Raw genomic sequence first — 281,643 nt, forward strand, 5'->3', positions numbered from 1 at the left:
TCCACCGTTCCTGTCATCTTCTTGTCGTTTTTTGTTTGATTATAGTAACTTTTGTGTGTGTGTGTGTGTGTGTGTTTGTGTGTGTGTGTGTGTGTGTGTGTTTGTGTGTGTGTGTGTGTGTGTGTGTGTGTGTGTGTGTGTGTGTGTGTGTGTGTGTGTGTGTGTGTGTGTGTGTGTGTGTGTGTGTGTGTGTGTGTGTGTGTGTGTGTGTGTATGTGTGTGTGTGTGTGTGTGTATGTGTGTGTGTGTGTGTGTGTGTGTGTGTGTGTGTGTGTGTGTGTGTGGATATTATCACTACGACCAGCATTTTGATCTATTATGATTTTATCCAGGTGTTGTTCCGCACTTCGTTGCTATTGCAGTATCACTATAGAGTGAGCGAACTGCTTATTATCCGTGCTTTAAGGGTCGGTGTGTTTTATCACTCCTTTTCCCCTCTACGCTTCTTACTACTTTTCAACCAATCTAGCTCTAGAGCCAGAAGGTGCGGAGACTAGTTACAATTTGTCCTTGGACAAGAGGCTTCATTCGCACCTCGAGCAAGTATCATTCTTATAACCAGTCCCAGCTAAAGGCTTCATGGTCGGTAAAGCAGAGTTCAGCACAGAGTGAGGGTGTGTATGTGTCTACGTACATGTTCCTTACTACTTAGGCATTACCAATCTCGTGCCTAGAACCAGGAAGCGGAACAAGCTATAATTTGCCCTTGAACAAGAGGTTTCATTCGCACTTCAAGCAAGTACCACTCTTATAACTTGCCGTGGCAAGAGGCTTTCATTGTTAGTAAAGGCAGAATGTAGTAGGAAGGATGTGGAGGGACCTGAGAATAAACCCATGCAAAAGTCACTTAACAACGAATGACCTGGTTCTACTAAGATTCAAACCCACGACCACTCGCTTGTCAAGGCAGACTCGGTAACCTTACGGCTACAGGGTCTTTTTTGCGGTTTTTCGCCGACATTGTCATTTCTCTGTTATATTTTTATTGTCTTTTCATGGCCTTTCTTCCATATTTCCATCGTATATTCGTTTTATAACATATTGCCGCCTTTTCTTCGTTTTCATTGTTAACTTTTTATCATCTTTCGTCTTGGCATCAACCAAGACAACAAAATTGTTGTCTTATTCTTCGTTGTTCTTTCGGCGTCTTTTTGACGACGAATATTTGCCATCTTTTCGTAGTCTTTCTTGCATGTTTTAGCGCCTGTTTTTAAATTGACAATTTTTAAAGGTCTCTTTCCCATTTTTTGTCGTGTTTTTTGTTACAATTTCTTGTCGTCTTTTAAATCGCCTTAAATCGTCTTTTAAGATTCCATATACTTGATTATAAAGAACCACTTTATTCGCTTGATTTTGAAGTTCTGTCGCACTACAGAAATCATATTACGGAACTGCCAAAATATGGGAAAAAGTATAAATGAAAATATTTAGCCATTTTTCCGTAATCCAACCAGGAAAATATCAGTAGTACTATAAATATCGGCCGTCTGAGTAAAAAATGCTAGTTCTTATTGACAGCAATAAAGCAAATCTACTATTTTTAATACACTTCTCATTAAAGAAAAATATTCTATTCGCTTTTTCTCAGAAAGCATAAAGTTATGCTCTTCGGGATATTATTTATAGCATGTAGCGTACTCGTACTTTTTGTCACTAAATGAAACTTTCCGCAAAGTTTACGAAAATCCGTAGATCTGAGCACTTGATCCGTAGGTCCGTAGAAAATTCCTAAATCCGTAGAACTACGGATAAATCCATAGATCTGGCATCAACCCCCCTTATCAACCTAGCGACGTAGGTTGGGCTATTTTTAGACACAAATTGAGCCTCTTCCTTTACCTACTGTAGAAACCACCGACCGAGAAGTTTGCCTGACTGCATTTCAAGGTCATGAAAAAAATCACGAGGTTTGGTCAAATTTTCACAGGAATGGGGCCTTCCCCCGAAACCCCGCGTTGAGAATCGCGGCTAACACGCTGACAGACGAACAGCGTTCACACGTAGTACCGTATTAGTCGCAAGGGCCTGCATAGTGTCGTCGTCCCACCAGTAAACACAAAGTTAGATTAAACTTCACGGTCGGTGATTTCTATAGTAGGTGGAGGAAGAGGCACAATTTATATCTAAAAATCAGGGCTTCGACCGATCCTTTTTTTCTACTGCAGTCACACCAACGCGCATTCAAGTTCACACCGTCCGTTTAGAGGTGGAATACGAACGCTATGCATAACACAACTGGCAGTTTGCTCAGTCAAACGCCGATGGCACGCAGCAGAACGAACGCATTCTAGAGCTTTTTGACATTTTCGTTTCGATCAAGTTGCCTTTACCGTTTGGAGCAGCGAATGACTGCAAAACAGTCAAATGACTGGCATTCACCACGCCAACGAAAAGCAACCGCACAATCGTATGATTCAATACTACAAAAAAACAACCACTACATGTGCATGGAAGAAGTCGGTCGGACTCCGTCCAACACAAACGATTATTTTGCTTGCGTCGGACCGACGTCCGGGTGATAAACTATTACTGTGAGCAGCCGATTTGGAGACAAAAAGAGAAACGAAAAAATACGCCACCGTATGCTTCCAGTCAGTGTGCAGTTTATATTCTCAAAGCGCAAAGCAAAACGGGAGATCGACTGTTTGCTTTTGCTGAGATGCCGCATGAATTGTAAGACGGCAGCAGCGCAAGCGGCAGATTGACTGGATTCAAAAAACAGTCAAATGATCGTTCAAAAAGCGGAGTTTGAATGCGGAAAGTTCGCATTCACGGCAGTCACATTCAACTTGCGATCCCTTTTCAAGCCCTGCTAAAAATAGCCCAACCCTTGTCACTACCATAATAAGGGGGGTTGTGCACTCTCCTTTTGTCCAGCGCCTCTGTGGTTCATAGGTACACGGGTACCAGCGAGCCACATGCCCTGGCGGGTTGGACATTAGACAAAAGGTAGGAGTCACAATGATAACTTGTTAAGCGTAGCTACCTATTAACTTACCCCCCCCCCCCCTCCCTCCTTTCCACACTTTCCCCTTCATTCCCAAAAAATCCTTATTCATTACTTTCCCTTACCGTCCCTTCATTAATTGTAGAACCATCGTTTCAAAAAATATTCATATATGTCTGACCGCATTTCAATGTCATGACTAAAATCACGAGGTTTGGTAAAAAAAATCTCGAAAACTTACTCAATTACTAGGTAATACTTCAAACAAACTGAATGTGTCATAAAAATAACTGCTGAATAGTGATATGAATTCGTTTCCGGTCACAACACCCGCAGTATTTTCAACATGCAGAACTGCACGCGTTTGGTTTATAAGGGCAAACTTAAACGGAGTAAAAGGATTAAAGAAACTGTAGAAAACAATAACAGCTCAATAGAGTAATGGCTCGCAAGCTACCGATAAGCTTTATGCCCTTCAAATTAGGAAAACATCATTTTTACGAGCTTGCTCTGACTGAACGTGGACGCAAGAAACGATAAAAATACCTATCGATGTGCTACTACCCGTCTTATCCTTTTTAATGCGAAACTTTAATAAAAACTTAAATGGATAAGTATTTTGACCAGGATCTGTGTTTTTCTTCAAACCAGTCACTAACTTAACTTTGGAGTGCACTGGGAGCCCTGTTAACGATTGGTACGGTGTTTTAGACACTCCAGTTTTTTTGCGATTTGACTTAGATTTATGACTTATGTTCTTGTGAATTTTGTGTGAGCGAGTTGTTTGCTGTTGCTGTTTCCCCGTAGTCATCTTATTATCCTGTTTAAAAAGTTAAGTTACATATTTCTGGCAAAAAAGTTTAGCTGTCAGTTAAGCTGTGATCTTTCGAATCCCCATATAAAATATCGGTCGTCATCGCCAATATCCGCGTCTGACGAAATCTAACTTGCATCGCGATTAGGGCTGTCTAACCGGTAGTACCGGTAGTACCGAAACCGGTAATACCGGCCAATTTTTGGATACCGAAATACCGGTTTTGGAAAAGCAAAAAACCGGTATTTCCGGTATTTTCTAATCTGCTTGTTTTTTCCAATTCCTTATTCGAATAAAAACTAAATTTGATAAAAGAAAATATACTCTTAGAAAAACAACTTGGTGTTAATGCCGACGAGATTCTTAGACTACTAGCAATTAAGAGAGTGAAATTTTGGGTCAAATAATTATAGCTCTTGAACCCGTTTATGGTACAGTAGAATAACTTTGCTGTAAAAATGTCTTATTGTATGAGCCAGACGTCGCGTTTCAATTTATTTTTGAACAACTTGCTATACAAAAGCCACCAAATTATTCGAAGCTCTCAAATAACAAATTTAGGTAACAAGATCAGGGCCCAGAAACGTCACTTACAATAGTAAATTGTTATTCAACAATGAAGTAATGAAGCTTCAGTTTCAACAGAAGCAGCGTCGCTTCGTTTCAAAACTGGCTTCAATCAGATTTCAAAGTTTCATTTGTATTTCTCTATCAAATAGTCAGAGAAAGGTCAGCCTAGACTTTGAATGCAATTGAATTGATTTTTAGTAACATTTCCTACAATTTAACGCATATTATGATTAATCTACACAACATCGACAAATGGTGCCTGACTGTCAATCGTCGTCATTTGACATAGTCAGTAGCTTCAGCTGAAACTTGCTTGAAACGTTCTGTTCAAGAAATGAGACAACTCGCTTCAGTATGAAGCGAAGGTAAGGGAAAGTTAGCTTCATTTATTTGTTTCGACGATGCCGGATTCTGATCAGAATACGGGAATCTTTGTACTTTTTGAGCATTCTTGCCATCAAAGGATCTGCCAGTAAAGAATTTGGAATATTTTTCAAGTCTTTTGAGTGATACAATGATTAAACAAGGAAATGAAATCTGCATCTCACTATCTTCGAATAGTGGGATTGATAACAAAGAAGAGAAGGTATTTGTGAACGATGATGAAGAGGATGACGTTATGCAGGAGTTCCGGTTTGAGGATAGAGAAAAACTTGTTGAGAGGCTGTAGGAGACCGGAGTATTAATTATGCTGGAAGCTACAATACAAGATATTTAGTAAATAATTAAAGGCGGGTTTCCCTACTATAATTTTGAAGAAATGGAAGGAAAATTCCTGATGTGCTTAGAGCCGTTCGCCAGACATCGATGATAGCGGAAGGTTTTTCAATTGTTGGAAGTGTTGGCAATAAAATTCGTTCTAGTAAGGGAACTAAATTGCATAGAGTATTATATCTGCTTAAATTCTACTTTGCCAAGCAACAATATTGAAGCTAAAGTTTCAAAAAGAAAAGATTTACTGAAAAACATCGACATTTCTCTTGATTTCTCTTGATAATCTGCCAATACCGGTTTTTTACCGGTATTACCGGTATTTTCTACGCCAATACCGAAATACCGGTTTTCACCAAAAGCGCCCAATACCGACAGCCCTAATCGCGATGCATCGGCCGATTTTAAACTAGTTAAATTTGTTAGTTCTTATTTCATCGCTCTGCCCGATATTTCGACAATGGAGTAACTCTCTATTAAAAATGGGCATTTGAATATCTGCCATTTGATGATTTTGGAATATTATTGTGATAAAGAGACACAAAAATTAGCTAAACGTTCCAGGTTGTTTTTGTTTCAAAATGGTCGGTTACTTCGTACACGCATTTTTTCTCAATGATGGTACTTTGCAGAATAACCAAGTAACGTGTTTCGAAACCTTAAACTCACGACGATATTACGGTCGCGCACGTAGTTTAGTATAGTTATAACATTTTCCGATTTGAATATATAATGCGTAGCAACTGCCAAGAAAATTCAACTCGGAACATTCAGCGTGGTTCGACTGGCATGGCCAACTGAGGATCGCATGTTTCCTCTATTCGCAAGCTGTGCGAAAAATCCCATTCAATTGACGGTATTTTGATTTGCGGCGACTATACTTAACCACACATTACTTGGGACCGGAAAGACGACTTGATTCGCTACACGATCACATTACAACTTGGTGCGGCGAGTGCCGCTTTGATAGATGGAATGGATTTTCTCAACCTCCAACAAGCCAATTTGGAGCGAAATCAGCTTGGTAGAGTTCTTGATTTGGATTTTCATTCTGCTGAGTACGTGGTATCTGTTGACACGTGTGTTGCCCCACTGCTTTCCTTTGACACACAACATTTGACACACAGTATTTTGACGCGTCAGAATCGCGCTCCATCGCAGATTCCTGTGAAATGTTTTTGCACCTTTCTTCTCCTCAGTGTTCGCAAATGCGTTCGCTTCTGATGCTGAACCTCAATTGGCTGCGATGAACGTTCCCGAAAAACTAGTCGACCTTGATACCTTTGAAATTACTCCTATGATTGTTGTCGAAGCAGCACGTAAACTGAAACGATCTTTCTCCGCTGGAACAGATGGAATTCCTACCGCTATTTTTTGCCGTTGCGCATCACAACTCTCTGAGCCACTATGTCGCATTTCGTTTTCGCAAGTATAAGTACTTTTCGCAAGAAAAATTTCCTGATATCTGGAAACAATCCTTCATGTTCCGTCCATAAGAATGGTGGATCGCCGGATTGTAAAAAAACTATAGAAGCATTACTGCTTCTGCTGTCTGTTGCCTCCAAGCCTTTCGAAATTAACGTCAGCATCGCAATTCTCAATTGTACTAAGCACTATACATCCATCTATCAGCATGGGTTCATGCCTGGCCGATCAGCTCAACGAAAAAGCACAGCTGCACGCCATATACACTGATTTGAAAGCTGCATTCGACAGGATTGACCACTGTATCCTTTTACAAAAGCTCCAGCGTCTGGGAGGCTCGCAACGACTGTTGTGTTGGCTTGGCTCTTATTTATCTGATCGAGTCTTACAAGTCTGGTGTTCCCCAAGGAAGTAATATAAGACCTTTGCTATAGCCGCTCTACTTGAAACCGGTTGCATACTTGTATACGCAGACGATCCCAAAGATTTACTAGATGCTTTTGTGAACTGGTGCAAGTTAAACTACTTGAATGTGCGGTAATCACGTTTCATCCTATTTAGAGCAAGATTGTGTTCGACTACCACATTGACGGAAATACTCTCCGGAGGGTTGATCAGGTTAACGACCTCGGCAGCTTACTCGACTCCAAACTTGCGTTCAATGCTCACCATTCCAATGTTATTTCCAAAGTATCCCGGCAGCTTGGATTCATTCCTAAAATTAGAACAGATTTCGAGGACCCTCAGTGCTTAAATTCTTTGTATTGTGCTTTAGTCCGTCCTGTACTTAAAAATTCAAATGTAATTTGGCAACCCCAGAGCTCACCTGGATTTTTAGTCCGTATGACTCTTAGGGATTTGCCTTGGCGTGATCCTGAAAATCTTCCGCCGTATCTACCACGTTGCTGTCTACTTGGTGTGGACACTTGGGAAAGGCACCGCAATGTTCAGCAGGCAACGCTAGGGTCGAAAATCCTAAACAATGACATTGATTCACCGACATTACTTGCAAAGGTAAATTTTCGTGCTTCACAAAGATCTTTACGAGCAACTGCATTGTTGCATGCCGAATTTCATCAGACCACGTTTGGATATCACGAACCAATGACTGCATGTTTCCGGATATTCACTCGGGTCGAAAAGCTTGTTGAATTTTGAGAGGTAAAAGGTAGTATTCATGAAGTGTGTAGTAGGTTCATTCTGTGAGTAGTTGGCTCGAAAGTTGTCCTTCGTTGAAGCGAGACTGGACTATCGTTCAGTGCTAATCGGCTGGAAAGACGTTGACTGACAGCTCGTCCTGCAAGTGTGTTCGTGAAGAATACGATATCGGCTATCTTATGCCTCAAGTGAATCGAGTCGAGGTCAACCAAACAACACAGGTCATGATAAGGTGATAACTGTTATCCATTCCATCCGAAATTTCTGAGAGCAAATCTAACAAATCTCTTCAGGTTTCCTTCTACTCGCTGAAGGTGAGTAACCTAGTTAATGCTGGCGCCATATTACGCCTGCGAAATCTAGTTTGCTCCCAACAAAACATTTGTAGATTGCGAATATAACATGTGGATCATTGAGGTCACGGCCAAATCTCCTAACGAGTGAGAACATTTTCAAGCTTTTTTTGATCCCGTTATCAATGTGTTCATTGAAGGGGAGTGAGAGGAGAGGAGTTGTCGAATGTTACACCCAGGCCGCGAACATATTCTGTACGCGGCACTATTATTATTGATTACTAGCTGACCCGGCAAACTTCGTACTGCCACCAATTATATTAAAAGACGTAAATTATTAATGGCGGATGTATTCAAAGTATAGGTTACGTTTTGTACTTGTTTTGAAAAGTTTGAGGGAATGGTTAATTAACTGCCGGATTTTTACAGAACGCCTGTTTTCTACAATCGTTTAGCAATTAGTTAGAAACCCAACAAACGTTTAACAAATGCTGTATATGTAATTGCTTATTAATATAGCATTGGCTATATTGTCAATTGCAAGGAAAATTGTACCATCCAAAGTGCGAAATCGCTCATAAAAGTGCTATTTTGCATTAAATCGTTTCGGTATCTTCGGCGCACTTTTTCGTTATCTTCCAAGCAATAAGTGCGCCGAAGATACCGAAACGATTTAATGCAAAATAGCACTTTTATGAGCGATATCGCACTTTGGATGGTACAATTTTTCTTGCAATTGACAATATAACGGTTGAATAATCTACTATCCAAATAAAATGTTTGTTGGGAATAGCAATCTTTACGAAATCGTAACATTTATTGCCAAATATTCGTTAAAAACTTGTGAATAATGTCGGTTTTTCAATTCGCACTACTCAACAGTTGTGCTGGGTGTCAATTTATTTTTTGGAAAATTAACTCGATGGCGTCTAATTTCGTTTTCTGCGGTTAACCGACTAACGATATGCAATATATATTCAAAACTTATTGAGAATAGAATCTTTGCGCCACCAACTATATTTTCATTTCCGCCCTCAAACGCTTTCTATTTGCCTTTCGCTCATTATTAGGTTGAAATTTTACATGTTGTTTTTTACGTAAATTATTGGTTTATTAAACATATAATTTTTTGACACTTTCGATCACATTTCCTCTATCGTAATTAGAGCTTTGTTTTGATTTCCACGGTAATTTTTATGTGTAAATTCGGTTATGTATCCGATGTCAATATTCATTAGATCTTTAATTCTGTTTGATATATCAATCGATTGGTAAGAAGTTGTCGAATGAATTGCATTGCTGAATTTCAATTACTATTTCAATCAATTAACTGCGTTACTATCTTATACCGATCCGAAAGGTTTTATTATTCCTTAAAATACAATCAATATTATATTGTTAATTTCATTTCTTGCAGGGCTCCTCAAACATACGAAAATGCAAATAAATATACGCTTTGCTTTAAACCGATTTGTGTTTTCTTTATTCCTTTGGTATTTCATGAGCCTTTTTGCACTTGTTAGAAGTCCAATTCGAAGTGAAAAACACAAAAAATTATTAACAATATTGAAATACGACTTATTCTAATGGGTTACCATCATTATAAAACTTTTTTACTGCCAATTTATTCCGGCCAATATTCCTTTCCAATACAAAATTTTATTTACATTTTTTTAGTACATAAAATATATTGGTCACTTGACAGTGTGTTATTTTAGTGTGAAAAACATTTGTAAACATGCAGTAGATACGCACCTAACGTAGAAAGTTTCCAGTTTTGGTTAATTTCAATAATTTGATAAATGAGGTGAAAGAATTAGCTCTAGGCAGTTAGGCTATTTGATAAACTGAACCCATAACACATACAACGTTTATTATTTTCTAATCTTGCAACTTGCAAGTTGCAAGTTCATAAAATAGTTTATTAGCAAGAATAAGAATATAATCATTTTGACAATCAACTACAGCGAACGGAATTAGGTGTTATCTAAACAAACAAATTGACAGCCGGCTTAACTGTTGAGTCCTAAGAACTGAAAAATTAATATTTTCCACATGTTTCCAATGAATATTCGGCAATAATCATTACGATTTTGGAAAGATTACCATTTCTAACTAATGGTTTACCACTGTTATAACGAACAGATGTTCTATGAAAATTCAGCACAATTCACCATTCAATCAAAGTTTCCTTCATCAACGTGTTTATTTGCCCAGCAACGTCGCGACGCTGCTTCATATTGAATGCGAGTCGGCTGATTTGCACCGATAATAATCATAGCAATCTAAAACAAAGTCTATACAATGGATGGCGGGAAAAGTAAAATATCGGTTTTTTACTATTTTCTAGCTTTTCGCGTGAAATTTTATTACTTTTTTTACGTATAAACCTGACGCAGACCAAAACACAACAACTGAAAAAAGAACCATGCAATTCCGTCAAGCCGTTCTTCAGTTTATCCCTTACAAACAAACAAACCGACTTGGTTTTATTATATAGATTTACCTGTTATTTCAGGCAATCATCCGTGGACTTGATGGGTCAAAAGATTTTTACAACGGCACCGTAAATTAGAACACTTGAGTGCAAAATATTATTAGGCAATTTGTTCACTAGAATCACCAACAACAACTGTCCTAAGGGGACTGCCTTGCGGCACTCCAGAGTGTGTCATAAATGAGCAAGATTTGTTGCCACTAATTTTCACAAATTGTATACTCTGCTTCAGATACGACACCATCCAGTTGTACAGTGAACCTCGAATGCCAAACTTTTCAACTACCTCCAAGATGCTATTAATACTAACGGCATCAGACGCATTGCTCATAGCGATATAATCCACTTGAAAGCCTTTTGAAATACAGTCTGGCCCGTAGCTGCGCCAGCCCCCATGAAGACCGCCTGGTAATTCCCTATGAAACCCTGTGCTATCGGTGACAGGCGGTGCAACAGGATCTGAGAGAGCACCTTGTAGGCGATGTTTACCAGTGCTATGAAGCGATAGATCCAGCAGTCGAACCGATCACTCTTTTTGTAGATAGGTCAAATCACTCCTTCCATCTATTCCTCCGGTAGCTTCTCCTTCTCTCAAATCATGGAAATAACACAGTGTAGAACTATTGCCAACGTTTCACGGCCATGCTAACATGCTAATTTTAAATCTACATTACTTTTTCGACGCGAAAATTAGCGAAAAACTTGTTGGTGACTTAATTTGTTTGAAAAAGAGCAACAAAGTAAACGAAATGGCGTTTATTGCGTCAGAACTGCATTTTAACTTTTTTATAAGCATGACAAAAATTGATTTTTAAAATAACTGTAACTTTTGAGGGTGCAATCAGATACTAACAACTGGTATTTGCTTTTGCAGGTTTTTTGTTGTACTTTTAAATGCAAGTTATTTGATCTGCCAGCATTTGTCACCTAGAGAAATATTTGAGCTCAAAGAAGTACTATTTTTCACCAAAAAAGCTCAATATCTCGGAAAATTTAGAAAATAGCGCATAATAATATTCCACTAAAACGTGGATTTTAGCAAGGCAAATAACTTTCTTGAATATTATAAACACGTGAAAATTGACCAGAATAAGTTAGGGTCAAAAAACTTTTTTTATGGGTTTGTTCAGAAATAACGCTTCATAGCTAATTTCCATGGAGAGATACAGTTATGTCTTTGACAATCTTCATAATGTGATATTCAATCTTTATAATTTGTTAAAACGATTCGTAGAAAGCAGTAAAGGATTTGGCTTTGAATTGATTTGCAAATTGATTGCCATACCTTTCTGAGCCAGACATCGAACCAATCGATACCTCAGTCACTTATTCCCATATATGCAGATCACAAAGATTTCCTTCGTCATACTACAGTGGCGGATTGTTTTCGATATGATGAAGGCGAAGGCCGTTAACGGTTTTCGACGATAAAAGCACAATTTCACGGTCGATTACATCGACTGCACAAACAGAGGCGTGCGCGTGTGTGGCGCTGGCATTTATTTTCGCTGATGCTCGTTTTAGCGCGAAATAAGCGAATCTGGGATATTCGAGTTCCCGCAGAAGGTTGGATGCATAAATGTTAATGTGCTATCGGTTGTAAACTTCATTGAATCGGAATATGTGCGAGTGTTGTATGCGATTCATTAGGTAAACGCCTTGTTCCATGCAGTCCAGTACTTAGCAAATTATAGCGGACGTCATCTCCCGTTGGTATAAATTATCAAGATGAGGAAACCAATTTCGGTAATAATAGAAAGTGCAAAGGCGGGTGTATCAAAGAAGCATCTTGTTTTGATACATTCTGATTTTTTTTTTCGCAATGTGTTATATCAATACTAGGAATACAGTAATCAGAAAGCATTAACAAAAAATTACAATCTTGTAAGTATCAGTTTTGTAGTGCCAAGCCTTCGTTTTGCTTATATCTTAGCGTTCTACTAAATGCAAAATTTTCAAGCATTTGAAATCGTAGAAAATAATCTATTAAACTGCGCCACTTCTAATCAAACACCCCAACCTATTGAAGGTGTATCTAAACGGCCTGAGACAATTGAAATAAAGCTAATCAATTTTACAACCAAACAACAACCTCAATCGTTCAACCCTTCTGAGCTGTGCCAATGTAATCACCCTTTCTATTCGCAACCAAGGCAATTGTCACATTGTAATGTTGTTTGCTTTTATGAATTGTTTCAGTACTTGTGTGGCGTATTGCTGTTGTCTAACGACACTGCATCCGAAACGTAAAGTTCGGTGTCCTGAACAATTTCCACGCCTTGGCCCGCAGCCCGAAAGTGTCGCCGAGGCAGACGGCAACTGTTTTATTCCTCTTTTTATAACCTCAAGCCAACCAAAGCGATAAACTTATCTGTACAATGTCAAAAAGAGCATAGCAAGCTTAATTTTACTAGAGGAAACTGTATCGTTTGTGCTGGACTGAAGTTGGATTCCCCAAAGTGAGATAGTGCTGAAAGTCCCTAACTATTCTCACTTTTATATTTACCCAGTTTGGGCCAATAAATACTCACAATACAGCATCAGCAAAAGCTACGGGAAAGCTATCTGAATACCGCAAATGCGAACGAAAGCGAAATGAAACAGATGGTTCTTTCTTCTCTGTCTTCCAGTGAAAGCGGAAATATTATTTAATTACAAAAAGAACAGTTTTAAGACTGCTTAACCCTCAAAATGGAATACTCTCGCCCGATGGGTTTGTCGTTGGCAATAATTTATGAGCTCATTACTGCACTTGCTTGTGCATAATGCAACGGTTAAAAAATGAAATATAACAGTAAGAAAATTTCTAGTAGTGTTTCTACAAAATTTCACCCGATTCAGCATATGCTCGTGATGCCGCTCTGCTGAACAGTCAGTAGTAAAAAAACAATTCAAACTGATAAAGTACGCTTACGGTTAGAATCCAGAACCGCGTTCGGGCGCAGTTCAGTTCTGACTTCATTCGTGAGTTTTGTAATGGACTGGATGAAAAAGAAAAACAGAATCAAGCAGTTAAGAATTTACCGAAATATCGGTTGGAGATCGAAGTTCCTTCCTGCGGAGCAAAGTGGACGGTGCTTTAGCAAATGTGAGTAAAGTTTTCTTGGACGGAAGTTGTTTTTCTTTCGACTTGACGCAAAAAGGAAGAAAGGAAGGATTTGTTAAGCAAATACTGGTGAATGCTATCTTTTACGCAGCGAAACTTTAAATGCAAACAGCCCGTGAGCAATTAAGGCTAACGAAACGGTCCGATTTTTCTGAATACTGTTCGGAAACCAACGAGAAGTTGATTTTTGGGTTTCTTAATTTGGAAAAATTTGATTTTCAACTTTTGGGTTGTATAGTTTTGAATCTGTTTAGTTTGGTACTAATTTCAACGATGAAGGATGTTTAGCTGGTAATGAATAAAAGACTGCGATTATACGTTGGCAATATTGTGTTGGGATAAGAATTTTAGAACTGATTATACTTAACGATTAATTACAAAGGTTTGCTAATTGGATAATTAGCGCATAATAAAAACCATTGGTCTCGAGTTACGACGCTGGTCTAATAAGCCAGTAGCATCGAGAATTCCAACAAGAAATTCCACCGTCGTAAAAAACGCACCTCACCGGGATTCTTGCGAAGGCGAAGCGTTTACTTCTATACGATACGCGAAGATTCCTTAAAACGATCAACGGAATCAGGAGTTGGACCGTACCAACTTCTGTTTTGTACAAGATTTGAACTTGACTACCGAAAGATCGGAGGTAGTCAGGCGTTAGAAACAAGATTTCGATGTGCTGAATAAGTAGGAAATACATTAAGCACTTAAGGATGATGGGCATCATGGATCCTGCGGATCCACTAACTTTGCTTGAAGCGAAAAAAGAGGCTAGAAAACTCCAAAACGGCCAAGCGAACGAAATCCTGAAGATAGCTCTTACTAACGAAATCGGAAGTGAATTTGCGGAGGATAATCCCTATAACTGATCGCCCAAAAGGTACAACAGTTTGGCGCAAATACCAAAACGTCAAAACAGTTTTAATACTGCACATGGATACCAGAATGAAAGAAATAAATTAATTATTAGAAGCACTTAGGGAACCTCAAAGGATGCTACTCTGTTCCATACGAAGGAATGCTGGTGAGATTGTTCTATTTTGCCCATATATGCCACATTTCATCTTAATATCATATTATTAACAGTATATTGATATCATAAATGTGGAAGGCTGGATGATGGAGTTGGCATCCCAATTTGGATCACCCATTTCATCTGCCAAAAATCCAAATCAATCAACAGCTTAAACTTGTATAACTACTTATGCATGTAATCTGGCACTTGATTCACACTGAATAAAATCATCTTTTAGACATTAATCATGCAAAACCATTTAATTTTTATTGACGTTCGTGTTTCAAGCAATTTTATTTGTTTATAATCTTACCGATCCATATCTTTTCATTTACCTGTGTTCGTACCGAGCCATAGAGTAGGGCGGGGCATAAGTGCGATTTTTGAAGTTGTCATCAATTTTCGTGAGATATAAAGAAGGACAACCTGAATCCTTAAGGTCTGAAGCAAATATGGCACTTCTCAATTCAAAACAAATAAATCATCACGTGGGTTAAAGTTGGTACAGCGAAATTGATTATTACATGGAAGGATCCTAATGCTGGAAGGCGACTCTTATAACCCCGGAATACGCACAAGTGCCTCTGCTTGTGGGTCCGCCCAATCCTTTTTGGCCCTTCTGTAACAGCATTAGTATGAAATTCATTTGATAATCAAATTTCGATCTACTGTAATTCTACCTACACACATTGGCAAGTCCTTGAAGTGATGGTGGCTTTCCCCTACTACTACTACATACGTCATAGTGCTCATCATTGCCTAAAGTTCTTCTGTTTAGTGTGTTAATAGATTTTACAAATATTGAATGAAAAAACCAACTTTTTTCCTGTTGAATTTGACTAACTTTTTTATTATTCTGACAGATACGCATTTCGTTTACGACTTGCAGGCTTCATCAATGTCTTTTTCGAAATAGAGTACACCTGTAATAAAAATTATTCCTGAATCTGAGATCATCCTGTCTAACACAGAGCCTCCCACTAGAGATGGTCGGGTATGAAAATTTGAATACCTGAACCCGACCCGTACCCGATTAAGAAAAAAATTAAAAACCCGTACCCGACCCGAACCCGCAGGTTTATTATTTTTGATACCCGAACCCGACCGCAACCCGTCGGGTACGGGACAGGCCCGGGTACCCGACAATCTTTAGTGTTAAATGTGGTCAATAGATACCCGACCCGACCCGTACCCGCTTTCAAAAACAAAAATTAAGAACCCGTACCCGACCCGAACCCGCAAATTATTTTTTTTTCAATACCCGAACCCGACCCGAGCCCGGCGGGTACGGGTACGGGTGCGGGTTTCGGGCAAATTTTCCGCTACCCGACCATCTCTACCTCCCACGTCAAAAGAAGCCAACAAGTGCCATTCGAATAACAAAATCAATGTAAATTTGGATCTAACGGAATCAAAATTCGATGATCCCAAGTCACTTAACGGCTCATTTAATGTGTTGCCTTCTTTGCCTTCACCTAAAGTGAAGCATATTCAAAGAGTAAAAGTCCTGCTGACAAATCAACAAAATAACTCCAAAAAAAGAGTAAATAAAAACCAGTGGAGTAAAATAACGTCAACTCTTATTTTCAAAATTGAACTAGTAGTAAAATTCCTTCTTTTAGCAGGTCTAAATTAAACTATACCTTCTTTTAGCATGTCCCTAAAACCCCTTAAGAACTTGTTCTTACTTAGTTAATAATATTGAAATTTTATTTACAACTCAAACAAACCTTCAAATCTGCCACAATCCGCCTTACTCCGCCATAATCCGTCTTACCCCTTTGGTGGTACTTCTTACCCCGCCGGGTTGTGAACGAGTAATTTTTAGACGTTTCGAAAATTGATGAACAATCACGGAAAAATAGACTAATTAATTCTTTATATAATTTTAATGGTAGATAAATGAATGCTTTTCTATGTGTGGAACAAGAAAGGTGAATTTTCTTACACATTTTATGCTAGCAATTTATTCGCTTAGGGGGCCGTCTTACCCCGTCTTCCCCTACCTGTAAAGTCTATCAAGTAATTTTTGTTTCACAGCGTTATTGTGTCTTTCTGCTTGCGGGGTTTGGACCCTACACTAGGTCACACGGAACAAAATACAGCTTGAGAAAAACGAAAAAGAAGAAGAAAAGACGGCTGAAAAAAAAAATTTTGTCTTCTTTTTCATTTTTCTCTGGTTGTGTTTCGTTTACAAAACTCAAAAGTTATAAAAGTCTTTGTCAAGCTCCTACCAACAAAACAAAAAAAGGTTTGTTCCAATACGTTGTGTAGTTTCTGAGAAAAAGGTATATAAAGTTTGAAAATCGTGGTTTTTCAGAAGCGGCGTTTTATTCCTCCGAGGTTGTTCCACGCCGCACTGGAATGCTTATGTGTAGGTGATCGTTTTTCGGTCACCTTGCCGTGGTGAATTTTTCAATTGAGCAAAAAAAGTATGGATTTTAGTCGTTTTTACTTAAAGTTTAAACGTGAAAACCAAATCTATTCTTGCTTTTAATATGTACGTTATTATTTTCCATCCAAAAATCTATGAAAAAAGACAAAAACGAAAGAAAACTTTTTTCGCCAATTTTTGAAGATTTCGCTGTTCGAATTCCCATTTCTATTTCGTGCTAGAAGCGTTAACTCAACTCGTACACTCATTTTTCGAGTTTCTCAGGCTATAGAGCCCACAGACAATTGATTTTTTTAAAAAAAATTTAACTCGTATCCTACACATTATTTTAAAATTTTAAAAATAATTTGCAATGGGCTTATTTAGAATGTGAAATAGTTTTGCAATGCCTTTGTATCCGCTTAATCAACGTCAATCATTATGCAAATTCAAAACTCTATTTGAAATGGATCACCCATTTCATCTGCCAAAAATCCAAATCAATCAACAGCTTAAACTTGTATAACTACTTATGCATGTAATCTGGCACTTGATTCACACTGAATAAAAGCATCTTTTCGACATTAATCATGCAAAGCCATTTAATTTTTATTGACGTTCGTGTTTCAAGCAATTTCATTTATCTATAATCTTATCGATCCATATCTTTTCATTTACCTGTGTTCGTACCGAGTAGGGCTGTCGGTATTGGGCGCTTTTGGTGAAAACCGGTATTTCGGTATTGGCGTAGAAAATACCGGTAATACCGGTAAAATACCGGTATTGGCAGATTATTCGAAATCAATAGAAATGTCGTTGTTTTTCAGTAAATCTTTTCATTTTGAAACTTTAGCTTCAATATTGTTGCTTAGCAAAATAGAATTTAAGCAGATATTATACTCTTAGTGATTTAATTCCCTTACTAGAACGAATTTAATTGACAACACTTCCAACAATTGAAAAAACTTCTGCTTCCATCGATGTCTAGCGAACGGCTCTAAGCACATCAGGCATTTTTCTCTCATTTCTTCAAATTTATAGCAGGGAACCCCGCCTTTAATTATTTACAAAATATCTTGTATTGTAGCTTCCAGTATAATTAATGCCCCGGTCTCCTACAGCCTCTCAACAATTTTTGCTCCATCCCCAAACCGGAACTCCTGCATAACGTCATCCTCTTCATCATCGTTCACAAATACCTTCTCTTCTCTATTACCAATTCCACTATTCGAAGATAGTGGGATCAATGTATCACTCGAAAAATTTGAAAAATATTCCAAATTCTTTCCTGGTAGATCCTTTGATGGCAAGAATGCTCAAAAAGCGCAAAAATCCCCGTATTCTGATCAGAGCCCGGCATCATCGAAACAAATAAAATAAGCTAACTTTTCCTTACCTTCGCTTCATACATGAAGCGACTTGTTTCATTTGTTGAACAGCACGTTTCAAGCAAGCTTCAGGTGAAGCTACTGACTGTGTCAAATGACGACGATTGACAGTCAGCCACGAATTTTCGATGTTGAGTAGATTAATCATAATATGCGTTAAATTGTAGGAAATGTTACTCAAAATCAATCCAATTGCATTCAAAGTCTAGGCTGACCTTTTTCTGAATATTTGATAGAGAAATGCAAATGAAACTTTAAAACCGGTCGTCATGATGAAATGAAAATCTTTCAATGACGCTGATTGAAGCCACTTTTGAAACGAAGCGGCACTGCTTCTGTTGAAACTGAAGCTTCATTACTTCATTGTTGAATAACAATTTACTATTGTAAGTGACATTTCTGGTCCCTGATTTTGTTTCCTAAATTCGTTATTTGAGGCCTTCGAATAACTTGGTGGCTTTTGAATATCAAGTTGTTCAAAAATAAATTGAAAAGCGACGTCGGGCTCATACAATGAAACATTTTTACAGCAAAGTTACGCTACTGTGCTTTAAGCGGTTTCAAGAGCTATAATTATATGACCCACAATTTCACTCTCTTCATTGTTAGTAGTCGAAGAATCTCGTCGGCATTAACACCAAGTTGTTTTTCTAAGAGTTTTATAATCTTTTATCAAAATTAGTTCTTATTCGAATAAGGAGTTGGAAAAAACAAGCAGATTAGAAAATACCGAAAATACCGGTTTTTTGCCATTCCAAAACCGGTATTTCGGTATCCAAAAATTGGCCGGTATTACCGGTTTCGGTACTACCGGTACTACCGGTTAGACAGCCCTAGTACCGAGCCATAGAGTAGGGCGGGGCATAAGTGCGATGTTTGAAGTTGTCATCAATTTTCGTGAGATATAAAGAAGGACAACAACATAATATATTTTATAGTGATGCAGTAACTCAATGTCTTCACTTTCAACTATAAATCATCTGCGGTAATAGTGTTTTGCAAAATGAATTCTTCTTTCTTCTGATCGAGTGCAGATTCGCACTTTTACCCCACTAGCGGGGCAAAAGTACGAATACCGCGGGGCAAAAGTGCGAAGCACGAATCCATGAAATTAGCACAACAGTAGCTAACAAAACCATATTATCTTCAATCTGCGTTATTTCGGCAAGGAATATTCTCGATTTGCACCTTTTCTATTTTGGCTGGTGTATTGCAGCCTCCGTTAGATCGAAACTTTTCCAAACGTTTGTTTTTTGATTCATCGGCGGAAAAACATTGTTTTTCATCGGCCAACATCTGTAGAACACACAGTTTTCTGCAGATCTTCCAGTTCTAGTATCTGTAATATAGTGCCTAAAGCTGTATATAAATAGTTATACATTTTTGCCTCGTCCATGAATCGCACTTTTGACCCGTCCGTGAATCGAACTTTTACCCCGCATGGCGCTTGACGGGATTAGATTAAATTACGGAAAAGCGAAATATGTTTTGTAAATTCTCTTCACCGCATTTTCAAAACAGATATGTGAGTGATGTAAAACGCTGGTACAAATTTTCAACAAGTAATATCCTCCTGTTGATATCATATTTGCCGTATAACGAAAAATTACAACAAAACCGCCCTAAAATAACATTTGCACATAACTCAACAACTATGCTTCGTAAGCAACCAAAGTTTAAGTTAGATTCAAGCTGTCAAAGTAGTAACCCATCCATGCCAATGTAGAAAATTTACTCGGAATATGCACCGATAAATCATTGAATCGCACTTTTACCCCTCCTTACTCTATACATTATTCAACAATGATCGCACTGAATTATTTAATTCGTCTATACTCGTACTGGACCATATACATTATCCAATAATGATCGTACCGAATCGTTTAGCTCATCTCTAGAACAACATCTGAAAAGGGTCTATGTGCAAACGGGAGACTCTCTTCGTGTCTCCTCCATTGGCGTAACTAGGGGGGGGGGGGCTAAGCCCCCCCTAGCAGACATTTAGCCCCCCCCCCTAGAAAAATTAGGCTAGATTTTTAAATTTAAGAAAAAACTATAGTTAGATAACTTTACATAATAAAAACTTGGGAGTAATTTTTATATGCATCACAACTTAAAGTTCCCATGCATCAATGTGCATTTAATTTGAATATGCCAAGGAAATAAAATGGTCGAAAAAATTGCCGGGGGCTATAGTCCCCCCTAGAAATGAGCACTAGTTCCGCCAATAGTCTCCTCTCTTCCGCTGATCACGGTGATGTAAATCCACTTAAATGGGTTAATTTAGCATGAAACGGTTGTTGGCGTTATTAGCTAGCTATTGGTTTAAAAAAATTGCCATTGGAATGCATTTATGTCATCATGATAAACGAAGGAGAGCAGATACGAAGAGAATCTCTCATTTGCACATAGGCCCTTTTCACATGGTGCGTGAGATCTGTCGTCGTACCGAACTATATACATCATTCAACAAGGATTATACCGAATCATTTAATTCATTTATGATCGTACCGAACTATATACATCATTCAACAATGATCGTACCGAATCATTTAATTCATCTATGGTCGTAGCGAACCATATACATCATCCATCAATGATTATACCGAATCATTTAATTCATTTATGATCGTACCGAACCATAATAATCATTCAACAATGATTATACTGAATCATTTTATTCATTTAAGATTGTATCGAACCAAATAAAGCATTCAACAATGATCAAACCGAATCATTAAATTCATCTATGGGTGTACCGAACCATATGCTCCATCAACAAAGATCGTACTGAGTCATCTATGGTCGTACCGAACCCAATAGATTATTCAACAATGATTATACCTAATCATGTAATTCCCGAATATGTATATACAGCCACCCCAGTATTATGGGCCTCCCAGTATTATGCGCCAGTCTACACTTTACGTTACTTTTATACGCAACAAACTAATATTTAGCCATCGAGTATGACTTCATTAGACATTCATTAGACAGAAGCAACATTCCGATGCATGCTTGACAGCAATACACTTGGTTCCAATGCGTAAATTTTCTTAGTTATCCGATAGTTGGCAGTTGGCTCTAATCGACTACCGATTTATTGTTATTTTTGCTGTTGTTATAAAAAGTCGGTCGTGAATTATAAGCTGAATTGCGGCGAAAATTTGTGCGTTTGAGTGCCAAGTGAATGGTAATCGAAGTAATAGGTATGCATTCATTGAATTACGGTGAAACCACCTAAAAAATTCGATTTCCACTTTAATCTACGAAGTTAAACGATCTATACCTATAAAATGGATTTCTATCTGTCTGTCCGTATGTTCCTTATAGAATCGAAAACTACTGAACCGATCGGCATGAAAATTTGCATATAGGGGTTTTTGGGGCCAGGGAAGGTTCTTATGATGGTTAGCTCCCCCCACTAAGAGGGGGCCCCATGCAAATCTATACCTATAAAATGGATTTCTGTCTGTCTGCCCGTATATACCTTATGGACTCGAAAATTACTGAACCGATCGGCGTGAAAATATACATGAAGAGGTTTTTGGGGCCGGGGAAGGTTTTTGTGATGGTAAGGGACCCCTCCCCCACTAAGAGGGTGGGCTGCCAACTGCCATACAAATGAAACACAAATATCTGCATAACTAAAGAACTAACGCGCAAATGAAATCAAGTTTGGCATGTGGGTATTTTTGGAGGCAGGATTTTTTCTGTAGTGAATTGAGACCCTTAACCTCTTTAGGAAGGGAATTATGACCCCTCCCCCTTTTAAGAGGGGGGCTTCCATTCATGTGAAATACAAATTTCCTCATAACTCCAGGACTAATCGAGCAAATGGAACCAAATTTGGCATGTGAGGGATTTTGGAGACAAGAATTTATTTTAGGATGGTTTGAAACCCCTCCCTCCTGTGGTAGTGAGGGCGGACTCCCATACAAATGAAACAGAAATTTTTGCGTAACTTAAAAACTAATCGAATTCGAGAAATTTTAGACTCTTCCATAAAACATTAGTCAATAACAAGTCCATCAGAAACTACCTATAGTAACACTAGATGATACAGGGCGCGACGGCCGCAGGCCGCGAGTGTTGTCAGCGACCTGCCATCGAAAGCGCCGGCTACTGCGGGGGGTAGGCCCGAGGATTAATGGGCAGCACAGGTTTATTTTTGGCTATACGAAGTTTGTCGGGTCAGCTAGTGGCCTATAATACTGACAGCAAAATTCACTTTTCCCAGTATTATGGGTCAAACATATAGATCAATAGGTTTCGCTGTTTTAGCCTAAAATTGTAATTTGTTTTTGAGTAAAACGAAAAAACGTGCAAGTAAAATCAATATACAGAAATCGAAGCACTATGATACTGATGTATTGCATCACTCTCTTGATCAAGCAAGACAAACCGAGAAAGTTCGGGATGTTGCAAAAAATCTCTTTGTTTTTTTCGCACCACCGTTCAGTTACCCAACATCGGAAGGACAATAACTTTATAAAATATATGTAATGGCCTTATTTCAATGTGTATAGTTGGGGCGAACCAACCAACGATTGAAAGCCCCATCAAATAGTAAAAAAATAAATAAATAATGTGCATAATAAACTTCTCTAGTTTATAACCAAAACTATGCCTAGACAACTATTTGGAACCAGGTTCATTTTAATTGGTCGTGAGACTGTCACTTTTTCAAACTCAAAACAGGAAGTTAAAATTTTGCTGAACAGCATCAAACTAGAATAACTTTTTCGGCTTGTCGATAATGCAATGGCTATCAATTTTCGTATTTCGTCATTTTATGTGATTTTCGCACACTATAGCAGATAGGTTTTTGCCTCCAGTGGAATCAGCATCCGGTTATGGCACATAAATAAACAAATTTTCCGAGTTCCAAACATTTTATTTCCTCCCCGTAGGGTTCACTACTGCTAGCGGGTTTTTCTGTCGAATCGAATGTTGCTGAACTTCCGTTACAACATTTTTACCTAAGCCTTTACAAGATGTCAGCTCCCATTTCCAGTCTATCTGCGAATCACGCCACCAAGCCGCCAAAGAAAAGAAATCAAATTGAACAAATGCTACCACCAGAAAAAGTCGTACGGATCAGCACAATTGTATGGAATTAAAGCTGAAAGGTGAAATCAACCCCATATTCTGTTTGGGATTTCCGGTGACGACTATATTTTGCGCTATCCTATAGCCCATGAAAATCCCTCTTGCCGAGACGGAGATTCCACCCTCGAATCCGCAGTGGAAAACACCCGCGAGATCTTAGGACTTTCCCAGTTGATGGGATGAAAGTTTTCTTTTTCTATCCTGTCGTCGTACCGAGAATCTTCATCCCATCGTTACCAGTAAGTCTGAAATCTGAACCACCACCACCGCCGCCACCGCGAGTGACTGTTGAAAGTCTCCCAAAAGCATACTGAAAACGTGTTTATTTACCTAACTGTAACGCGATGAAAGAAGGTGGCAAAAAAGTCCAACAAACACACGGAGAAGAAGAAGCTGGAATAGAAATGCGTTTTACTTTAAGCACATTTCCCTATTTATTCAGACAAGCGGAAAAAGAAGGTCGTCGACTGTTGGCGGCATATTTTCAACGATTTCTGCACCGATGTCGATATGCGTGAAGTAGCCGACCGCGGTTTGCTTTTCTTACTGCGGTAAAGCTATAATTTCGCGACAAAAATAATCAATGTTCTGTTTAGCAAGTACACAGAAATATGTAAGATACATTTTCAAAGGAGGCAACAGTTGTCATAAAATGTAGTGAAGGAAATGCCAGGTAATTTGAAATTCAGATTAAATCCAATTTTAAAAATGTTTAAATCCTTTTGTTAGTTAGTTAGTTAGGATGCTGAACTTCTCAAAATTTATTCGTACTTCTTCTAATAGTGTGATTAAATTCATAAACTCGGGTTACTATTCAGCAATTCTACGACAAATTTGCTCATTGATGTAACCATTATATCAAAACAGAGTTCCTCGCTAAGCAACAACAAAACTTATGCGAGTTTTCTAGAACTTGAACTTGAAATTTATCTATGGAGGTCAATTCTAATCTATTAAGACCATTTTAAACTAGCAATTCATTCAGTAAATACATTCAAGTAGATGGATCGCCTGGTATTCTTTTAAAAAATTGGCGTATAATACCAAATTTTTAATAGTATAATCCTCAGAGTCATAAACAAAACTCATGATATTTCAAAAAGAAAGATTTCATCAACAATACAAAAGACTCTTTTAAAACCTAGAAAAAAAAAAATCTTTAAATCTGGTGAATTATTTACTCTACCGAAAACGGTTTCACAAGCTTGAAAAGAATACAAATTTCTAGATGGAGAGGCCAAGCTATAGGAGGAATGTTTCACTTGGATAGCCACAAGCTAATAAACATAGAAGCCGAAAGAGGATGGTGAGGCTGGGCAACAGAGAAAGGATGAACGGTGCATCGTTTTCACCTTTCTATGACGCAATCAGTAAGCTTTTTGCTAGCCAAATGGGTCGCACGATAGCCTGTAGTGTGTACTCAAGCAGGAGGCACTCGGCTAAAAACATAAAGCTAGCAAGGTACACAACCGAACAGCGCTGACACCGAAAACGTCTGTTTTGAATCTGCGACAGGAATAAAACACACACACTATCCACCGAGCACTGTGAAAGTGTACAGGTCGTGCTATGCAAACATTAAAATTCCTGTGGTTCCGCTTGGTTCATGAAGCTGCTGTGCCAGTAAGTAACTCCGCAGACAGACAGCCAACCGCCAGGTAGGTCGGCAGAGGAAATGAATCTTGGTTTGGTTTAATCGTCCGAAGGAAAAAAAGATATGCAATTAGGATTGTTTTCCGGGTTTATTGATTAATCTCTAAATTTGTTCAAAATTGCTTTCATCATGATAATATCCTTTATTCTTTTTAGTATAATTGGTTTACAATTCGCTTGTATGCCAAACTAGGGGAGTAAATATAAAATATAAAGTGTACTTACTTACTGATAATTTATATCTTATGTATTCTATTGCATGTGTAAAGTCTTACTATTCGGTCCTCTTCGCAAAACGGCACAAAAATCATTGTTAAACTGGACTACACGATGACGCGCTGATCGATGTTCACTTCCGGTCTGTTATGTCGGTGATCGATTTGGCTACCACAACCGATGAGCTCATTATGATCGGGGACATCATCTGCCTGGTCTTCTGCGGTTACCATCTAACAATGGTTTTCTCCATCCGGCTCCTGCCTGATCACTTCACTGCGCACCTCAGAGCGTTACTCCTTCTCAATTAGTATTGCTCTGCCGCATCACAACAGACCTATCACGTACCAAACGAGAACAACCGCAATCTGGATGTCTGCTTCGTCGGCGTACAAGATGTTGCATGTTGCCCCAGTGATTTCGCTCGTTCCGTCGCTTCTGGTTAAACCACGATCAATTCGTTCTTGTCCTCAATGAGCATCATTCTAATCAAACAAAAACCATTCTATTTGTCTTATATGACTTTCTAAATGTTGAGCACTGCAGCATTGCCGAATTCTTTGCTATTATCGACTGGTTTGGTGTTCTCGATGGAAACACCTATATAAGCTGCTTGCAACGTTCCACTAATGACTTAGTATACTCTAGGTTCTCTCAACATCGATGTAATAATAATCTCTAGGGACGCCTCAATATTAAAATCCTTTACTAAACCCCTTCCAGATGGTATTTTGTCTGTGTCTATCTGTTGAAAAAGCACATCGAAGACCTGCTTATCGACTAATCTCAAGTTTTTAGTCTGGACCTTGAAATGCGGTCGTACATATATATTAATATTTTTTTGAAACAATGGTTCTACAATTGATGAAGGGACGGTAGGGGAAAGAAATGAAAGATTTTGGTGAAGGAGGGGAAAGAGCGGAAAGGAAAGGGAGGAGGAGGGATTTTGGTAGCTACGCTTAACAAGTAGTCATTTTGACTCCTACCTTTTGTCCAATGCTGGAAGGTGCATGAGCCGAACCAAGCTATAGTCTGAGATTATAACCGGATTCGAACCCACAATCCCCCTTCGGTTTGTGTTCAGCCTGTGTCAAGGGGAGTATTTTCGTCTCCATGGAAAACTTCCAATATGTTTCCTGTTCATAAAAAAGGGGATCGTAAAGATGTCAATAAAAACCGAGGAATCTCGTCATCGTTCTGTACTTGCAAATCAAATAATATTGGAGCTTGTAATCGTGACTGCGCTGGTGTCACACTGCAAACAATACCTAAGTGATGTTCAACATGAATTTAATGGCAGGTTGATCAAGCATCAAGATTTCCTGTGTCTCACTTAAATTAATTTAAATAAACAAAAATAAAACCAAATTTTGCGGATAGCTTAGCGGATCGTGCTCAAACGGACCACATATCTACTAATGTGTCCGCGACGTGCGACAGAATCAATCATGCTATTGCAATTGCTAAATTTTAAAGACTCGGTATCAGTGACAATCTGTTGCGTTGGTTCAGTCTTTATCTCTTAGATCTTAAACTGTGACAATTGAAGCTTTTCAATCAAATGTGTTTCTGGCCTCGTCCGGAATTCTACAAGGCAGCCATTAAGGACCATTAATCTTCCTTTTGTACTTGATTTATGTTAGTCACATTTAATAAGGCACTCGTTTATTCTATACTGACGATCTGAAAATTTACTTGATCCAAGTAAAGACGTTCCAAGATTTATGTAATTTGTCTTCAACGATACCTAAATGGATTGGATTGAACGATATCTGGATGGATTGGTGCAACTTGAACTGCATGCTCGTCAATCCTAAAAAAACTCCATTATTCCATTAACCTGATTCGTCAACCTGTGATACTTCACTACAAGAGCAACGGTAATAAAATCCAACGTGTCGGTCAGATTCTCGATGTTATTTTGGACAGTCAATTATCGTTTAGAAGCACATTTCCTAGGTTGTGGATAGAGAATCCAGCACTTTCGGATTCGTATTCCGCATAGCTAAGGACTTCACCAACCAGTACTGCCTCAAGGTATTCTACTGCACGGTCGCCCATTCGGCTCTCGAATACGGTTCCACAATCGTATATATAAAAATGGATTTCTGTCTGTCTGTCGGGATGTTCCTTATAGAATCGAAAACTATAATAAATTTTCCTCACTGTAAAATAGAAAACAACTCCCCCCATTGCTTAGCCTGATAGCATTTAAAAATTCGCCATCATTACAAACCATTTCGCCGAATACCATTTTGCGGAACACCAATTCTCGGTTGACCAAAACGCGGAATATAGAGTTTCGCAGAATACCATTTCGCGAAAAACCTTACGCGGGATGTACCATTTTACGGAAAATCTTTTCGTAGAAAGTACCATTTCGCAGCGGTGATCCAGGTAACATTTTCATATGTATAAAAAAGGTAAAAATCAGCATTACGTACAGATATACATGGTAATAAATCGTATTTGATGCGCAAAATTGGCATATCCGCACTATTTTGGAGACAATATACGTGATTACGAATAATTTTGAGCGTTACGACTATATAAGAATTTATATACGATAATATCCGATTAGGCGCGAGTCGCTCCGTACTACTATACGATTTTGTGCTGAAAATCGTATGTATGTCAGTTATTATCATTGTATACGATAGAAAATCAGCTTGGTCGCACTTTATCCAGCTTTAGTTACGATTTCGAGTTTGTTAGGAGATATTTACGATAATTTTCGTACATTGATATACGAGTTGGTGCTGGCTGGGGACCCAACTGAAGGAAAGTAATAGAGGTCAGTAGATCTAGGAAAATAAGTAAACCTAGATAGAGGTATCTCTACGGGGGGCTGCACCCCGCAGTGGCCGGCGCTTCCGACGGCAGGGCGCCGGTAACACTCGCGGCGTGTGGCCGTCTCGCACTGAATTATCTAATGTTACTATTGATAGTTTTTGGTGGGCTTGTTATTGATTAATGTTTTATGAAAGCGTCTAAAATTTCTCGAGTTCGATTAGTTTTTGAGTTACGCAAAAATTTCTGTTTTATTTGTATGAGAGTCCTTATCCTGCAACCACAGAGGTGAGGGGTCTCAAACCATCATTAAAAAAATCCTGCCTTTAAAACCCCCCACATGCCAAATTTGGTTCCATTTGCTTGATTACTTCTCGAGTTATGAGGAAATTTGTATTTCATTTGTATGGAGCCCCCCCCCCCCCTCTTGAAGGGGAGAGGAGTCATAATTCCCCTTCTAAAGAGGGGAGGGGTCTCAATTTGCCATAGAAAAAAATCGTGTCACCAAAAACACCCACATGCCAAATTTTGTTCCGTTTGCTTGATTAGTTCTCGAGTTATGCAGAAATTTGTGTTTCATTTGTATGGGAGCCTCCCCTCTTAGTAGGGGGAGGGGTCTCTAACCATCTTAAGAACCTTCCCTGGCCCCAAAAATCTCCACATGCAAATGTTCACGCCGATCGGCTCAGTAGTTTTCGATTCTATAAGAAACATACTGGCAAACAGACAGAAATCCATTTTTATAGGTAGGGGAGAGACGTCTACAGTGAGACACTTTTTTTCCAAAAATTTTTGGTGATAGTTACCAACGAGGTCTCCAATCCATTTGAAAGGTATATCCTTCTAGTTGTCAGAAAAAAAATTTCAGCCCTTTTGGTTAAAAGATAAAATAGTTACAAACGCAAATGTGAAGGTGTCTTTTTGGCTCACTGTTCCCCAGTAGGTGGGAAGAGTGAGACAACGAGTATTGAATACTGAGACACATATTAGAATTAAACTTAAACCATATTTTTTGGTTACAAAGAATAGTTTAGAGGTCGTACTGTTTATTTTGTGCATAAAGGATACATTATTGTTGTGCATTATAGAAAATTCCGATGTTTCTCACATCTACATTTATATTCATATAAAGGTCCAATCCTGGTTATCTGACCTTCAACTTACACTTTACAATCAACTTACAACACTTACACTTTATCACTTTACAACACTTACACTCATTTACAATCAATTTATATGGATTGATTTACAATTCAACACAAATTTTTTTTTTTTTTTTTTTTTGAAAATTACCCACATCTGTTTGTCTCACTTTTCCCAACAGGAATGTTTTTTAAGAAATAGTGAAATAGTGGTGTTAGCAAACAATTCGATGGTCTTATATGTTTTATTTTTATCTCTCATTCCTATGAGATGCCATGTAGTAAATTCAATTTGGATTAGTTTTGCGATTTGCCGTTAAAAATCTCCTGAAAATGATCGCAATAAAATTTACTTTGACCCCCCCAAAAACGACTTTTGTTGAAAAATATACTAACAAATTAACAAATTTTTCTCAAACTGTATTATGTGATATAGATACACAAACTTTACTTTACAGGAAAATATCATGGATCTTGTATGTTTTATGGCGAAGCTATTCCCGATGTCTCACTGTTCCTGTTGTCTCACTGTTGACTACTTTCCCCTATATATTCTTTCTTCTATCTATTCTGTATGAGTGATATGTATGTTCCACCATAACTCCAGAACGACTTGACCGATCTCCTTTAAACTTGGCACACATATTCCTCGATATAAGGGAATCAGCAGTTGAGGGTTAATAAAAGGGGGGGGGGGGGGGTTCGTAGCAGGGGGAGGCCATAACTCCGAAATTCCTGGACAATTCTTCATATAGCTTAGCACACATGTTCCTTGACATTACGGAATCAATGCTGGAAAGTTAACAAAAGGGGGGAATCCCTAACAAGGGGGGGGGAGATCTAAATAAGTAAAAGAGCTTGCGTTTCTCTGGCATTCAAACCAATTGTAGTTGTGCAACGGACTTTGAGAAAAGAGGGGGGTCCCACCGTGGAGGAATATATGGTAAATCAACCTTTGTTTCGTTTCCATTATAGCAATTTTTATTGAGCAAACGATGCATAATTGGCTACGTGACAGAAAGAGGCGCTTTCTGGGAAGGAACCGACATGTAGGAGGACAAGGAACGTGAGTATAGCTCCGGAACTTTTGGACTGTTCTTCATCAAACGTCATTTATCAAACACATGTTTTTGGCATAAAAGAATCAGCACCGGGGGTTGACAAAAGAGGGAGATGGTCTCTTACAAGCGGAGAGAAAGGTTCAAATGGGTAAAGGGGTGCGTTTCTCTTGCATTTGGAATGATAGCAGTTGTACAAATTGTTTTATTTCTGAAAGGAGGAATAGGCTGGCCATTAACCCTTTGTCTGTACACTGGGGTCAATTTGACCCCAGGCCACTTTGTGAAGCTATAACTTTTTTGTTTTTCAATGAATCAATCTACTTCTTTCGTGACTAGGTGTGTCTACCAGAGATCTTTTATTATAGAAGTTATTTGATCAAAAAATTTCGAAAACTTACGTTTTGCGACAATTTTATTAAAAAACTTACGTTGTCTGTACATTGGGGTCAATTTGACCCCAAAATTCAAATTGCTATATCTCAGCGAAAAATAGACGGATTTCCGATTTTTTTGATATTTCAAAAAGGTAATTCAATGGACTAAATGATGAAATTATGAATTTCGACTTAGCAGTGGGGACCTTTAACAAGGAGGGGTTTTAGTAAAGAAACGTCGGAAAAATCGGGTTTTTTCAGATTTGTGACGTTTATATCACGAAATCCTTACCACCTAGAGCGATGATTCCTTCTAAAAAATATGCGCGTACACGAGATCTTCAACGTTACATATGTCATTTTACAGGATTTGCTCGCTAGGTGGCGTTAATGCGAGAATAATCAACTTTTTTTTTGTTTTAAATTTATGAATTCTACTTGTTAAGTCGTTCTTGCTTTCGGAAAATTTGAACAGATAGACAAGATTTGCAGTAAACATGATCTTGGGACAAATAAAACCTATAGTGTGGTTCAGAATTTGACCGCTAGGTGGCATTGGTGCTTTATTTGTTTTTATTGTTTACCGCAGGTTAGAATACAGACTAGATATATATTTTTTGTCTACGGCGTAATTGTTCAAATAGTCGAGACTACTCTATTCTGAAAATTTTGGTACAAAATTCAGTCGTCAGGCGACGCTAGTGATGTATTCATTTTCTTCCGGTACTATACTCAATTTTCGCAGATCGTTTTAACATAAATCCTGGCTGAATCGGTGCATTACTTAGCCAGTATTGCGAATAATTGTTACTAGTTTTATTTTGCGAATAAATGTCGAAGGCGACGACCTCTTGTCGAAACAATATGTCCATAAACAATAAATAAATCAAAACAAAAAGCACACTAGCGCCACTTGGTGATTAAATACTGTGCTAAATTGTCTATCATAGAATGATCTGACCAATCTTCCTGAAGACAAGAAACTTGCATGTCATCTACTTGTTTAACTGCGAACAATATTTATAAAATGGCACACGTACACCACCTGGTGAGTGAATTCTGAACCGTTCACTAAGTTTTTATCTCCCACCGGACTATATTCACTTCGTATCTTGTCTATATAATCAACTTTAGCGAGAACAAAAATGATTTACACTAGTAGAACCCAAAAAATTTACGACCAAAAATATCGAATTTTCCAGATAAACGCCACCTAGCGAGCAAATCCTGGAAAATGTTACAAGTAACTTGAACATCTCGTGTTCGCGTATATTTTTGTAGAAGAAAGCATCGTTCTAGATGGTAGAACAATGGGCATCGTTCTAGATGGTGATATAAACATCACAAATCTGAAAAAATCCGATTTTTCGGACTTTTTTTTACTAAAACCCCTCCTTGTAAAAGGTACCCCCTGCCAAGTGGACATTCATAATTTTATCATTTAGTTCATTGAATTACCTTTTTGAAACATCTAAAAATTTGGAAATCCGTCTATTTTTCGTTGAGATATAGCAGTTTGAATTTTGGGGTCAAATTGAACCCCAATGTACAGACAACATTAGTATTTTTTTGTACAGACAGAAGGTTAAAAAGGGGGAGGTTCAACAACGTAAAAAAGGCTTTGTGTCTATTTATATGGACTACCGAGAAGAAGACAGATTTACAAGTTCGGAATTTACGCAGGTGTGCTCAAATAGTGTATTTTTTCGTGTAGTATCGAAATCCACGAAGATTTTTTACGCGAATTTTGAATTTACGTCGATTTTTACGCGAATTTCGGATTTTACGCGGTTGTTTTACGCGATCTTGATTAACGCGGAACGAAGCCTTCGCGTAAAAAGCGACTTGAGTGTACAAGTGACTGAGTTACAAAGCGGCCCCGAGTGAGATCAGGCAATCAGCTAGTTTTACTTAAGATGACCAACATTTTATCAGCCTGCCTGCCGTAACTCAATTGCGTCCGTTTGTTGACCGGGATTTGTGGGCATTCCCAGGAATACTCTCTTTGGACCTCCTTCGCCATTAGTATGTTAATCGGAAACACTGCGTAACACATGGTAGGTTTCGATGATTGGTCCTTCTCATAGAACTTGGGCCTTTGATTAGCCTGGGAATTATTATATTTCCAATTATTCATAATTTCTGCCTTGATTCTGGTGCTTTTGGCTCCTCATCGATCGTGGCCAGCGTTGATAGCCAAATTCTCCCACGTTGCATTGTTTAGATTTTTCAAACTCTTGTCTTTACTCTTAATCAGCTCAACGCCGCTTCTTACACTTTGCTCTTCGTCGTCTACCATGGCGAAATCCAGTTCCAGTTGCCGAGTTATGAGAGTCGATGTACATATTTGCTTGAAGCACGTTTAAATTATAAACTGATTCAGTGATTTAAATTTTTTAATAAATAGATTTTTATTTTCTTTTCAAACTATGTTATTTGCGTTTCTAACATATAATAGATTCGAAAGATTAGATTCAAAATTCAAAAATCATCATGGTTGGAGAACTTTATTTCTCATAAACTGACCCTGACAAGGCTTGTTTACCTACTTCATAAAATATCCGATGGTTTTTTCTTGCTTTTTAAAGATGTAGTCACAAAATGGCCAAAAGTTTAGGTGCAAAATTAAAAAATAGCACTGAAATTAAAACTGCAGCCAAGCTAAATTATTATTCTACATAGGTGTGTTTCAATTTTTGATTTCACATACGCACATCTGCATCATCTGCACACGAAAAAGTAAACACTAGTAATAATTATTGTACATTTTATTCAAATGAGTCGGTACAACTGGTGCAATGAAATAGTTTTTTTCTAGCTTTTACATAAATAAATGCATTTTTTTTCCTCAATCCCATTTATATATTATTTTAAAACTTCAGATAAAAACCTTTCCAACTTATAAACTTTAAATTCCATTTTTGCAGATCAGTTCGTTTCATTCACTTCACAATTCTGTGTAAAGTAGAGAAATTCAAATTGAAACTTTGATTGACAATTCAGAACATTGCACTGACTGGACAACTCATATTCGTTCTTTTTCAAAACCAATTTGAATTTGTGGTAATTTGAAACCATAAAAACAAAAATTATTTTTTCAGTATTTTTCAAGTACCTTCTGCGATACCATATCAAAAATATAACTACGAAATTAGTACTATCAATAACTGTCCAACTAATTTATTGCAAAGCTATGCTATGCTGGTTTGATTATTACGTAACATTTTAAATAGTCATAAACTACGATCCTATTGGCTGTTAGAGTCAGTAGCTACTGGCCCTGCAATTATCCTGTACTCTAACAGCTTTCTGCGAAGTCTATCGTATAAAAACAGAAGGTCAAGTTTCGATTACGGAATATAGCACCTAGGCTTTGCTTAGCTTTTTTAGTCAAATATCTAAAAGAATAATACAATATCAACGATATTTTCTTTAGCTTATTTTCAAGCCATTAGATTTTCAGATTGTTTTATTTTTTGCATTAATTCATCTAGAATCAAATATATTGATTACTACTTAAATTGATATAATCACATTTAAAGAAACGATTATTTCTCATTATATTTATAATAGAAAATCTAAATCGCATAGCAACATTGCTTAATATAATTTGATTATCTTCAATGTTCAATTAGCATACTAAGCATTTTTCTAATAGATATAATTACCATTACTGCTCTAAGTTGGCAATTCAATTAAGATACAACAAATGTTTAATATATTCAAGCCATTAAACGGTTCAAGTAGTACCGCACAGTAATAATAACGATAATTTTGTTTATCATGGGAAAGGTACTCACTTGATAGTGTACTAGTTGACTAAAATAACATCAATTTCACTGATTATATGTCATACAAATGGAGAAATTCTTATCCATTAACCATAACTCTGTCTCAACAAGGATGACTGTTGTCGCAAAAAAAATCTTCCCAAGTGACACGCGCACTTATTATGGCCATTAAAATCATGCTTTTTGCCAACTCAGTTCGACAGGTCAGCAAAGCGTAAAACCATTTTCCATCTGGAGCCGATTCCGGTGCAAGAAAACTACAGAGTACAGCTGCTGTTGCGGTTTCATTGCCGAGCGAAGCAAAATGTCAATGCAAGTCAGATCCTGAAAGAAAGAAAAAAATATTAGTTTTATATCTCGCTTCTCATACCACGATATACAACTCACAGCTGATTGCAACATGAAGTTTTTCATTTGCTCAACTCTTCTGAAAGTACAACCTGATTTTCTTCCACATCCAATCTGTTTCGACTGTTTCGCCGTCGGAAGACCTCCGTCATTGGTCGAGAACCTTTCCCTATTGTAAACAACGGCAGTATCGTGTACCACCAAGTGGTACTGATTTTCCCTCCCAACCCGTGAAACGACGAGAGATTTCAGCTGATGATCGAGAGTACGAGAGACATCATTGAATTTCCCCTGAAGGCGAAAAAAAAATTGGCGGAGAAGCAACCCCACTAACGAAGGGGAAAACATCCCCACCAACCATATCAGATAGCAATAATTCTGCTTAGGTACTTTTCCGATGGGTGGTCGGAGAAGACGAAACCCCAAGCAGCTGACGATAAAGAGCATCTGGTGGAAAGCCTTTCCTTGGTGTATTGCTGAATAACCGCACTCCCCCAGCAGCCACCCAACGTTCGTCGCTGCGGACCGATGTTATCACCAAAGAAATTATGTTTTCGGTTCAGTTTTTATTAGGATACGTCCGACATCAGTTCAGTTATTTCGTGCTGGGATGTGCGCTGGGTTCGCGCCCGTTGACGAGTAAAAACTTCGGAAGCTTTTGCTTCTTGCAGGGTTTAAAGAGGTTTGTGCTGAAGAATGATTGTTTATTCGTCGTTTTGAAGTGCTCCGTTGAAGTTGTCAGCGACCTTGGCCGAAAAGCATACTGTACGGTATTTAGTATATGGATTATACCCGAAATACGGTGGTCCAGAAAACACGCGCAATCTACGTGCAAGTGATGATAGACGAGCAGTTTTGTGTTATTGTTATTTTTCGATTCACGAACAGGATTGAGAGTTGAAGTCGCACGGATTTAGCTATGATTATCAAGCATTGGTTTCGATGCATGATTCGAGCCACGTGTTAACACAACAGCCGAAACCCATAACTGAGGATAATCATTTGCTGCCTGCTGTTCTGCTGTGGGATTTTAATTAATTAGCATTGTAAATATTTGCCAAAACATATAATTTTTCGGTTTTGTGGTTTCGTCACACTGGGTTAGTGTCATTTCCGCAACGACAGAGCAAGAGCGCCGGCAACGAAAACAACAACAGAAACAACACCAGCAGGATCGCTGACGTGACCACATGGTGACAGCTAAAACGAAACACCTCTCGGCTTTTGCTCGCTGCTTCGGAAGGAAACGGCTGGCGGTGCGTGAAACATAACAGAAAAACTCAGCTCATTATACGATGCCATCCGAAGTGAATGTGTTTATGTACGTGTCACTCTATGCCCTACTGTATGCAATATAAAGTGAAATTAAATATTTAATCTATTTTGGCGGCGACCAACCGGACTCTAAACTTCCTGCTTCCCTTTGGACACACCTTTTAGGACCGTGAACTGGCTGCAGTCGTGCATAAAGTGATCGGCGTCCCGGCTGTCAGGACTCAAACCCGTTCCGCCCATCGGAGGTGGTTTTACAATACACTACAGAGTGAAAGTCATTTGTCAGGTTTTATTTATGTGCCGGCCAGCTTTCTGGATTCTAATTAAACGTGGAGAGTGAAAAATGGTACGACCTACTTCCCCACGCCTAGCAGCGTGACCACCCGACGTGAATTCTGCTTTTTAAGGCTCGTGATTTCAACATGCTGTCTGGCGTAGATGTGCTCATCAAATAGTCGATGGTTTTATGTTTCAACACGCTGGATATTGTTTTCAACGGAAAATGCATTGAATTTACTTGTTGAACTCGATTTTCAAAAGCTGGTGCTGAATTCTGCTCCGTGGAGCTTTCCACCCCCGATCGATAGGATTAACTATTGAATCTAAAATAAATATCAAAAGGATGTTAGGTAAACAACAAACTAAAAGCACATACTGATTTAATGTATAGTTTAGTTTAACAACTTCATTGATGTTCATATCATGACAAGTTGTCGATCTTCTTGAAAATTTACACTGTTACCAACAGTTAATCGGTCTCGTCTGTGAAAAGATGAAAATGAAATGTTACGAACTTCACGTTTCCGTGCCAGAAATCTGATTAAAGTTGATTCACAGTTACATTTATTGAGAATAATAGTTGCATATCAGTCACATCGCCATAGTTTCAGAACGATAAGTTTCTTTTTGCAAAAGTTGTACCCGTTTCTAACCTGCATGTGTTCAGATTAATTCAACCTCAACCCAACTATTACTAATCATATAACAGCGGATCCATTTCTATAAATAAAATCAACTTTTTCCAACAATAGCAGCGAGTTCGGTTTAGAATTCCAGTCTACAATGTTACAATGGGGAATAAAAAATTTACGTTAATTTTTGCATAAATAATGAAGAACGTAGCCCAGTTTACTCCAACCTGCTCGCGGCAGTGATTACTAGCACAATTTCATTTAGGTATATTCGGCCCGAGCGCGCCCATCTTTGCACTAACTTGAATCGATCGAACTAGACCAGAACCTGAAAGCTTTTAGCATAGACAAACAGACATAACATTCACTGCTCCATTCTTCGCACGCAGCAACAGTCATTCCAAATTTAGTGTTGGTTGGGAATGTCTCCATAGGCGCCAAAGTGACGCTTTTTAACGAAAGGAGTGAAAGGCCGCCCAAAAATACTTGCTTGTTCGGACGATACTCCTGTTGAAAATTTATACTAAATTTATTCGGTATTATTGATCACATAGATGGTGCCAGTGTTGAGGTAAAATGTGCGTGACGAAATTTTTTATGGGATTTTCTTCAAAGAGTTTTGTATGTTTGTCTGTGGTTTTAGTTCGAACTCAACCCGAACCCGTTTATAAATATTTTTATCAGGTCATTTTTGTTATGTTTGTGAAAGTAACTTTAATATATTTTTTGACCTTATTTGTTTGTTTTTTGTTTATTAATTTATCTGTCCGGCTATTTATTTATTAATTTACTTATTTATGCCATTATAAATGTTTTACAAAGCCTTTGTCTTTCGATGTTGGGCAAGTTAAAGGTGGGCACACAAAACCAATGAGATTCTTTAAACAAGCAAAAAAGATTAATCGATATAAGCGTTTTATTTAAATTTAAATCGTGAAAACCAAATCTTTTCTGCTTTTCATATTTTTCATGTGAAAACCTACCAGAAAAGAGATAAAATCGAAAGATATTTTTAACGTCTTTTAATCATTACATTGTTAAACTTCCAGTTCTGTTTGTAGAAGCGTTAACACTCATTTTTCAGCTTCTTTCGGCTATAGAGCCCACAATTCATTTTATACACAAAGTTTTGACTGTCTAAGTTAATATCTAACAAATTTTATTGTGCCCCTCAATTTTTAAAGACAAATTCTAAGGGGGGGGGGATACAAAAACTTTAGAAATAATTGGCAATGGCCTTATTTATTGTTATTATTCATCTATTATTTTATTTCATTAGTACAAAAATGTAAAACAACTTATTAATAGCATATATAGGTATCATATCTCATCGAGATGTTCATAAGTTATCCTTTATAAAAATGCGTTAACTAAAGAATATCAAATTTAGATATGATAACTGAATGTGATAGTCTTTGGGTATGGATGAGGTGTTGGCTCCTGCTCGGGTACCGCAGAGAGAGTATCAATAAATCAAGAGGAACCAGAAATGATAGCTATTTTCATTAAACTCCTTAAAATTGAGGAGAAGAAAGAAAGCGTGGACCTCCTGGACCAAACACTTCCCAGATAGATACCAGGATACCTCGATATAAGACAGCCTCGTTATAAAACAACCACGATATAAGACAATTCGATATAAGACAATTTTTGTCTTATATCGAACAAATCGCGCCATGAAGATATTCATTATTTTAAAATCACCCTAAAAATTGTAAAAAACTGATAGTTCAAACAATAATAAGTAGTTTAAAAATGTAAACACACAACACAGAGCAAAATTGGCGACCGCTAATGCAAATTTTTTTGAAAAAAATCATGTTTCGATATAAGACAACTTTCTGAAATTATAAATTGTCTTATATCGAGGTATCCCTGTACTGATTTATTTACATTCATTGGGAGTATTTTTGCTTATAAAGGTTAAGTGATACTCCAGACCTTCGGGGATGTATACATAGCATTTAGACTAGAAGCCAGGCTGTGATAGGCTAAGGATATAGTGCCTTATTTTGCTCTCTGCAAATAGAATAAAAACTCCCGCCGAATCACAAAACGCCGAATCACGAATGGCCGAATCACGAAAGGCCGAATTTTTCCGGAATACCTAAATAACGATTCAATTAAAAACATGAATTGGCAAGCAGTTAATTAATTACTTTAATCAAACAAAGAACAAAATAAGCAACAAAACTATTTACTATAGTGTAATGATAATTGAAAGCTCTCTCTTCCTCTAAGCGCAAATGCGAAACCTATTCACCGTGTCAGTAGCAAATGTTTCCTAGATGATTCAGGGCGAGAAGGCCACAGGTCACGAGAGTGCGCCGGTGACCCGCCGTCGGAAGCGCCGGCCACTGCGGGGGAGCAGCCCCCCGCAGAAACCAATTCTTTTTAGGTGCATGCATTTTCCTACACTCAAAATAATCCGCACATAACTAATGGAAAATTTCCATATGAAAATCCTTGTGGTTATTATGTGCCACATATAAACACAATCCGGCCAGAAGTACACATGAAAATTATATGCATATGAATAGTATGTGCAAATTTTAAAGGTAAATTTTAAAAACACATAAATGGTAACTGTTTGACACATAAAGTTCATTTACTGGGCACATCGAAAAAATCTATGTGTGAAACACATACGAAACTATACGAAAAGTTTTCTCAGTGTAGGTTTACTGACTAGTAGGGATTATCCCTTAGTTAAGTCCGAACGAGCGGCAGCGAGTAAGGACAGCATGCACTTAAAGTTTGTGCAAGTTGAAGACCGTGAAAATTTTCGGCCAAATATGAAGTTCGGACATTCGTGTTTCGGGCTTTTGTGATTCGGCCATTCGTGATACAGCCATTAGATATATTATGCCATTTGTTATATCGGCCATTTGTGTTTCAGCCATTCCTGATTCGGTCATTTGTGTTTCGGTCATTCGAAGGTAATCCCCGTTTTGAGTCTGGCGTAGATTGCTTCCGCCGTCCCAAGGTTTCTAGTAATAATATCGAGATCGTTTGTAAAGGCTAGGAGTTGGCTACTTTTGGTGAAGATCGCTCCTCTCGTTTCGGTGCCCTCTCGCCAGATCACTCCTTCAATGGCGATATTGAATAACATACAGGACAGTCCATCCCCTTGCCCCAACCGGTCTATGTGATTCGAAAGAACTCGAAAGAGCCCCCGTCACGCGCACGCAACACCGTTGGCGTTCATCGTATCGTATTCTGCTCTGAAATCCACGAAAATATGATGCGTGGCCACGTTGTACCTATACTCCCGACATTTCTGGAGGATTTGTCGGACAGTAAAAATTTGATCCGCTGTAGTACGGGCCCGCATAAAGCCCGCCTTATACTGCTCTACGAATTATCTTGCTATTGGGGTTAAGCGACGCAACAAAATCTGGGAAAGCACTTTGTTGGTGACGTTGACCAGCACGATGCCTCAGTAATTACAGAAATCTAGCCGATCGCCTTTTTTGTAGATGGGACAGGCTACACTGGCACTAGGCTACGGGCAGTTTCTCCTCCTCCCAAATCCTTGAAATTATGGCCTAATACCGAATAGCCGAAACACAAATGGCCGAATCACGAATGGCCGAAATCCAACTGGCCGAATTTCAACAACAGTCACAGAAGGCCGAATCGTGAAAGGCCGAATCATGAATGGCCGAATCACGAAAGGCCGAATTTTTTCGGAATGCCTAAATAACTAGGGTATATGCTCCAGTAATGGAGGGATTATGTCGGGGGATAGTGTTTAAAGACAATTTAAACGCTCAATTGATCAGTTTCCAATTGAACTACATGATAATATGGTGCACCATAATGTCGGCTTTAAATACATACCAAACTTATACCATTCTGCTGGTTTATATATCTAAAATATTGCTTTTCCTGACATTAGTCTGTGCTCCCAAAGTAGTGGTAATGTTCCTATAATAGTGGAAAATTTGCCTATAATAGTGGAATTTTGTTTACCGCCCTTAATGACGCTTGCAGTGAGCATGGCAGCAGGTGGATAACAGCGTAGGCTTGTTAAAATGTTATGGATTGTTACGAATTTCTTAAGCAATTGCACTTTATTGGTCTGCTCAAAAGGAATTTGTAATTTTTGCACCAACATCTTTAATTTTAACTGTGTATCTTAGATAAAACTCTTAACAAATATATATTTAACAATAGAAAATTGAAATTATCTCGAAATCCGCCATAATCATGATATATTTCGCGTTTCCACCACTACTGGTACTACCACAACTACTGGAGCATCTACCCTATGAGTCATTCCATGCCAAGTGACCGAGAAAAAGTTCAAACGTGTAATCGACCTTCACGGATTTGAACCAAATTTTGCCAGATTGTTCGTTTTCGGTCAGAAAGTACAAATCCAAAATTTGGTAAGGATCGAACATTTTCTCGATTAATGGGAGCTCCTCCATTTTTAAGGAAAATACCCGATTTTGTCAAAACCTCTTATTTTCTTTTGCTTATATCTCCGGAAATATTAAGTTTAGAAAGACACTATTTCCACAATTTCAAAGGAAATCATCCAAAAAATTCGAAAAAAATATTATTTTTGAGCTTCAGTGCTGCCAAATATTTTTAAACTCAATTTGAAAACTAAATTTACATTTTTCTCTCAATGAAGACAATTTTATCTCAAAAATTTCAACTTCATCGTGTTCCGCACATCTTTTTACATAAGAATCACTCATCGCCCCGAGATATTCTTTGCCGATCCCGAGATACAGCGTTTTAAAGCAAGCAATTCTCCATTTTTAATGTAAAACAAAGAGCAAAATAACTTGTTTTGAAGCAGTAATTCTCTACGCAATGTAAAAATACTTTCCATATCGGAAAAGCATTTATACAGTATATAAAATGGTTTTTCTTAACATTGTTGCCAACTTTTCAGTTTCCCGTATGATTAGTTACATTAATTAAGGGAATATTAGTCTCTTAGCAACAATAAACGCAATAAACAAGGAAGGTAAGAGCTCATGTCTATTAGCGAGATGACAAATAGTTTATGGTTATATTTTACGCCTTTTTGAAGTAACGTTTCCTCATCTAGTGCTATAAATCAAATGAAGAACTGAAAAGCTAGCAACACTGTTAAGAAAAACTTTGGTATATATTGTTTAAATGCTTTCCCGATATGACAAAGCAGGTTTACATTGCGTAGAGAATCACTGCTTAAAAAAGTGATTTTGCTTATAGTTTTACATAAAAAATGGGGTATCGCTTGCTTTAAAACGCTGTATCTCGGGATTGGCAAAGAATACCTCAGGGCGATAAGTGATTCTTATGTAGAAAAATCTGCGAAACACGATGTAGTTAGAATTTTTGAAATCAAATTGTCTTCATTGAGAGAAAAATGAAAATTTAGTCTTCAAATTGAGTTTAAAAATATTTGGCGGCACTGGTGCTTAAAAATAATATTTTTTCGAATTCCTTGGTTAATTTCCTTCAAAAATGTGAAAATAGTGTCTTTCTAAACCCAATTCTAAACCCGGAGATATAAGCAAAAGAAAATAAAAGGTTTTGACAGAAAAGGGTATTTTCCTTAAAAATGGAGGCGCTTCCATTAATCGAGGGAATGTCCAGTCGGCACCAAATTTTAGATTTTTGCTTTCTGATCGAAAACGAACAATCTGGCGAAATTTGGTTCAAATTCGTGAAGGTCGATTACACGGGGCTCGGACACTTCGCGTGAAATGACCCCTATTTAATAAAAAACTTGAATTGGCAAGCTGTTAACAAATACCTATAAGCAAACAAAAAACACAATAAGCAACACAACTATTTACTATAGAGTATAGACGATTGAAAGTTCTATCTTCCCCTAAGCACAAATGATATACGATCATTATAAGGTGCAAGACCTATTTACATTCAGTAGTAAATGTTTCCTAGATGTTTCAGGGCGAGACGACCGCGAGTGTTCACCGGTGACCCGCCGTCGGTAGCACCGGCCACTGCGGGGGGGCAGCCCCCCTGCAGAAACCACTTCTATTTAGGTGCTTGCATTTTCCTAGGTTTACTGGGTACATGCTGTCCCCAATGTTTGTGCAAGTTGAAGGCCGTGAATATTTTCGGCCAAATACGACATTCGGCCATTCGTGTTTCGACCTTTTGTGATTCGGCCATTCGTGATTCGGCTATTAGATATATTATGCCATTTGTTACTTCGGCCATTCGTAGGTAATCCAAAATTATCCGGTGAAGTGTCGTTGCGGTTTTTGGCCATTTTGAAGAGTTCTGCCAGGAGTCGGTCCTTTCCGTCGGCGCTATTATTTTTCAACTGACTGATTTCCTACCGAATCTCTTCGAGATCGGGAGCCGACACACTGTTATCGATTGTAGGCACTCCTAGGTTACCTTAACCTAGCATAACCGTTGCATTTCCTTCTGTTATATCCCCGTTGAGTTGCTAATCGAGAAACTGTCCACTATTCGACCACCTCGCGCTCATTTGTGATTAGATCCCCTCCCTTGTACCCATAGGATTAAGGTGTGTAGCCCTTACGAGTTCGGTTCACCTTCGCGTAAAACTTGCGCGTGTCATTAGCCCGGAATAATTGTTACAGTTCCTCACGATCTCTGTACTCCTTCTGGTGCTTTTTCTGACTCAGGATCGTTGTTTACTCATTTCGCGCTTGTCGAAACTTGGCCAAATTCTCCCTAGTTGATATGCTTAGATAGTTTTTCCAAGCTCTTTTTTCCTCTCCATCGATTGTTGGTATTCCCCGTCTAACCAATCTCTTCATGCGCTCGATGTTTCCTCACCCAGCACCACGATTGCAGCCTCGTTGACGACCGAACGTATCATACTTCATCCATTTTCGAGAGTCGAAGCATCTAACTTCACAGAGGAAGGCAGTGCTTCATCCAGTACGTGTGCGCAGCGAATTTTTCGGCAACTTGCGAGTTGTCGAATCGCCGAATGTTTAACCGAGAAGGTGGGCTTTGTCGTGAAGTATAAACCGTCGATAGTTTTGAGCGCACATGTACTGCTACTAGGTAGTGGTCTGAGTCGATATCCGCACCCCGTAAGGAGCATACGTTGGTGATGTTCGAGAAAAACTGGCCCTCGATGCGAATATGGTCGACTTGGTTCAAGGTTCGTTGGTCGGATACTCTCCAAAGGGGCTTTGTGGATAGCTTTGTGGGGAAACAAAGTGCTCCTGATCACCAAGCCTCGGGAAGCTGCAAAGTTGACGCATCGCTGGACGTTATCGTTCGTGTCGGTGTGCAGGCTATGGGGCCCGGTCATTGATCATTACATTGCTACCCTGAGCGTTCATATCCCCAATGACGATCTTGATGTCCGGTGGCGAGCAGCTGTCGTGCGTTGCCTCCAGCTGCGCATAGAACGCTTTCTTCTCGTCGTCGGGTCTACCTTCATGTGGACAATGCACGTTTATGATGGTGTAGTTAAATAATGGACCTTTTATCCTCAACATGAACATCCTCTCATTAATCGCTTTCAAGCCCATTATGCAAACCTGCATTTCGCCTATCACTGCGAAGCCCGTTCCCAGCTCGTTGGTCGCTCTGGTAAAATTTGGCTTTGCCACCACGGTCGCTTCTACACCTTCTCGCCTTTCCGATAGATCTCCTGCAGTTCCACGGTGCCGAACTTTCGGTGTTCTAACTGATCGAGCAGCATCCTGTCGCCACCCACGAAATCGAACCGTTCCATGTTCTTATTTCGTCGCTTTTATCCCTACCGAATGTTCTGAGTAGAATTAACTTGATAGTTTTTAGTGTGTTGGACTTAAATAGGTAGCTGTATTAGGGCCACGCTACCGAGTTTCGTGATGGGGCTGCCATCTTCTAGTGCTGAGACAACACTGTACATTCTTCCCTGTTAGTATACGATCTTAGTTTCCACCGGAGTTGGTTACCCGATCTCCGCTAAGCTTGCTCGCATTCCGGCTAGTACCACAAGGAAGTAGGGAGTTGCTGGATAAGAGATTCCATCCATTCACTAACCTCGTATTCTTATTCATCACAAACCTACAGGACGTTTTGCTTTATTTTCGTGAATTTATCCGCGACAACAAACTTGAACCTGCTGCGAAGCTTGCCGCGATCAGGGGCCTGTAGAATTTGACTACCTGGATTTAGTTGAAATCGGCTTTCTCTTAAACTTATTTATCATTAAACCAAACGCAACCATCGTTTTTCGTCAGCATCAGGTCGTACAACTTGCGTGACTAGATTCTGGCCACTGTAAACAAACTACGAAACCAAATAATCCGAGAAGAACTATTTACAAAGAACAAAACGCTATCAAAAGTTCGCATATACAGCCACGGGATCTAAGTTTTACCACAAAACCAGATTAGCAAATAAACCATTCAATATGTTCCGCATTCATCCAGAAAAAAATCTGTTCATTTTACCATAGAGAGGCTGTCATGAATGTGGAATTAAACTGGTTATGTAAACCGATTTGATCTGTTTTAATAACAGACCACATAATCCCTAGACAAGTAGTGGCGCTAGTGTGCCCTGGTGAATTATCTTGCACAAAAGATACTCTGCAACTAGATGCGAATTGACGACAATTCTACTTGAATAGCAATGCAACTACGGTGCTGGTCATTATCTAGAGTTGTGACATCTATTTTCGAAATAACTGTTGGAAAACTTCTATCAAAACTCGGAAGTAAACGAAAGTGTGACGAAAATTTCCTAACAAATATAGCCTGTAAAAATGCAATGACGCCAGCGCCAATGCTTGTCTAGTGTTTATGAGGTCTGTTGTTTCAATTGCATCTTCTTGATATAAGAAGCAAATATCAAAGATAGAATTAAGCCTAAAATGCTCAAGATTTTCGAATAATGGACGACAAACTTTAAAAATACATAAATTAAGAATCTAAGTGTGAAGGAGGCATTATGATTGTAAAAAGTAATATTGTGCCTGGCAGCCAAACCTGGATTATTTACTGTAATGCCAATGCATATGACGGAATGAAACAGCAATATTGCCGTTGATACTCTTTCTCTTTCTTACGATAGTGATTTCAGTATGTCGCAGTTTAATCGCAGTTCTGTGCAGTCAAACTTTCAATCTGAGGAGTCCCGTATGCAGTATGCAATTCGCCTATGAAAGAAATACAGTTAGTGACCAGAACTGGAAGAAAAATTGAAAGATACTGGAAAACAGCACATGGCATATAAGGCTTTCAGGCTTATATTATTTCCATAACCTTAGAAGTACGAAAAAATGCGACTCAATCCACCTACGGAACGAATCGATGATGTTGTTTCATTCGTCACAACATCAACGACTCATTACTTTAAACAATTTCAGTCACACAATTTATGTAGGTCACAGAGTATCTATTATAATGACTATTCCTAATTAATTTTGCAGAAGCAAGTTGAAGAAACCTGCTAACATTTTTCTCTGCAAACGCCTCCATATTTGTTCTGATTTCCGCCGGATGTCGCCGACGACAAATGTCTCGAGCGACTTTCTTTCCATGCCCTATACTGAGCCCCAAAAATGTATGAATATTTAAAGCTTCCATTCCTTCACGCAGAGCAAAGATTTTCCTTCGCAATGTTGAAGACCTTATTCGAAAGCTAAGGAAATTTACTTTTCCACGGTACTCAAATACCTCTTCATTTGAACTCGACTCGAGCTCGCTCATGTCAACAAACGATGTAGCATTGCCGCAACTTTCCCCACAGTTCCATAGACGCCGTTCCGAGTCAGAATGCATCAACCGTATTTCCCTTCGAGTGATTTTAATGAAATTTTAATTGATGACAAATCGCAGAGACGATCCGTAAAACTCGCATTGGCCTAGCAGAATGTCTCCATCCGGCGAGGTTCTTGAACCTCTTAATTACAGGTTAATTTCCAACAGTCTGAAGACATCTCGACATCAACCTACCGAGAACATGGAAAATCCGTTAAATGATTTTACTCTTTCATTCCGTCAGTGCTGTAACATAAATGTATACGAATTTTTAGACTGGTTTGGATGCATACAATTGTGAATCGAATATAAGTGAAAAGTGCTTCGTTGATAGCTTAAACAAATAACAAGTGAGCAGGAAAAAGCCGATAATTCTTGCATATTGAAAATCGATATCTAGCCTAAAGTGCAAATTTTCTTGACTGTGTCAGGTAGTGAGTGTCGGTTAGCGGGAAACGTAGAACACGATCTCCGAAAAAGCGCCGGTCGTCTTCAAATCAGTAGCGAGAGTGTGATATGAGAACACTGCCCCCACCGAACAGCTGATGAGCCCCACCACGGAAAGCCACACGGTCGGGGCCCTCTTACTCATGCTTCTAGCAACGACGACGAGGGTCTCTACGAACACTGCAGTCAAAACAGGGACGGTACCAGCCGTGAACGGTGAGTAAATTTCTTCGCTTCATGCTCAACCCCAACCCCACCCTGAAAATCCTCTCGCAAATCTGTGGATGTGTGTATTAGCAAATTTGTATAACGTTGCGAACTCATAGGTAACGAAGATAAAATTTCGTACAATTTAATACGGCGGCGAACAATGCCAAATGTTATATAAAGTTCGAATCATTGCCAAAGATGTTTTAAAGCGAAAAAATAATACTAAACGTGTTATATTTTGCCATCCTATTGTTATTTTAGATGTTTTAGGTGGTTGAATTACAAATAGATTAGCTAATGTAGAAAAATGTGCCCCCTCAAGAATAAATGGATATATTTCAAACAGGCTACCCAAGATTAACATTACAACTACGAATATATGTTAATTTTCGAGTTTAAAATCAATTGCAACTGTTTATTGTCTTTAATATTGTAAAATAATAATGCTAGGAATTATTTAAAAACGGCGTCTAAAATTTAGGCTTCTCGTCTATGCGGGCAATATGCCCCAGCTGCAGTATAATACGCTCCACGTTGTGTTTCAAGTAGTTGTGCAATTGACACGCCTACTCTATTTTGTAGAAAGTTGGACTTTCTAAGATATTGTCAAAATATTGTATTTTCATATAAATTAAACCTCATGTCGGTCTCCTGGGATAGCTTTTCTTTTATGCATAGGGCATATTATACTGCAGGTAGGGCATATTGCTCCGCATAGTTAAGTAATCTGAAATTTTGACGTGGCTAATAAATTATTCCTAGAACTTTTATTCTACAATACTAACTGAGACGAATAGTGGCAATAGACTGTCACTTATATCTATTTATCTGTATTTATAGCCTACAATAGGGCATATTGCACCATCGCAAATGGGGCACACTGGCCGCATTCGACATGACGGGAAAAATATTAAATAATTAAGCAAACTAAGCGGTTCTTATCGGTTTTTGCCTGAGATAAAGTTTTAGAACTTCACTTCACGCAATCGAATCACAACAACAGTACCGCCATCCGGGATGAGATTGTGCCAAAAACCAAAAATGTTTATAAGTGAAAATTTATTATGTCTATAGAAACTGGTGACCTGAATTCAAAATGATCATGAACATAACATATTTATTCATAACTTAGAATGGAACAAAGATGATATTAGCAAACTATTTAGCCTAAACAGGGTTTCAAAGTTCCCTATCAAAAATACTCGGAAATAACGCTTGTAAAAAATGTCCCGCATAAACCAGCCCTTACAAGAAATCGCAACAACTTGCTATTTTGAAGGTATATAAACTAATTATTTAAAATGTATTGAAAGGTTATTATGCCTTGGATAAGTTTTGAATACGAAAATAATATTTTTCGAAACTTTGTACTTTTCGAGCTTCACGGGGGTGAGATTGTGCCAAACCATAATGATTGATCCAATTTGTGGATTTCACATACACAACAAAAATACGTCAGTATACACCAGTACACTCACATTCTTTACTATTGAGCACAATATTTTGACAGATTAGATTGCATCATACATTTTGGAGCAAATAACATCATTGGCCAGCTAAATAATTTAACCTATTTTTTACTTTTGCTCTGGAAATTTCAGATGCTTTGAATAAACACTCTAATATAAGACGAATATATTATACCGTGTATAAACTGACAGTTTTAAGGAGGGGGAAGGGGGGTGGGATGGGCCACATGTTCTGCGGCCGCGGGTTCTCGAACAAAGTAATAGTTACTTTTGTTAAATGATCAAATAGGTATGCCCCCTTAGGATACACGCCCTCCATATATCTCCCCCTTGTTAACCTTAGAAACGCTACTGGCTATATAAAAGCTGTCCATTGACAGTCCATTGAACTCATTTTTAGTTATTTCAGACCTCCCCGGGTTTCGTTTCGTTCGTTTGATTTTTTTCGTTCACACTTTTTGTATGATGCGTTGTTTTTGGCCGACCCCCTGCCCCTAATAGTCCACTTAGTTCATGGACGGCCCCATATGAACTACTTTATACTGCTATGTATATTGTTTATAAACATGCTAATGTTCACTGTTTAGGTATTGTAACGTGCGTGGGAGGGTAACGACGGTCTTTGCTTATGCGCCAGGCAGCAAGGCTGCCGCAAAGCCGCAATGGTTAAATGCCCGATGAGACTCTAGGATGTGTTTGCGTCCAAAACGACACTTGACTTGACCAACCAACTAACGACGGACTAACTCGGAAAATCATATGCAAATATAAGGAACGTGAAGTTATTAACACAAAGCTTAGATATGATTGATTCCCATTTTAATCTCTCATGACTCTGCCTACTCTTGCGCCTTAAGCTCGGCTTCCCGAATTCTCTTCTTACTCTAACTAACCATGCCGTTCGCTATTCGGCCTTCAACTCACCACGGTGGTGGTTCATGGGGTCGGTGGGGTGCGGATGAACCATGCTGTCCAGCTATCGATGCGCATGAATAACGGTACTGGATGATAGGTGACTTCACCTCTTGCAACGGAGGGGTGCGCCGAAGGTGTTGTGCACTTGGTCGTAATATCTATGCTGGCAGTGCTCGATTCGTAGACGAAGACACGGGTTGTAGTTCGTAGACCGCGTCACCGAAGGTTCCGACCGTGCCAACGTCGGATTTCCGCGCCTAAGGCAGTGTTCGGCGCTCAAAGAAGTGTTCAGCGGAATGGTGAAGGAACCGCTTTTGGGATCGTCGGTCAGCTTAAGCCGCACGTGGCGGACCGCGGGGTCGTGGACACTTCTGTGTGTATTTCGTGTGCCCCAACCTGGCACCTTCGTTTGAAGGGAACCTTCAAACGTTCAATTTTCATTAACAATCTTGTCACATTCGTTTTATATGTGGATTTACCTGCTAATCTGCTATCTATTTTTCCTCACGTTTTTTTTTTTACAATATTTCACGGTTTAATTTATTACCGTTCTGTAAAAATTCTTTTTGGTAAAAGTACAGCTTATACAGGTTTTTTTGAACAAAAACTTACTTCTATCTGATTTTTATTTTCACCAATTTTTAACGTGAATACTTGTACCGGTTTAAGTTTTACGGTACTAACTGACACTACTGACTCTTAGAACGACCCAAATGGAAATGTCTCACACTTAGCCTTTGGTATTAAGTATAGCCAACATCTACCGGCTCGAATATTAAGACTAACGTGTCCATCGCTGATTGGTTGAGATCCCAATGTGCGTTAGTGAGCAACATCTTTTAATGAGCTACTGCGTTCTGTCATCCTAGCGCTCTCGAGGGACCCTAACCATCAACTCCGACGATTTAAATTTTTGAATTTAAATTAACCAGATTCGAAACCAAACAATATTTATGTAACCCCGTTACACTTCTCCAAACTCATACAAAAAAAATATTTTCTTAGAACAAGTTCTAAGAAAATATTTTTTTTTCTGATTTAAACTGATTACTTTTAAAGAGCCGCCTATTATCCATTATGATTTTAATTTCTGTGTCTATTGTATACTACTATTTCGATTAATGTTTTTGGAATTGGAGATATTTTTGACCACCCTACACTACCTAATGAAAAAGACGACTTATATTCCGCCACATATTTTACCTAATACGTCAAAATTAATTCGACTAACTTCAAACATCATTATATATCAATCACATACATAGTATTACTTCCAGTTGACACTGGAACAGAAAACTTCCAATCACCCTATTACTTCTAAAACGTCGAAATCATTCGACAAACATCCTAACTCCGAAAATAAACTGGTAGCATGCGCAGGTGGCCTAAATCTGATGTTACTTAACTGACAGCATCACGAATGAACTTTATCAAAAGTTCTCGCTTGCTGCAGGTATACCCTTTGACGTTTATCTGTTTCTAATTAAAACTGAAATCTGGAGTTGAATTGGAAGTCTGGGCAATTTAATGAGGTTAATTCCATTAAATTACCGCAGTAGAAGTACGCTTATCAGCTCTTGCTAGTATTGAAAGTGCTGTAAGTGCTTTTTTGTGTATATCACCGGAATCTGTGCGTCTGTATATGGACAATAGGCAGACTTACCGACCGAAGAACATCTGATTTCTTTATATCTTAACCTATCTCTACGTGATCTCTTTACTATTGTACTAAGCATTATATTTCCTACCTAACGGCAAAATTTTAGTGCAAACCGTGTTGCTCATTGTGTTTTCATATCTCTTTCAGATTTTGTTTGTGTACATAGCTGGGTATAATAGAATGCACGACAACTACACGACGAAACTGTTGTTTTGATAACTCTTATGCTAAGCTGGTAGTGATTAGGAATGCTTCCCGTGGCTATAAACCGTACATCCAGCATAATCATACGAGCCATAGCCTGATCATCATCTGGGCTCTTCCAGACTCCCACTGCTATCCATGGTACTGACCTTTCTTCGTCCGCTGTGGACTCCAGGATGGTTCTAAACGTGGCTTTACTGGCTCTAGAGCGCAGATTTATGCTCTTGTCCCGTCTTTTAGCCGTGAAAGCTTTCCCTAGTTGTAGATTTACCGCAAGCGTATTTTGTTTAATTCATCTTTTAGTTCATGAAATGCGAACATTTCATTGTCATAGCTGTTATTTTTTTCGCGTTATGCTTTCATTAAATCTGAACGTTTGTATACCCCGATATTGTTTCCCTTTTCGTCTGCTAATTCGTAACAGTTTGATCCTATTCTCGCTATTACTTTAGCCGGTGAGTATATTTTGCCTAATTTCGCATTAAATTTTTTTAATTTGTTTGATTGGAAGTAATTTTTCTTGAGTATGATTTCGCCTACATTGAATTCCGGTAGATTACTTTTGGCTTTAAGATTATAGTACTTCTCGTAACGATTGTAAGCTTTTTTTAAATTTTCCTTGACTTTTGTAAATATGGCCTTTAGTTCCTGGTTTAACTCTTTTGGCTCATAGTGAATTTCCTGATTCGCATCTCTTATCAGTTTGTATTCGTCTCCGCTACTTATATAGTTTCGTCCGTAGTTTACGAAGTAGGGTGTAAATTCAGTGGAGTCATGACAAGCTGTCCGTATACCCATTGCGATTTTATGGATATTCGTGTCCCATTCTGTTTGATCTTCCTTCAGATGTGCTCGTATCGCTGCGTTAATCACTCTATTCACTCTTTCTGTTGGGTTGTTCGATGGATGGTAGTTAGCGTTTCGCCAGTGAGTCACTTTATATCGTTTTAGCAAAGAGGCAAATAAAGCTGATTTGAACTGAGGTCCGTTATCCGAAATCAGTATTTCTGGAACACTAAACTGCAAAAATATCATATTTTCTATGAATTTGATTAGTGAAACCGTTTTGGCTTCCCGCATTGGTTGTATAACTACAAATTTTGAGAAAAGGTCGGTAATAACCAAAAGCACCGTATTACCTTGCTTACTTCTTGGGAGCGGTCCAACGTAGTCCACGGATATAATCTGCCATGGCATGCTCGCTAGTTTCTGCCGACCCATCAAAGGAGTTTTATTTACATTTGAATGTTTAGACATTTTGCAGGTTTCGCATGCTGCACAATATCGTTTTATTTCTGTACACATTCTTGGCCAGTAATATTTCTGCTGCAATTTTTTCAACGTTTTTTCTGATCCTAAGTGAGCTACGCTATGTTCTAATTCTAAGACCGAAATCCTTTCGTGTCTTGGTAAATAGTATTTCCACTCAAATCTCGGGTCCGCGCTTCCTATTTCAGGTAGATATTTGAATATTTTACCGTTTTTCACCCTGAAATCTTTGAACTTCTCTGGTTGCTTTTCAATGTCTTTTTTCAGCTTTTCGTAGTCCACATCCACGTTCAAAAGATCTATCGCTTCAATCCGAGACAGTGCGTCCGCGATTACATTAAGTCGTCCTTTTCTATATTCTAGTTCAAAATCATACTGTTGAAGACGTACAGCCCACCGAACCAGTCTGGCTGAATTCCCTTCGACGCTTACTAAATTTAACCAACGTAGAGATTGAGCATCTGTAATCACTTTAAATACTGAACCTTCTACATACTGACGAAATCGCTCGATAGCTAGAATGACACCCAAACATTCCCGTTCTGTTGCTGAATATTTCTGTTGGGCTGCCGTTAATTTCTTGGAATAAAAAGCAATCGGCTCTCGTATCCCTTCTTGTATTTGCATTAGTACGGCTCCAACTGCATGCGCAGATGCGTCCGATTCAATTATAAATTGAATCGCGAAATTCGGATGCGCTAATATTGGCGGTGATGTAAGTATCTCTTTCATTCCATTGAAAGTGTGGTCTGCCTCTTTCGTCCAGATTATTTTAGTATTGTTCTTTTTTAGAAGATCTGTAATTGGTGATAACATCTCGCTATAATTTGGAATAAATTGCTTAAAGAATCCAATCATTCCAATAAGGCAACGGATATCCCTTGCTGTTTTAGGAATTGGATAGCTTAGTATCGGCTCTAATTTATCACTGTCGATTGATAGCCCTTCCTCAGATAAGACGTATCCCAAGTAATGCACGCGTTTCTGGCATATTTTAGATTTTTCCAGGCTGATTGTCAGCTCTCCTGCTGCTAATCTGTTCGCAATAATTTCAATTAGACGAAAATGCTCCTCTAATGTATTGGACATGATGATAATGTCGTCCATATAGACAAAGACCCATGGCTCTAAGTCGAATCCGATTACTTTGTGCATGAGTTTAGTTTGAGTCATCGGTGCTCCTTTTAATCCGAAGGGCATCACCTTGAAACGGTACAATTTTCTTCCCGATCGAAAAGATGTGTAGTCGCGGCTGTTTTCTTCTAGAGGGATCTGCCAATAAGCTTTTGACAGATAAATGACCGAAAAAAACTTAGCCTTTTGAATCCTCCCGAGTATTCCTTGTATATCTGGTAAAGGGTATGCTTCATTTTTCGTTACCTTGTTAATGCTACGGCAATCTAAGCATACTCTCCATTCCCCAGATTTTTTTTTAACTGGCAGTAAGGGATTGCACCAGTCCGAATTAGATTCCTCGATTACATCAAGTTCTAGCATCCGATCGATTTCTTTTTGAATTTCCTTCTGCATTGCAGGTGATGTTCTATACCTTGGCGGCTTCTTAGGTGTCGCTCCGTCTATCAACTCGATTTTATGTTGTAGTAAACTGGTACGACCCAATTTGCCTCTCGCTTTGAAAAGCTTTAAAACGGTAAGCAGTTTTGCACGCTGTGTGTTCGTTAACTCGTGTTCGGTTTGAATGTCCAGATCTTCCCAATCTACAGGCGGTTCGACCGATGGAATCTCTAACGATTCGTCCTCGTTTTGAGCCACATTTAAAAGTCTTTCTCCTGTAGGCTCTATAATTACATTTATCTCTTCATCGCCCTGTGAAAAATACTCCGGAGCCATATTCAAAGCAATTGTGTCTATGTTAACCGGAACTGGTTTCCAAACTGTACCGTCAGTTATGGCCGGCTCAATGCCGAATGCTTCCCAAAAATCAATCCCTAAAATCAAGTGTCTTGCTATTTGCGGTACGTACAAAGTAGGAACTATTTTCGTTACTCCGCTGAAAGTATATGGGATATGAAGTACGCCCACTCCCATGTGTTCGGTTTCATCAGCAGTCCTGATTTTCAAAGCCGTGGGTTTTATTGTAAAGTTGTGCTGCTTTATAATTCTTTCGTCACTAATTATGCTTATGGCTGCTCCTGAATCTAGTGCTTTCATCTCTGTACCCAAAATATGAATTACGATATGCGGACATTTCTTTATTTTAATTTTTACTTCAACTCGCCCGTTTATGTTACGGGACTCATTATGAACCAAATTATTCAAATTTTTACTGGGAGGATGGTTCACTGAGTGGAAAGCGTCTCCTCCTATGACCTTTCCCGACTTTCGTTTTTTTCATCCACCTGTTTGAATCGATGGTTGTTTGGACACGTATTGATGACCACGTTAATTTGTCCACAGATGTGACAAAAGATCTTCTTCTGTTTAACACAATCCCTCCAAAAATGACCGAACTGGCGACAATTCCAGCATAAAATGTTATTTTGTCCGGACTCTTCCTGCTCTTTCTCCACACGTCGTTCCTTCCTGGGTTCTTGATGTATTGGTCTTGATCGGTTTTTAGAGAACTCAACTGCATTAATTTCCTCTTCACTGTATTCCGAATCTTCCCCGTTTTCTTTCGCTTTCTCCACGTTGTAAACGTTGAAGGTCCGTCTATTCTGAGCATAATTCTGATAGCACGCTTTGTCTAAATCGAAACATAAACTTGTTAACGCTTCGAGTGTAATCTGCTCCATGTTTATAAACGCTAAATGTGGACGGTAGCTATCCTTCATATTGTCCACTACAATATTCCGTTTTTGCGTTTCGTCCATTTGCTTCGATAATTTTTGACACAGTCGCTCAATTTCCGAAACGAACGCAATAAACGTTTCATTTGGTTGTTGTTTTCTCTCCCGTATTTGCTTATCCGTCACTTTATCCGTATTCGGCAATCCGAAACGTAGCTTCAGCATATATTTGAATACTTTCCAAGACGTAAACCTGCTGCTGTAGGTATAGTACCACTCTTCTGCTATGGAGTCAGATTTCATTAGAAAACTTACTTGTCCTAACAGTTCTGCTTCTGTAGTTCTGTTGTTGTTTGCTAAAGTCTCTACTCGTTTCAGAAATTCTTCTACTGATGATCCTCTGGGTTCACCACTAAATCTTACCGGCCATTTATCGACCGATATCTTCGAGAATCGCTGTTCTCTGATTCTATCTGGAGGACGTGAGACTGGCTGTTCTCTAGTTCTTCCCGCAAAATCATCAGGCCGTGTTACACTAGGAACCGGTTCTTCCTGCCTTTGTGTTCCGTACTCTAAAAACGGATTTAGTCTTATTGAATTATTTGCTAGATTTCTAAATTCATTATTCTGGATCGCACTTTGGTTAATCGCATTGGCCTCATTATACACGGGTCCCGAAAGGACTGGCTGTCTATCCCTTGTTTCGTTTGATAACTGATGCTGTATTGCGAATTTTTCAAACAATTGGCTCACCATAGTTTCCAATTTACTCGACAAGACCTCTTCCACGACTTTTCCAATGTCTCTCGTCGATAGTATGGATTCGCCTTGTGCTGATGAGTTATCACCCAGCGTTCCTTCTAAATCATCTCGCGGTATTTGTGGAGCGACTTCGCCGGCGCCTTGTGCTTGACTCGCATCACCTACTTTTCCTGGTTGACTCATGTGGTTTGAGGTATATGGAATCTCCGTTATCTGCCCCGCGATTCTGCTCACATTGGGTGTAAATTCTCTTGCTTCAACATTCCAGGTATTATTTCTATCTTGAGGCATCATCTCTGTTGACCTTGGAATCTGTATCGGTGGAGGGAACTCATATGCTGCGATTCGAGTAATTGATTTATTTAATGGCGCTCGATAAGGAGTTTGTGTACTATACGACATTCTAACTGACCTATTACGGTCTTTTCCTGCTATATTACTTCTATGTATCACATCTGTTTCCTTTCCAAAATGATCGATCAGCATTTCAATTTCGTCTAGAATATCCTCTCTTATTTGAACCTGTAAGGGATCTAACGCTGGCGATCTTTTGGCTCGTAAATATAGATGTTTCAATCTAGTAATTAGTTGCTCATCGTAGGTAACTTCTAATCCCTGTCTTATTAGTATTAACTTCGCTTGAATTAAATTTACTTCTTCTACTATCGTTTTCTTTGAAATTAACTCTTTAGGTGATTGTTCTTCTTTGCTTTGCTCTCTGTACAATGTTTGCTGAAGTTCTTCTCTTGCCATACCTGACGAATTCAGAGAACGAATTTTAAGCTCATACTCCAATTCATCGGGGGTCAAATGTGTTGGGTTTACCCACATAAACTGCACATTCTCTGTACTGCGTGCCATTTCGTTCAAATTGAACCACTAGCCTATACCTATTCTACAACGAAATAAACTAGTATTTTAGTATGTATATTTTAAATCTAGGAAATGAAAAAAATATCAAAAGAGATTTAAACCTGCTTAAACATCTCCAATTTCATAACCATCAATATCGTACTAATTCCATATTACGCGATTATCTACAAAAAACTAATAATAAGAGACTCTCGAATTTCATAGTCTAAAATACGACGAATGAATCTAGATTAATGCAAAGACGTTCCAAAAATATTTTAAGCTTTCTTGCAAAACCCGTTTGTTGGGCGCCAAATGTAACGTGCGTGGGAGGGTAACGACGGTCTTTGCTTATGCGCCAGGCAGCAAGGCTGCCGCAAAGCCGCAATGGTTAAATGCCCGATGAGACTCTAGGATGTGTTTGCTTCCAAAACGACACTTGACTTGACCAACCAACTAACGACGGACTAACTCGGAAAATCATATGCAAATATAAGGAACGTGAAGTTATTAACACAAAGCTTAGATATGATTGATTCCCATTTTAATCTCTCATGACTCTGCCTACTCTTGCGCCTTAAGCTCGGCTTCCCGAATTCTCTTCTTACTCTAACTAACCATGCCGTTCGCTATTCGGCCTTCAACTCACCACGGTGGTGGTTCATGGGGTCGGTGGGGTGCGGATGAACCATGCTGTCCAGCTATCGATGCGCATGAATAACGGTACTGGATGATAGGTGACTTCACCTCTTGCAACGGAGGGGTGCGCCGAAGGTGTTGTGCACTTGGTCGTAATATCTATGCTGGCAGTGCTCGTTTCGTAGACGAAGACACGGGTTGTAGTTCGTAGACCGCGTCACCGAAGGTTCCGACCGTGCCAACGTCGGATTTCCGCGCCTAAGGCAGTGTTCGGCGCTCAAAGAAGTGTTCAGCGGAATGGTGAAGGAACCGCTTTTGGGATCGTCGGTCAGCTTAAGCCGCACGTGGCGGACCGCGGGGTCGTGGACACTTCTGTGTGTATTTCGTGTGCCCCAACCTGGCACCTTCGTTTGAAGGGAACCTTCAAACGTTCAATTTTCATTAACAATCTTGTCACATTCGTTTTATATGTGGATTTACCTGCTAATCTGCTATCTATTTTTCCTCACGTTTTTTTTTTTACAATATTTCACGGTTTAATTTATTACCGTTCTGTAAAAATTCTTTTTGGTAAAAGTACAGCTTATACAGGTTTTTTTGAACAAAAACTTACTTCTATCTGATTTTTATTTTCACCAATTTTTAACGTGAATACTTGTACCGGTTTAAGTTTTACGGTACTAACTGACACTACTGACTCTTAGAACGACCCAAATGGAAATGTCTCACACTTAGCCTTTGGTATTAAGTATAGCCAACATCTACCGGCTCGAATATTAAGACTAACGTGTCCATCGCTGATTGGTTGAGATCCCAATGTGCGTTAGTGAGCAACATCTTTTAATGAGCTACTGCGTTCTGTCATCCTAGCGCTCTCGAGGGACCCTAACCATCAACTCCGACGATTTAAATTTTTGAATTTAAATTAACCAGATTCGAAGCCAAACAATATTTATGTAACCCCGTTACAGTATTTACCCTAAATTTCCCCTTCTAGGGGGTGAAATTGTGCCGAAGTTCATTCACTTCCAGTAAAATTAGGTTTCATTATAACTAAACCATCTCTACGGTAGTTGTTAATTGAACAATTTAGTATATATTGACAGGTTTGAAATCAACTTAGTTCCTAAATTGTGTGTATACTGAGCTAAAGAACAAAAACATATGCTTTTTTGGCACAATCTCGCCCCGGATGACGGTATCGGCGAACAAAACAAAAATAAATCCTGTGATAATGAAATCAATTTTTTACTTAAAAATCATCAGCCTCATTATGATCATCATCATCATCATCATAATCGTAATCAATATTAAAAAAATTGCAAAAAAGATATCTTAGGACTTTAGGGGAGATTGATCAATAATAATAAAAAAAATCGTTTATAACACCTAAATATTGAAAATCATATTGAACACACAAAAAATAATTTTGTACCAAAAAAAATCATCAGTGGAAAAAATCATAAGAAAGGTATTTTCTGACTTATGGGAAGATATATCAATAATAAATAAAACATTTATAATACCTAAAAGTCAAAAAACTTGACATACCAAAAAAATGTGTTCCAAAATAATGATTCGATTATTCGGGTGATTCGATTATCCGGACTGAAAATAAAAATGAACACCCGGATAATCGAGTCCGGGCTGTATTGAGTTTCAATCATGTAGGGTTTATTTCTAATTCCCGTCGTAGTAAGTAAAGCCATTCTAATTTTGATTATTTGTTGGATGGATTTAATGAATACTCCAAAAGTTCTTGTGCTGAGTTGACTAAAACACACTTACCTTCCGATCTGTGAACTTTGAAATCACTGAAAAGCGATTATTATAGCATATTATTGAAATTACGCAACTGCCTTTATTTCTTAAATTCGTCGTACCGTTTTAAAAACCGTCCATCAAAATTTTTCATCGTCCGAACTAAAAATCACAACAATGTTTACGAAGCTAGCGCGCATGTATTTGTGTAAGACGGCATGACAAATGTTATTCCGCAAAATTTTTACAGGTCAGGCAAGTTTTCCGACAATGCCTTGCGTGTGCTATTTTCATTTATGGATGACGGAAATTAAAACGATTAGTCGACATTTTATTTTTCGTCGCACAAAAAAACGTATTGGCTGGTAGGACTACTTTAATGATTTAAATAGACCTCAGCTCACTTTGATTGATCGCGTATGATAGACAACAAACTAAAATATTAGGGAATAACAAGTTGTTGGGGCAGGTCGAGGTTCACCGTGGCTGAATATCACAACTCAATGTTCGTTTTAACAAAAACGGATTTATTTGGCACAAAAGTTTATTTTCAGATTTAACCAAAATGATCTTTCTTCGGTGAGTGCTTCACTACCAGTGATCGGTGGCGACAACTGCAATTGGGCCCACACTGGTGAGCGGCTATATCGGGAGCGAGAGAATTATAATTTTAGTGAACTGAGGGTTCGGACAATATTGTCGAATGCAAAAAATATCTAAATCAAACATCGCCGCCACCTTTGAAATCTTCAAATTTCAAATTTAAATTAATAATAACTTAAGACTATCGAGTTTACAAATCATATAATTATGCACTTGCATTCGCTGGAGACTGTACTGCAGTTTCATCTGGCAATAGACAAATCTTGGAGATGGGCCTCATGAAGATTCCATTGCGTGTTCGCAAAGTTACGACGCGAACAAGGTTGTCTTTTCCTGGATGTACTTCCACGATGCGCGCGATTGGCCAGCGAACAGGATGTTGGAATTCGTCAACTACAACAACTAGCCGGCCAGGCTGAATTTCTGTGCTCGGATGATGTCCACAGGTATCTCGTTGGAGCTCTTGAAGATATTCCGTCTTCCATTGATGCCAAAAATTCTGGAATAATTGTTGCAGGCGCTGGTAATGATTAAGACGAGTAAATGCAGTTTTCCGTAGGTCGGCATCTGGCAGAGCATGCATGCTTGTCCCAATTAGAAAATGCGCAGGTGTGATAACTGAGAAGTCTTCTGGGTCCTCGGTCATGGGAACAAGCGGCCGCGAGTTCATAGCAGCTTCTATTTCAGCCAGGACTGTTGCCAAGTCCTCGTAGGATAGACGAGAATTGCCCAGCTGTCGATATAACTGTGATTTGGCAACTTTTACGGCTGCTTCCCATAGCCCCCCAAAGTGTGGTGCTTTCGGCGGGTTTAAATGCCAAATGATTTCTTCATCGGCGCAGGCTTGATAAAGTTTCTCGATCTCTTTAGGATCAGTCAACATACGATACAGCTCGTGGAGCGAATTCTTGGCTCCAATGAAGTTTTTTCCGTTGTCGGAATGCAAATGTGCTGGTCGGCCCCGACGTGCGATGAAACGGCGAAAGGCGTTGAGAAAGGCTGGTGTCGATAGATCGCTTACCAGTTCTAAGTGAACTGCCTTTGTGGCGAAGCACACAAAAAGACAGATGTATGCCTTCGTGGGCAATGCTCGTTTATGGATTGCTTTGATATATACAGGTCCTGCGTAGTCGACGCCAGTTACGGTGAACGGTCTGCTTGGGGTGATTCTTGATGCTGGAAGTTGGCCGATCTGCTGACGCATTGGGACGGGATTTGCTCGGGTACATTTAAAGCAATTACGAATCACACTCCGTACTAATCGACGACCGTTGACTGGCCAATATTCATCTCGCATAGCAGCTAATGTAAGGTTGACGCCACCATGTACCAATTTTTCGTGAAATGATCGTGCTATAAGTTTGGCTAGGGGATGGAAACTTGGAAGCAGTGCTGGGTGTTTGGATTCAAAAGACTTTACTGCCAGTCTGAGCCGCCCTCCCACTCTCAAAATACCATTGCTGTCTAAAAATGGGCTTAAAAGTCTAACAGAAGATTGCCTTTTCACTGGTCGGTCGTGTTGAAGGTCTCGCAATTCATCTTCGAAGTTGTCCTTTTGCGCCAATCGAACTAATAAAGTTTTAGCCTGATGAAGGTGTTCAACAGAAAGCAGAGTAGTTGAGTTTGGACCGGTAAAAACCACAGGAACAGTTCGAGCTCTGCAGCGGGTGTTGTCAACAAATCTTTGACAATAAGCTACCACACGTACTAAACGGTTAAATTGGGAATAGCGTTCAAATAATGGATTGTATCTCGGCTTTACTGTGGCAACGGCTACTAGTATGGTTTTACGTTCACTTTCTGCATCTTGTGTTTCAATTTGCTTAGGAATGGGCCAGTTCCTTTCTGGAGACGAGAGCCACTCTGGTCCCTTTTTCCAGAGCTCGCTTTGCAGAAAAGCGTCAACCTGCATTCCTCTGGACAAAAGGTCAGCCGGATTATGAATCCCTACTACATGATTCCATTGGGCTCCGTGAGTGGTAGTTTGGATTTCCGACACCCTGTTGGCAACGAAAGTTTTCCAAGCATTGGGAGGCGATTTAAGCCATTGGAGGGTCACGGTGGAGTCAGACCAGAAGAAGCATTTACACATTTTGAGGTCCAAAGCTTCAATGGTTCGTGTGTAGAGGCGGGCAGCAACAACAGCTGCAGATAGCTCCAACTTAGGTAACGAAAGTCTCTTCAAAGGAGCAACACGGGTTTTTGCAGCTAATAACTGGACGTTCACCTTACCAGTGGAGTCTATAGACCGTACATAAGTGCATGCCCCATAAGCAACTTCCGAAGCATCAGCAAAAGTGTGGAGTTGAATATCCGATTTTGGTAGAAAGGCATATCGATCGATTCTAAACTCCGACAGCCGAGGTAGATCGTAGTAAAATTTTTCCCATTTTAATTTTAACGAATCTGGTACAATATCATCCCATGAACACGCTGTTAACCAAAGCTCCTGCATCAGTATTTTACCTCGTACAACTATTGGTGCTACCAGACCAAGCGGATCAAACAATTGAGATATGGCAGAGAGGATTGATCGTTTCGTCACTAGGTTTACTTCTCGGGTTGCATGGCAATCGAATCGGAATTGGTCCACAGCAGGTTCCCATAAAATACCCAACGTTTTCACCGTTTCATCCGAATCAAATTTCAGGGCAGATTGGGTTCCAAGTTGTTCTGCGTTCAGCCCTTTTAGTAATTCTAATTTGTTTGAAGTCCATTTTCTAATGGGAAATCCTCCCTTTCCCAATAGTTCTGTCAATTCGCCACGCAACCTGTATGCTTCAGGAATGGAATCAGCACCGCCAATAAAGTCGTCCACGTAAAATGATTTGCGCAGTGCATGCTCACCCAGGGGATAAGGTTTTCCTTCGTCTTCCGCAAGCTGCTGAAGGGTGCGCGTGGCTAAAAAGGAAGATGGACCTAGACCATAGGTAACTGTTAAAAGTTCGTATGTTGAAAGTGGTTCTGAATTGCTGAAACGCCATATAATCCGCTGCATAGGTGTATCGTCAGTGTGAATAAGTATCTGGCGATACATTTTCTCTATATCAGCCACTAGAGCTACAGGGTACTTTCGAAAGCGAATTACCAAAGTCAGCAAATCGTCCTGCACGACAGGTCCTACACATAGAGCATCATTCAAAGTATATCCTGATGACGTTTTGGAAGAGCCATCAAATACGACGCGAGTCTTCGTGGTGGTACTTTGTTCTTTAATGACCGGGTGGTGTGGAAGGTATAAACCATTTACGGTTGTATCGATTTCATCGATAAGGCGCATATGACCCAAAGAAAGGTATTCTTTCATGAATTCATCATAACTTTTTTTCAACATTGGATTATTTGCGAATCTGCGTTCAAGTAACGAAAAACGGCGCAAGGCGGCAGGTTTTGAGTCTCCAATCAGTCCGTCGAAACCTGGACGTTTGGGGTATCGCACAATATATCGCCCGTGCTCGGTTCGAGATACAGTAGATTGATAATGATCTTCGCACGCTCTTTCTTCGTCAGATAGCAGCGATCTGGGACAAAGTTCTTCTGTGCACCAAAATCGTTCCATACTGTGTTCGAGAGGATCCAATGAAATGGTTACCGTTTTGCAGCACGTAGTATCAGCATTTGAAGGTATGAGATGAGCTCCGCCAGCAACTATCCAGCCAAACACGCTATCGACTAGTACAGGAAGGTGTTGAGGCAATTGTATACGAGTTGCAGATGGAAAGCACTCAAAGAAGTACTGAGAACCCAAAATTATGTCGATTCCATTAGAGCAGTTAAAACTAGGATCAGCCATAAAAATATCATTTGGAATGTTCCAACCGTCCACTGGAATGGTTTTTGCAGGAAGCTTTGTAATCATTCTTTTAAGGATTAGGAAGGTGACTTCGCGGGAGAAATCTCCTTTTCGGGAGCGGATTTTAGTCGACACTGACTCGGTGGAGTGCTCAGGTTTCTCGGCGATTCCTTGTACAAGAATATTAGTGCGCTGACGCTTCAAACGCAATAATTGTGCTAATCGGTCGGATATTAAGTTGGGTTGGGACCCGCTATCCAACAAAGCGCGAGCATAGTGCTCCTTTCCATAGACATCCGTAACGCACAGAATAACAGTCAGCATGAAAACGGTAGGAGATGAATCTTGGACGACAATATTATGTTGCATATCAGTGAACTGGGTTATAGCTGGAGCACTATTTACTTTTTGATGATCATTGGAATAGGAGACATTTGGTGGCCTAGGGTTACTATAGGTAGCAACATTTAATGCTGTTGCTTGACTGTTTTGTCCAAAATTATTGGAATATCCGGGATGTAGTAGGGAATGGTGTCGCTTTCTGCACACTCGACATGTGTAATTAGAGTTGCAGTCACGCGCAAAATGATCTTTGCGGAAGCAATTTACGCATAATTTTTTCGAATTCACTAAACGAAGCTTTTCAGCAATCGGCATGTTACGGAAGTGAGAACAATTCACCAGCAAATGTCGGTTGTCACAAGCATGGCACTTTGGAGAAGTATTTTCGGTTGCAGAATGAGATGACATCCTGATGGGTACGGAATGTTTACGAAAGACGGAACCATTCATGTGCGATGCGGAAGTGGATGGATTGGCATTGTTGTTAACGGATATAGATTCAAGTACTCGAATACGTTTCTCCAAAAAATCAACAAGACAGGTGTAGCTTTGATCCTCAACGGTAGCAGCATGATTTTCCCACGCCTTGATCGTATCATTATGCAAACGTGTACACAAAAGATGTTCTAACAACGTACTCCAGGCGTCAGTTGGTTCGCCAAGCTGCTGCAGGATTTTAATATGACGTTGAAATTCATCCAAGGTAGAATGTAATGCTACGGCTGTCTCTGTCCTCATACGCGGGATATCCATTAGGTCCTGAAGATGTCGTTTTTTCAGTAGGTATTCATTTGAGTAGCGACTAATTAGCGATTCCCAAGCAAGAGGATAGTTCGCTGCACTAATTGCAATAGCTTCAATTAGCTGCGCTGCTTCTCCTCTGAGGGCAGCACGGAGATAGTGGAATTTCTGGATCATAGGCAATTCGTCATTGTCGTGGATAAGTGCTAAGAATGTATCGTGGAACGTTAGCCATTGTTTGTAGTCGCCGTCAAATTCGGGAAGTGAAATAGTAGGCAACTTCAGATTAGACAAGGTGGACGAAGCGCGAGAGGGAACGTCTGGAGGGCGGCTGAGTGCAGGAAGAGTTGGAGGAGGCAGTTTAGATCGCAGAATTGCTTTTATTCTAAAAAGCTTTGGTTCATATGTAGCACGAAATTTCAGATTGGTACTCTTACCATCAGTGGATATTTCCAAATCTTCGAGAGTGGATTGAGTTTCTTCGAGGGATGTCCACAGCACGTCCAAGCTTTCCAGGCGAAGCGGCACCTCGAGCTCATCCCGCCCAGCGTCGTATGTTTCGATGAATTTCTCAGCTCGTCCCAGCTGATCTAATAATGTTGTTCTTCGGGTGTTGAGCTGCTCCTTTCTGCGTAGGATATCACTTTCTCCACCGTTTTGATCCATAATCCAATGTCGAGAAATACCTGCCAACAATTAAGGCCAGGTAGACCTGGATGCGAGCAAATAATGTGCTTGGAATGGTACTAACCTTACCCAAGGCTTTTTAGTGCCTTGAAATTATTTTTTATAGTAGCAAACAGCAACGATCGACGCCTAGCGCGGCTCGAATGAACGCTTAAAATTTTGATGCGATGATATCGCCGATATTGGGTTTACAGTCACAATTGGTCGATGAGTGCCGCCACCGTTTCACGAATGAACACGATGGCCACTAGGGAAACAAACGATGACGATAAGGCAGACGTCTAGTGTTGGCTCCGATATTGATGACAGCGCACTGGATTGTGCTGAGGTACGATGTGATCGTCTTTTAATTGGTAGAAATCTCAGCAACGATGAAGCAATTGATGCATAGGAAAGAAAGAAAAAATCTAAAAGCACCAACAGGTGTGTTTGCGAGATTTGGACAGGTACTTTACCTATTGCCCAATAAAATTAGGCCTTGTATAAATAATTAGCTGGATCGGTTGCGGGAACAAATGAACTAATCTGGAAGATGCACGCTGGCGTGGTTTGGTCAGGAAAAATGCAATGGCGTGCTCGGAGGAGTGAACAAAGGTGTCACGAATTACAATGCAGCGTCACAAAATCACGATGGCGCCGGCTTTGGCGTCGGTACGCTATTCAGGCGGGTTGGTAAAGCTGCTAGCACACAACTTATACCGGATGATGGATTTAACTGGAACGGTGCAGACCTCGATCCTGGTCACGGCACCAGAAATGTTGGGGCAGGTCGAGGTTCACCGTGGCTGAATATCACAACTCAATGTTCGTTTTAACAAAAACGGATTTATTTGGCACAAAAGTTTATTTTCAGATTTAACCAAAATGATCTTTCTTCGGTGAGTGCTTCACTACCAGTGATCGGTGGCGACAACTGCAATTGGGCCCACACTGGTGAGCGGCTATATCGGGAGCGAGAGAATTATAATTTTAGTGAACTGAGGGTTCGGACAATATTGTCGAATGCAAAAAATATCTAAATCAAACACAAGTTTTGCATTGTGTGTCATAAAAATGCTGATCTTTTGAATAATTTGTGTTGGATAGGACGGGAATAGGCAGTTACGACGAAGCAGCAACATACCCTATACAAAATGTATATGCGTACTGACTCCAGTTACTTAACCTTACAATAAAGCTTATCAGACGCAGTAAACTTTTCTTTATAAAATGCAATTTTCAAGATAAATTTTGAAAAAGTACTAAGTGTGTTGTGCTCCATATTAGATCATAGAAAAATCCCATCCTGTAAGGTGTTTGGGTAAGGCGGAATACTGGGAAACGTCGAAAAAACCTACATTTCAATTTTTAAAATGTACATTATGCATGATAAATAATGATGATAGAATCCAACTAGAAGCTGAAGCAACCTTTTTCGTGTTTTTTGCTATAGGTATTCAGTTATTTGAATATAAATATGGGTCATTCCATCTCAAACGTACACAAGGTTTGGATTCGACCATCAACGATTTTAGCCAAAGTCGGCATAATTGTTCATTCCGACCCCACAACCAATTTCCCAAAGTATTATGCCGATTGATCAATCCCCCTAGCAGTGGCGCTACTTCCTTTTTTACAGATTTTCAAAAAAAGTCATTTTTCTGATTTAAATATCTCTGAAACAGTTTGATGTGAAAACATGCCATTTTCTATGGGGTTTTGGCTGCGCAATCGAATGATGTTATCAGTTTTTATTTAATTTGTTAACATACAAATTAAACATAATACAACTTAAACATCATACACTCTTTTGCAATTTAAAATGAAAAATGCGAATATCTCAAAACATCCCCAATTTTATTTTCAAATAAATATGCTCAAAATGTTGCGAAAATTCTACATAAGAATCACTTAACTATAAAAAAACAATATTGGTAGTTTGTCTACCTGAAGCTTCCGGACTAAATAATGTATTTTAATGAAAAAGATGCATTTTCAGCATAGAATCGGCATAATAAATTTTGATGTTCTGGATACTTTTGTATATATTTCAATAAAAGCAACAATTTCGAACAAATTTTTATAGTTTTATTATTTAAGTGTGCTAGTTATTTGAGCAATATAATGCATTGTTATGTCGACTAATGCGGTATTTCAGTTTCGTGATTATTCGAAACTTGAAAATGGCTTTATTAACACTTTATTGCACTACGGGGAAAACTAGCCCAAAAACGAATGGAATTCAGAAATCGGAAAATTTATTACTTTTTCAAAAATTTTAGTCGTTTATGTCCCCTTAACGCTTCTAGCACGAAATAGAAAGGGAAGTTCAAACAGTGGGATTTCCGAAACTCGGCCAAAAAAATTTTCTTTCGTTTTTGTCTTTTTGTTCGTAGATTTTTGCATGAAAAAAAACAACGTATTTGATAAAAGCAAGAATAGATTTGGTTTTCCCGTTTAAACTTTAAATAAAGATGCCTAAAATCCATATTTTTTTTGCACGATAAAAAAATTCTCTTTGGTTTTTTTCGCCCCCCCCCCCCCCCCCCTTCAGTGGCGCAACAGCGGAAGGACAAAAACTTTTTTAAATATTTGTAATGGCCTTACTAATAATAATTAATAATATTCTATATAAATAAATATAAATATAGAAAAATATAAATAAATTCTAATTTTAATTTTAAGTTCAACTTCAAGTCCAACTCCAAATTTAACTACTTATTCGATTTCAAGCCCAATTTCAAATCTTATTTTATTCCTTGAAATTTTAAGTCCAATCTCAACTCTGATTTCAAGTCCAGTTAAAGGGTGTCCCACATCAAATTGCATCACGTTTGTACTCCGTCAAAAATGGTTCATAACACCTTTTGTTCAAAAACGGCAAGTGCGCATATGTCTTCCATAAGCAAAGTTACAGTCTCAAGTATATAGAGGATTACCGGTTTTATCAGCATTTTGTGCATCGTCAGCTTTGTGCGACGGCGTATGCTCCTTGATCGATGCGTCTTGTGGTTGGAAAACTAGCCTCGACTTGCAACTTGAATGAGTCGTTGAATCTCAAGTATTATATGGTCGACAATGACCAAAGATCCCAAACATATGAACTCGTCAACCTCTTCTTATTCATCGCGGTCAATAGTCACTCTGCATAGGACAGGTGTCGACGCATTCATTTCTAACCCAATCCTCCTAGCCTTCGTTTTGTGTTTGGCGTAGATTGCCTCCGCCGTCTTAAGGTTTCAAGTAATGAAGTCGAGGTTGTCTGCGAAAGCTAAGAGTTGACTACTTTTGCTGAAGATCGTTCTTCTCGTTTAGATGCGCGCTCGCCTGATCACATCTTCAATAGCGATGTTGAATAATATACAGGACAGACAGGACCTCTTGCCGCAACTCTCTGGCAACTGGTGCCCCCGACAAACGCACGGAGTACATCACTCGCTCTAGGGTAGTTTTGATCAGTCGTTTCAGTTTGTCCGGAAAACCTTTATCGCGCATTGTCTGCCATAGCTGTGTACGTTCGACTGTATCGTATGCTGCCCAGAAATCTACCAAAATATAGTATAATGCGTGGGCACGTTGTACTCCCGATATTTCTAGAGGATTCGCGGAGAGTGAAAATTTGATCCGTAATAGCACAGGTCCTTGTAAAGCCTGCCTGCTACTGCCATACGATTTCTCTTGGTACTGGGGATAGACGAAGTAGACTAATCTCAAGTTTTTAGTCTTGACCTTGAAATGCGGTCATACATATATATTAATATTTTTTGAAACGATGGTTCTACAATTGATGAAGGGACGGTAGGGGAAAGAAAATGAAAATTTTTTGGTGAAGGTGGGGAATAGCGGAAAGGAAGAGGGGGGGGGGGGGGGGGGGGTATTGGTAGCTATGCTTGACAAGTAGCCAAGGTCAAAGGTAGGAGTCAAAATGACTACTTGTCAAGCATAGCTACCAATACCCCCCCCCCCCCCCTCTTCCTTTCCGCTATTCCCCACCTTCACCAAAAAATTTTCATTTTCTTTCCCATACCGTCCCTTCATCAATTGTAGAACCTTCGTTTCAAAAAATATTGATAGACGAAGTAACAAAATCTGGGAAGAGACCCTTGTAGGCGGCCTTGATCGGCAAAATGCCTAAGTAATTAGAGCAATCCAGCCGATCGCTCTGTACCATATGTGTGGTCGTTTACCATATTTATAGAGTTCTGCTGGAAGGTGATCCTATCCGGCTGGTGGTTCTATTATTCTACCGCTGACCGATTTCTCGACGGATCTTTTGGAGATCATGTGCCACCACGTTGTTACCGTTATTCTACGCGCTCCTAGATTAACTTCGGTTCCGTCCTCTTCTGTTATATCGCCATTAAGATGCCGATCGAAGAACTGCTGCCACCTATCGACGACCTTGTGCTCATTTGTGACCAAGTTTCCCTCTACGACGCTACACCTATCAGATTTCAGTGTGTATCATTTACAAGATTGGTTTACCTTCTCAAAGAACTTGCGCATCTCATTAGCGCAGAATAGTTGTTCTAGCTCTTCACGATCTCTCTTCTTCTAGTGCTTTTCCTTCTCAGGATCGTGTTCAACTCAGTCCGTGCTCGTCGATACTTGGCCAAATTCCTCCTTGTGGCAATACTTAGATAGTATTTTTTCCTCTCCATCGCTTGTTGGCGTTCCCCGTCAGACCAATCACTCTGTGTACTCGAGGATTCTTTACCTAGCACCGCGGTTGCGGGCTCATTGACGGCCAAGCGTGTCCTGCTCCACCTGTCTTCGAGGGTCGAAACACTTGGTTTTATCCAGTAGGCGTTTTTGTGATGAACGGGTGCGCCGCTTTCTGTTTACGTTTGGCCAGTGCCAGTGTTTTCAAGGAGCGGAATCCGGTCAATATTCCGGAGCTAAGGCCGTTCGAGGATTACTAGTCGACGGTGATGGGTGAATGCCGGTACGATGACTGGCTGTTCAACACACTAATTGTGTGCAATGAAAGAAATACTTGCGGATTGAAAAAGAATCTGTACATTTCTAATGAAGCATCAAAATATTGACACTACCTGAAATACGAAAAATACGTATTTAAATTTGAAAAATGAATAGAAACTCTTTTTCAGATGAAGTTTTACAAAAGTTCTGTAATTCAAAATGTACCTAAAGCGTTCAATTATTTCAATTTCAGCCATTTCTTTCACATTTTAGACGTAAGTTTTTGATAGTAATAAATGTATTGGTTTTTTCGATTTCAAGCATTATCCAAATCCCCTTTCTTTTAACCTACGTCCCAAACTGTATTCTTCACTCGGGCGTTTAGGGACAAATTTCAATGTCGATGGAGATATGTGAACTCTTCCATATCATTTAAATTGACAAAGCTGATTGAGGTGAACCAATGTGAAAATGTAGCATTTTTCTCTTATACGGGCAGACCTCTCACACTACTCCAAACACTTCCATCTCGTAACCGAAACATACCTTCGCACATATTAGCAAGTTGCCAACCGGTTAGTCTAACGCTTGTAGGTCCAGCAGCAACTGCCACCGCTTCTACCACCTCGGGCTGGGAGTTCAGGGTCGATGTATTTTTATGTAAAACACGACCGATACAAGCTATCGCTTTCCGTCCCCTCGCATTCACACACCGCATCGTCGGAGTCGCTCAGTTGACAGATGTTTCGGTTAGTTTGGGGTACGGTTCGGTCAGTCAGTAGTCGCCAGCCGTTTGTCCATCGATGGATGAACCGCAAAAAGTGAAAATGAGGGAAAAGTGTGAAGAAAAACCTCCCCCAATGTGTTTCCCGCTCTCGTAGGGTTGCCGAAAAGGCAAAAAGCCAGTGACTACACGGGGATGATTTCGAATCGTGTCACTGCCATAGATGAAAGCAGCAATGGAGTAATGCAATAGACTGACCGTCCCGGTCTCTACACCTATATGGACATGATTGCGATTGTTAGGAGAATCGGTTCAATCTACAGTTGACTTATCCTCAATAGGTACAATACTAATTCGATTAAATGTCGTATGATATTGATTTTTCTTTATCAGGTATTGTCACCGTTTATCTAAATTATCAGCATGCAACTTGATGTCCAAATGTTATCTAAATCGGTATCAGTGTTAACAGCCCTAATGCTTGTTGGCAATGTTATTGTATTTATGCTAAGGTTTAGCTGAGCTCCGATTCATAATATTTCAAACCCGCTCCGACTGAAATTGCTGCACTTGCACAATTTCATTTCAAAATCAAAACAAAAAGACGATTTTCTGTTTAAAAATCCAAAGAATCCTTTGAACCAATTGTGTAAAACCGCAACGCGACCAGCACCGTCCAGTTAGCGAGGATCGATTTGTTAAGCACAACGCCAATACCCATCGGTACATGAAAAATGGCACCGAGGCAATTACGGGAGATTCGTTTGGTGGAGCTTGTGGCAAATCGCATTTGCCCGCATAACGTCTGGCTGCAGTACGACGCGGCGTAGTTTTGGCATTTCTGTGTGGGAAAAGGCAAAATCATCTGCGAATTTCTATGAACCCACAGAAAAGAATACGAAATATCACGTACTATCCGCTCTGACTGGCACTGACTACCGTGGCCGCCATCATTAGGGTACAAGTGATGTAATGAATTTTAACAAGGATTTTACGGTATGGTCTTCAAGTGAGGATTTGCTTTGACGCCGGATGGCCGGAACTGATGTATATAACCACTGCTGCCACTGCTGCTGCTGCAGTCCTCGCTAGGGAGAAGATGAGCCATCAAAGAGAAAAATCCTACCGGACCAATGATTGAGCCAATTCTGTTCGCTTCCGGAAAGGAGGTTAGTCGAAAACAGTTAGCCGTATGCCTTATCGTGTGGTTTGGCTGTACTTACTCTCGCGTCCTCCGCACTTAACCATTCTATTGCTTTAGATGAAACGGAAGTTCTGATTTTGCGGAAACGAATGATCTCGTTCATTTTATTTATATTGAGTTGCAGGACACATTCTTTTCCTAATCATTGAATGGAACTTTCATTACATGCAGATGGACTATCAATTACCTTATACAAACACATTTACACATACTTTTACTCTTACTATTAACTACTACCTACCAACTGCTAACTAATAACTATTAACTAATAACTATTAACTACTTACTATTTGCTACTACTTACTACTTACTACCAGTGAATGGAACTGCACCTAATTCAGTAATATTGTAAGTAAAAACTAGCTGAACAAATGCTCCATGATAACTTATTTAAATTCTGCTTAGCTGAGGCGGTACTATCAAACGAGTATAATCGGACTAAGATGAGCATGACAAACCTGTTCTAAAGTATCATTAGGTATCCTCCATCCTGTAATCCTTACTCATAATTATTCAATTAAACCAAAACAAATATAATACTATCACGGCCACTTTAAAGCGGTGCTGAAAGCAAATCCAAAATTTATATGTATTTGTCTTAAAATAAACACTCAATGATATAGATATCCGACATATTATCGCCACTGCATCAAACAATATGGCAAGATACACAAATCGCACCCACGAAGCGATCATTTTGTAGATAACAAAACATTAATCAGCATTAATTACACGCCTCATAGACCAGGTCCGGCGCTTCGCTGACAGCCTCATTAAGCTGTCACTGGAAGAACGATAACATGGTGTAAAGCCGACAACTACATCGTAATGGCTCAAATTTCATAAAATTGCACTCCCATAAATATTTTCCGCACCACATCCGGCCATCCGCTCTCGACACGCTTCGGAACCGGAAAACGATGCTGGTTTACTGACCGCAAACGGAAAAACTGCCGATAACGTCATTCTCAATAGTTTTCCTATCCCCATATGCTGACTTAACTTACACCTGCCGCATCAAACTGTATTTTACCCGATCCAATATACCATAGCCTATCTAAAGCAGAATAATAGAGCCATAGAAATACGTAATCATTTTTGTATCATTTTTGATCGATACATTCGTGTATCGTTTAATTTGTAATTACACAACGGATAGTAGATAAATAATCCTGTCAAGCTATATAATTGGTACCACTGCTCTCGGTAGACTACAATCTTCACTAATTTGATAATCTACTTCATATGATACGCCGATAAATTCGCCGCCTGTACGAGAAAGCTCTCAAAGCTATAGCCAAGGCTCTTTGTTACTCTAACTACGAAGTACACAAATTAATTTCCCCTTCACAACCCGTTGCTTCAGCCTAAAGCTCAAAGCTGCTGACGAGAAACATTTAAATTAAATTCATTCGCATTCTCGCACCATAAATTTGTGAAAACGCATTAGAGATTTATGGGGAATGATAAAAGATTATCAAAGTTATGAATAACTTGTGTACTGCCGGTGGAACCGCCCGGCGTGCTAGGGTTGACAATTGTTTTCGGAACAGACGAAGCTAAATCTGCGGGAACCGTACAGCGGTAGGCCGAGATTGATCCAATTAGCCCGCTCCGTCTTTCAGGATAAAATAATAGAAGACATCCGTTCGGCGTACGCTATCCGACAATGGATGCTACTTTTGGTAATAACTTTCATCATTGTTTCCTGCACGAATAATTTGGCAACATAAAAAGAGCTTTCACTGCTTTTCCCATAATGTTTCAACCGCTCTTGATTGATCTTGCCTTGAGCGCTACAGCCGCTCTGTGGCGATAATAACTTCTACTCATCATCCCGTCAGTGTCGAGTCGAAGTGAGCTTGATGTTAATTTTCGAACTTATCTAAAATCTGAATGCAGATCAGAATAATTACTTACTTCGTATTGAAATAATACTTTTATCCGTCATTAAAATCATCATTTTTCTTTTATTAGAGTGGTTTTAACCCACTTCTTTTACCAGTTTTTACGTGTCTATTTTTACAACAATTTTGGAATTTGCATAGTATTTTGACGGAAATTTCCTAAATTCACATGGTTTTTCTAAGCGAATATTTATGCGATTTTAGAAGTTGATACAGTTTTACCTTTAATATTTTTTTGAAACGATGATTCTACAATTGATGAAGGGACGGTAAGGGAAAGTAATGAAGACGGATTTTTTTAGAATGGTTGGGGAAAAGTGGAGAAAGGAAGGGGGGGTAATAGGTAGCTACGCTTAACAAGTTGTCGTTGTGACTCCTATCTTTTGTCCAATGCTGGAAGGTGCAAGGTCGAACCAAGCTGTAATCAGAGATTATAACCGGATTTGAACCCACAACACCTGCCAGGGCGTGTGGCTCGCTGGTACCCGTGTACCTTTGAACCATAAAGGCGCTGGACACCTTACCCTTTACCTTTGTTATAACTTGTAACAAAGGTTAAGAAATTGGTCGAAAAACACAAAATCGAGCCAAGTCACATGCACCAATCGATACGGTTCGTTGAAAAGAGCAATGTCTCTCACCTTTCCACTCTTTCACCGTCACTCTTCTGCCGTCCCTTCGTCAATTGTAGAAGAACTACCGTTTCAAAAAATATTAATTGTATACGCCTAACCTCATTTCAAGGTCAAGACAAAAACAAGTGGTTGGTCTACCCAAGCAGCACATTTTTTGCTCTTAAGACTGCAGAAACTTATTTATGACTGAAATTTGTCATAAATCGGTTGCCACAACTGGTTTGTAACAACTGTGCTAGTAGGGTAGCGTAGAGTTCCAAAATATCTTGAAGCGAGAAAGTGTGATAAAATAGACCAAACGTTTAGGTAGTGATATAGAAATAGTTACCAAAAATCCGTGTATGTGTATACATTTTTCATAACTAATTTATTGATATTTGTAGACATCAATGCCTACGGTCATACCTCTTTAAATGTTAATACAAAATGGTGGTAGACTTCAACAAAGTATACCATCCAGCGTTACTGTATCGAAATTTCGATCAAGACAATCTTAGTGTTACCTACGTACCGCGTTGCAACAAGAAAACAGTCGATTTTAGCTATTCCGAATGTATAACGGCCATTATTCGTTCGAAGTTCAAGAACCGTTTTTAATTCCTGCGTGTGTAAGTATAAGTTTTAATTTAGAGTTAGGTTTTACACCATAATGTTCTTACGTTTTAGTGCTTTAATCTCTTTTACTGTCTCTGTCCGTAACTTATCCTTGTCCTTTTTCCGCCTCTGTCACTATCTATTTATTTTATCATTTGTAAGTATAACTTTGTTAGAGGAAGACTGTCCAGAAGGCACCGGGGAGGCAGAATGACCCATGCTATTAATTGTTTAGAAACGCGGAAACTATTTGGTAAAATTATGAATGCGCATTTTAATTTGGTGTAAAAGAAGCTAATTCATAATTGTGTAGAACGTAAAAGCATCAAACATAGCCAGATCCAATAAAATCAAGCGATTATCCGTGATCTCATTCCACATGTAAGAAATCACGGTTTTCTCTTAAGCTTTTACCACTAGTCGGTATGCAAATTTCATAATAAATACAGTCTATCTAATTGATATACTGTCATACTCGATGATTCATCATAAAAACGGCATTAACCAGGTATTTTTTTCACATATATTGCAAAAGACTTCAAAATACAAAACAGGGATAGAATGCATCACAGCGGAATCGAACAGTTATAAAATATTTTTAATTTGCAATACATCTTTTGTTTCGGATTTTTTATTAAAAATGTAGCAATATTATGTATTGTATAGGACTTAGAATTTGCCTTAAATTTAATTGTACATTGTTTAACTTACAATATTTCATCACACATCAGTTGGAGAAAAGTAGATGAATAAATTTTATTGCCAATTATGTTGAGATATGACCCCATTATATCCCAGCAAACAAACGTATGAACAAACGCTATAACGAACGCTTCCGCTATTTCGGCAGCCTAGTTTTAGGAGTTTATACAACACGTGATTATATGTATTATATGCTGGTTGCGTTTAACGCCTAGCTGGGCAAACTTGGTGCGTTGTGTTCACGGGTTTTGGCGTTTTGCCTCACATAATGATTTTGACTCTTGCTAAAAATCGTCAAAAATAACAAAAAATACTAGTTTTTGTTAGGAAATTTCACCAGGAGTAAGTGTAAAAAAGATCCCAAAGTCTTCTAGAAGTTGAAAAACGTGGAACAAGCACGCCGTTGCTCTGCAAAATGATGTTTTGCTTAAGCGGTGCATTCTGGATCACTTTATCCTAATATAAATTGTATCTCGCCGTTAATAGAAGATCGTAGTAAACTACGGCCGTAAGCGGACGTTTGAAAATTTTTCTCGTCCAAATTTCTATTATTCTTTTCGATAGATAATGTTTTAAAAATTCTGTTTCTGTTTCTGTTTCTGTTTGCAGCACGAGGTGGGGCAGTTAGAGCCAAGTCTGTCCAGGGCTGAGATAAGGTGGTTGTGATAATGATAAAAGAATCCTTGCGGATAACACTAGCCCCATAATGCGTTGGTGATTATGGATTAATGAGGAGGAAGAAGAGTGACAGAACTTGGCTCGTTATAATTGTGTACTTGGTCAATATAGAATAAGATGGCTTGTACTTATCTTGTTTTCTCCTTCCTTTGTTTGTTTGTTTCCTCGTGTTGTTCGTCCCTTTCTTACTTTGTGGTTATTCACGGCACGACGGCGTCCTCATCCATCGTTGTCGCCAGTGTAGTCATCTGTGGCTGATCTCTTGCCGCCCCTCACGACAACATTATTGTTGCCGTGAGAAGAAGCGATAGAGATCAGGCAGAAAAGAAAAGAAAAGAAAAGAAAAGAGGAAATTTTTAGTCAACATGTTGATTGCAATTTTCGGGTTAGTAATATCACGAGAATTCTATGCCTGTCCATCACCTATGCTACTACCGACTAACTACTCGCTAGGATGGACGCTACTCATCTCTCCAAATACCCATGTCATCACGGTAGACCCAGCGCTGTTCAACCATCTATGCTCATTAAAAGCCACAGCCGCTTCTTTATCTACCATCTTTGCAGTATTGTAGCTGTTGGCGTAAATTTTCGAATATTTTGTGCGGAATATTATTCAAGAGCAATATTATCGCTCAGGACTGTCGAAAAACTATTTGAACTTCCGAAAAATAGAGCAGATGCGATATAATGGGGACTGGCACTCGCTCGTATTATTCCCGGTGGCAATAATTGCCTATTTGTAGCGGTAGTCAACCGATTTGTCGGTATGCTCTTCAGACCATGGTCAAATTGAAGCAATTCTGTAACTAAGAAAGGATGAGGTGGATCATGTAGAACTTCACTTGGAGATATGTATATATGCCGTGTTAAGTCTTAAGTGCAAGCTGTCACTAAAGCAAGACTTAATAAGATGTTAACGAAGTTGATAATTCTGTGAAGATGGTATTGAATCGAGAAAAAAAAAATCCTCATACCATGGCCATATATTATGTACTACGACCATATTTTAGGAAGTGGGAATGATAGTATATTGAGAACAACCCTTCACTATCGCTTGAATCAGCCAGAGAATCGAATAATGGTTTTTACTTGAAGAGCTATACTCTAAAAAGATTTAGTTAGAAATGGAATTCCAGTTGAAGTCTGCCAGGATTGGGCAATGGACGGAGCAAAATATATATCGAGGCTATAAAGCTTTTCGAGAGATCCACTAAGTCCGACCGCGACGACAGCAGCAAGAATGGAGAGGAGCAGCCGCCGGTGAGTTGCCACCGTCCGACTTGATGCACTCTCCGACAGAGGCTCATCAGCATTAGGAGGGCCCTTGGGAGACAAACAACGTCATTCATGATCATTTTTGTTGTTAGTTGAATACCGTTAACGCGGTTAGTCACAAGACAGGCAAATCATTCTAATAAAGGAGGGAAATAAGAAAATAATAATTATAATTAATTACATTCAAAACAATACAATAGAGGTGACAGTAACAGCAACGATAGCAATACTAGTAATAATAGTAATAACATAGGAAACTGACACAGGAAACACAGCTACTGGCTATAACTTCCTGCCCATTAATAATTGTAGTTTGGCAGCATAGGTATAAGAAGAATTTCCGACTCATCATAGAACACTCAAACATATATTCATTCGTACCTATACACCCACGCACACTCATACATGCATACACATGTATACATGTAGGTGTGTGTATATTACCACTATGCCTAGGACGGGGCAGCCAATGAACGGTCGTCGCTCGGTATACTGGTGGAGTGATACCATTGCCCAGCTCCGTTCCAGGTGCCACAGAGCGAGAAGGCTAGCGCAGAGGGCCCGGACCGATGCAGATGCTGAAGCTCGGGGAGTTGATCTTAGAGCGGCAAGGTCGGCGCTTAAGAAAGAGGTTAGGCGTAGCAAGAAATCCTGTTTCCAGGAGCTATGTCGCGATGCGGATTCAAACCCCTGGGGTGGTGCATACCAGGTGGTAATGAAAAAGATGAAGGGTACATCTGCGCCGCCGGAAACCTGCCCCCAAAAGCTGAAAGTCATCGTGGAAGGGCTCTTTCCGCAGCACGATCCAGTTTGGTGGCCTCCGACCCCGTACGGTCAATCGAATGATGTCCTCACTCCGGTCACGAATGAGGAACTCATCGTAATTGCCAGGGGTTTGAAACCGAAGAAAGCGCCCGGTCCTGACGGGATTCCGAACGAGGCACTCAAAGCGGCGATCCAAGCGTATCCCGATATGTTTAGAGAGACGCTTCAGAGTTGCCTAGAGGTATGCGAATTTCCAGACAAATGGAAAGTCCAAAGATTGGTACTGCTGCCAAAGCCGGGGAAACCGCCTGGTGATCCCTCGTCGTACAGGCCAATTTGCCTATTGGACACGCTAGGCAAATTGCTAGAGCGGGTAATCCTAAACAGGCTGACGCCTGTAGTGGAAAGTGATGTCGGACTGGCAAACACGCAGTTTGGCTTCCGTAAGGGGAAGTCCACTGTAGATGCCATAAAGTCCGTAGTGGAGAGGGCCGAGAAGCCTATGAAACGGAAAAGGCGAGGCGACAGGTATTGTGCTATAGTCACAATCGATGTCAAAAACGCCTTTAACAGCGCTAACTGGGGTGCAATTGCGTTAGCGCTGCATAGGATGAGGGTACCGGATCATCTATGCAGGTTGCTTAAGAGTTACTTCGAGAACCGGACGCTAGTGTACGACACGGCGGATGGGGCGAAGAGGTACAAAGTGACAGCGGGTGTTCCACAGGGTTCGATTCTCGGCCCCACGCTTTGGAATGCCATGTACGATGGGGTGCTGAGGCTTGAACTACCCACTGGGGTCGATATTACTGGCTTCGCCGATGATATCGTCCTTACGGTGGTAGGCGAGTTTCTAGAAGAGGTGGAAATGCTGGCATCAGACGCCATAAGCATAATAGAGGGTTGGATGGCGGGCGTCAATCTGCGATTGGCCCACCATAAGACGGAAGCTGTGATGGTCAGCAACCGAAAGTCGGCCATAGAGGCAAAAATAATCGTGGGGGGACAGGTGATTGTCTCCAAACGAAGTGTGAAGTACCTGGGTGTCATGACAGACAACAGGCTGAACTTCACCAGTCATGTGGATTATGCTTGTGGTAAAGCGTCAACGGCGGTCACTGCTCTGTCTAAGATCATGCCGAACGGCTACGGTCCTAGCAGCAGTAAGAGACGCCTGATGGCCAGCGTTGCCATGTCGGTGCTACGATACGGTGCACCGGCGTGGGCCCCGGCTTTGGAAAGTAAGCGCAATCAGGCATGCCTGAACAAGGTGTTCAGGCTGTTAGCATTGCGCGTTGCGTGCGGCTACCGTACCATATCGTTGGATGCGATTGGGGTCATTGCAGCCATGATTCCAATATGCATACTCCTAGGTGAGGATATCGAGTGCCATAGGCAGAGGAACGTCAGGGGCGCTAGGGACAGAGTTAGGCTGGACTCTATTAGGCGTTGGCAGGCGGAATGGGATCGCACCGACCATGGTAGGTAGACCCATAGGCTGATCCAGAACATATCGTCCTGGATCGGCAGAGGTCATGGTGAGGTAAACTTTTTCCTTACCCAGTTTCTGTCGGGTCATGGATGCTTTAAAAAGTATCTACATACGCGCGGGCGGGCAGATTCACCCTTTTGCCCCGTTTGCACGGTAGCCGAGGAAACGGCGGAGCATGTGATTTTTCACTGCCCACGGTTTACGTCCACTCGGCAGGTGATGCTTGCGGTCGTTGGAGAAGACACCAACGCCGACAACATCGTGCAGAGAATGTGCGCTGAGCAGCGTGCATGGGGTGCCGTCGATAGGGCGGTAACAGCGGTGATAACGGAGTTGCAACGGCTAGAACGTTTGCAACGACAGGGCCGACATAGCTTGCTAGGGTCAGTAACGGGCTGATTGGGCGGCCCAGGCCCTAGGTGAAGGGTAGTGGCGGTATGAAATGGCAAGGGTGTTGTGTGTACCCACACACGCAACGGACAAGTCGGAGTGCTTCGGCACGTCCTCCCTCCTGAAGTAAAACCTAACGGTAGTTCCGGGAGGGGTTCAGGAACGGGCAGCAGGAGAGTTTTTAGTAGGTAGGCGCATGTTGGCACCATGTGAATCCTATTCGGCACCGTGAAGGTGCTGTCTATGAAGATTTTCTCCCTGCATAAACAATACAAAAAAAAAAGGTGTGTGTATATTTTTCAGTGCTGTGCTGTCCATAATCGCATAACAGCCATAAATTCTATGGCAATCTCATAGAAAATGTCTCGATTACGCAAATAAAGACATCACATCATTTTTGAACACTCGTTCGTTCTAACTAGCAATAAATTTTAATTTTCATGAGTAAGTCAAAATCTCATGAATGGTGGTGGGTAGGATTTGGTTTCAGTTTTCTAGAGAAATTTCTGTGCATACCAGCAATTCATCTAGGGAACTGAGTAAGCCCTCCCGGTGCTTCGGCCCAAACGGATTGAATTTAAAATCAAATCCGTTCAATTTCGCTCCATTCCGGTTTACGAGACACATGCTACACATAAAGCTAAATTATGCAATACTATACTACATACTACACATATATCTAACTTAAACTATATTACATTCTACATGCGGAATTAAGTTTAGGAGTCTGCCGAAGTGCGCGACAAACCACCTACCCATGGGAGTGAGATAATGTTTTAAAAATTAATGACTAAATACTAGTCTAACCCAAGATGGGATTGTGAACTACCTACAGTGTTGAAAATATAGTTACGAGAAGTGATTATTGTGCAGAAATTATCTAAAAAGATATACTTTTTTCTGAGAGAAAAGTGACTGACGTTAAGAAACGATGAGTCGTAAAATGAAGAACCTTTGAATTGAAAATTGGATTGAAGTCAAGAAATCAAGGTATCCTCGCTAATGAATAAATTACGTTCGGAGGACGCTGAATAAGTAGCAACTTCAACTTCCTGGTGCTTTACAACCCATTGACATCGCTTGCCATGATATATGGTGAACCAAGAAAGATTGTAAATCAATGTCCGATCGTAACGGTTGCTCACCAATTAGGGAACCTGGGGGGAAAATGAACACGCTTAGCAATTTCGCCATTTGCTTCCCCAGGAATCAACCAAATGCTGAACGCACTACATGAATTGAAAGCTGGATTCATATTCCACGTAGCAAAATATAAAGGTGTTTGAAAAAGGACGATTTGTCATGAAAAATTCCTTATTTTCGAAAGCGACACATTCGAGCCAGATTTTTTTCGTGTGGGTAAAATGAACATGCATTGAAGGCTAAATGAACATGTCATAGAAAACTAAAGTTAACATGCAACTTGGACAAATTAAACATCATTTTACCTTATCATTGTTTTACATATGCTGTAGATATTCGACAAGGCTGCTGAAATTAAAATAGGACTCCACAAAGTTAACATAATGTATCTTCGCCACGTTCATACAATGCTTGACTTTCAACTCGCTTCATCGGTCATTTTCCGTCATTTTTCGAGAGACTCGATCATTTTTATTCATTGAATTGTAATTAGGTCCTGGCTGCTGATAAATGGAAAATAAAACATCATTATACACATTGTTCATTTTGCCCCCATAGTGAAGTGTTCATTTTGCCCCCAAAACACCAATTGTTTTCTAGTGTTTATTATAAACAAACAGTTGATAAAAATATTTGGAATTTTCGACAGATCCGCAGGACAGTGATAAGTAAACAACACTAATTGATACCAATAGTCGAAATTTAATTTGTTTCGCCAAAAAAGCTTATATACTATTAGTGTAAATTACCATCGGCGTCAGATTTCAACAAATATTTTTTACTTTTTTCACATTAGAAAGCTTATGATCACCACATATTGTCTCAAGCAGCTTGAAATACTTATGGGAGAAGATACCTATTGATCTGGAACAGATTTTAATCGGCTTACTGGTAATTTGGCTACCTGTTCATTTTACCCCCGCTGTTCATTTTACCCACAGTTCCCCTAAACAAAATGGAATCTTTCATGGAGAGACGATGCCAAGAAGAACGTTGATACTTTTTCATGTGGCCGTTGGATTTTAGTAGTTGGTGTATCAATCTATTTTCAGAGAGCGAAATAAGGCCCTATATCCTTGGCCTATTACAGCCTGGCTTTTGGCTAAGTGCCATAAGTTCATCCCCGAGGGTCCGGAATATTTTTTTAACCTTTACTAGCTAAATACTCCCAACGAAAATAAAACTTCATCAATTTAGTAATTAATCAAAAGTGGTTGGTACGAGACGTCCCCGTTTCTTCTTCCCCTGTTGATTCACAAATGAATTTATGTATAAATAACTTATTTACACAAGATTCATTTCACAGAATCATCTTTGCGGCAATACTTCACAGTGAGCCTGGCCGATTTTACATTTGTGATACATCTTCGATGTTTTGCAAATGTCAATACTGACAAGAAAATAATCCGAAATACATATTTCTATGGTTAGAAATAATTAGAATTATTTCCAGGAATCCTCTATTGTGGCTGTGACGGTATTAATAAGAATAAGAATAAGAATGAATTGTATCTCACCGTTAATAATTTAGCCATACTATTGAACACCGACCGTACTAATAATTTTAAGTTACCGTTTAAGGTCTAGATGTAAGTAAATCCAATAGTTAAAAGCAATTTAGCATGTAAATAATTGATTACTGCACCTTTTTTCCCCCCGTGTTGGGGACTTACCACCGCGACCATTATTTTGATCTATTGTGGTGCATTGTACTGCACTTTTGTGTGAACACTAGTTATGAACTATAGCAAAACACGGCCAATGATAGGCAAACGATAATAAACTGGGTATCAATTTCCACTTTCACCTCAATTTTCAACCTTCTAATCTGCAAATCATCTATTTTATCTTTCTGACGTTTTCTGTCACTCACATCCTTCACGCTACGCTTGTTCAATGAGTGCTAGTAATATGGTGAAGAAATAGTGCTCGGTTGGTGATATTTTATTCCGAGGTGCGTACAGCGTCAATGGACTCCGATGACACATAGGCATATAACTACGTAGAGTTACACGGCGCTAGAGGCAAATTTGGGCGTTTTGGGTAATTCGCGCGATTATGCAGATTCATCACAACTAAACCAAACGTCGCATCCAAAAAGTGTTTTTCGCCGAAAAATGAGGTTAGGTACCTGTAATTCGTACTAAATTAGATGGAAGGCGAAGCAAGCGGGCTACTGCTAGTATCAGGGAGTGTTAGGCACCGCTAATTCAACAATTCGCCTACCGACACATTTTACTCGATAATCGTGGAAATTTCGCTAATCGCTAGTCTCCAGCTATTGCAGCCAGCGTTTAACAGTCACCCAGGTTTTGTGTTCAACAGTTGCGTTGAGGTTCTCCAAAATGCCATCAATCGGAAGTATAAATATCTCTTGACCTCGTCAGGTGTGGATCCGTTCCATGTTTCCAGCGCCAAGACTAGCTACTTTGACCAACGTCGCTTCCATGCCAGTCAAAACGTGAACGTTTTAAAATACCTTATATCGCATCCTAGCTTCTACCCTCTCACTCGACGATTATGATGGGGGTACATTGATTTTGACCATCCTATCTGCGCTACTGTAGATACAGTGCACTGTATTGACCACTGTTTCGTCATCTGTCACTGTGAAGGCATTCACCTCTAACCTGCCGCTACTGGGACGCATGCCTGCAAGCATTTTGGAAACCCATGATCCCCTCTGTACAGTTATTCTCAAGTTACTCTCGCCAACGCCCTGCAGTCGTCTCGGTCCTGTACTTAACCATGGAAAAGGGGTCTTCCAACCTGTTATCACAGGCAAGTACTCGCAACGTAGTAATTTCGATACTCCTGCAGTACAGTATTCTTCCAGTGCAGTATCGATGGATGGTTCGTCATTGAGGAAAAAAAAAGCATCGGAAGAGGGAAACAGATAATCTGTTCTCGATTTATTATCAGAATGTGAGGGGTTTGCGTACTAAAATCGTTTAACTATGGCTGCTATTGAGTAACTGTGACTACGACGTTGTCACTCTATTGGAAATATAGCTCCACGAGCACATCAATCAACAAAATCTCCTTCAACTATATGTTATATTAGGAAGCTGAAAAAGAGCGACTGCATTCCTAATCCCGTACATTGAACTCTTCGCACTGTTCTTCGAAACCGTGTATAGTCGAGTGGTACAAGTGCAGAATCTTAACTACACTCAACCCCCGCTAATATGAAAAACACCTCGTTCAGATCAGGCGAATTCATTTTTAATCTGAATATTTGGTAACTCTATTCACTTTCACATACGCGCAAGGCGCGCACCCTATGACCTTGTTGTTTTGATTTGACGAAAACAAATTTTGAAAACATGTCGAATATGCTCGAATTCTGAACATCCAGATTGTAGAAGTGGAAATTGGCTCGACAGTATCAACTAAAATAGTCTATTTTGAGTGCTGGAAAGAAATAAGTTGCATGTGAGCTATATTGCCAAAGCTGCTGAGCAAGAGAAAACGTATTAAGTTTTTTTGCTTTTTTTTTCAATTTGCCCGGTCAACTTAACCGTCAATTGTGTATGACGCTTGATCAGTTTCCAATGTGAACGCATTCATACCAACGGGGTTCAGATTAAAAATGTTCAAATTAAGGAAGGTCATTCCAGCGGGGGTACACGGTATACAAACACGCGACTTCAATCTGCCCGTTATCCAAATTACCACAAACGACGTAATTAGTGGTCTCCAAGACGTGTACACCAACAAAGGGCCGGGTGCTGTTAGCCTGGTAGAACCGATTGCACTGATTTTCAATCGTTCACTACGTGAAAGATCTTTTCCGTCTGCATGGAAATTATTATTATGATTCCAATTCATAAATCGGGCAATCACAACTGTGTCTCCAACTAACGTGGTGTTTCGCTACTTTGCTGCCTTAGTCAGGTACTAGAATAACTAGTCTAAGCGCGATATACAATGCAGTTGAAACTCTCATCTCTGTGACTCAGCACGGCTACATGAGAAACCGGTCAAAAACTACTAATCTGATGTACTATGTTTCTACTTTAGCGAGAAAAGTCGAAGCAAAACGACAAGTGGACTCAGTGTACATTGACTTTGCAAAAGCTATCGATACTGTACCGCACATTCTGGTAATCGACAAGTTGAAGCACATAGGCCTTCCAGATTGGATTACTAAACGGCTTTGTCCATAACTGACGAATCACTCGGCATTCGTTGTAGTGAACTCCGCTCGCTCTCGAAGTTTTTTATTCCTTCCGGCGTACCCCAAGGAAGTGTACTCGGACCATTGCTCTTCAATCAGTTCGTAAACGACTTGGGTGCACTGATGTCATCTCCCCTACTTTCATTCGCCAATGATTTGAAAAAGATTTGAAAATATGTGCCCAACATTGACTAGTTCAATTATAATGCAATTGGGCAAATCTAAATCTAAAAAAACAAAGATGGCAATATTTTAGTATAATACAACAGCGGCTAGATTCGCGGGTTTTCTGTTTGTATTTCCTTTTACGATCGAGATATTTTTAATAACTATATCAGTTTAGTTCACTTCACAGACATATGCTCAAATATAATTCCGTACAATGATAAAAGATCTCTGAAAAAGTTTCCGTGTTTTCTACTTCTGTGAAAAGCCAAACCTAGAATTCTGTCAACAGTAAGTTGCAAAGTTGAATTTCGCCCTTATGTTCAATCTGAAATGAAATCAACGTTGTGCAGATTGAAATCCAACTGAATATACCTTTAAATCCTCTATTGGTACTGTTATTCATCGCAACTTCTATTACTACTCCATAATACATACTCGAAGTGATAAGCACGTAACCGACAAATAGGCATAATCAAAGTAAAACTAACGGAAAACACCACATCAGTGTAGTCTTGGCACAGCAGATAAATCAATTGACTAGCAACGCATTCATCATCTTCACCAGATCCTAGTTCAAAGTGTTGACAAATGGGTAAATTAATTACCGACACCACAGCTCAATCCGCAACGTGTTGGCTGACATGCGGTAGCTTCAGAACCATGCAAACCGCAAAACATCCTCAGTACACGAGCAGCTAATTTCGTCCACTCCACTGACTGACTGGGGGCTCCAACTCGGTCTTTAGCGCCGTGCGCCGGAATCCATCCAGAAGGCAGGAAGTCATTAATCTTAATATTATTCAGTCACACAAAGCCTTCCATGGCTGGTGGTATTTATTCAATTAGTAGGGTTATTTTTGCTTATATTCCACCCCACAGCGTGAACATCTTTCAAAGAGTAGTCAGTATTACAAAAGTTCCTCCTTGTTAGCAGTTAGTTAACATATATAGCTATATAGCATGGTGATTACGAGCAAGATAAAATTTGTTACTTTGAGTATTAACCAGTGTTTTGGGGGGCTCTGTAGCCGCAAGGTTACCGAGTCTGCTTTGACAAGCGAATGGTCATGGGTTCGAATCTTAGTAGAATCAGGCCATTCGATGTCAAAGTGACTTTAGCATGGGTTTATTCTCAGGCCCCTCATCGCCCTTCCTTCATGCTGAGTTCTATATTATCCCGATATGGCCTATTGACAGTGCAAAAATGAGACCCTTATAGTAAAAATGCACTGGTTTGCTACGCCAGGGATGACTATAATTGGGGACTGTGCGCTGTCATGTGGAACGAGGTGGGTAAAGTAGAGTAAAGCATTGAAAGAAGGGTACCCAATTACACACAAGCACGCATAAAAAAAAAATTCAATAAGCATATCGCTCACTCAATAGCGACTATAGCCAAAATAAATGCAGTGCGGGTTATACAACAAACACCCGGGCGATATCACAATAGATCTAACCATACTGGTCGCAGTGATGAGTCCATACAGGAAAAAAAAAAAAAAAAAAAAACCAGTGTTTTTACAAAACTAAAAATCGAAAAAAGATATTTACTGCCAAATTATTACCAATAATTATTCAGAAAGATTGGTAGAGGTATTTAAACCAATTCAGCGTTTATAACACAACCTTTTTCTATTTCTGATACTCTATCCGGTCACAATGAACCGTTTTGCAGAAAACTTATCAAGTTAGCCAATGTTACACAGTTTATCAATCACCGCAAATGCCTGCCCTTCCGCAAGCAGCGCTTTACAAAAGGGGCGTTCTTAATTCCACCCGCCAAATCAGGTGTGACGCGGTATTACAGTCTGCGATAGCGAATCTTACTTTTGATGCTATGTTCAACTGCTGGAGATTCTGGGAGAAAACAGCAGATGGAAGGACTTTTTCTCTAGCGGCTGCTGAATAATGGGGCGGATTTCCCTTTCCCTTTGCACGGATTATCGTGGAAGTTTACCGCACTAGGTACTTACCGGCTGTATGGCTTCTACTGCAGCCATCACTAACCGCGATTATCGTTTTATGTAATTACAATTTAATTGGTTAATTAGTATGTCGACAAGAAATGCTGCTATAAAAAGAGAGGGAAATAAATCGGTTAGAATTGAATGAAAAGCGCTTTTTGTTCTGTTATTTATTGAAAATCAAATGCATTCACACTTCATTTCGCTCTAATTAGGTAGCAATTTGAGTAGAGCAATAATTGAGGCCGAAATTGCAGATAAAAAAGAAGTGTAGACGAAAAAGTAATGCAACCTTTCCGTCGCCAATTTAGGTACTTGCTCCCGAGAATACCAAAACATTTCTGAGAATTATTATGTCTAATTGCAAAATGAAGTTCCACGAGATAGCTGAGATTTTAAAGATATGTATCAAGAGACACTATATTTAGTGTTCCATTGGCACACTGTGAAGCAAATATGGTGTTAAAGTTGTCATCGGAGCAATGTTTAGATTGGTCTTGGGGAGGAAATCAGACCAGTCATTGGAAACTTCCGTGCTCTCCGGCTTATCAACGATAACGGAATTCGACTCATTGACTTCCCGCCTCCAAAATTATAGCTTTCCATGCATGCCGGTATAGCCTTTCATATTGGTACACCTGGATATCATTACAACAGACCCAATCGCAAATCGATCTCGCTTTAATTGATAGAAGGCACTTCTCCTATATCTTCGACATTAGAACTTATCAGGGCGCAAACATCGATTCTGACCACTACCATTTGATGGTTGTTAACAGCATTCGTTACAATTTGGAACGGAACAGCTCAAGCTACCTGAGGCTAAAACTAAACAAAGTACGTCTCGAGCATTACTGAGGTACCGTTATCAACAAAGCGGAGTAAGGTTCCAATGAGTCCACTTCCCAAGCAACAATGTATGTTTTATTGTACTCTTATGGCGCTCTTCATGACTAATTTTGGTCTTAAATGCCATCATAAGAGTGTAATAAAACCCAAAATGTTACCTGGGTTAGCAAAGTTGACATAACGATCGGGTCGACGAGTGCCAAACGATCCCCTGCAGCAGGGGTCACATCGAATCATGGAACGACATAACGCGTGACAACTAAAATTTTGGAAGTTATTTCTCAAACTGTCAAAAAAGATAAAGATACATGAAGAAGATCTAATTTACCGAAATTAAACATACATTTTAAGAATTAGAGTGGGAAGTGTCGTCGTGGTTGGGTCACGTTTTGGAATTCACCCATAACTTTCGTTTCAAAAGGAATTTTGGAAATCTAAATTCATTGTTGCAAAGGTCTATAAATAAGGTATATTTCCGGAAAGTTTTGAATCAGTTCAAGCTTGAAAAATATAAAAGTTATAAGTATTTACGTGAAGACAAAAAATGTTGTTATAGACGGGCCATGTTGTACAGGTTGGGCCAGAAAATCGCAGAAAATCTAAGACATACGTATTGAAATTCTATATAGAGACATGAAAAGAATGAATTCCGTCAACCTCGGCTCAATATCGGCCATGCGATCTTGTAAAATCAACATTGCTACAATCGCCTTTTCCGAAGTGTACAACCACAATGAAAAACAAAGGTAAAAACAACAAAAATCTAAGTTTTTGTCGTATTAATTTTGCTTTATTTCATCACATTTTACGTGACTGACAATCTCTAGCGATTAGTGCCCTTCTGCGCTTAAAATTATGGTGGCCCAACCATGACTACTTAAGTTGCCCGACCTTTACAAATAGCGCTTTTCTAATATTTCACCTTAAGCTTCCCAAACACCTTACTGGAGAGGATTTTTCAATAGTCTTCGTGTGCAGCACAACACACTTCATACATTTTCAAAATTTATCTCGATAATTGCATTTCATGAATCATTTCTTGAAGAAAAGTTCATTGCGCCTGGAAAACTTTTTTTGTAAGATTTAGTCACTGAATTCAGTATGGGTGTTTTGAATAGACGATTGAAACTCACAATATTGTGAAAAGTTCGCTATCACAGTAAGAAGTTTTACAATGGTTATATCATAGATATCATGAGTTACTAAAACTGTAAAATCGTGATGACCCGACCATTTGATGTCGAAACACGGGCGTTGTACGGTCATCATGCATCATTCCGTTGCAAATGTATCTCTTGATTCCAATCAACTGTTTGTATTTCGTGGCTCTCCAGTTATTTTAGTACACGAAGGAACTCAAAATCCCGAAGAAATCTTCGATTGGGCGCACTATGACAGATTTGTCGGGTCGTGGTTTTTGGGTACAAATGGCATCGAATGAGTATTCAGGAATGATTGTTTTTTTTTTTGGCGTAATGCGATGATACTCTATCCGGCCAAAACACGTATTATCCATCTGCATGATGTTTTTGTAGAAACGCAGACGGGATCAATATTTTCTTCAAACTTCTGTGTCTGGTGCACATATTAATTGATGGCCAAACCAGAGGGCTTCTTGTTTCGACGTCATTTGAAACAAAACTGGGCAAGCATGAACAAAACAAAAAATATCAACAAAAAGAGGAGAGAGAGACAGAGGAATTTTGTCGGATGAACATGAGATAGAACCAAAGGTGAAAGCTACAATGAACACCTGAATGGCACACAGGCGGAATACCAAGACGGCTGAAGGAATGACTTCATCAATTAATAATGATAATGAAGATGTGCCGACTCCAACAATCGGTGAAGTGCTCGAAGCCACTAAGCCCCTCAAAAAAAAACAAAGCAGGTGGCAAAGATGGAAGCGCAACGGAACTCATCAACACGGATCCGAATAGGTTTTCTGACAAACAGGATCTGGAAAACAGAACGGCTACCGGACGAGTAATGGGAGAGGGTAATATGCCCAATAAGGGCGACAAATTGGCAAGTGCGAGGTACTGAGCGATCTCCATTCTCAACGTCGTCTACAAAATGCTTATCTACAGATCACGAAATGGTCCGGCAATCTGAGCGAAGATCGTGTAACCAATCCCTTGGAAACTAAAGGCGTATACAGACGAAATTGAAAAGGAAAAGTGTTGTAATGCAGCCTCGACTGCGTCTGATTCAGAGCAAGCGGCTGAGTTTAAGAAAAGGATTATTTCGGCACTACACCTTAGATGGCTCCCCTATAACAAGACTAGGTGATTAATAGGGTCAACCTACCCTACCTTTCTACTGCGAAAAAATAAAAAAAATTTGACTCGGAATATTCGGCATGGATAGAGGTGACGAAATAAGGACATGGAATGGATGCATGGTACCTGAAACTGCAAAAAGCTGAGTTTCGTGGTTGGCGACAGGGTGCTGGTCGATCAGTTAAAACCCCGAAAGTACAGTATTGATGCACTGCAGGAGATCTGTTGTAAAAGCGAGAAAGTGTGCAGGATCCGTGGCGGTAAGACCCAGTTTTACTAGAGCAGTGGAGCGACCAAGAAGCTGGGAACGGATTTGGTAGTGATGAACAGAATACAGGATCGCGTGATGCACTAGAAGGTGATCAACGAGAGGATATGTAGGTTGAGGATAAAAGACTGTTGCTTCAACTACACCATCATAAACGCTAGCTTCTCGTCATCGGGTCTACCTTCGTGAGGACAGTGCACCTCACGAAGGTAGACCCGACGCCGAGAAGAATGCGTTCTTTGCGCAGCTGGAGGTCGCGGGTCATCAAGATCGTTATTGGGAATGTGAACGCCTAGATCGACAGGGAAGCGATGTATAGACCGGTGACCGGGTCACATAACTTGCACACCAACACAAACGATAACGCTCAGCGATGCATCAACTTTACTGCTTCCCGAGGCCTGGTGATCAGAATCACTTACTATTCCCGCTAAAACACCCACCAAGTCAACTGGAGGTCATCTGAACAACGATCAGTCAACATTGAACCAAATCGAGCTACAGAGAACTAAGTGTGTGTAACGGGTGGCAACTAAAATTTTGGAATTTTTTTGCGGCCCTTATACTCAACAACAAACGAGCTCAGAGTGAAGTGAGAGTATGTACGTGTTAGTTCTTTCTCTCCTCTTTTTGTTAATATTTTTTGTTTTGTTTATGCTTACCCAGTTTTGCTAAAAATGGCGTCGAAACAAGAAGCATTTCGGAAGCGCGTTGTACACTTCTACGATCTGCAACAGAAATCTTGACAAAAAGTATACGGTACAACATTTAAAAAGCAAATATGTTGCGGCTTCGACTGTTTACCGTATCCTAAGACGTCCAACAACTATTCGCAAGCAAGGTTGTGGAAGACCAGCCAAAATTATGGACGCAAAAGGACATCGTTCTCTTTCTCGTTTCTTCAACAACAAGCCCTCTGGTTTGGCCATCAATTAAGATGTCTGGAAAAATTTTTGATCCCGTTTCTACAAACACATCATGCAGATGGATAATACGTGTTTTGGCCGAATAGAGCATCATTACATTACGCCGAAAAAACACAATCGTTCCTGAACACCCATTCGATCCCACTTTTACCTAAGAACCACGACCCGATCGAAGATTTCTTCGGAATTTTGAGTTCCTTGGTGTACAAAAATAACTGGTGAGCCACGAATTGCAAACAGTTGATTGGTTGCCCAAGTGATGCATTCGCGACGTTGACATGAAGGCCGTACAACACTTCTGTTTCGACGTCAAACGAAAGCTTCACCGAACAGCCCATTACGGACTGTTTTCAAATGTGCACTAATTTTTTTTGAACAATGGATAATGTATCTTTAATTTCGGTAAATCAGATCTTCTTCATGTATCTTTGTCTTTTTTTGACAGATTGACAAAAAAATTACAAAATTTTAGTTGCCACCCGTTACTGGATGAAGCTCTACCTTCTTATGAGGAGCTAGGTGCTTGGATCCTCGTGACAGATGGAGCACGATACACTTGGCCGTCAATGTTATAATTATATTTTGTTTTTTCGCCTCAAAAAATTACAATAAAAGGACAGTAACTTTTACTGTAAATGAAAATTTTTGTTCGCGTAAACCAGATTTTTTATTGTTAAGATACTTAACAACCCGTCATTTTTATGACATGAATCTCTCAAAACCATGAAAGTTGTGGAGGACAACAAAAAGTTTGATGGTTTGGTTATCTTAACTGATGATAAATTTTGTTGTTTTTACTGTATTTTGTATCCTACTGTTACAATAATTTTTATCTTCGTATCATGGTTATTTTTTCTGGGTTCATCAGTCTGTTTTAGAACAAACTTCAGTCAATCGCTATTGAAGGTTTGATCCGGTGAGCGGGCATCGAAACAAGAGGAACGATCTTCGGCAATAGTAGCCAACTCGTAGCCTTCGCAGACGACCTAGATACCATTACTACAAACTTTGAAACAATGAAGGCAATCTACGCCAGACTAACAATGGAGGCTGGGAGTATTAGGAGGGTTACAAATCAGAAAACAATATATATGATAGGAAGAAGTTCCTGGGAAAACAACGTTCGCCTCCAATGGACAGTCAAACTACACTTGCAAAATCTAATTTACTACACACAAGACCTACATACATTGCTAGTATTGCATGTGGTTTCTTAAGGTCACGACCGTATCGTCTCACAAGAGCGAATAGCTTTAAGCAGTCTTTGATAACGTTTTCTATACGGCTTGTAAACAAAAGTGAACTATCAAATATGATTTCTAGGTCACGAATGGTTTCTTTGCGTGGCAGAATGATTGTAGCAGTATTGAAATTCAGTTAGACGTAGTTTTCGAGAAAAAGTCATAACAGAGCATTTATCTGGGTTAATATTCAAGCCGCTATTCGAACAGAATATTCCAATGTTATCCACGTCAAATTGCAGTTTAAGACAATCACTGCGGTCTTGATAAGTAACAATATTTTTACATTATCTGCGTATATTAGGATTGCAGCATTGGATAAAATATACGGAAGTCTGTTCATCACCAGTACAAAAAGCAACGGTCTTAGATGACTACCTTGTGGTACTCCCGAATTAATAACAAATGAAGCAGAGACATTTTCCTTAATTTTTACATACTGAACTCTGCGCGAAAAATTCTAGCGTAATTTGAGGTGTCGCATGATCAGGTTTTGTTCATGTTCGATACTGGCCTTTTCCCCCAACGATAACATAATCCAGAACATTTCAGATTAGTCCCAATACAACACAAAACTCGTTAAATGTTCGCCAATGGGCTTATGTTGCATATAAAATCAATACCGGCTGCAATTTACGTCCAATGTAGTAGTGTCATTGAAGATTTTTCGTGACGTTGAGTTTATAATATTTCATAATGCAGGCTGCATGCTCAAAATATATATGATATTTTAAAGATTTATTTTGACACATTGCAAGTTACATAATGGACTACGAAATTTCGATTTGGGCTCTACTGACTGGACTGGCTCATCTTATCTTAAGATTCAACCGATTTTCTTATACGATACAAAACACGAGAAGTTTCTCTATACACTTAATGTGGCGTGGAGCGCAGACGAAAATCGTGGTTTTTGAGCATCATTAAAGATAAATGACTACACTGGTTATTATCAATTCCGGTGCCCCAACCAGCAGACTAGAAAGCACTAAAAGCACGCAAAAATGAAAGATAAAAAATGCAATCCAGGCGAGAAAGTTTCCAAAGTACTGATGCCAAACAACTGATAAGAGCAACAGAGCAGAACAAAACAAAACAATAATACAAGTACGGAGACTGAAGCAAGGATGCTTTCAGGCTGATAGCAAATATGTTTTCTTGGCGAAGTTTAACGTTGCTGAGAACGTGAATCACTATTTACTAATACAAAAGAATCGAGATATAGCAGTAACGGCTGAAGTTCGCGGATTATGATAATCAATTTTATCCGAACTAATCGTGTCACGATTCCAAATAGGTACTAAGGAGAGCGACAAATAGAAGTCTAATCACATAATGTGACCATTAAAATCTACTCATACAGTATTGCACAATCACTAGTATTCGTTTTCGTTGAATTATACAAAACTAAAAAAAAGCGAATCAACATCAGTAGAAATCAGACTTCCACGGGACGTGCACGAGTGAAAAGCCGTCAAGTTAATCAAGAACAATCAATCGACAAGCAAAGAAAGGAAACTCGGCTAATTCAATTCTTCGTCCCTAATTCGATTCCTCCGCTTGCCCGTATTATTACCAAGGTAGTAAAGCTCAGCCAGTGCTCTTCTTATCCATGGAAGCAACTGTTAGTGTCTTGTCGAGAGGGCACGTACCATAGAAACCCCCGTACCAATGCAGTTTCAACTCCCAAGGCATTCCGTTCTAAACAGTTTGGCACTTCGACAGACATCTCCTGCTATTGTAGACAAAACAAGCACGCTTTTCAATTTCGCACTTCTCCGTGATAGTGGGTACCAATTTTCCTTTAGTCCCTTTCTCTTCACGCGCCATACACCAGTATTCAACGCCAAAACGGAAAGTTTTGTTTGGCAACACGGCTGGTCGTTCTTCTGTATGGATTGGATTTGTCTTGAAAGTCGCTTAAATCAATATTTACCGTAAGAAACAAAAGTCACCATAAGACAACATCTCTCAAGTATACCGTATTTCAACCATTCGTGAATGTCAATTTAATTTACCATCTGTAGTAGAGATGGTCGGGTATGAAAATTTGAATACCCGAACCCGACCCGTACCCGATCAAGAAAAAAATTGAAAACCCGTACCCGACCCAAACCCGCAAATTTATTATTTTTGATACCCGAACCCGACCGCAACCCGACGGGTACGGGACGGGCCCGGGTACCCGACCATCTTTAGTGTTAAAAAGGTCAATAGAGATACCCGACCCGACCCGTACCCGGTTTCAAAAACAAAAATTAAGAACCCGTACCCGACCCGAACCCGCAAATTATTTTTTTTTAAATACCCGAACCCGACCCGAACCCGGCGGGTACGGGTACGGGTGCGGGTTTCGGGCAAATTTTCCGCTACCCGACCATCTCTAATCTGTAGCACGCCGTTTGCTGTACCAGTCAGTTCACGTCAAATCGACCGCATTTTGGGGGAAGACAGAGCGATAGTTTGGCTCCGCTGCTGCTGATGAAACGATGCAGCGAAACTTTTTTCGGGCTGTGACTGTCATTACGGATGAGCAGCAGGTATAACGTTCGGAGCTGCTCTCCGGCGGCGCAAGGGGAGACGAAATCGTGAGCCGAATGACAAGAACGTAGCATCGATTTTTTCGAATTCTTTTGATCTGTTTCAACCGGATAGAGTATGTAGGTACTATGTCCAGGAAAAAAACTCCAAAAATAAAGTTTGGTTTAGTTTGGTAAAATTTCGTAAGAAACAGACAAGAATGTTATTTTACTCGCCTGAGTTTTTCAGTTTTTGTTATTTTAACTGAATAACAGTCAGTTGGTTAGCTGAAAAAACGTATTTATAAATATCTGCAGTCAAATTTTAATAACTTCACATGATGATGAGATGTTGTTTTGCTTACGATTTCTTTTAACTAATATTCTGCCTTGACTGAAGGCTTTCGAAGATACGTTATTCTATATTTTATCACTTATCAAGTATTTAGTCCAACAAAAATAGTTGGATTTCCATTTTCCTTATTCCATTTTTCGTTTCTGCCACACTAATATAACCAATATAAAGCTTATAAATTGAACATTAATTGAGTTCTCTTTTCTTATTGGTTTATTACAGTGGTCATCGAAGAACCAGAATTCACCGATGTAATAGAAAATGTAACAGTGCCTGCAGGGCGGAATGTCAAATTGGCATGCTCCGTCAAAAATTTAGGATCATATAAAGTAAGTACCATAATTCTATTAAGTATAACTACCGAAGTAACTTTATACCTATAAAATTATTTGCTTTCCTTCTGTGTTCTTCCAAGAAAACAAGGAAAAATGCCATTTGCTTATAACAACTCTAATCTTACACCTTGCGTGAGACCAACAAGAGTGCAAAACAGAAATCAGTTTTATTGGAATTGTTATCTTTTAATAAAAGCTGTAACACACACAATGATACGTGGCCCACAAGATAAATATGACGATCATGGATATTTTCCTAATAAAGATTCACATTTATCTACATACGCTGGTATCATCCCATCGTCTACATTGCATCCGATCCCCAAAAACCTCCTGTGTGCGTGGCTAAGTATGTAAAAGAGCAAGCTCGTTTCAGAAACGACTATGTATTCGATTCTCCTGCCATGCATCTTATTTGAAGACGCTCGCTTTCCGTCTCCTGCCAGGCATGAACAACATTCCGGAATTGCTATCAGGATTCAGATTCACCTTGATTCGTGGCATTCGTTGTTAGTCTGGTCTGGTAGTTGCAGGATTTTATTTACATTCATTCCACCTCGTCTGTGTCGGAAAAAGCACGAACGTGCAGCTCGAGGTGAATGTCCTATTTAAAAAAACGCAACGGAAAAGCATTGTTATCAAATACGTTTCAAAAATAATCGTTCTCAAACATATTGCGCTTTTTTGCACATGAAGTCACAGGAACTACAAACACCTTGAGTAGAACGTTCAATTGGTTCTTCGTCTACCATAGAGCACACCGTTCCAGCCTAATATCCTGTAAAAATAACATCGAATCGAAACCACAATCATAACACGCAAATGTTCAGTCATTTATGCCATCCTCCTAATCGAACATTTGGCCCCCTTATATAGAAATGAACATCCGCTTATAGAAATGTGGCTTGCAATCGGATCAGATCCTATCGCACGGAAGGCACGAACAAAAAATGCACATTATCCTTATTCATCATCTATCTCATGCCTCTACAAAACAGCTCCGTTCCCGCAATGACAATACTTCCGAACCGCCTTCAATTTTTACGAGGAATAAAAATCTCGGTTCAAGCTCAATTTTTGATATTCGTTATGGCTGTTCGGATTTGTTTTTATCTGCAAGGAAACCTTCAATTTCTTAAAGGGGGACCGTTTCCTGCCACCGGTACCCTGCCGGTGTGAGCGGACAGCATCGAAGAATAAGAAGGGTATTATAAAAAAAAATGAAGCCACGACGATTCCGGGGAAGTTCGTTGTCGTTCCGGAAATGAAAATTCAGACGAAGGTAAATTATACGGTTCACTGGCTGGATTGTCCGGCTACTTGCGACTACTTGGGAGGAGTGATTAAAAGCAAGATCCGTTTCCGCGATAGTAGAAGGATTTGTATGTTGTTTTTTTCTGTTTAAATTTTTAGTGCGTGCTTTTGTTTTTGTGAATAAAATTTATTAGTTTTAGAACCGAATATAAAAAAAACAAGTCAGTTTTCATCAAATCAGATGAGGAGTCATAAATCAAATGTTGAAGGGGATAGAGAAGAGTGAAATAATAGATATAATTTCATAGTTACGTGTTTCAGCTTTGCAGTCATATTGCTGATATAAACGAATGATTTTCTTCTACTTCCGACGTTTCGATTTTTATGGAATCTTTTTTAAGGATTAAAAAATTATCGTTTTTCGTTTATCGGCTTTATTCAGTTGGGCATTAACGGTCCCTTATTTTTATGAAAAACGATAATGTTCTAAACCTTAAAAAAGATTTTATGTAAATCGAAACGTCGGAAGTAGAAGAAAAACGTTCGTTTTGATCAGCAATTTGACTGCAAAGCCGAAAAGTAAAACTCTGAAAAGATACTCAGTCGAAAGCTACAATATAATTTCATAGGATAAGATAGGTGAAGGCGTGTAGAATAGGATAGGATAGGATAGGATAGGATAGGATAGGACAGGATAGGATAGGATAGGATAGGATAGGATAGTATAGGATAGGATAGGATAGGATAGGATAGGATAGGATAGGATAGGATAGGATAGGATAGGATAGGATAGGATAGGATAGGGTAGGATAGGATAGGATAGGATAGGATAGGATAGGATATGATAGGATAGAAAAGGATAGGATAGGATAGGATACGATAGGATAGGATAGGATAGGATACGATAGGATAGCATAGGATAGGATAGGATAGGATAGGATAGGATAGGATAGGATAGGATAGGATAGGATAGGATAGGATAGGATAGAATATAATAGAATAGAATAGAATAGAATACAATAGAATAGAATAGAATAGAATAGAATAGAATAGAAAAAAATAGAATAGAATAGAATAGAATAGGATCGGATAAAATAGGATAGGATAGGATAGGTCAGGTTAGGATAGGATAGAATAGGATCGGATAGGATAGCATAGGATAGGTCAGGATAGGATACGATACGATACGATACGATACGATAGGATGGAATAGGACAGGATAGGATAGGATAAAGCAGGTTAGGATATGATAGGATAGGATAAAATAAGATAAGGTAGGAGAAAAAAGGATGACGGTCCGGATAAAACAGCGCATTATTCTGTAGGCTTGGACCACAATAAAATACAATGATATAATATAAGATAGAATAGAATAGGATAAGATAATATGGAAAGGGTAGGATATGACAAGATTAGTTCAGCTGATTCCAATCAAGATAAGATAAGGTAAAACAAATTAGCATATCTAAGACAACGAAAAATCAGATAACGAAAAGAAAAGATGATAACATCAGATAACAGGCAATATGAGAACAACCGAGATCATGTAATATAAGAGAGGATAAGATAACAAAGGATAAGCCAAGAAAAGATAATATAAGTCAACATAAGATAAGAAAGGATGAGAAAGGTTAATTCTAGCAAAGTTGAGAAAATCTATACCTATAAAGAAGGATTTCTGTCTGTCTGTCTGTCTGTCTGTCTGTCTGTCTGTCTGTCTGTCCGTATGTTCCTTATAGAATCGAAAACTACGGAACCAATCGGCATGAAAATAGGCATATAGAGGTTTTTTGGGGCCAGGGAAGGTTTTAGTGATGGTTAGAAACCCCTCCCCCCACTAAGAGGGGGGGCTCCCATACAAATTAAACACAAATTTCTGCATAACTTGACAACTAATCATGCCAATAGAACAAAATTTAGCATGTGGGTGTTTTCGGTGACAAGAAATTATTCTATGGTAAATTGAGACCCCTCCCCTCTTTATAAGGGGAATTATAACTCCTCTCCTCTTTAAAAGGGTGGGCTTCCACACAAATTTCCTCATAACTCGAAAACTAATCAAGCAAATGGAACCAAATTTGGCATGTGAAGGTTTTCGAGGGCAAGAATATTTTCTATAGTAAATTAGGACCCCTCCCCACTTTAAGAGGGGGGGCTCCTGTACCAAAGAAACACAATTTTCCTCATAACTCGAGAAGTAATTAAGCAAATGGAACCAAATTTGGCATGTTTGTGTTTTTGGAGACAAAATTTTTTTCTATGATGAATTGGGACCCCTCCCCGTTTTGGGAGGGGGGGGGGATCCTATACACATGAAATACAAATTTCCTCATAACTGAAGAACTAATCAAGCAAATGGAACAAAATTTGGCACGTGGGTGTTTTTGGAGACAAAATTTTTTTCTATGATGAATTGGGACCCCTCCCCACTTTAGGAAGGGGGGATCCTATACAAATGAAATGCAAATTTCCTCATAACTCGAGAATTAATCAAGCAAATGGAACCAAATTTGGCATGTGAAAGTTTTCTAGGGCATGAATATTTTCTATGGTGAATTAGAACCCCTCCCCACTTTAAGAGGGGGGGCTCCTATACAAACGAAATACAAATTTCCTCATAACTCGAGAACTAACCAAGCAAATGGAACCAAATTTGACACGTGGGTGTTTTTGGAGACATAAATTTTTTCTATGATGAACTGGGACTCCTCCTCACTTTAGGAGGGGGGGCTCCTATACAAATGAAATACAAATTTCCTCATAACTCGAGAGCTAATCAAGCAAATGAAACCAAATTTGCATGTGCAAGTTTTCGAGGGCAAGAATATTTTCTATGGTGAATTAGGACCCCTCCCAACTTTAAGAGGGGGGGGGGCGCCTATACAAACGAAATACCAATTTCCTCATAACTCAAGAACTAATCAAGCAAATGGAACCAAATTTGGCACGTGGGTGTTTTTGGAGACAAAATTTTTTTCAATGATGAATTGGAACCCCTACCCACTTTAGGAGGGGGGGGGGCTCCTATACAAATGAAATTCAAATTTCCTCATAACTCGAGAACTAATCAAGCAAATAGAACCAAATTTGACATGTGGAGGTTTCTGGAGGCAAAAATATTTTCTATGGTTAATTAGGACCCCTTTCCTTTTTAAGAGGGGGGCTCTCATACAAACGAAATACAAATTTCCTCATAACTCTAGAACTAATCAAGCAAATGGAACCAAATTTATAATGTGGGTGTTTTTGTAGGCAAGAATATTTTCTATGGTATATTTTCTATGGATTTCCCCACTTTAAGAGGGGGGGGGGGGCTCCTATACAAATGAAAAACAAATTTCCTCATAACCCGAGAACTATTCAAGCAAATGGAACCAAATTTGACATGTAAGTGGGTTTGAACGCAAGATTTTTTTCTATGGTGAATTGAGACCCCTCTCTTCTTTAGAAAGCGAGTTATGGCCCATCTCCCCTTTAAGAGGGTGGGCTTCCATACAAATGAAATGCAAATTTCCTCTTATCTCGAGAACTAATCAATCAAATGGAACCAAATTTGGCATGTGGGAGTTTTAGATGGCAGAAATTTTTTCTATGGTGAATTACGACCCCTTCCCCTTTTAAGAGGGGAGCTTCCATACAAATGATTTTCAAATTTCCTTATAACTTGAGAACTAATCAAGCAAATGGAACCAAATTTGGCATGTGGGAGATTTTGGAGTCTTGAATTTATTTTACGATAGTTAGAGACCTCTCACCCCTGTGGTAGGGGGATATGGACTCTCATACAAATAAAACAGAAATTTTTGCGAAACTCAAAAACTAATCGAACTCGAGAAATTCGAGACTCTTCCATAAAACATTAGTCAATACAAGACCACAAAAACTATCTATAGTAACACTAGATCATTCAGGACGAGACGGTCGCGAGTGTTGCCGGTGACCCGCCGTCGGAAGCGCCGCCCACTGGGGGGCTTGCAAAACTCAAGATTGTGACAAAGATCATCCGAGATTCATGATTTATGTACAACACAGGTTGATTTGTGGCAATACGAAGTTTGTCGGGTCAGCTAGTATAAGATAAAGTAGAATAGTATCGTAGAAACAATCAGACGTAATCAGTTCATTCTCTCTCTCAAAATCCTGAAGATATCTCCGAATATTATCAGTAGATACTGATACTGAAAATCACTAGCAGCTATATCGATTAACTTAATATATTCTCGAATATATTATTATTATTGTACCAGCTGGTGAACCATGTGAGTGAAGATACGCTCCAGACAAATATGTACGTCTTGCATGGTAATATGTCTGGCCTTCGGCATCCCACCGTCACTCTACTACGTAAACTACATAAATATTGGCATAAATCCGCTCGTGTATTGCTGAAACCGAAGAGTGCCACCCTCAAGCGAAAGTATGTTCTCGCCACATGCATAATCTAGTAAATATGTACATGTGTGTATCTCTAATGCGAGCCTGGAATACAAATTGACTACCCCGCAGAACCATGAGTAAATTTGTCATCGGTCTCCTTCGCTAACGGGAGTCGACATCACCGTGCGATTGGGCGGCAGTACGGCAGGAAGGAAAGCAAATAAAATTATATCACCGACCAATCGTTCGACCTACATCGGCAAATTGACAAATTTGATTTCCTCGATCACATGTTACAGATGTAATATTTTTGGCTTATTTTTCCACAGGTAGCGTGGATGCACTTTGAGCAATCCGCCATTCTAACTGTACATAATCATGTGATAACGCGCAATCCACGGATCAGCGTGACACACGACAAGCATGACAAACATAAGACCTGGTTCCTACACATATCAAACGTCCAGGAGGAGGACAAAGGCCGGTACATGTGCCAAATCAATACCGTAACGGCCAAAACGCAGTTCGGCTACCTGCACGTTGTCGGTGAGTTCCCATTTCAAGAGCAACTATCTTAATTCTTTAAATTATAATAGCATAACAGGTAACATAGAATCATCGTCCGTCGGTTCAAGATTGATGCACGGTTACAACCTGCATTATGGACTTTTTTCAACTTTTCAATTCTCCTCGTCACGGCGAAAAATAAGGGGAAAAAATAGGTACGGTAATGAAACAGCTTTCAAGACTGATACCCATCGGGAAGCGAGCAAGAAAAAGACAAATCTACCGAAGCAGAACCGGATAATTCAATTCCGATTGCAGAAGAACGACACTTCCTTTCCTAATCACGTCGTCGCGTCGAATCAAATTGTTTCGCTTCCTTCTGCTCGTAATCGATATTCTTTCCTAGTAATTTTTGCTTCAATCCTGGAGAGAAAGTTTTACATTCTAGCGAAAAATGCTGTATAATTGCGGGTCGTAAAATAATCGTTTTAATGCCAAAATTCATTCATTATTCACTATTCTTTATCATAAAGCTTTTCAGCCTGTGGCTGGTTCGCCTCTCAATGCCAAAATTTAAACCAATGTTTGTTTGTGTTTTTATATTACTCGACTTACAAATCTATATGGCCAGATCGATAAATAATTGCAAAATAATATAGACTAGTTTGTCATAATTGACTGAATACTTCATCTTCAAATTTTTGCAAACCTTGAGATCTTTAACATTTCCTAAATTTGCAAATCAAACAACTATCAAACGGCATGGTTCTGTGAAGAAAAATAAATGGGAATCTATCCCAGCAATGGTTATAACTCTTCGCTTTCAATTTGTACTCCGTCAAATATCGTCCACAGCACCTTCCGCTCGAACACGGCAAGGATGCGTATGTCCTCCGTAAGCAGCATCACAGCTTCAAGTGCATAAAGAACTAACATTCTAATAAGGGGTTTGTACATTGTCAGCTTCGTACGGCACCGTATGCTACTTGACCGTAGTGTTTTGCGAAGGGCCAAGTAGGCCCGATCCCCTGCTTAAATGCGTCTCCAAATATCCTTGCTAGTGTTGTTGTCCATGGTCACCAGCAATTCCAAATACATGAGCTCATCTACCACTTCTAGTTCGTCGCCGTCAACGGTTATCGTCCGTGGGAGGTGCTCGTTTGGCTCCTTTGTGCCTCTTTCTTTCATGTATTTGGCCTTCGACGCATCTAAACCCTCGCGAGCGTCCCCGAAATGTTACGAAACACATCACTCGATCCAATGTAGCTCTGATCAGTCGCGTAAGTTTTTCCAGAAACCGTGTTTGTGCATCATCTGCTACGGCTGATCTCAATCGACAAGATCGTATGCTGCTTTCAAGCCAATAAAGTCATGATGTGTAAGCACGTTTTACTTCAAACGTTTCTGCTAGATCTGTGGCTCCCATGAAGCCCACCCGATAATTCCCTATGAAATCTTGTACTATCAGTGACGACCGGCGTAACCGGAGAATACCTTGTAGGCGACGTTTATCATACCACGATAGCTATAGCACTCGATCCGATCACCCTTTTTGTAGGTGGGATAAACAACTCCTTTCATCCATTCCTGCGGTAGCTTCTCCTCCTCCCAAATCTTGAAAATAACACTTCCAGTGTAACAGTGTAGAGCCATTGCCAACACTTCTCGACCATGTATATAAAGTTATGCTGGTAAGCGGTTCTTACCTACAGCTTAGTTAGTCTTGGTTGGTTGGTTTTGTTGGACAACTCGATTCCTCAATTGACTTGAACTTAAAGATCAGGTGCTAAGACATTACTATCTTCCATGGATATCCTAGGTTAATTTCCGTTCTGCCACCTTGTGCAACTTCGCCATAGAGGTGTTCATCGAAAAACGGCTACCACCTATCGAACACCTCGCACTCGTTTGAGATCAGATCCCTTCCGTGGTCCGTTCCCATGTCAGGATTCTGTTTATCCCTTACGAATTGGGTTCATCTTCTCGTAAAACTCATTTTCGCAATTCTAATTTATTTATTTACTAGCTAACCCGACAAACTTCGTATTGCCACAAAATAAACTGTGTTGTACATAAATCGTGAATATCAGATGACCTTTGTCACAATCTCGAGTTTTGCAAGTTTCTGGGGAGTTCATGGGTGTTTTAATATACAAATTTTCCTCACAGTAAAGTAGAAAACAACTCCCCCCATTGCTTAGCCTGATGAAATAGAGCGGATAGCATTTAAATATTCGCCATCATTACAAACCATTTCGCCGAATACCATTTTGCGGAACACCAATTCTCGGTTGACCATAATGCGGAATATAGAGTTTCGTAGAATACGATTTCACGAAAAACCAGGGAGAACCCAACTGAAGGAAAGAAATAGAGGTCAGTAGATCTAGGAAAATAAATAAACCTAGATAGATGTGATCTCTACGGTTGGCTGCCCCCCGCAGTGGCCGGCGCTTCCGACGGCAGGTCGCCGGCAACACTCGCGGCCTGTGGCCGTCTCGCGCTAAATTATCTAATGTTACTATTGATAGTTTTTGGTGGTTTTGTTATTGATTAGTCCTTATATCCCTACCACAGGGGAGAGGGGTCTCAAACCATCATTAAAAAAATTCCTGCCTCCAAAACCCCCCACATACCCAATTTCGTTCCATTTCCTTGATTAGTTCTCAAGTTATGCAGAAATTTGTGTTTCATTTGTATGGAAGCCCCCCCTCTTAGTGGGGGGAGCGGTTTCTTACCATCATAAGAACCTTCCCTTGGCCCAAAAACCCCAATATGCAAATTTTCACGCCGATCGGTTCAGTAGTTTTCGATTCTATAAGGAACATGCGGGCAGACAGACAGAAATTTATTTTTATAGGTATAGATTTGTAAGTGAGCCCCCCCTCTTAGTGGGGGAGGGATCTCTAACCATCATAAGAACCTTCCCCGGCACCATGAACCCCTACATGCAAATTTTCACTCCGATCGGTTCAGTAGTTTTCGATTCTATGAGGAATATAGGGACAGACAGACAGACAGACAGAAATCCATTTTTATAGGTATAGAAGACTAATACTGGTCTTCGAAGGTATCGTACAGAATACAGACAGTTCAATTCGTACAGACAACTCTGCACAATCTCTGTCCTCCTTCTAGCACTTATTACTCCTTAGAATCGTGGTTAACAGGTAAAGTTCTCTCTAGTAACAATACACTATGGTCGAAAAAGCGAAAATGCAAGACAAAAATCAATATCTGGAAAACTATTTGCTCTACAGATTTCATGTTTTCGGAAGTTTTTGTTTACAATATATAATGATCTTTCTAGATTGTGTCAGAGTGGGTCTTAAAAATTCAATTGTTTTGCTCTAACATTTTTATTCGAAACCCAATCCAGAAACTGTGTTAGGATGACTTTTAGGGCGTAAAATGATGAATTTTTGAAGCTACTAGGCAGTTGCCATCTGTTTCCAGAAAGAAGTTATAGTAGATTTTGTTCCAAAACATTACAGTTTTCCACGACATCTCACACTTCCGTTGGCACATATTTTCAAAATCAGAATGCGTGCTTTTAAAGTACATACCTGAATCTACAAAATCCACGCATCCACGCTTATCGACTGTGAAACTATATTTTTTGCTTTGCAGTCACTTGATAGCAGCTGAAACAACGCACAGTGGGGATTTTTTTTCGCAAAAAAGTCTTTCATTTCTATGTCTCAAAATGCCGCTGAGCTAAGAGCTATCTTTTCATGTCAAAAGAAAAATATATTTATAAGGATTTCAATGGTGTGATGCTTGTTTACGACACGCATTTGTTTTTAGCAGTTTTTGCTAACAGAAAGGCATTTTACCCTACTCGTCACCACATAAAGAGATGTAAAAGTCCATATCTCTGAATTCCACTAAGATAAAATTGATCTTCTCTCGCCATAAATAAGCTTTCTTCAAGAGGAATCCGATGACATGGTATTTGTTTACGGCACATGGTTGTTTCATGATGTTTTGGTCAAATAAACGGCATTTTACCCTTATTTTACCAATGGTTATCAATAAAAGTGAATATCTCTGTATTCCGCTGGGATAAATTAAATCCTTTTATACCAAAAGAAAGTTATTTTTATATGCATTCGAAAAGTTTGGAGTTTGTTTACAGCATATGTTTGTTTTTTTGTAGTTTTGGTCAAATAAAGATCTTGCTACTTTAATTTGCTGGTGTCAACTGAGAAAATTAGGGTAAAATGACTAATTTTGCTGCCAACAAGTACCCTGCCATCAGAATCTACATAAAGATAGCTTTCTTTTGGCGAAAAAAAGTTTTATCCCAGCAGATTCCAGAGTTATTGCTCAATACAAATTCTGTACTCTTAAAAGAGCAGGGTAAAGTCCCTTTTATTTGGCCAAAACTGGTCGGAACAGAAGCGTGCCGTAAATAAGGACCACGCCATTGGAATCCTCATGAAAATATCTTTCTTTTGCTGTCAAAATATTTAATGTAGCCCAGCGGCATTTGGAGATATTGAGATAAAGGACTTTTTGCAAAGAAATCTCCACTGTGCAACGCTTTGCTTCTAATAATCCGACGTTTCAGTGATTTTATTACCTTTATCAAGAAAAAGAAGCTGTGTTTTGTCATCAAATGTACGTGTGAATCTTTCATAAAATTGTCCGCGTAATTCGCAAATGGCGTCCTCCTAATATGCATTTAACTGAATGTTTTCTACCACTGACTATTGGTTGGATTTGTTTTTGTCTAAAAGATCATCAAAAAAAAAGTGTTTGGACACGCCGCCCGTACTGCGGTCGGTATCACTGTCGTCACTCGTGAGTGACCTACATGAAAGCCACGCTATGTATTCCCGCTTCCAGTATAAGAATAAGTCTTTGTTGCGCCTCACGCTATTGTTACTAAAATCTATATAAACCAGCTCAGATGCTGGTCAGCAATTATTATCAGTTGTTAGTATCGTTATTATCACTATCATTCTCATTATCATTCTTAGTATTGTTCAGTACATGCAGTAGCCCAGTTGCTACTTGTCTCTGTTGCCACCACTGTTACGTGGCTAGATTAGAACGAAATGTAGTTGACTTAGGGCCACTGCCGGCCTGCTTACCAGCAGCCGCCAGTATTCCATAATTGTTACCCCGTTTGTGATATAAGTGAATATAATTCGTATAGTAAACCAGTGTACTATTCAGTAACTGAACATAAAGAAACCCGTGATTCACTGATTCGGTGATCCAAATTCACCAGGCCTTAATTGCCCGGTACAGTTTACTACAATTGGCAGAGGCCAGGAAGGAAAATTAGAAAACACAACGTAGGGCCTTCCACAACGGACGAACATAGTTTTGGTGCCGTGACCAGGATTGGTCACCTGCTGCCGGCTTTCGTTATTTGCCACCGGTTGTTGGATTGCTACCGGTTTTTGTTGTTTGCCGCCGGCTATCGTCACGCTGTCGGCGAACCTCGTTTGCCGCCGGCTATCGTTCTTTCTATTTCGTCTTTGCTATCGCGGTGAACTGTACCCGCCCGTGATCAAGAACAACCAAGTGAACTTACTTTATTGAACATGTGATCAATTGAAATGATACATCCGAGAATGTACACTAAAGTGCGTACATACGAACCATATTCGGCAGTAGTGAATTACCAGCTTCCCGAGTTTCATACGAAACTAGCATCGCACGTTCGGTCCCTTCCAGTGCGATACACTGCCGCATTTAAGTGCACTGTTTACTCGCGGGACGTCAGCTCCCATAACTGCGAGGCAGGAACGTACAACAATGTTCAAGTTTTTTACGTGTATGCGAACAACAGTTTCGGCGTCGCCTGCCGCCATTGTACTATCAGTGCTAGTGCGTTGTGTTAATACCGTTACGGTTCCAGTTAAAATTTATCTCGTCATGGTGAAACTCCGTGAATGTGCTGAAAAACACTGGCTGACCGGTAGTTTACCGGTTGAGCGCAAGGAATCTGAGCCTTTGTTGTAAGGCTATTGTGCTGAAAGGCACATTCGACTACGCAACCATTGTATCATTGTCATCGATTGGAGCCACAATAGGGCTATTGTCTAACGTTGTTCCTGCTTTCAAACCGCTGCATGCGGTATCGGATTTGTTCATGTGAAATTGTGTTAGGGATATTCTGGAGTTTGGCAAGCAGTTGTTCGTATTATATAGTACCATCGTTCCTGCTACAAAATGCCATCAGTCCTACTAAAAAGTGAATTCGACAATGAGTTGTAGTATCGTCTTGCTGTGGCGTGCCAAACCGCAGCAATTTTCTGTGTCACCTCTGCGTGATAAGTCTCGAAGTTTCAGGGGAGTTTTCTGGTTCAGCCGATGCTGGAGCGCCTCCAGCCACGATGATTTCCATGGTTTATTGTCTCGCTGTGGTAACAAGACCGCAGTGACTGTGCTGTGCTATTTCTGCTAATTTATCGTCATGCTGTATGCCGTAGAGATCGGCCTCTACATTTCGGGAGCTTAGTCCTCCAAACCACCGGTCAGAGTGCAACGTCCACCGGTTAGTGGAATTCGCCGGAGCGGCCATCCGGGGATTCATTATCTGCAGCGTTTACCGTCGACTTGATTGTCTTTCAAGGACAGCCAGTCCTTTGGCGTGAATCGCCAGTTTCGTGTCAAGTGTCGTGGAACCCAGATTCCACATTTCAGGAGCGTAGCCCTCCAAACCGCCGGTCGGAGCGTAGCGTCCGCCGGCAAGCTGAGTAGAGTCAACGGAACGCATTCTACAAGTTCATCGCCAGCACAGTTTTCCAGTCGTTGCTTTCGTCATCGTGGATTACACAGCAGTGTAGTGCATTCATCGAGTTAGCCACATGTCTTACGTGGCAAGGCGTGTTCCAGCACAAAGGCATTCAGGGGTAGCGCGTTTCTGGTCAACCGAGGCGACCGAAACTGCTGCCCCACCAACGTTATGAGTTAAGTATTTTGTAATTCCAGGCTAAATGCAACCCATTTACGCCAACCTCGTTTTCAGTTTAACCGTCTGCAGTCAGACAGGTCATCTGCTCTCACCTATGGTCAGTTCCTTCGGTTCCTGCTTCAGCACCAGACGGCCTTCCGCTGCAACGATTCATCGCAGCTTACAACACTGAAGCAGCTAAGTCCATCGTTGCCTACCGCTACCAGGCCAGGTAGCAGGCGATTTCCAGTGCATCATCGCTCGTCTATTCGGATGCATTTGGCTTGCATCCCATGCTGATATCAACGATGCCTGCAGTCACGTACGCAGCTTAGTTCATCGCTGCTTGTTCATCACCAAGGCAGCCGAGTCCATCGGTGCCTGCCCTTCGTAAATGCAGACAGCATCGATGCTGCTCATCTGTTTGCGCAGCTTGCACATCCATTGCCGTTCAGCTGCATCAGTGCATCCAGCCAGTCCTCAGCGTTATCATCTGCATCAACTGGTTCAACGTTATTTGGTTGGTGCCGCAGATATCTTGCTTTCATCGACGCTGCCATCAGCCTGTGCAGCAAGCACACAACATAGCCAACTTCTTCCCCGCCACCCCCGGATGAATGTTGAAACCACGTGGTTTCAAGGGGGGGAGTATGTTTGGACACGCCGCCCGTACTGCGGTCGGTATCACTGTCGTCACTCGTGAGTGACCTACATGAAAGCCACGCTATGTATTCCCGCTTCCAGTATAAGAATAAGTCTTTGTTGCGCCTCACGCTATTGTTACTAAAATCTATATAAACCAGCTCAGATGCTGGTCAGCAATTATTATCAGTTGTTAGTATCGTTATTATCACTATCATTCTCATTATCATTCTTAGTATTGTTCAGTACATGCAGTAGCCCAGTTGCTACTTGTCTCTGTTGCCACCACTGTTACGTGGCTAGATTAGAACGAAATGTAGTTGACTTAGGGCCACTGCCGGCCTGCTTACCAGCAGCCGCCAGTATTCCATAATTGTTACCCCGTTTGTGATATAAGTGAATATAATTCGTATAGTAAACCAGTGTACTATTCAGTAACTGAACATAAAGAAACCCGTGATTCACTGATTCGGTGATCCAAATTCACCAGGCCTTAATTGCCCGGTACAGTTTACTACAATTGGCAGAGGCCAGGAAGGAAAATTAGAAAACACAACGTAGGGCCTTCCACAACGGACGAACAAAAAGGTTTTTAAGATATTTATGACAGACCTCCAAAAATCAATTTCATCAGTACTTCTTCAAAATCATATAGGACTCAGATAACAACAATTTACAAACTACAGACGACTACAGACGAAATAAAATCAATAGGGTAAGGGATCTAGTTTTCGACCCCGTGCTATTTTTCGTACCACTGCTGAAACATTCATCAAATAGATTCCTAAGAAAAAGGTAGAGAAAAGCTATTATTTGGGATATTGTCAAGGTTGTTATTTTGCTAGAAATATTGCAATAACCCACCAAAATTTGCGTCTGTACGTCCTAATAATTAAGTTTTTTAAATTGGGACTGGAGTTCGAGTGTTTTCTTTTCGTCTAGTGAAAACAAATACGGAATCAAAATTTCCATAAATTGTGTATATTAGGAACTGAATTCATGCAATATGTTATTATAAAAAGAAAAAGCAATATTTCTGTCAAATTTTGTTTTGTTGCAGTGCGTATTTGTTTTTTATGATGTAATAAGAGACGTTTAAAAAAGTACGAAAATTGGAACGTGAAACTGTTTGTGTTTTAGATTTCGACCGATCGAAATAGCTTGCTGTATGCTTTCAAATCCGCTTGTTTCATTGTTCGACCCATAGTTCAAAAGCCTTGAAAGTGGAAAGCAGCCAGACCCGAAAGTAATTGTATGATTTCAGGCGTTTTCCGGGATTGCATTTCAAACATTTTCCATCTATTCATGCAAACGAGAAGGGTTATCGAAATAGTCTCCAAAAAAGTTTTACGGTTTAGTTTTTAAAAAAATAATATCAATGTTATATTACAGAAATGTTGCAGTTATTTTTTGCATTAAATTCATCAATTTAAACGACCCTCGACTTTGAAAATACATTATTTTGTACTTGGGTCGAATATTAGAACACGCAAAGGTCGAAAACTAAAACAAAGGGTCGAAAATTAGCTCCATGGGATATTGAATTGAAACGAGAAAATGAGTGAAAAATATACATCGTACACTTGTTTCCTTTTAAATGTTAATTGAGTATACATCCTTTTGTACTATTCTATCATATTTTCGAAAAAAAACAGCACTATTTGGACGATATATTGCAATTTGTTTGGTTTCTTAGGTCGAATTATAGTGCCCTTACCCTATCAAAATCAAATCAAAAGAGCCATTCAGTACCTATGTTAGACAGTTTTTTTGTACTGAATGAATATCATCCTATCACCAAGGATTTTTCGGGCTGAAAATTTTGTTCAGTACCACCCACAACATGCAAAATATGAAGGTTTGAATGCTTGAAATCGTGAATTTTTTTATAACTCTTTTGATTTGATTTTGATATTGATTTTATTTTATTGTCTGTAGTCTGTAAATTGTTGTTATCTGAATCCTATATGATTTTGAAGAAGTACTGATGAAATTTATTTTTGGAGGTCTGTCATAAATATCTTAAAAACCTTTTTTTTTTTTTTTTGATGATCGAAATTCTCTCATCTAATCACTATGCTCGAAACCGCAATAGTTGAGCTTAACTCAATTAAACATTGTCCTACAGCAGATTTCTTACTAAAAATCAGTATAGTCTCTTAATCAAGTAAACTTTTATTTCAATAACAAATGTTTAAATGGAAATTTCATACAAATTCATGGTTCACTTACATACTTTGATTATCTTAGTAGAAAAGAGTTAAACAACAGCGCAACAATAAACTGAAAGCGGGAAATATAAACTTCCAACTCGAAATAAGTTTAAAAAGTCAATCAGTCACTGCATAGGCTATTCGGTGACACAAACTGACAACCACACTGACCTACTGTCCAAAAACTCATCTTACTTAGGAAACATTCGGCAAAACAATCACGAATCGATTCTCGTCACTACCAGGTAATTCATCGAACGTGCTGCAGAGTTTCGCATTGCACTGCAGTTCGAAGAAAAAACTCAATTTAAATTTAAATCGCATTACGATCATTGCCGTCATCCGGGGCATAAATACCCGAGACGAGAGCTGCCGTGTTTCGTTAGTCCACATCCATCGTATATATTGCAGTACGGTTGAACAGCTTGACAATCACCCTAGCGATCGTCGGAAAAAAAATAAAGGTACATCCATCCGCATTCAGCAACAGGCCTTTATCCATAGAAAACATATAAAGCTGAAAAGGCAAAAAACAATTTTGGTATAAACATTTATTTATTTTCATTTCCCGTCAGTAAAATATATCGAAGTTTGCCTTCTTCCATCCGTCACCGGCAGTATCGTTTTTCCGTCCGATCCTTGCTTGGAACGCCAGCCATCGAAGCGAAGAATTCATCACCTTATTTTTTCTTGATTCGATTTCTGGTGCAGCAGCAAACCTATCACGTTTGGGATATTTCATTGACTTTTTCCGTCTGCTTTTCGTTTCGTTTCAGTGCCGCCGAACATTGACGATTCGCTGAGCTCGAGCGACGTCATTGTCCGGGAGGGATCCAACGTGACGTTGAAATGTCGCGCCACCGGGAGCCCTCATCCGTTAGTCAAGTGGAAGCGGGACGATAATTCTAAAATAGCTATTAATAAGTCGTTAAGTGGTAGGTATCGGCGGCCTGCAGGTACATGCGAGAACCTTGGTAAAGCGAAATCGGCAAACGACATTTCGGTAATTGGATCACTGAAAGGACCATTGCTGTTTACAGTTACATTTTTCTATTTTAATTTAATTGCCTTTGCTGTTTTAACTGTTTTATTTTCCTCTTTTCTGAGTTAAACTGTTGTACTTCGTTCAGTTCCTATAATTGTTTCCTTACATTTGTATTATATTATAATTTTTATCTATCTTATTTATTATTTTCCCTCTGAATCTTAGTTTATAATTTTCATATGTATTATTTCTATGATTTTCACATTAAACTTATAAAACTTTTTTTACTAAAAGAATTCCGATCAAAAGTTTCTTTCTTTTGCGCTCACTTTTACATCTGTACCAAAAAACTGCACTAAATTAGTGGAAAACGCAGACCTTTGTAAGCGAAGCCATTCTTCAACTGGCTAATTGTTCTTTCCGAAATTCCCACACTCGTAAACCTATCATAGAGAAAATGTTTTCCACAACTGCTGCCGAACCGTATGTCGTCCTAGCCGTTGTTCGCTTCAGCGTCTCAAACCACACCAACACAAACTGTCTGCATTAATAAATTTTCCTTATTTTCTTCCTGTCGCCTTTGCCGGATCGGTAATTGCAGTGCTCGAGTGGGACGGCGAATCGGTGGAGATATCGAAAATCTCCCGCCTGGACATGGGCGCATACCTCTGCATTGCATCCAACGGTGTACCGCCGACGGTGTCGAAGCGAATTAAAGTCAGCGTTGACTGTAAGTATACCACAACGTACACATACCCATGCAGTATGGCACCTCCTAGGAGTCGCCAAGTGGGCGATTTTTTCTTGTTCCGCAAAAAACTTACCGCCAAAGAGGGGTGCTCTGTTCGGTCACGGTATAATTTCTCCGGCAATTTAAATTAAATTCATTTGCATCACATTCAAATTACAAGCCTGTGGAGGTGCGGCTGCTGCTGCCGTCAACACACTCTCCACTCGAAAGGATTTTATGCTAACTAGCAGCAGGAGCAGGACGGGTTTCGTTTCAGTTCAGCCACCCGGCGGCATAAAGTGAAATGGGTAACAACGGAAAGAATATGGAAATTGAGGGTTTCTAATGAACCAGTTGCTTTTACAAAATGGATTAACCGGGAAGTCGTTAAATTTGTCACCTCTTCGCAGGGGTAATTAAGGGTATCATTGTTGCCGGAAATTTAACTTCCGGCAAGCCGAATACACCGGATATCCAACCTGTTGTTAACGCATTGTCAAGTTCTGCTTTGTTTGACATAAACAGCTATAATGAACGACCCCATATGGAGCGATCCCCGGGAGGAAATGAAAGTAATAGTGGAAACGACTAAATTTATGATTTGTTTCTTGTTTGGGAAACTATCTCCCGTTGTTTTGTCATTTGTACGCAATACAGGCATTAATCGTCAGAAAGGGTTTAAGTGGTTACTAAATATCGCCCATTTTTTAAATCACATACAAAACCATGTTTACTGTTTCGCAAATTATCTTTTCTAGTAAGATAACTACAGTCATTTGTGAACTGTGTTCGATAAACGAAGCCGTCTGCTATTTGCAAATTCCACAAGTAACTGTCAGTGTACAGAATAGATTTCGGTCCAGAACTACAAATTTACTTACTGCGATAGTCTCTCTCAGCCGAAATTCAGCTTCACTACAACTGATTTATGTTTGTGTTCTTACATATTGAACACCTGTGAGGCATGACCTAACCTAATTTTTAGCTGTTTTCTTACACTCTTAAATGTAAGTTGGATTTAGGTTGGGTTTAGCTAAAACGTGGTTATAACTACTGACTATGCCCCAAAGTCTCAGTAGTTTTCCAATCTAAAAATTAATAGAAGGAATCCAACAGTAGGGTTTAATTCGTAATTGCCTGTTCCCGTTCTATCCAATACAAATTACTACAAACATCCACGTTTTTATGACACACCATGTAAAATTGTATGATCTGCAGATTTTTTCGCAGAATGACGAATGACGCCGTCCTACACAAATACATGCGCGCTCATTTCTTAAACTTTGCAGTGATTTTTAATTCGGAAGATGGAAAATTTTTACGGACAGATTTAAAGACAATTCGACGAGCTTAAAAATAAAGTCAGCGGCGTAATTTCAATAAAATGCTCATAATCAAATTCTACGCATGATTTTAAACAAATTTTCACATATAAATTTTTTTCTTAAACCTAGCCTTTCTCAAGTAGTTGCATCCTGTGGGTAAATTTTAAATTTAAATATGCTCTTTTCAAATGCCAATAACATAAAAACTGCTCAGAAGCAGCCAATCAAATTTTGTACAGATATTTAGCAATATATTGGCTACCGAAATCAATTGAAATCACATCGGTCCAGGATCACAATTTTTACTTTAGTAGAATGTTAAAGTAGAACATAAATAGTTCCACCCTATCGTTGCTGATCAATAATGATCTTGAACGAATCCTTCAATGGTCTTTACGCAACCTATTGCCTATTAATATGTCAAAAACTAAAGCAATGATGCTGTGCAAGTTGAAAATCCCTCCCAGTCCTCCACAGTTATTTTTAGAAAGTGAGCAGGTCGAGTTTGTGGACCGTGCTAATATACTTGGTGTAATATTTAAGTCGACCTTAGACTGGAGTTCTCAAATCAATGCTCAGGTCGGTAAAATCTACGGTACATTAAAGCAGCTCAACATAGTAGCTAGATATTTAGATGTAAACACGAAACTCAAAATATTCAAAAGCCTGCTCTTCCCTCACCTAATATACCTATGCCGATTTTCTTTATATCAATGCATCAGCTGGTTCTCTGAACAAATTGCGGGTTGCAGTAAACGCATGTGCTAGGTATGTTTTTAATGTTTCTAGATTTGACAGCGTATCTCACTATTCAGTTAACCTATTAGGATGTCCTTTTTCGAAATTCTATGAGTTTCGGTCATGTGTTACTATTTTCAAAATTGTACGAACCAGAAATCCGGATTATATCTATACCGGATAGAATTTGGCATGTGGAGGTTTCTGGAGGCAAAAATATTTTCTATGGTGAATTAGGACCCCTCCCAACTTTAAGAGGGGGTGCTTCTACACAAATAACATACAAATTTCCTCATAATTCGAGAACTAATCAAGCAAATGGAACCATATTTTGCATGTGGGTGTTTTTGGAGGCAACCATTTTTTCTATGATGAATTAGGACCCCTTACCTTTTTAAGAGGGGGGGCTCTCATACAAACGAAATACAAATTTCCTCATAACTCTAGAACTAATCAAGCAAATGGAACCAAATTTGGCATGTGGGAGATTTTGGAGTCTTTAATTCATTTTACGATAATTAGAGACCTCTCACCCCTGTGGTAGGGGGATATGGACTCTCATACAAATAAAACAGAAATTTTTGCGAAACTCGAAAACTAATCGAACTCGAGAAATTCAAGACTCTTCCATAAAACATTAGTCAATACAAGACCACAAAAACTATCTATAGTAACACTACATCATTCAGGACGAGACGGTCGCGAGTGTTGCCGGTGACCCGCCGTCGGAAGCGCCGCCCACTGGGGGGCTTGCAAAACTCGAGATTGTGACAAAGATCATCCGAGATTCATGATTTATGTACAACACATGTTAATTTGTGGCAATACGAAGTTTGTCGGGTCAGCTAGTATATATATATATGAAAAGTTAGAACCATTACGCAACACTCGTACTATAAACTTCCGCATTGCATTGCTCTGCGTATTACGGTCAATCTCTGCTTGTAAGAGGCATTTCCTATTGGAACTATCTACCACAAACGTTAAAATCTTGTTTATCGACAAATGTTTTTAGAAGATCTGAAACTGAAAATATAGTTTATAGTATTAAATTGAAATTAATTATTTTGCATTACCAGAGATCCACCTAATTGTAGCATCAAAAAAGGCATTATGTCTTACGTTACAATAATTGTCAAATAAATAAATAAATAAACAAACAAACAATCTCTCAAGCAATCAAAACAATCGCTCAAACAATCAAAAAAATTTATAACGCCGAGTATTAAGGTTACTCAAAAGTTGCTGAGTCTCAATAAGAGAGATCTCAGCACACTTACCGGTCTTGTGACAGGACATTGTCCGAGTAAATAGGGGCCATCCATATACCACGTGGACAGTTTAGAGGGGGGGGGAGTATGAAAATGTCCACGTGGACAAGTTTTTTATACCAAAAACAGAAATTAGAAACAAAAATATTGAATTAATTATACATAGGTATTAGTATTAATCAGTGATTGTTTTTAGGCTCAAGTAAAGTTTTATCTTCGGATGAGGCATATGATGACGTAAACACATGAACCGAGTATTACGGAAGGATTCGCCTTCAGAAAATTTAACGAACCAAATCGCTTCGTTGTGTTGAAGTAGACGGCCAAGCTGAGGTGTTCTGTTTATGTTTTGACAGGGATATTCTTGACGGAGAAGAATCGTCGAGCGAAAGTCAAGCTGAAACGGACTTTCTTGCAATCGATAGTAATTCGCTGTAGACAAGATCACTATGAACAGAAGAACTAAGGTACTAACACCTCTAATACGCTGCATAAATTTGACAAATAATCCATGGAAAACTCAAATTTCCGCAGCGACTCCAAAACCGCATGCATTGTGCCGGGGCCGTTTGACTGGAGCTTCTTTTCACGTAAGCATTTTTAATAAATACTGCAAAAATCAAGTAGAAAACAAAATTTACACCATGCAGTTCTGTTTTGTTAAATTTTACATAAGGAAAAAAAAGTCCATGTGGACAAACAGGGAGGGGGGGGGGTGGTGGTTGAGTCAATGTCCACGTTTGTCCACGGAGGGGGACGGGGGGGTTGAAAATTGGTATTTTTCTGTCCACGTGGTATCTGGATGGCCCCATATCATCTTCGGAATCTCGGTTTCGTACAAGATGACATTTGTCGCCTGTGTAATGCCGAGACCGAAACCTCGGAACACTTGCTCTGCAATTATGGAGCACTAATAGAACGCATAGTCCGAGCTAGAACACATCTTTTGGACTAAGTTATCCGGAGTAGTGTCCTGAACGCTCACTGTCTGCATGTTGCTTCTCGCGCCCACGAAACGAGGGCATATAAAGAAAACATATCCTGCAGTTTCTTCTACATCCACGCATTTGGGACACTCGGGGGACTCCGCATGCCCGAACTTGTGCAGATACTGTCTAAAACAACCATGCCCTGACAGAATCTGTGTCAGGTGGAAGTTGACTTCGCTGTGGCGCCTGTCGACCCACCCGGATACTTCCGGAATAAGTCGGTGTGTCCACCAGCCCTTTGTGGAATTAGACCATGCCCGCTGCCATGTGGTCATCGAGGCCGATCTTGTGGTACTCCGTATGCCTCTAGTTCCACGTTGATTGAAGCACTCTACGTCCTCACTGACGATGATGCCAATAGGCATCATACCCGCCAAGACGCAGATTGTGTCATATGAAACTGTGCGATACGCTCTCGCCACTCTCAAACAAATGAGACGATAGGAACTTTCCAGCTTACCTAAGTAGCTTTTGGTTCCTAATGCCGATGACCACACCGGTCCGCCATACCTAGGTATGGACTGAACCACGTTGGCTAAAAGCCTTCGCTTGCTGCCATATACCGCAAAGCTATAAGACATCATACGAGACAATGCTGAAATAGCTGTGGAAGCCTTCTTGCAGGTATAGTCAACATGGCTCCTGAACTTGAGCTTGTCGTCGACCATGACTCCCGGGAGTTTGAAAGACCGCGTTGACGAAATAGTGCAGTTCCTGACGCTGATATTTGCTTGCTGCACTGACTTGCGGTTGTTCACCACGATAACCTCCGTTTTATGATGCGCTAGCTCCAGTTTCCTGGAGCGCAGCCAATCTTCGACAATACTTAAAGAGTGGGCAGCCGTCAACTTAACCTCTCTGATAGATTCACCGTACACTTCCAAGGTGATATCCTACAATCACAACCCCTACCGGGAACTTTAGCTTTAACACCTCATCATACATGACGTTCCACAACACCGGGCCCAGTATGAAACCTTGCGGAACCCCTGCGGTGATTGGAACGCACTTCTGACCCTCCGTGTTAAGTGAACTCATTTAGTATTTATAATATACTCCTTAACCCTTACCGTGGCAACTAAGCGTAGAATTAACACAAACTTTAGCGAAACATAATGTTCACTTTCGAGAGAACCCATTAATATTCTTTTTGTTGAAAAAATAGCTGAAAAATTTGAAAAAATTGGTGGCAATGTAGTTGCCACTGCCCGTCTAGCGCAAAACGTTGCCAGTTAAGCCAAAAAACATGTTCTCGAATATTCGTACTAAGTTTTTGGATAAATCCGCATAATCTATCATAAAACGCCGTAAATAGAATATTACCATCCAAAAAGTTTTAAATTTATCGGTTTTTCTACGAATTTAAACCAAATTTACATTTGACACTCAAAAATCGAGATTTGTGTTCATTAAAGTGGCTCGCAAATTACCATTTTTACAAATTCAGCGATTGAAAAACTTTGACAATGTTGCCAAAGGTTATCAGAACCTATTGAGTACATAATATGCTAAAGTAATATTGTTAGAGAAGCTAAAACAATTTTTTTCGTTGGTGGCAATATAGTTAGACTAATCTCAAGTTTTTAGTCTTGACCTTGAAATGCGGTCATACATATATATTAATGTTTTTTGAAACGATGGTTCCACAATTGATGGAGGGACGGTAGGGGAAAGAAATGACAATTTTGGTTAAGGTGGGGAAGAGCGGAAAGGAAAGGAGGGGGGATATTGGTAGCTTCGCTTGACAAGTAGTCATTTTGACTCCTACCTTTTGTCCAATGCTGGAAGGTGCATGAGACGAACCAAGCTATAATCCGATAACCCAACCAAAACGCGTCGCTATCTTGATAAGTGGATTTTGCGGTCTCCTTTTGTCCAGTGCCTCTATGGTTCAAAGGTACAAGTACCAGCGAACCACATGCCCTGGCGGGTGTTGTGGGTTCGAATCCGGTTATAATCTCAGATTATAGCTTGGTTCGTCTCATGCACCTTCCAGCATTGGACAAAAGGTAGGAGTCAAAATGACTACTTGTCAAGCGAAGCTACCAATATCCCCCCCACCTTTCCTTTTCGCTCTTCCCCACCTTCGCCAAAATTTTCATTTCTTTCCCCTACCAATCCTTCATCAATTGCAGAACCATCGTTTCAAAAAGTAGGCAATATGGTTGCCACTGCCTTATAAAGGGTAAAACAATAGGTATAAAAAATTAAAGAGTAATATTCAATTACGTTTCCATTTGGATGTTTCTGCAGACGTTGACGGGTCGAATGAGAGTTTATTTTCTCTTTTCAGAGAGCGAAATTAGGCGCTATTGGCTGGGCGTATTGCAGCCTGGCTTTTGGTCTAAAAACCATAAGTTCATCCTCGAGGGTCAGGAGTATCACTTAACCTTTATTAGCAAAGATAGTCCCAACGACTGCATAATGTAACCTGTAAATCAATCAATATCTTCAAGGGAAGTGTTTGGTACGGGAGGTCCACGCTTTCTTCCTTCCCCTTGATTTCAATGAGTTAAATGGAATTAAGTATCATTTCTACCCGAGCAGGAGCGAAGAGCAAAATAATATCAAAATGTATTATTGGCAATCGAATAACTCGTATCAAAATTTGGTCTTGTTTTGGCTGACATAGTTAGTAAAATAACAAAAAATAATATCAAAATTTTACTCCCTTAAGGCCAAAAGAATAACTACTTGTGTTATTTGAATAACAAAGCAATATCATGACTGTATTCAGAGTTTAGAATAACATATTTTAGTATTATTAAGCTATTGAATAACAAATGCAGTAGTATATGAGACATTAAAAAATCATTTTATAAAATATTTATAAGCTAAACTCTCTTTAATCAATATATCGAATGTCATTTTAAGGCCAAAATAAGATATGATAACAAAATCAGTTATTAAACTCATCTTACAACCACTGTTTTAAATATCTAATCAATAACAAAATGTGCTATCAATGTAGCTCCATATCTTATCAATAACAAAATATACCATTATTACACAGTTTGATATTGTTTTTGTATTATTTTGCTCTTCGCTCCTGCTCGGGTAATTTCACTTGTTTCTTTGGAATTCTCTCTGCAGTACATGCTGCGCAGTCGCCTGGCCGTTGACAAGAAAAATGATCGATTCAAGCAATCGTCATTTTCCAGCATGCCTTCAAGCAAAGATGGTTCGATCACTTTGACTCAATTTTGATTCATTTGACAGTACCGTCTCAACCGAGCAAAATTTGACAAAGATATGTATGAGACTTTTATAGAACTAGTTATTATCTACAATTTTGCTGAAAGCAATTTTGCTGTATCTTATGTATTTACGGTGCTACAATGCTAGTACCTCTTTATTAACTAAATGAACGTTCATCTAGTCACTAAAGAGTTACTAGCATTGTAGCGCCGTAACTACAAAAGATACAGCAAAACGTACTTCACCAAAATTGTAGATAATAACTTGTTCAATAAAAGTCGCATACATATCTTTGTCAAATTATGCTCGGCTGAGACCGTACTCTCAGATTAAATCAGGAAAAACGTAAATAAAATGCTATACTATCTATATCAAAGTTGTTGTATGTCATCAAAAGCAACTTTTGGCATGAATGAATTTTTGATTAATCCACCTAAAAATGAGATAAAAAATTTATTTTTTCAACAATTTGATAAAACAATATGGTTTCTTCAGCAAACTTGTAGAAAATAAAATTTGAAAAATCTTTGCCCAACACACTTTGGCTCTATCTCTTCAAATAAACGATCTACAACATTTTCTGTATGAACAACATCTAAAAACTAAAAAAATCCATTTAACTATTTTGGATGGGATTTTGAAGGTCCACTATGTTCTAGAGACTTGTCTATAATTTCAAAACACATGCTTTTGTCATAATACCATAACAATATCTTAATGCTTCATGTTAGTTTTATGACTTTTTTGCCGAAAAATAGTACATTTTCGTGGAACATCTCCGAAAGTGGTCAATAGTTGTGGAAAACATAATAATCATTTGAAAGATTAACATTTTGGCTTCCGCTCTTAGGTATATTCATTAGTATCCCTTGGTTAGTTTGGGACTAAAGCGTCTCTCAAAAATTGTCATTTACAACCTTCCATCACTATTCTTTAATTCTTTAACCCAAGACTGCTCGACATAATTACATACTATTTTGAATTACTCTTTTTTGAGTGTCCGCGAGTGAGGCAGATGAAAAAAAGGCCTATCCATAGTGCTCGCACTCTTTTTCATCGTGATATTAAAGTGTTTCGCAAAAGTGTGTGCGCAAAACAGTGAATAAAAGAGTCATGTTTCTCGTTCTTGCATAAAAGTAATGAAATACAAAATTTTGCTAATTTGAAACTTTCGACGAACATAATTCATACTGCAGTAATCGTTAATACCGTGTACATCATAGACTTCAGTCAATTTATTGACTCCAAATTAAACAAACGCAAGAAGATGATTTCAACCAACTCCATCAGTGTTCAACTAACTATACACCTTAAAGCATTATAACAGCAGTGCACCGGAAGGAAAAATTTAAATTCTAATACCAATAATCTATTCCCCCCCGGCAGCCAGCGGTAAATGATGGCAGTGAAAATTCGAACAGTCACCCGATGGAAGAAAAATCGCAACTTCATTCCGACGCTATATCATCCAGTCCGCTCCACCCACCTAATCCTCTTCCAGCTCTCGTAACCGTCGTCATCGCCGTTGATCTATGAACCGTGGCACGGCATACAGGCGAACAGGAAGAAATCGCCAAAAAAATCGTTTCTCGGCGATAAAATGTAAAAAGAACGGCATTTCCCACCCGTGTCTGGTTCCGATGCGGTATTCCCATTCACTAGGCGAATTTCCTCTCGCTGAATGTGGCCTTGCGTCAGCCACCGTACGATGAACGAATGGAACGACAGCAACCGCCTTGCATGCCGCCACCGCCACTGGCTCATACATAAAAAATTAAAGCTACACTACTTGATGTTGATACGGTTCGGATTTACTTCCTTTATCTGTCTTCAAATTCACACATGCCCCCAGGGAGGATGTGAATTGGCTCGTACAACATCGATCGTGGAGTACCGCCTGCTGCTAGGAGCAAAGAAAGAAAGACGGCACGCTAGCAAGAACATCCCGACTTGGGCTTAAGACGCAAAAGTGAGGAAAAGCGTTTCTTCCGTAGGCAAGGATAGCAGGAAGGATGATTTGGAAGGTGTGAACGAAATAATAAAAATAAATATTTGAAGCAAATCAACTGCTAAAGCGAGATCCATGGGGAACAACGAGGTAGCGAATGGGCGCTTATAAAGAGAAGGGTTGCCATTTCTTGGACAACAATGATTAGTTATCACATGGTTGAATTACTATTCATAGTAAGAAATAACTTCAATAGTAAATGTAAATGAAATCGACAGTAAAGACTAATCTGCTGAGATTTAGTTATTTTACTAATCACGCCATACCACGTGGGTTGACAATATCGGTTAGAACATGCCACACTGCTGCGGTCTTTCCCTAAACAGTATCTAATCCACAAAGCGATATTAGCATTCAAGATACCTTCGATTGAGCACATGTAAGCCTTCCATGAAAGCGAGAACAATTCCACCGAAGACCGAGCCCACGATATTGGTGGGAACCGTGAAGAACACCCTCCCAAGTAGGTGGCGAACCGGAGATAACGTACAGCTTGAGTTTTATCTTTTGCTACATCAGTGGCTTAATAATCCGAATTACAGCTTTTACTCGGTTTCTTTTTTTTTTGCTGTATGTTAGGCACACTTGATTGAAGACCCACCGTATCTGTGAAGCTATGCCTTTCATTCGTATCGAAGCTACCGGGAAAGGAAAATCGAATATCACGTTTTACGGTCGGTCGAATACGAAAGCACGTGCAATCAAATAAATTAGGATTTTTATACTCCTTCCAATTCTTGCGGTTAGTTGGTCAGATATATTAAATGGTGGTTCAGTTTTGTATCGGTGCGTTATCATTAAATAGTAGCTCTTCAATCAAAATAGAATCATAAATCGAATTCTTATTTTAGTTATGATTTAAATCTAGAATCTTAAGATTTAAATTCTTAGGTTTACAACAGTAATGAATCTTTGTATAATTCCTAAATTAGCTAACTAATTAAAACATTTTAGTGAATATTACTCGAAGCTCCTATTTCTGTGATATGTTCATTCGAATAACTTTCTGAATCAGACTATAGGCATACTAATTTAAACGTAAACAAAACCATTTTGGTTATGTTTATAACAGCAGCTACAATTGCCCCTTTTCAATGTCTAGATCATGTAAACCTCCGTTCTTTATTTCTATTTAGCTGTAAACCACAATTTCAACAATGAAATAACGATTAAGTCCTGATTCTTTAGTATACGATTGACCGCAATCCCATGGGCATAATGACACACTTCCAGAAAGCATCCTTTAGCCGCAAGCCATATGACGCTAGAACATGGCACACCTTGCCGCCACTCTGTAGCAACTAAGGGAAATCAGACAGACATCGTTTTAATGATGTCGTAAAGAGGCAAACTCTACCCAAAAGCAAAATATCTTTCTGCTACGGTACTGATCACACCGCAGCAAGGATAAGCTAGGGTGGACAACCAACGCTCATCTCATGACCAACATTTTACACGTTCTTCTTAGCTAGAGCTAGAAAGGTCGCAAACGATTACTTAAGAGCTTCAATAAACAGGACTAAACAGTGCGGCCCAATACAACCCTAACTAAATAGATAGGTATAGATTTTATATCTTCTCCTGTAAGCACTACCCTGACCCTCGACAGGAACGGGTGGTTTGGCTTACAAAAGTGTTGATTGTATTTGGCCCCATAAAAATTTGTGGTTAGAAGATTTGACGACTCTTGAGGATAATGGCCGGTCCCCGACGGTAAACGGAATATTGGAGTAAATTGAATCGCCATCATAAGAATCTACCGTCCTTTTCATCCCGGATATTTGTGTTAAGTATCCCCAGGGCAGAATTGAGAAAATCTTTTCCAACAGCCAAATCACTGTGTGCTGTTCGTTTCAACATCAGAAACTGTAGAAAAAGAAATTAAATATTTATGAATATATATCTGCTCATCGTGGGATGCACATAAAGATGTTTCTGATTTCCTTTGGCATAGAAAGAGCTTCCCACAAGAAGCAACTAAGTTTCTCATACATCACAAGCGTAAAAAATCTACAATTTCGCTACTTTTTACAGTTGAGGCTTGACGACTGTGCTACTTTCTTTTGCAGCTTTTAATAACAGGGTGCAAGCAAGCTTTAAACCGTCAAGATGAGTTACTTTTGACTCATTTCTAACGTTTTTATTAACTAAAGGTTTGTTACTGTAGTGCTTTTAAACTAAGTTTAGGTCTATAATCCACAAAACCCGCAGACAATAATAATTTAAAACTACGAAAAAACTTGGAAAATCGAGCATTAGAAAAATTTCTCACGGGTTATTATTTAATTTATTTGCATACTGTCTTCAGCCTAATGTTGTCCAGACTGGATTTAGTTTACATTACAAAAACTTTTTTCATGCCAACGTAAGAACCTATAACTCAATATTTAGTGAACGGGACATAACATGAATGAGGATAATGCTCCAATAATATCGCCGCTCTTCAGTTTGACTAAGTTAAGGATGTAGATGCTCCATCTCTTCAAGATAATCAGTTGGACATCACCCCGTTGATGGGAAACATATCTCCCGAAATCGGTCGGTTTAAAAGGTAAACTATCCGTTTGTAAGAACTATTAGTGTTATGTCCCGTTCACTAAATATTTAGTTTACATTCATAATATTATTTTTAAAGCTAATTCTAGTTAAATTAAAATCAAAGAAATGCAAAACTTTTTACGATTATATGTACGATTATATATGTAGATTGTGTTTTCAATGAATATGCTCAACCTACTGACAAATAAAAAAACTATCCAAAGAAGCCTGACTGAACGGTATTATAAGAAACATATTAAAAATGCTTCTGAAGTCGACGGTAGGCGAACGCGGCGGTGGATATCAAATATAGGCAGATTAAAACTATGAAAATTAATTTATATCCGGTAATAATGCTCTAGGCGTACTTTACCACACTAATGCTGCCGCAAAAATGTTCTTCTAGTATCTGAATAAATGAATACAATATTTTAAAACAAAACAAATCGGTAAATATTCAAATATTTACTGATTTTAATTTATTTGTCACAACAACAGCGTACTCCAAAATGCTGCGGACAAGTGCACAATATAATGATTTAAGCGCTTATATATCCTGGAATATGTTGGTATTTCTGTTCACGAATCTAAGTAATGCGTAGACCTTAGCAGTGATTGTTGAGATGTGTTCGTTGAATTTGGTATTGGAATCAATAGTAACGCCCTGGCTCTGTCCGATAGTGTATCCGTTTCGCAGGGACTCACGTCGACGGTTAAAGGACATGCCGAAACATTTCATGACATTTATTTGCATACCATTTAGAGTGCACCATCGCGAAAGAGAATCAATATCGTTTAGGAGAGTACGGCAGTCAAGTCTGGTTTTCATTTCGTGGAATATCTAAGTCGTCTGCGTATATCAGCTTATGTTAGCTCAAAAGGCTGCCCAGCTCATCAACAAAAAGTACAAATATCTAAACCCCCAGATGGTTCCCTTGGGGCACGCCAGATGGTATTTCGAAACAAGACGAATTAATAATTTTGATATTGACATATGCGGAGCGGTCGGTAAGATAAGATTGGATACAATGTGTCGCCCAGTTTGGTAAGCCCAAGTACCTCAGTTTTTCTACTGCGAGTGCATGTGGAACTTTGTCGAATGCCTTGTTGAAGTCAACGTATATTGCATTAACCTGTCCTCTCCTTTCTATTATACTCTTGATCAACGAGTTGACGAATACCATCAAATCCGTGGTTGAGATTGTTTTTTCATAAAACCGTATTGGAGTTCGGAAATTATTGGGCGCACTGCATGATATACAACATCATAGATCATCTTTTCAAGAACTTTAGGGAGACAACTTAGAATTGAAATTCCGCGATAGTTTTCAATGTCGTGGATATTTCCAGCCTTGGTTGGGAAAATGTCACGATCACGTGACCAATTGAAGATTATTAACATGAGCGAAACGAGTGACGTAGCAAATTGTATAATGAACGAGGATGACAAACTATCAGCGCCAGGACCTTTTGAGGAATCTACCGACGAAAGTACTTCTTCCATACCCTCTATGCCTATGCCGGTCAGTCATTCACGAAGTTCTTCCGACGTACAAGAAGGAGACGTATTCGTGAACACATTCTTAATGAACTTAGCAAAAAGTTTAGCAGCAGCTCCCGCGGAGTCGGCGCAAGTTTCTTTTTGGGAAATGTTATGCGGAACGCCGTCGTTCCGTCTTAGCTTTTTTAAAAGGTCAAGAAAGTCGATGGAACCCACTTTACATTCGCTTCAGTGCGCAATATGTGCTCACGGAATACTGTGTTCAGCCAGGAACTCACGAAGTAAAAAATAAAAAGGGTGTTACGATCAACATTTTTATCAAAAAAGAATGCGCCTAAATTAATACAGTATTCTATTAAAAAAATCAAATCCTTTTTCTTTACAAAGTCTACTTAAGGATAAACGTTCAATAGCTCCAGGTTGAAACCAATTTGCACGTGTCGAAACGCAAAACGAATTGGTGGACAAGTAGCTCAGGACCGAGTACAGTGGAGAGGAATTCTTGACCGGGCTCCCGGGTTCTATGCTGGTAGAAGAAGACAAATCCTCCAGAAACGTCGGGAGTACGTTTCCTCCTCCTTTTCCTCCTCTAGCAGCGTGAACTTCAACGTGATTGAGCCGTCTAATACGTTAGACTCGTCTGTTCCTAGTGCAGATAGGATTATTAAAGACAGCAACGTGACCGGCCCACCGTTGTCTCCCAACTTTCACCGAGTGTACGATATAAATTTCTCCAATCAGTGCCTAAGGGCCGTGGTTCATACGTGCTTCACACCTCGCTTTCCATTTTTACTCCATCAAAAATATTAGGCAAAATATTTCGTTGAAATATCAGTAAGTGCACGTATATCTTCCATAAGCAAAATTACAGTCTCAAATACGTAGATTTACCGATATGATCAGCGTTTTGTACATTGTCAGATCTGTGCGGTGGAGTATGCTTCTTGAACAAAATAATTTGCAGAGGGAAAAGTAGACCCAGGACGCACCCGATATTTTTTTCTCTGGTGCCTCTTCCTACCATATATTTGGTTTTAGGGGCATTCATTTCTAACCAAATCCTCGTAGCCTTCGTTTTCAGTTCGGTGTAGATTGTCTACAGCTTCCCAATGTCGACTGCGAAAGTTGGGAGTTGGTTATTTTTGCTAAAGAGCGTTCCTTTTGTTTCGATGCCCGCTCGCCTTATTACACCTTCAATAACGATGTTAAATAACATACAACGGGCCACATCAAAGTTTCATGGATTTTAAGGCAGCATACGAAAAAGTAGAGCACGAACAGCTATAACAGATAGTGCACTAGAACGGATTTCAGGACAGATTGACGCGGTTGATCAAAGCTACTCTGGAGCGAGTGATGTGCTACGTGTGTATTTAGGGGGTACGCTCGAGTCCTTTGAAATCGCGCAGAAGATTACGGCAAAGGGATGGACTATCCTATACGTAATTAAACATCTCTATTGATGGTCGTAACCTCCCAGATGACCTCAACGTACGACACTGGTCCAAAAAGCGAGTCGTTGCATATTCGGATCTCAACTGGAAGAGGCTGTAAGAGTCAAATAGGATCATAGCACTATCCGATCAGATGATTCTAACAGAAATATTATAGAATTGTAGCTCCGGTTGATACAGTGGTTTACCGATTTTATCTACCCCTCCGAAAATTTTTAGTAGATATATTTGGAAAGTAGACAAATTTGGGAAAAAATAAATAATAAATTGCTCTAAAATACTAAAAAACCAAATATATTGTTAAAATCAATCATTTTCTTCAAATGTATTATTTCAGTGTAACGCATAGGACTCATTTTATTCATATCAAGCCAATGCATATCATAATAATGCTATCATGCATATCAACTCAGCAATTTTATGAAAAAAGACATATCGAAATTCAAAATTGCTCCGATTTGATTCCAATTTTGTGGACTTATTTCTTTGCAGTAAATTTTAGAACCGTATTTTTATTTATCACTTGACTTTTTTTTCTGAGTTAGTGTGGTGCCAAAAATTATCATTTTTGCCACCTTTCTTTCTTTAAAAATTCATAACTTTTGAACCACTGAAACGATTTTAATGATGTTAATACCAAATGGAAAGTATTTTAATAAGCTTTTCGGGAAAAAAATTCAACAGTAGCTCAAACCCAGCTATTACCAAATTTTACAAAATCTCATAAAGAAAAAGAAAAAAAGAAGCGTTACAAAATAAATAGATGTTACTTTGCGTATTTGATTCTAGCATTTTCATACCTATTCTGTGTATAACTACATACTACATATACCAAATAAATTACAAAGAAATATTCTCTGTTATGCATAAATTCATGAAAACTTCCAAATGTTCGTGCCACATGGTTGTAATGACAATTTAAAAATAAGGTAGATAAAAACGGGTCAAAATGGTAGACAAAATCGGGGGTACCTAAAATCGGGAGTAGATTAAACCAGGTCTATAATCGGAATACCACTGTATATCTAATAAAGTGTGTTATAAATGTGATAGCAAAACTTGCGTCACAGGAAATGTTTACACAGAATCTATCTCGTTCTGTTACTCATAACATGCTTTATTACATTTTGTTTATAAAGCAGGGCAGAATTCTGGTTTTTGTGGCAGATCATGATATAAACTAGATCAAATTATATCATTATTTGATATATTTGTGATATGCACAAAACGAATTTTGTTACAATTTGTGTTATTTTAACTACTAACAAGACCACGTTTATAAAAAACGCAAAGGATTTGGTTATAAAAAACTTGATGAGTTCTAAACTCATCCTGATATAATTTTGTTATTTTCATTTGATCGGGTTTGCTTTAATTACCAGTCGCAATCGTTATTGAAAAAGGGTACAGGTGGCACGCACGATATCTTCTCCAAAGGTTGCTTCAAAGTATCCACAATCAATTTGGCGCTTCCTAGTTTGCCTAGCATATAATCGAGAAATCGAGAATAGATTTCAATATAATCGAGAAGAAATAAAATCCGGAAAATATTCCTCACATCAAACTTGTAATAGCTTTCGCCTGGTGAGACGGTGCAGAATCTTGATGGAGGCAGAAGGGTGCATTCTTGTAGTGTTTTTTGACGATGGGAAGCAAATGATTCTTCGATGACGATGGGAAGTAAATGATTCTGATATAAAGTGTTGATTTTAACACCAGGTTTAATGAACAGCAATGGAACCTTCAAATTTTTGGAGTAACATCCCCATACTATCATTCTGGAAACGTTCTGAAACGTTTTGAACAGCCAGTTTGTCTCGAGGAATATCAAAAAGATATGCTGCATATATTCAATCATTTTGTTGGTTGTCCGAAAGCCGAATTTCACAATCACCGTGCTGTTTGAGCAGCTGCCGACATCTTTCGACTCTTGCAACCCTCTGCTTTTCAGTCAAACCGTGCACGCGTTGTTTTTTGTATAGAATCAATCGAAGATCATCTTTCAAAATATTCTTCATAGTTGACTGCGAAATTCCCAGTTCTTTGACCATCTTGCTTCCAGATTGATCTGGTTTCCGTCGAATTTACTCTTTTACTCTTTTGATGGCTACCGCATTTACTTATTGGAGTTAATTAGAGTTTACCAACTTAACTATCTGTTGCCATAATGTCGTCAGTGTTGGTATACAATGGTATCCAACCAGACATAAATTTCGGCACAGTTATAGAGGTGTGTTGTTGATGTTGAATAGTAAACAAATAAATTTTTCGTATGACTTTACACGTCCTTCACGTGCTGTAGGTGTAGATGATGATCTATCTCTGTCTTTAGAACCAGATTTTGACCATTATCTAGATCTATCGATAGATCCGTATGAATGACAATTTCGGGACCGACTTCTTCGCTCGCCACGAGCTTAAACTTTAGCGAAATGATCTAACTTGCTACTAGATTCACCATGCTTGTTTCGTTCACGTAGTTTGTATGTTCGGTAGTAAAAATGTCTTGCCACAAATTATCCATCCCAACTCAAAGCATAAGGCGACGGGTTCAACTGCTTCACCTATCCTCGATTCGAGCGATGCCAATAACCTCATATTGGTTAAACCTATCAAAACGGTTGGATCTGCATCCTGTTGATCATCTATAGGCAGACAAGCTAGATGTTCGTGTGGCTTTTACGGCCAGGTTTGGGGAACGTTTTCCAAGAACCGGTTTGCTTGTATCGATTGATGGCAAGAAAGATAAATCTTTCATTTATTCCAAGTGGCTTTAGTTTCTCAAAAATATTACACGGAAATTTTTCAAAAATAGTCTTATCACAAGTTCCCTTTTTACGTCTGAGATTACCACGACTCTTAAACGAATGAAAATTCAAAACAAACTTGCAAACTGTATTGACATTTGAATACACTCTAAACAAAACATATGCAAACACATCTGTGATTAACCCATTTTTAATTAAACACATTAAAAATATTGACAGTTATCACTACTTACCCTGTAATGAATCATTAGATAGAACGCATTTAAAACTAGGATCTCAGTCCTATTTGCGAGGTGGTTTTGGTACCAATTCAAATCTGAGCCAGAACACCATTTAAAAAATGTGAAAACAAAAAATAAAACTAGTTTCAAAGTTATCTAAAGTCTCACCCAAAGTGCATTAACACTCAATCAAAACAAGTGGGTTGCAGAAAATTGTCTCCTCATTTGTTTGACTAAGCATGGTCATTAGAGTGTCCCAAAATAGCACTATGTCAGAAAACCCGGGGGCTCACCCCTCAAATGATGCTTATGGTGTCACAACAAAACTTTTATATGACGTCAACATTAGTTGCCACGATTTAGAGGTCGCACATTTGAGTTTTATGAAAAAATGGCTTTTTTCAGGAGTAAATTCAGAAAAATATTTTTAGAAATGTTCAAGTAGGTGAAACAAGGTACTTAACTATTTTTTTTCACAATCATTGGGATCTGATACATTCATAAAAAAGTTATGGTGGCATGTCTGGAGTCATATTTGGTTACAAAAATTTACTGAATTCCGGAAAAATTTAAAATTTTCGAAATTTCATTTAAATAACCGTCAAAATAGGGTATCGTACAGTGTCTCAGAGCAACGTAGCTATACTGTATAAATGGGAAATTTTATGACGAACAACTTTGCCGAAGAAAGTAAGGGCGTATCTTTAAATCTCGCTGAGATATTGAAGGCAGAACAAAATACATTTCTGTACTTTTCAAATTTTAGCAGTTTCATGTGAAAGAGGTAAATGAAAAAACTTGAACTATTTACTCTAAACGTCACTTACCATCACCATCCATTAGGGTGTTTCCAGGTGTGCTTTCGAATGTTCCATCGTGCAAAATGCTGCAGCGAAGTTGATTAGCCTCAGGCCATTGTCGTTTGTGGTAGGATGGGGGCTTTCTCTACCAATAACGGGATGAAAGAACTCTTCACGTCCGACCTGTGCATTTGTATCCCCGATGACTGTCTTTATGTCATGTCTTGGGCACTCTACATTAGATGATTAAACTAGTTAAAAAATGGACAAAACTGCTTAAAATTGAAACGCATTTAAAACTAGGATCTCAGTCCTATTTGCGAGAAATGTGAAATAATAAAAATCAAGAGAAAGGTGGTTTTGGTACCAATTCAAATCTGAACCAGAACACAATTCAAAAAATGTGACAACAAAAAATAAAACTAGTTTCAAAGTAATCTAAAATCTAACCCAAAGTGCATTAACACTCAATCAAAACAAGCGGGTTGCCGAAAATTGTTTCCTCATTTGTTTGGCTAAGCATGGGCATACTAGTTCTGGTACTTTGTTCAACTAATAGCTTTATAAAATACAATTATGCCGTTTCCCGACCGCGCCTTAGCCAGCTATAGCTCATTGTGCCGAAGGAAGACTACTAATGATTATCGATAATCAATGAAGTACGTTTGAATGGAACTAGTGGTGGCAATATTGTATGTATGTAATAACAAAACAGCTGCCATCGTGACTATTCATGCACAACACCTACTAGCGATCTACCGTCACGTTCGTTACTCCCGCAGCATCAATAGAGCGAACGGAAAGTATTTATTGCCCTTGAATGGCTCTTCAGGGACCGTGCAGCACCATAAGTAGCACCAATCAATGATGCGCTCCGGGTAAGTTGTTGTAAGTCAATTGGATGATGCTTTGAGGAAATTACGTGGAAAATGAGCTCATCGACAATGTAAATTAAGACACGGGCACGGGTCGCTAGGAGCGTGTGTGTATTATGTTATCATTTCCGTACGTACACGGTGCTTCTGATGTTACAATCAATCAATAAGAATGATGATTAGTGTCATAGCAATAAATTGTTTAAACTCATTTCACGTAGCTCAGATAGTTATATTAGCACCCGACATTTAACGGAGTACAATACTTTAGAATGGGTGTAACATTCCGTTATTGGATTTTACCCACCTATCAGGATCAGCTTGGAACTCAGAAGAACTTTTTTTGGGAAACATGGAAATGGAACAGTGCAAAACAGTTTTCAAAGTTGAAGTTCTGTTTATTTTTATCTTACCTAAAAGTTTGAGTTTATGTTCCCGTTCCATTAATCCGTCATTATAGTTCAATCTTAAATACCCAATAAAAATCATTTAATATCACTAACTCAACAGCTATCTCTTAGTGTGAGCCTCAAAAAGTTGTTATTGATAATGAAATAAGCATTTCATTTATCATAAATATAAATAGTAACCGTTACTATTTGAGGTAATATTACTTGATGTCCGAAATATATGTGCACAGTTTCTAAGAAACAAAAAGAGATAAAATTATAATTAGGTTCCCATGAATTTCTAATGCGTTCCAGCTTAGACTGCAATAGTTCCTCTTTTTGTTTCAATCTCTGTTTTTAATTTTATGTAATTCGGATAAGAGCAAACTTGTTCAAAACACTCGTTTTGTATGCAACTGCAATTGCGCAAAACTAAAACTCTAATAACGCTCAAGTCCTCTTTTCGTCAATACATTCGGTAGCATAGAAATTTTAGCGTACTCCAAACTCTCATCATTCTTTCTGAACAGGAACACCGAAAAATTGCTACCCCACGGACGGCACTTTGCCGTGGAAAACAGCAAGCACAGTAAACCACCCTCTCAGAGTAGCACAGTGTTGATTTTATGACTGGCATTAAAATTATTATGCGATTCATTTTACGATTATGTCTACATCGTGGCAGTTTGGCGGAGCCCAGCGGAAGGACGAAGACGGAAAACATCTCGTTGTGGTTGGATTTTTTGGCTCCGACTTTCCATTTGTTTTTCTGCATCCGAACACAACCGAAATACACAACCGGCAGCCACTTTTGGTTAAGCAGAAAACTTCCCCTGCGTATTAGCTTTCCTACCGTGTGCTTGAATTTTGTCTGATGGCGACGAGCAGAGCTGTTGGTAGCTGCTAGTAGGGACTGATGGTGATTTTCTGTTACTTTCACTCGTACCCATTTTGAAAATCAGGCGAACGTGTCCTACGCGGGAGAAACTCACAAATGGGCCAAATTATTGTGTAGGCTATTATGTAAATCGGTGGTTTAAATTTTAGAGCCGTTTAAGAGGACCGTTCACCGGTAGAGGTTGAAATTTCCATTGAAGTCTCTTGAGGCTAAGGAGCAGAGACTCCGCCAGAAACAAGCTCCGCTAACTTGTAGTGATTTTTAGGGCAAGCCCTGCACACCGAGACGTACACATTTCCAGAGACACAGTGATTAGTTGAGGATTTGTAGGAATCATTATTATTGCGAGTGCCGAATTTATTCTAACAGCTTGCTATTTGCAAGTCGCTACATAAAAATGGCTTTTTTCCAAAATGTGTGGTTTATTGATTTAGTTCGGTTTAAATACGGGGTCTATTTGGTGATATTAGACGGCAAAAACGCAAAAGAGAAAACACATTAGTATAATCCTTGGTAGAAAAAATAGCAGAGCTTTTCCAACACCCAAAACTGAACAGGAACAAGCATTCCAAAAGTCAGAAGAGGTTCGGAGAAAGTGTACACCGGAAGTCGGAACATTAGTACGGGTTGTCCCAGAGCATCAGCGTGCTTGAGTTCATATTTTCTCGAACTCTGTCTGTTTTCATAACTTAATTCTTCCCACTTTGTTGGTCTGTTAACGGGTGTCTTTCTAGCGGGTAAAAGCTTATGCCACACTCAGCCTCGTTTCGTTCTGTTTGACTCGAAAGTAGCACTGCTTGTTGTGTTTTACCGCGAAGAAAGCAACGACTATACACAGGACACAAATCCAGACACGAAAGTGTGAATGTGTTATGACATTTTATGTACTTAAAAGTTTGTTGTTGTTGCATCATGTGCTAGTTGCTTTCAGTGTCCCATTGCTCTGCTGAGTTTATTTTCTGCTGTGGGCATTTTGGTTTTTAAGCACTTTTGGCTGTGCAACATGTTTATGTTGAGGCAGAATACTGCCGCAAACTGTTTTGTATTGCACGTACGAATCAAAAAACTTGGACTTACAATAACACCATTATCGAGTGCACAATACAAACTACTGCCTCCGGATGACTATTAAAAAGAAATTGGAATACAGTGTTTACTCTTACAAATCAATAAATCATTTAGCTGAGGGCATCTTTTGAGGTATGCATAGAGCGTAGGATATGTGATAATATGTATTGAGGAGTAGGAATATTCCTTTTTGTTGAACACCAATATGAAAAAACCGTAGCTATCGGCGCTTTAGTAACAAAACATTAATTGAGAACTTCTTGAGATATGCTATCACACTCAACAAGTTCCTGTTCGTTGCTTGAATTTTAATTAAACATTTCTTCGAGTTACTCGAGCTCACTAAAAACCTTATCCTCGATTAGTCTCATCCCCCCAGGCACTTTTTGCCTTTTCCGTTCTGCTGCAAACAGCAGTTTATGTTTCATATTTATGATATCCATTTCAACGCAGCAATCATATATCCACCGTGATCCCAGTTGCTGCTTTTACTGGATACTGCCACCTCCTGCCCACAGTTCACGAGGTTGCCCTTTGGACAAAACTTACGCTCAAACAAACTTAAATCGTTTTTAAAAGTTCAAAAAAAGGAATTTCGCACCCATCCTCGCACTCTCTTCAGCACGTTTGACCTCGGTTGAGCGACCGTCGACGGTTTGAAAAACCAGTTGTGCAATATAACAATACTAGGTTAAGAAAGAAGGATAAGAAGCAGAAAAGGAATATCTTTCCACGAGAGCAACGAAGAACATTTGAAATGAAATAAGTGGCATCTCGCGGGCGAGCACCGGCAAATCCCGAATTATGCAAAAGTTTTCATGTCTGGCAGGCATTCGCCGCACAACGAAATGAAATTAAGTTTCCAAACAGAAACCTTTTTATGCCTTTAGGCACGGCGCGGTTACAGCCAGCTGAATGCTGTTCTTTTTGGGATTGCATCGTTTGTCGGATTTCATCCATATTTTTCATCCAAAGGTAATTGCAGCGGATGTGTTTGGTCGCTGCTGTCTGGTTGGATTCATTTAATGCTTCTTCTAACTGGTGTTGCATGCATTTCGACTGTATAGTTTTAGAAGTACCTACTTCTTTTTAGGTGTTCACTAAGTAAATGTGCCACTGAAAAGATTACCATAAACAACCGTACTAAAACGTGTCCTCAAAAAGAAGGCAATCCACCAGTTTTCTAATTAGAGTCATCATTTCAAACTAATTTGAATTTCTTATTTTTGTAATTTTTGTTCCTTATTTCTTATTTCTCGATTCAAATTTCTTATCACTTTGCCTCTTACTCTAATGTTTTGTGTATTCCTATTACTAATTTTGTATTTCTTCTGTGCAATAAATTACTGCTTTTTTCAATTTATATAATTTGCAGTTATTATGCCTATGATTTATTTTATATAATTAAATTCTAAATTTTCAACTCGACCCTGCGCCGAATGTATTACGGTCCTTCAGTACTGTCGGTTCTGGGCTGCCGTTCTTGAATTCCATCGAACACCAGCAGATCGTACATCGTCCTCGATATCCATCGGGTGGGGAGTGTGCCCCGAATTCTAAGGCCTCTTCCTAGTTCTCTGCTGAAAATATTTTTAACATGCACATCAAATTGCATCATTGAAAAAACGCTATAGAAAATTACCTATTTGACCGATCCGTTTTAAACTTTCAGACAAAATATATAACCCATTAGTAAGCATCCCAAGCAGCACACATTTAGCACTTTTAGTTGAGCAAACTTATTTATGACTGAAATTGGTTTTAAATCAGTTGCTACAACTGTTTTATGCCAACTGTGTTAGTAGGGATTGGGTATATTTATATCACTCAACTTCAATACCATAACCGTATGCTCGCACCTTAAGCTTAACTCCACTCATAAGGTTCTGTACAACATCTGGCTGCAACTTCTTTTGTATGGAAACCTACTTTTTCTTCATGTCTTCCTCAGATTTGACCTCCTTAGAATGCTTCTTTAGTGCCTGCTTGATAATAGTTCAGTATTTTTCGATGGACCTTAGTTCCAGTGCGTAGGGGGGGTTTATGTCCTTGGGTACGAAAGCAACCCCGTTGGCTTCGTACCACTCCAGGACATCCCTTGAATAGTGGCACGAAGTTAGATCAGACCAGAAGTTCGTAGCGCCCTCGTGTTGCTTCAACAGAGGAAGCAGACGCTTCTATAGACACTCCTTGAAGTAGATCTGCCCTTTTACAGTCCCGGTAGTCACGAACGGTGCACTCCGTTTACACTTCGCTTGCCAAAGCTTGTTTTTCTTGGCAAACTTTGAAAGTTTCTGTTTCCTCTGGAACATCATATTCGTGCTGGGCGGTGAAGAACAGTAGCCCCGAAGGCTTGACGTAAGTCTCATCATCCATAATGATGATACAATGAGGCTTCATACTTTCCCACCGGATTAGGTGATTCAACTTTTTGGCCACATCCCTGACCGAAGCACTGGGATTCCGCTTGAATGCTTACACGACACGCTTGTGATCCTAATCACTAATAAAACATCCATTTTGACTGCATTTCTCCTTCCGTTCGATGCTCAGAGTTTCGTAGTAACGTTTAATCATACGACTCACCGTTGTCTACACGATTGCGAGTCGTTTTCCGATGTCCCAATGAGAGAGTTGGGGACTTTCCAGGTGGTTACGCAAAATCAATTCGCAACGTTGCTTTTCAGGTGATGCCAGTTTTTCTAATTTTTGAAAAACTGACTGCGATAAAAATACAGTGTAAACAATACACATTAAACTTCTACCCAAATGTTCAAGAGAAAAACCTTTTTTTGTTTGATTATAGTCACTTCAACAGCTTGGGCCATTCGTGAGTTCGTGACTTCTGCGGGGTAGAGATTTAAACCCGGGTCCTCGGAGTGATAGGCGTGAATACTAACCGCCGCGATTGACCCCGTACAGCGTTTTTTTTCGTGATGCAATTTGATGTGGAATACCCTTTACTCTTTCGTCGGGCATTCTGGCCACGTGCCCAGCCCACCGCACCCTGCCACACTATACTACCTTCACTATATCAGCATATTTGTATACGTGAGACAACTCGTGATTCATGTTAAAAATCCCAAGCACTCGTCAGTCAGCTTCCTTTAGCGTCAATGATGCATGCCCGTAAAGGATCACCGTGCGGATTAGTAGTCTGTAGAGCGCTATATTCATATCCCTCCCCATCCAGCTCCACCTCGGCACCAACACCATTTGGTCTCCCACGTTCTCTACTAGCATATACTTCGTTTGGTATATCCCCGTCTCACTGCTTTCCGGTTAAAGGCCTCTTCCACTGCTCTACAGTTGATTCCGATAATATAGACGTCATCCGCAAAACCATGAAGCATGTGAGATTTCGTGAGGATAGTTCCATTCCTTGTCACGTTTGCTCTTCGCATTTCACCTTCCAAAGTAAAGTTGAATAGCAGGTTAGAGGGAGCATCTCCTTGCTTCATTTCATCCAACGTCAATTAGGCGACTGAGGTCTCATCCGCTATTCTGACGCATAATTTCAAACCAACTAGCGTCGTACGAATTAGCAAAATTATATTCGTTGGAAAACCATGTTCTAGCATTATCTGTCACAACTCATTTCATTTGACTGAATTGTACGCCGCCTTGAGATTGACAAACAAATAATGAGTCTGCAAGTTGTACTCCCGGAACTTGTCTAGTAACTGATGCAGGGTAAACATCTGATCCGTCTTAGAGGAATTCCTTACGAAAACCAGCTTAGTACTCGCTGACGAAGGACTCCGCTAACAATCTCAGTCTACACAAGAGGATACGGGAAAGCAGCCAATATACAGAATTGAGCAATGTAATGCCTTGACAGTTTTTACACTCGAGTGAACGTCCTTTTTCGAAAATAGGGCAAATGAAGCCATTCAACCACTCCTTCGGCATTTGTTGTTCCTCCCAAATCCTGACAATGATCCGGTGGATAACTTTGTACAACCGCTTGCTTCCGCTTTTAGAAGTTCTACCAGTTCCTTCCGACCCTACTAGCACGGTTGTTATAAAGTTGTTGCAGTAACCGAAATATGACTAATTTCAATCGTAATCCGGTTGCTTTAACTAAATGGACCTATATTGTGCTACTTGGAGAGCAGCCTTACCGTTTTTCAGCTCACTAATTGCCTTCTTAACCTCCTCCTGTTGATTTGATGACTCCACAGCTTGGCTATCGCTCACAATTCTAACTCTGTTCCTGCTAATCTCCATGTTTAACGGGTGACAACTGAGATTCTGGAATTGATTTCTCTCTTCTTTATTTATTAGCTGCCAAAAAAAGACAAAGGTACTTGAAGAAGATCTGATTTACTGAAGTTGAAGATACATTGTCCATTGTTGAAAGAAATTAGTAAACATTTGTTAACGGTCCGTAATCGGCTGTTCGGCGAAGCTTCTGTTTGATGTCGGAACAGGAGCATTGTACGGCCGTCATGTCAACTTTGCGAATGCATTTCTTGATTGTACCAGTCAACTATTTACCATTCGTGGTTCTCCAGTTATTTTTGTACACCAAGAAGCTTAAAATCCCGAAGAAATCTTCAATTAGGCGACACTGAGGCAGACTTGTTGGGTTGTGGTTTTTGAGTACAAATTGCATCGAATGGGTATTCAGGAACGATTGTGTATTTTTGCCGTAATGCGATGATGCTTTATTATCCGACCTAAACAGGTATTATCCATCTGCATGATGTTTTTGCAGAAATAGGATCAAAACTTTCTCCAAACATTCTGATCTGGTTCTGGTACACACCTTTTTTGATAGCCAAACCAGAGGGCTTGAACCATACAGTAGAACTATTCATGGAATAGTATCGATCATTTTCGGAAATGCGCGGAAGTAACTTTCGTCGGCCAAAACAAAGCATTTTCAGGAATATTTTTCATCAACCACCGGCATTGGGATTTCAACGTCGAAATCTGTTCCTTAGTGTATTCCGGGCCTCTTGTCTTCTTTCGACACTTTATTCCGACTCTTTTCAATGCTATGCAGATGTATTGGTGGGAACACTTGAGCTTTTTGGCGGCATCCCGTTGCACTATGGGCAAAAACGAGATAAAAAACGAACGCAATTAAGATACGGCCAGCAGGCGTATAAAATATAGGTGATCTTATGTAAAATTTTCCGGAGAATCGCGTGGTGCCCACCCTTTTCCTGTTTGTCATCGGGAAGTGCCTCATTTTGTACATTTTCCCCTATTTTCAACATTTTTCACCCTTATTGAATTATTCCAAGCAAGGCCTTGAGAAAACAAACCGCAAAAATCTACTAATTTTGTGGAAAAAAGTCCGCAGAATCGAATAGGGTTTATCTCATTTATTTTAGAGTACATTAATTTTTTGGTTGAATTCCCGTTTAGTATGGTCGGTTTGATAACGGGAGCTCAACCAAAAAAATTAAAGTCCTCTAAACTAAATGAGATAAGATAATATGTTTCATTGATATTTTTCGGTGAAATAAAATTTATTATTAATAAAATAAAATAAAATAAAATAAATTTATTTCACCGAAAAATATCAATGAAACATATTATCAAAATTGTTACGGTGACGGAAAATAAAAAGTTAAATGAGATAAGCCCTATTCGCTCCTGCGGACTTTTTTACACAAAATTATTAGGGTTTTAAATTTTGTTTTCTCAAAACCTTGCTTGGAACAGTCCAATAAGGTTGAAAAATATTAAAAATATGGGAAAATCAGCAAAATGGGGTACTTTCCGATGACAAACAGGTAAGGGGTCGGCACCACGCGATTGTCCGGAAAATTTTACTTAGGATCACGTATATTTTATCAGGCTGCAGGTTGTATCTTAATTGCATCCGTTTTTTCTCTCATTTTTGCCCATGGTGCGTTGGCTCACGGAATCCTTGTTGTTGAAGGCATAAGAAAGAGAACAAAGTCGTTCCGCGTCCAAAATTTGGGCTGGTCTTCCACTACCTTGCTTGCGAGTAGTTGTTGGGGATCCCAAGTAACAATGTCAGTTTTATTGCACTCTTATTGCATTCTTCATGACCAATTTTAGTCATAAACGCCATAATAAGAGCGTAATAAATCCCAGATTGTTACTTGGAATCTTAGGATATGGTAAACAGTCGAAGCCGCAACATTTTCGTTTTTAACATGTTGTACCGTATACTTTTAGCCGAAATCTTTGTGCAATTCGGAGAAGTGTACAACGCGCTCACGAAATGCTTCTTGTATTAATGCCATTTTGAGAAAAACTTAGCAAGCATAAGCAAAACAAAAAATACTGTCATAAATAGGGGAGAGAGAGAGAGACTCATTTCTCTCTGAGCTTGTTTGTTGTTGTGCATAGGGGCCTCGAAAAAAATCCAAAATTTTAGTTGTCAATCACTCGTTACCTCTCCAGTCAATAACGTCTGCAAGGGCTCTATCCACCTGACTGCTACAGCCGTTTTATCAGTAAACAGGTTGCCAGCGCATCAGTGTTTTGTAGAAAATCGGTGTGTCGTTCCTGGCGAATCTCTCCTCTACGCCGGCGAGCACATGCTCCTCGTACTCGTGGTTTTTAGACAGTTTCAATGGCACCATGGAGGCTTCTCCACAGCCCAATTTTATCTGCTTCCCTGTCTTGCTGCCTCATGCGATTCATTCCTCAAGCTTTCTGGAGTATTCTGCTGCTACGCCGGCTACCGTCAACTGCTGGGTGTTGAAACGTAGCGCCGTCTCAATGCGAGCATTTGCCGCATTCGACAACCTTGTGCGAATCTTATACACAACGAGATAGTGGTCAAAGTCGATATTTAGTCCGCGGAAAAACCGTAAATCGATGACATCCGAAAAATGGTGACCGTTAATCAAGATATGATCGATCTGAGAGCTATTTGGATGCCTCCAGGTGTGTTTCCGAATATTCAGACGTGATAAGTAGGTGCTACAGATGGAGCCTCAGACCATTATCATTGACCGACAGATGCAGGTTATGTCTTCAAATGACAGAACGGAAGAATTCCTTCCGGCCGTTCTGCGCATTTGCATCTCCGATGATGATTTTCGCGTCATATTTTGGTGGTACCGTGGACCCCCGTTCGTTTGACCGTTTTTAATCTGAACACTTTTTAATTTGAACCCCGTTGGTTTGCAAGACGTGCAAATTAAAAATGGTTCAAATGTCATTCTCAACATGACATCATATGCTTATGCACACAATGCACATAAACACGATTTGTTTTTGCTGACCAAGCGTGTTTAATCTGTTTCACATTCCGTTTTCCCAACGAATATGATAGAAATCCGATCGGAAAATGAAATATTCGCTGCTTGCAACTGCCAACTAAATCAAACCATCAAAACAATAACAAAGAACAGGGCGGCCAGTTCATACGAGATTCAGCATATTTAGGGTGGCTAGTAGTTCAAATTAAAAAGTGACCCCGTTAGTTTGCATGAGGAATCGTTCAAACGAACGGGGGTGCACTGTATATGGTGATCTACGAACCTCCGCCGGATAACTCGTTGCTTTGGCTTTCCCAACACTACGCAATCGACAACATGTATTGCCTGTCTACCGACACCGTATTAATGTGGTGTTTAAAAAAAGTGCCTATAATATGGTCTACTGCACGGAACTCTCTCTCTCTCTCTCTCTCTCTCTCTCTCTCTCTCTCTCTCTCTCTCTCTCTCTCTCTCTCTCTCTCTCTCTCTCTCTCTCCGGAATTTGGTCACCGAATTTTCGAAATAGCTGCGATCTCCACTCCGAATCGATGTTATTTTCGAACAAGCAAGCCAGCTTGTGACGGTTCATGGAGAGTTCGGACATTCCAGGTAGGGTACGGAAGGGTATTTTCAGCAGGTTTCTAAATTCAGCCTATTTGCCTTTTCTTTCGGCAATAAAATACTTTGCCGGCATACAATCTTAGGCCATTACAAATATTTTATAAAGTTTTTGTCCTTCCGGTGTTCGGCCACTGAAGGGGGGGGCGAAAAAAAACAAAGTAAATTTTTTAATCGAGCAAAAAAACATGGGTTTTAAGAATTTTTATTTAAGGTTTAAACGTGAAAACCGAATCTATTCTTGCTTATAATATATACGTTATTATTTTTTTTTGCAAAGATATACGAAAAAAGACAAAAACGAAGGAAAATTTTTTTGGACGATTTTCGGAAATTCCATTGTTCGAATTTTCATTTCTGTTTCGTGCTAGAAGCGTTAATTCAACTCGGAGACTCATTTTTCGAGTTCTTCAGACTGTAGAGCCCACAGACAATTGATTTTATAAAAAGAAATTTGACTCATATCCACAAATTACTTTTTTTGCCCCCCGATTTTTCAAGCCAATTTCCAACGGGGGGGGGGGGGGGTGACAAAAACTTTAAATATGATTTGCAATGGCCTAATTTACTATTTTTTATTCAAAGAATCTCAAAACCACCTGTTCTTCCACTAGAACTAGGCCATAGGCCGAAAAAATAGATGCCATCGCTTAATGGGCTGAAAGTACCCTCCCGTGCCCTACCAAGTTTCCAATCGTTTCCTTGTTTTATGTCGTGTTCGATGCCGATTCTTCCTTTCCATATTTCCATTTTCGTTTTTCGTGGTAACTGAGAATTTTGGGATACTTAGAGCTAGCGGCATAATTAGCAGTCAGCTGTAAATATTTTATGATAAAAATCACTATCTGTCATTTTCAAATACCTTCAAAAAACCTTAATAATAAAAAGATTTTGTGTTCGTTTTGCTTATCAAGATATTGATTGGCAGCAAAAAGCAAATCCATGTAAGCATTCCCGATAGAGCACTCCTCTCCTGTATTTAAGCGCCGAGACTTATTCGTTTAAAATGTTTAGCATGACAAGATAGAGCCATAAAAGTAACAAGTTTATTTAAACATGCATGACTCATTCGCCACCAACGGAATACAATCTAAGCTTTCAACATAACCCAATAACCGGATTTCCACCATAGGAAAATATGAACGCAACATATTTCCTCTCTGATCCACTTGAAGCAGTGATTTAACGAATTGGTCGTCTGTTGTCATCATCCCCAACACCCGACGTCGAATGAAAACATCGCAAATTGTGTAATTTATATTCAATCACATTTTCGTCCTTTACACAACTTCTCTCTTCCTCAATGTTGTCGCTTTGTCACTTTCTTACTCAAACACTCACCGACGCCGTTTCTAAGAATCATGCTGATTTGCTCGGATGTCATTGTATATAATTTGCTTTTAATAAAACTGTTAACAAACATGAGCTGAACTGTGTGACTGTTGAATGTGCCTTTCCTGCTGTTGTGGCAAAAGCTGACGCTACGAAGGGTTTCTTCATCGGCTCCACTCTGGTGGCTGGCGTTAACAAAACGAACCGAAAAATGGCCAGAGTAATATTCAAATTCATGCCGCCGTTCTTGAGGCAGGGAGGGACGAAAACGAATCCCAACGGTGACATCTGTTGGTAGTAGCTCTAGCCCTTTGGCAGCCGATTCGTGGAATGGAAATTATGAGAAACTGGCAGTTCAGAGCGATTTCAACAAAATATTCTTTTATAAATTAGAGATCTAAAATAATGTTCTACCAAAAATATTAAAAAATAAATCGAATTTGGAATCAATTCTCCAAATAAAACAACGCGCCTCCTTTTTCTCGCATTCAATGGAGACGCATTATGTTTTACCCTAAAGCTGAAATAAAACTGTTTCCTAATAAACTGAAACAAGTCTTAGAACTCAAACTTTTTTCTTGTGACTGTTTTGTGAACCTGATTTGCTACGGAAACACTGTCAACCTGATTATACACTTGTCGGTGTTATTAACATAACAACAAAGCAATTTCACCATACTACTGACGAGATAAACACAAATATGATTTTTTCCATGCTGAATAGACGAGAACTTTTTTAGAATTTCTCTTCTAGAATGACATCGGTCATATATGCACCCTACTTACAGTTTCTAAAAAAATCATCGTTCCAAAAACTGTTGAGTATATGCTTCCAAACCATATTTGCTTAACCAACTGCCGCCAACCGCCACTGTCCGATTTACTCAGGAAGCCGTCTTGCGATGTACGAAAACCAAAACTCACAAGTGCTCATGTATGCTGCCAGCTTACATGGCTCCGTTAGTCCTTGATTGAGTCTTTTTCTTTGAAGATCGTTTTATCCGTCAACAGAAAGGGAGATAAAATACATCGTAGCTTTGAAATTTACCATCTGCGGCGTTTCAACTTGCGACACGATACGACAGGGCAGACGTGCGATTCAGCTGCTACCGCCCTAAAACGCCGAACGGTTCACCGAAGTAAGTTTGATGCCATTTATTTGCACAAGAACGTGATTTCGTCATGTTTACTTCTTCATTTGCATGATAAAATTGGCAATCAGTCTTGCGGCGAATTGTGGGAAAGCATTACCGAGATTTAGCGACCACCACGAAAGTCTGATGTCAACTCCTGAGTTGCCATCGATTTGGGGGAAAGTTTTATCACTCCAGAATTACTTTGCAAACAGATTATGCGACAAACCGGAAAATAAGAAGCTACAACTTTAAAGTGTTTTGGCAGTTCAAATTTAACAATCATCGACGAAATATTGCAGCTAGATTAAAAATTGTCTAATTTTATTTGCGAGTGTATTGCATACACTTTTTTCGATAGCAACATCAAATGCGGTTTTTGACAAAGTGGCTACTGGTAAAGAAAACTTACTTGGATAAGTTTTCTTTTTATTTAATTTCCAGGTTTCGTATTCTACTAAGACTAAGACGCTCTAAAAACTTCAGTCAAAGTGGCTACAAATAAACTTTTCAAACTAAATATTTTTACTCATCAGAAATCGTTACTAGATATTAAAAAACAAAATTATTTTAAACAACTTGAGTTTATGTTACACATGCACATGTCATGTCCGTACCTAGGATTTTCACCATACTGTTATTTTTGCATATTAAAATAATAAAGCACTACGTTGTCATTTACTACTTGCACTAGACTTTCGAAACTATTCGCAAGCCAACAGCGTATCATCTTTCAATCGAGGCAAACCAATCGACACTAAAATCTTAAACATCAATTTGCTAAAACAAACACTACCCCGAGAGACTACATTGCCAAATCTCACCTTCTGCTAAACGATTTGCCTGCTGTATCGTTACTGCAGCATTCGATGATAAAAACCGACAAGTTAAAAAGCTTTTCGCTTCGACAGGAATTAGCAGCAAATAGGCTCCTCTTAAACGACTAGGAAAACACACGTTTGCTTTCAGTGTTGAAAATGGAAATTGAATTTAAACAAATCCTAGAGCTTCATTGCACCGCCGGGCCGGTCGGGTCACAACCGAGACGACGACCATACCGTACCACCATTACGAGCGACCTTTACTGAAATCTCACGTAGCATCTAAATTTTCACCACCATCCCGATTTAAATTGGCCTTCCCGATGCTAGCCGCTCAGGCATCGCTACGTGCATCGCTACATGGAAATGGAATCGAAGCAGCAGATGAATCCAATCGCTAGGACTGCAATCGAGTATACGGCTTACAGAACTAGCTGACAGGCTAGAACTGTGGAATGACTGACCAGAACGACGAATGTAGCGAATAAAAAAGCGGTCAAAGCGTTTGAGAGATCAGTTCAACATCATTGGGCAGAAACGCCCGATTGAAACATTTGATAGTGAAGCAAATGCTTTTTGCATACTATTAGAACCTGACTAGGTATTTTAATAACAGAGCTATGTTTTCCGAGCTTTAAATCAAGACAACTATAACGTAATGTTTATATCCATTTTCCTATGGTTTAAATCATGGGTTATGCTAACCTGTAACCTTACCATCTATCATTTTTTCTATTCGAGTAACGCCAGTTTCATGTCCCCCAGAGTATTTAACCGTTATGTGTGCAACAGGGTACCCGGGTACCTTTTCAGTTTTAAAATAGTTATAACTCATACAATTTAAAACAGACGTCATTGAAATTTTGCAACATCGTAAAACTCGTTGATCTTAAGTAATTGAGGTTTTTTGGTGCATATCCATAAAGGGGTTTACCAATGAGAGGCACTTGAATTTTTTTATTACGTAAGAGGGCGACAAGGGTACCCGGGTACCCATGATTTACTATGTTTATAACTTTGGCTATCTTGAACCGATTTGGATGAAACCAGTGGCATTTGATTCGTACATTTATCTAGTTTTGATTAGACAAAGCATTTGGCCATCAAATGACATGTAGTTCCCGGGAATCGGTAATTCCGGAGCAACGTCCGGTAAAACGTGGGAAGCCGCTTGTTTTGAAAGAATATCAGCTTTCAGCAAAGCTATTAGCTTTGAACTTGACATTGTGGACCCCTTTTTCATCTTATTATATAAATTGGTGACTTTAGATCGCATTGGCCATTCCATAAAAGGGTTCCTGTAGGGTTACAGATGGCCAGTTGGGTGCCTAATCCAATATTAGGATTGGTTTAGCGGATGTTTTAGATGTTTTGAACTGATATGGCCAGTTTAGTACTGATTAATAATTTCGGAACTGGTTCCAAGTGTATAACGGATAGTTCTACGTTTTGAACTGTTCTGATAATGCTAAGCATTATCTTGAATCCTGCGGTATGATCTGTGACCCCGTAGAAACTGTTGTCGAAATAACCAATCAAAATATATCGAAATGTAAAAACTATCACCTCCCGAACTAATTCCAAGTACTTTGATACCCATATTGCTAGGTTTTTACCTCCAATCCTAGACTGGCCACCCATGACCCCACAGGAACCTACTCCGGAATGGCCAACCTGATTCATCTCATAATATGAAATAGTTCATTGTATGAATTTTTAGAGTTTTTATATCCGCATGACTGATTTTCCTGCAATACAAACAGTTCCCTACCTCACAGCAGACACTCTGTCGGAATTCCGGATTTTTGGGCCCCGTAAATCTTTTAATGGCCAAGTGGCCACATAATTGAAAACTAGATAAAATAACGAATCAAATGACACCTATTTCATCAAAATCGGTTTAAAATTGTTGATGTTATAACAATATCAATTTTGGGTACCCGGGTACCCTTGTCGCCCTGCTAAAGGTGTTTTTTTGTCGCACACATAACGGTTAATGAAACAAATGAACGAATTGAGCAATGTCTGTGCGTGTGTGTGTGTGTGTGTGTGTGTGTGTGTGTGTGTGTGTGTGTGTGTGTGTGTGTGTGTGTGTGTGTGTGTGTGTGTGTGTGTGTGTGTGTGTGTGTGTGTGTGTGTGTGTGTGTGTGTGTGTGTGTGTGTGTGTGTGTGTGTGTGTGTGTGTGTGAGTGTGTGTGTGTGTGTGTGTGTGAGTGTGTGTGTGTGTGTGTGTGTGTGTGTGTGTGTGTGTGTGTGTGTGTGTGTGTGTGTGTGTGTGTGTGTGTGTGTGTGTGTGTGTGTGTGTGTGTGTGTGTGTGTGTGTGTGTGTGTGTGTGTGCAGTCTATTTCTAACGCCTGTTTCTCGGAGATGGCTGAACCGAATCGTCTGATATTTCTTTTGTGTGAAAGGTATTATTGTCTAGTATACCACTATTGGATAGTTTTGTGGTTTGGCATTTCGTTTATAAGTTACAAGCAAAAAAAGAAAAAAATAAGTTACAAGGTTTTCTCCGGAACCACATGTTCGATTTGAGCAATCTTAGTACCAAACAAAAGCTCTTGCTAATATTACACTTCCTACAAAGTTTTATTGAAAACAAATAGGGTAAATGATTTTGAAATGGACCCAGTCGAATTCTGATCTTGAATGGACCTATTTTTAAATAAGAATGTTAGGATATAATTATCAAGTCTTTGTACTGTATTTAGCTTTAATGTTTATCTTTAATCATTTCTGAACGTAAATATATTAAAATTAAATTAAAATTATAGCCAAAACCACTTTATTGCCGCTTATTTAAAAGTAGCTGTTTTTCAGCGTTTTGGCAGTCACCATAGAGTATTTTCAAACTGTTACTACCCGGAACCCTTCTGGTTTGAAATAAAACAATACTCTTAAAATGATGCTAAAATATGTGTAATTTCAATTTAGGTATTTAAAAGTTCAGTAAAACCAGTAAAATCTTCAAATTCCTTAAAAATGTTAACCCCCTTTTTTGATCTTGAATGGACCTAGTATTGATTTTAGAATGGACCTAGTTTTGCGCTCCGAGACATCACTGGTGGTAGCTATCATTGCCTACCACTAACGAACTCGTCGTTGTATATTCATTGAAACTGCTTGTTGTCACTATAGTATCTCCGTTTATAATTAATCTATAAGCACGGGATATTGAAAGTAGGCTTGATTTATAGCCTAAATAAAAACTTAATTATATTGATAAAACTAACTATCACTCATCCTTTTTCGTAGTTGCTTCATAGTGTTTGTACATTGTAGCCTCTAGTTTTGAAACTGGAAAGTTTTCCTAATTAGTTAGCTAACATATGCCATTTTATGCTTAAAACAATATAAACTTAATTTATTCTCAGTATTATAAAAAAATTTTAACCATCATTGATTAAAAGATAAGATGGATCAAAAGATAAGAGGGATACTAACTGCCTTCTGTTAAGGGGGCATAGTACCTTTTCAATTTTTTAAAACATAAATTTTTTTATTGATTATTTCGAAAGATTAACATTTTGACCATATGTGTTTGAAGTCGTTTGCATGAATTCCAAATATTGACAAAGTTACAGCTATTTGTACCGCGCATGTCTGGAGTGATTAAACAACGAGTAAAAACTTCAACGTCGTTTTTCTCGAAACCAGGTTTTGAAAGTCGGTACCATAAATATCTCAAGAACGGCTCAAGCAATTCTTATGATTCTTTTTTTGTTTGAAAGCCAACAAAATTATCTAGTGTTTGACCCATCCTTTTCTTGATATTGCAATTTTTGATTTTTTTAGAAATGTTTAAAGTCAATTTTTTCGCTTAAAAACCATACTTTTATGTTTCAATGTCCGCCATTTTGTTATGTGTTCGAATTCTAAAAAAGGATGGTAAGGTAAAAATGGTTGGAATCAAAAATTTTTTCATGGACAAATAACGTCCTGTATTTTCCATATAAATACAGCAAAAAGTTTTGCTGTAAGTTTAAGTTTTGACAAAACTCAGATGAGAAATAGTTTAAACACGTTAATCAAGCATATACCAAAGCTTCAAAACACCTTTAGCGCGCTGACCGAAAACCCTAAGGCCAATAAAATTCAACCGGATCTTTTAATCGAGCAAAAAACATGGGTTTGAAGCATTTTTATTTAAAGTTTAAGCGTGAAAACCAAATCTGTTCTTGCTTTTAATATATACGTTATTATTTTCCATGCAAAAATCTACGAAAAGAAGACAAAAACGAGAGAATTCGGACGATTTTCGGAAACTCCGAATTCGAATTTCCATTTCTGTTTCGTGCTAGAAGTGTTAAGTATTTTTCACTCACTCACTCACATTTTACACTCACACACTCTCACTTCACTCACATTTTACACTCATTTTTCGAGTTTTTCAGGCTGTAGAGCCCACGGACAATTGATTTTATACTCATATCCTCCAAATTGTTTTAGCCCCCCGATTTTTCAAGCCAATTTCCAAAGGGGGGGGTGACAAAAACTTAAAAAATATTTTGCAAAGGCCTTATATTCCGCCGATAAGTAAGCAGGTTGACTTCACATCACCTTTTGGTCGATTGACAGATAGATTAAAAATCAGTTTAGTAAAATATTCAAAATCATGCAACCGGACTAATCCGTGGTCGTATCTTATACACAACCCCTCTGATTTTATTCTTGGGGGATGTAAAGTTTTCTTTAAGCACCTCTCCCTCTGACTTGTGACAAAATTAATACCTCCTTGTCCACCGAAATTGAGTGACTCTGAGATCTAAAATATTCATTTTTGAAACTTCCTATTTTCTATCTGGTACAGTTCTTCATCGACTATCAGTTAGTAAAATATTCAAAATCATGCAACCGGACTAATCCGTGGTCGTATCTTATACACAACCCCTCTGATTTTATTCTTGGGGGATGTAAAGTTTTCTTTAAGCACCTCTCCCTCTGACTTGTGACAAAATTAATACCTCCTTGTCCACCGAAATTGAGTGACTCTGAGATCTAAAATATTCATTTTTGAAACTTCCTATTTTCTATCTGGTACAGTTCTTCATCGACTATCATTTAAAATTAAAACCTACTATCTAAGCTTACCTTTAAACCTAGTAGAATTACCAAGTCTAATTTTTTCAAGCACCATTTACAGTATGATTTCGAATTTGACAACAAATGCGTGTCGCATATGTTGCCAAAATCGAAACCGTGGCAAAATGTAGACCATTTTTCAACTGAAAAAATTGCATATAAATGTGTCAAAAATTGAATAATTACCACTAATTAACGAATTTTTCACGATTGCAACGGTTTTATATTCAAAATGTTCGACAGGGGCTGTCGCAAACCTTTAGATGCTTTGCAGTAAGACGTAGTCCTACGTCAGTAAAAAGTCTGACCTTTCGAAATATGTAGTCACTAAATAAAAACACGAACCCCACTGTACTTGATAAACTACGTTTAATACAAGTTATATTACATATTTTTAATGAATGGTTTAAATTTTTGAAACTAATAGGCGACATAATTTTTTTATGACGTGGAAATCGTTTCAACCATATCTGAACAACAGGTAATAATAAATTCCCAATATACAAATGTCACACACAGATACATACACAACGCATATCAAGTCACTGAAACATTGTTCAATTGTTGGGCTGACATAAAAACAAGACCCTCGGTGACTGTGACCGATTTCAAATTTTTCAACCGACTTTCATACCTTTCTAACAGAGTATAAGAAAGGTAAAAGCTGTTCAACCTTGTGTCCTATTAATAAATAACAGTAGTATAGTTGTACTATTAAAAAAAAATTCTTTGTTATTATTTTGTTCATTTACATGGAAGAAACTATGACAATCCTAATTTAGGTCCATTTCAAAATCAAAAATAGGTCCAATTCAAGATCATGTTGGGTCCATTCAAGATCAAAAAAAGGCTTTGGCAAAAAACGATATATTTAATAAAAGTTTCATCAATTATACATTTTTAAAGTACTGATAATGTAGAAAAAAGGTGGTACTTTCCAACAAATAGTAACATCACCACATATTATTTATAAATGACGAGTAAATTGAGCAGGAGTGCGAGTGGTGGTGTTAAAAAGCGCTAAATAGGTCCATTCAAGATCAATTACCCTAAATAGTTTAAAAATTGTGGTTGAATAACGTGTTTTGACCAAATACAAATGATCGCCTGTTTCTCAGAGACGGCCAAACCGATTTATCCGCTATTGATCACTATTGAGTTTTTCGATTGGACTTGTAATTTGCAAGTTATGAGCAATCTTGAACTACACAATAAGATGTACAATAACTTAAAACGATTTCGACCAATACAATTTATCTAATTTCTATTATTTTAATATTAAACGAGAGGTTTTAATACTGCGAGATATTTCATAAGAATTGGTTTTACAGGACAAAAATTATTTAATAAAGATTGATCAAACTTAATCTAGAAAACTATATGGATTTGAATCAGAGAGAATGGCCAGTGATGGATGGGCACCGCTAACCGAAAATTTAGCGTCAATCGTCCGAATCGTTCGAACTAAAAATCACAACAATGTTTACGAAGCCAACGCGTATGTATTTGTGTAGGACGGCATGACAAATGTTATTCTGCAAAATTTCTGCAGGTCAGGCAAGTTTTCCTGGCTGTAGAATAACGACAATGCTTTGCGTGAGTTATTTTCATTTATGAATGACAGAAATTAAAACGATTAGTCGACATTTTCTTCTTCGTCGCACGAGAAAATGTAGGAAATTTGACTGGTAGGACTTCTTTAATGATAAAAAGCATTTAAATAGATATCAGCCCACTTTGATTGATCGCGTATGATAGACAACAAACTCAAGTATTAGGGAATAACTAGTCTTGCATTGTGTGTCATAAAAAAGCTGATATTTTTAATAATTTGTGTTGGATAGGACGGGAATAGGCAATTACGACGAATATTATATACCCTACTATATATAGCGCAAATAACTGTCGACAATTCATAATTTTTGGATATAATACATATGCAGAAAACTGATTTTAGTAATTTTTCTTGCGATTACCCAGCCAACTGGTAATGAACCCACCTATGTACCGCCAATTGGAATTGATTGTGTACGTAAATAATTTGACAGGATTATCAATTGATTTTTAGCAGTTGCTACGAAAACAGACAAGCAACTACACCCGATGCTTTGTTCGTACTGCCAGGTGCAACCCGGAGTGAAGAAGTTGGATATCGTGAGGCACTTCGTGTCCGCGGATATAGCCGATCCGGCACATACAACATCCTCTCCCTTCTAGAGAATGGTTAAGTGCAGTAGAAGCTGAAAAGGGACACCAAGAGCAAGGTGCCCTCAGCCTTCCGCGCCTTGGGGAGGTCGGAACTAAACAGTGAAAAAGTACCTCGCCAAAATGGACATTCTTAAGTGGGTGCATCAGTCCAGGCTGGCTGAAGGCTGAAGGTGCTAGTGAAAAACATCTTTACGGCGAAGGATGACGAGACCTACTTGATGTTAGATGCCAACGACTGTCAAAGCATTGAGTACAGTAACTTCGAAAACAGACACTGATGAAGCCTGCTGAAGTCGTAGGCGAAATACGTATCTGTCGTGAATAAACATAGATAGTAGAATTTCAGGTATCGTATTCTACTAAGACGATCCAAAAACTTCAGACATTACGCCCCGCCAAGAAGGTAAGCGATGGCGTCAAATATATCTCCCACAGAAAGTTCCCAAAGAATGTCCTTCTGTAACTGACGATCAGCGAGAAGCGAATGTTCAAGCTGCTGTTCTTTCTTTCGGGGCTTATGGTGAACGGGGATATATGCAGTATGAAGTGCATGCTGGAAGTTACCGCCTGAAGAACGTGGTTTTTTGGCCGCCTCGGCCTCGGTCCAATGTGCCAAAAGATCAATGGAGGAGATGTACTGGTTAAAGATAATCATTGTACTGAATACCGTCAACCCTTCCGGTGTCCCCCAGCTGCAAACAATAGAACATTTTCATTGTTTCATCGGTCATGACTAAGGTTCCGGCTAACTGCCATCAGGCCGACCGACAAGACATCAAAGCTATTGTTGTAGAAGGCTTAATAAAAGTAGCATTTAAGGAAACCTTTTGTAGTGCTTTTCATCTTCCTTGAAAAAGCTTTAAAAATAAAAAGCGAAACGTCGGAGAGTAACTAAAAATTTGTTACGATTTTAGTTTGACTACATACGCCATTTCCCAAAGAAGTTCTTTTAATCGCGGTCCGTATTTTGTTTATTTTTGAAATGCATACGTCATCACCGCAACTTGTTTGTCCTTAGAGAAAGAAACTTAGAAACTTAGTAACTATTAGCCAGAAATATTCGTGTTTCAGTTCCATATTGCATGCTCTATCAGTGTCTGTTTGTTAGGCGTGTCAGTCTCGATTCAATTAGAACTCATTTGAATTCGACTTGTCTGGAAAAGATGAGTGGACCTCTCGGTATACATGATACTCCCTCTGTCATTCACCAAACAGTAATACTATTATTTTGGTGTTTTCTAACGACGTATAGCAGTCGGCTTTACTTTTCTGTTGGGGAAGAATAAATGCTTAATGCGAGAAATGTAGATTCAGGCAAATTGAAAATTCTTGATATTAGGCCAAAAATATAGACTTAGCGAAGGTGAGAGTCGAACACACATCTCCCAATCTCTAGTTGAGCGTGTTGTTTAACCAATTACACCACTAGTGGATCCTCACACTACATGTAATCGCTGGCACGGACGGTTACCGACTGATTGTTGCTAAGCACAAACCGAATTGCTATATGTCTATCAATCTGTGCAGTTGCAACAAATACAGTCAACAAAAATATATTCGCGCTGGATAAATATGCGAATGAATGATAGAATCAGGCATGCGTCATAATAAAACCTTGATGTAAGACCACAGAGTACAGACGGCTTAGTGGTGTAATTGGTTAAACAACACGCTCAACTAAAGATTGGGAAATGTGAGTTCGACTCTCACCTTCGCTAAGTCTATATTAGAAGAACTGGAAAAAATGATATGCAAACTGTGAAAAATAATTGACTGCCCAGGTGGGACTTAATTGTATTTACTCAGCAATTTCATGAAAAAAGGAAGTATCAATATTAAAAAGTCTTCCGATTTTGCTCAAATTTTGTAAATGTATTCCTTTTCAGAAAATTTTTGATCCGTATTTTTTTATGTGGCGTTTGGAGTACTCCTTTCTGAGTTAAGGATGCTCCAAAAATCCTCGTTTGTCAGTCTTTATTTTTAATTCAAAACATACCAAATGAAAGGTATTATAATTCTTTCCATGTATTATCTGTCAGTAAAAGTGATATGAACCTATGATATGTATCAACACAGCATTAATTAACAGTTAAATTATGTTTCAAAGACAAGTCGATCATTATCTCAAATAACTTTCTTTCACTACAAGGTGGATTAAATAGCGTTTTTTAAACTAAAATTGCATCCTACATTTTTAAATTCGAAGACAAAAAATAAACCGTTTACGACCGTTTTAGCCTGCAAATAGAGCGGCTCTCTCGAGCATTGGCATAGTTAAAGGGGGGGGGGGGGGGTTCTGACGGACCATGTCCCCTCCAGAAATTTTCACCATTGGAAATTGAAAACCGGAAAAAAATTCAGTGTACCTATATGTTTTCAAAAATATTTCCCTCCTTATTTTTTCGCGCAAAAACCAAACGAATGTCAATAGCTTTGTAGTTGCGATATTACAGCTCTTCAATGAACACCAGAATGGCGAAGTCGCAGAAAGAGGCGGAAAGGAATCTAACCTAGGAATACCCAAGAAAGATAGTAATGTCCCAGCACCTGATCTGCAAGAAGTCAAACGAGAAATCGGGTTTCTGAAGACCAACAAAGCCGCTGGTAAGGATCGTCAACTGGCAGAGCTTTATAAATGTGGCCGAGAAACGCTGGCAATGGCTCTACACTGGATTACTTCCAATATTTGGGAAACGGAGGAGTTACCGGCGTAATGGATGGAAGGATTGTTTGTCCCATCTACAAAAAAGGTAATCGTCTCGAGTGCTGCAACTAACGCGGCAGAACGCTGGTAAATACCGCCTACAAGGAACTCTCCCAAATCTTGTTACACCGGCTGTCACCGATAGCACATGGTTTCGTCGCAAATTACCAGGCAGGCTTCATGGGGACTCGCGCAACTACGGACCATAATTTTACAATCCGACAGATCTTGCAGAAATATCAGGAATACAAGTGCCCACGCATCACATCTTTATTGGTTTCAAAACAGCATACGATACAGTCGATCGAGACCAGTTATGACAGATAATGCATGAACACGGTTTTCCGAAAAAACTGACGAGGCTGGTCAGAGCTACATTGGACCGAGTGATGTGTTTCATGTGCATTTCGGGGACTCTCTCGAGACGCGGCGAGGATTGGGACAAAGTTACGGCTTATCCGGCATGCTGTTCAACATCGCTCTTGAGGGAGTAACCCGACGAGCGAGTATCGAAATGAGGCACGATTTTCATCTAGGGTAGCCATCCTAGGCTTTACAGATGACTTTAATATCATAAACAGAAATTTTGCGACAACGGAGGCAATCTACCGCAGACGAAGCGCAGTCTAAGAGGACTAGGCGCGTTAAAGACCAAATATAACCAAATTGTCTGGAGGAGCGCCAGGTCAAAAAAAGTCTAATTTCTCTTTTTATTTCCCCATGTCTAACGCTTTATCCAGATATTTCTAGATGTCCTTTTTTCAAAAGCAAAGATATTCCCTATTCGCGCAATAATTTTTCTCGGAATTTTCCTCAATTTTTGTTTTTGAAATACAATAACTTTTGAATGCATGGTCAAAATGTTCTGATATTAATATCAAAATGTCAAGAAATCTCTTCTGAACACATTTTTCATATTGCCAATTCAAAATAAATTACATATGTGATTCTGGAGCTCAAAAGCGAATGCCGTCTACAGACGGCCTTACCGTTAGAGGGTTAAAATGCCTTAGTCGTTCAATTCTGATTTTTGGCCATAATGGTTTTTGAACAGCAAGCATTATTCAAGCAAAATAAATATAATTACAATCAAAGAAACTTTGCTTTTACAAACTGGCTTTGCTGGTTGTGATATTCTTGTAGTCGGAATCAGGGATGGTTCGATCACTTTAACTGAATTTTGATTCATTAGAGAGTACCGCCTCAGCCGAGCCAAATTTGACAAAGTGATGTATGAGACATTTGTAAAATTGGTTATTATAAATAATTTTGCTGAAAGAAGTTTTGCTGTATCTTTTATAGTTAAAGCGCTACAATGCTAGTAACTCTTTAGTGACTAAATGAACGTTCATTTAGTTACTAAAGAGGTACTAGCATTGTAGAACCGTAACTACAAAAGATACAGCAAAACTTTGTTCAGCAAAATTGTAGATAATAACTAGTTCCACAAATGTCCAATACTTCATTTCAACAAATTTTGCTCGGTTGAGACGGTACTGTCAAATGAATCAAAATTGAGTCAAAGTGATCGAACCATCCTTGGTCGGAATATACCAAAAAGAACACAGAGCCATTACCTTACAATTTCTTGTCGCTAAATACGTTCTCCAATAATAAAATCTTAACGAAAACACCCCGCGGTTCATTTACACAGTCGAGTGTAACCATCAGACCATTACCAGTGGCGGTTGCATCGTATTTAACAGTCAGGTCACGGCAGGCTATAAAACATATTTTAAATTCACATGACGCTTGACTCGGAAGGGTGGGTGTTATGGGTGCTACCTAACATCTACCTATGCTTTGCAATATATACACATCTGCTAGCTCATGGTGGACAAAATTGCGCACATTATTGAACATGATCGTTTTGTGTTCCAGCGCCAAACAGCACACCTTGACACATGATACATTGGCTGAACAACTACGGTTGGCGTAGAAAACATTGTCACCCGGGGTGCTTGCTTGTTTCCAGTGAAGTAGGGCATCATTTACAGATATTGGAACCTTACTCCAGTCAAGTGGCAAGAAAGATTCAACCCAACGGGTTTTGCAACAATCATGCACATATAGATTTCGAGACGACAATGTTTTAACACGAATGGTAAAAAGTGTTTTAACCTTTGCTATAATTGTTATTGAAATTGTTTTGAGCCCACAGTTTTAATGATGTTACAATAGAAAATGAGCAAATGTTGTACAATGTTCAACAACATTTTTATCGTATATTTTAAACCGCATTTCTTTCTACAAAAAGCAGAGGAGTATTTCTACGATGAAGATTAACGAGCAACATTATTCATACCAATTTAACAGCACCCAAACGTACATTTTCACATGTCTGGCCAGCGAAAGCCTTCTCCCTTTCTCCACTGCTGCAGAGAACTTTCCCAGCAAAAAGAAGTCAAGTTCAACGCTAGACTGAATGTCACAGATCCTTACAGTCGCTGTCTCCCGACAGACTGAAAAGATGACTATATCTCCCGGTCTCGGAAGTAATAAAATACGTGAACCGCATTAAAAATTCATCTTTACACAACAAATGTTACACGTCGTTCAGTATGGCTTATTTCACCATCCGGAGCTTCATGCTGTCGTTTTGTCTCTTATTAAGTTTGCTTAGTCATTGACACCGAATTGGATCGGTAGACTAGGTTTGCACCGTGCTGGTCGCACTACCTGCAGTTATATTCTTTCGTAGAACAATTCAATTGTTTGCAAAATTGATTACTAACAAACTTTGTCACGAAGCCTCCAAAGCATATTAATGAATTCGTGTTACCGAAATCAACAGCAGCCGGTTCCTACTGCAGCAGTAATCGCAACACGGTAGCAGTCTAAACAAATTGATGATACGACTTTCGACATTTCATTGATATCAAGCCGTACATGCCAAAATATGAATGTGATGAATTTAATGCACGTGACTTTATTTGTAACCCGATTTCAGTCCCGATCAATCGACAGCAAGCAAACTGATGCACATTTCCATCTGTCATCAGTACTAATAGGATTTTTGCTTCTGTCTGTACATTCGCAGTTCCACCGATGCTCTGGATACCGCATCAGCTGGTAGGAGTACCTCTCTATTTCAACGTTACTCTGGAATGCTTTACCGAGGCGCACCCGACGTCTCTCAACTACTGGACCCGGGAAGACGGCCACATGATTCACGATTCTCGGAAATACAGGTTAGAATATGATGCATCAAAAAACCTCTTTTGTGTTTTTATGGGGACGCAAGGTTGTTTTATTTCCAAGTCAGAAAATCCTTCCACTTATACCACGACAAATTTAATAAACTTATCCTCTTCGTCAATTCATATTTTTTTCATTCATCCTATTCAACAGGACGGAATCAATGGTAGGGACGCCAGTGTATAAGACACACATGCGACTGAACATCTTCAACATTCAGCAGAGCGATTACGGCACCTACAAGTGTGTAGCAAAGAATCCTCGAGGGGAGACTGATGGAACGATACGATTGTACAGTAAGTACTTAGCAGCTATTATGCTGGAAAATGCCCTATTGATAAACAGTGATCATCATCGTTTCATGCCCATACATAACCACATTGGTACATAACCACAAACCAGAAGGAAAGCGTTTAAGTAGCGCTCCAAACTAATTGACCTATCCATGCACTGCTTAGTCTTGGCATCGAATAAACCAAACAGGCCTAATTAATTTGTCTGAGCTGTTGATTGGTTGCACATTTCCCTTGCAATAGCCAGCATTCTTCAAGTTTACCATTATGACATTCCAAAATGTATGAGCCGTATTCACGAATATTACCGGCCAGTTGCCTTGGTGTTCGGGTAAGAAGGTCAGGTAGAAAATCAAGTATGGTCATAAATAATCTGTTCTGACAATAACATTCAGGTGAAATCCCATCAACAGACAAACAATTTTCTAAAGGCTTTGAAAGCGCTATTGTTTTCGTCGAATAAATAATTATACAAATGCAGAAGAGCGTATGCATAAGAAATTTGTTTGCCTTCTTACCAGAAACAATCGTCTCCAGCCGGTGCATTGTATAAAATTCCATGGCAGTTCTTCCACTCCTATCGCTGCCGCCATTGCGACCATCCGCTCCGTTTGCCAAGTAGGGAACGGTGCTTTGGCTAGAAAGGATTTTAACGAGACTATTACCCTTGGTTTCAGTTCAGGAAAATCAGGCAGCACTCTAGAATCTATGTATACCGTTCCAACGTAAGTGTTTCGTGGCACCAGTGTTCGTTTGTGCCAGCACAAAGCATAACTGAAAAAAAGTTTGATAATAATTTAGGCCATGCCATTGGTATTACACAAAATAATATTATTTAAAGTGTTTTGATTTGTTACTTAAGTCGGTGAGATAGGAAGATTATTTGAAACGTTTATAACGACAATAAAACTGTTTTTTAAAAGCAAACTATAATATTAAAACTAGATTTGGTCGGTGTTAAGTCAGACCGAACCAAGTGACAAAAATTTGATTTAGAGAAAAATGAAGGCAAAATTTGCTATTCTGTGTAGTTTGAAGCTATCAATCGTTCGAAATTGTTTCATATCTCTGACTGTTTGCAACATTTATGTAATCTGATTGGAGTAAAATGTAGCTTAGGAAATTCTCGGTCGTTTGCTGTCATTAACCTTTATTTTTTTATTTTACGACTTGGTTCCGTCTGATTTAGCACCGACCATTTATGTATGTATAATCGATATAGCCCTTTGGTTAAGGTTAAGATTAAATAATACTTAATTTTCATGTATAGCTTAACATTCAAAGCCATTAGTGGACCAGTTAGTGCTTGAGTAGTTTCTTCCACGAATTATTTTAAACTGGTAACGCTAAACATGCAACCGATGGCACTTACAGTACGAGTAATTTTCGCTAAAGCTTAAAATAATATCAATTTGTGTTGCAAATCTCTATATTTAACACATTTTTTAAAACAGATTGGAATGTCCGTTTTCCTTTTATGGACCTTGTGGTTTACAATAGGATAGCGGCCGGGTCCATTATAGGAATTCTAGTGTATTTTGCATGAAGATGGTCCTCTAATGGCGACATTTCGCATTGTTAATTATAAAATGAACCCACGCTTGTTGAAAATGTCGATTTTAAGGCCTTAATCATTAAATTCAGCTAAAATTTTATAAGCTGAACAGTGTGGTATGTTTAGTACTTTCTGTTTCATTCCATAGGGTAAGTTAACCTATAATGGACCCTTTACCTATAATGGACCTCGGGTACAGTTTCGGAGTTTATGAGCTTGTACTTCTTATTTCCGAGGATATATGACATTAAACAGAAAGTACTAAACATGCCACACAGTTCAGATTACAAAATTTTAGCCGTATTTGATGATTAATGTCTTAAAATCGACATTTTCAACAAGTGAGGGCCCATTATACGGTTAACAATGCAAAATATGTCGCTATTAGTGGACCCTCGTTATGCAAAATGCACTAGAATTCCTATAATGAACCCGGTCGCTATCCTATTGTAAACCAAAAGGTCCGTAAAAGGAAAACGGACATTCTAATTTGTTTTAAAAAATGTGGAAAATATAAAGATTTGCAACATAAATTGATATTTTTTAGCGTTAATCGAAAGTTACTCGTATTGTAAGTGCCATCTGTTGCGGGTTTGGCGTTGCCAGCTCAAAATAATTCATGGGAGAAAGCCATTCAAACACTAAATAGTCCACTAATGGTTAATTTACCCTATATCCTCGGAAATAAGAAGCACAAGCTAATAAACGCCGAAACTGTACCCGAGGTCCATTATAGGTAAAGGGTCCACTAAGGTTAACTTACCCTATGTGCCACCCCCATCGATAAACGAAGCTAAAGAAGCCATTCAGCGTCAGAAAAACAACAAAGCGGCAGAAAAGGATGGCATTGAAGTGAAACGTATTAAAATGGGTCCGGATAAGTTGACCAGCTGTTTGCATCAATTAATTGGCAAGATTTGGGGTACGAAACGACTACCTGAGAAGTGAAAGGACTACAAGAAAGGCGATAAACTGGATTTTGAGAACTACCGAGCGATCTCTATCCTGAATGCCGCCTACAAAGTGCGTTCCGAAGTCATCTCCTAACAACTGGTGCCAATAGCCAACAGATTCATGGCAAGTTGTTAGGCTGGCTTCATAGAGGATCGGTCTACAACGGACCAAATCTACCCAGCGGTAGATGCTCCAGAATTGTCGCAAATTCCGAGTCCGCACGCATCACCTGTTCATTGATTTCAAAGCCGAATATGATAGTGTAAACCGACAAGAGCTATGGAAAATTCTGGATGAAAACGGCTAGGCTTATTAGACTTATCACGGCTGCGATGAAAGGGATCCTGTGTTGTGTGAGAATCTCGGGTGGATTGTCGGACCCATTCTCGCAGGGGACTTCGTTAAGGAGATGGTCTGTGATCGAAATGCGGGCAACGATGCTGTTAAGCGCAAATTAAGGGGATTAAAAGTAAATGCGTCGAAGACCAAATACCTTGGGTCGTTGTTATTCCTTCTCTACGTAAATGATTTACCTAGACCTAATCTACACGAAAAACCCCGATTATTTGCTAACGACACTATTGTACGAGGGTCCAAACCCGGAAAACATAATTCATCGGATGGAGGTTGATCTGATTAAGCTCCAAGAATTTGTTAACAAAAATTTTCTTATCTAAGACGAAACGTATGATAGTGCACTTGCCACGCTGTACCATAACGCCACATAATGATCGATTGCACTAACCGACAACGATAGAGAAAGTTGAAAGTTTTTAACATCTCGGTTTGGTATTAGATTCAAAGCTGAACGAGTAAATCATATGAACTCGTTGCAACGGAACAGCACCTCAGTGTGCACAATAGTATGGAAGGTTTCCTAGTTTCGACCATCCAAAGCATTAATAATTATGTATCACGCATTTATACAATCTAGATATCAATACCTAACCAAGGGCGTGAAGGCGCCCGCTGGAGCGGATCATCGAGGGCCTCTTTCCGCGCCACGAGCCAAGGCCCTGGCTGAGTCGTCCCACGGCCAACGTTCCAGTATCTCAAACCATAACGTAGGATGGTCGGCCTCCCAGCCGAACATCCAAAGTAACGTGAGCGACGGCGGCTTAGAGGTCGGGGAGTAAGTAATGATTACGAACGAGGAACTCATTGAGATCGCTAAATTCCTAAAGATGAGCAATGCACCGGAGCCAACGGAATCCCGAATATGGCCATTACAAAAGTTTGTATCACCCTGATAGATGAATATAAGATCACCTTGATAATTTGAAAAGATGCGCTGTATTTTATTGAAACTTCTCCAAACACACCGTCGTTGAAAAATTACGATTTTTTACGCAATAGCAAATGAACGTGAACGTGAATCAGGCAAAACGAACCGATTGTGAATTCATCACGGTACTAAATCGATGACAATCAACTCTCCTGATGTCTTTCGAATGTACTGGTGCTATTTGACATTATTCCTCTGTCTTTGAATTACTTTTAATAGTTTTAATTAAGTATTACTATATTTTTAGGGGTGAATTGGGCAAAATGGACTATACCTGCATTTCGCACAGTATGGAATGGATGGGATTTGATTCTTCTGATGTTTTGACAACATTTTGAAGCTATTTGAGTTCGTTTCATGGGCGGCAAATAAGCTTTTATACTGTTTAATTAGCTTTTATCATGATTTTTGGAGAAAATAGAGCAAAATGGACCACTTCCCGAAGTCTGCGCAGGATGAAACCATCACCAATCGATCTCCTGCATTTTTTTTACATAGAAATAGGTATCTTGTAAGATTCCAAACCAGCGGCTTCTAATTCTTGGGATTACGAGCCTCGTTTTTGCCCATTGTGCATCGGGACATCGGAAAACAACTCGGGATCGTGCAGTCAACGATAAGTCGTGGGATTAAGCGTTACTACGAATCTCTGAGCATCGAACAAAAGGAGAAATACGATCAGAATGGATGTTCTATTAGTGATCAGGATCACAAGCGTGTCGTGAAAGCGTTGAAAGTGGAATCCCAATGCTTCGGTCAGGGATGTGGTCAAAAAGTTGGATCTGTCCAAATCTTTCTTTCAGAGAGTGAAGGACCGGGAGGGACTGAATACGTACAAAATTCAGAAGGCTCCAAATCGTGACGAACGGCAAAATACGGTGGGAAAATTACAAACCCGGAAACTGTATACCCAGATGCTACCGAAGCCTCATTGCCTCATCATGGTTTATGAGACTTACGTCAAGGCAGCTTCCTTCACCGCCCAGCACGAGTTTGATGTTCTGGAGGAAGTCAGGAAGCAGAAAATTTCAAAGTTTGCCAAGAAATACATAATTTGGCAAGCGATCTGTTTAAGTGGCAAACGGAGTGCGCCGTTCGTGACTTACTTACTTTACTTTACCTTTTCGGCGACAATCCGCTTTTCGAATCCATGGCGAATTCAGGAGCCCTCTCCACATTACTCGGTCTTGGGCTGCCACTCTCCAGTCGCCCCATGGTCCAGAGACCATTGTTTTCGCTGGTCTCTCATCCGGCATCCTTGCTACGTGGCCAGCCCATCGTAGCGTGCCATATTTTAATCGCTTCACAATATCCGCATCTTTTTATACTTGGTATATTTCATGATTCATGCGCCTGAAGCATACTTTTTCGTTTAATATGCCGCCAAGAATTTATCGCAAGATCTTACGCTCGAAAACGCCAAGAGCTCGTCGGTCGCTTTCTTTCAACATCCACGCTTCGTGGTCGTAGAGGCGAACAAGCGTGTTATAGAGCGCGAATTTTGTAAGGAATTCTAGGCTACGGGACCTCAGCTGACTATGTAATCCGTAGGAGGCCCTGTTGGCAGCCGCTACCCGCCTTTTTACTTAACGGCTCTCATCGCTGTCACATGTTAGTAATGTGCCAAGGTAAGCAAATTCGTCGATCACTTCAAAACTATCTCTATCTATCACCATCGCAGTTCCGCTACCACGATCTCTTCCAGCCACCATATACTTTGTTTTGGTAGAATTTATGATAAGCCCTATCCTCGCAGCTTCCTCCTTGAGATGCATGTACGCTTCTTCCACAGCTCTACGGTTAACACCAATGATATCGATGTGGTCCACGAACCCTAGAAGCATATGAGATTTCGTCATGATGGTACCGCTTCTCTGCACACCTCTCCTTCGAATAGCATCTTCGAATGCAATGTTGAACAACAAATTCAATAACCGTCCCCTTTGCTCCAAACCATTGAACGTCACAAACGAGTCCGATGTCTCACACTTGATTTAGAACCATCAAGGCTAGCACGTACCAGCCTAATCAGTTTTATTGGGAAACCATGTTCAAGCACAACCCACCACAGCTCATTTCGTTTAACTGAATCGTACGCCGCCTTGAAGTCTATAAATAAATGGTGAATCTACCGTTCGTGATTACCAGGAATGTAAACGAGCAGATCTACCTCAAGGAATGTCTACAGAAGTGTCTGCTTCCTCTGTTAAAGCCACACGAGGGCCTATAAGATCTACAAGCTTCAACCGTAAAAAATGCTATGCTTTTTTTGACGATGTCAGCAGATGCGACTTGCAATCATACAGATGATTGAATGAATTGAAACTAGGACTGTCAATTTTCATCACCTTAAGGTTTGAAAATCAAGAATAAATAAAGTTAATATCAAACGAAAGAGCTTTGTATTACTTACGTAAAAAATAGGTAATCTCAGCATCGATTATGATGACTAAAAACTATAAAACTTAAACATAATTAAACAAAGAACACCCTATCGAAGTTTGACTTCTTGAGCGAATAATTTTATGTCCCATTCGCAAGAGTCTTTGCTTAATATCCTCTTCATTCGAAGTAAAACTGGCCATGAATCTCTGTATACATTCCTATCATTGGTTGGTAAACGGCTAGATAATGCGGAATATAGACCCCATAGTGGTCGTTAGCCTCTTATCCAGCAACTCCGATCCCGACCTCCTCGTGGTACCAGCCGGAATACGAGCAACCTTAGCGGAGATCGGGTAACCAACCCCGGTGGAAACTAAGGTCGTATACTAACCGGGAAGGAGGTAGTGAGTCTCGGCACTATAAGATGGCAGCCCCATCACGAGACTCGGTTGTGTTGCCCCAGTACGGCTACACACCTAAACAACACAAACTAACAACATTCAAGCATATTCGGAGCGGAATATTCGGCATCGACCTAGGCGACGAAATAAGGACGACGAATGGAGACTCGGGACTTGGAACTGCAGATCGCTAAATTTCGCAGGTTGCGAGCGGGTGCTGATTGAACAGCTGGAACCCCGCAAACTCGGCATCGTAGCTCTGCAGGAAATCTGTCGCAAAGGAGAGAAGGTATGGAAGATACGTGGCGGAAAGGCCCAGTTTTACCAGAGTGGTGGCGCTACCAACGAACTGGGAACGGGCTTTGTAGTGCTGGGCGGAATGCAGGATCGCGTGATAGATTGGAAGGCGATCAACGAGAGAATGTGTGTATTGAGGATAAAGGGCCGTTTCTTCAATTATAGCATCATTAACGTGCACTGCCCGCACGAAGGTAGACCCGACGATGAGAAAGAAGCGTTCTACGCGAGGCTGGAGGCTACGTACGACAGCTGCTCGTCACGGGACATCAAGATCGTCATCGGGGATATGAACGCCCAGGTCGGTAGGGAAGAAATGTATAGACCGGTGGTAGGACCCCATAGCCTGCACACCGACACAAACGATAACGGCCAACGATGTATAAACTTCGCAGCTTCCCGAGGCCTGGTGATCCGAAGTACCTTTTTCCCGCGCAAGGATATCCACAAAGCCACCTGGAGATCACCTAACCAACGTACAATGAACCAAATTGACCACGTTCTCATAGAGGGCCGGTTCTTCTCTAACATCACGAACGTACGCTCCCGTCGGGGTGCGGATATCGATTCTGACCATTACCTAGTAGCAGTACATGTGCGCTCAAAGCTGTCCACCGTATACCGGACACGTCAAAGCCGCCCTCCTCGGCTGAACATCAGGCAGCTAGATAACCCACAAGCTGCCGAGAACTACGCGCGAGTACTGAATGAGGCACTGCCTTCTTCCGAAGAGTTAGGTGCTTCAAACCTCGAAGACGGTTGGGGCAGAATACGCTCGGCCATCGGAGAGGCCGCTACCGCGGCACTAGGTATTGAGCCTCGGAGTACACAAAATGATTGGTTTGATGGGGAATGCCAACAAGCGGTGGAGGAGAAAAAAAACGCTTGGAAAAATTATCTAAGTATTGCCACTAGAGAGAACCTGGCCAAGTACCGACGAGCTAGGAACCAGTTGACCACGATCCTGAGGAGAAAAAAGCGCCAAAAGGAGGACAGAGATCGTGAAGAATTAGAACAACTATTCCGAGCTAATGACACGCGCAAGTTTTATGAGAAGGTGAACCAAACTCGGAAGGGCTACACACCGAAACCTGACATGTGTAGGGACGAGGGAGGGAATCTAATTACAAACGAGCGCGAGGTGGTCGACAGGTGGAAGCAGTTCTTCGATGAACACCTCAATGGCGAAGTCGCTGAAGGAGGCGGAACGGAAATTGACCTAGGAGCGCCCATGGAAGATAGTGATGTCCTAGCACCTGATCTCCAAGAAGTCAAACGAGAAATCAGGTTGCTGAAGACCAATAAAGCCGCTGGGAAGGACCGCCTACCGGCAGAGCTTTATAAACATGGCGGGGAAACGCTAGCAAAGGCTCTACACTGGGTTATTTCGAGGATTTGGGAGGAGGAAAAGCTACCGGAGGAATGGATGGAAGGAGTGGTTTGTCCCATCTACAAAAAGGGTGATCGGCTAGACTGCTGCAACTATCGTGGTATTACGTTGGTAAACGCCGCCTACAAGGTACTCTCCCAGATCCTGTTACGCCGGCTGTCACCGATAGCACAAGGTTTCGTAGGGAATTATCAGGCGGGTTTCATGGGGGCTCGCGCAACTACGGACCAAATATTTACTATCCGACAGATCTTGCAGAAATGTCGGGAGTACAACGTGCCCACGCATCACATCTTTATCGATTTCAAAGCAGCATACGATACAGTCGATCGAGACAAGCTATGGCAGATAATGCACGAATACGGTTTTCCGGACAAACTGACGCGACTGATCAGAGCTACATTGGATCGAGTGATGTGTTTCGTACGCATCTCTGGGACACTCTCGAGTCCCTTTGAGACGCGACGAGGGTTGAGACAAGGTGACGGTCTATCCTGCATGCTGTTCAACATCGCTCTTGAGGGGGTGATCCGACGAGCGGGCATTGAAACGAGAGGCACGATTTTTACCAAGAGTAGCCAACTTCTAGGCTTTGCAGATGACTTCGATATCATAGCCAGGAACTTTGCGACGGCGGAGGCAATCTACGCCAGACTGAAAGCGGAGTCTAGTAGAATTGGGCTAAAAATAAATGCGTCGAAGACCAAATACATGAAAGGAAGAGGCTCAAAGGAAACAAATGCGCGCCTCCCACGGACGGTAACCGTTGACGGCGACGAACTAGAAGTGGTAGAAGAGTTCGTGTATTTGGGATCGCTGGTGACCGCGGACAACAACACTAGTAAGGAGATCCAGCGGCGCATCCAAGCGGGAAATCGGGCCTACTTTGCCCTTCGTAAAACGCTACGATCAGGAAGCATACGCCGCCGCACGAAGCTAACAATGTACAAAACCATTATTAGACCGGTAGTTCTTTATGGACTTGAAGCCGTGACGCTGCTTACGGAGGACATACGCGCCCTTGCCGTGTTTGAGCGGAAAGTGCTGCGGACGATATTTGGCGGAGTACAAACTGAAAGCGGAGAGTGGCGGAGGCGTATGAATCACGAGCTACAGGCACTGCTTGGGGAGACTCCCATCGTACATCTAGCGAAAGTTAGCAGGCTACGGTGGGCCGGACACGTCGTAAGGATGCCGGACGACAGTGCGACGAAAACGGTCCTCTTCAACAACCCCACCGGCACCAGGAACAGGGGGGCCCAACGTGCACGATGGCTCGACCAGGTCGAAAGCGATTTGCGACTTCTGAGACGACTAGGAAATTGGCGACGAGTGGCCCAAGACCGAGTTGAATGGAGACGAGTGCTTGAAACAGCACGAGCCACCCCGGCTCTATGCTGCTGAAGAAGAAGAAGAAGAAGAATTCCTATCATAGAACATCACTAATTAACAATAATAACAAAGCTCAGATTTATATGCACAATCAATGAATTGTTTGCCTGGATAAGAGTAAACAATGTTGATATTGGAATTTATGATTCAATAATTGTAATTAAAACTGTCAACAAATTACGTTGCAACAAAAGGGAGATCAGTTGCAATGATTTATGCGTTGTATGCTCGCTAGAATGGTGCTACACCACGTTCGATTCGACGAAGCACCGGAACTTCTACTACAGCAAGACAAGTTTACATTTACACAGGGTACTGCACCAATTCTTCAACCTTCTTCTTTTTCTGTTCTCCACATCCTATGGGGCGACACTATCACTAATTCTTACACTATAACTCTACCATAATCACACATTCGTTCCGTGGTGATAAATTGGTTCTTCAGGTTCAGGTAACACGAAAACAAACAAGGTACAGTAGGTAATTAGAAGCAGGCCGAAAATACCATCCATTGCCCTACGTGCAAACAACACAAAATTAATAGTCAGTGGCAATGTAATGAACTAATTCGGTAAAAGGGCATGAAATCGATAGATGAATGCCAACAGATCTTTTTGTATAAATAATTTGTTACAAATACCTTCAAAGTATAAATTACTTCAACAAAATATAATCAAAGCGTGGAACACAAATTCTCTATTCTTTTTGAAAAATAATACGATTCAAAATTCATCACGCTGGCAAAACCACACTTAAGGAAAGAACCAGTCATCGCACACAAAATCATAAATTTTAATTTACGAGGATATCATTCTCAAACAAAAAAGTCAATTTTTGCTCATTTCTTTCTCACTTACTGAAACTCAGTATTTTGCTTGCTCAAGCGACCACTTTCCCTTTACAGCATTTGTAGGTACAGGTTCACAGCAAACGATTTCAGGGCGGTGGACAATGAATCTTTCATTACAGAAGACTTCCCAAGCCATTTTGCGGGATCCTTTTGCCCTACTTTCACTCTCAGTCGTGCGGTCGCTGGGAAAGTCGAAAGTCGCGCGGTTTTTGCCGCACGCGCTGCATACAGGTAAATGAAAAACGCCCTCAGCAAGGAAAAACGACGCAGCTGTCTATTGTGACTGATTGTCGTGTCCCTGTCGTCGTCGTTGTCATCATTGCCGCCTCCGTGCCACCGTCACCACAGTGCGCGTCGTTGTCGTTCTTGCTTGCCCTTTTGCCAGTGAGGCTCGTGACTCTGCATACCGTTGTCATCATTATGATGGTTATCATTATCGTCCAGCAGGTTGGATGGCCGTCTGTTGAGAGATTATCAACGCTTGTCTGAACTGGCGATGGGCAGAAAGTGGAGAGATTTTTCTCCCCCTTCTGAGTCTGATAAATGGCACAACTTTTTTTTCTGGTGTGCCAACCGGATGGTCAACAATTTGAACAACTTGACTGATGTAGAGTCATTTAATGAAAAAAGTCGTTAATTAGGTAGTCACTTTCCTGAGGTAAGGATTTTTTTGCTTTCGCTTCTGTTAGTCAAACGAGTCGCTTATAATAACGCCATTGAAGGTAATGTGACTATAGCCGATTATGGGAATATTTTTATCATCGTAAATTATCATCTACCGTGATTATTTTTACTACCAAAGTATGTGATTTATAACCGAAAACAATGATAAAATATTTAAATTCGTGATTTTAGTTATTACATTTTTTTTTAATTCATCCGCTTCAAAAATTTATAGCTGATGAATCGATTGAAAATTAATAGAGGTAATTGTAACATGATGTGGACAAAATTGATTCAAAATTTAGCCGAACCAGATGCGATCAATTTTTTCCTGATCAAAACCCAAGGCAGTTAAAATAGCAATATATTACTAATTAATAGTAATCGAATTCTAATATCTGTTACTAGACAAGTTCCTGGAATACAACTTGCAGACTCACCATTTGTTCGTGGACTTTAAGGCGGCGTACGATTCAGTCAAACGAAATAATCTGTAACAGATAATGTTGTAGTTGTAAAATTATTTCCAAAAATTAGTTACCGATATCGGTAGTTTACAAATACATTTTAGCGTTATGCTTCTTTCCATCTAATAACAATTGGAAAGAACTTCGAAGGTCGGACCTTTGCCTCCATTCGCTTATGAATCAAATTGAATCTATTTTTCAGTCGCCAATGTCGCAAACTTATTTATGACTACTGGAATGTCATTCCCTTGGCCAAAGAAATTCTGTTCTGTTTTGTTTGAGAATAATCTCTGTATGTGCTTTCATTCAGTATATAATTAAATTTCCATAAACAAATTGTCTACATAACCATACTCTTTATACTGATTCTTTAAAACCTTTTAATTTCATCACGTTTCCTCGAATTTCAACTTGTAGCTAATACTAATCCAGCATACGCACGCATGTAGCTCAACATACGTGTTTAATGTAAATATGGCTGTGTTATGAAATCAGAGAAAATTCAAGCAGCCAACGATAAACTTCGTTGAAAATTACACTACTGAGCTGGAGAAACAAGACGCCGATATGAATAAAAATGAGTTTCAATTAGATTAATTCTATGCAGAACCCACTTCAAGTTTCGGTTTATACACACGTTATCTCTAGCTTTTCGTGGCTCGAGTATAAACATTTTTAAGCACACAACATTTGATGCCAGTGTGCCATATTGCAAAATGTAGAATATGTTCGAATTATTCATTGCATGTACAATACCTAATCAATAATTAGGACTACTGTGCGTGTGAATTAGAGCTATGTATAAACAAGGTCCATAAAAACAAACAACTGCATTAAACGTGTACACTTCGAACCATACGCAAACGAGTTTTTTCCGTCGAGAGGGCAATTAGGCTGAAGCCCAACTAACAAGCATTGCCGAAGCATGCAGTCTACCGTTAATAAATTTCCAATTTCAAGATCACTCTCAAGTATGCCAACCGAAACGAAGCAAAATCTTGAAACGTCACTAACCGCAACGAAAACTACACGACGAACGCAGAGACTAGAGGAAAAAGTTTTCCAAGGAGTTTCCCAACCAATCATTTGGTCAGTAAAAGGACGTCGATAAGATGTTATAAAAGTTGAATATTTCTTTTTCCAGACTGTTCGTTATCATACTTTGCCGGCTTTCGCCACTCCGCTGCATTTCTGCAGTATTACTGTCTGATGATGAAACAGCGAAGGAATCGGATCCCTGCTGCTGCTCCTATGTCTCGTTTTTACCATGTCAAACGAAATTGCAGCAAGCATATTTTTGTGGCTTTAATTCCAATGCATAACTCCCACGAGAAATGTTTTAGCATAATAAATCCTAATTTATTCTGTTCTACGAAGTTGTACATCTAGTTAACGTCAACCACGATACCAAACCCTGATGTTCTTTATCTTCCCGAAAATATTTCGTGCCATCTTACTAACAAACATTCAATCGGCATAAACCGTTGGTTGAAAATACATTAAAATGGTATAACACCGAACACTTTACGTAATATCGAGAAATCAAGTAAAAAATTTGGCTTACCACATTGCGAACCAAATTCTAATTTTGGTAATGAAACCTTTATTTTTATATTAGGTTTTACTAAATTTTATCATTTACTTAATTGTTCAAAATAACAACAAAATCCGGTTCAAAATTCGTTTTATTCTGCTTAAAATGCTCCAACTTGTGCCATTCATCAAAAGATCCTAAACACCGTCGGCACTGATGCTGCTTACGACGAGGCAATGAATCATCAGATGACCTTTAAGGAGGAGTACATATCGCTGAAAAAGGGGTTAGTGAAATTGCAGAGACGACTGGGTGTGTTACCCACCGAACACGAGGATACGCTTTTCAGCAAAATGGCGGAAATACTAGCTTCATCGAAATCTTCGTGCTTGTTGTTGCACGTTGCGCAGCTTCTACGAGCTTTATCAGGAAATGCAGGGGCCTCATCATCCCTGGGCATCCCAGCATCTCCTACAATACACCCTGAACCCCGCTGCCGGATTTCAGGCTTCCAAGAATGGACCTCCCTATCTTCAGTGGGAATTATTTAGAATGGCAAGAGATCATACTTCTGTGGCTCAGTTCATCAAAATCCGTCGCTGCGTCCGAGCACAATAAGCCCCGCGAAATTGCAAATTTACACATCACACGTTTTTTCAGTCAACCTGCATGGACATCACCGTCCCCGGCCGGGTTACGTTCCCTCCATGATGTGTCAAATGAAGTAATTCGGACTTTAACTGTACTTCAACCAATGTGAAGGACACGATATTTGGCTGCTCCACATCATCTACGAAAAGCTCGACCAGCAAACATAAGAATTGTGGCGCCAAAAAACAATGGATATGAACAAGCCCAACATCACCGTCGCCGCCCTGTCGAAATTTATAAAGAATCGATGCGGTGCTCTACAATAATCTCAACCGTTCGAAAACCTATTCGGGAGCACAATATGTACATCGATCCCAGCTAAACCGCCATCGCCACGGTATCCGTACAGATCAACGTCCTCTCTCGTAGCTACTGACATATCACCGTCACCATCTGTATGTGGCATATGTTCAAAAGCCGGTCATCAGCCATATCAATGCGGTAAGTTCTTTTACACTAGCCTAACTGACCGTTGTTCGATGATTTCTAGGCTCAAGCTATGCCGAAACTGTCTGAAGCATCACAGCGGCGAACCATGCAAGGCTGGATCATGCAGAAAGTGCAATCAAATGCATCATACACTTCTCCATCAAGCGTTCCAGCCGTGTAATAGTTCGTTATCGACGGCAATTAATCGCACATCTCCGGCTGCATCTCAAGCACTTATCTCGTCCTCAACTTGGCCAGCCATCTGGATGGGTCTAATGTGCTGTTACTGACAGCCACAGTCGATGTCTTCGAAGAATACGGCCGTCGCCACGCAATCCGCTCGGTACTCGATTATGCTTCGAATTTGAGTTTCATTAGAAAGGACCTCTGCGACCGTCTGTGTATAGAAAAATCACCAATCGATTTGGATTTCCAAGGAATATCAGCAACTAGCTCGCATGCCAACATGGGGATGTCGGTCCCCGTGGCTTCAAGGTGCTCCAATTTATCACTCTAATCAGGTATCCAACCATTCCATGTGCAATTTTGGACCGAATTTCGGCTGATCTTCCGCTGCGGCCGCTGGGCATCAGCGACTGGCCAATTCCTGATTCGGTTTATTTGGCCGACCCGCAATTTCATCATCTTGGGACAATTAGCCTTTCACTAGGATTACAACCGTTTCTCGACCTGCTTGAGCCAGGACGTATAAATTTGGATGCAAATGGTCGTTTCCCGATTCTGCAGAATACAAGACTTGTCTGGGTGGTTTCGGGCCGCTACGAGACCATCAATTCAACATCAACTTCCAGTGCGTGCTTAATTATTTCGTGATGAATCAGTCTGTTTCGAAGTTCGCCTTCCATTCCGTGAGAGCCCCAGCTCCCTTGAGTGCATCTCGTGACATTGCCGGCAAGCGATTCGGATACGTAGAGCGAAAATTAAATGGATCGCCCACGATGAAAACTGAATCACACGTTCTTGCGAGAACGTTTAGGCCGGACATATGAGTTTGGCTAAAATCACATCACCCAAAGGCGCAGTATACCTCCCACATCACTGCGTCCGGAAGAAGTCCAGCTCCAGACAAAGTGTCGTGTTGTGTTCGACGCTTCGTCAAAAACAGCAAGCGGGAAATCTTCGAATGACGTTTTGATGACCGGACCGGTGCTGCAAGATTTGTTAATAAACATTCTCCTGCGTTTTCGCATTCCGGCAATCGCCCTCACTGGGGATATCAAGCAGATGTACCCTTTGATGAAAATTTCTGCATCGGATCGAGAGTATCAGCGGATACTATGGCGATGGAAGGTAGAGGATCCATTCGATGAGTATACAGTGTAGACATACACTTGAAACCGTCACTTACGGTACAAAACCAGCGTCATACTTGGCTACAAAATGCATCCAGCAATTATTGAGCCAAATTGCAGAGGCAGATCCTGACACGTACCAGAAAGCTGCGCTGGGAATTTACGTCGATGACGTTTTGACCAACGCAGATTCCCCTGAGAAGGCACAACGCTTACGACAACGACTTTCCGAATTGCTGGCTACCGGGGGTTTCCATTACCACAAATGGGCATCAAATCACTCCTCAGCTTTACAAAGCGTTCTTGAAGCCGATCTCGAAGTAAGGATCCTTATCGAGCTCCACGAATACGACACTGTAAAGACCCTCGGAATCCACTGACAGCCGTGCAGCGATGAGTTCCTGTTCTCTTATCAACCTGCCAAGAGCTTTCGGCCCACAAAAATGCGTCATATTATCCCAAATCGCCAGCCTATTCGACCCTCTGGGCCTGTTGGCCCCCGTCACCGTCATGGCGAAACTGGTGATGCAAAAACTGTGGAAGCTGAATGTGGACTGGGATGAAACTCACGCGGGTGAGTTAATCAACGATTGGCTAACATTAGCCAACAGAATCTGTCGTCTCTCAATTCGTTTCAGATCCCTAGACGCGTGATCGACTCACGAGCACCGATGTGACTCTTCCTGCACCGCTACAGTGACGCTTCCAAGAGGGCCATGGACGCCTGCATCTACGTCCGCTCCGTTGATGAAGCCGGCAACCACTCTTCTCATATACTATGTGCCAAGTCCAAAATTGCGCAGATTGGAAACAACAGGTCTACCATTCTCCGGTTGGAGCTGCATGCAACGGTCATACTGGCGAAAGTGTCTGCAGCTTTATAGATCCAGTTCCACGAAATACGTGCCTACAGTAATTCTCAGGTTGTACTGGCTTGGATAGCTGGTGGCGCCTCGAAATGGAAAACATACGTGCTGAATCGCTTTGCAAATATTGCCACACTCTTGCCGTCGATCAACTGGTACCACGTGTGCACGCAGGATAACCCAGCAGGTCTAATATCCGTTGCACTACAGAAAAACACGCTTTGGTGGTACAGGCCAGATTGGCAGCACTCTTCACCTTCCGTTACCTCAGTACTACACAGACCAGGCAAGTTAACCGGGAACGCAAGGCTACAGCAGTAGGTCTCCTTTCCGTCCGAAAATCAATTTTTAGACAATATGCTGGCTCGTAACCCTGGAACCGGTGTCTGATCTAACTACACCAGCGTTTTTGGCTGCCTTTACAAGACTTTCAAGTCCGTATGGTTTACCAGCGCGTGTGTATAGCGACAACGCTACAAATTCTCGGGCTGCTGCGAAACTGCTTAAGGAGCTGAACGTACTTGTAAATTCAGCTGAATATAAAACGACGGTAGCGGATTTTTTTTGCCAAACAAGGTGTGGAATGGAGCTTTATCCCCCCTCACTCCTCTCATCATGGTGGCCTATGGGAGACTGGAATAAAGACGGCAAAGCAGCTTTTGTCGAAAGTTTCAGGCAACTACACATACACTTTTGAAGAACTCTCTACGTTGCTTGCTCAAGTTGCTGTGTGTATGATCTCGCGACCTATTGCACCGATTTCTAATGACCCTAGTGATCGGCAGCCATTAACTCCGACTCACTTTCTTATTGGTCGACCATTGACCACTGCACCTGAAATCCATCAACTCGAGCGTCGCATTAGTTCCATGACTCGGTGGCAATTTGTTCAACGATAGGCGCAAGAATTTCGCGAGCGCTGGCAGAAAGAATACCTACGATCGCTCCAGTTCGAAGTGGCAGAAGTCAACAGTCAATATGAAACCTGGAGACTTAATATGCTTATTGTTTGTGAGAACAAAAAACCGAAGCAACGGCCACTAGGATTATTTATGCTGACTCACTCCAGCCAAGATAGAGTGGTGAGGGTGGTGACCGTGAAAACTCGTCTTGGAGTGACTCAAAGGGACATCAGACGACTTAGGTTGATACCGATGGATGCGGATGAGTTTGTACCTTGGCGTTTAGGCAATGAAATTCCGGACCGGAGTTTAGTGGGCGGCTTATGTAGCAGCATGATGAACTGGTCTAATTTCACGCCGCTACTACATGAAAGTTTTATGAACCAACCTACACACTTATAACTACAATCTCTTACTACAATTGTATCACTTATCACACATTATCAATTAACTTACTTTCAATGTGTTACCCCCTGGTCAAAACCACTTCTCCGAACGCTCCGTCCGTTGCGATTTTCGCACGAATTTTTTCTCGAGTCCTACGATAAAGTTGGCAATCGTCCCCCTAGGAGGGGTGGTAAGATGGGGTTATGTACCCAATGTTTAAGAAGGGGGACAAGTTGAACTATTAGAACAATCAATCTATCTCCGTTCTCAATCCTGTCCCAAATCGTTTTCCACCGACTATCACCAATTGCAAACAGATCTGTGGAAATTTATCAAGCCGGCTTCGTTGAAGAACAGTCAACAACTAATCAAATTTTTACACTGCAGCAGATCCTCCAAAAAGGTTGTTGTTCCATGATCGTCGTTAGGGGGGCCGGTTACCAACGGGACTGTGATATTATTATGCAATATATGACGAACAAGTGTTGCGATATGCACACCATCGCCAACGGCGGCGGCTGCGAACTGAATGAACACAAGACTCACTTTTATTGCTCTATTTATACATCGTTCGATAATAGCTTATTGTTACTATATCTAGCCAGAACAACATTAGTGCTTTGTCTCATCTTCGACCGAGTACACTGATTGTTGTTCTACTAAATGTGAAAAGGTCAACGCGGTCATATTGCGGCTTTGTGCCGCAACAGTCGTGAATGCAGACTTCCCAAGCACCAATTGTTCATTGACTGCAAAGCTGCAGATGATACCATCGACCGCAAAGTACTATGAAAAATCATGGACGAGAACTGCTTCCCCAGGAAGCTAATCAGTCTGGTTTAATCTATGATAGATGGTACACAGTGCTGTGTTCGGATTTCGCGTAGATTGTTAAGTTCATTCGAATCACACAGAGAGCTTCGAGAACGTGATGGTCTCTCATACAAGTTGTTCAATACATCGCTACAAGGTATTATAAACCGAGCGGATATCAACACGCCGACGCGGGACACGACCTTCAACAAATCTAGTCAATTCGTCTACTTTGCCGATGTAATGAATATCTGCCAACAGGAAGAGGCGAACCAGTCGCAGACTGAAAACCTCTGAAACAAAGAATAATGATAATAATAATCTGCCAACAGTAGCTAAACAGTATACCAGACTAAAGCGCGAAATAGAATATTTTGAGTTGAAGGTAAATACGCCTAAAACACTCCCGGGAGTAGCCCCACCACAGGAATCACTTTTGTTGCCAAAATCGGTCCTTGCACCGTGCCAAAATCGTATCATGCCAAAATCGAAATCCCTCTCTATTATTAACACGAAATTATTTAGTTAGGCCAATGATATTGCTTTTCAGTATACCATTATTTGTTGTGTGACGTTTTCTCGACATTATCATATCCCTCCGTCTTTATACAAAAAACGAATAATGTGAAATGTGTTGTTCGAATAACTAACAACATGCACAGTGCACCCTTTTAGAACACTTCGAACATGTTTCGCATGAACAAATTTTTCCAATCGTGGCCAAAATACAACTTGAAACAATTTCGTAGCTAACTCACCTCACACGCTGCACACACACAAAGGATAACGGAAACGAGAAGAGCTTATTGTGAAGTTTCCAACCGTCGAGTTCGTTGCTAGCTGACATGATGGATGTGCAAACGATCGCGGAACTGTCAAATCGAACAAGGATGAGTTAGAAATGAAAAGGATACGAATGAAAAATCGTTTCTTATTCGTATCGGTGGTTTTTCACGTTCACCATTTAGGTAAATGGGCGGTATCCTCTCATCATCATCGTTAGCGTTTAGAACATTTTATCTTGACTTTGAATTAATTTTTACGAATGCTTCGTACTCTAAAAGCGCTTTGATACTCTTTCACTGAATAAAATCAAAAGGAATATTTCATCGATCCACCAAAGAAAGTTTGTTTTAGAAAAGCTGCTGAATTTCAAAATTAACTGCGTAAACAAATTTAATATTAATACCTAGTATGAACACTATCGAACTAATATAACGACTACGTACCTAATAAAAAAGAGACATCCGAACTGACCAACCCTGATTGAACTGCCCAATGCAATGCTGAGCATTTCCTTATTGATACTAAAACGAAGCTCGTAAATCAAAGGCGAACGGGAAAATGCCCCGGAAAATCATTTCACACGCCCTGCGGAAAGCAAGCCAAAACATCCACCCCGGATTTCGGCAGCTAAGTTCGCCACATCATAGCAGTTGGTTGCCAAGAATGTGGCATGAATTTAGCCATGCCATGTCTTTGTGTAAGTCAGCTCGACTGGGGGATTGCGTTTGAAACGGTTCTTTCAACCCTACGCTACGGTCCAGCGCTGACAGTACCGCATCAAAACCAGTTGCGGAGAGTTAGTTTAGAGAAAAATAAGAAAGTAGATACAGGGAAAACTATATAAAACATACCGAGGTTCAAACATCAGCTTTCACTGTTAAGGATGGATTTACAATCTTATTTACGCCAATAAACCACTCTGTCCAGAAGTTGAATTATGACGGTACCGAGATGCATGGTCCACCAGAGAAGGATTTCTCGTTTTATTTACGTTATAAATGTGATTACGTTGTGTTATTTATGGATCTGTTTTGTCAGACAAGTGGCTGGTACTTCGTCTAATGGTGTCCGTTGACCGGTGGAAATCCGATGTCATAAATATTTACAAATTCGAACCGACGGCAGTCGAGTGGACCTGGTTAGTGAATGATTCATATTTTATTTGTCTTATTATAATGCTCTCCTGGAAAGCACTTGAGCTTTTCCGTTGGCTTTTACTCTTGTAAGTAGTTTGTTCCTTTGCGTATAAGTAATCAAGTCAGTATGAGTGATTATACCGCCCATTTAGCTTCGATGTACGATGCTGATCTAACAAGCCAGCCGTCGTATGTTCGAGTCCCGGTTGGGCGGTACTTGCCCGATAGAGTCAGTAGGACCATTGCAATAGCCCCGTAACTGTCCTGTACTCTAACAGCCGACTTTTATGAGTGATTTGACTGCTACATTTCACCTGGTTTCACCTACTGTTTGGAAGCTTTATTTGTTTCAGATAAATTGTAATCCAGGTATATTGATTGTGAAGCGATCACGGGTTTTCGAACAACAACAATTCGCGAACAAAAATGAATATTTACAGCATGTTCTCCAAGTGATGCCATATCTGCGAATTTATCTGTCGTTCTACGGATTTAAGCATTTTCTACGGACCTACGGATCAAATGCTCAAATCTACGGATTTTCATAAATTTTCGGAAAAGATTGAAAGTTTCATTTAGTGACGAAAGGTCGAGTACGCTACATGCAATGAATAATATCCCGAAAAGCATAACTTTATTCTTTTTGAAAGAAAGAAGCGAATAGAATACTTTTCTTTAAAGAGAAGTATGTAAAAAATGGAAAATTTGCTTTATTGCTGTTATGCTGGCTAGCATTTTTCACTTTGACGGCAGTTATTTATAATAATACTGATATTTTTTTCCTGGTTGAGTACAGCAAAATGGCTAAATATTTTCATTTCTATTTTTTCCCATATTTTGACAGTTCCGTAATATGATTTCTGTAGTGTTATAGAACTTCAAAATCAAGCGAATAAGGTTGTGCTTTATAATCAAATTGATGGAATCCTTGTTCCATATGCATTAATGTTCAACATTTTCCAAAAATTTAACCAAAACATGCTCTTTTTAGTCGACAAATAAAAATACTTGGACATTTAATCCTTCAGAACGCGATGAAAAGATGACTAAAATAAATAGAAAAGACAACGAAGAGATGGCGAAAGTCAGCGGAATGTTGACGAATATGTGAATAGAAGTCAATGGACCTGTGATAGAAAGATGGCAAAAATACGATAAAAAGACGACGAAAAAACTATAACAAAAAAACAAGACAAGAAATAGGAAAGAGACATTTAAACTGTTGATTTAAAAATAGGCGATAAAACATGCAAAAAAGATTACGAAGGGATGGCGAAAATACGTCGTCAAAAAGACGCCGAAAGAACAAGAAAAAGACAACAATTTTGTTGTCTTGGTGACAAACAGAACGAAAGATGATAAAAAGATGACAATGAAAACAAAGAAATGCGGCAAAATGTCATAAAACGAAACTACGATGGAAAAATGGTAAAAAGACAATGAAAACACTCTAAAAATATAACAGAGAAATGACAATGAGATGTCGAATACAGAGAAAAGGCAGTAAAGAGATTACAAAAAGACGACGAAATGGTTCCGTAAAAGCAACGATAATATGACGAACAGACAATGCAAGGTGACGAAAAGACGATGAAAGAACGATGAAACGACAGCAAATAATCGACGAACAGACAGTGGAATGCCTGCGAAAAGATATCACGAAGAAATGAAGACCAGTAAGCTAAAAGTCGAAAGGTGACAAAAATGCGGTCAAAAGACGCCAAAAACTTTACAAACAGAGACAAAAATGCCAAATAAAAGCAATACAAAACGACGAAAAGACTATAAATAGATGTATCCTTTGGCTAAAAGTGTTGAAGAAATAATTAAAAGTCAGCAAAACAGTGACAAACTATGCCAAAAAACATTAATTACGATACCATCAAATCACCAAAAACGCCATAAAAAGCAATGAAAAATGACCAACAAATCACTGAAAAGAGACAAAAAGACAATGATAAAATACCAGCTGTTAAAAATAATGAAAAACGACCAACAAACGTTAAAAGACAACAAAAAAAACGAGGGGTCGACACGGTGTAGAGGTTAGCATTCACATTTCTCATCTCAAATACATAATAAGCAAACGACGAAAAATGAAAGAACTCGGAAAAATAAAGGCAAAAGGCGAATGACGAAAGTCAAGATTATGCGTTCTTGAATAATATAGAGTAAAATTTAAATGTATCATGCACTGATTCGATTCGAAAAAGTCTTCATTTGTTTCAAATGCAATCAAGAATACCTATGCGATAAACAATGTCACTTTTTAGCTAAACTGAGAAACACTTTATATGAAGAAAATATGTCGGTCAAAGTTCCATTTAAATCCAGTTTGATTTAAAATTTGATTAAGTTTTATAATTTATAACGCGTTCATCTGTGATTAAAACATAGATGGTAAAACTACGGATTTTCCTTCAGAAAAACCTGGCATCACTGTATTCTACTTTTATGGTTTGCCTATTTGCTATGGCTACATCACACGGACAACTTAAGATTCTTCAAGTTTTCTTAAGCTTACATCACATTGAGAAAATACAAATAGGTAGTACACATTATTAAATGCACAACAAATACCACGAACAGGATCATTTCTACCGTAGTCCATTCGCCTGAAATTCAACCTCAAGAACTCTGTGGGTCTTAGGAATACAGCCTGCATGTTCAGATTAATCTCCTTTAAAAGTTGTGGCGAATCAATGTCTTCGAGCAATAGTTTAGCCGCAAATAAAGCTCTGACTAAGTTGTTTTAATATATGTATTTGTCGATATAGAGAGTGAAATGTATTTCTAACCATGATTATCAGTATCGCTGCAGTATAAATAGTTTGTACATTCTCAATAGTCATTTCAATATAACAAAAGTATCAAATACATTCAGCGAAATGTTTTTTCTATCATTTTCTTGAACAAACTCGGATACAATGGCAGCTGAAAGAAATATGATTATTAAAAGTAATCAGAATAATAATAACAACGACACGGCGGAAAGCTCACGACGATAGGTAAAACGAAAGGTAAAACACTGACTATTAACAGAAGGGAACGTCGCTGCTCTTTTCGCGTTTACTCAACGATAAAAAAAAACTTCAACAACAATCATCCAGCTGGGATACCTATTGCTGCCGGGAGTTTAAGAATGCTCTGGCTCAGCGCGACATACTTTTTGAACCGCGAGCGCTAACAAATGAGGCTTTCCGCCCACTTTCGATCCACTGTCAACTGTTGTCGACACTGCTATTGTGGCAGATGTAAAAATTTGCGCTCGCATTTTTTTTTTGCTCAACAACTTGAACAGCCATTGTTAGCATTCCCCTTGGCGCGCACCGGAATTCTGCGAACGCAGACGACGAACAGAAGTTTAAATTAAGTCTTCATAATTAATTGATGTCGCTTCAATTGGATTTTCTATAATGGATGAGAGTATTTATGGTTTCCGCTTGGTGAAAAGCCAGAATGGCTCTAGTCCTCAAATTGATTGGTTGCTCGTTACCTGGTGAACTGTTGACGTTCCAAAAGAAGGAACCTGGCACGTAAAGACTTTCGACGAATACAGTACAAACGACCGAAACGATCAAAATCTAATAAATTGACTTCGTGATGTTGATATTTCTATCCCCGAAAAGAGGTAGTTTAGCTGATAGGTTTGGAACGTCGCACACATTTTTATTGATAGTTGAAAAGAAATGAACTCTTGAAAATGAAATTCATTTTCAAATAACATCGCAATAGTTCATTGCAATAACTCTAATAGCTATTCTATTTTCTTTAATGCAGCATTTTTTTGTTTCTGTGATTAAGTTTTTTAGTGGTCTTGTAATCTATTCTGAAGCTTTTATTTTCATTACAACTATTTGAAAGACCTCGTGTTAGCCCTCTTGTGCCCAATTTTTTTCATAGTTTTCAAGATTTATTTTGCTTTCGTACGAAATGTTTCAAATAACCGTAATAAATCAAGCTATATATTTAATAGCATAGATTAGACTATAATGAGATGGTATAAATGTACATTAATATATGCAAATGTAGGTTCAGAGATTATAGATTTAGAAAAATACATAACAGCAAAGTAGATAGAAAACAGTATTCAAAATTCATTTATCTTTTTGAACTTTTTTATAACTTCAAAATATATTAATAAATTTCTGCAACCAAATACACACTCAGCAGTTTTAGACATTGATAAATTATTCTTCACAAAAGCAGAAACAAGTCCATAAATTTCGAAACTCATTCATCTATAAATTTTTCGGAAATCCACCTAGAAAAGATGCAAAATCGAAAATTTGCTTTCCTCTATGCACCTTCTAAGGTTGCGGCACTAGTTTCAGCCTGTTTCTATTTTGGGCCTACCCTCTGTTCCCCACATCCTAGAAAGAAAATCATCACTGATGCTTACTAATATACACTACTGTGGTTGCACATGCGTTTCATGGTGATAAATTGGTTTTCAGGTACAGGTAACATCAACATAGAGTAGGCCCAAGAATTAGAAAGATACCGAAAATACCAACCAATGCCCTATATTGCCGCAATCGCAATAGCTTTTTGCTAACAGAAGACATCTGATGTCCCCCTTGGACCCCCATGCGTCGTCGCGTGTCGGTCGACAAGAAGTTTTGCTAAGATCTGCTATTTTCATCGAAGGCAAACATCGCACCGCGGGAGTAGCAGTGCGGCAAAAAGCAATTACGCTTTATTGAAAATCATTGGTTTCCCGGCAAAGTTTGACACATTTGCTAGTAATAAATAAAAAAATATTTAGCAAAAACTTTTCCCGGGGCAAGTTTACCCTTCGGCGGAAGATTTTGCAGCCCGGTCATAGACGAGAAAACTATGCACAACAGAAACGTTTTCTCTTTCAGTTATCAGCTGTCGTCACGTGCTCGTACACTATAAGTCGCCTGTTAAAGTTATAGAGCAAAGGCACCGCAAGCGACACTGATCGCCAGGCTGCGGCACCTTCTATTTTCTATAACATAACGTACGCTAGGAAATGAGGCAAATAAAGGATTGATTCGCCAAGAATTTTTGGCTGGAAACCCACAAATATGCAGCATGTAGATCACATGATTTAAAATGATACTAGAGGCGAATAAGACCACCTGTCAGCCAGAAATATGCATGCGAAATGACTGCGGTCTTATACGAGAATGAATAGTTTGCTTTCAAAACAGTATCTGCAGGACCCGCTCGGCCGATATGTAACCTATACAAAAGGTCCTTAATTTGGTTTGCAAAATGATTTTTAATTATTTCAAAATACAGAATTTGTGAAAATAGTCAAAAACGCAAAATCAATTAACTATAGCTCGATACAAGCACTTCGGTTTCGATAGCCACTGTCGGTATAGATTTTTGCACACCGTGTTTTGTTTTTCGTTCCGGTTCTGTGCTTCCGGACCTTGAAACCGTATAGCCCGGCACATTTAATCGTTTGTTGGACAAACCAGATGGAAATATCCGTCTTCTTCACCGCTGGCTAACCACTCTGGGCGGACTAATCTGGACGCATAGAACAACTTATATTTTAGCAACACAGTTGTTATAAAGTAGTTGTAGTGACAGATATATGACTAATACAAGTCGTAAATAAGTTTTTTCAACCAAATGTGGTATGAGCGTGCTTGTTGGTTCTGGCCGCACTGTCGTGGCGGCGCTCACACACCTACCACTCGGTAATCACGCCACCTGAAATCGGGATGACATCTTGGTCATACGTCAAACAAAGAACGGTGATCGAACGAGAATGACGCAGCAGAACACATTGGCGAAAGCAAGATTGAGTGCGTGAAATTTATTAAAACAATTTATTAAAATAATAGTTAAAATACTAAGCTGATTTAAAATATTCTTAAAACTAAATTAAATAGTTTGCTACAAATAAAACTTAAATTAAATAGTAAAATCTTAACTAAAATTTGTTATCGAGCTGTAAATATAAATGCTATGCTATCTAAAACAAGTTCTTAACCTAAATTTATTTCTATACGATCAGCGCATTGTGCAATAAGCATCAAAAATTCAATTTACACAATTTGTAACAAGGAAAAACCGATTTACGTAAGTTAACTGAATAATAATACGAAAATTATCTAAAAATTGATTAAAATTGCAGCTAAAAACTGTACTACCATCACAAAGCATAGACCCGGTGATTTATGTACTGCTCGAAAGAAATCGGTCGTCGCACGTATTTCGCGGCTCGGAACAGTGCTACTTAGGTAATTTGGGACTGGAGTGAAAATGGTCATTTGCCTGGGTGTTCCCGGGAGTCCTCGGAACTTGTCAAGATATGACCAACGTGGTTGTAGGTGGTTGATATGATTGCCATTGATCTAGTTTTTAAATTATAGCGCAATGTGAGGTGTCGCACAATAAGTTTTTGTTCATGTTCTATACTGGCCATTTCCCCCAGCGGCAACTTAACTCGGAACATTTCCGATTAGTCCCGATACAGCGCAAAATTTCTAAAATAGCGGCCAATGGGCATTGCTTCTTGTTTCTACCAGCATAGAGCCGGGGTGCCTCTTGCCGTATCAAGAATTCCTCTTCATTGTACTCAGTCCTGAGCTACACGTCGCCACCCAAGTAGCACTTGTAACTAATCATAAAAATAAAACCCGATTTAATCCACCTAGTGGTGAAAGGAACCTTTGTTATACGGTCTTACTTGCTATTTGAGATAGAAATCGACACGTCTTCGGAACATAAATCATATCGTTGCGTATTGCGTTGATTTACATAAAATTTTTGAAAATTGAATAAGTTTACAAAATTTGAACAAAATAGGAACACTTTTAAATTTTGACAGATCCTTTGTTCATGAAATTGCCGAGTAAGGATAAGTAAGTTGTTATTAATATGAGTAAGTGCAAATAAAAGTAAATTGTAAGTGGAAATCTTATCCTTTAGCATATACGTTGTCTAGTTTATAGGTTTTTGAACTATACATAGTTTCCTGTAATGCCATTCTATTTGACTCACATCAATAGAGTTTTCTTGAAAATTTTCATCAATTTTTATTAACTCACGCTGTTGAATTTTATACAACACGTGTAGGTTTTTCAACGCCATATTGTTATAAAGTTACAAATCATTGTTTAACTAACGTATATTCTTCAACTAACTTATTGTGAGCAAAATGTCATAATTATTCAATGCATTAATAATTTAAATTGTTGGGAAAACGTATGCAGCAAAACTATCAGCCAATGTAAAATGTTTAAAATGTATCCGTCTGCTGGTAGTCGAGTAATTCGGAGTCAAAATTAGGGTATTCTTTATAATCAAAGTTCTACAGTTCCTAAACAAGCAAACGTACAGGTATACTATTTTCAGCAAAGTTGTGTATTTTTACTATTTGTACAATTTTGTAGTACATGAAAAAGTCATGCAACAATGACAAAAAGAGCAAAAATAAAAAAAAACTGATTTTACAAATTCATATGCAATAAATAAGATTTTTCTATCTTCGCTGCAGAGATAGAAGGTTACTGTGTTCAGCAAAATTTCTTGTAATAATATGCTCTATAACTTTGCAGAATACATCAATGTGTTATATTGACACTGAAGAAAAATATTTTTTTTATTTCACTTTTAGGGGGATTAATCAAAATTTCAATTCCACCAGACGATAGAGCTTTCAATTTCAAGAAACTCTTCCAAAGGTTCGATAAACCTAAAGCCAAGTTTTCCCAGTCAAAACTCTAATGCACACGTTTTCTTTGGTTTGGGGCTATTGTGCGCGCGAGTAACTGTGTTACAAAAGTTGGCGCGAGTGTTCGAGGGGTAATATCTTTTAATCGGTAAAATCAATTCTTATGCAATTTTGCATATATATTCGTAGTGTCAAAACCTCTCGTTTGATATTAAAATAATTCAAATTAGGTAAATTATCTTGGTTAAAATCATTATAAATTATTGTTAATTTTGGTGTGGTGTATACGGTTGCTCATAACTTTCAAATTAAGCGTCCAATCAAAAAACCATTCAATAGTGATCTATTAGGATATATTATCTTTCAAATGAGACTAATAGCGCATAAATCGGTTTGGCCATCTCTAAGAAACAGGCGATAATTATTACCTTGTCAAAACAGGTTTTTTAAGCATAACTTTTAAACTACTTGTTTGTTTTCAATTAAATATTCCTGAACAATTTAGCTTTAATAAGAGCTTTCATTTGATACTAAGATCGTTGAAATCGGTCATGTAGTTCCGAAGAAACCCGTGTCACGTATTTTTCACATTTTTGCTTATAACTTTTAAACGAAACGTCGTATCACGAAACAACTCAATAGTGATATACTAGACAATAACACCTTTCAAACAAAAGTAATAGCGAACCATTCGGTTCAGCCATCTCTGAGAAACAGGCGATAGAAAAAATCATTACATACATACACACACACACACACACAGACATTGCTCAAATTGTCGAACCCTATCGATTGGTATATGTGACTTGGCCCTCCGGGCCTCGGATCAATTTCGTGTTTTTCGACCAATTTTTAAACCTTTGTTATAGTATAACAAAGGTAAAAAATACAAAAAGGTTGCACAGCAGTTACATTTAGGATACTTGTAACGAGTTAGGTTACATAAATTAAAAATAGTTACTTTTTAGTTTTCTAGTGACAGTAATCTCAAAAAGTTACCAGGTAGTTGCCAAATGACCAAATTGAAACCTTTTTTTCGAACTGTCAACAACTTGGTCGTCGCAAAACAGTCACCTCTCAGTTACGAGTAACCAAATAGTTATCAAGTAACACAAATGAAACCTTTTTCCAAACTGTCATCAACTTACTGGTCGCAAAACAGTTAATTTTCCGTTACGAGCAGTTACGAAGTCAAAAAAAGTCGGCTAGTAACATTTTCGCCACAACTTGTTCACGATTCCTTGTAAAAACAACGGAACGGATTAAGCAAAAACTAGATCTCAAGAATTTTACTAATGGTAAAGATAAACAATTGGTACACGTGTTGTAAAATGCTCTTGTAAATGCGTTTATTTACTTAATTGATGGTACTTGGAATCTTCTCCGCACAGACATTGGTATTAAGTAAACAAATTTTGATTATTCTCAAACGTCAAAACGATCAAGTTACATCGAAACGAAACCGGCTATGAAAATAGGTTACAGTGTAACTTAGAAATGACGACATAAGAAATAAGTGACCACAATAGATTTAATATTGGTTACCGTAACCGATAGCGTAACCAGGTCGAAGGCTAAGGTTACGTGCAACTAGAATGTAACTGAAATGCAACCTTCTATGATTAACACTGCTGGTAAACTGTTTTATTCAAACTGAAACTATTCTTTGATATTAAATTAACACTTTCTTTTCACAACAATCACTAAAAACACCTTTTCCCGATATCTATGAACAATATCTGCTTAAAATCATTTCATGCAATATGCCGAAAACGATACAAAACTTCAAGGAAGATGGTGTAGTAGTTAAAATCAAAGGCAAAATGGCTATAAATTTTACTAAGTGATAGCGAAAACAATTTGTTTTTTAATGATTTCTAGGTGAATGCTCCACTAATTCATTATTGCTAAGAATAAATTTAAAAAAATCAGTAAATTAAGATTAAAATATTTATATTTGTACATATTTGTTTTACAAAAAATCAATTTTTCCAAGAGGTAAGTAACGAAAAGCTAGATTAAATAAGAGCGCGTGAATTTTTCAAAGCTAGAATCATGCATTTCACCATAAATTTGAAACTGCATTAAAATTTGTGTTGAAATAACAAGCGAAATTTATACAGTCTTCTATATTCAACAGTTAAATTTACTGCTTGACGTTGACAGCCATACATTGGAATAAAAAACCTGCTGCATTGTTTTCGCTATGCAATAAAAGTTTCAAGATAACTAATTTGCCACCAATTGAAAGTCAATTTACAGTTTATGTGTAACTTCAATAGTAACCATTTTGTAACTATACATGTTACATATTGGTTATTGAGTAACTGTTAATGTAACCATATTTAGTTACATAAGTTGCGCTATTTCGGTTACACAACTGTTATATTTTAGGTTACTGTAACCGAAGTTTTGCATTTAAATTTGTCGCATATCAGCCGCTGCGACTCAATTGTGACAACGGGTGCTACTTGGGCAATTCGTTGCGCATTTCGACACACGGAAGTCGGCTTCAAACTGGTCGAGCCATCTAGCACGTTGGGCACCTCTATTCCTGGTGCCGGTGGGATTCTTGAAGAGAACGAATTTCACTGCACAGCCGTCCGGCATCCTTGCGATGTGGCCTGCCCACTGTAGTCTACCAACTTTCGCCAGGTGGATGATGAGAATTTCTCCAAGTAGTGCCTGCAACTCGTGATTCATACGTCTGCGCCACTTTCCGCTTTCCGTTTGTACTCCGCCAAAAATAGTCCTCAACACCTTTCGTTCAAATACGGCAACTGCATGTATGTCTTCCGTAAGCAAAGTTAATGTGTCAAGTCTGTAGAGGACTACCGGTCTGAAAGGTTTTGTACATCGTCAGCTTTGTGCGGCGGCGAATGCACCTTGATCGAAGCGTCTTGCGGAGGGAACAGTAGGCTCAATTTCCAGCTTGAATACGTCGTTGAAGCTAATTACCCATATTATTGTCGGCGGTGACCAGAGATCCCTAATATACTTGCAATTCATCGCCCTCAATAGTCACTGTCCGTGGGAGGCAAACATTGCTTTTCCACCATATATTTGGTTTTCGATGCATTGATTCTAGGCTCCGTTTTTAGTCCAGCGTAGATTGTCTCCGCCGTCCCAAGGTTTCTAAGGTAATGATGTCGAGGTCATCTGCAAAGGCCAGGAGTTGGCTATTCTTGCTGAGGATCGTTCCTCTCGTTTCGATGCCCGCTCGCCGGATTACACATTCAATAGCGATATTGAATAACATACAGGACAGTCCATCTCCATGCCGCAACCCTCTTCACGATTCTAAAGGACTGTAGAGTATCCCTAAAACGCGCACGTATCACATCACTCGCTCCCGGTGTAGCTTTGATCAGCAGCTTCAGTTTGTCCAGAAAACCGCACTCCTGCATTATCTACCATAGCTGTTCGCGATGAACTGTATCGTGTGCTGCTCAGAAATTCACGAAAATATGACGCGTGGGTACGTTGTATTCCCGACATTTCTGGAGGATTTGTCGGAAAGTAAAAATATGATCCGTAATAGCACGCGCCCCCTTAAAGCCAGCCTGATACCGTCCTACGTATTCTCTTGTTATTGGGGTTAGACGACGCAACAAAATCTGAGAGAGCACCCAATACGCGGCGTTGACCAGCGTAATGCGGTAGTTACAGCAATCTAGGGCTTTTTATAAATGGGAGAGACTACACCTTCGATCCACTCCTACGGTAGTTCTTTTATTCCCAAATCCTTGAAATTATTAAGTTAAATGTCGTTGCTAACGGTTCTTGGCCAAAATGTAAAATTCTGCCGGTAGTCGGTGATTTCCGGTGTCTCCATTATTCTTCAGCTGACCAATTTCCCACCGAGATCCGTGATCGGGATTCAGGATCGGGAGCCGCGGCAATCGTTTGTAAGCACTCCTAGGTTAACTTCCGTTGCGTCTCCTTCTGTTATATTGCCGTTGAAATGCTCATCAAAGAACTGCTTTCACCTGTCAACCACCTCTCGCTCGTTTATGATTAGATCGCCTCTTGCATCCCTACACATGTCAGGTTCAGGTGTGTAGACCTTACGAATTTGGTTCACCTTCTCGTAGAACTTGCGCGTGTTGTTAGCTCGGAATAGTTGTTCCAGCTCCTTACGATCTCTGTTCTTCTTTTGGCGCTTATTTTCTCTTCGGGATCGTGGTCAACTCATTCTGCGCAAATTCTCCGTCATGGATATGCTTAGATAGTTTTTCCCAGCTATTTTTTCCCTTTTCATTGCTTGTTGGCATTCCCCGTCAAACCAATCATTTCGTGCGGTAGAGGGTTCCTCACCTAGAACCGCAGTTGTGATCTCATTGACAGCCGAGCATATCATACTCCATCCGTTTTAGGAAATTCGAAGCACCTAGCTCCAAAGAGGAAGGTAGAGTTTTTCCAGTAAGCAAGCGTATCTAATTACCGATTGTTTAACCGAGGAGGGCGGCTTTGTCGCGAAGAAAATACCACCGATGGTTATGAGCGCACATGGGAGGGAGGAAGGGAGCGTACGTTGGTGATGTTCGAGAAAAACCGGCCATCGATAAAAATATAGTCGAGTTGGTTCAAGGTTCGTTGGTCAGGTTATCTCCAGGTGGCTTTGTGAAAATATCTTTGCGGGGAAAGAAAATGCTTCTGATCACCAAGCCTCGAGAAGCTGTATAGATGATGGATCGCTGGCCGTTATCTTACGTGTCGGTGTGCAGGCTAGGAGGCCCGATCACCGGTCTATACATTACTTCCCAGCTGATCTGGGCGTTCATATCCCCGATGACGATCTTGATGTTCCGTGGTGAGCAGCTGTCGTACGTTGGCTCCACTTGCGCATAGGACGTTTCCTTATCATTGTCGGGTCTACCTTCGTGCGGGCAGAGCACGTTTAAGACGGTGTAGTTGAAGAAACGGCCTCCACTCCGCCCGATCTCCTCTAAGGTTACTCATATTGCACCTGATACCACGAGGAGATAGGGATAGGAGTTGCTGGATAAGCGACTAAGGACCATACGTTGCATAAAAAATTAATACCGGTTGCGATTTACGTTCGTTGTCGAGGTATTGAACATTTTTATTCTCTTTATATGAACAATCTGCTCTTTAGAACTTCAAAAGGGCGTAACTCAAAAATACATCCAATGATTTTTGTTAACAATTAACTCAGAGGTGTAGGATGGCAATACAAACCATTGACATTTGCCGTGTTAATGACTTATTTTATTGCTTAACAACGATCTTTTGAACACCGTGCAGGTGTTTCCCGATCCAGTTGTGGGATGCAGTCTATTACTATTACCAACGGTTCACATGATTTTTAGCTTTGCTCCTTCTTCGATGCCATCTTGATAACTACTAAAAAACCCGATTTAATCCACCTAGTGGTGAAAGGAACCTTTGTTATACGGTCTTAGTTGCTATTTGAGATAGAAACCGACACGTCTTCGGAGTATAATCCATCTATTGGTTAACGTTGCGTAGTGCGTTGGTTTACATAAAATTTTTGAAAATTGAATACGTTTACAAAATTTGAACAAAATATGACCACTTATAAATTTTGATAGATCCTTTTTTCATGAAATTGCTGAATAAGGATAAGTAAGTTGTTAATAATTTGAGTAAGTGCAAGTAAAAGTAGGTTGTAAGAGCAAATATTATTCTTTAACATATACATTGCGTAGTAAAGGTCTAGTTTATAGATTTTTGAACTATGCATAATTTCCTGTAATGCCTATTTGATTCACACCAATAAAGTTTTCTAGAATAAATTTCATCAATTTTTATTAACCTTCCGTTACTCACGCTGTTGTATTTTGTATAACACGTGTAGGTTTTTGAACGCCATATTGTTATAAAGTTACAAATCGTTGTGTAACTAACGTATATTCTTCAATAAACTTGTTATGAGCCAAATGTCAAAATTATTCAATGCATTAATACTTTAAATTGTTGGGAAAATTGATCAGCATAAACTGACATCACAGAAATGAAGCAATCAGCATATGAGGTGTACCGGAATTGGCCTGGAATTTTCTCTCGTTTCTTCATATGGAAAAATGGTGTCTGTATGCAGCAAAACTATCAGCAAATGTAAAATGTTTAAAATGTATCCGTCTGCTGGTAGTCGAGTAATTCGGAGTCAAAATTAAGGCATTTCTTCTAATCAAAGTTCTACAGTACCTAAACAAACAAACATAGAGGTATACTATGTTCAGTGTATTTTTACTATTTGCACAATTTTGTAATACATGAAAAAGTCATACAACAATTACAAAAAGAGCTAAAATAGAAAATACTGATTTTACAAATTCATATTCAATAAATAAGATTTTTCTATCTTCGCTGAAGAGATAGAGGGTAGTGATGTCCGATTACTTCTCGATTAATCGAACTAATCGATTATCTGTTAAAATAATCGATTAATTTTTAATCGATTGCTTTATGTTCCGATTATTAGATAATCGATTACCTGGTCGATCGATTATGCCGGATTTTTTAAAATTTTATTATTCAACAATTTCTAACAAATTTAATTACAGTGGCTGGCGCTTAGCTACTAAATTAACCACACGCGATTAGCCAGTTAGTTGGTTTCGCTTAGTTGGTTTCGAGGTACGATGCTGATCTAACAAACTGGTCGTCGTATTCGTATGTTCAAATCTCGGCTAGGCGATGCTCCTAGATAGAATCAGTAGAGTTGTTGCACTAGCTTCGTAATTGTCCTAATAGCCCTTTAATAATACTGATGTGAAGCCTGTCGATAAATAGGGGTCAAGTCTTAAGCCTGGTATCCAGCTGAAAAGGAAATAGCTCAAGAAAAAAACCTGCTATTTACCAACGGTGTGGCACGCTAGAATTTCAGCATAACGAACATCTATTTTCATTCCACTTTCACCAAAACTGGATAAACTGTTGTCGTATTTTCACTCATTCAACAGAAAAATATTATATGATGTATAATATATTACAAAACCGCAATCCGCAAGAATATTCATAAACTGCATAAATAATCTTAAACTGTCATCATTTGGTACAGCCAGCAACAAGTTTTGTTACCCGATTTAACATTGCCTTAGGGCGAACAGGCCATTTTTCGTATGCCATTGCCAGTGATGTCGGTTACGGTCCCAAATATATGGGAGATGACAACCTTGCCATCCCGTTGCTATTTACCGACCAATCTGATGGAGTTCTTTTAACGTTAGTTGCATATGAATCAATTGAACAACAATGGAGATAGAGCCGAAAGCGTATCTGCAAGTATCCTTATTTTTGGTATCGGGACGTAAAGGTTATAACCAATCGATTATTTCGACTAATCGATTATATAGCGCCGATTAATCGATGTCGATTATTGGCCGCCCAAAAAGTAATCGATTATTAACTAATCGATTAAATGGAAAAATCGGACATCACTAATAGAGGGTTACTGTCTTCAGCAAAATTTCTTGTAATAATATGCTCTATAACTTTGCAGAACACATCAATGTGTTATATTGAAACTGAAGAAAAATAATTTTTTTATTTCACTTTTAGGGGGATTAATCAAAATTTAAATTGCACCAGACGATCGAATTTTCAATTTCAAGAAATTCCTCCAAAGGTTCCATAAACCTAAAACCAAGTTTTCCCAGTCAAAACTCTAGTGCGCATGTCTTTTTGGCTTTGGGCCATTGTGCGCGCGAGTAACCGTATTACAAAAGTTGGCGCGAGTGTTGGAGGGTTAATATCTTTTGATCGGCAAAACCAATTCTTCTGAAATTTTGCAGATATATTTGCAACATTAAAATCTCTAATTTGATGTAAAAATAATTCAAACTAGATAAATCATCTTAGATGAAATGGTTATAAATTATTGTAAATTTTTATGTGTTGTATTCAATTGCTCATAACTTTCAAATTAAACGTCCAATCGAAAAACAAATCAATAGTGATCTATTAGGCTATGTTACCTTTCAAATGAGACTAATAGCGCATAAGTCGGTTTACCCATCTCTAAGAAACAGGCGATAATTATTACCTTGTCAAAACAGGTTTTTTAAAGATAACTTTTAAACTACTTGTTTGTTTTCAATAAAATTTACCCGAAAAATTTAGCGTTAAGAAGAGCTTTCATTCAATACCAAGATCGTTGAAATCAGTCATTTGGTTCCGGAGAAAATCGTGTCACGTAATTTTCACGTTTTTACTTATAACTTTTAAACGAAATGTCGGACCTCGAAACAATTCAATAGTGATATACTAGGCAATAATACCTTTCAAACAAAAGTAATTGCGAACAAATCGGTTCAGCCATCTCCGAGAAACAGGCGATAGAAAAGTTGCGCCCCGCACATACATACACACATACACACACACACACACAGACATTGCTCAGTTCGTCGAACCCTGTCGATTGGTATATGTGGCTCGGCCCTCCGGGCCTCGGATCAATTTCGTGTTTTTCGACCAATTCCTAAACCTTTGTTATAGTATAACAAAGGTAAAAATGTGATGTAAATCTGCCAATGTGAACATTACACTTCTAGCTAGTTTAAGTTAAGATTTCATCAATGTTTACCCACATATTCAAAAGTTACAAACTAATCAATGTGTTGTACTTGTTCCAGTGCAGGTTTTAACTGTTATTTACAAAAAAATTCGAAACAATAAGAATTAACCGGTCTGGAAAACCAAGCATTATTATTTGTTTTCAAGTATAAGAACCTAATTTTAAAAATAAATCAAAGCTACTGCTATGAGGTAAACACGAAGATAATCTCATCACATCACGTCAAAGTACCTATAAAAATGTCCTACTATTTACTAAATTTCATTTTCAATTTGCAGTATCTACGCCTCCAACAACATCACCAAGTCCAATAACAACCGAATTTCAACCAGTGGATTACTGGTCTAGCAATGGGCGCAATGATACGGCCGGTTCTCATCATACCTTCAACGGGCTAGGAAATGGTCAGCATCATCCCAACTCGTATTCCGTGCACGTGACTGATAAAAGTAAGTTGCATATGGTTCAGTTGTATATTAGCGTTCATCCCAAACACAACAAAGTGAAATGAACGTAAGATATAAAAAAAAATTACCCATCTTGACAATTCACAATAATTTAATATTAATACTATGAAAGTGCAAACAAAATAACACTGGAAGTTGATAGTCCAAAAAAATGGTGGATGCTCTTCTACAAAATGTTTCTTCCGTTCCAGCCCGTATCTGTCTGCACTGAAGAAGATATTTCAAATAATAATTTAAATGGAAATGCTAGTCATAGTTACTGAAGTTGAAAGAAAATTTCTTTTCTCTCCCAACAGATTCTAAATATTCATCCAATCTGAACGATATCGATAAATCCGAGCAGAAATCGTTCGATTCGAAAGTCATCTATTGGTCCAGCGCAAATGGAAGCAGTAAAGGTAAATGGAACACCCAAATGCTTTGTCTTGTATAATATACTTATTTTCCAAAACATTATATTTCATTATGTAAATACTAGAAACACTTGGTCATAGGAATCTTACAGAAAATTAACAAATAATTAACCATTTTTATGTTAGTTGTTTGAGGATCAAAGACTAATCCTAGAATAGAAATGTCACTTCAGGTGATGTTTAAAATGTGTATGTCATTCGTAAAAACGTGAATTGCAATCTTACATTTTTAGATGGTATGAAAACATAAATTCTCAAACGTCAAAATCACATAACATTCCACTGCTTTTTTGTAGGTAACGGCACGTTTTCTACTTATATGTTTACTTTTAATGTTTTATAGCGGAAACAGCCATCTATCTGAATTGTTTTCTCTGAAACATCCCAAGCAAATTTACTTTTAAAATCAAAATTATTAAAAATTAACCTTAAAATTGACATACTGTGCTACATGATTTTGATCGAGATGACTGTTGATTGATTGCGATTTTGGTATTCGCAGTGGATTTTCTAGAACGTTTTGAAATTGTTATCTGTCTAATACAATATTTCTATTCGAAAATATGTTAAAGTAGTAATGATTTACAGTAAAATAACATGTCTAACAATGACAACATTAACTAACGTGAACGGTGATATATGATTGCTTTGTTTATTTTTTTCGTCAAACAGCTGCCTCGCAAACTTTACGCAACATTCTGTCCAGCATCATCAGTTCAGCGCTGCTGGGTGCTTCGCTGGTGAAATATGGCTTTCACTAGCTGAAATGGTTGGCGCTTTGTAAAAAAAACATGGGTCCTACACAAGTTGTCTGAAATCAACAATAAAAAATTATCGCGAAAAAAAGTTAGTAGCTAGATAAAAGTTTGATATATTGCTATAAAGACAAAACAAAGATCTAAACGTAGGAAAAGCTATATCGACACCCACTATATAACAGTGTGAAACAAAAGCAACTATAGATATTCAAACATATATAACAAAAAGCAGGGTTAAACAACATATATACTGAAGTATTAAATTTAAAAAAAAATTAAGCACGAGCTCTATATAAACCTGTCAATAGAGGAACAAAATTGAAGCGAGCGCATAAGGGACGCTTCACTAGAGATACGATTAAGAAAAATGTAATAAAATCAATTATTGCGCATGCATGACGATAATACATATGCAATCATTTCCGAGTGCAGAATCAGCACGATATCAGACCGTTGTAGGTTATTACCGTGAACATAATGCCGAGAACAAGCTAGAAAAAGGGCAGAGCACTACCGCAAAATCGCTTTGAAACAATAACGTTTCGTAATGGTTTTCCACCGAACCAGCAGAAATAGGATAATTTCAATTTCTCGTCCTCCTAGCCACTGATGTACATACATATTTCGCATTTTATCCAACGATGTATCATATTTTTTAATTGTTTTTCCTGTACTATAATGGTTCTGTGTACGCCACCGCCGCAGAGATGGATGTTTTCAATGGTTGAAGAATAGGATTTAAATATTATTGACTCGAGATCCGAACGTTCAGCAGAAACAATGGCTTAAGTAAATGAAAAAATAATACTTCAGTTTAAAGCTTCGATTGAGTTCCATTTTATGGAGAGCGATTATAGGTTTGTGCTGAGGTGGAGCATTTTTTTAGAAAGCGGAAAAATCTATTACAGGTAAGGGTGGAATTTGGGGAAAACTGCAAGATTGCTTCTGCCTTGGTGGCGGCAAAACTCGAGGACACGCAAACAGTTTGTATATTTGATTGATGGCTACTTGTAACTGCTATAAGGAGAATCTATGATAGGGAATAGCTCTTCTAGTGAATGTTTCGGAACAGATGAGCTTAGTGTTTGTTTAATACATTACAATATATGCCAGTTGCTAGGGATGTTTGATTTGGCTCATATTAGAAATTCATTAGAATTGTTCGAGTAAAGATTTGCAAAATTGGATATGCGAGCTCATACAACCACTAACAATAGTTATTATGTATCTCAAACTTTTATCGAAATTTAGTTGTAATTGAAAAGTTTTTTTGTATGTCCACGGTTTAATATAATTTCGTGCCATGTACTCAGACAAACTTTGGACGACTTGTTTCAATATTTGTATCCGTCTTCATTACTCAAAAGTGCTGGGCTTATCGGTTCAGCAGAAGAAGACGGGACACAACAGCGCAGCATAGCATAGTTTGACCGCTTGTGTGTTGCCCGTTTACTTACTTAATATACTTGTGCGATTTCTCGTGCAGCACCATTTTTGCGGGGTTATAATTCGGCATTCTTACAACATGTCCCGCCAATTATACCCTTCCAGCTTTAGCAACTCCCTGGATGCTGGGGTCGTCGAAGAGCTGCGCCAGCTCGTGCTTCATCCTTCTCCTCCATAGACCGTTCTCACATATCCCGCCAAAGATGGCTCTAAGCACACGACGATCATAAACGACCAATGCTTTCAAGTTCCCGTTAAGTGTTGTCCTCGTTTCGTACCCGTAGAAGACTACCGGTCTTATTAACGATTGGTACATGACACATCTAGTACGGAGGTGAAGCTTGCTAGACCTTAGCGTCTTGTGGATTCCGTAGTAAGTACGACTTTCGGCAAGAATATATTACGTATTTCTCTGCTGCAGTTGTTATCCGTCGTCATCATCGACCCAAGGTTTACAAATTCGTTCACCACCTCGAACTTGTTCCCGCTCGCGCTCGGTTCCTCCTGCTAACAAATACTTGGTATTCACCACTAACGTATTCACCACTGATCCAACCTTCAGTCACAGACTAACAGACGTAACACTTCGAACAAATTTTCTAACAAAACATCGTTTCAATGACACCCCTAAAACTTGAAAAAAAAACACTAGCATCACCTGCTGTAATCTTCGCGCTACGCCAGAGTAGGTTGCTATAAATTTAGCAATTCTATAAATTTACTTGTATATTATCTGACAACAGCGCCAGCGCATGTGAGCGGCGTTCTCGCGCAGCGACTGTTGTTTGAGTCTTGGCTTAAGTGAAAATTTGAAATGATCGTTTTTATTGGCGATGGAATGAGGCTTCAGTGTTACGTCTGTTAGTCTGTGCTTCACGTTTCAACTTGGTATACTGCTCAGTAACCACCTGTAACGTCCTTCCGACAATGTCAATGTCGTCAATGAAACGGATTAATTGGCTGGATTTATTGAAAATCATGCCCCGCATGTTGAAACCCGCGGGCTTCATAACAACTTCTAGCGCGATGTTGGACAGAGGGCAGGAAATACCATTGCTACAAATTCTGTTACGTGCTAACTTAAAAACCGACAAATCTACATTTAGAGAACGGAACACAACACTTACAAAACGGATAGTTTACCTTTTAAACAGACAGGTATCGGGTCGGTTTCCAGTTGATGGGAAACGTATTCCCCAAAACTGGTCAGTTTAAAAGGTAAACTATCCGTTTTGTAAGAACTATAAGTGTTGTGTCCCGTTCTCTAAATGTAGATAAATGCCATCGCCTTGTCGAAGTCCTCTGCGTTTTTCAAACGGCCTTGATAATGCGCCCGATATCCTCAGACAGCATTGTCCACCGTCCGTCGAGGGCTTAATCAGTCATGTCAGCATCTCGAGAAAGCCGCTTTCATCTATAATTTTTCATAGCTCTTCACGGTCGATAGTATCGTTGACAGCCTTAAGATCTATGAATAGGTGGTGCATATGAACTTGGTACTCACGACACCTTTAGAGGATCTGTCGCAACACAAAGATTTGGTCCGTTGTCAATCGCCCGTCCACAAAACCCGTATGATAACTTCCTACGAATCCACTTGCCAGCGGTGATAGACGCGAAAAATGATCTAGGAAATGATTAAGCTGTTCTGTTTCTCAGATGCTTTATTAGCCTATTAGCCTATTAGCCGGTGCAAATAGGTACCCAAGCAACAATGTGAGTTTTATTGTACTCTTATGGCGATTTTCAGGACCAATTTTGGTCTTAAATGCCATTATAAGAGTGTAATAAAACCCAAATTGTTACTTGGGTAGCAAACATGTCCGGGCCCATCTTGATAAGCTCCGTTGCGATGCCATCTTTGCTAGCTGCCTTGTTGCTTTTGAGCTTGATGACTTCGATCGCTTCACCTATTGTGGTAGTCGGCACATCACCATCATCTGACGTATTGATGTAGTCATTTCAGGTGCGCGTTGTAGTGCTGCTTCCACCTTTCGATCACGCCACATTCATCCGACAAGATACCTCCATCTTTATCCCAATATATTTGGACTCGCAGCGCAAAACCTTTGCGGCATACGTTCAGTTTCCTACGCGTTTCCTGAGAGCGAAACAGCTGCCCCATGTCCTCGCACCCCATTTGTTCCAAGCGCAGCTTCTTAACTCGGAAAAACTGGGTTTACTGTCTTCGTGTCTGTCTGTGTCATTCAACTTTTTGACGAGTCCCCTACTGCAGCATCGACCCTCTTGATGGATTCTTCTTGTCTAACATGCTCTGGCAATCTTCGTTGAACTAGTCGTTACGTCGACTTCCAATGCGCTGTTGATGGCTGTTTTAACGCTATTCCAGCAGTCCCCGAGAGGGGTTTCCCATATTCGGCAGTGTTGCCTCAAGGCTTTGCGCATACTCAGTTGGGATACATATAACTTGGGTCGTTCCAGATTAAACCGTGACGGCCGACAGTACCGTTTTTTGGTAACAACGGAAAGTCTTTGGCGCTCTTTGACCATCAAGAGGTGTACCAATATGGGAGACTATGCCGGAAGTAGGTACTTCGGATGGCTATATTTATGGAGGAGACGATGTTAACACATTATGACCCGGATATACCAAAATTTGGACCAAATGAAGTGAAATTGTGTAATCCATTATATTATGACTCGAATGTGTCGGGAAACTCAAAATCGGCATTTGGAATGGCTTCACGGCCAAAATATCGCAGGTTTTATATATCATACGCTCAGTTTCAAACAAACAAATTACAAAGTTGTTTACATATTTCTTATCGAATTTTGTGATAGACTTTATATATAAATACCATTTTTCATTTCAGGTAATGTTTCATCACAAAATGTAGACTTTTTCATGCGTTTTGGAGACGAAGTTTTTTTTTCGCCATTTTTCAACTTTTTTCCCGCCATTTATCACAACTTTGCACCGTCGTTGAAAATGCAGATGAAATGAAAAAAACTAACTGGTTATCTTACATACACATCAGAGTGATGTCTTATCTCTCTAATAGTGATATATTAACATTGCCAACTATTGAAATTCAGCAGTAAACAGGTTTTGAAGACGGGGTATGATATATCATACGCTAGGACATGATGGGTTAATGAGTCGATGACCGTTTGTGTTCGTAAGCGAGTACGCGCTAAACTTTTCAATAACTTGTTTGAATTTCTCCTCCTAGCCAACCAGAGCATTGAGGTCTCCAATGACGATTTTGACGTCATGTCTTGGGCTTGGGCTCTGGCGAATGATGTATCGAACGTACCGTAGAACCCCTTTCAGTATACTCGATCTAGAACCATTCGTCGCCAATTTCCCAGTCGCCCCAGAAGTCGCAAATCACTTTCGACCTTGTCGAGCCATCTTGCACGTTGAGCCTCTCTGTTCCTGGTGCCGGTGGAGTGGTTGAAAAGAACTGTTTTTGTCGCAGTGTCATGCGCCATCCGTACGACGTGTCCAGCCGATCGCAGCTTACCGATTTTCACCAGATGTACGGTGGGAATCTCTCCAAGCAATGCCTGTTGCCTGTGATTCATACGCCTCCGCCACTCTCCGCTCCGTTGGATCTCCTTACTAGTGTTGTTATCTGCGGTCACCAGCGATCCCAAATACACAAACTCATTTACCACTTCTAGTTCGTCGCCGTCAAGGGTTACCGGCCACGAGAGGCACGCGTTTGTTTCCTCTTCCTTTCATGTATTTGGTCTTCGACGTATTTATTTTTAGCTCAATCCTCGTGCACTCCGCTTTCAGTCTGGCGTAAAGTTTCTGTCTATGATATTAAAATCATCTGTAAAGCCTCAGAGTTGACTGAAGTTTTTGGAGCGTCTTAGTAGAATACGAAACCTGGAATTTCCAGGCCTCAGAGTTGGCTACCCTTGGTGAAAATCGTGCCTCTCGTTTCGATACCCGCTCGTCGGATAACCCCCTCAAGAGCGATGTAATAGTTGCACAGCATGCAAGACAGCCGACATCTTGTCTCAACTCTCGCTCAAAGAAACTCGAGAACAGGCTTCATCTTGCTCATCTGGTGCATACAGAGGCAGAGCAATCTGCTTCTTACAACGATCAAGTTGCTTTTGTTTTCCCTCCGTGTCCCAAAGAGAATATGCGATAGACAATTATATGGACTGGAACGATTTGCTCCGTGACCTTCAGAGCATGCATTCGGTAGCGCTTCGACAGAAAAAGAAAGATGAAACCAAACTGATGCGCACTCGCCGGCAGGGCAAACTAGCAAAGCGTTGCAAAAGGAAAACAACACTCGTCACGTCGGAGAAGGTAACATCCGACTGAGAGAGAGCAAATCGATTCGTCTTCTGTGCTTTGCCAGAAAAACGCCGAGAATTGAGATATTTTGCAGAGCACGACAGAAGCCTGTCTGAGAGTGTCACAGAGATGCACATGTAACACATCACTCGATCCAATGTAGCTCTGATCAGTCGCAACAATTTATCCGAGAAACCGTAATATAGTCTCGATCGACTATATCGTATGCTGCTTTGAAATCAATAAAGATTAGATGCGTGGGCACGTAGTACTGCCAACATATTTCTGCAATGGTTGGATGGTGAAAATTGGGTATGCAGTGACGCGAGCCTGCATGAACCCCGTTCTTGAAACTTTGTGCTATCCGCATAACATGATCTGGGAGAGTAGTTTGTAGGCGGCATTTACCATCGTCATGCCACGATTTTTTTCTTGTGTGGACTCATTACTGCGACCAAGCTGTAGATCTATCGTAATATCCGGGTGCTTGCTGCACCTGCACCGCATATCTTTTTTGCTACTATCGCTATTGAGTGAGCGATAAGCTTTATAATTTTTTTTATGCGTGCTTGTGTGTATTGAAGTTTACCCTTCCTACCAGGGCCTTTAATTATCACCGAATTTCAAACAAAACAGAAAATCTTTTTTCTCAGCATACATTGTTTTTTATGCCTCTGAGTTTCGTATGTACAATTCCATAGCGATTTTCATCGTAGTATACAAGTTCAATATATCGTGAAAATAGAACAGGAGAAAGTGATTTTCAAATCCACAAGGTGATATTCACTTCAGGAAAAAAAAATTTTAAATGCAGTAAATGAAAAGAAAAATCTTATGTCCAACAGCTGAACGCAATAGATGCTAAATAACAACATAAATTTTTTTTGTTGATTTTCACTGCTCAAACGTGAATATCAGTTTGTTACAATATCACAGGGCGCTGATATTATATATTCTCGTGCATGAAGTTCATGCTTGCTGTATATAGTTATTATGTACGTTTGATCAAAGCAAGCAGATTTTCAATGCAAGGTAGACTAATAATCCAGAAGTTTGGACGTTATGCTGATGAATATTAGCAGCACTGCTTCCTACAGTGCTTACTCTACTTTATCCACATCGCTCCACATGACAGTGCTGTCCCCAATTATAGCCAATCCCTGGCGCAACCCGATTAGCTACCAATGCATTTAACTATAACGGTTCCATTTTTGCACTGTCAATAGTGCCCGGATAATATAAAATTCAGCATGTAAGGAAGGGTGATGAGGGGCCTGAAAATAAACCCATACTGAAATCGCTTTGACATCGAATGACCTGATTCTACTAAGATTCGAACCCACGTGATGAGTTATAATAAAAAACCACGAGAAGTAAGTTAATTAACAACGAAGACTGAGTCTTATTGATCTGTGCGATCGGTATATAGCGAAGGCATTGGCTACCGAAAAACATTTATTACTATGAAAGAAGTCCGTCTTGAGACAAACATAACTATTTGACAAATTTCCTCAAAAACCATGGATGTACGAGATTCAATTTGACATCCTTTAACTATAAAATATCCTCAAAACTCTGACCACATCACCGGATACGCGCGCAAAACGTCTAGGTAACTGATTCCGTTGATTTCGAAAGACGTGGCACAACCGCCAATAACTTATTTTTTCGGTGAATGAAGAGTACAATAATCGCCACAAATGGTTTCCAAAAAATTGATAGGAAGAGTTGATGTATGAGCTGCAGCAACATCGCATCGGAACCTAAACTCGCCAGGATTAATGTCACTAATATTTTAAACAAATAATTATAATTCTGATTTTGAAAAGGTGCAAAATTAAATCGAACTTAACGAACTTTATTTGGCACAACCACAAAATCGAAATCTGCATATAAATTATACTGCCGCTGCTCGCATAACAGTCCCATTTTCTATGAAGTTTCTTATATAAATGGGACTGGTATGCGAGTAGTGGCAGTATAATTTCACAAGAATGTTAGTGCCAAATATTAACCTAGTTTACACCAACCCAAAAATAATAACATATATGGATGAAGCGAGATGTTTACTTTTAGGTTAATAGTATCCCAAGAAACAATTTGGGTTTTATTCTACTCTTATGATGGTATTTAAGACCAAAATTGGTCTTGAAGACCACCATAAGAGTACAATAAAATTCACATTGTTGCTTGGGATGTTTAACCTTTGGGGTAAACTTAAGATACATTAGAAGCATAATCAATTTACTACGTCAGAACTTAAATATGATTTGTTTTTTTTTTCGTTATATTATAGTCACTTTACAGCTTGGGTCATTCGTGACTTCTGCGGGGTTGGGAATTTGAACCCGTGTTCTCGGCGTGAGAGACGTGAATGCTAACCACTATACCGGAACTGACCCCATAATTTGTTTTTGGCATCTTAACTTTAAAATATTTTTTTTTTGGGATTTTGTGATATAACAAAAAAGTAATACGATCACAAAACATTTTGCACAGAATATTTTAATTTTTAAAACATAAATGCTGAACCAATCAAACATCCCTAGCCAACACGAACGTAAAACATATCAAATCATGTGTCCTCCAATAAGCATAACACTTTTGTAGTAGATCATGGTATACAATGCGTTGAATAGGCAAAGTAGATCCACATCATAAGTTCATCAACATCAATATATGAAATGAGATGAAAAACCGAACAACACCTTGGATGCACAAAGGAACAAAATGGGACAACATTATAAATTTAAAAAATGATTGGAATTTACTAATAGAAAATTATGAAACAAAATACTAAACCAATCCATAGAGTAAAAAGCTTCAACTACACATGCAACAGTACAGATGTATATTATTGGCAAACACTCAATTAAGATTTCAGCTACACTGGAACATGAATAAACTTCATTGTGCCAAATCTTTGCATAGCGTGTATAGCGTAATTAGGATGCTATTTATTAAGTAGAACTTTAACTCCTGGAGCGGTCTCATGTTCCGAATAAACACAATCAGTTTCTAGTGTCGGAGAAACTGAGTTTGTTTAACTATGAATATACTAGTTTCAAGAACATCGATTCTTCGCTATACAGTCAGGCACTCGTACTAAGTATATAGATTATATCATTATAGTGCAAGCTGTACGTCATAATTGAACTACCAAGGTCATAGGTACTATTTACAAGTAACCAATTATAACAGTAAAAAGTTACTAATGAAAGAAAACGCGATGAAAATCAATCGTAAACATACTCAGCTATTTATGTTCCGAAAATGAACAATGTAAACCATGTAAAGGGGATCCTATGTTATTGTATTATCAAAACAGTAATAAAAGTATTTAGAAAGCGCTTTCAATAAACTTGCATACCAAGCCATTTGTTTCGAAAGGCCCCTGCGGAAATCTTTTCCGAGCAGTGCAGTGGAAAGGGAGCGTAGCAAGAAGTCTTTTTTTTCCTACCTTACAGAAGCACTTGAAGTTCTCTGCAATTTCACAGAAAGTTTTCCAAATATGAAAAAAGAAGTTCAAACAACCAGCAACAGGCAAAAAACTTCTCAATTCGTGTCTATTCTACGCTAAAGTTACAACACAATATAGCTCTTATACCACACTCCCTTACAAGAAAGCATACCGCTGGGCGTAAATCCGACGCGTCATAATCATCTTATCCACTCATCTTCAGTCTACATATCCTTGTTTGTAGCGAATCCTCCAAAAACCCGTGTTAGGGAACCGCACTCGAGCGTTGTACAGTTGCGAACCGGAATTTCATCGCGGAAAATCAGCGTACGTTTGATTGCAAAGAAGTCTAAAGACGAAACCATCGTACTCCGCTTTCAACTCCCAACTTACCAAACGACATGATTAAATGTATGATTTTCGTTCCCTCTTCAGAGCAGCGCCACACTTCCCCTAGCACTTTGCAGCCCCATCGGCTCAACCGAAGGATGAACTTGAACAAATACATCGGAAAAGATTATTCCCTCTTCCTACGCATACGACCGACTCTGGAAGGAATGTTTGCTCTGCGTTTGCTAGCATACCTGGACGGAATTACCCCGATCATACCCCAGAAAACCATCCTTCTACAGCGTCAGCCGAAACGAGCGCATTGTCGGAGACGTTAGTGAATCCTTTTTATCCGACGGAATAAAGAATTCTTTTTTTTTCAGCAGTGTGGCACTGGAAGAGATGCCAAAACTACAAACAATATGATGTGCATCATGGAGCCAAATACATTTCACACAGTGCACTAAATTGTCGCTTCGTTTTATAGTATCATCGTAATCAATCATATGGCGTTTCCATCGGCGTAGATGGGAGAAATTTAAAGGGACAACTAATCGATACACCACGATAAAAAATTTCAAACGCAAATTATTATCATTGATTAATCTCGTTTCGTTAATTGTCCATAAACGCATAATAGTCCTATGTGATTTTCACCACTAACATTCATCTTTAAATTATTTATTTTATCAATATACCGACTATATTTTCCGTCGCTTAACAGCAACCACCATAATTTAATGAGGCTTTTCCCATTGTTCTTCAAAGCTATAGAGCATAAAACTTGCTGTGGTAATAAATCTAAATCAGTCAGGAAGCTTTGGTAGCTTGAAAAGATAAGAAAAGTTGAAGTTTTACTATAACTTTATGATCGATTTGGTTTATAGCGACCATAATATTGTGTATCCCGCAAAAAAATTGGACTTCCGAAAAAACGGCAAACGATTTTTCTATAGCACGTCTCATTTGCTATACAGCGCACTACTTCCGACACTAGGTTTAATGTACGGTACGGAAGAACAATCGTTTGCCGTTTTGTCGGGAGTCCAATTTGCCCGAAAGAATAAATTATAAATTTCTAGCGGTTTCCGTAGTTGTGCAGCATATGCGCAATAATTTTTATTGTGGATGCGCCAGTAGTTTTGGTAGTACCAGTAGTGGTGGAAGCTCAAATTATTCCATTATTTTTGCAGATTTTGGTATAAGTTTGATAGGTCAAAATTATGCTATTTTTGAAAAACAGTTTAAACAAATGAAATATACAATCAGTCAAACTCAAATTATAGCTAAATCATTTTAGTTACTTCCTGTGACATAAAAATCGATTAATTATAACTTTCTAACTGCAACTCACAGTTTGCTTTCAAGAATTTTTGTTCGCGAACTATAAAAAAGGTGGAATATGGCAATATGGCCTAGGATAAAAAATGTTCTCGGTGTTGAACTCAGATATTCTTCACAATAACGGCAATTAAACGATTTAGTCTGTGATGTTTTTGGAGCGTCTTAGTGGAATATGAAACTAAATAAACTTAAATTAAAACAAAAAAAAACTTTTTCCGATTAAATACCACTATTAATTATATTCACGACAGATACGTATTTTGCCTACAACTTGCAGGCTTCATAAGTGTGCAAAACTCTTTTCTGCCGATATGTGGAAAGAGTGTACAGTGTGGCACATATGTATTCGAACAAAAACAAAATCATGTATTTTTGAAAATAAAAGCTTTATTTCGAGTTTTAGTTTTAGTAGTTGTTTACTCATAGATACAGAATGCAACAAGCAATCATTACTCTATTGAATCGCCTTTTGCCTGGATAACACACTTCAAACGCTTTTTGAAGTCGTTACATGCGGCACGCACTTAATATTAAAACGAGATAGACTACCGAGACAGCGGGTATCGAAAAAAGGTTCTATATATTTAATTGTTCAATTGCGCTATGTACGTAATGCTTGTAATGTGACCCTTTGCCGAACACAGTTCAATGCCGGACCACCAGCAGCGTGGTCAGCATAAAATGTGTAGCCGATCGACGGTGCTGGTACTTGTGCATCGCGGCGGACGGAAGAGTTTGGCTATGTTCTTATGACTCATTTCTTACTGTTTGTTTACTGTTTAAATGCTGATTAAGTTGGATGGCGTACGTATAGTACATCGGCATAAAAAGAGCGTTTGCATACTATACAGTAAAAAGATTTGTCGAGACGGGATCTGTTGAAAACCGTAAAATACCGGAAGAAAACAAAGCGTTAGAACTGCAGAGGTCAAAAAGGTTGTCCGAGAGCGAATTCGTCGCAGTTGCAGGAAAAATGGCAGTTGAGTTAAATATCAACAGGGAATCTCTTCGTCGAATTTCGAAAATGGATCTGGATGTGAAAGCATTCAAAAAATATAAAATCCAAGGATTAGCGGAACAAAACAAAAGATGCAAACTGCTGCTCCGTCGACATGGTGATTCCGAAGTGATCTTTTCTGTTGAGAAGTTGTTTGTTCTTCCAACCCCGCATCATGCTCAAAATGATCGGTTGTGGTCGGTTTCGATCATCGACGTTCCGAAGCACAAACGGAATGTATCACGATACCAAAATTCATCAATGGTCATGGTATGGAGAGGCATTTCAAAGAAAAAGAAACTTCCTCTTGTATTTTTTGAAAAGGGTGTGAAAGTTAATGCAAAGCTATCTAGAAGTGGTTTTAGAACAAAATTTAATGTCTTACGTTCGGAGAATATATGGTGAAGAATTTTACTCCTTTCAACAGGATGGAGCTCCAGTCCACACTGCAAATCTTGTGCAGATCTTGTGCGGATTTAATATTGAAACAAGAATGGCATCCAAGTTCTGCTGATTTGAAACCACTGGATTTTTGTATATGCAGGTACAGAAGCGCACATGCAGAAGCGCAAGGATTATAAATATCATAATTTGGATGAATTTAAGTTAGTTATCAACAAGATATGGGATGATATTCCGATGGAAGTAGTGCGTGCTAGGGATGGGAAAACTATCATTAACTACTGATAGTTATCAGTAAGCCATAATATCACTAAGTATCAGTAAGGTTTCGCTATTATTGATATTTACTGATATAGTAACTTTGTCCCGTTAGAAAAATTAGTTAGAATAAACTTATTGGTCGGTAGTTGCGTACGATAAACATGGATGACACAATATATCGTAGTCAAGGTCAGTAGCCTAAAGCCGGGGTAGCTCGTGCTGATTCAAGCAGTCACCTCCATTTAACTCGAACTTTGGCCACTCGTCGCCAATTTTCCAGTCGTCTCAAAAGTCACAAATCACTTTCGACTTGATCGTGCCATCTTGCACATTGAGCCCCCTGTTCCTGGTGCCAGTGAGGTTGTTGAAGACAACTGCTTCCGTCGCACTATCGTCCGACATTCTTACGACGTGTCTGGCCCATCTACTTTCGCCAAATGTACGATGGGATTCTCTCCAAACAATGCCTGTAGCTCCGTCTCCCCCACTCTTCGCTTTCAGTTTGTACTCCGCCAAATATCCGCAGTACCCTTTCGTTCGGACACCGCAAGGGCGCGTATATTCTCCGTGAGCGACCTTATGGGTCCATAAAGAACTACTGATCTAATAAAAGATTTGTGCATTATCAGCTTCGTACGGTAGTGTATGTTTCTTGATAGTAGCGTATAGCGAAGGGCAAAGTAGGCTCGATTTCCCGCTTGAATGCGCCGCTGGGTTTCCTTACTAATGTTGTCCGCGGTCACCAGCAATCCAAAATACACGAATCCATCTACCACTTCTAGTTTGTAGCCGTCAAGGGTTACCATCCGTGAGAGCTTCAACCTGGTGTAGGTTGCCTCCACCATCGCAAGGTTCCTAGCCATGATATCAGTCATCTTGTCACCTTATCTCAACCCTCGCTGGGTCTCGAAGGGTGTGTCCCCGAGTTGCGCACGAAACACACTACTCGATCGAATAGCTCTGATCAGTAGCGTCAGTTTATCTGGGAAACCGTGTTCATCCAATAAGTGCAATTGCTGGTGTTGATCGACTGGTTCGTGTGATGCGTAGGCACGATGTGCTCCTAACATATCGGCTGGGTGGTAAAAATCTGGTCCGTAGTTGCGCGAGCCTTCATAAAGCCCGCTTGGTAAATTACAAAGTAAATTTACAATGAAGAACGCAGTTGTAATATTACAATTTCCTATTTTTTGCTTCAATGCCCTGACGAGTAAAATTACTGATATTTACTGATAGTTATCAGTAACGTACTGGAATTACTGATAGTTATCAGTAACGATTTTTAATGATAGTTCCCATCCCTATTAAGAAACATTGTAAAACAACAAGTATCGATTCCAAAATATCGATTTGTGACGATGTCACCATCGCCACAATTCGAGTATAAATAGAACAGTCTGTGAATAAACGTATTGAATTGATTCCTATCCATCTTTAAGCTAGGAAGTTTTTATTGCGCCCCCTTGGCCTTCCGGACCTAAGGGCTGCGCTAATAGATGACATTCCGCTTCTAGTGACCCCCTAGGCCTTTCGGACCCATGGGCTGTCATTAGAGTGCTTAGGCCCTGTTGGCAGGAATCTGTCGCGAATAGTCCGCCTCTTTACGCACGCAAAATCCGCCAGTGAAGTGAACAACACAGGTATGCAATACTGAGATGTTTAAGGTCATGAGAAATAGTGCCGCAAGTAGCACCGTTCCGGAATTTATTTATTATCAACGACCGTAACTCGAACATTCGTATGTGCACACTGAACGAGACACAATACGAGAATGAAACTACCTCAAGTAAGACTTAAGTCATAAAGACACACACATATTCTAAGTTTGATTGTATTAAATTAATTGTATATCCCTCTAACGGGGAACATCGTAAAAACGATGCGATCGAGCAAATGATTACTTTATCATGAAAGTACACTCAAAAGAAGCTCGAGTGTTGATTTTTATGGGAAAATATTTATCTGGAGGACCGGTAGGTATGAAATAGTCCAATTTCTCGTTTTAGTTTTTCATGCCTAACGCTCTACCCAAATATTTTTTCACTTCAAATATATCACAAAATTGAAAAAAAAAACATGTAAATTACTCACAGGAAAAATTTTATATCGAACATTCTGTTTTAGATGTCCTTTTTCTTCAAACGTAAAAATTTTTTCCGAATTTTTCGGAATTTTGGTTTTGACAGATGATAACTTTTGAACACATGGTCAGAATGTTGTGATATTAGTATCAGCATGTCAGGAAATCTGTTCTGAACATATTTCTCATATTGTCAACTCAAGACAAAATTCGTATGTGGCTCTGGAGCTCCAGAAGCGAAGGCCGTCTACAGATGGTCTTATCCGTTAGAGGGATATACCGTTGCAACCAGAAAATGATTTTTGTTCGAATATAGAGTGGGACGGGGCATAAGTGCGATGTTTGAAGCTGTCATCAATTTTCACGACATATAAAGAAGCACAACAAAAAACTATACTTTATATTGATGCAATAACTCAATAACTTCACATTCAACTATAAATCATCTGGAGTGATAGTGGTTTGCAAAATAAATTCCACATTTTCTTGATCATGTGCCGAATCGTACTTTTATCCCACAAGCGGGGCAAAAGTGTGAAGCTTGAATCCATGAAATTAGCACAGCAGTAGCAAACAAAACCATAATATCTTCAATCTACGATTTGTTTTGGTTAGAAATATTCTCAATTTGCACCTTTTCTATTTTCGACTGGCGTACTGCAGCCTCCATCGGATTAAACTTTACCAAACGTTTTTTTCTGTTTCACCAGTGAATAGACACTGTTTTTTGGTCAGAATAGGCAGAGCACACAGTTTTCAGCAGATGTTCCATTTCTGGTATCTATAATATAGTGCCTAAAACTGTACATAATTACCTATGCAGTTTGCCTCGTTTGTGAAACGCACTTTTGCCCCGGCGGTAAATCGCACTTTTGTTCCGCAAATTATGGAAAAGCGAAATAAATTTTGCAAATTCTACTCACCGCTATCAAGCTATCAAAGTAGTCACCTATCCATGTCAATGTAGTCAATTTACTCGGAAACGGACACTGATAAATCTATGAATCGCACTTTTACCCTCATCGCACTTTTGCCCCTCCTTACTCTGTATATGTCACGTTGTATTATAGAATAATTTCGCCAGAATAATTTTGTATTTTGACCTTCACAGTTTCTTGACAAAATTGAATCAGCACTGGAGGGCAGGCCATAACTCTGAAGCGCCTTGACCGTTCTCCGCCTAATTTGGCACACGTGTTACTTGACATACGGAAATCACTAGGGAGGTTGACAAAAGGTGGGGTCCCTAACAACGGGGCAAGTCCAAATAAGTAAAACGGGTTGCATTTCTCTTGCATTTAGACCGATTACAGTTGCACAAGTGGTTGAGATACAAGTTTGTTGGGGAAGGATAATGGATGGGGGATCCACCGAGAACCTTTGTTTCGTTTCTGTTATAGGGATTTTCATAGAGCAAATCGATGCATAATTAGCTACGTGATAAAATGGGGAGCTGATTGGGAAGGAGCCGACAGGGGGAGACGAGGAAGGTGAGTATGAATGTATGTTCTGTTATAACTTCGGAACGTCTGGACGGTTCTTCATCAAATGTCGGTTGTTGAACAAATGTTTTTTGACTTAAAAGAATCAGCGCAGGGGGATTGACAAAAGAGAAAAACGATCTCTTACAAAGGGAGAGAAAGGTGCAAATCGGTAAAAGGATGCATTTGTCTTGTATTTGGAACGATAGCAGTTATACAAGTGCCTGAATTTCTGAAAGGGGGAATAGGGTGGCCATTAACAAGGGAGAGGTTCAAAAACGTAAAAAAGGTCTTTTGTCGATTTATTGGGATTAGCGAGAAGAAGACAGATTTACAAGCGGTTAGCGAACAGCTGAAGGGGAACTGACAAAGGATAGACACATTGAAATGAAGAAAAAGGGTTTTGTTTCTTGCATTATGAGAATTTTCGTTACAATAACAGATGTACCAGTGACTGAGACCCAAAGGGGTCCCGAGTAAGATCGGGCAATCAGCTAGTAGCACAATAAAACTAACAGATTCATTGCAGTGTGACAAGTAACCATATTAAGATCAATTTTGTATTGATACGTCAACGTCATTGCCTTGCTTCACCTTCTCGTATAAACACTTATAGTAAGTGTATAAGAGACGTGGCTCAGCCAAGTAGTTTTATCATAGCACTACACTGGGGTCGCCTTTTACGCAAATTTCGGAATTTACGCGGTTTTTTACGTGAATTTCGGAATTTACGCGGGTTTTTACGCGATTTTCGGAATTTACGCAGTTTTTTTTGCGCGAATTTCGTTATGTATGCGTTTTTTCTACGCGATTTTAATTTACGCGGGACGTATCCTTCGCGTAAAAAGCAACTTGAGTGTATATGCAACCAGCAACCACAAAAAATGTGGTTTATTAACAGTATTATTGTGATTTTATAGCTAGCTATACACATTTTTTCACTCGTATCATCTTGGTATTACTCAATACCATAATAAAACCAGGGGTAATGATTAATACCACAATAAAATCGTTATAAAATTCTAATAAAACCACGTCCACGGTGCAGTAGAATTGTTCAAATAATATAACGACAGGTCACAGCCCTGCAAGATTTCAGAATTCAGAAAAAAGCGCAAATTTACTTTTTGTGTAAAAAATACAAAACAAAATTATTTAGGTAATAACTGCTTTTTCGAAATCTTTTTCGTAATTCTGTAGGCCCAGTTGGCCTCAAAGAAACTGATCTAACAATCCAGTCGTCGTATGTTCGAATCTCGAAAAAGCGGAAGGCCAAGTTCTGTCAGAATGTTTGCTTTTTTATATTATATTAAAATATATTTTTTGCACGTTATTATAAAAATAATCCAACCTGTTGGCACTGCTCAATCCTTGCTCTATCACTAATGCAAGTACAATTCCGAAGCGTACTTCCTCCCCGTATGGAATAGGATAGAATACTTGAGATTCACTTCAATTTATGATGCTTGAATTATCTTCACAACAGATCGAAGAAAAGAAGTCAAATCCCCTCCAAGTCGAACAAGAGATAAACCAAGAAAAGAAAACCGTGAACGACGAACGGAAAGCTCATCAAACTTCTACAACCAATGGAAAATGCAAACACTCTCCTTCGCAAGCCGTCTACCGCTTTCTAGGGGCGCCTGGAAGGTGATCGAAAAGTAGGAAGAAACGAGTTTGCTCTTATTAGGATTTACCAGAACAAATCATTCAACTGTCATAACTTTCGTGACTGAAGGCATCAACGGATAAAACCAGTACAATAAAATATCATGTTGACTAATTCCTAAAACGAGAGTATCCTTTTTATCAAAAGGTAAACATAACGGTTTCGTAAGAAACTACAAACTGTGCTGATGAGAAACATAACTGAAATGATGGAACTTTGATTTAGTTATTAATTGACAGCGTAAGCTGACATTTGATGGCATGAAAAGACTGTGGGCAGAAGAAAAACTAGCGGTTGCCGGATCAGAATTCAGCATCAGTTATATTTATATATAGCAAAGTAATCATCACTAGATGTTACGAAAATCATTCCAATTAAATCTAAAACACAGAACAATGCAATAAATATCCGATGCTTTTGACTTTTTATATGAATCAATTACCATTACGTTTGATGCCATTCAAAGAAGATTGAATGAACTGCAATTCAAATCCCGTTGCCACCTCATTACATCTGAAAATTTGCAGAAGCTGAAATGATTTATGAATTCGAATTATCAGCCATAAACGCTCAAATCCAATCGCCCGGTTGTGACATGCCTAGTATTGTTCATAACTACAATGTGGCGTCCATTCTATTCTATTCCAACCGACAGCATACCGTTGCGTGGCCACTTTTGGAGGATCCAGCCAGAGCCGTCCGCTGAGGCACAATTAGTAGCCTATTTTGGCGTTTCGAACGTTCCAGCTTCCATTATAGAAATCAGTCCTATAAACTAAACTATCCAATGCGACTCCCAGTCACGGTACCTGTTCACGCTTTCACGCGACATTGCTCTGGTTCGAAAAGGCATGTAAAATTACAATTGCTTCCTGTAACTGTCGGCATATGAAGATTTATAGAATGGATAAATTTCCAACCAAAAACAAAAGCCTTTACTGCCAAACGGGTCGACTCGACATGACGCACAGTAGGTACCCTACTTTCCACGACGCACGGTTTTCTCGGCTTCAAAATGTAGATCCTCGCATCTATAGGTTCAGACCCACAGCCAATGGACCTGTACTACTGTCGGTAAGTACAAATAACCGAATACACTAATCGACAAAATTAGATAGTTTTAGGTTGAAAAAAATTATTTATTAATTATTTCAGAAATAAAATTAAACCATTTTTTTTAATTATGCACCTGATTGTTTGTATTGGTATACTATAAACTAATGGACCTTAATAAACCAAGCGTCTCCATCGAATCCACAACGAAAAACTACGCAAACGCAACACGGAGATTGCAGTTTGTTTCATACAATATGATTCTAGTTTTATGCCTACATAAAATATTTTTTAAAACATCCTAGAAATATTCTTAAAATTAAAGTAAAGCATTTTCAATTAGATTTTAACTATTTTAACAATAAATATTTTTTATTTCCATCGCAAGTTTCAGTTGGTAGGCAAAACAACCATAAATATTGTTGAAACTACAATTTTTTTCCGTAAACTTATTCTACCGATTACTCGAAAAATATTCATGCGAAAAGGGCGCAAAACCTCCCAATAAATACTAAATATTTTCGGAAACTATAAATCATTGCGCTAAATTTGATCCAATTATGTGAACCCTTGTTGACCAATGTAATTGGCGCTAACTGACATAGTCACAGTTCCGCATACGGAAGCAGAACGGGTTGATTCGATTGCACCGAATGTATGCTGCTGCAATGGTGCATAATTGCGTTTGTCGCCTTCGGCGAATTTGCGGCAAAATAAATAGCATTGGCCAGCTCCACCAACGCTGGCCCTCCCCCGGGCTCTTCCCACCGCACCGCTTTACTCTATGGAATAACTGTGATGTAGTATGACTCATTGCTTTTATTTGATTTTTACACAAGCACACAAGAGGATGCTATTCGAGTATTTTCTATTCCCGCATAGAACACGTAGGTATTGAGTAATATAACGATAACAAGGATACGCATTTTTTTCGGAAACTACTTTTCATGTTTGAACGTGAAGAAACTTTTGCAGTCACTAATGGTGTGCAATAAATCATTTTTATGTCGAAATGAGATGTTGGTCTACGTTGGAATTAAATCAAGTTAATTCAAGTTCCACAATTCGAAACACCCAAGTAACAAATTGGGTTTTATTACTTTCTTGTGATGGCATTTAAGACCAAAATTGGTCATGAAAACCACCATAAAACTACAATAAAACTCACATTGTTGTTGCTGTTGTTGTGTTGTTCAACACAGCGTAGGCATTTATCAGCCAGCCATACAGTACCTACATATACGTTTTTGTAGTTTACAATACTGTTTGAAGATCACAATTTTAAAAGTATTCTAATGCTGATTTGAAACGGAACTCACAAAACTATGTGGGAGCTCAAAATTTTCGATTAGATGGGATTTTAGTAAAATTTTATTTACAAGCAGCTCACAGACATTATGAAAAGTTCATCAGATGAACGAAAATAAAGTTTAAACATACGAGGCATTCGATTGTTACCAGAAAGCTCTAAGGTGAACATCTTCAATCCAAACTACTCGCACAACGCATTAGGAAGGAACGACCAAATTAAATGTAATCAACACAATTAAAGTGTACGAAAAACGTTTGTCAATAGTCAGAAAGTCTGGATCAGAGGAAGAAATCAAAAGCAGAAACCCGCCCCGACGACAAAATGGGTGACCAGCGTTTTCAAATGGAACTCTAACTATCCTCTCCGTCTGAAATGTCGCAAACAAGCCGAATGATGTTGACTATAGCATGGTGATGTACGACGAAACTTACATCAAGCAAGACTTCAAACAGCAAAAGTTTTAGACTGCTCTCGTACCGGGAAAGTGGCAGATATTTTCTACCATATGAAACTGTCGAATTTCGCCAAGAAATGTCTGGTTTGGCAGGCTTTCTACACCTATGGCTTAAGAAGCGTCATTTTGATTGCAACCAAGACCATCAACAAAGAAATTTATAAATGGAACGAGTAGGGCACAAGAAGGTATTTTCAGCCCATTCAGCGATGGCATCTATTTTTTCGGCCTATGGCCTAGTTCTAGTGGAAGAACAGGTGGTTTTGACGTTCTTTGAATAAAAATTAGTAGATTACTTACAGTCTTGAGAAAATAGTTGTAACATATTAAAATTGTTTGTCGGCAAAGTATTTTTATTGGCGAAAGAAGAGCCAAATAGGCTGAATTTAGAAACCTGCTGAAAATACCCTCCCGTAACATATTTGGAACAAAACATCTGCTGCTTTTACCAAAGCAACACGATTGTTTCTTTGCAGTTTTAGCCGGATTAGGCATCCTGCCATTACAGAACAAAAGCCATGCAATGCACAGCGGGCAGAACCGACCGAAAAAACGGAACTTTTTGTTGCTGCTATTTTTAAGGGGTGAAAAGTGCTTTTCTTATATAAAAAATCACGAAAAATCAATTGGTGAAGGTCTCAATGCGCGGAAATGACGGGAAGTAGCCTATTAGCCCCAAGCTGAACAGTGTTATATATTACGACTTAAGTGAACTTCTTACGAACTTTCTAGTTTTGTTAGAAGTTGCATAGCATTCCTTTCGAAGTTTAATCAATCAGCATTTTTGGCTCGAGCAGCACGCAACAGCAGCAGGAAGGAGAACTAAGCCAAATATCGACGAGCAAGTAACCAGTTAACCACAGTTCTGAGGAGTTAAAAGCGCAAGAAGGAGGACACAGATCATGAAGAATTAGAACAACTATTCCGAGTTAATGGCACACACAAGGTTTACGAGAAGGTAAGCCAAACTCGTAAGAACAACACTCCGAAACCTGGAAAGTGTGGGGACCGGAATCTAATAACAGCCGAGTGCGAGGTGCTTGACAGGTGGAAACTGTTCTTCGATGAACACCTCAATGCCGAAATTACTGAAGGAGGCGAAACGGAAGTTAACACAGGGTTGCCCATAAAAGACAGCAATGTCCCAGCACCTAATCTCCAAGAAGTCAAACAAGAAATCAGGTTACAAAAAAACAGTAAAGCCGCCAGTAATGACGGCCTACCAGCAGAGCTTTATAAACGTGGCTGAGAAACGCTGGCAATGGCTCTACACAAGGTTATTTCCAAATTTTGGGAGGAATAGATGAAAGGAATGATTTGTCCCATCTACAGAAAAACTGACCGGCCAATGCTGCAACTATCGCGGCATAACACTGATAAACGCCGCTTACAAGATTGTCTCACAGAGCCGGTAACAGCGTTGTCACCGATAGCACAAGGTTTCATAGGGAATTATCACATAGGCTTCATCACAGGGGTCCATATTTTTCCATGGATCCGACATCCGGCAGATAATGCTGAAATGTCTAGAGTACAACGTGCCTACACATCACATCTTTATTGACTTAAAAGCAGCATACGGTACAGTTAATCAAGATCAGCTAAGGCAGATAATGCAGGAATTCGGTTTCCCGGGCAACTGCCGCGCCTAATGGAGTTGCATTGGATCGAATGCTGTGTTTCTTGAAATTTCGGGAATACAATCGAGTCCCTTCGAGACGCGGCGAGGATTGAGACAACGTGATATATACTGTTCAACATGGCTCTTGAAGGGGTGATCCGTGCATGAAACGAGAGGCACGATTTTCACCAAAGGCCAACAACTTTGCGATGACGCAGGCAATCTAGGCCAGACTAAACGCGAAGTCTAGGAAAATTAGGCTAAAAAAATGAGTCGAAAACCAAATACATGAAAGAAAGAGCCTCAAAGGAGATAAACGCTCGCTTCCCATGGACAGTAATCGTTGACGGCGACGAACTGCAAGTGGAAGATGAGTTCGTATAATTGAGATCGCTGGTAACAGCGGACATCAACACTAGTAACAAGATCCACCGGCACCATCCGTACCACCTAGTCCAACCTATATCTGAAAAAAAACCCGATTTAATCCACCTAGTGGTGAAAGGAACATTTGTTATACGGTCTTACTTGCTATTTGAGATAGAAACCGACACGTCTTCGGAGTATAATCCATCTATTGGTTAACGTTGCGTAGTGCGTTGGTTTACATAAAATTTTTGAAAATTGAATACGTTTACAAAATTTGAACAAAATATGACCACTTATAAATTTTGATAGATCTTTTTTTCATGAAATTGCTGAATAAGGATAAGTAAGTTGTTAATAATTTGAGTAAGTGCAAGTAAAAGTAGGTTGTAAGAGCAAATATTATTCTTTAACATATACATTGCGTAGTAAAGGTCTAGTTTATAGATTTTTGAACTATGCATAATTTCCTGTAATGCCTATTTGATTCACACCAATAAAGTTTTCTAGAATAAATTTCATCAATTTTTATTAACCTTCGGTTACTCACGCTGTTATATTTTGTATAACACGTGTAGGTTTTTGAACGCCATATTGTTATAAAGTTACAAATCGTTGTGTAACTAACGTATATTCTTCAATAAACTTGTTATGAGCAAAATGTCATAATTATTCAATGCATTAATACTTTAAATTGTTGGGAAAAATGATCAGCATAAACTGACTTCACAGAAATGAAGCAATCAGCATATGAGGTGTACCGGAATTGGCCTGGAATTTTCTCTCGTTTCTTCATATGGAAAAATGGTGTCTGTATGCATCAAAACAATCAGCAATAATGTAAAATGTTTAAAATGTATCCGTCTGTTGGTAGTCGAGTAATTCGGGGTCAAAATTAGGGTATTTTTTATAATCAAAGTTCTACAGTTCCTAAACAAGCAAACATAGAGGTATACTATATTCAGCAAAGTTGTGTATTTTTACTATTTGTGCAACTTTGTAGTACATGAAAAAGTCATACAACAATTACGAAACGAGCTAAAATAAACAACTGATTTCACTAATTCATATACAATAAATAATATTTTTCTAGCTTCGCTGAAGAGATAGGGGGTTACTGTCTTCAGCAAAATTTCTTGTAATAATATACTCTAAAACTTTGCAGAATACATCAATGTGTTATATTAAAACTGAAGAAAAATAATTTTTTTATTCCACTTTTAGGGGGATTAATCAAAATTTAAATTGCACCAGACGATAGAACTTTCAATTTCAAGAAATTCTTCCAAAGGTTCCATAAACCTAAAACCAAGTTTTCCCAGTCAAAACTCTAGTGCGCATGTCTTTTTGGCTTTGGGCCATTGTGCGCGCGAATAACCCGTATTACAAAAGTTGGCGCGAGTGTTGGAGGGTTTGATCTTTTGATCGGCAAAACCAATTCTACTGAAATTTTGCAGATATATTTGCGGCATTAAAATCTCTAATCTGATGTCAAAATCTTAGATGAAATGGTTATAAATTATTATAAATTTTAATGTGTTGTATTCAATTGCTCGTAACTTTCAAATTGAACGTCCAATCAAAAAACAAATCAATAGTGATCTATTAGGCTATGTTACCTTTCAAATGAGACTAATAGCGCCTAAGTCGGCTTAGCCATCTCTAAGAAACAGGCGATAATTATTACCTTGTCAAAACAGTTTTTTTAGGATAACTTTTAAACTATTTGTTTGTTTTCAATAAGATTTACCCGAAAAATTTAGCGTTAACAAGAGCTTTCATTCGATACCAAGATCGTTTAAATCGGTCACTTGGTTCCGGAGAAAATCGTGTCACGTAATTTTCACGTTTTTACTTATAACTTTTGAACAAAATGTCGGACCTCGAACTAATTCAATAGTGATATACTAGGCAATGATACCTTTCAAACAAAAGTAATAGCGAACAAATCGGTTCAGCCATCTCCGAGAAACAGGCGATAGAAAAGTTGCGCCCCGCACATACATACACACATACACACACACACACACACACACACAGACACACACACACACACACACACACACACACACACATACACACACATACACACACATACACACACATACACACACACACACACACACACACACACACACACACACACACACACACACACACACACACACACACACACACACACACACACACACACACACACACACACACACACACACACACACACACACACACACACACACACACACACACACACACACACACACACACACACACACACACACACACACACACACACACACACACACACACACACACACACACACACACACAGACATTGCTCAGTTCGTCGAACCCTGTCGATTGGTATATGTGGCTCGGCCCTCCGGGCCTCGGATCAATTTCGTGTTTTTCGACCAATTTCTAAACCATTGTTATAGTATAACAAAGGACAAAATATGTGTGAGACACTTATAGAGCTTAGTATTATCTACAAAGTAACTGGATTAAGTATTGCTTTATCGCAGCGTTTCCCAAAGGGGGTTCACCAAAAATTTAATTCGCTGCATAATTATATAGGGAAGTCCGCCAGGGGGTTTGCCAACCAAAAAAGGTTGGGAGCCGCTGCTCTATCGTATGTATTCACAGCGCACTCCCGGTTTACACTGAATGTTACACAAAGAGCGCTCTTTGTGCACCAATCGGTGTGAAGTCACAGTTCACTACCGTGAATACATGTAATAAATAGTAATCGTAAAAAAGCGGACATTAGCAATTGGGTAATAATTCGTGATTTTTCAAGAATTGTGTCTTTGGAGAAGTTTATTAATAAAATACAGCGCATCTTTCTGCACTATTAGGGTGACCGTAAATTCACCTTAAATACAGACATACACCTTAGATACAGACTTTCTGTTTCTCTGTAGATTGTTTGTCGCTAGGACGCATATTTAATAAGTTCTAAAATATATATATTGTTATTGCCCATAATGTAGTGTTAAGTGTTTTTGCAACAAATCATTATATTGAGCAAAGAGTAAGAGCCGCAGCCGACCTAAATACTACAATTAAAAGTTAAAATGCTACAAAAAAAACTTTCGCAATCTTTTGCCAGGTAATATCTCGGAGAGCATCCTTACCGTAAAAAATTATCCTGTAAAATGAAGTCATTATTTTCAATGTAATAAAATATCACAAATCCCTCTCCTTTTAAAGAGGGGGGGGGGCTTTCATATAAATGAAATACAAGTTTCCTCATAACTCGAGAACTAATCAAGCAAATGGAACAAAATTTGACATGTGGGTGTTTTTAGAGACAAGATTTTTTTCTGTGGTGAATTGAAACCTCTCCGCACTTTAGGAGGGGGGGCTCCCATACAAATGAAATACAAATTTCCTCATAACCCGAGAAGTAATCAAGCAAATGGAACCAAATTTGGCATGTGGGGGGTTTTGGAGGCAGGAATTTTTTGAATGATGGTTTGAGACCCCTCACCCCTGTGATAGGGGGATAACGATTCTCATATAAATAAAAGACATTTTTGCGTAACTCAAAAACTAATCGAACTCGAGAAATTTTAGACTCTTTCATAAAAAATTAATCAATAACAAGACCACCAAAAACTATCAATAGTAACATTAGATAATTCAACGCGAGACGGCCACAGGCTGCGAGTGTTGCCGGCGACCTGCCGTCGGAAGCGCCGGCCACTGCGAAAGGCAGCCCCCTCGTAGAGATCACCTCTATCTAGGTTTATATATTTTCCTAGATCTACTGACCTCTATTACTTTCCTTCAGTCACCCCTGCGAAATGGTACTTTCTACGAAAAGATTCTCCGTGAAACGGTACATCCCGCGTAAGGTTTTTGGCGAAATGGTATTCTGCGAAACTTTATATTCCGCGATATTGTCAACCGAGAATTGATGCTCCGCAAAATGGTATTCGGCGAAATGGTTTGTAATGATGGCGAATAGTTAAATGCTATCCGCTTTATTTTATCAGTCTAAGCAATGGGGGGAGTTGTTTTCTACTTTACTGTGAGGAAAATTTGTATATTAAAACACCTATGAACTCCCCAGAAACTTGCAAAACTCAAGATTGTGACAAAGGTCATCCGAGATTCACGATTTATGTACAACACAGTTTAGTTTGTGGCAATACGAAGTTTGTCGGGTCAGCTAGTAATAAATAAATTAAATTGAATTAATAAACAGAATCATCGAAACAATGTGATAATTAACAATTTTTTTGTGAGATCATCTATTATACTTACATTAAGTACACTATTTGCAATTATCTACAATCTTCAAGGGTTTTAAAACATTTACTCTATTTGCTCTAATTTACTTATAAGTCAAATACACTAAAGGATTATAGCAATGGCCAGTTCGAGTGCCCTGAACCATCGTTTAAAACAAGCACCAGATTGCATTCCACACAACGGCTGCTGATGTGGTGTTTGTTAAAGTGGCACCGACAAAATTGAAGAAAAATATTAAACATCTCTTACGCTACATAATGGTTAGTGCCCTTACTAGCAGTTGGCAAAGGCTTCGCTATACACTTTACTCTGCCGCTATCTACAAGTCATAACATTGCTTCTGGCAGGTTGTCCTTCGGTGCTGGTTTATTTTCCAGACGAACGTGGCCGATAGTGTCTGGCAAGAATGGAACCAGCCGTCCAGCGTCGTTCAAAATCCCAAAAGGTGCCATATGGCTGTCATGAGTGTCATCTATTTGAATGTAAATTTCATGCCCCTTTCCTGCACCCTTCGCTAAACCCTTTGCGACTTCCTGCACTATACCAAAGCGTGCAAGAATCAAAATATTTACGAATTAATTTCGCCTGTAAGGTTGGCTTTACAACGACTTTAGTACTGCTTGTATTAGCTGTCAGTTGTGCCAGATTGTTCCAGTCGACTCGACAGAGATTGAACGTCAAGCCTTACAATAATAATGATACCGATGGCTCAATTACGAAAAACGAACACGCACCCATTTGCCGCTCGAGATAGACGATACATGACCAAACTACCAAATATGCACGTCTAGCGTAGTCGATTATGTGGACTACATCGCAACATGACGTAATAGCAATCGTATGCAAATGAGTGTGGAAAACATCTACTAGTAATACGCATATATTTCTACATATATTCTCAATCATCTCAACTACTCTGATGAACCACTTCATTCATAGTTTCAGTAATCCAATCAACTGCGCTACTGACTCTCCCGTAAACGCCGGGATATCCAGCTTGAGCACATCCTTTTCCCCAGGATACAACACCCACTAAAACCTCCTCACACACGAGCGGTCCACCCGAATCACCCTGAAACGAAAATAATCAAACTCTAATGATCTTTCCGCAAACCTCAAATCCCACCTGGCACGAATCTTTGCCTCCTTCTTCGAATCCTGCACAAATCATGCTCTTCGTTACACCGCCGTACTCTCTGTAGACAGCGTTGCACTTGTCCTGGTTGTATAATGGAACAGCCGCAGCTCGCAAATTAAGCGAAGATTCGTTCTTATTGTGCGTGTTGCCCCAGCCGGAAACAACACAAAGCATCCCATCCGCAAACGATGCGTCCGGTGCAGGAACGGCTATCGGTTGAATATTCTCATCCATCCTCAACGGTTCCGATAGTTCCAACAGCGAAAAATCATAATGGTTCCACTGATTGTGTCTTGGATGTAAATATATATCCCGAACAGTAACAACAGCACCACCATCCTGAACATGCGTTGATCCAACACGAATTTTCAGTGTTGTCGGATCGGTGATGCCCCTGATATAAAGGGATGCGTAATTGTATATCATAAACACCATCAAACAACTCACTCACCTCGTGCAATGAGCTGCGGTTAAGATCCATCGTTCGTTCAAAATAGAACCCCCACAAAAATGCCTACCACGCTGCAGCGACACCTGATACGGAAATTCAGTTATGTTTACCGGGATTCCGCCGACGATCCGTTGTCCCGACTGCCCCGGAACGGTTGGCAAAATTGTTGCAGACAACACCTGAGACAGTAAAAGCAAAACTAAAACCAGCTCGACAGTCATTTCGGACAATATTTGATGTTTCAAATAAACCGAACACTGCGAAGGGAAACATGTTTTATAGAACCGGGGCTCAGCGGGCAATAGCACACACTGACTGTTAGCAAGATAAGCCATGTGGGTCAATGTGAATGCGTTTGTAATGATTGCTTGAGAATTAGACTTGCACAAGTGCCAAAATTTACATGTTGCTTGTCGCAAATTGCTCTTTCAGAAGGTGCCATACCAAGTGAACGAGGACCTGATAGGTATATAAAAGCCAACGTTTTATTGCCCAAACATGGGTTTAAAAACCTAGCCGGTTTAGTAGGACTTGAAAAATATACCGACGTTTGTTTTCCTATTTCTTCTACATTTTTTTGTGATTAAAAAAACAAAAATACTTGATTCTCATTTAAATATTGTGCCATTTTCTATGTTGAACAAGTATCACAAATTTGGTTAGAATCAGTGCAACAGTATTTGAAAGAGGAAATCCACGTTGAAAATGATTTTTTTGAAGAAAACGCATTTAAATTTTTTAAATTGAAAAATGAACAAAATTTTTGTGTATTTGTAAACTTAAATAAAATGTAAATAAGTATATTTTTGAGAGTTGCCAGAGTATATCGTACCGTTAATAGGATTTTCGTTCCATTGTAAAACACTTTTGAAATTAGATTATATTGATCAAATGCAACATTACAGTGCGTCCTACATAAATAGGATAATGGAAAAGAAACCTTTTTAAGGAAAACCAAAGGTACACTGCATCATGTAAAATAAATCCCGTCGAACACAATTTCCAACGTAACGGAAGTTCGTTATCACTTCATCATGCTTATTAGATTGAAGTTACGAATTAGTATGCAAAATACATCTCACTCATTTTTATCACATTTTAATACCACCCTGTGTGTTCACTCGTTCACAGGCGCCGGATCACGGAATGGTTCCAAATCTTCCACACTGTCACTAGAAGTCCCCCGTTAACTCACCTCCATTCAAAGCCAATTGTCTCCTATAGGACCGAGGAATTGAGATTGATAGCATATCAGTGCCTACGTACAATCGCAACGTTCGCAACGGAAGGAAGCCCTCCAGAATGGGGAAAAACGTTTTCGGAAGCAGCGCTTCTGCTTGTTTTCCGTCACAAGTTTTACCGCCCGAAGCTCTATATCTATGTCGAACATCAAAATGGTGACATATGAGCCAAATGAGATGAGTTGCCATCTCCGCCGGGAGGAAAAGCGCTTGTTGAGCCTGTTCACCCACCAGGGACCGGCAGCAGCTTGAGCACTTTTTACCGCTCTATCTGGAAAGAGATTTATTATTAAATTTGCATAAAAATTGCTCTACGAGCTTTCTCCCGAACCAGCCACCCATGCAGAACGGAGTTAGGATAAAAACGAAAATCACGCATTCTCCTGCCTGTCTAGTGTGATTTTGTGTAATGATGTTTGAATTGTATGTAATGATGATTAGAAATTAGTGTCAAATAGAATTGGCTTTTTGTCTTTCGTCTGTGGAGATGGCATCTAAAATGTTCTAAGCCCTCCGGGCTCTAAAATGTTACATGTCATTTGCTTATCGGGATCGATAAACTGGTTGAGACTTTGACCATAATACAACCAGTTTAATTTATTCTTTCTGCTAACACCTACATTTTTACCTTTGTTATACTATATAACAAAGGTTTTAAATACAATACAATTTACAATACAATTACAAATACAATTCAATTTCAAATTATGCTAAATCTATTTGAAACGAAAAAATCAAATATTTATGTTACCTATTTAGAAAACAATCTTATGAATAATATGTAACGTCCATAACATTCGCCGTTTTGGTCATATTTCAAGCTTTCAAAACTCATTGCACTGTGGTCCAGAAAGCCAAATTAGATGGAAAAAATTGTTTACTCAGTAGTCGTTGATTTTAGACTATTTATGTGTTAGCAACAAAATCTTGATTTAAGATGCCGCTTTTTTTGACATGTGTGATTTTAGGGTGACCCTTAAATTAACCAAAATCCAGAAATTATCTTCAAAACTAAACAAGATAGAACAATATTCACTTTAGCAATTTTATAGCTTGAAGAATTTTGAGTAATATTGCAGAAGACGAAATCCCTCTATCTTGAACCGTTTCCATATTAGGGCGATTTTCCTGAGTCAAGTTACGGTGACCCTGCTATTTTGCGTTTTTTCTCCATAACTTTTTTGTTTTGCATTTCTCGCAGAACACTTCTTCAGATAACTTTTGAGGCTCAATAAGACGCAACTTTAGCTGAAAAAAGAAATTGGCTATCTACTTTACTTCTACACTTAGCGGTTTAGCTTAGCTTAGCTTAGACTAATTGCACGTATCAATCGTTGCGTTCAGTGATTTTACAAAACTGACCATATACTAAAGAAGACTATAAGTCGCAGCTCGCAGCCCAAATGCACGTATCTGTAAAGATCGCATAAGTTATAGTAGCAGTTTTAATGGAATTTTGCTCATTTTTTTTCTCGTTTGACCCAAAAGTTTTTGACAAAAATTGTGCACCATTCGTTATACTCAGTTATTCGCCATGTAATAACTGACTATCAACATGGATTTACTAGAAACCGATCAGCCGTTTCAAACTTGATAAGTTTTGTAACCAACATGTTAAAACGCATAGAGAAACGCCATATAGATTGTTCCAAGGCTTCCGACAACGTACCGCATTTATTAGATATTCAAAAGATGAATTACTTTGGCTTCCCAGTAAGAATTTGTCGCACGACGGTGGACAGACGTCGTCCTACAGAAGTGAATCTTTTGCATGCGTTGTTGCAACGTCAGACGAAAAATTCTTACTTCATTCCCGGAATAGATAACCAGTTGGCTGTTATCTTATTTAATTGGTCGCATTACTTTGGTAACCCTCAAAGGAACCAAAATCGTACTGTTTCGATATACATACCATCTGGAGTAGCGACATTCTTTTTGAATCGGAAATGGGTAAATGACAAAAGGTGGCCGAACCACACCGACATTCCCTGCATATCACCAACAATTGTTTAACTAACATGCTTCAATTCATCAACATAAGCAACCTTGAACTCCAAGTCACCGGCAAAAAATTTTCCTAGTAATTCTCTAAACTTTGTTCTAGCCAACTGCAACCGATGAACGACGGATTTCTTACATCAAATTTGCCAGCAAAGTTGATTAGGATACTTCAAACGAAGCATCATTCTTTGTACAGCATCCAAATCACCATATTCATACTTACTATTCCGAAAAATAAATTACCTTTCGTTCGGGCCAAATATTCACATAATCTGGTTGCTCCTTGGTAAGTATCATCATTGAGCCGCAGACTGAATAAATTTAACGCCTGTGTAATTTATTATTCATACAAAAATGTTGCTCCTGCAGTTGGCTCCCCGAAGGGACACGCTGCTGTCGCCGGCAGTTCCCACCCACTGACTGTCGCGTCACGCAGCACGTCTACGCGTGGGCGGAAGCAGCAACAAAAATTATATTTTTATTCGACGTAAATTTTATTAGCCACAATGACGGACAAAGCTTTAAAGTGGAAATACTTACAATTAAAAGCGTATTATTGCCACCTGTGCGCCGTGCCTCGACCTCGTTTGATTCGTTAACATTTATTTTTCTTCCACAATGACATTACCGGTTCCGGCCTCCCTCGGGTGATGTGTGCGGGTACGTCGGCTAGTTTTGCTGCGGCACGTAAATCAATTAATTTTTTGCTCTGCTCGTTGCCCTTTCTCAAGCGCCAAAAGTATGCAAAAACACCAACAACAGAATTCAGCAAGGGGTGAACACGAAAGTGAAAATTCAAAAAGTGAAAATTTTAAAACAATTATCTTCAATGAAACATTTTACACATGCTGTTCTTTTGACAAAGTGCATGCGTGTTTATGGCGTTAGAGATGCTCAAGTTTCATGCACAGTCTCCAGCAGACTAGACATCTTTATAGAAAATGCGTAACAATTTTTCCATCTAACCATGCATTTGAATTATATTGATTTATTAAACTAATTCAAATTTAAATATTTAGTGGTATTGTAAAGTTGTAAATTTTTACGTGAAGTGCTGTAAATTGTTAGACAATCTATATCGCAGACTCAAGCCGTGGACCTGTTGCTTTGTCGATCAACTGGTATTAAGGGGAAAGTGGTAAAAACGCTTCCTATACAAATAAATGGATATTCCTCTATCGTGCATCGCGAGATTAACGTTCCAACTACAAATACGAGTTGTTTATTTATACTTCAGTTAGTATTGTAGAATAAAAGTGCTAGGAACGATTTGGTAACAGCGTCTGAATTTTGGGTTTCTCGTTTGCGTGGGGTAATATATCCCAGCTGCGGTGTTTTGAGTATTTCTACCATTGGTATGTCAAACTCTATTTGGTAGAAAGTTTATTCTACAATACTGACTAAGAAGCAAACAATACTAACTGAAGTAAATAATGACAATTGACTTTAACTTAGAGCTGTTTACCTATGTTTATAGCCACGTCTGTAATGGGGTATTTTACGCCATCGCAAGTGGGGCATATTGGCCGCATTCCATTTGTTGGGAAAAATATTTAATATTAAAGTAAAGCGTTGGATATTTTCATTATTTGTCAAACTTTCTAGAACACGATAACGCAGGATAACAACTACAAAATAAGTTAATAGTAAAAAAATTGTTTTAAAAATGAATCCTATATAGAAAAATGGATTTCTGTCTGTCGGTATGTTTCTTATAGAATCGATACTGAACCAATCGGCGTGAAAATTTGCATGTAGGGGTTTTTGGGGCCAGGGTTCTTATGATGGTTAGAGACCCCTCCCAACACTAAGAGGGAGGGGGGGGGGGCTCCCATACAAATGAAATAAAAATTTCTGCATAACTCGAGAACTAATCAAGCAAATGGAACGAAATTTGGCATGTGAAGGTTTCTGGAGGCAAGAATTTTTTCTATGGTGAATTAAGACCTCTCCCTCTGTAGCCAAAAGGTTACCGAGTCTGCTTTGACAAGCGAATGGTCGTGGGTTCGAATCTTAGTAGAATCAGGCCATTCGATGTCAAATGGGTTTATTCTCTGGCCCCTCATCACCCTTCCTTCATGCTGAGTTCTACATTATCCCGAAGACGCTTCTTATGGTTAGTATACTGGTATGAGGACCTAATGAGGTAATGGTTTTGAACCTCAGGAGGACTCACCAGTGCTAACTATAACGAAGCGAAACAGGTTTGGTATAGTAGGACATGCATCGAAGCATGGGTAAAACCCTTAACACATAAGCACGCATAAAAAAATATAAGCTTATCGTTTACTCAATAGCGATAAAGCACAGAAATGCAGTGCAGAATACAGCATACACCCGGGCAACATTACAATAGATCAATAATGTTGTGGTCAAAGTGATAAGCCCACACAAAAAAAAGACCTCTCAACACCCCCCCCCCCCCCCCTGGGAGGGGGGGGGCTCCTATACAAATTAAATACAAATTTCCTCATAACTCAAGAACTAATCAATCAAATGGAACCATATTTGGGATGTGGGTGTTTTTGAAGGCAAGAATTTTTTCTATGATGAATTAGGACCCCTTAACTTTTTAGGAGGGGGGCTCATATCTCGAGAACTAATCAATCAAATGGAACCAAATTTGGCATGTGGGGGTTTTTGGTGTCTTGAATTTATTTTGTGATGATTATAGACCTCTCACCCCTGTGGTATGGGGATAAGGACTCTCATACAAATAAAGCAGAAATTTTCGCGTAACTCAAACACTAATCGAACTCGAGAAATTCGAGTCTCTTCCATAAAATATTAGTCAATAACAAGACCACAAAAACTATCTATAGTAACACTAGACCATTCAGGGCGAGACGGCCGCGAGTGTTGCCAGCGACCCGCCGTCGGAAGCGCCGGCCACTTGGAAGGGGGACAACTCCCGCAGAAATCACCACTGTTTGTTTTCCTAGGTCTGCTGACCTCTATTACTTTCCTTCAGTTGGGTCCGAACGAGCGCCAGCGAGAAAGGAGAGGATCACCCCTGCGAAATGGTACTTTCCACGAAAAAGTTTTCCGTGAAATGGCATATTCCGCTTAAGGTTTTTCGCGAAATGGTATTCGGCGAAATGTTGTACAATCACGGCGAATATTGCTATCCGCTTTCTGGCTAAGCAATGAGGAGAGTTGTTTCCTACTTTACTGTGAGGAAAAATTGTAAATTTGTTTATTAAACTACCCATCCCAGGTAACCAATAAGCATTAACATAACCCAGATAACACAAAATCGTAATAGAACGTTCACATTAAATCGTTTTCATGTCAATTTCACATTGGAATTGTATAATGATTAGAGTATGTCAAATCGAAGTGAACAATAAGTTGTCTTGCAGTCGTGCGTGTCTTCATATACAATTCATGACTGTGAATTATAAAGCAGTATAGACGATTGCAATATTTGATTATATCTTAATCATATATTCAGGAGTATTTAGTTGCGTGTTATAAAAACTACGCAAAATAGAATTACAAATAATTGTCAAAATTTTCGCACGTATATCACCTCCACTTTGGTACATAAATGTTCTTATATGGCGTGAAATATAACTTTTTCGTTCAGATATGATTTCGTATATCTCAGTTGCAATCGAGATATATAAACCAAATGGTTTACTGGGAAGCAGCAAATCAGCATATCTGGCATTTTATACTGCACGTTGTTGTATATTAGCTTTTTGACTGCACAGGTGTTGTGAATTGGCATCCAAAATTCTATTCAAATTCTTCGTGACGGTAATTAGCTGCAAATTAACATTATCGGCACTATAAGAAGGTTATCAGTAAAGTAGCTGTATATTTTGCCAAAATAGCATTTAAGGCGACTTAAATGTTTATTGGCATGCATTTGAATAGCATTGGTGATGTTACCTGGGATGCTTTCATAGTTACGTAACTGCCAAAATGAATCATCTAAGGTTGAACTCCTCAAAAACTCAAGATTGTGACAAAGATCATCCGAGATTCATGATTTATGTACAACACAGTTTAATTTTTGGCAATACGAAGTTTGTCGGGTCAGCTAGTATATATATAAAATAGAGTTCTCCTCTCTTCATTGAAGAGATGGACGATTTTTAACTTCCAGCAAATTTCTTGCCATGATCTAGGAGTAGTTGATGGGTAGAGCAACAAACATTGATTCAAATCGATCATATTCTCATCGATGACTAGTTTTCTTCAAATAGCATTCCCAGTAGCACTAGTACTAGGTGCGCTCAAAACTATCGTCGGTATATACTCAGCGACAAAGTCACCCTCCTCGGCTAAACATTTGGCAATTAGGCAATCCGTAAGTCGGGGACTACATGCGCCTACTAAATTAAGCTTTACCTTCCTCTGTAGACCTAGGTGCTTCGACCTTCGAAGACGGATGGTGCAGGATACGCTTGGCCGTCAAAGAAACCACAACCGCGGTGCTAGGTGAAGAAACATCGAGTGCACGAATTAATAGGTTTGACGGGGAATGCCAACAAACGAAGGAGAATAAAAAAAGAGCTTAAAAAATCTATCTAAGTATTGGCACGAGGGAATTTGGCCAAGTATCGACGAGCGCGGAATGAGTTGACTACGATACTGAGGAGGAAAAAGCGCCAGAAGGAGGATAGAGATCGTGAAGCGTGAGAACAACCATTTTGAGGTAATGTGACGCGCAACTTCTATGAGAAGGTGAACAAAACTCGTAAAGGATACACATCGAAGCTGGATAAGGAACGAAGAGGAAAGCCTGGTCACAGACGTGCGCGAGATGGTCGACAGGTGGCAGCAGTCTTCGATGAGCTTCTCATTGGCGATATAACAAAAAGAGACGGAACGAAACTTAACCTAGCAGTGCTTACAAGCGATAACAGCGTGCCGGCTCCCGATCTCGAAGAGATCCGTCGAGAGCGACTCCCGGAAGAACGCTACAAAAACGGCAAAGAACCACTAGCTACGGCGCTTCACTGTATAATTTTAAGGATTTGGGAAGAGAAGTAACCGGAGGAATGGATGGAAGGCGTGGTTTGTCTCATCTATAAAACGGGCGTTCCGTCCGATTGCTGTTATTTCCGCGGCTTTACCCTGGTCAACGCTACCTCAAGGTGCTCTTCCAATTTGTAGGGCAATGTTTGACGGGTTTTATGAGGTCCAATGCTTCTATGGATCCAATTTTCACTCTGCGACAAATCCTCCAGATGTATCGGGAGTACAATGTGCCCACGCATCATATTTTTCTGGATTTCAGAGCAGCATACGATACGGTTGGGCGAGAACAGCTATAGCAGATAATGCACGAGAACGGTTTCCCGGTCAAACTGAACCGGCTCATCAAATGTCTAAAATTATGAATGATTATTTTTTAAATAAATGCCGAACTACCAAAAGAGATTGCTCACAATGCCTATTGGGATTGGAACTAAGGATAAATTTATTCTTTGCTCACATCTAGAACATCTCAGTCACTCAAACGTCGGAAATATTTTTCTGCGATAAATTTTAACAACCTAAAGGCAACAAGTGCTTATATTAGTATAAATCGGTTGAATTCCTAAAAGCTTGTGTAAACACATCCCTAGCACTCATGCACATAGCTGCTGTTCAGCTTGTACGATAAGTTGGGCCAGTTTTCCATCCTGTTGAATTTCGGGCAATTAAATTTTATACACGGCCTCACTCTTTGCTCCCACTCAGCCCCTGGCTAGAATCGGAGCACCACCGAGGACTGACTAGTGGGCCGACTAGATGGTTCACTGTACGATTCAACTAACCGAACAGCGCGAGTAACGGGGGGGGGAAATGCTTCTGCCGCCAGTCAGTTCCCCCGCCTTCCGTGCTGACCGGGCATCGCATAGCGTTGCGGTGTTGCTCTATTTCTGGTTTGCGGCCATAGTTTGGGTGGGTGTTGTAATCATCGCTTGCCATGTGTGGTGTGCCTGAAACAGACTGCAAACATTAATACGAGCTTTACACCCACCCCTCGCTGACACCCGGTGAGATCTTGCACAACAAATGAGCATCAGATTTTATAAATTGCATGCTTTGAAAGGCTAACGCTAGTCTTTAGATTTCACGATAGAGTAAATAAGAAATGATACTTTAATTGACTTCAGCAACTTCAACTGTTAGTGTTTGGTTTCTTGTATAAAAAGAACTGTTCATTCACAAATCCACGAACTATTCCCATGAATTAGTTACGAAAATTTTGAAACCTTTTGGCCCGAAATTTAGATGGAAAAATACCCTCAAGTGCTAATCATAAGTAAATACACCAGTAAGTACAATAGTATTGTTATTGGTAATTAGTTGGAAGTATTCTAAATACTGATAACTCTTCTCGTAGTTGAAATCAACATTTACTTGAACTCAAACTGAAAACAATCTTAAAATCATCTCAATTTGAGCAATCCTTTTCAAATATTTTCCTTGCGATTTCCCACCATCTATTATAGTCAGCGCGCGCTATTCGGCGTTCATTTTTAAGCTCTCCACTTTGGCAAGTTGGTTAAAATGCCGAACTCAAATCGCGCCGGAAAATTGTATCGATAAAGACAAATAAAATGCTTGAATGGAACATAATGTACTCCAACAGCGGGGAGAATATTTTCGATGGTGTAGAAAATCCGACAGAGCGTCACAAGCGACGGGCTCGGGGGAATGTGAATGTTTAATGAATCGTGAAAATTTCCGAGCAAAAATACGAGCTTATATTTTTTACCGTCGAACTCCATTTGAGTAAGTTATTGTTTCTTCTGGAACGCTACGCAGTACCGTTGACAGTGGTGAAAGCTTGGCTGAGAAATAAATGGAGGATCGAATGTCTTTTGTGTGCCGAGGAAATTCTTTTCCCGGCAATAAGCCGCAGGAATTGTGACAACGAGAATAATGTTTTCAAATGATTCTGTCGAAAGTTTGTTAAGAATCAGCAACCAATTATCACTTCCGTAGTTGCAGAAGAAACAAAAAATGTGGGCCTAGCTAGAAACAATATAAGAAAACTATTTATTAAAACAGATTTTCATATGATTACTTAAGATACGTTTATATTGGCAACATGTAGCATGCGACTTGCTCCCGACTTATGGTACCCTGGCAAGGCCAAACAGAATGCTGCGTTAACGCATATGTCAGCGTTAATTTGACAGACCCATAGGAAAATTGTCAGAATAACGCTGACCGACGCGTTGATGCAACATTCTGTTTGGCCCTTAACGGGAAATTATCAGTCATTAACTTTTCATCGGAGAGCCCAATTTCGGAAGCAGTTTTTAGGTCCTAAAGCGGGGTTCTGTTTATAGAAATGTTTTCACTGCTCTCTTCTTCAAGACAGCGAATATATTTTCATGAATGCCCAGAGATCTGTTGTACTTACCTCAGCGAAATGCAACGTACGGGCAACATGACCCTATCCGCTTCATGTCGACAAGCTTTAATGCTGTAGCTGATTTGTTTGATTTTAATATTACCGCAACAACGTTTAAACAACGGCTTCGAAGATGAATATGTTTTTTTGTGTATATCTATACTGCTTGTTTTGTGCTGGTTATTAATCATTAAGACTACTATTGTCAGATGATGTATTTTATAACAAATAAACAAATAAACAAATGAACTAAATTTTTGTTTCAAACCAAAAAACTGCTTTTGAAATTTGCAGAAACGATGACAACTAATTTCACCTTAAGAGTCGTGTTAATAATGGACGAAAAAAGAGAACTTGTGATAAGTTTGTTTTTGAAAAATTTTCAGCCATGTGATATTTTAAAGAAGTTGAAACTACTCGGAATCGGAATAAACAAAACAAACAAAAGATTCATCATTCGTACCAGGGATACAAGGAAACCGGCTCTAGAAAAATTCTCCCCAAACCTGGCCGTAAGGGCATGCTGAGGACACCAGTGTGATATCCTGTGGTTCATCTAAAACGAACTGATTCACTCATCCCATTTACGCGGGAAGCTGTCAAGCGACTCCTCACACTCTCTCTGTGGCAGTTTACGCTACCGGCAACTACCCAAATAATGTGTCATTAACACACATTACACGTTCAAGGCAAATCCCACAGAACAGAAGTGGAAGTAGATATCCAAACACGTACATGCTACTTTCTACAGATACTGGCGAACCTGGCGGTAGCGAGTCATTTTTTCCCACGAAAACACACGAACGCATACCAATGCACACGAAAGCATGTGAAAGCTGCCATGCCATTGGCAGCGAGCGTTCTGCTTATATTGCTGTTATTTGCTTCTATGCGAAAACCTTCCCAAAGAAACATAAAAACAATAAAGACTCTGTTACCAGTTTTGATTACCGAATCGTTCGGACTTCTACTTCTGTTCTGTGCAAATCCGCTAATATTCTATAAATACCAGGATGCCACATCCTCCCCCTGCATAAAATGAACAATTCAATATATGATATTATTCCAGGTCTTTTTAGATTATCTTTTATACATAGACTATTGAGAAATCGCTAACCTTTGTAATGTGACGACCTAAAATAGAAAATACAACTTGTCATAAAATCTTTCGTATGGCATGCCCTACTAACTCTACTAACATAGTAGTTACAAAGTTGTGGCAACCGATTTATGACTAATTCTGGTTATAAAAATGTTTATGCAACTAAAAGTACTCAGGCCTTGTGCTTTTCCCGACTCAACCCTACCAAATGTTTGCTATGGGCTTTTCCCAACTCAGTCATAATACACGTTGACCATGGCGCTCTCACCAGCTGAACTTTAACACGAATTGGTCACGAACTTTTCCCGGCTCAGTCTTAATATACGTTGACCATAGCCCTCTCGCCGGCTCAATCTTAATATACGTTTGCCATGGCCCTGACTCCTCACACTTTCTCTCTCTGTGACAGTTACACGTAAGTGAGCGAATTCGGCGGAAACCAGATCACCCAGACGAACCAAAAAGATTCGCACAGAATCAATGAAATTCCTCGCCTTGGAATCGTGTTGTGGAATCCTGCATAAGATTCGTGCGAGCCTTGCTTATAGAACCAGAATTCTAATAGGAGAATCCACCAGGCGAATTCCCAGAATTCCTTTACCTCGGTAAAGGAATCCCCTTCACTATGAAATAGGAATCCTCGAAATTCTGAAAGCAGAAATCCAGTGTGTATTAGTAAGGGCAGTCTAGATGTGAGCTGGCCAAGGAACCGGCAATTTGGGGGTCAACAATGAAGAATATTTTGAAAGATGATCTTCGGTTGATTCCATACAAAAAACAACGGGCGCAAGGTTTGACTGAAAAGCAAAAGTAAAATAATTCAGGGTTTTGTTGACTTTTCTCGGTGATCACTAATCAATGATCAATCAAACCGACCGAGGTTCCATTTATAATTACATGATGATTCAAACAACGAAATGGAACGCAGAAGGTTGCAAGAGTCGAAAGATGTCGGCAGCGGCACGGTGATTGCGAAATTCTGTTTTCGGAACGAAAAATGTTCCTTCTACAGGATTACCACAACCAACAAAATGTTCGGATATATGCAACATATATCTTTCTGAAGTTCCTTGGGACATCATTCCAAAGGTTCCAGCATGTTTCCACGGTAAGGGTATGGGGATGTTTCTCCAAAAATTTGAAAGTGCTATTGCTGTTCAATGAACATTGTGTTGAAATCAACGATAATGTTTTGAAGAACCATTTGCTTCCCATCGTCAATAAACACTATCAAGAATGAACCTAACTGCTACCATCAAGATTCTGCACCGTATGAATAAAAGAATTTGCTTTATTTGTTCTATAAAATTTACACGAGAAAAGTAAACTGTTTCATTCATACGGGCTAACGTTTTAAAGAACCATTTGCTTCCCATGGTCAAAACACTACAAAAATGCTGCTTCCAATAAGATTCTGCACCGTCTCACTTGGCGAAAGCTACACTGGCTTAGTGTAAGGATATTTTCCCGCAATTTATTTCTTCGAAAGAGTTGCCTGTTGCTTTGCCTGATTTGAATTCTCTCTACTTCTATACATGGGGTTACGTGCTAGGAAAACTTGGGAGCATCAAAGAATTGACTGTTGATACGACGTTTAGAGAAGAATTGGGATTAAATGCTTCAAGTTATCGCGAAATTAAAATTTATGCAAACGTCTTATTTTTGTGACCATTCACATTACGGACAGTTACTACTATACTCACCCTGTAATGTCAATCAATCAAGAGAACAAGAAATATTTTTAAAATCCTTTTCGAATATATTCAGAAATTCGATTAAGCTTTCTCCTACAATTTATTGTAATATAATGCAAATATTTTTCTTTCTATAACATTTTACTGCTAGTTCATCCATGGTACTGATATGATCGAATATAAAAACAGCATCATAGAACAAAGCAAGCTATTCTACGACAGACAAAACAATTACTCTAATCAACGATAAAACAGAATGTCCGCAAAATTCACCAAACCCTCCAAATTATGCAAGCGAACCTACTTCCTGCGGACAATGGACTCGGTTCCAACTCAATCGCAGATGCGTCAAGAGCTAGAGCACAATCTTGCTGATGTAATTTTGAAGCTAATGAGTCCAGCTTGTCAGCAGTGGATGGGAGTTGACAGAAAATTGAAAGGACCGACCATTTATTGCGTTGACGCTGATGAACTGAAAGGCACCATCCACGAACACATACTGCGCCTGGGTAAGGAGGCAGAAGATAAACTTGCGATAAAACGGAAGCGTGTGGTTAAGAGAAATAAACATAATGAAGAAGTGGACTTCATAAAGTTCGAGTGTCGTCAAAAAATTGAAATTGCTAGGGAGGAAGAGCAGAGAAAAATGCAGGAGGAGCTCAAACATGCAGTGGCAGAGTTGGAAAATAAATACGATAAAATGAAAGCCGAATTAGGTGAAGATTATTTGAGAGCAAGAAAACATATGGCAGAGTTTATTTGTAAAAATTTAAGGAAGCAAGCATCGAATCTAATTAGAATGATTGCACAGCAGTACAGAATACATTTAGAAAAAGAGATATGTAGAAGAGTGAACGCAGAAGTACAACGAATGGCAGAACAAGTCAATGAAGTTGTAAGAGCGGCGGTCGAGTAAGTTCAACTGGGTTTAGCTATGTCCATTTTTTATTCTCTTTTGTATTACTTAATATTCAGGCATCAAAAAGAGGTAGACACGAAAGCTATGCAGAAAATGTCCCTCCGATATGAAGAGTTAATTCGAAATCTAGAACACTGCGAAGCTTACCGCACTTTAACCGAACTTTCCCAGCGGATATGCTCTCGGTGGACCACACTCTGCGGTTGCATCGAAAATCAGGAAACGTCCTGTCAAACGTCATTTATAAATCAGGAATATGTTTCGCATAAATCAGAAGCAAACTCTCCAGATATAGCATCTGAGGCTAATTTTGTCGGCTCTTGCGGCTACATGGAGGAAGATGATATATTTGTTGTGGAACCATGCTTTATGACGCCTGGTCCAAGTCCAATTTACAGCGCTTCTGAGAGTTCAATAGAGAGTTTACCTGCCACTTCCTCATCAGAAACTATTTTTGACCAATATAATCAGGTAACTACTGTTAATAATACAGCAATCAATTCTGCCTACAAATTCATCGTCCTCTAATTGTTTTACAGTTTCATTGTAAAATACGAGAGCAATTATCTCTTCTTCCAATGATAAGCTGGGCGCCGTATGATCAGATTGAACAAACAAGTTACCAACCTATCGAAACCCCAGTAATCGATTCAAACTTTACACGAGACGTTGTGAACGGCATTCTGGCAAAAGAAAATCTTTCTGAGGAGGAAATTCAAATTGCTAAGGTGGACTACGAATGTGCAGCAATAGCGGAAAACTACAAGTCATCAACGACTGCAACTGAATCTGCAATATCGGATCTCTTCAACCTGAATAAATCAAATGCTACGATCGATTTGTTGATCAATGGTATTACATTGAAATACGTAAGGGCACAAGGGAGAGATTATGAATAAACTTGAATAAAGCTATAAATAATCTAAGGGACCATGCTTATTATATTATATCTTGCTTATTTGATAAGCGTCTTGTATCAAGGAGCACTGTTCGATCGCAATTTGCGAAAGCCATGGTAAACACGAGTTGCGCTGATAATACACCTCTGATCCTCATGGCTGTAGTGATTGTCCGCCGTCACTAAGTGAGTCATAGTTACAGTGACCAAATTTTTTCAGGACGAATGCGGGACGGAGGAGTGAACGGGACCAGTGCACTATGGGCCAGAAATTAAAATTTCCGGACAAAAATATTTACGGTTAAACAGCATGTCTCAGCTCAATGTGGTCTTCGGCAACTTTTTGAATAAAAAATTGATGCATATCTTGAAGGGGTCGTCCAATATTTAAGCGTTACTTAAACAACAATTTAAGTAATAACTTTTTGAGTAAACTTTTTTTCACCCTTTTGGTTTTAAAATATTAAAGATAAATCAATTTTAAGTAATCGTTGCGAAAATATGAAACTTCTACCTTTAACCCATTTTCAGTAATAGACCTTTGTTTATAAACGACCCCTCAAATCACATTTCTTCTTGTAACATGTTTATTTCAACAGACAGCTCAATGTGAAGTTCTAGAAAATATTTTGCACATAAAAGAGGAATATTTTTGCTGAAGACTGTTTTGCTTTATATGCATTAATTAATAAGATATAACTGATTTTAGGTTAAAAACCGTCTGATGAAAAATCCAAATATCTTAGCCATCTGCAAGTATCTGCAACTAGTTTGCATACCAATTTGTAGGGAATTATTAAATCTATCTGTCCAAATCTGTATTTCAGAGAATACCTGGGAATACCATGGCTGGGAATACCTTGGAATATCGCGGATTTTTTTTCATGCATTTTATAACTTAATAAATATGCGTCCTAGCGTCAAACAGTCTTCACAGAAATATGTATTTCAACATACTAAATAACTTTGTAGAACATTTGAAAGCAATAAAATAATCGTGTGCAAAGTTATTGAGTGTAATTGATTTTTAAGTGCTCTTTTTTAACACATCATTATAATTCGTAACCGGTAAGAGATAGATAGTTACTTTATTCAGCAAAGTTGCTCATTTTAGTATTTTCTGCAACTTTTGGAGAAGAAAACTAATTATTTAAGAAAACAAAAGTTTGTATCACCCTAATAGGTGAATTCATGATCACCCTAATAGTGTAGGAAGATGCGCTATATTTTAGTATTTTACTTCTCCGAAGACACCACCCTTGAAAAAATTCACATTTTTCATCAAACGGCTTTTAGCCTAAAAACAGTTATATCTTATTAATCAATGCAGAAAAAGCAAAACAGTCTTCAGCAAAAATATTCCTCTTTTATGTGCAAAATGTTGTCTAGAACATCACATTGAACTGTCTGTGGAAATAAACATGTTACAAGAAGAAATGTGATTTGAGGGGTCGTTTATAAACAAAGGTTTATTGCTGAAAATGGGTAAAAGGTAGAAGTTTGATATCTTCAGAAAAAATACTTGAAATTGGTTTATCTTTAATATTTTGAAACCAAAAAGGTAAAAAAAAATTTACTCAAAAAGTTATTACTTAAATTATTGTTAAAGTAACACGTAAATATTGGAAGACCCCTTCAAAAGATGCATCATTTTTTCATTCAAAAAGTTGCCGAAGACCACATTGAGCTGAGACACGCCGTTTAACCGCAAATATATTTGTCCCGAAATTTCAATTTCTGGTCCATAGTGCAGTGCGGTACGGCAATTCACGCCAGACTGAAAACGCGAAGTCTATGAGGTTGGGGTTAAAAATAAATGCGTTAAAGATCAAATACATGAAACGAAGAGGCACAAAGGATACCAACACGCACCTTCCCCGGACGGTAACCCTTTACGGCGGCGTTCTAATTCGTGGGAGATGGATTCGTCAACAACGATAACGCTAGTAAAAAAATCCTGCAACGCATTCAAATGGGTAATCGAGACTACTTTGTCCTTCGCAAAACTCTATGATCAAGGAGCATTTCCGTATAAAATTGACGATTTACAAAACCCCCATTAGTAGTTCTTCATGCAGTTGAAGCTGTAGAGCGCTGCTCATGAAACATTGTAGTGCTCGAGCGGTATTTGATGGAGTACTGCAATTGAAAGCGGATAGTGTAGGAGGCATACATATGAATCACGAGCTACAGCACTGCTTCCCATCCTACATTTGGCACGTCGGTTAGGTACGGTGTGCCGTATACGTCTTAAGAATGCCGGATGACAGTGCGACGAAAACGTTCCACTTCAACAACCCCACCGGCGCGGTACCAAGAACAAAGCAGCCGTTGCGAGTTGGCTTGACCAAGTCGGTAGCGAATTTTGACTTCTGAGACACCTGAACCTAAGCATCGCCCAAGATCGAATTGAATGGAGATTACTGCTTGAAACAGCTCTAGCTCGACCAGCTCTATGCTGACGACGACGGCGAGACATATTGAACGGATTATTATTTACTAAATTGGTAAAAAATAAAGAAATTAATCAATGTGGGACGCGGACGCTTGGTAATCCGGGACTTACTTACTTATGTGTCCATGTCCGCCGGTCCGGCAGAACAAAAGGATGAAATCAGAGATGTCCACTGTTCATGGTTACCCGCCATAGCTTTTACCTATCGCCAGAACAGGTTCTCGTCTACAGCCTGGATGTCGTTGGCTAAGCTGCGTCGCCATGAGCCTCTGGGTCTGCCTCTTCTGTGCTGTCCTTGCGGATTCCAGTCCAGTCGAGTGCTTCTCTGCAGATCTCGTCCGCTCCTTTCCTCCAGATGTGACTGATCCACTTCCACCTGTTGCTATCGGCAGTAGATGACTTCGACGATGGAGCTCCTCAATGGATATCCAGTTGTCAGGCCACCAGGCACGAATGATATATTGCAGGCACCAATTAATAAATACCTGCAGTTTTTGCGTTGTCTTCGCTGAGACGCACCACATTTCGCTGGCATACAGCAGTACGGATTTAACGTTTGAATTGAAAATTTTCGTTTGAGTTTGAGCGCCAAATGTTGCGCAGACCTGCAAAGGAACCCCTGGCCTTCCTGATCCGTGTGGCTATAATCATTCAAATTCGGGACACAAAATCCGGGTTTCGCAAAATCCGGGACGTCCGGTCAGCCTAACCAAGATACACAACCTCGAACTCATGTCATGGGCAAAGCAGACGAATCGAACTGATTTGTTCAAGATCATGTCCCGCGTGTTGATATCCGCTCGGTTTATAGCACCCTGTATGTTAACGAAGCCCTTTGTGGATTCAAAAGAACTCGACAATTGACATGAAACTCGCGCACAGTACTGTGCTCCAGTCCATAGCACGTGAAGTATCCTTGCTATCATTTTGTATTTCATTCTTGAAATTAAATAAAAAAGAAAACCTTTCCAATTAAATTCCACTATTTATATTTATTCGCGACAGATATGTATTTCGCCTACGAGTTGCAGGCTATTTTCTATTTTCAAACTCAGACACTGATGAAGCCTGCAAGTCGTAGACGATATACTTATCTGACGCGAATAAATATAAATAGTAGAATTTATTACATTGGAAAGGATTTCTTTTTTATTTAATTTCAGGTTTCGTATTGTACTAAGACGCTCCAAAAACTTCAGTCAACCATTCTTTTCTAAATCAATTTTGAAGGAGCTGAAGTCCTTGTTTATAACCCAAAATATCTATTATTTTCTGTATTTTTTTCAATGCATAGATTTTTTTTGATCGATTGATGTAAGTATTTCTAAATGGAAAACATTACACACTTAAAAAAAAGTGCCGAAGTCAGCAAAATTTTGCCAAGAAATGGACAGCCGAGCGTTCGGTAAAATTTTTTATGATGCCAAACGTTAGTAAAGATCCGTAAACGTCGAATTGCAAAACTCAAATTTTTACCGAACGCTCGGCTGTCCAAATCTCGGCAAATTTTGCTGAGTTTTTTAAGTGTGTATGATGTATACATAGTGTCTCTGATGCACATGCAACCTTCCACCACCCACTTTTTTCTCATCTTCATCTATTTTTGACAATGCGTTACGCGTAATCTAGTTTAGATATTTTTTTAAATTTTATTTTGATGTAGTTTTAACCAGTTGGTCATTCACCACATAATTTAGATATTTACAGCAAAATCAAATGTCCTACGAAAAACCACATAAAAATAGAATTAGTTTTTACTCTATCACAGACACAAACCATTTGCGTAACGTAACGCTAAAATGACGTTATCATTCCGGCAGCTTCATTTTAACAACATCAACATCAACTTAATCAGATGTGAAACCAAAGTTATTTCAAGAAATTGAAGCAGTTTTTTCTTATAATAAGAGCAGGTAGACTCACAGTAGAACTAAGGTAAGAAAATTAAACCCGCGTCATATTCCTTGAAACATTAGTTTATTGAATAAACTGTTATTTCTTTTATGTCTTATCATTAACAAACTCTAGGTTTAGCAATATGGTATGCTTTTGAATTAACGCTGTTTACATTTATTTTAGATATCATCGATACGACTGATGATGAGGTAAATAACTTTTCAAATTAATCATACTGTTCACATTAATCTGGCTGGTTGAGTTAAGAACGCCTTGCGGCATTCACAAAAATGAAAATTTACTCCGATTTTGATGTTTATCATGTAAAATGACATAGCACAAATTACGTTTTCCACTCCCAATGTCGGTGGCCGGTCAATTCTGCAAAAGGCTGGTTTCCCGACACAAGTAACCGGAACCTTACGTGGACATTTTTCTAAGTTGTCATTTTGAGCAGATTTTTTATTCGTACCTATCATGTAATTTATTCCGATGAATTCCATACGAATGGATATTTCAAATCGATATTGACCACCTGTATGATGAGTTTTGTTATCTACATAGCTTCGAAAAAGAAAATTGGATGCTCAGGAAAATGGCTGAGATTCAGCCCTTATTATGTTGTACACATTTTTAGCATCATGAATGGATAGTGGAAGCGGTGACCGAAATTAACAAGAAGATGAAATGTTGAAATTTGAATCCAAGTCAGTTGCATAGAATTCTATAAGAATGCAAAACAATGAATGAAGAAGCAAAAACAAAATATTAGAATAAGTGAAAACTTGGAAGGTCAAATTCAATACATATCATTATTTTGATATGGCTTTGATCGCGAAAACAAGAAGTTGAAATTTTCAAATTTGGCAACCCTAGAAATTCTTGCGTAACTCTACAAAAGGACCTAAGTAACATTGGAAGGCTCCCTGGTGTTCCTCTCTTTCGATTTAAGGGCCCTATTTTGTAGGTCTTGCCCCGGGTCCCCCTAAGTCATGTCGAGCAACTCGACTCGACTCTAAGGTTCTTACTTTCTAACTAAACGCAGGCCAGCCAGCTACATTTGACTGTCTTGCAACAAACAATAGCATTTATTGAATTTTGTAATACTAACAATTCATTTCCCTACAATTCATTTTAGCCACATTCGTAAACTGGCCAATCCAGCGGGAGAACGCAACAAACAACCGATACTAGAAGTTTTGAACAGATTCTTCGATAAAAGTGAACCTAACAAAAAGTTGTTAGAAATTTCCTCCGGTGTAGGCTTACATGCGGCATTTTTTGCACCACAATTTCCGAACATTGTTTTCCAACCATCCGAATATGACACCTCTCTTTTTGGAAGTATAGAAGCGTATCGAGCCGAAGCAAATGTGCCGAATTTGCAGTCCCCAATTGCGATTGACATTTCGCGACCCTGCACAGATTGGGACAATGACCATAACGTGAATTTTAACTCCTCAGCGGAAAGCTTCGATTATATGCTGAACATCAATATGATACACATCTCCCCATTCGAATGCAGCGAAGGCCTGTTTCGGAATGCATCACAGTTGCTGAAAAAAGGTGGTTTGCTCATAACCTATGGACCATATGCAGTAAATGGAAAGCTAACTCCCGAGAGCAATGTTCAATTCGATATTTCCCTAAAAACTCGAAATCCTGCTTGGGGTATCAGAGATATAACAGCGTTGGAAAAGATTTCTGCGGCCAGCGGAATAGCGTTGATACAATCTTTTGATCTACCTGCTAACAATAAGTGCTTGATTTGGCAAAAGTCACTAAACTGAAAACGTGCGACTGCTGAACGCCAATCTATAAGACTATTATGCTAATAAAATTTTCAATAAATCACATCACACATTTTTCTTTCAAATCCAATCTAGTACAAAATTAAGTAAAGGAACTAGCCAGCCAGTTCATAATCTTTTCTACAAGCTTTGCTTGCTGATCATTTCGGCGTCGTTTCAGTGTATCCAAACCAAGCAGAAGACAACTTTCACGATAAGGAGGAATTCTCTGGATCTCTCCAAGGCGTATCTCTAAGGGAAATACGGATTGCGTTCATTTATTAGAATCCGGGTTGTTTGGCTATTGTGGTAACTTTCACCGGCTCAACTTTAATACGAATTGCCCAATAGGGTTACGCCTCTAGTTTCTGATAATAAATAATAGAAGTTGGCACTAGTGTTTCATCATGGGCAGTTTCCCTGTTGAATACAACAGATGTCGTTACTTTGTAACGCATATTGTACATTTCGGAAACAGCCCAATTTTGCGCGACAATAAATTTACTCAACGCAGCAACATTACTCTCTCACGCATCTCAATTTCTTATGTGTTTATCGCTAATCGCATGTTTTTTATCAAAATTAAGCAGAAGTTATGAAAATTAAGTATAACAGAGTAACTGTACCACAAATATGTGATTAGTGATTGTTTTTCAGGTAGGTAAACAAATAAGTGAAAAAATTTGATTTTACTACCACTAGAAAAGCGCCATCTCTTGAAAAGCAACGGTTCGAATGGTGTCCTATTCCATTCTTTAAAAAAAATATAAATAAAATTTAAATTTATAACCCTTTAATAAGCATACCTTCCTTACTTACTTACTTACTTAATTGGCCTAACGTCTTATGACAAGGCCTGCGCAGTATAACTTCTCCATCTGTTTCGGTCCATGGCAACTGGTCTCCAGTTCCGCGGGCACCCAGTGCTCGCCAGATCTCGCTCCACCTGGTCTTGCCACCTCGCTCACTGTGCCCCTCTTCGTCTCGTTCCTACCGGATTTGATGCGAATACCATTTTTGCAGGATAGTTGTCCGGCATTCTAGCAACATGTTCTGCCCAACGTATCCACTTTAACCCAGCCCAGCTTTAACCACTTTCTGAATAATTGGTTCGCCGTAGAGACGCGCAAGCTCGTGGTTCATTCTTCGCCTCCATACACCGTTCTCTTACACTCCGCCAAAGATGGTTCTTAGCACCCACCGTTCGAAAACTCCTAGTGCTCGTAGGTCCTCTTCTAGCAGTGTCCACTTTTCGTGCCCGTAGAGGACAACCGATCTAATTAGCGTTTTGTACAGTGTGCAATTTGTACGGGGGCTCAAATTGTTCGACCGCAAGTGTTTGTGGAGTCCGTAGTAGGCCCGACTTCCGCTGATAATACGTCTTTTAATACCAGCCGTGAGATTGGTGTCCTCTGTTGCCAGCGAACCAAGATATACGAACTCGTCGACTACCTCGAACTCATCCCCGTCGATTACCACGGGCCCAAGTGAGCCCTGTCGCGCTCGGTCCCGCCGGCCAGCATATACTTCGTTTTAGCGTATTTATCTTCAATCAAATCTTCTCTGCTTCGCGTTTCAATCTGGTGTACTGATCTTCCACCGCCTCAAATGTTCTGCCGGCAGCATCCACGTCGTCAGCAAAGCAGATAAATTGACTGGATTTATTGAAAATCGTGCCCCGCATTTCGATCGCTGCTCGCCTTATAAGACCTTCAAGCGCAATGTTGAATAACAGGCAGGAAAGACCATCTCCTTGTCGAAGTCCCCTACGAGATTCGAATGCGTCCGACAATCCACCCGAGATTCTCACACAGCACTGGATCCCATCCATCGTAGCCATGATAAGTCTAGTAAGCTTACCCGGAAAGCCGTTTTCGTCCAAAATTTTCCATAGCTCTTATCGGTTTACGCTATCATATGCGGCTTTGAAATCCATGAACAGGTGGTGCGTGGGGACTCGGAATTCGCGGCACTTCTGGAGGATCTGCCGCAGGGTGAAGATTTGGTCTGTTGTAGACCGACCCTCCATGAAGCTGGCCTGGTAACTTCCCACAAATCTATTGGCTATTGGCGATAGTCGATGAAAGAGGACTTGTGACAGCACTTTGTAGGCGGCATTCAGGATAGTGATGGCTCGGTAGTTCTCACAATCCAGCTTATCACCTTTCTTGTAGATAGGGCAGATAACCCCGTCTTTCCACTCCTCCGGTAGTCGTTCCGTATCCCAAATCTTGACAATCAGTTGATGCAGACAGCCGGCCAACTTGTCCGGGCCCATTTTAATAAGTTCCGCTAAAATGCAATCCTTTCCCGCTGCTTTGTTGTTCTTCAGCCGCTGGATGGCTTCTTTAACTTCCCTTATCGATGGGAGTGGCACATCTTCGTCGCTTGCTGCACCAATGTGGTCACTTCCTCCGCAATCATGGTCTTCCGCCTACACGCCATTCAGGTGTTCATCGTAGTGCTGCTTCCACCTTTCGATCACCGCACCGTCGTCAGTCAAGATACCTCCATCTTTATCTCTGCACATTTCGGCCCGCGGCACGAAGCCTTTGCGAGATCCGTTGAGTTTCTAATAGAAGTTCCGTGTGTCGTGAAAGCGGTACAGCTGTTCGAGTTCTTCGCACTCCTTCTCCTCTTGGTGGCGCTTCTTCTCCTTGAAGAGTCGGGTTTGCTGCCTCCGCTTCTGTTTGTATCGCTCCACATTCTGACGGGTGGCTCTACGCAGCATTTGTACCCGCGCTGCGTTCTTCTCAGCCAATATCTGCTGGCATTCCTCGTCAAACCATTCGTTACGTCGATTCGGTGCCACACTGCCTAGGACGTTCTCCGCCACGCTGTTAATGGCTGTTTTCACGGCATTCCAACAGTCCTCAAGAGTCGTATCGTATGTTGTTCACAACAGATAGTTTTTGACGTATCCTTACCATTACTATGTAGTGATCCGAATCAATGTTAGTGCCCGGATAGGTTCTGACGTCGATAATGTCTGGAAAGTGCCGATCATCTATCAGAACGTGGTCGATTTGTGATTCTGTCTGGTTGGGTGATCTCCAGGTGTACCGATGGTAGAGGTTATGCTGGAAGAAGGTACTACGTATGGCCATGTTCTTGGAGGCGGCGAAGTCGACAAGTCTTAGGCCGTTTTCGTTCGTTTGCGGGTGAGCGCTGAACCGTCCAATCACCGGTTTGAATTCCTCCTCCTGACCAACCTGAGCATTGCAGTCCCCGATGATAATTTTGACATCATGTCTTGGGCAGCGGTCGTATTCACGCTCCAACTGCGCGTAAAATTCGTCTTTGTCATCATCGGTACTTCCGAGGTGAATGCTGTGCACGTTAATTATGCTTATATTGAAGAATCGGCCCTTGATTCTTAATCTGCACATTCGGTGGTTGATCGGCCACCACCCGATCACCCACTTCTGCATCTCGCCCATCAGTATAAAAGCTGTACCCAGCTCGTGTGTATTGCCGCAGCTCTGGTAGATGGTATGACCATCTCTATACGTACGTACCATCGTTCCTTTCCAGCATACCTCCTGCAGCGCTACGATGTCGAACTTCCGGCTCTTCACTTCTTTAGAAAGCACGTGGGTACTTCCGAGGAACTTTAGAGACCGACAGTTCCATGTTCCTAATTTCCAATCGTTAGTCCGTTTTCGTCGCCTGGGTCTTTGCCGATTGTTCCGATTAGAGTTATTATTATTACTAACGGAGTCCATTGCTTTTATTTTTTAGTGGCTCAGGCTTGCAAAACCCGCAACCAACCCCACAGTATCGCCGGAGGGCCAACGTAGCTCGAAGGAACCCTCCTCCCCTGTCAGCATACGACCTTGGAATCCACCGGGGTTGGTTACCCAGTAAACCATTTGGTTTGTATATCTCGATTGCAACTGAGATATACGAAATCATATCTGAACGAAAAAGTTATATTTCACGCCATATAAGAACATATATGTACCAAAGTGGAGGCGATATACATGCGAAAAATTTGACAATTATTTGTAATTCTATTTTGCGTAGTTTTTATAACACGCAACTAAATACTCCTGAATATATGATTAAGATATAATCAAATATTGCGACCGTCTATACTGCTTTATAATTCACAGTCATGAATTGTATATGAAGACACGCACGACTGCAAAACAACTTATTGTTCACTTCGATTTGACATACTCTAATCATTATACACGCTTAAAAAATTTGACCCACTTTCACGAAAAGTGGAACAGCTCAAAACATGCGTATATTTTACACACTATTTTGAGTAACTCTTACTCCTTTTATGAGTTCCACCGTAGAAGCTCATTAATGAGCAATATTTACTCAAAAATGAGTGCCATTTCACCCAAAACTGAGTAGTACTTACACAAATTACGAGTAAATTTAACTCAGTTATGAGGTCGACCTAAACTACTCAGAATTTAGAAATTGCCATTACTCAAATTTTTGGGCTGTTCCACTTTTTGTCATAGTGAGTCGGTTTTTACTCATTTTTGAGTTGAAAGTCACTCATTTCTGAGTTAATCTTATTCATTCGCGGGTTAAATTTTTTAAGCGTGTACAATTCCAATGTGAAATTGACATGAAAACGATTTAATGTGAACTTTCTATTACGATTTTGTGTTATCTGGGTACCCGATCTCCACCGAGGTTGCTCGTATCCCGGCTGGTACCACGAGGAGGTAGGGGTAGAAGTTGCTAGGTAAGAGGCTGTGAACCACTGTGGGGTCTATTTTATGCCCAGTGCACAAGGCACCGATGGTACGCATTACCAAGCCGTTTACCAGCCCAATAAGCATACCATAAATTTTAATATCCGCGAACTTATCTTATCTTATTAATACCATCACAGCCACAATAAAGGATTCCTGGAAAATTTTAATGTCCTCTATGAAAAAAGCTTGAAGCAGCTTGGGTCATTCGTGACTTCTGCGGAGTTTGGATTAGAACCCGGGTCCTCAGCGTGAGAGGTGTGAATGCTAACCACTACGCCGGGAGTGACCCCTAATACAAATTTGCCAAGCTGTTTTATCATCTATTTTTGTTCGATGTTTCGGAATACTTGCGATTTGTTCAATGATAGATACTATACACACGACAAAATGTTACAAATACGACCAAAAATCCACTAGGCAGCATTCAATACAATATTGCTTAACTGATCGCAAACCTAAATACTATCTGTCGATGATAAAAGATGAAAATTCCTTCTGTTGTAGTAGTAAATCAATTTTTAGAAGATGAATTATATTACTACTCCAGTTGAGTTTCAAGTTGATTTAATCAATCCGTATCCGAAACACAGAAAACAGATTAACAGGCTCGAAGGAAGTAATCGATTTTTTGTGTGTAAAATCTGTCGGTGGCGCCCTCCAGAAATAGTTTGCCAAACGCATCAAAAAATATCCATGTACCTTTATCAATATTTCTTTGTGCTGGAGTTACATAGCAGCGATGGCAGCGACATCAAGATTTAGTTTGCCACTTACTGTTCGAGGGGTGCTCTATTGAAGGATTACTCGTAGATTACATAAAAATCTTTTACACACTTTTTGTCGATTACCTGGTAGTCTGTTCTCTGTGTCCGAAATTCCTTTTAAATTGTATTGGAAAGTGAAATTTGTTGCCATCTATGTGCTAAATAATCCTGGAGTATTTTACCCTGTGTTTCGCCTACTTTGGGATCAATGTCAATCAAATCCGGCGTGATATATTCTTTTTGCACGTGTGCAATTTGCCTTTCTTGCTCCATTAATATGCGGTATAGTGTGCTATTTCATTTGCACTGCAAAATATATGCCAATTTTCTTACCTCATAAATATTTTACTACGAAATTCATCCCAAAAGTTCGATTTGGCAATAGGTCGCCAATGTGATATCCTGCTTGTTCATCGACTGGCTGACTGAAGCTCCTCCCAACGCGGAAAGCTATCAACTCATTCTGACCCTTTCCGTCTGTCCCCTTACACACTACTAGCAACTACGTAAGTAAAGTAACAACTCACATTACATAGGCAAATCCTCTGATATGGTATAAATACAAGAATCTTTAGCAGAAGTAGCCAACACCTAGCCTTCACAGACAACTTCGACAACATCGTTACTAGAATTCTTGGGACGGCGAAGGCAATCTACTCCAGACTAAAAACGGAGGCTAGGAGGATTGGGTTACAAGTCAATGCGTCTAAAAGCAAATATATGGTAGGAAGAGACTCCAGAGAAAACAACGTTCGACTCCCCACAGACAGTGACTTGACGGCGCTGAACTGTAAATGGTTGCTGGTTCATGTACATGGGATCACTGGTCATCGCCGATAATTATGCGAGTAAGGAGATTCAACGGCGCATGCAAGCTATTTTTCCTTCCACAAGACGCGTCGGTAAAGGAGCATACGCCGTTGCACGATATACAAAACGCTAATCAGACCGCTAGTCCTCAACGAACTTTGGACTGTAACTTTGCTTACAGAAGACATATGTGCACTTGCCATATTTGAACGAAAGATGTTGCGAACTATTTTTGGTGGAGTACAAGCAGACGTATGAACCACGAGTTACAGGGACTACTTGGAGAGATGCCCATCGTACACCTGGCGACAATTGGGAGACTACAGTCGCAAGGATGCCAGACGACTGTACAGTGTTATCCGTTCTTTTCAAGAACCCCACCGGCACCAGGAATAGTGCTAGATAGCACGGACAGTTTAAAGCCGACTTGCGTGTGTCAAGATGCTCAACGAATTGTCGACGACAGCCCAGGACCGGGTGCATTGGAGAGAAACCACCCCGGTTCTATGCTACTAGAAGAAGGACTGTAAGGTAAGGCGAATTGCTTGCTGAACAACTTTGCAGTGCTTGTTGAAACGTTTATCGGTATGTTATTTTGAAGCCAGTTTGGAAGCTTTTTTTCTGTACGAACTCATCACTGTGACTAGTATCGTTGTTGATCTATTGTGATATCGCCCGGGTGTTTGCGGTATGACCCGCACTGCATTTCTTTTTGCTATAATCGCTATTGAGTGAGCGATATGCTTATTGAGTTTTACGCGTGCTTGTCACCCCTATTCTATATTTCGAACGGGTTTATGTTTCGTTCGAAACTGACATCTCGTTCGAAAAAACAGCGGTTCGAACGAAAGATCTTCATATGAAAAAACAACTCGAACGAAATATTTGCCAAGTCGATCGAAATATTTCAACTCGTTCGAAATGCAGAATATGGGTGTGTGTGTAATTGGGTACCCTTCCTTCAATGATTTCTCTTACTTTACCCAATTATAGCCATCCATCCAGAACAGTGCATTTTACTAAGAGTCAGTTTTGCTGTCAAGGTTTGTGATAGTAGTGGGCGGAATATTTCAAATTGAGATAGATAATGGATGCCAAAAAAATAATATATCGTCGCAAGAGGAGTGTGTGATAGAATGATAGATTTGGAGAATAAAACAAACCCCTACCCAAAATAACGGGCGGCAGTAGTTTAGTTAGTAAAACACTCGGGTACCAAACGGAAAAGCGTGGCTGCGAGCCCCACCTGCCATTGCACAACCCAATATATTCCCGAAATTTTCCAGTACATCCAAACAATCATTCTTCACAATAGACACTTCCTCTCTTTCCGAAAAAGAGTTTACGTCATGACCGCGTATAGAGTCATATAAAAGAAAATAAAAAGGAATTCAGTGCAAACGCCTTCCTTGGGTAGCTTGAACGATAGGTGAACCAGAAGAGTTGACAGGCAATCCCCCCTCGGAAGTTTAATTAACTTATTATCTTAAAAATAAAAAAAAGTTAATTCCTTTTATAAGAAAAGAATAGCTAAGCTTTTGGTAATCTTGGAATTTCACATTAATTCAGTGCGCACAACTATCTGTTTAATGTTTGTTTTATATTGATAGCTAAAGAAATTTATTCCTTAATATATATTAATTATATTAATATAATTATATCTTTCGTACTCTGTTGCTCAACCGTCGCATAGGTTTCATTTGTTTTGCATCTGTTTTTTTCCTTTTATTTTGTTTGGTTGCATAGTGATATTCAGTGTATTACCAGTAGTATTCCAAAGACAAATGAATTGTTGCTTTTGCTTATTTTTAGACGTTTTGCGATTTCAACCTTTTTCGTTTGTTGTCCAAAATTTCCAAAGAACACATTTCCACACCCACCGCCACAGACAACACTGCGGTTTGCATGGAAAATAATCAAAAGTTCACACTATGAGAGGGGACAATGGCATAATTTGGAACTTTTTAAACATAACTTTACTTAGTGTCAGAATATTCGTTTGTTTTTATTCACAGCGTGGAACAATATTGCATTGAGCGAACTAAATCTTTGAACTGGGGTGTCTTCTAAAACAAAGTTATAGCACTAAAATACACGCTAAAACTAGAGATAAAACATCACAAAAACGCAGCGGCCTCTTTGAGAATTAGTGAACTTTTGTGAAAGTTCGTAAATGAATTATATATTGAAACAAAAAAAAAAGCTCTGGAATCAGACGGAAGCTTTGCGTACGAAATGTTTTAGTTTAAGCATAATTTATACAAATAAGTATAAAAGAAACATACATTCGCACTTCTAATCGACTGGTTCTACGACGAACATACGAGTTTTGGTAGCAAGAAGTAAAATGCTAAAATGCTTCAATTTATCACATGTAATCTTGCGTAATGGGGAGCCACTCCAAAAAGTTATTGAATCAGAACCACAATTTTGCGACCGAACACTTAACGTTCCTTTCTACCAAAGAAGTTTAACAATTTTCTGTCGATGGAATTAATTTAGTTTTGTTTTATATCCCATAGAAGCTTTAAACATTTTGTCCGTCGGTTCTGATTTTTTGTTCTTCTTCTTTTTTGTTTTTAACTCTTAGAACAGAAAACTCTACAATTAGAATGAAAACCAGGTTTCTGCAGTGTTTTGTGTTCGTCTGTTTCATTTGCAGCCTGCTTGTTATGCGCTATCTTAATCAGTCTTAAAATATAAATTTAATCTCAAGACGCACCACTAGAAGCGGGCTCTCCTAGCGACAGCCGGCTGCCGGTAGTCGTATCCCGTTTGATATAGAACAGAATGTACGGTTTACATTCAGCCACGGCTGCACTGCTAACCTCTTTTACCGTGTGATCGTTGAAATGCATCCACACACCGTTGTTGATTGCGTACGAAGTGTAGTGACCGCAACTCGAACTACAATGGAATTGATGTTGAACAGCCGAAAAATAATGATTGTCCCCAATGATTTGAACTTACCCATTACCATGATGTACGATAACAGCCGCCAGATCATACACATTGCAACTGGAGTTCGAACGTCTCGTTTCCGGACCATTGTTCAGCACAAACTGGGACATGTCCAGCGATTTAATGGGAAACGATATCCTCAGGTCGATCTTTGTTCTGACGATTTATGAAATGAATCAACTACATATGAGCAATAGGCACTTCAATAACATTACTAAGCAATATGTACCTATAGAAATTATTCCATCTGAAACGTTTGATGTGCAAACACAGAACATTTGGCAATCTTCGAATCCAAAAGCGCTTGGTTGATTTTTGCTTGCATTTACACGAATTACAGTAATAAAGTTCTGTTTCTGCAAGTTCTTCGACCTGTATTCAAATGTAGTCAATAATTAGCTTTCATTTGAGGTGAATCTTTATTACATACCTCCGTAAAACTTGACAGACAATCGGAAATGTTACACATGGGCACATTTCCATCCTTATCTTTCCCGCTTTCTTCAGGGGGGTCTTTATTGTAAAACTTCTCCGGAATGTCCAACGAGAGATCGAGGAATGGATCATGCTTTTTGCTTTCCATGCCACAAATTAAGCAACGAACTTCGCTCTGTAGAATCCCACCGAAAACATTTGTCACAATAGAGTTGCGTCCTTTTGCTTGCAGATGGCTCAAGGCGGGTATATTGTACGGGTTGGGTTTGGTTTCTCCAGTTTTCGCCGCCAAGGAGCTGGAAATGTCAACCGGAATCGTGACTTGCTGCAGTTCTGTGTGCAATCGGTCCAGCATGTAGCGAAGAAACTCGTGGGCATCGTGCTGTCGGTGACCGCGGAACTGGGGTACTACTTTCCAAATTACCAGAAATAAGCATTCGGGTGAGATAGCGCCCTTTGATCCGTCGCCACCTTGGCTAAGGTTTAGCAGGACCTGAAACGAGAAGTCGCTAACTTAGAAACTGTTCAACAGCAGTAAATGCTTTGTCCCTTTGGTTGTTATTTATTCCAAAAACGAACGTTACAAATCTCGAGTATGTTGAAATATTGTATATTTCCATATTCAAATACGATTTTTGGCATTGTTTAACATGAAATTATAAGTTCTCGGGATACAAAAGAAGCAACCAACCTTCCGTAGTTCTTCCACCACAAACACATCGTCTAGATTTTCTTTCATACTGCGTGAATGATACGACTTTTGCTTGTGTTTGCTCGTTTCCAATGACGGCATAGCGTTAAAGTAACAGCTAAACTCCTGAATGTTACTAAGTGATTGCAATACTGAATTCATGAAACATGTGTTGCCCAAATTACGAAGACCGACGACGCGACGCATCGATTTGCGTTTGTTGTTGCCGGCTCCGTTCTCATTGTTGCTGTCACTGGAAATCGTTCGCTTACGCGGTCGCAACTTTCGCGCACTCAGGGTGCTGACAGACGAGGAGCTGGACACTGTCGATGACGGTGCCGTCGGCTCCTCCCATCCCGAATCACTCGACGACGATGTGCTGCTGGCTGTTTCCTGTACCGATTTTGATGAACTAATTTCCTCCATAGTGGACGATGTCTCCGATACGCTGTCCGCATCTCCATCTTTCAGTTCCTGACGGATCTCTTCCAGGACGTTGTCAGCTGTGTCATTAACCACGAACTCGTCACACTTATAACTGAAAAGTAAATTCAAATTACATGAAATATTAACACATATTTTTTCAGTTCAAATCAATTCGATTAATTTTGTGAACTTATAAATTCCAAAGTATGTATAGGTCATAATGAATGCTTTTTCGAAAGACACAAGCTGTATATTTTTATGCGCCAAAGACTAAACACCGACCATTATCCCCGGCCATTATTATGGGAAGGTTCGATCACTTCAACTCAATTTTGGTTCATTTGACAGTACCGTCTCAGCCGAGCAAAATTTGACAAAATTATATATGAAACATTTGCAGAACTAGTTCTTTTCTACAATTTTGCGGAAAACACTTTTGCTGTATCTCTTGATCGCGCTACAATGCTGGCACCTCATTAGTAGCTCAGTGACCGTTCAACGAGTCAACGTGACTGAATCATCCCTGGATAGCTCATACATGTTTTAAATATGAAAAATTACACGCAGTTATTTATATTTAACTTACCAATAAACCGACAAGTTCACCGTATTAATACAAATATTGTGGTTCTGCTTAGATGAATGTTTCAGCGCGTGTCCACTTTCATATCTGCCACAGAGAACCGACCCGCACTGCAGACACATCCAGTTGTCTTTACCGGCACACTCTGCAAATATTGTTTGAAAAAAAAATTAAAATGTTTAACTTATATTTATGGCAGCACTGGCACTACAAGCTGAACAGCAAAAACACACACTTGAAACATTGCACAAGTGTTAATTCAATTTCAAACGTCTCTTTCCAACTTTTCCAACAAAAGTTGTAACGATATGTATGTGAGTGTGCCATTTTGCCGATAAGTTTTACCGTGTTACTTTTAGCACTTACCACTACAGCCTTACCGATCATATGATTAAGCTGAATAAACATTAAAATGCAAGAGGGACAATCAAAAAATCGTGGTGTTGAATATACGCGACGAATTCGCCTCCGCCTGGTAGAGCGAGTATTAAAATTATACCAAACATAAACTCCATTTTAGATCATCAAACTGATGATGAAACACTTTTTTTGCAATTTGCGTCAACCACTTAGTTCATAACTTTGTTTGGGGTTTAGAATTTTCGGGATGATATTAACTAAATAAAACCAAAATTCTGGCTTTAGTTTTCAAAAGGACGCATAATCAACCCTTTTGCATGCATTATGCGACATTATAAAAACTAAAGCAAGAATTATGGTTATACAAAGGTAAAATGAAATTTAATTAAGAAAATAAACTAATAAACAAAAATAGTTGTGAGCTGGCAGCACTGCGTACGTTTTATACGACAATAAACTTTCCTCCCTCTGTAATAGAACGATATGCAATGCCGTACAGAAATGGAGATGGTTTGCTCTTCTCTTATTTCTGTATCCATTTTTCATTATCATTTCGTTCGCACAACCATCCAGACGAAAATACGCTAGCCATCGCTTCTGCACACGGGTTCCGTTCAAGCGACGGGTGGTGCTTTATTATGCAAAACGCATTTAGCTCTAAACCCTATAGTTGACACTCATAATTTATCACTGAATTCAAATAATTTTGTTTTTGTTTTCTATTGTCCTAAAACAAATGGTTCACTTTCGAAAATAAAAATATTGTTGCCCCAGACGAACAAATCTGACCCCGAAAAATGAACTTTTTTTGCCACAAACAGCAGAGAGGATAGCACGAGAAGAAAAGAGAAACATTAAATTTTGCCCTGTGATGTAATATCGATTTTTTATTTATCCGGGCTTGTAAAATTAGCTTTAAAGTTATGAAGAACGACACGTATGTACGCAAAAAAGCATTTAAATGTCTAAATTGCGAAAAAAAATGGAAGAGCTGCGAAAATCGTTCCAAGGCTAGAAGCCATTGCCCTCTTTTGCAAATAGCAGTCAGTAGCAAAACAGCTTCTGGATAATTTTTCATTTAATTAAAACTCATTCATTCCCTTCGCTGTAAGTGGCTATCCACTTTTTCCATCGTCTAATTACCTGAACACTTCCATAGTTTCGATATTCCCGATGGAGCTGGTGAGCTTGCTGGAGGTGTTCCGGTTCCCTGTGGCGCAGCTGCGGAAAGACCCCCACAAAGGGCTTGTTTCAAGTTTTTCACCGAATCCTTCCGAAGCACAACATTGTCACATATATGAGGACAATCCATCTTGGTTAATATTCCTAACAGTAAATTTCACGCCAGAGCAATTTTGATCAGTGATGCTTTGGAAACTTTTGTTACTTTGATCAGCAACCTTTTCACGAAGTTTTTATAACAGATTGAAGAAATCAAAGCCTCAACCTAAATTAATAGAAAATCCTCGGGGAGCACACGTTTTCCTGTTTCTACTCCACTGATTTTGCTGTACGATGCGTTTTACGATGTGGTGGCTGACTTTACTTTTGCAGTCCAGTCTTCTCTCGGACTTGAATAGAAAAAATCACGAAACAGCCATATACAAAGGAAAACGAAAGAAAAAACGCGATACTGCTGCCCGTGCTGCCCTGAAGGAGGACTCTACTGCGCGTTCTATACGTACACACACTACGATAACTATGACCTGGCTGGCGAACAGCGAACGAACATACAGCATTTTTTATCGAATGAAATTTAATGTATAATGTGTTACATCAGCGTGACAGTTGGCTTGTTGCAAAGCTCACGCAACATAGAATTCGAGGTACTAGTTTCTCATAGCATGAATGGGGGGCTTTACATGATGTGATGCTCTGCACTCTTAAATATTTCCATCAAATCTCGGGTAATTTTTCAAATAGACCTATGTGACAAGACAATAGAGCTTCCTGACTTCTTTCTGACAGCTAAAGCATCCACACTGACGGTTGCCAGTATGCCAGATAAATCGGGATTTTGCCAGATTTTTGATTGGGCGCCAGACAAACAGACAAAGCTAAAAATCTTCCAGATATTTGGCAATATGCCAGATTTCCGATCCACCGTCTTGCAAAAGGTCATCGCTTCTAATTTTGGACGAAATTTTGCATCTACAGTAGAGATGGTCGGGTATGAAAATTTGAATACCCGAACCCGACCCGTACCCGATCAAGAAAAAAATTGAAAACCCGTACCCGACCCGAACCCGCAAGTTTATTATTTTTGATACCCGAACCCGACCGCAACCCGACGGGTACGGGACGGGCCCGGGTACCCGACCATCTTTAGTGTTAAATGTGGTCAATAGGGATACCCGACCCGACCCGTACCCGATTTCAAAAACAAAAATTAAGAACCCGTACCCGACCCGAACCCGCAAATTATTTTTTTTCAATACCCGAACCCGGCGGGTACGGCGGGTAATCAGAGATAATTTACTGCACTTCATACATCCATACAAACTAATTTTTAACTAACAATACTTGAGGATTAAATATATGAAACAAAAATTTTCATTTTTCATGCTTATAGAATAATTTTTAAGCCACAAACGCAATTTTTTTCAATAACCCTGACCACCTTTCGTTGCTTTATTGGTTTCATATAACCAAAAAAAGTACAGCGCAAATGTAAACAAAAACAGAAGCTTTTTTTTCGCAAATGTGTATCAATCTTAAAAGGACTTAGAACCTTTCGGGACTAAAAATCTTCCTGGAATAAAGTATAAATAACGGTAATTTGTGTCTAAAAGTGGTACTGCATATTTTTAACGCCGTTGTTTTACCAGATCGATCAGATTAGTTGAATGGAATAGTTGAATCAATATATATAGAATGCCAGTGTCGCTGCAGTGCTCGTGGTAAACATCACACATTTGAAAATTACGTATTTACACTGTATGCGCATATGTGTGAGTGATCGATTCGAAACGGGAATCTGATTGTCAAACTAAAAAGGCAACCCAATAAAAAATCCTTCTGCTTTTCCGTAAATCACGTAGGATAAATCACCCGATTTGGCCGTTTTGGGGTATTTCGTCGGCAGGAAAATTTTCTATTGGGCAATTTGACAATGTAGTTCCCGTATCCAAGACACAAACCAGCAACATGTTTGCCACCAAAATATCCATGAAACACCAGCGACACTGGCATTCTATATATATTGATTATACTAATGGAATCGACCCAGATATTCAATACACAGGAAATTCAAGAAGTTCTTCGTCAGCAGCACAACGAAGTTAATATTAATAGACCCAAGGATGGCAGAGATTCCACGACGGACTCACCGGTTAACCATTTCTGCAGTTGTATCTGCATCGTGATCTGCATCAATGTATAATATTGGTACCTTACCAAAAGCTGAACCAACCAACGCACAGCAACGGATTTATAATTGTAGTTTCAGTTGCTGCTGCTAACACCAATCCAGCTTTTTACGAGCCATAATGGCGGACATGTTCGTAATATTTGAACAGCATTTTTGACATTTCCTCAATACATCGCATGTTTTCTTTCCGTACATTCCTTTAGTTTTACCGTGAACGCACGGAAAGAAAACATGCGATGTATTGGGGAAATGTCAAAAATGCTGTTCAAATATTACGAACACGTCCGCCATTATGGCTCGTAAAAAGCTGGATAAGCTGCAGAAAAAGGTTAAATGAATCAACTCTGCTGTAATCTTGCCGTGAGTATGGCATCGCTTAGGTTACCATTACTGTAGTGGAGCTGCTTATGTTTTATAAACCTGGCCAATCAGTGTTTATTCGCCGACATGAACTTTTTACAGTGTGGCGGTGGCGATGGCCCTTCGCCAGCTGATACCAGCAGCGGTACACTGAGAAAACTTTTCGTATAGTTTCTATGTGTCCCACACATAGAATTTTGCAATGGTGCCTAGTCAATGAACTTTATATGCCACACAGTTATAATTTATGGGTACGCGAAACTTTTGCACATACTATTCATATGCGCATATTTTTTATGTGTATAATTGCACATACTATTCATATCCGTATAATTTCTATGTGTATTTCTAGGCGGATTGTGTTTATATGCGGCACATGATAATCATCTAGAATTTCATATGGAAATTTACCATTAGTTATGTGCAGAATATTTTGAGTGTAGTATTTCGAATGGGCTAAGAAGTGCCAGGTTAAGTGATCCTTTGTCCGGTGAATTCCTTTCCGCGCATCGAAGAGAAGATTACGGGTTCTGGAGCATTCAGACTGTAATGGAATAATTATTCTCGTAACATTCTTGCGCTGTCGTTCTGAAACAATTACGTATAGGTACTAGTATAGGTATAAGCACTGACAAACTGACCTGACACATAGAAGAAAATCCTTTAAAAACCATCGTTCTACACATTTTGCTGGCACACTAGCACCCTCTGTGCTGCATGTTGCGGACTAGCTTGCATTTGCAGGGTTTTATGCTGTAGGGTTTTGTACATTTGAATGGTTTTATACTGAAAACTCAAAGCAACACAGTACGGTACTGTGTTGTGTACAGGAATGACTGTTGTAGTTCGACCAATAGCAGAAAAAACCCACCCCAACAAACTTGACAAGAATTAGTTTAATATGTTTTTGCCCTGATGAAGAGGAAATAAAGTCCTTGAAACGTTGGCCTAGACAGCAAATAAACTAGTTTACTAGTAACCCGATGACCAAAACGCCATCACTAAAACCAAAATTAGTATCGTTGGTCAAACAAATCTCTCTACTAAAACAAGTGTTATGATGTCTTTCATTTAAGAAAGAGTTTTAAGAAAACTGAGTGAAATGTGATACGTATACATCTATACCTATAAACATGGATTTCTGTCTGTCTGTCCTCCTTTTTCTCCTTCCTTTTGAAGCCTGACCTAAATTTCCTAAACTATTGTATAATATTGGATTCTGCTTTAACTTACTCAACAATTTGCTGGCGATAACACCGTTTTTTCTAAGCAGCCTTATGCAGCGATTTTTCAAACGAATTGCTTACATTTCAGTAGAGACTGTTTACGTCTGGCACTTGTACGCTTACATAATTGCAAATTTTTTCTAAGCTTTGTTACTTCTAGTTCTAACATCTGCTGCTTGCCTTTTTCTCGCTCGTATATTTTTTTTGTAAACAGTGAAATTTTCGCCGGAGGAAGTCTGGGCCACATCATTAGTTGGCTGTTTCGAAACATGTTGCAGAATACGCGGTTTCTTCAAATCTATTGCCTCGATATTTGTATGAGTAAACGACAGGTTTGGGATAGGTTCAGCGTTGACTTCGTTTGATATCGGAAGCATTCGCAAATGGTCAAAAAGTGTGCTGTTTTCTTCGACGGTAACTTCGCCCCAACCTATTTGCGGATCATCTAATATATCTTCCAAAGCATTATTATTGCATCCAGTAGAATCTGCTTCGTCTCGAAATTCCATCGAGTTATCAAGATATTCATATTCGAAGTAGTCTTGTTGGTCATCCGATGTAAATGGATGAACAATTGTTTGTTTTTTCGCAATACGGAAATTTGTAAAATGATTTCCCACAGTTCTTAGCATCATTATTAAAACACGAATGTACTTCACATTTTCTGCCCATCGTTTTTGTTCAGAATTGCTACCCACTTGAAAGATTTTGACAAGAGCGCGACTGACAGCGAATACAAACGTCATTTGGCGAGTTATCAATTTGATCTTTTGACATTAGTGATCGCTTGTTTGAAATGGCGGTTACTGTTCGGTCAAAAATACGTCGCTTGTGTTACGTCAGTTCGTCAGTGGTTGTAGGATGCGCGCCTTGCGAGTATGTGAAAGTGAATAGAGTTACCAAATATTCAGATTAAAAATGAATTCGCCTGATCTTAACGAGGTGTTTTTCATATTAGCGGGGGTTGAGTGTATCTTTCAACTTAATCAATGTAGCTTTATACACCCTGTGTCCAAGTATAATATTCAAGGTGCGTGACAACAGCTTAAGTAGATTTCATAACTATTACAATACTTGTTAATCAACCATTCAAGCAAACAGTATGCGTGTTCAATTGGCCCCTTTTTTGACAATTCTCGTTGCTCGTTTGGCTTCCAAGATGGCTGCTTCCGTGTATCTCTATACTCTGAGTATTTCTAGTTTATTGTTGTTGAAGTTGAAAATCGTATTAATCGACTTACGACATTCTGTGTTATTCTCGTTCTGTGTGATAGCAACTATTACGTCACACGTGGTGAGCTGTGATCGCACATTGATTCGCTATACAGCGCACCCCGTGCGACGTAGTTGCAATACACAGAATAAGAATAAAACCCAATGTCGCACGTCGATTATTACAGTTTTCAACTGCAACAGCAATACATCATTTCTTGCATCATTTATTGCCCTTTGCATTGAAAGTTGGATTTTGAGCACACTTGTTCAGTCACACATTTTGTAGGTGAGAAAAGTTGCCAAAATTTCGTGGTAAAAACCCATGAATCTTGGTTGATTCCTATTTAAATTCTAATGCTTAAGTAGAGTTGTTATCGACGCTCCGAATAATATAAAAATAGTTTCTAAATACATAATTCCGCGCATAATTCATAATTTAGCAAATATGCAGCATATATGAAATAAATGAAAAGTTAAATACTCTTGCTTTTCCTACAACTGGTACTGGCGCCACTGCTAAATCAAATGTCAGCTCAGATGGGAGAGTTGTAATGATGGGAAATGCCGATCAAAATCTCTAACGATTATGGATCAAGTTTTCTTATCGTTAATAATTAATAACGATAATATGACTGTATAAGCAAAAATACGTAAGAAATCGAACAAAAATGTTAAAATAATAACAACCCAAGAAGAAGATTTCACTTTAAACCCTCCAATTTTCGATACTCTTCCGTGACGATAAAGTTTGATGGTATTATCGATATAAGATTACTAGCGGTATTATCAGTAGCACACTTTTCATCACAGTTTTGAAGGTTGCACTTTGTAACTGTGCAGTCCAATTGAGTGTGAAGAGCGCAATATACCAAGTTTTACACACATTCGAAAGTTGAATTGTCTGGCATCTCTGGCTTTATGCTCATTTCTCATTTTTGCCTTTGTCCATTCAAGATTTCAAGCTCACTTATCACTAAACATAACTTCAGCATCGATGCATTTCACTTGACGGGCTTGACGGAGTTCCACGATCTCTTTTACGCTCATGAACTGCCCATATGGCGTATAAGTACAAATCTGTGCATTTTTATTTCTATCTTTTGCACTCTTCAACAAACTCCTAATCTTTGCATCACTCAAATTATAAACGTTTAGAGGTGGCAACACCGTAACTCCGTCGATTTTACTCATTTTACTTGACTTGAGCTCGAGCGAGCTCGCGCGGTTCAACTCACTTCAGTTCAGCATCAGTATACGGTGTAGGTCGGGGAATGAAAGCAGCTGGCTGAGTGAGTCTTGCAGAAAGTTATTTTTCGCAATTGAGAGAGTTAAAAATGTGTAAATATTTTTTCACTGCTGCATATCGAAAGGAAAATTCTGCGATTGCGGTTGTAAAATTCAATTTAATGCGTTGTGTCTTCGTTGAAGAATGTAAACTTAAGCTAGTTTATTGAAGTTTGGCCGAATATCTAACTCAGCAAAGTGTTTTTATTAATTTTAAAGCCTCTAAGCTAGATGCGATATTCTGACGGTAAGAGCATTAAAAATGATCTGAGCATAGAATAAGTTGTGAATCACGGGATAGATTCCGACCGTCGACGAAATTACACTATTTAAAGAGCTGTGCAAAAGATATCTCAGAATGTTTAGTAGCTCATGTGAATAAAAGAATAGCATTCGTCGAAATAAATGCGAGAGACCCCTTTTCGATACATTAACAAGTAAAAAAATACAAGGAATGTTGGTAAGGATGTTTTACACATCCTGCCGGAACATGACTAAGGCGAAAAATTTTGCCATAGTGGTGGTGTGCCTACTGATTGCTGGAATTTTAATATTTAATACCTCCTCGGTCTCCTCAGGTAAGTAGTTTGAAAACCATGCTTAGCGTACCATGTGATAAGCATAGACTAAGTCAGCAAAAGCAAATGCAATTCTATAAACATAAATTAGAATTACAAAAAATAGATATATTTTCTGTTCATTTGTAGAAATTTGTGTATTTACAAAGAGAGAATTTAAAAAACTGTCAACGTACGTTATGTTTATTTCCTTCTATATTAAGTCATAGTTCATGAATCTGCACGCGGGGGTTCATTGTTCAGAAAGTATTGATTACTGTTATTTAAATCCTTTTTATCATGGAATGAGCTTTAATCAGCAACACGTGGTTGAACAGATAAAAATTGAAATCAGTTTTCTAATATTATTGTAGTCAAATAACTCAAAATTCATAAGAAGTAAAATTTATTCCCGATATCCTTAGGCCAAACCCATGGCAATAGTTTTATATGCTTAATCACCTACATTTTTTTTTAAATATTTTTAAAAAAAATTTTGGGTATAATAATTTATTTACATAATTAATATTTTCAATTGTATACAAAATGCTATACGAACAGTTCTAGTTGATTGTTCGAAGCAATCTTACAATAAAAGTAGATATTAGAATTTCAAGCAATAACATTTAGGCGCTACTTTCTTATTCTTATCTGCTCATTTGCCTATTTCAAATTGAATACCACTCAATTGAAGCTTATAAGTAGCATACCTACTACACAATTTTCAAACAAAGATAACGCAAATCAATATTTGTCTGCGTGTTTATGTTCAAGTGGCTATTTAGTTGTCATTCTGTTGTATTTTAGATTGCCCTTATGTATTATAAACGTACTTCATGTCGTTATCATTGTGCTGACTGAGATTTGATCGATTATCTTATTAAATATTGCACGACCGACCCGGTGCGCTGGTCGCGTGTGGCGAGCAATTTATATTGCCATTGTATCAACTCGTGCTTATTAGTTTTATTTCAAATTTTCCCTAATTTAGAAAATACCTAATAATACAAGTATTTTGCGTTAAAAACTGATCATCCATGTGCTTTTAAATTTTCTTTTTCAGATGACAGCAACAAAGAATACTCTATGGTACCGGAGAACGACAGTATGGTGGTTTGTCTCGAAAGTTTTGACGACACACGCAAGTTGATGTTTGACGCCGGCTATAATGATATTGCAGACCCGGATTCGGCGTCAGAAACCATCATCTATTTTGTCACACCGACATATCCCCGGCGGGAACAGGCGGCCGAAATAACTCGTCTCGGTCAGACACTGATGCACGTACCCAATTTACACTGGATTGTAGCGGACGATACCGAGATCTGTAATCAATTTCTCGACAAACTGCTGAAAAAATTTGGTACTTCCAATCACCTTGGGTGATGATTGAATAAATCAAAACTCTGTCATTTGAATATTCCTCAGGTATTCCCTATACTCACATCGCCAGCCCTATGCCAGTTTTCTACCGTACTAGGAAGCTTGTCCCAAGAGGTGTTGCCAATCGACGTGCTGCTCTATCGTGGATACGCAGCAACAACAAGAAAACGGGTGTCCTTTATTTTGGCGACGACGATAACACATTCGATCTGAAGCTGTTCAGTGAGATTCGAACCACTAAGAAAGTGTCGATGTTCCCTGTCGGTTTGATAGGCGACTACGCTGTCAGCACACCGATTGTTACAAACGTGAGTTCCACAGACTTCAATCTTTGAGAATTTTCAATGCAAATTTATACTTTTTCAGGGTAAAGTTCAGGGTTTTTTCGACTCTTGGCCGGCAAAACGAAAGTGGCCTGTGGATATGGCCGGGTTCGCAGTAAACCTAGAATATATGGCCCTCAGTTCGAACGTTACGATGCCATACAAGGCTGGATACGAAGAGGACGAGTTTCTCAAAAGTATCGGCCTAAAGATGCAAGATATCGAACCGAAAGCGAATAATTGCACGGAAATTCTCGTCTGGCATACCCAAACCAAGAACAATAAACCACCAAAGATACGTATTAGTAGCGGAGCATTACAAAATGATAAAGCAAACCTAGGGATACTTCTCAAGCAGCTCGAGTCAATGGGTGTGAGTCATATCAGTCAGTCTGAAGGTAAGTATAAAATTAGAACTTCAACAAAAACCGACACTCTGATAGCATTAGGTATGTATTACCTGCAGTGCGAATAATATAGACGCTTTCCATAAGCGTATTTCACGTGATTTTTTGTGCATGTCTAGTATCCTTGGCTAGACATATGATGATAGACATCTGGTTTAAGTGTAACAGTGAACAGTTCAATAATATTTACCAGACGAAAATGATGGCTTTGCGATCATGCAATGGTGACATAACGTATGGCATTCCGTTGATTATCAAAGCATACTGATATCAGACCGCGCACGAAGAATTGAACTTTTGTAGACATCCATATAATAGCACAAGCACGGTATATAAAAATATGAATTGAACCACGCTGGCGCTAGTATCACAGAATGTACGCTTGTACTGTTATCTTTTACGAAAAATGCACTTGTCGCATCACATGACGGTGACAGAATCAATTTAGTTTACTCATTCTATGCTTTCTGGAAACAAAAAAGTTGGGTTTGCCGCTGTTTTGGATAAAAAGTTGTCCTACATAAATTCAATATTTGCGTTCAAATGCAGCATTGGCCATTCATTAAACAAATAGTTTCGGTAGACTGAAACTCAGTAACATAACAGTAACAGGAAAAAATACACATTTTACATTACTAGGGAGATGGGAGATTTTATTTATCGTACTGCACCTTTTTTTGTAGATAAAAAGTAAAGCAAAACGTACTTTGTCTAATCTTCACTTTTATTCTGGAATTAGCTGATCCCGGTGTGAGCGTTGCTACGCTGAATAAAAATTTAATAGAAGTGGAGCGTTTATGGTTGTTTTTCGGAATGAGTTTTGTTCAAGTACATATTTTCGTTTGCAAATGTATGTCTTCGATTGTAAAGTTATGCAGAAATTATAGAACCATAGAAAAAAATCTTGCCTCCAGAAACCCCCACATGCTAAATTTGGTTCCATTTGTTTGATTAGATCTCGAGTTATGCTGAACTTCGCGTTTCATTTGTATGAGAGTCCCCTTTCCAGAGGGAGAGGGGTCTCGGACCACCATTGAAAAAAAAACCAGCCTCCAAAAACCTCCACATGCCAAATTTGGTTTCATTTTTCTTGATTAGTTCTCGAGTTATGCAGAAATTTATTTTTCATTTGTATGAAACGGGGGAGCTTCCAGAAGACGGAAGGGTTTCGAACGATCATTAGAACCTTCCCCGGTCCCAAAAACTCCTGCATACAAATTTTCACGCCGATTGGTTCAATAGTGTCTGAGTTTATAAAGGTCAGACATACAGACATAAATTCATTTTCACAGTTAGATGTAATGTAGTTTACAAAAGCTTGATTGACGACAATATGTAAATATTGTGTAAACGAGACATGCCAACTGAACATTTCTTGGCCTGGAATCACATTTCCAATTGTTTCAAAGTGCTGCCAACTTTATGTGTACTGGATTGTAAGCAGCGAGTTTGTTAGACGTAAATACCCAGTGACTGATATCTTTTCTCCTCCGCTGGGATTACTATAAACGTTTATTATTTGCTTTGTGACCGATTCGACATATTTGCCTGTTGGCAGTTTTTGAAACTCAAAATTCATCATATTGCGTTATCAACAAATCCACGAACCTGTGACTAATATTTTCTTTTTTTTTACATTTTCAGGTACTGCAGCACAAATTACCAAGGATGGCAAATCAAAGTCACTACTCTCGTGGTTCAGTTAATTCTCCTCTTCTGCTCCTCATACTACTTTATACAATTTGAACATATCGCATCAAATTGTACAATGATATTAAAAAAAAAACTAACTTTTATACTAGTTCAAGCCAGTGATGTAGACGGATCTTACTTTCGGCGACACTAGAATCCAGATGAATGTAAAATACTGCACTGTGGATGGGACGTTTCCCAACCGTAACAGTCACAATTGACTCATTGAAGTTTAGTTTAGCTTTAGACATGTCGCACAGAAACACGCATCAACACAAGAGTATAGGTACAACTCACCGTTGGGAAAGTGGAAGGAAAGTAAGTCGAATGAAGGTACCCATTTTGAGATTATTACAAACCGCAGTTGCGATTGACTAAATGATAGATGAAAATAATTATATCGAAATTGTCGAAAATTAAACCTTGCTTAAAAACGTTACGATTGGCATATAAATAGTTAAAACTGCTGTTAAATACAGTTGAAGGTCATTTGGCATGAAGTTTGACTTGGGTGAAATTGTTTGGTTTGAAATGAAATTCTTGCAGAATCAGATATGCCAGCAAATTAGCTAGCGACAGGAAGTTCTGATGAATCTACTGAAAATAACCCAAAACCCATCAAGATAACTCACTCAAACACATTTTGCTGTCTATATCTATAGGCTTACCCAACGTTACAGTAGGTTTAGTTTTAACAAAATAATTACTATTTAATTTTATTTTCAAACCTTTGTATCTGAATATAATAAGCTTTCTTTCAGATCAGACATAGTTAGCTCCTTTGCAAACCGTATTCTGCTATGCCAAATGGCCTAACATTAAGCATAGCTTAAACAGCACTTCAATTTGCTAATAACTAGGCCTTTCTATCCTCAACAACTGGGTTTACTTATAGATTAGATAGACTGCAGTTAAACGAACAAGTCCTCCCTAAGAGACACGTGTGCATGCAACTAATATTTTGAACGGTGGAGAAGCTTCCAAGGTTTACATCATATGTTTATTCACTGTGATATTAGTTTAGATTAATCAGGATATCGAGGTGAATTTGATTTAGTTGGATTGAAACAATCTCTTAGCTTCGTGATCACTTTCGTTTTGTGTGACGTTTTAGTGTGATCAGTGATATAAAAATGACAGGAATCATCAATCAGTGCACAATGCAATATAATAAATCATCAATATGGTTACCCAGGAACAATCGCCACTATTATAAAACCATCGCCAAACGCAGTGTATCGACAGAGTTTAGTCAAGTATTTGTAAAAGCTATCAGTTGTAGAGATGTTCCATGCTTTCTTTAAGTGCCAACTTTAGAACGCAAGATTATTCAGTGCAGCCACTGTAAATATATTTAGGTTCAACTTCCTTTACATGAAAGCATGCTTAACACACTGTATTATAGATTGATCATCATACCACTCTACTTGAAATAATTCAGCTTGATTTCTCGATTGATTTTAATAACTACACCTAAACTTAATTTTAAAGAACAATATACTAGATCTGAATATCACATTGTTTTGCAAGTTGATAGCATTAATAAAAGAAAAATGATAATTAGATATAATATTTGCATCTATTTCCGAAAGCATTCAAGTGCGAGATTATATTTCTTTACTGGATAAAATCAATGCTTTTCGTCAGGAAAATTGTCTTCACTTCTCATTTGGAATATAAACAAAACAATCGCCTCTATTCTACATACCGATCGGAGCCGGATCCGATCAGAAATTACGCTTCGATCAAACAAAATACAACGTATGCTATAACACACGTCGATCGGAACGTTTCTGATCGGAAAGGACCCGATCGAAATGTAGAATCGAGACGAATATGATGTAAATATTTAGTACTTTTGCCAAAGTTTCATGAAATTTATTGTTCTACAACTTTGCTGAGGACAAGTAGGTGGATAGTATTTTCGGCATGTTTTTAATTATTGGGCCTACTTTGTTTACGTGTTACCTGTATCTGAAGAACCAATTTATCATCACAAAGCGAATGTGCAATCATAGTAGTGTATATTGGAATTAGTTATGATTTTCGCCCTAGGATGCGTAGAACAGACGGTAGGCCCAAAATAGAAACAGGCTGAAAAACTAGTGCCGCAACTCTACCTACCCTCTATAGTTTATAAATAAATATAATAAATTTATATTTGCAAATGGAAACCGCATTTGTAGGGAATGTCCCCGGTTGTGAAAAAAGTTTGGTCATAGCTTTTCATCCGTTTATTTAATTTCGAATCTTTTCAAAGCAAAGCAAGTATCCCCGGTTGTCAAACACTTCGGAAAATCCATAAAAGAAATAAAAATAAAGAAATATAAAATGAAAATAAAATACTACATTCATTTATTAATGGAAAACACCAATGAAAGTAATTTATCAGTTTGGTAATATAATCACACAAATCTAAATTCTAAGCAATGCATTGCAAAACAGGAAGTTCAAGATCTCAAACGTGCGGATTTTGCTCTCATGTGCCTTAAAAGTGTGTTGAAAATATTTGTGATTATTAAAGTATTGAATAATCAATTTTCTGGACTTTTCATAACCGGAGAACTTAACTGTTCCACAATCGGGGCGGACGCCAGTTTGTAAAAATTTGTATAATACCTATTTTTTAAGCAAATTATTTCACTCGAAATTATTTGTCTATGTGATAAACTAGAGGTCCAAAACTAAGGTTATATACATTTTATTGCCTTTTTTATTTTATTTGCATACAAAAAAAATCAATCCCAAAACATTCTAAAAAAAAATTTCGGGCATTTTTTTGAACACATTTCCTACAAAACATTCTATAAGCTGTATTTTAATTGTGGTTTGCTTAAAAGCTGGAATATAATGTGACGAGACTTCTTCTTCTTCAGCAGCATAGAGCCGGGGTGGCTCGTGCTGTTTCAAGCACTCGTCTCCATTCAACTCGGTCTTGGGCCACTCGTCGCCAATTTCCTAGTCGTCTCAGAAGTCGCAAATCGCTTTCGACCTGGTCGAGCCATCGTGCACGTTGGGCCCCCCTGTTCCTGGTGCCGGTGGGGTTGTTGAAGAGAACCGTTTTCGTCGCACTGTCGTCCGGCATCCTTACGACGTGTCCGGCCCACCGTAGCCTGCTAACTTTCGCTAGATGTACGATGGGAGTCTCCCCAAGCAGTGCCTGTAGCTCGTGATTCATACGCCTCCGCCACTCTCCGCTTTCAGTTTGTACTCCGCCAAATATCGTCCGCAGCACTTTCCGCTCAAACACGGCAAGGGCGCGTATGTCCTCCGTAAGCAGCGTCACGGCTTCAAGTCCATAAAGAACTACCGGTCTAATAATGGTTTTGTACATTGTTAGCTTCGTGCGGCGGCGTATGCTTCCTGATCGCAGCGTTTTATGAAGGGCAAAGTAGGCCCGATTTCCCGCTTGGATGCGCCGCTGGATCTCCTTACTAGTGTTGTTGTCCGCGGTCACCAGCGATCCCAAATACACGAACTCTTCTACCACTTCTAGTTCGTCGCCGTCAACGGTTACCGTCCGTGGGAGGCGCGCATTTGTTTCCTTTGAGCCTCTTCCTTTCATGTATTTGGTCTTCGACGCATTTATTTTTAGCCCAATTCTCCTAGACTCCGCTTTCAGTCTGGCGTAGATTGCCTCCGCCGTCGCAAAGTTCCTGGCAATGATATCGAAGTCATCTGCAAAGCCTAGAAGTTGGCTACTCTTGGTAAAAATCGTGCCTCTCGTTTCAATGCCCGCTCGTCGGATCACCCCCTCAAGAGCGGTGTTGAACAGCATGCAGGATAGACCGTCACCTTGTCTCAACCCTCGCCGCGTCTCGAAGGGACTCGAGAGTATCCCAGAGATGCGTACGAAACACATCACTCGATCCAATGTAGCTCTGATCAGTCGCGTCAGTTTGTCCGGAAAACCGTATTCGTGCATTATCTGCCATAGCTTGTCTCGATCGACTGTATCGTATGCTGCTTTGAAATCGATAAAGATGTGATGCGTGGGCACGTTGTACTCCCGACATTTCCGCAAGATCTGTCGGATAGTAAACATTTGGTCCGTAGTTGCGCGAGCCCCCATGAAACCCGCCTGATAATTCCCTACGAAACCTTGTGCTATCGGTGACAGCCGGCGTAACAGGATCTGGGAGAGTACCTTGTAGGCGGCGTTTACCAGCGTAATACCACGATAGTTGCAGCAGTCTAGCCGATCACCCTTTTTGTAGATGGGACAAACCACTCCTTCCATCCATTCCTCCGGTAGCTTTTCCTCCTCCCAAATCCTCGAAATAACCCAGTGTAGAGCCTTTGCTAGCGTTTCCCCGCCATGTTTATAAAGCTCTGCCGGTAGGCGGTCCTTCCCAGCGGCTTTATTGGTCTTCAGCAGCCTGATTTCTCGTTTAACTTCTTGGAGATCAGGTGCTAGGACATCACTATCTTCCACGGGCGCTCCTAGGTTAATTTCCGTTCCGCCTCCTTCTGCGACTTCGCCATTGAGGTGTTCATCGAAGAACTGCTTCCACCTGTCGACCACCTCGCGCTCGTTTGTAATTAGATTCCCTCCCTCGTCCCTACACATGTCAGGTTTCGGTGTGTAGCCCTTCCGAGTTTGGTTCACCTTCTCATAAAACTTGCGCGTGTCATTAGCTCGGAATAGTTGCTCTAATTCTTCACGATCTCTGTCCTCCTTTTGGCGCTTTTTTCTCCTCAGGATCGTGGTCAACTGGTTCCTAGCTCGTCGGTACTTGGCCAAGTTCTCTCTAGTGGCAATACTTAGATAATTTTTCCAAGCATTTATTTTCTCCTCCACCGCTTGTTGGCATTCCCCATCAAACCAATCATTTTGTGTACTCCGAGGCTCAATACCTAGTGCCGCGGTAGCGGCCTCTCCGATGGCCGAGCGTATTCTGCCCCAACCGTCTTCAAAGGTTTGAAGCACCTAGCTCCTCGGAAGAAGGCAGTGCCTCATTCAGTACTCGCGCGTAGTTCTCGGCAGCTTGTGGGTTATCTAGCTGCCTGATGTTCAGCCGAGGAGGGCGGCTTTGACGTGTCCGGTATACGGTGGACAGCTTTGAGCGCACATGTACTGCTACTAGGTAATGGTCAGAATCAATATCCGCACCCCGACGGGAGCGTACGTTCGTGATGTTGGAGAAGAACCGGCCCTCTATGAGAACGTGGTCAATTTGGTTCATTGTACGTTGGTCAGGTGATCTCCAGGTGGCTTTGTGGATATCCTTGCGCGGGAAAAGGGTACTTCGGATCACCAGGCCTCGAGAAGCAGCGAAGTTTATACATCGTTGGCCGTTATCGTTTGTGTCGGTGTGCAGGCTATGGGGTCCTACCACCGGTCTATACATTTCTTCCCTACCGACCTGGGCGTTCATATCCCCGATGACGATCTTGATGTCCCGTGACGAGCAGCTGTCGTACGTTGCCTCCAGCCTCGTGTAGAACGCTTCTTTCTCATCCTCGGGTCTACCTTCGTGCGGGCTGTGCACGTTAATGATTGTATAACCTATAATTGAAGAAATGGCCCTTTATCCTCAATACGCACATTCTCTCGTTGATCGCCTTCCAATCTATCACGCGATCCTGCATTCCGCCCAGCACTACAAAGCCCGTTCCCAGTTCGTTGGTGGCGCCACCGCTCTGGTAAAACTGGGCCTTTCCGCCACGGATCTTCCATACCTTCTCTCCTTTGCGACAGATTTCCTGCAGAGCTACGATGCCGAGTTTGCGGGGTTCCAGCTGTTCAATCAGCACCCGCTCGCAACCTGCGAAATTAAGCGATCTGCAGTTCCAAGTCCCGAGTGTCCATTCGTCGTCCTTATTCCGTCGCCTAGGTCGATGCCGAATATTCCGCTCCGAATATGCTTGAATGTTGTTAGTTTAAGTTTAGTTTAGGTGTGTAGCCGTACTGGGGCAACACTACCGAGTCTCGCGATGGGGCTGCCATCTTATAGTGCCGAGACGCACTATACCTCCTTCCCGGTTAGTATACGACCTTAGTTTCCACCGGGGTTGGTTACCCGATCTCCGCTAAGGTTGCTCGTATTCCGGCTGGTACCACGAGGAGGTCGGGATCGGAGTTGCTGGATAAGAGGCTAACGACCACTATGGGGTCTATATTCCGCATTATCTAGCCATTTACCAACAATGTGACGAGACGTTGGTAGTAATTTGGTAGTCCTAGTTTAAGAAACACGTCAAATATGATGGGTGTTTAACAACCAAAGCCGTTTCAAAAGCGAGGATAATCTCTTAATCATCGGTGATTTCAAGTTCTCTGGAGTGGCAGCCAACACGATTGAGGTTTCTGTACCCAGATGCCGATCACTCTACGCTGTCACCAATCATCGCTACTTGTCTGGATTCGTATAGTACCCCAACCTGTTGCATCGAATAAACCACGTGGAGAACACTAATGATGAGTGAATACACGACCTCTGCTTTATAACCAACACCGATTGTGCTCCAGCAATTTTCGAAGCTTCCACTCCACTAGTGAAAAACGTGCTCCAACATATTCCACTGTACATTGTCCTTGAAAACCGAGCCGCAAATCGCTTCCGCCAGATTGTACCGGCAGCATGGTACGCATTTAAAAACGCTGACTACGCTGCTCGAACAAAAACTGACACTGGTGCACCTTGCAAGTCGTAGACGAAATACGTGTCTATGTTGAATAGAATTTATAGTGGAATTAATCGGAAAAAGTTTTTTTTAAGTTCAGGTCTCGTATTCCACTAAGACTCGCTTAGTTAAAGTATCGCTTGATGGCTTAGCGCGATCTTTAGAATGCGTCCAATGCAGAAGATCTTCTGCATGTTTTAATCGACAAAGCACCATAGTGTGTCTCAACTATTTTCGTGGTTTAGTCGATCAAATGGTTGTTCGAAACCAAGAAGAAGAAGAGGGAACGTCGTGATGTGTGCTTGCTGTTGCTGGAGTGTAGCATGGATTTTCTCCTGGATCTGGTTAAGGATTATCTTGCGGAGTGCTTTAAGGGAGATACACTGTAACATGCTGCCCCGCTAGTTACCACATTCAGAGAGGTCTCACTTCTTGAGGTGGAACCGCCGAAGAGCAATGGACCGGCATCAAGAACACCTTCATCACGAATACGGGGACGAAACCCTAGGTAAAGTGCGTAGCGGGCGGAGAGAGCAGATTTCGAATGAAACTTGGAGGAAGATCGACGAGCGGAGAGAGGTGAAAGCCGGCATTAAGCGAGCACGAACCGGCTTGGCTAAGACAACTGCCCGTCAACGATAGGCCAAACTGGAGAGGGCTATTTAACGAGCTTGTAGACGGGACAAGAGAGCCTGGACCAACTCCCTAGCCGAACAAGGAGAAACTGCCGCCGCTAATGGTGATAATTAATTCCGGGACTCTCTTCTGCTGGTGTTCGTTGACTTCGAAAAGGCGTTCGACCGACTCGACCACGAAAACATCTGGGGCGCACTTAAGGTCAAGCCACCGCACTAGAGAGAAAAAAAAAGATGAAGCAAAACTTTCAATGAGAGTGCGCTTTTATTAGATGGTTTTGAATACTGAACTGTGGAGACATATCATATCAGGTATGGGTTTTACACACAATGATGTATTCGAAAAACTATGTTGCAATGTTATTTAGGAAATATTTAAGATTTTCAAAATGCTATCTTTCGATCGCACCAACGCTGTTTGATGCTTACGCTGCTTTGGCCTTAAGCGTAGAGGAGTTTCAGATAAGCTAGTCCATCTCATCGAGGCTCAGTACGAGGCATTCTCGTGCAAGATGTTGCGCAACAGCGTCTTTTTCGACCCTATAAGGGTTACTGCTGGTGTGATGCAGGGCTGAATTTTATCACTGCTGCTGTTTCTCATCGTTGCGGATGGTGTACTTGTTAAAACGATTGAAAGTAGACCAAATCGAGGACTGCCTTGAAATCCTCTAACGATTTAGCAGCTAAATGACCTCGACCTAGTCTTGCTCGTACAATGCTGATACGATATTCAGAGTTAGATGACCTCTCAGAGAGCTCCCAGGCAGCCGTTCTCCCAGTCAATGTAGCAAAAACTATGTCTATGGTAGTGAACACTGACAATTTGTCATTTGTCATTTGGTAATAGTCAGGTAGACTACTTTCAATTACTTGGTAGCCAGACAACACCCACTGGTGCTACCAAGATTGATATAGCCACATAGATTAGGAAGGCCAAGGGTGCCTTTGCAGGTCCATACTGCTGTATGCCTGCGAAACGCGATGCGTTTCAGCGGAGACAACGCAAAAACTGAAGATATTGATTAATCAGTGCATGCGCAATATCATTCATGCCTGGTGGCTTAACAACTGGAAAGCCAACGAGGAACTCCATCGTCGATGTCATCAACGACCGATAGCAACAGAAATTCTGGAACGTAGGTTTAAGTGGATCGGACGCAGCTTGAGGAAAGGAGCGGAAG

At 39.5% G+C, this 281,643-nt stretch overlaps 6 protein-coding genes across 7 annotated transcripts; 4 read left to right on the top strand and 2 right to left on the bottom strand.

Moving 5' to 3' along the window:
• The first annotated feature begins 47,235 nt into the window (after positions 1-47,235).
• LOC128739168 (lachesin-like) lies at positions 47,236-199,863 on the top strand. Its single transcript, XM_053834597.1, has 10 exons — positions 47,236-47,353; positions 97,183-97,289; positions 103,256-103,472; positions 113,978-114,136; positions 114,788-114,916; positions 161,090-161,240; positions 161,401-161,543; positions 198,501-198,671; positions 198,986-199,087; positions 199,775-199,863. Exons 1-10 carry the CDS (start codon positions 47,236-47,238, stop codon positions 199,861-199,863), a joined length of 1,386 nt encoding a protein of 461 aa, XP_053690572.1.
• A 27,722-nt stretch (positions 199,864-227,585) lies between these two features.
• LOC128740307 (trypsin-4-like) lies at positions 227,586-228,488 on the bottom strand. Its single transcript, XM_053835845.1, has 3 exons — positions 228,268-228,488; positions 227,805-228,210; positions 227,586-227,750 (listed from the first exon to the last, which is right to left on the bottom strand). Exons 1-3 carry the CDS (start codon positions 228,486-228,488, stop codon positions 227,586-227,588), a joined length of 792 nt encoding a protein of 263 aa, XP_053691820.1.
• Positions 228,489-241,927: 13,439 nt separating this feature from the next.
• LOC128740308 (uncharacterized) lies at positions 241,928-243,489 on the top strand. Its single transcript, XM_053835846.1, has 3 exons — positions 241,928-242,583; positions 242,647-243,061; positions 243,130-243,489. Exons 1-3 carry the CDS (start codon positions 241,928-241,930, stop codon positions 243,487-243,489), a joined length of 1,431 nt encoding a protein of 476 aa, XP_053691821.1.
• Positions 243,490-247,767: 4,278 nt separating this feature from the next.
• On the top strand, positions 247,768-249,686 carry LOC128743349 (methyltransferase-like 26). Of its 2 annotated transcripts, none has more exons than XM_053839902.1 (3): positions 247,768-247,878; positions 248,023-248,048; positions 248,978-249,686. In XM_053839902.1, exons 2-3 carry the CDS (start codon positions 248,041-248,043, stop codon positions 249,627-249,629), a joined length of 660 nt encoding a protein of 219 aa, XP_053695877.1. In that variant the 5' UTR covers positions 247,768-247,878; positions 248,023-248,040; the 3' UTR covers positions 249,630-249,686. The 2 variants fall into 2 exon arrangements, with proteins under 2 accessions (XP_053695877.1, XP_053695878.1); XM_053839903.1 differs by having other exon boundaries at positions 247,786-247,878; positions 247,972-248,048.
• Positions 249,687-257,594: 7,908 nt separating this feature from the next.
• LOC128742164 (ubiquitin carboxyl-terminal hydrolase 3-like) lies at positions 257,595-263,010 on the bottom strand. Its single transcript, XM_053838409.1, has 7 exons — positions 262,527-263,010; positions 261,027-261,168; positions 260,015-260,552; positions 259,319-259,816; positions 259,118-259,260; positions 258,898-259,044; positions 257,595-258,834 (listed from the first exon to the last, which is right to left on the bottom strand). The coding sequence occupies exons 1-7, from the start codon at positions 262,693-262,695 to the stop codon at positions 258,639-258,641; spliced, it is 1,833 nt and encodes a 610-aa protein (XP_053694384.1). The 5' UTR covers positions 262,696-263,010; the 3' UTR covers positions 257,595-258,638.
• A 5,886-nt stretch (positions 263,011-268,896) lies between these two features.
• On the top strand, positions 268,897-274,718 carry LOC128741847 (galactosylgalactosylxylosylprotein 3-beta-glucuronosyltransferase S). Its single transcript, XM_053837945.1, has 5 exons — positions 268,897-269,416; positions 270,459-270,758; positions 270,824-271,086; positions 271,145-271,499; positions 273,153-274,718. The coding sequence occupies exons 1-5, from the start codon at positions 269,293-269,295 to the stop codon at positions 273,212-273,214; spliced, it is 1,104 nt and encodes a 367-aa protein (XP_053693920.1). The 5' UTR covers positions 268,897-269,292; the 3' UTR covers positions 273,215-274,718.
• Positions 274,719-281,643: the final 6,925 nt, after the last annotated feature.

This window comes from Sabethes cyaneus, chromosome 3 (assembly GCF_943734655.1).
Source record: "Sabethes cyaneus chromosome 3, idSabCyanKW18_F2, whole genome shotgun sequence".
Classification (NCBI taxonomy): Eukaryota; Metazoa; Arthropoda; class Insecta; order Diptera; family Culicidae; genus Sabethes; species Sabethes cyaneus.

Bases quoted from the DNA above. Each gene is read 5' to 3' on its own strand.
- LOC128739168 (XM_053834597.1), top strand. From the start codon at position 47,236: ATGAGCCCCACCACGGAAAGCCACACGGTCGGGGCCCTCTTACTCATG. The intron at 97,290-103,255 runs GTAAGTACCATA...ATTTTTCCACAG, and splicing joins AAAATTTAGGATCATATAAA to GTAGCGTGGATGCACTTTGA. The intron at 114,917-161,089 runs GTAAGTATACCA...GTACATTCGCAG, and splicing joins AATTAAAGTCAGCGTTGACT to TTCCACCGATGCTCTGGATA.
- LOC128740307 (XM_053835845.1), bottom strand. From the start codon at position 228,488: ATGACTGTCGAGCTGGTTTTAGTTTTGCTTTTACTGTCTCAGGTGTTG. The intron at 228,211-228,267 runs GTGAGTGAGTTG...CCTTTATATCAG, and splicing joins ACCGCAGCTCATTGCACGAG to GGGCATCACCGATCCGACAA. The intron at 227,751-227,804 runs GTGGGATTTGAG...TTTTCGTTTCAG, and splicing joins GAGGCAAAGATTCGTGCCAG to GGTGATTCGGGTGGACCGCT.
- LOC128740308 (XM_053835846.1), top strand. From the start codon at position 241,928: ATGTCCGCAAAATTCACCAAACCCTCCAAATTATGCAAGCGAACCTAC. The intron at 242,584-242,646 runs GTAAGTTCAACT...CTTAATATTCAG, and splicing joins GTTGTAAGAGCGGCGGTCGA to GCATCAAAAAGAGGTAGACA. The intron at 243,062-243,129 runs GTAACTACTGTT...ATTGTTTTACAG, and splicing joins TTTTTGACCAATATAATCAG to TTTCATTGTAAAATACGAGA.
- LOC128742164 (XM_053838409.1), bottom strand. From the start codon at position 262,695: ATGGATTGTCCTCATATATGTGACAATGTTGTGCTTCGGAAGGATTCG. The intron at 261,169-262,526 runs GTAATTAGACGA...CAATATTTGCAG, and splicing joins GAAACTATGGAAGTGTTCAG to AGTGTGCCGGTAAAGACAAC. The intron at 259,045-259,117 runs GTACATATTGCT...ATAAATCGTCAG, and splicing joins AGATGGAATAATTTCTATAG to AACAAAGATCGACCTGAGGA.
- LOC128741847 (XM_053837945.1), top strand. From the start codon at position 269,293: ATGTTGGTAAGGATGTTTTACACATCCTGCCGGAACATGACTAAGGCG. The intron at 269,417-270,458 runs GTAAGTAGTTTG...TTTCTTTTTCAG, and splicing joins TACCTCCTCGGTCTCCTCAG to ATGACAGCAACAAAGAATAC. The intron at 271,500-273,152 runs GTAAGTATAAAA...TTACATTTTCAG, and splicing joins TCATATCAGTCAGTCTGAAG to GTACTGCAGCACAAATTACC.